The 277,774-nt window shown below is 42.5% G+C and overlaps 10 protein-coding genes and 2 long non-coding RNA genes across 24 annotated transcripts in view; 5 read left to right on the top strand and 7 right to left on the bottom strand.

The window, feature by feature from the left end:
- Positions 1-3,880, top strand: part of LOC122416968 (cdc42 homolog) — a 4,889-nt gene extending 1,009 nt beyond the window's left edge. For both annotated transcript variants that reach the window (XM_043430138.1, XM_043430139.1), the window contains exons 2-5: positions 485-678; positions 1,024-1,133; positions 1,447-1,644; positions 2,079-3,880. In XM_043430138.1, coding sequence (XP_043286073.1) covers positions 501-678; positions 1,024-1,133; positions 1,447-1,644; positions 2,079-2,168 — 576 coding nt within the window. In that variant the 5' untranslated portion in view covers positions 485-500 and the 3' untranslated portion in view covers positions 2,169-3,880. The remainder of the gene's footprint in view (positions 1-484; positions 679-1,023; positions 1,134-1,446; positions 1,645-2,078) is intronic.
- Positions 3,881-8,602: 4,722 nt separating this feature from the next.
- Positions 8,603-37,245, bottom strand: LOC122417165 (dentin sialophosphoprotein). The gene is made up of 3 exons (XM_043430471.1): positions 35,668-37,245; positions 16,537-16,662; positions 8,603-16,334 (listed from the first exon to the last, which is right to left on the bottom strand). The coding sequence occupies exons 1-3, from the start codon at positions 36,440-36,442 to the stop codon at positions 13,099-13,101; spliced, it is 4,137 nt and encodes a 1,378-aa protein (XP_043286406.1). The 5' UTR covers positions 36,443-37,245; the 3' UTR covers positions 8,603-13,098.
- A 4,699-nt stretch (positions 37,246-41,944) lies between these two features.
- D2hgdh (D-2-hydroxyglutaric acid dehydrogenase) lies at positions 41,945-61,764 on the bottom strand. Of its 2 annotated transcripts, none has more exons than XM_043430177.1 (8): positions 61,526-61,764; positions 46,322-46,637; positions 45,738-45,935; positions 45,230-45,423; positions 44,994-45,162; positions 44,222-44,514; positions 43,858-44,026; positions 41,945-42,486 (listed from the first exon to the last, which is right to left on the bottom strand). In XM_043430177.1, the coding sequence occupies exons 2-8, from the start codon at positions 46,593-46,595 to the stop codon at positions 42,230-42,232; spliced, it is 1,554 nt and encodes a 517-aa protein (XP_043286112.1). In that variant the 5' UTR covers positions 46,596-46,637; positions 61,526-61,764; the 3' UTR covers positions 41,945-42,229. The 2 variants fall into 2 exon arrangements, with proteins under 2 accessions (XP_043286112.1, XP_043286113.1); XM_043430178.1 differs by lacking the exon at positions 61,526-61,764 and adding an exon at positions 61,328-61,503.
- On the top strand, positions 58,658-70,296 carry LOC122416988 (polyhomeotic-proximal chromatin protein-like). Of its 5 annotated transcripts, none has more exons than XM_043430175.1 (13): positions 58,658-58,981; positions 62,551-63,167; positions 63,331-63,555; positions 63,841-64,125; positions 64,520-64,724; positions 64,861-65,099; positions 65,634-66,123; positions 66,533-67,354; positions 67,444-67,704; positions 67,863-67,961; positions 68,070-68,217; positions 68,374-68,554; positions 68,721-70,296. In XM_043430175.1, exons 2-13 carry the CDS (start codon positions 62,730-62,732, stop codon positions 68,952-68,954), a joined length of 3,627 nt encoding a protein of 1,208 aa, XP_043286110.1. In that variant the 5' UTR covers positions 58,658-58,981; positions 62,551-62,729; the 3' UTR covers positions 68,955-70,296. The 5 variants fall into 5 exon arrangements, with proteins under 5 accessions (XP_043286110.1, XP_043286109.1, XP_043286108.1 ...); XM_043430174.1 differs by having other exon boundaries at positions 58,659-58,981; positions 67,863-67,970; XM_043430173.1 differs by having other exon boundaries at positions 58,659-58,981; positions 67,845-67,961.
- An 894-nt stretch (positions 70,297-71,190) lies between these two features.
- LOC122416990 (uncharacterized) lies at positions 71,191-71,962 on the bottom strand. Its single transcript, XR_006262202.1, has 2 exons — positions 71,689-71,962; positions 71,191-71,620 (listed from the first exon to the last, which is right to left on the bottom strand). It is a non-coding gene; the product is annotated as an uncharacterized lncRNA (long non-coding RNA).
- A 133-nt stretch (positions 71,963-72,095) lies between these two features.
- Positions 72,096-75,291, top strand: pasi2 (Protein). Of its 2 annotated transcripts, none has more exons than XM_043430503.1 (5): positions 72,096-72,274; positions 72,449-72,659; positions 73,462-73,591; positions 74,030-74,361; positions 74,516-75,291. In XM_043430503.1, the coding sequence occupies exons 2-5, from the start codon at positions 72,462-72,464 to the stop codon at positions 74,615-74,617; spliced, it is 762 nt and encodes a 253-aa protein (XP_043286438.1). In that variant the 5' UTR covers positions 72,096-72,274; positions 72,449-72,461; the 3' UTR covers positions 74,618-75,291. The 2 variants fall into 2 exon arrangements, with proteins under 2 accessions (XP_043286438.1, XP_043286439.1); XM_043430504.1 differs by having other exon boundaries at positions 72,111-72,186.
- A 431-nt stretch (positions 75,292-75,722) lies between these two features.
- Positions 75,723-85,267, bottom strand: LOC122417180 (fatty acyl-CoA reductase wat-like). Its single transcript, XM_043430502.1, has 10 exons — positions 84,796-85,267; positions 83,273-83,426; positions 82,654-82,793; positions 82,256-82,378; positions 81,442-81,567; positions 79,622-79,877; positions 77,570-77,768; positions 77,215-77,457; positions 76,878-77,135; positions 75,723-76,485 (listed from the first exon to the last, which is right to left on the bottom strand). The coding sequence occupies exons 1-10, from the start codon at positions 84,841-84,843 to the stop codon at positions 76,395-76,397; spliced, it is 1,638 nt and encodes a 545-aa protein (XP_043286437.1). The 5' UTR covers positions 84,844-85,267; the 3' UTR covers positions 75,723-76,394.
- A 5,401-nt stretch (positions 85,268-90,668) lies between these two features.
- LOC122417397 (fatty acyl-CoA reductase wat-like) lies at positions 90,669-98,604 on the bottom strand. Its single transcript, XM_043430883.1, has 9 exons — positions 98,371-98,604; positions 95,762-95,851; positions 95,523-95,662; positions 94,369-94,617; positions 94,173-94,254; positions 93,755-93,928; positions 93,341-93,533; positions 91,749-91,994; positions 90,669-91,625 (listed from the first exon to the last, which is right to left on the bottom strand). The coding sequence occupies exons 2-9, from the start codon at positions 95,844-95,846 to the stop codon at positions 91,223-91,225; spliced, it is 1,572 nt and encodes a 523-aa protein (XP_043286818.1). The 5' UTR covers positions 95,847-95,851; positions 98,371-98,604; the 3' UTR covers positions 90,669-91,222.
- A 3,428-nt stretch (positions 98,605-102,032) lies between these two features.
- On the bottom strand, positions 102,033-112,915 carry LOC122417396 (fatty acyl-CoA reductase wat-like). 2 transcript variants are annotated; one of them, XM_043430881.1, is made up of 9 exons: positions 112,577-112,915; positions 107,056-107,389; positions 106,663-106,911; positions 106,122-106,267; positions 105,560-105,669; positions 104,821-105,016; positions 104,087-104,335; positions 103,234-103,491; positions 102,033-103,080 (listed from the first exon to the last, which is right to left on the bottom strand). In XM_043430881.1, exons 2-9 carry the CDS (start codon positions 107,368-107,370, stop codon positions 102,981-102,983), a joined length of 1,623 nt encoding a protein of 540 aa, XP_043286816.1. In that variant the 5' UTR covers positions 107,371-107,389; positions 112,577-112,915; the 3' UTR covers positions 102,033-102,980. The 2 variants fall into 2 exon arrangements, with proteins under 2 accessions (XP_043286816.1, XP_043286817.1); XM_043430882.1 differs by having other exon boundaries at positions 107,056-107,386.
- Positions 112,916-117,017: 4,102 nt separating this feature from the next.
- LOC122417398 (uncharacterized) lies at positions 117,018-126,517 on the top strand. Its single transcript, XR_006262283.1, has 3 exons — positions 117,018-117,242; positions 125,826-126,125; positions 126,219-126,517. It is a non-coding gene; the product is annotated as an uncharacterized lncRNA (long non-coding RNA).
- LOC122417394 (5'-3' exonuclease PLD3-like) lies at positions 117,304-138,567 on the bottom strand. 2 transcript variants are annotated; one of them, XM_043430876.1, is made up of 10 exons: positions 138,111-138,567; positions 135,752-136,141; positions 134,915-135,178; positions 122,252-122,376; positions 120,682-121,033; positions 120,328-120,462; positions 119,705-120,025; positions 118,781-119,086; positions 118,518-118,659; positions 117,304-118,278 (listed from the first exon to the last, which is right to left on the bottom strand). In XM_043430876.1, the coding sequence occupies exons 2-10, from the start codon at positions 135,878-135,880 to the stop codon at positions 118,076-118,078; spliced, it is 1,977 nt and encodes a 658-aa protein (XP_043286811.1). In that variant the 5' UTR covers positions 135,881-136,141; positions 138,111-138,567; the 3' UTR covers positions 117,304-118,075. The 2 variants fall into 2 exon arrangements, with proteins under 2 accessions (XP_043286811.1, XP_043286812.1); XM_043430877.1 differs by lacking the exons at positions 134,915-135,178; positions 135,752-136,141; positions 138,111-138,567 and adding an exon at positions 122,852-123,117.
- An 8,398-nt stretch (positions 138,568-146,965) lies between these two features.
- On the top strand, positions 146,966-276,994 carry LOC122417392 (uncharacterized). 4 transcript variants are annotated; one of them, XM_043430871.1, is made up of 13 exons: positions 146,966-147,381; positions 170,500-170,606; positions 250,531-250,666; positions 250,850-250,926; positions 265,816-266,076; positions 267,351-267,459; positions 269,733-269,866; positions 269,961-270,201; positions 270,480-270,547; positions 271,198-271,269; positions 271,810-272,067; positions 272,508-272,783; positions 273,457-276,994. In XM_043430871.1, the coding sequence occupies exons 1-13, from the start codon at positions 147,236-147,238 to the stop codon at positions 273,573-273,575; spliced, it is 2,004 nt and encodes a 667-aa protein (XP_043286806.1). In that variant the 5' UTR covers positions 146,966-147,235; the 3' UTR covers positions 273,576-276,994. The 4 variants fall into 4 exon arrangements, with proteins under 4 accessions (XP_043286806.1, XP_043286808.1, XP_043286807.1 ...); XM_043430873.1 differs by lacking the exon at positions 146,966-147,381 and adding an exon at positions 156,631-156,778; XM_043430872.1 differs by lacking the exon at positions 146,966-147,381 and adding an exon at positions 156,631-157,754.
- The last annotated feature ends 780 nt before the right edge of the window (positions 276,995-277,774 follow it).

The raw sequence follows: 277,774 nt of genomic DNA, 5'->3' as shown, positions 1-277,774 counted from the left end.
GTCATTGTGTCGATTGGATAAATTTGTTTCCTCAAACTTTGTTGACAAGTGGCTAGTTTTTAATAGAACCATCGACTTTACGTCATTCATTGTGATTCAATCATTTTGAAACAAATATTGAAGTTTGGCAAAGTTTTTAACAGTATTGGATTCAAAACAAATAAACAAGAATCTGGTGCAATATTGACAAATTTTTTGAGCTGACATCCAGGGCTTTGGAGTTGAGTCCGTAGATTTTTCATTATTTACAAACACTTAGTTTTCAACATAATTTTCAAAATATTCGTATGTTTTGGTAAAATCTTAAAATAATGATTCTCTACCTTGTATAACATTTGATGCTCTTTCGTTCTCTTTAACGAATTGAAAACTTGTTCTTAATTAGCAGAAACAATAATTCAACCTTGCGATTCCTTATTGAAAATTTCCTCTACTGCGTTTTTGACGTACTTGTCATTATTCATGGATTTTTTTCTTAATATAGGATATCGGTCCTAAAGATGCAAACAATAAAGTGTGTGGTGGTGGGTGACGGAGCAGTTGGTAAAACATGTTTACTGATTTCCTACACGACCAATAAATTTCCTTCCGAATACGTACCTACCGTATTTGACAACTATGCCGTCACTGTCATGATTGGCGGGGAACCATACACTTTAGGCTTGTTTGACACAGCTGGTAAGAAATTTGAGAGAATCATTCTACAGGAACTGTTCATTTATAAAACTACTTCATCGTTTTGATCATAATTAATGGAATTGATGATTAGATCACGATTAGATACCGAAATGCATTAATGAGTTGTAAATTAAATTTTCATCCGTAATTATCTTTATTTTATTATGTTTTCTTTATTATATAATTTCAACGAAAATTAATTTGTACAATGAGACAGAAAAATCTGATTTCGACCATTTATACCTGGTGCAAAGTGCAGAAAATTCGCTAATTAGTTGATAAACTATTAATTATGCCACTGGCATATTTAATGTAGGTTTCTAATTCGTTTCCTCTTATTCACAGGTCAGGAAGATTACGACAGGCTTCGACCTCTCAGTTATCCACAAACTGACGTCTTTCTGGTCTGCTTTTCTGTCGTTTCACCATCCTCATTTGAGAATGTGAAAGAAAAGGTGAGCTTTACCGAATACCAACTTCTACTAAATGAACATTATGAAATTATATAAAAGTATCCCAGTCTAATAATTATTTTATTTCCATTATAAATTCAATGAATCTTTGTGGGATTTGCATGGTACTGAATTTTATAGTCTATTCGATTGCTTGATAACAAATGTAATATCAAAAAAAGAATAAAATTTGCTAATTTAATTAGATTAAAACTTTAAATTGTTTAGTCGCTAGATATTTATTTTAAATTATCAAAATAATAGTATAAACAAAAACCTGATTGATATGAAAGTATAAAATTAATGAATTTTACAGTGGGTACCGGAAATAACGCATCATTGTCAAAAAACGCCATTTTTACTGGTCGGAACGCAAATTGACTTACGAGATGATGCCGCAACCATCGAGAAACTGGCAAAAAACAAACAGAAGCCGATAACCGGTGAGCAAGGAGAGAAGCTTGCGAAAGAGCTCAAAGCAGTCAAATACGTTGAGTGTAGCGCTCTCACACAGGTAAGAAAAGAACAAACTAAACTCATTTTTACTCTGAAGTAAAAAACTGAAGAAAATTATTCCAAAGCCATTTCTATACCTGGAAAACAGAGTATCGATCCAAACGCATTTTCTTGTACTTCAATTCTTTTGCAAAAAAGTGTCCTCTAGATCCCTATTCCGGAATTTCGAAAAGATAGCAAAAATAGAATTGCTATGACCATTTTATTTTGACGTGTTTGTCACGTAATAATTCTCGAAAAGTTTCCCACTTTCGCGAACAAATAAAATACTTTCATAAATATTTGTGAATACTCCAAATTCCTGTCAATCTAGCTCCGAAAAAATGAATAAAAAAAATCATCGTTATAATTTCGTCGAGTGTGAAAAATTGTCATTTGTCAGAATGAAAAAACCTGTGAAACCATAATATTCGTTTTCTTGAAAAATTGCAGAAAGGCCTGAAGAATGTATTCGATGAGGCGATTCTGGCAGCGTTAGAACCACCAGAACCAGTGAGAAGAAAAAAGTGCGTGATATTGTAGAAAGTCTCAACAGTCGCATTGCACCCTTTTTTCCTCTTCTTATCGTCGAACAATTGGCTTCTTACGTCCTACATTGTAAGTTTTTAATAATCACAGTAAACGAATTTGAAAAAACAGCAGCAGCAACAAAGAAAAACACCGCGATATATCGAGAGAATAATTGTTGAGAGAGGCGAGAAAGCCAATAATATTAAGGGAAAAATGAGGCAAGAAAAAGAAAAAAGCAGCAACGATTTATTCGCTTTTTGCACAATAAAGCATTTCGAAAATAGAACGCGTAATCGTGGCCGTCGTATCGAGAAAAGCGTTGAATCAAGAGTCGAAAGCTCATCGGACGCGCAGTGGACAAACGTGTGAAGAAAAAAAGTAAACTATTGAAAAATTAATAAAAATAAAGGGGAAGCCGATGAAAAAAGAACAGCGAAAAGTAACCAAAAGGAAATGAATGACGCGTGCATTCGCAAGATTGTGCCATATCTACCTCAAGGCTGCACGTAACATACGCTTTTTCTTTTTAATGACGAATCAACGAGATGATATTCGCACGAAAATAACACCAAAACAACCGAATACAAGCAACTTTAAAGTCGTTTGATGAATTGTTATAAAAGTACAAAAGTTGTATGCGACAGAATGCACTCGGCCGTAAAGTTGACGTTTTTTCTTTTATGACACACTCGCTAAATTTCGACGTTCACGAGGGAAAGGGGAGAGGAAGGGAACAGGAGAAAAAAATTATATATAAACAAAGACAAAAAAGGTTGAAGAAACAGAAACACCTTTTTGTTTAGGGCGGATTATATCGAATACGAATACTTTTTACGATCGCATAAACAAAATCAATTTACTATCCTTGGACTGGAGAGAAAATTGTCTCTCTCGAAACCCCCTTTTGTGACTTGTAATCTTGGGGAAAGGAAGAGAGAACTAGTAAAAAAACGAGAGATAGAGAGAGAGAGAGAAAGAAAGAGAGAGAGAGAGAGAGCCAGACCCTCAAATATTTAATAATGAGTAAGGCATTTTTCATGATAAGTTACTAATGTGAATTTTTTAATAAACGAATAATTGAAAAAAAAAAAAAAAAAAAAAAACAGCAGAGCGAACTAAATAATGCACCAACGATGAACGAGATTTCTGTACTGTCTCGTTCAACAGTTTGCAATCCTTGATCGAAGATCACGAGGAAAGATACGTGATTACAAGGAACGGGAGGTGGAGGGTTATTTATTATTGAAGTATAAAAATGAAAAACAAATTTATTTTTCATATTCTACGCCTCGTTTAACATTTGATTTTTTTTCTTTTGCACTCCGATGCGTTTCAAATTAAAATTAGATTGAGAAGAGAAAAATACATAAATCGAATGTTGGATTTCTTGGGCATTTCGAGAAATAACTTTATTAGAAATGAAAATGCTTTTTTTGCGAATTCGTTGGTTTTCGCGTATGCACGTGTGATCTTTCCTCGTGCATCTATATTTTTTTTCTCTCTTTTTATTTTGCTGAAATACGAGTCTTCATTTACTGCACGAAAGAGAGAAAAATGTTTTCTGCGCATAAACCGAAAGATTATTATAAGCTATACTTTTTGAAATTTTGCTCTTTTGTGATTTTCGATACAGCCAATTGTTGCACCGATGAAATTGTACATGTATTTTTTTTATAAGCCCATCCGTGTACGATAACAGAAAAGAAAGCAATTATTATGTCCAACCAGTTCGAAATATTTTTTTTAGTGTAAATAACTCAAGTTTCAAATGGTTTTTTTTTTTTCAATGAAAATTCGCAAGCAATTTTTTCAATCAGATTCAAAATTTTTCATTCTGGTTTTTAAATGAAAGTGTCGGGTAGTTTCGCCATAAATTTTTTCGGGTTTTATCCTAATTTCTTCGTTTCCTTATTTTCTAACTAAAAATTTACTATATTTTCTATAATTTACTACAAGAAAAAATCGAAATCAAGTTTCGTTTTTATATTTACGCAACTTTTGATTTTCTAGATTTTCAAATCGCATGTTATTTCAGCACAATTTTCCCAATTTGATCCCCATTCTTTATTTTCTACTACTACCATCAATCGAAAAATCCACTGACCTACTAAATTTTGAAAATTTTCAATAAATTTTTTGTATTGGCGAGAAAATTGTTATTTCCGGTTTCGAGAGGAGAATAAAGAGAGGGAAGAAGACGCAAAGGTGAGATATACTTTTCAAGTTCGGTGAGTAAAGCTTTTTTTGTCTTTTATTATTTACATACCAATAAATCACTAATCGATTTAACAATTAAGTGGATATATACAGTTTATCTCACTTTTTTGGCCATCCATCATAAAAGTATCCAACTAATGTTTTAAAACCAACATTTCGTATATACCTAGAATAATATACGTTTATCATATATATAATATATATTTATATAACGGTACAATAATATCATGACTCTATTGTAAAATATCTCAATTACCAAGTACGATACATTTTTGTTTATTCTAATTTTTTTCCTGTTTTAATGTTTTTTTTTTGTTTTGTTTTTATGTTTCGTATATATAAAGTTCTTGTTCTATACTGTCAAGGGGCAAGGAAAATGGCGACCTTGGGACATTCGCCTTCTTATTTTTTGACGATACACGGCAAAAAATATGTTTGCCATCTGTAGCGTGGTTAATCACGTACCGTTTGTTTGACGCGAAATAAATTTTCGCATGAAATTTGAAGAATTTTTCTTTTTTCACAGAGCACTACCAACTCGTCAAATTGATGATAAATTTGAATCGATAAATCCTTATGTTAATGTCTACTCGATGGATTCTGAAGTTTTATAGAAGCTTTATCCGTGTTTCATAGAAAAGTTAACGAATTTGACTTTAGGTCGCCCTGAATAATTTGAATTTTTCAAGGGACCTTGTAGTGAGTAAACAAAACATTAGAAAGTCCTTTGTACGAGTAAAAAAAATGATTGAATCTCAAATATTGATATTTGGATTATAAAATTATAGAGAATCATTGAATATTGTTAATTCAATAATATGAACAAAGTAAAAACAATCGTTCAAATCAATTGCTCATTTGACTAGTTGCGTGGCGCTGTGCAACGACTTTTTTCGTGTTGTCTCAGAGTCTCGGATTTTTTTGTTCGCGATGAGAGAAACGAGTCAATTCCGTACTGGATTTTCGTGTAAACTCGAAAAAAAACTTAACCAGATTAATCGTTCGATCGCGTGTTTACACAATTCACGAGAAAATTGTCGCGAATCTTTTTCGAAGTCGTTTTTTAGCAGTGAGTGGAGGTGAATACAAGAGCGCGCTCGTGTGTGTACATTCGCAGTCGAGCTCCGACCTCGAAACTGGTTGGATCGGCGCAATGCGTTGTCAACAAACCCATTTGTTTTCTTCCTCATTCCATACACGTCCTTCCCTCGACCAAATAATCGTTCTTCATCGCAATTCACAACTGTAAGTAACACTTTTTTGCTTTTTTTCATCGAGTTTGAAGAATTTCGAGGAGATTTTTTTGTGTTCTATTATTTGTAACAAAACCTGGGCTATTAGTCTAGTGGCACATTTCACGAAGCTCGATTAAAAAGTTCTCGTTTATTTTTATCTTGTTTTTTTACTCTTTCATTTCGAATATCGATCTCTGACTCCCGCACGCGTTGAGCGAGATTGAGCTGAAAACTTATTAAGATGGCGCTTCCTACACGAGCCCAGATAGCTAATTACAGCGATTAATAAATCAACTCGAGCCATACAGGTGGAAACGTGCATGGTGTTCAAGGTCGAACTACCGAAATTGTCGTCATTTTGTCGCAGACATTTTTTCGAGTTGTCGAATCGCTTGAATCATTTTTATGAGACTATTTTCATCGAAAAAAATTGAAATTAAATACGCGATAGAAAATGATAAATTCTTATTTTCGTTTCACGCTCAACAAATGAAAATGGAATTCAACAAATCTGGAGAATAGATTTGACCTTGAAATACCCAAATAGACGCAGTAATATCGCGCTAAAAGTTTCGTTACACAATATTAATAGTCGCGCCGAGAATTTACCGTATTTAGCCTCCCCTATCTCACCTCGCCGATGCCCTTTAACCTCTAAAAACTTACATCGCGAGTTTTTTTTTCACCTTTTTCAAAACACACATACACACACGCACCTCCGAAATTGGTATTTACCGAGAATTTGAAACAATTTTAACATTATTAGACTATCGATCTAACCGCAACAATATTACTGCTTGAACCAATAAAAAAATCGAATTTCGGACGAAAAAACAAAAAGCAATGATATGAACATTCACTCTCGCATTTATTATTTTCTCAAATATCTTCTTTGGCACACCGTTTTCCGTGATTCCCGGAAATAAAAAGAGAAAACAACCTTTCGCCAAACACTCGTACACTCCTGCTCTGCTCGTTACGAAAATTATTTTTTTTCACGAGATTCCTCACTCTCATTTCTCTTCCGTTCATTCGACATTACAGTTCAGTTATTATTATCATTATTATTATGTCATTATTATTATTATTATTGTTACTCTATTAATACTCTCGTCTCAAGGATGCAAATATTGAAAGAAAATTCAATCTCTTCAATTATTTAATCGAAATTGCTAACCGGACAAATCTAGAGTTTCATTAGCTGACAAATGAACGACGATCTTCATACAATTTTTTTTCAACATTTTATGATTCTCCGTGAATGCTGCGTCCACGAGTAATCCTCGATTTGAAAACTCTTGAAAAATTCACCATCACTGGAGAAAATATGATTCTCACAAGTTTTTTTTTTATCAGTTAATTGACCTCTACATCCTTGAAACTCACTACGGAGGGTCCCAAATATACTGTTTACATAGCTTATCAATAATTTACAGCGTGTCTTCGTAATAATTAATTTGTTACGCACAACGCCGGAACCCGCACAGCCGCAGTTCCACTTACGTTAATAATGATCGTTAAAATTCGAGTTTGCAAAAGGCCCTGTTAAAGTAATTTGTGCATTTATATATATATAATATATATATATTATATATTAGGGTGTGTCGAAAAAAATCGATATTTTTTTTTTCGGGCTCCACAAGCATTTTTCTTCTTATTATGCCAAACGATGAAGCTAGCCGAAAGGACAGCCCGAAATAAAATTATTTCGGCCGGGCCACCGCATACTTCAATTTTCCATAAGAATAACACGTGAAAAAAAAACTTTGGTGAACATTGTTCCATATCATGTTTAAAAAAAAATGCACCGATATTCTACTTACGTATTTTTGTAGAGAATTGAATTCCCTACAAAAAAGTCCTTAGAGTCATTGACCTAGAATCAACCGTTCAATGGCTACAGCAGTTTGAAGTTTCTAACGTCACCTAGCCAAATTTCGCATGTATCATTTCTTATTTTCGAGGTCGCTCCCTTTAACGGTGCTGTTTAAATTGAGCTGAAGCCTATATTTTTTTATATTTAAAAAAAATTAAGACTGAAGCAGTTCGGCATTACGCCAACGTGTGCGCTTACAGCGCTCAAACGGTTCGATTATACGCCAACATGTAATTATAATAAGTTAATCAATTCAATTGTAAGCACGGGAAATAAATTGAACTGTTTTCTCTCTCTCTTTTCCTATGTATATTTGTATCTGTGCATTTGGTTTGGTTAGTTCATTGAATTTCATAATTTATTCAAACAAATAGTGGAAAGACAAACAATTTATGTCGTTAGTTCAAACAAATGAGAACAGTATGTACCCGATATTTTTGCCTAGATAACGATCCTGGAAGCTATTTTTGAAAAATTATACTTAAAAATAGTTTTCAGTCCAATTTACACAGTACCATTAAAAGGAGCGACCTCGAAAATAGGGATTGATGCACGCGAAATCTGGCTAGGTGACGTTAGAAACTTCAAACTGCTGTAATCGTTGAACGATTGGTTGTAGGCCAATGACTCTAAGGACTTTTTTTGTAGGGAATTCAATTTTCTACGAAAATACATCAGTAGAATATCTGTGCAATTTTTTTTACAGATGATATGGAACAATGTTCACCGAAGTTTTTTTTTCACGTGTTATTCTTATGGAAAATTGAAGTATGCGGTGGGCCGGCCGAAATAATTTTATTTCGGGCTGTCCTTTCGGCTAGCTCATCGTTTGGCATAATAAGAAGAAAAATGCTTGTGGAGCCCGAAAAAAAAAAATATCGATTTTTTTCGACACACCCTAATATATATATTATTGAATCTCGTTCCGTGTCAAATAGTTTTCTCTTCCATTCTTCGTTTCTCCGTGGTCTACTACAATCCACACGGGGCAATGGCGGCTCGCGTAAACAAACGTTGTTTTCTTTTTTCGCACGAAGCTTCCTGGAATCGCTCGTTTTTAGAAAGAAAAACATTTTTAAAGCGAGAAACGCGAATGAAGTACATTGACATTTGATAAATAGTGTTGAAGCATAGAGATACGGTTTATGCTTTAATTCTGCGCATCTGGTGAGTTGATTTACAGCTTTTTGGAAAATCTCTAGTCTAGATTTTTTATTTGGGATGTAGCAGGGCGGAGTAGGTTCGATTTTCGAACGAAATATCGGAAGTGCTTTTTGAGAATATCCTATGGAAAAACGTATGTACAAAAATATTTGTCAATGATTTATTAAATAAAAAGAAATAATAAACAAAATCAACATTATCTTTGGAATGAAGTTTACTCATAATAAAAGTGGGGGTAACTAAAACAATGGATACACAACTAAAAATAAAAAATAAAAAATAAAAAATAAATAATAATTATCTTCATTCTGCAATCTATAAATATGAAAAGATCCTTTTCTCGTTTGCCTCGCTACGATTTCATGGTAAATCCGAAAAAACGTTTCAACGTTTACAATCCTGCTTTTCTTCTTTCCGCTCCTGGATCTCGCACGTTTATTTTTTGCGTGACTCACAATGAGTTCGTTTCTTTTCGAACAATTCGCACGCGAGTTTATTTTTTTATCTCATTTCTAAATACGGACGTGTCTATCCTAACTACATAAATAGTTTTCAATAAATAGGCCAGAATTGGAATTATTGCAGTCTTCAATATTTCAAAGCCCAGGTCTTTTGTTCTTCTTATCGTCGAGACGAATTTTTACACGTCGAGCGTTGAAATCGTGCTTTCATTTTTTCTCCCGTTCCTCGTACGCTCGAACTACGGTCAGTATGTTTTTTCTCTCGTAAAAAATCTCGGGCTTTCTGTTTTTCATTTGTTTTGTTTTTTTTTTTTTTGTACAAGTGTGTTGAACCAGCGAGCAAGGAACCAAAGGAGAAACGCTTTCATTCCGTATTTCGCATTTTTACATAAATAATCACTCATTCACGCGTGCGCAAGAAAAAACATAAAATAAAAATATTTCTGCGCTCCCCTTCGCATCCCTAAATTATCAACGAAAATTCTACTTATCACAACAACAACATCAACAACAACAACAACGGCCGGCGCAACTTTGGTTACCATTTTGTAAATCGATCTTAGATTTTTTGTCCCCATGGCAATAAAATTTATTCGATCATATTATTTCTCAAAGCCCAAACGAAGAGACTGGATTGCGATAAATTTCGAAAAAAATGTGACTCCAGAAATGCGGTTTTCAAGAAATCATGCCCACCAAAATCATGAAGAATCGAGTGAAAAAAATTGAAAACAAGTTTTGCCCTTTTAGCTACGTGATAAAACGTTTGCAACGTTTTTTTTTTTTTTAATTTATCTCGAATACAAATTATTTCCATGGGCAATAATACTACACAAAAAGTGTGTGTTTGGATTCGGATTATTTCGGTTTTTTCCGTTAGATTCACAATCCTATCGATGCAGAAAACCGGACCAATGATTAAGCACGAATTGCATTAAAAACAAAAAAAAAACGAAAATCGATCCAAGTTAATTGTATCGACGACATTAGCATACAGAATCACGCTCTACGGGTTCTATATAGACGTAAGTTTATTTTACACACTTGGCGCATCGTGACTATTATGATTCGTTTAAATAGGCTCATTATATATGCATACATATATAGTCTTTCGTTCATTTCCGTTTAGTCATTTAAACACGCAACATCGCGTTGTTCAATGTCCTTAATTATAATGTGCAATTTATCTCAACGCACGTTGTCCTTTTTCCTTATCTCGTGTGTCTGCCAAAAATACAAAAGTGGCATGATCAAATTTTTTTTCCCAATGCAACGTTAAGGATAGAAAAAAAACTTTTCTGTGGAGACTTTTTTAATACACTTTTGAAGTTTTTTTTCCGCAAAAACGTATTTGTGAATTAAAAATAAAAATAATCTTCTTTCAACTCGCCAATCTCACGCTTTTTCCAGTTCACCCACCGACATTCTCATCCGGTTTGAGTAAATGATAAAATTTCATTCTTTCGGCAGAAGCACGACGATGATTGAACTTGTCGATTGAATCAATATTTGGCATAATTACAATTCGTTAAGCGCGAAGTAGAGAAGGAGGGACAAATCGCTTGAAATAACGACGAAATACTCGCACGGGACTCCCGGACATTAATTGCAAGTGTGTCTTTCACTAAATGCTCCGAGCGTAATACGCCATTGATAATATATTTTTTAACGCATATAATGAAAGTCATAAAATTCATTTGAAATATTAATAAAATCAATGACGATGATAATAATGATAATATCAATGATCAAATGATAATGAAACAATATTCCTTTTGGTCGGTGGATCGAGAGAGAGACTCTGACAAATTACAAATGACCGCACACTTTTACACAGTACAATATGTCAAATTACAATGAAACACCGATTAAATAATGATTTTAATATCGTGTATCGTATTTTTCAAATAATCCAACGACAATAAATATTCCTCTTCATTTTTTTCGATAAAAAGAGCGTCTAACATTGAATTGATTTTCTATTATCAGTGCAACCGATCCATACAAATTAAAGCTTTTAATAACGATTCGAAAAAATCCACTTTTCAAATCTCTGCTCGTTTCTCAGCTCGCCTTCCTGTCTCTCTTTCTCTCTCGATTTACATAAAACTTTCTCTATTCAGTTCTTACGCACTACGTATGATCTATTTTCTTGATAATAATGATATGAAAAATGAGAATAATATTAATAATAGGAATGATAGTGATAATGATAATGTTTCATTGTTTATATACAATTCCTTCTGTAAAGGCTCTTTTACACTGAGACATTGTTTTACATTATTTTTGACCTGCTATGAAAATAATATGATATTCTACAATGATAATTAATGAAAAACGGATTGGTGTGATCCGAAATCTTTGGACTGGTTAATTCCATGCAAGAGAATTTCGAAAGAAATCCCAATTGCAAACGCGGAATCGTGATTTGTTTGAAATCTTCTTCCTCGACCCAGCCTTTTCCCTTCTTCCTTGTTTTCCTTACTTTTCCCTCCCGCTATACCGGAGGAAAGGAAAAATTGGATTTTTGTTGACACGATTATCGTTCTCGGTCGGCAATCGAGGTCGATATTGCAAAAAGCAAGAATGCAGGAGAGAGAATAAGAGAATAAAGAAGTTTGCGCTGGAGTATCGAGAACCGGAGGAAAATACGAGGTCGCCTCGTATATGTCTCGAGCACATAACCGTTCGAGCAGAAGAGAAGGAGGGAGAGAGAGAGAGAGAGAGGAACGTTCACTCGTCCGTGAAAGTTTATGTACACTTTTGAGGAATTTTTCAAGGTAGAATGTCGTATGTCCACCACAGGTGGCCTAGTTCGGTACACGAACCGTCGCACATTGCTACATTGGACCGTCCATTTGTTTATTATTAATTTTCGCCTCAACCGAATTCGGGCTGGTTATTGTACTTAAAAAAATGCTGCCCCCCAAGCGTCTCAGCGTTTGAAATACTTTTATGCTGCACGCCAGCCACAAGAGAGCAGCGTGAATAATGTGAACAAAAAGTTGTGAATCGAAACAATTGATGATAAACAATAGTAGTAGAAAAACAATGAACGTATTTTTTCCTCAAACGAGCACTCGACATCTCCAAAGTCCACAAACGTATAGGAAATAGAGCTTGACGAGGACATCCGCTGAATGTGCCCAATGGACCAGCCTCTGATAGAAGAGAAAAGAGATGGGAAGCCTCGGAGGCTAAAGAAAAATAATTCTCTCTTCGTTTGTCATTCCGGGCAGTGCAACTGACACGTCATTATTTTTCTGCGCGTACACGTTCTCGAAAAAATGCTCGTAAATATGAGGCTTTATTGGGAAATGAAAGTTCGACGAAGAAAAAAACGGCTGCAAGGAGAAGAGGAGCTTCGAATTTGGAGGATTTTCAACGAGGCTCGAACCAGTCGGTGGCTTATTCTCAACTGATAAAGATTCCTTAATTCGGAGCTTTCCAGCGCCTCGCTCTTCAGATTGACGGCATGTTTTATGGATTTTCACTTTATAGCCCAATTGGGAAGTTCCCTCTCGAACTAAAGTGCTGTACAGCACTGGCACAGATTTAGCGAGTGCTGTCTTAGCTCGAATCCACAAATGAGGCTTTCTGGAATTGCACATCTCCTCGTCGAATATGAAGAAAAGCTATATGGGAAATGAAGGTTGAAATTGTTCGACTCTCTCCGCGCTCCCGCACGAGTATCGACCTTGTGCTTCGGCCGCGAGTCTCGAGTTATCCTCGCCTCTCTCGCATTCTCTCTTTCTCCCGGGTGAGAAAGAAATCAATACTCATACAACACGGAGAGCTTTCCGACTGTGGAGATTCGTCCGTCTGCCTTCAGCGATCCTCCTTCCTCTCCCTCTTCGGATCGTTTCGTTCGCTCATGAGAGAAATGAAAAAATAAAATATCAACGATGAGGACCCCACAGCTGGGGCAGACGGAAGGGGTCGAGAAAAGTGTGCACGAAAGAAGTGGCTCAAATCCTGGGGCTCAGACTTTAAACGTTCATCGCATAGTAGACGGAATTTTGGGTGTTTGGTGGTGGAACGTTGGCCGAGTGTCCGTGAAAAGTGTTGTTCGTCTGTGAGTAATCGTGAGAAGGTGCGCTGGCAGCGCCCTCGGGAACTCCGCGTTCGGCAACGTTGCTCCGCTGCTGTTGGATCTTCGTCGGCGACGAGAGCGTCGAGGAGTTCGAAGAAGAGGAAGAAGTCCCGAGATGGCTGGAGATCCCGTTGTTGTAAGTGCTGTTGAGGATGGTGGAAGCGCAAGTCGTCGTGGAAGGAGCGTTCGGCGATGAGACAGTTTGAGTTTGTACGTCGGATGCACTGTTCCGGTTAGCCGGATGAAGACTGTAAGGATGACCGTTTGGTCTGGAAGGAGCGAGGACCGTATACGTTGGAAGAGTTTGAGCGCTGTACCCAGCCAACTGATTCGCGTGTTGGTGATGTTGCAGCTGTGGCTGCATCGGATGTTGCTGAAGAGGAGCCCCGGCGAACCGGAAATCCTCGGTTTGTCCGTGCAAATGAAGATGGAGGCCGGTGGGAGGTTGGACATGAAGATTCGCAGGATTTCCTGGAGGAACGCCGCCCATCGTTCGGGTGTAGTAAGCCCGCGGTTGCTGAGATACCAGTTGGTGTTGGATCATCCCGGGATGATCAACCGCGCGCCCGTTTCGAGGATACGGATAACGCTCTATGTGATTGGCGTAATTGGGTGAAGAGTGCGGTGGCAAGTTTCGCTGGATATTCTGATAAGTAGGATCGGATATACCGTTGTAAGGTACGAGATACATGGTGCGGTAACATTTGGTGGTTTCCTCGTTAATGTGCAGTGGCTGTTGAAGGGGGGAGACGCCGCAGGGATAATTAGCAATAGCAACTGTCTGCGGACGTCTAGATTTAGTTGGCAAAGTATTGTACGCGGTATGACCGGTTGGGCCATCACCGCCACCGGTTATTCTCAGCATTCTGCCACCGACGACGGGATGTTGTTCGTGATAATGAATACTCCCATTTATTCCCAAGTGAGTTTGCTCCTGCAAGGAGTAACGATGACAAGAGTCCGTATTCGGTGCTCGCGACGCGGCTCGTGGCAGTGTGCTCTCGAGGTACGAACTTCGCTCGTGATTAACCTGAACCGTTGACGCGGTCTCTGCGATCGTTTGATAAATGTCATCGATTTGTTTCTGCATAGTATTTATCCGACCGATCGTAGTGTTATCGCGATGCTGGCATTCCGGATTGAGTCCCCGCTGTTCGTCGCTCTCGTCGAGCATCGAGGCTGGCGCTGCGAGGAGAAAAGTTGTGCCGATTTGTTTTTCGTTGCTCGTGTCACCCACTATCTCGTAATACGGCCACGGGGGTACGGCGTGGAAAGAGGCGCGATTTTTTTCCGCAATCGCCGCGGGTACAGCGCTTCTGGATCTCAGCTGCCTGACTATTTCACTGGTGGTTTCGAACTGCGGCTTTATTCCGCGCACCGAAGGTCTGCGGTTGAAGCCGTAATCGTTCAGCTCGTCGTCCTCCTCCTCGTCGTCCTGATCGTTGCTCACGTTCTCGTCCTCCCGATGCTCCCTGTCGGATCTTTCCTGCTTGTGGTTCTCGCTCCTCAGGGGAGGAACCGGCGCTCCAGGCTCCTGGTCACCCTCGTTGTAGCGCCTCCTTATACGCTCGGTCCTCGACTTATCCTGCTCGACAAATGCCAGCAACTCATCGGTCGTAGGATCGACCGTTTCCGGGCCACTTCCGGTCGGCGTGCCTCTCGTAACGTCCGGCGGGCCACCGGAATTCTTGTAATTCCTTTCCTCGCCTCTCAACGCGGCTTCTATGTCCTCCAGACTGTAGGAAGAGTCGGAATTGTATCCTATCGAATCGCGGTTACCCGTGGCATCGTTCACCCGAGCATTGCTCATTTGCTTCGAAGACAACTGGTAGTAATCCTCTCGGCTTTCGACGCCGGTCGAAGCGACGCACGACAGTGGCGCCAAACTCGCCAAGAACTGTTTCCTCGCGTCCGAGTTCATCTTGGCCAAGCTAGTTTTATTCGCACTCGCGTATTCTTTGCTCAATGTCGCTTTGTCGCCGAGTCCGATGTCCGGCAGATTGGGATCGATCATCTTTTTCGCTGCAAACAAATCGGTTATTCTTTTGTAGGTCGATTGGTGGTGATGATGGTGATGGTGGTGGTGGTGATGATGGGCGTTTGTGCTGCTCTGCTGCAAAAGCGTCGTTGTCGTCATTGTTTCGTGCACATCGTTCGTACTCGATAGTAATCTCGACGGGCAGACCCGAGGATCGGTCTTGTTAGGATGCTCTTCCCCGGAGGGCGACGTCCTCACCGGGAAGTCGCCGCCGTGGTGAAGCGTGTCCGAACCGGTTGTCATTCCCGTTGTCATCATTGTCGTAGTCGTTGGTACGCCGCTTTCCGAAGCGCTGCTACCTCCAGTGTTGTCATCGTCCTGATCGACGCAGGTCAACTGCCGTATTCTTTCCTCCAGTGTCAAGTCCTTGCTTCGTAGGTTCTTCTTCTTCGAGGTCGTTTCGTACTTGCAGATGAGACTTCGCCTGAGCGCGTTCCGCTCGATCGTGCGTTTTATGCTCGAAGTTTCGCTCTCGGACGAGTCGCTTCGCGAGCCTGCCATTTTAGACCTCTTGACCGCGTCGAACAGACGGAGGCTCTCGGTCGTTATGAGGAACTTTTGAGCCTCGGAACTATCGCTGTCCGTTCCTCCTTCGTCGTGGCTGTGATTCAACGAACCAGAAATTCCTTTCGCTGCCGCTGGTGGAGGCGATATAAAACGGGGGTCGGGAAACAATTGGCGGACTGCTGAATTCGGCTTCAAACTGTTGTTCAGGCCCAGCGATACGTTTCCAAGCTTGAATGAGAGCGACAGCTCCGGCGTCTCGCTCGCATCCCTCCCATGCTGGTTCGTCGTCTGGCCGGTCTCCGAATCTTCGAATTTTTCTTTCTGCTGGACTATTTTGCCACCGTTCTCGTTATCATCGTTATCCGATCTTGGATTCGAATCCTCCGAACGCTCCCGCTCGAGCTCCTCGCTCCCAACTTTTTTCTCGCTGTTATTTTTCGTGTTTTCCACCGCATCGTTCGCGTTTATCGCATCCGGGTCGTCGCTCCTCACTGGCCTTGTTTCCTCCTCGCTTATCTCTCGAACTATTCGACGCTCCGTCACTGTCGTCATTGTTATCGTCTCCACGAGGTAACGTTGATGAAGATCTGCAACAATAACGTTCGCAGGTTGGAAATCGATCGGTCCGCATATTCTCAATTCAATCGGTACAACTAAGCGAGCATTCGCGGTCGTCTTTCCATCGAGCATTGTTCGGAATCACCTCGAACTCTGGCCCATTATTCATGCTGGTACATTTTGCCGTTCTACACAGAAGGAACCTGCTTGTCATTAAACATCGAGCCTTACCTGGCGTTGTCTGCTGAGCCTGATCGCTCTTGGGCTGTTCGTCGTCGTCTTCCCGTCTGGCGACCTCTTTTCCACTCGTCGTCGTTCCGTCATCCCGAATCTGTACCTTTCCCTCATTGTTGTAGTCTGAAAGCAGAATAACACGACGATAAATATAGCTCTCGATCTTTCACAAAACACTCGCTACGCGAAATTACGCGGCTTAACGATCCGATTGTGAAACCAACTGTTAACGACGACTTTTTTTCGGTACGATATTTTCGCGGTCACAGCCATTTTCGGCTATGAAACATTTGAGCAAATAAAGCCTAGCCCGCGAGCACCTTCGACGCGGGATTCACCACGATTCCGTCTTCGCAACTAACGGAGCCTCAATAATCTCTCGCCCGTCGCGCTTTTTCCCCTTATCTCTTTATCAGCTCGCACACTCCTATCGGCTTTTGTAACTCGAGCACTCTCGCCTCGCACGTTCGGAATCCCCTATGTATACAGCCTTAAAATCCTACAAACTACAATACATTCCGGATCGCACCTGAGAGGTACGGAGGGGAAAAAAACTGTTCGGAGACATTCCCTCGTCGCGAATGCGTACTCAAATCGTACTGGAGTTTTACCACCGACGAGTGGAAGAAGCCCTGCAGGAATTTTTGCTCGTTCGAGTGGAATCGTTCCTCCATCGATCTCTTATTTTTCAACGTGTGCTTTAAAAAATCCCGTTTGTGGCTATAGATGAGAAACCACCGGCTTGATTCGCCCGGTAAGAGTCGATCCTGAAGAGACTCGTGACGCCGAAATGCCCGCGTGGACTGGAAAGCCTTATTTTCAAGATCTCGAGAAATATCAACTCGAACTCTGATCAATTTTAACGACAGTTTTCAAGCTCCCGGCCCGGATCTCACACTTTTCTAACTCAACCAACTCGAAACCTTCATTGGATCAAACAATCAAAATTCCAATAACTTTGAGGAAACTTTTGATGGAGATTATTCGGGTACGGCATCAACTCCGATGAGACCCGGTTCCACCCACGATTCCAATCGCAATACACACCAAACTAAAGAAATACCGCGTCCTTTCATTTGCCCCGTTTCCGCGATGGATTCCTCGAGAACGGTGGATCGAGCACGTTCCCGGGGAAAGATTGACTTAATCAAACGTTGGTGCAACCCGGAGACTACTTTGTACGAGGGTACGACGTACCAGATATGAATTCTGTCTAAACTCTCATATCGCACTATATTTATAGGAACAAACTTTCGGACCCCCAAGCGGGGGTTGAAAGCTCAAAAAGTTGATCGTTCCAACTCGGCCTCGGAGAGTTTCAAACGAAGGTGAGAACTTCTACGGGGTGTCTCGAAACTGCCACGCGGGGGCTTGGCAAGATCGATAAGTCGTCAACATCCATGCCAGCTGCTTCTTTCTCTCCTGTCAAGCAGAATTGATGAGATTTTTATCGTCGAGTAGGGAATATGCCGTCCAAGCTCCCAATCTCTTTCCTCGGGGAACAGGAAGCTTGAAAATATATATACAAAAAAATGTACATCCTTGGTGCTCGATACGTGAGCCCCGAAAGTCAAAAACATCCGAGCCCGTTCCGCTGGAGCTTGCCGTTGTCACTATTTTGTTATGCGAGAGAGGAGAGAAAAGGAAAATACACAGATTCACACACGAGACAAAACGGATACTCGTTTCCCCAAGATTCTCTTTCTTATTCTCTCCCTCTTGTTCACGTGTAAAAACATGTCTTGTTACACGCGACACTCGAGGCATTCCTGTGAGTCGGCGAGAGTGCCATCACGAATATAAAACGGATTACGTGAAAAATTCTACCGATATTTCTACACGGGCGATTCTAGATAAAATCGACCAAAGCCTGGTCTTCTCTTTTTCAGTTCATTTGCACTAGCCCCACAGAGACTTGTGGGGCTATTGCAAATTTTTTTTGGCACGATTGAACTAAAACTTTGAAACCAAAATGTCTGCTGGTCGATCTCCGTAGGCATTAACCCAGTTGAAAAAAATCTTTCGGAATCGATTGAAGTTTGCTGCACAAAATTTTATAAAAGCATGGTATTGGTAAGCAAACATTTGTCGAACTTTCAACTCCTCAAGACGGTTTGCGACTCGTGAAATTTGATTTTCCCCGTCAGAAATCGGCTTTGCGCAATCCAATTTTGGACAGGGGTGAGTTGACACGTATCCGTACATATTTATACGTGTTTACACGCCCACTTTGTGATGAGAGAGGGGAATCGAACGAAATAGGGGCCAAGCAGACTCTTTCGCTACCACGAGAATTCGAATTTTACGTTTGAACTGACATCGAGAGCATTAGCCTCGACAGTTCTTGACTTACATACATATATGTTGTATATATTTCAGGAGGGTCTAGTGTGGCATTAAGAATTCATGAGAGGCTAAAGTACCGTGAAGATGAGAGGTGTGCGATCCCGGGGATCGAAACACACGTATAGGAAAAGGGACACGAAGCCATCGATGTCCAAAGACAATGCCGAGTCAGCGATCCCTTTTTTACTCGTCTTCAGGCTTTCCACGGAATCGAAATAATCTATATTTCAGCATTAATCCATCTAATTGAAACTCAGTGGGATTCGTGTTAATCGATTTGTGAAATAAAAAGGTTGGACAATCTAGTATTAAACGGATTCGAAAAAATGCTGCGCCCAGAAATCTTACAATCTGCAACAAAGGATCGAACGTTACTTTTCCGGAAATCAGTGGAAAGTCGTTGAATGAAGATGAACGGAGAGTTGGAACGCTTAAAGAGGGTTCGAATAGAAATCCATGAAATGCTCGATGAAGTCTCAAATTGAATATCGAATGGAACCGATAGATAAGACTGACAGCTGTTCTCCTTGGAAGCCTCGAACGGTGCATTTTTTCTCATTTCTTATGTCATTCAAGTCTCATGCAGACATATCCCAACGGATTTTAGGTTGTCTTCAATATTTCGCGGGGAAACTCTGAAAAGCACTTTTCCCAAATTTTTTCGACACCCGAATGAGCGGTTAGTAATGAATTGCTTTTGAAACGGGCGATAAAAAATTGATAATTACAGTGCAAAATGTTACACGGTTTTCGACGTTGTCCCAAGGCTTAAGGCCCTGGACGACAGTGATTTTTTTCATTTTCTTTGAGATGCGTTTGTTAAGAATACTCTCAAGGAACGATTTAGAGAAATTTCCAAAGTTGACGGAGATACAGCTGCAGCGGTTAAAGCATACGAAACAAACAAAAAATAAATAAAAAATTTAGCTTGCGGGTCGAATTGTCCTTCAGTAAAACTTTGAGCGCGTTGATCTCGAAATCACGCTTTCCAACCTGGCTGACAACGTATTAAAAAATCCTATACATCCGATTTGCAGATACCAAATCTTGAAATGTTCGAAAATCTTTGAAAATCGTTGACACCGTGTAGGGGCCCTTCAATTTTTTTCCATGGACGATGAGAATCATGCGTAAAAGTGGGAACTAAAATTGGCAGGTCTGCCATATTTTTTAACAATCCCATGAACCTACATGTCTAGTTTCATAATATATTTTTATTGGTCAAATGAACCGTATGGCTTAGTTGTCGTCAGCCACCAAACTACACTTTAGATTCGACTTAAAAAATTTTTATACAGTCGTCTGTGTGTATACATTGTATATGAGCAATAATAAAAAGAATTCAATTACTCGTTTGCTTGAAAAAAATGATGAAAAATAGACTTTCGCCGGGCGTTCGTACTTCAAGGGCCTTAAAAATGTTGCAGCACTTTCGAACGAATGTTCAAAAACTCGAAAATAATAATGGTGGTATGAAATTAAAAAAAATAACGCCAAGGCGAAATCACTGAAAGACGTAAAAAATGTACGTCCATGCACGAAATGTTTGTGCCTTAATGTAATTAGCCGTGGTGTGAAATTTCGGCAACAACTGGCAAAGCGATTGCCACAAATTCAACTCAAGTTTGTTGGATCGGCGTTACGTGCTAAGCTAGAGGGAGGCGAAATTGTCCTCGATTTTAATTAACGCTCACGGAATCGCTCTCAATTCACGGTGCAATGACTCGTTTAACGAGTTCACATGTACGTGTATGTATAAAATGACGAAAATAGACGTTGCATGTGTTCATCATTAAACTTATCATAGTATTCCATTTGCTCGGTCAGCATGATGTTGGATAGCGTGACAAGACAGTATTAAATGATTTTAATCTTTATTCGAGTTGTTCAAGAAAAGTATTTTCATCGTCAAGAAGTCCGTGCTTCAATCGAGTAATAATATTTCAACTGATAAATTCTTATTCTTCGAAAGTAATTGAGCATGAATGATTCTGAAGATTTATGCAGAGAAATGAACCAAGACATAAAAATCTTGGCATTGGTTTGTGCGAAAAACTCATGGGACTTTTTTCCCTCATTTTCCTGTCTCACTCTCTCGAGTACATATAAATAACGCTCCACAGAGCGGAAGTAACTAAGGGGCTGCGGTAAGCTTATCTGTGTACAAGTACGAACGCAGCGTATCACCAGGCTGCCCAGGTAAAATAATCTCCCTCTTTTTTCTCATGGCGAGGATGCTAGACTAGTAGAGGATATTGCGGTTTTTCAACGCGGGGCTTTAAACTTTTATTCGCTAGAGTAGGGGAGAGCGAGAGCGGGAAAGCCTGTGTGCTGGACTCTTAGCCAGATGAGAGTTTTAACTGGATATATGCGAGTCCGGAGTGTTCGGAGAGTCGTGAGTTTTCGTGAACTTCAAGATCGTAAAATTCTAAATAAAAAAGTCCTCGGGCATTTTTCTCTGCGCCCCGGCGTTCGAGAGATATTGAATAAATTGGCAGCAGCCAATACGGTGCGTCAGGAGGGGCGGAGGGGGGAGGGTTGCGCCGCCCCGTACGTCCTTCCTGCACAACCGATTGGTCGTGGCTCATGGATTCGAATATCTCGTGAACTACAGCTCCGAGAAAAAAATGCTTCGAGACTTTTCTATTCAGAATTTCACGATCTAATCAGCCTCGCAACCTCCGCAGTCCAAATCTTGGGACATCCTCTGTACACACGCGAACATTGATCGAGTTCTAACTGAAAACGCAGCGGTGCATACCTATCGTAATTGCCCCGTTCGCTTCCTTATCCTTCGCCTTGTCGCTCCTTTTTTCCCCTTTCTCATCGTATTATTTCCTGTTCCCTTGGAATGTCCCCGTTGCTAACCATCCCAGTGCATCATATGCGGGTGCCGTTTCCGTTACGTTTACCGCCTTCACGAGCTTTGAGACTGCACACTCGTAGACTCGAGGGGGAAAGAAAAAAATTTGAAACACGTCTGTGGCCAACGATGCGAGAACGAGAGTTTTCTCCGTCCTTTTCTTCAACAATGGAATTTGTCATTTTTTCAAATGCTCCGTACCATCCAATCGGATCACACTAAACTGCGCTTTTCACTCTTCGAGAATGGTTCTCTCGAACATTCGAAAAAGACGCACACGCTGCTCTTAACTTTACAGACTTTTCGGCATTTTTTGAGGGGGGGTTCCCGAATTACTTTCGACCGGTCGTACAATTCTAATATATATATATAAGTGTATACAAATTGAGAGGCCGGAGCGTGTATACCGGATGTAGATTCAGAGCCAGGCTAGCGTGACTCCGGTTTGTGGTTCGAAGGTACATGGAAGAGAACTCCCAACTGAGGTTAGTTCGTGTCCGTCTCGCGACCCTCTTTTCCTCTCGCCATGACCCGCACCCTTCGTCCTTCTATCTGCTAATATCTTTTTTCTAATGTATACATATTCATGCATTTTTTATATTAAAAAAAAAGCCGCTTACGCACGGGTACAGGTCTACGAAGATTTTTTATGAGCCAACCATAAAAAGTGTAACCCTGAGACAGTTTAATATGTGAATCCGAGCCACCTGAGGGCGGTTGTCTCATGAGATTGAGATTAAAATGCGAACAGATTCCTTCACTTCTCCTTTTCTTTAAAATTTTCGTTTTTTTTTTCTACTTTTTAAAGAAACGTTGTGTTTTTATGGGGATGCTGAATCAGCGACAGTTTAATTTTTGCCTCTTCGCGCACGTTTTTGGAGCACGTATTAATTCACCGTATTGAAGAATTTAGCCTCGAAAGTAAAATGCATTGTTTCCTTCACTCTCGCCAACGTCATAATCGCCCCAAAGTCACGTATATAGAGCCTCGATCCTCGTACGCAACTACCGTGACCTCGAATTCCCACGATCTCTTGGCACTTGACTTCTGTATGTGTGAATTTTACCATATTTCACAGAATGTGCGATCTCCTTGACTCTGGCTAATTCTGTTCGTACGAAAGTTGGCCCTTTTTGTAGCTACTTTTCACGGTTTTATGTAAACGCGAAAAACCAACGGTGGCGAGAAATCGAAAAAGCAATCTCGACCTTGTCGACGGGTCAAGACGCCTCCGGCTGATCAGCCCTCTTTTTGTACGTTTTCAATGATCGCTTTTAATCACAGGGAATAATCGATTGAATCGATCGGGTTTGCGACATTGGAAGTTGGAGGAATAAAGTGTAAGCCGAAAAGATTTTCGGACGTGAAATTTCAAAAGAACATTTCACGCTGCACCGAATTGACTGAAGATTGAGAATCGGGAGTGAGTTCCGGAAAATTTCTAAAGATTCCGGTGATGGATCACAGTCGGAAGGGCTTGAAATGTGGCTCGCGTTCGACGTTGGGAACGCAACGGCGTGGATTTTCGATCAGCCCATTTGCCGATATTGCAGATACGATTTTGTAGGGTTGAAAGGCAGAAGATTGAAATATGCACAATAAATGTGACGGCATTGGAGCGAATATCATGCAGGAATTGCGTTTTTAGTGGAAGGCAGTGAAATTACGAAAATTCCAATGTCGATTATCGGTTTTCAGGGAGGTAGACAAATTTGGAGAATTTTCAATGCTCACGGTAGAAAATAATTCACTTTTCGGTGAATCCCGATACATTTTGAAAGCCTCTTTTTCCTCAATAATAGATTCACGAGTCCCTCGGGGGGAGGGGATTTAATTAGCATGAAAATAATTAAAAGGAGTGAAATATTTTTTGTTTCCGCATTGATACCTTTTCATTGAATAGCTTATCGAATCACCGTCGGATTATCGTCAAGGCAAAAAAGCAGCGAGCGTCATTTCCTTTTGTGTTTCTTAATTGGGAAAACGTATAAATTTTATTACCGGCTTCTCTATTTATTCGAGCATGATTGAGAAAAAATTCGTGTTTCATCGTTATCATCGCGGAACATTTTTCACGATTTTACGCATCGTCGATTCTTACATAAACGTTATTTTTCACGATATAAAGCAAAATGAATTGAGACTAAAAATATAATGCGCCCGTGGCGAGTCGCTTCTGCGAATACGTATTTTATTCACGCTCCAAAAAACGCGCTTCCCCCTTTCGCAGAGATGGGCGCGATTAATTATTTCGGAAATTCGATGTTTTTTCCGTGCGGTAGCCATTGCCAAAATTTCGTGAATATACTTGCGTGGAAACGCCCAAAAATTACAAATGATTTTTGCGAGCGAAAATATCATAAAATTAGTTTCCCGCGAAAGCTTTTGAAATCGAAAGGAAAAATCAAAGCTTATTGGGGTTTTCATTAAATTTGCGTACTTTAATTGTCGCGCGATCTCATGAAGCTTCATTTATTACGCCCGAGAAATTTTTGCGACAAAGCGAACGCTCACACACTAATTGCATGTCTGGGCTTGACCTTTTTTCAATCAATTTCTCTTCGCCGTTCATTTCATTTTTTATTCATTGACATTTTCCTACTTCCTGATTGCTCGTTCATCCGCAGCCCGGAATATTGCTCAAGATAGCGCATCAGTTTTTTTTATTTTATTATTTTTTTTCCAATAAAAATATCATCCAATCTTCGCCCATCCGTGGAAGATTGTGAAGCAAAGACCACGTGCGTCTCATCCCTCGAACCTCGACATTACTTTTTTATATTTTTCGCTTTACGTAGGATAATATAATATTTTCAACTTTCAATGACCTGCAAAAGGTGTGACTTTTAGAAATACCATTGCCATTCTTGGGCTGCGATTACGTTTATTTTTTATTATTTAAAAGATTAATGTTATTAAAAAACGTTATTTACAATTTTCTCAATTCGTCTCGTTCTACAAGAATAATTTTTTCTTGTTCTCTTTTTTCGAAAATTCAAAATTCCGCTGTTTTGTTTTCATTCGTCGGAATCTTTGGTTTAATCGTAGCTGAGCTGCTGTCGAACGTTATATCTCATTTTCCTCTCTCTCCCTCGCTCCGAGCTCGGTTTCTAGCGTGCGGTGGATTTGACCGCGTTTCATTCACCACTCACGACAATTCCTGACCAACGAACAATCACGACTACGCCGTGTTTCACAGGACGAATTTGTAAAACTATTACAGGCGAGAAAGCCAATGAAAAAAAAAATAAATAAGCCGATTTCATTACGACGAACCGTCGAAATCAATTCGGTCGAGATGATCCGACGTTTAGGGAACTTTTGGAATTGGAGTGAAAAAGAAGCATTTTTCATTATCGAACAGCAATTTCGTCGAGGGCTGAATCCCCTTAATCCCATCGAATCGATACAAAATTCAATTTATTTTCTTCTTCCTCAATTTCCATAAAGCATCGAAACCAATTAACTCGCGCGTATCTCTAATTTTTAATATATTCTCAAATGAAAGCGAGCAAAGCTTCACGATTCCCGAGCAGTTTGGCCGGGAAATGAATTGAATTAAATTTGGATCGATTTTATGCGCAAAAAGTGTCGATTTTATGCCTCCAATTGCCATTAAACATCGAAAACATTCAGCTCGAATGTTTCATCGTTCAAAGACCTCTGAAGTCAAGAAAAATATGTTTCATTCGTAATTCACCAGTATAATTTAAAAAGTAGAGCAATTTGCTTCCCTTTCGATTTGTGAAGCATGACCAGGGGGATTAACATTTTTAAAAAGATTTGTACACGTGTTCGAATTTCGAAAGTACAATTTATTGTCCGGGACAAAGGAATAGGTCGAAGAGGCTCAAGAGCCGCGCCCAATGTCGAGCACTAATAAATATGCATACACCGTGAATTTTGGGGCCCCATAGAAAGAGAGAGAGAGAGAGAGAAATAAAAAGAAAGAAAGAGTATAACGAAGTTCTGTCGTCTTTCTTTTGATCTCATCTGCGACGTGTGTCACACTTGAGTTGTGTTGGCTACGTGCATGGAGGATAGTATAGAGAACTGAAAGGATAAATTTATGCATTGGCTATAGGGAATGCAAAGTGAAGCGACGAGCCAGACAATGAACAAGGTGCGGTTGAGCATACGAAAGATACGTGTTTTGTTTGTAGCATTCACGTACACAAATAGCGTACGAGAGCAAATGTGGACGCATAGACGAGCGGCATCGACTTTTATTAATCGATAAACAAAGAAACGAATTTACTTGTAAAAACAGGTCGAACGATTTGGAGTTTGAAAGGGGGAAGAAATCCGATGGAAAAAGCTACGAATAAAGGGAGAGAGCGGAGATTGTAATCGAACGGCAAGAGTGAAGAATCGAACGCTCAATTTGTAAAGAGCTTGAAAAAACAGCGCAGGAACCCTCGGAATTCTGAGCGCGAGTTCAAAAGTCAGAACAAAAAGCGAGATGAAAGACTCGTCCGAATTTCCCTCGGCAAATTTCGTTCTTTTCAATTTTTTCACTGACTTCCGTGTATACTTTTTCCACGACTAGTTCATTTGTTTGCGAAAAAACATGGAGAAAAGGGACGAAAGCTCGACGGGGGCGGAAAGGGGCGCATGAGGAAGGCGACGACGACGACGTGCTTAGTCGGGGTGACTACCGCCACGTCGGCATTCGCGTCACACCGTCTCGCCTTCCTACCCTCAACGCCACTTTCTATATATACCCTCGTGTTGTGTATATATTTATCGCACATATACACAAGCTTTTACGATAACCATGAGCCTCCACGAGGACTTCTATTCCCCAAAATGAGCCTTAATTTCATTTGGGATTATGAGTTATTCAATTATTCGTACTCTGATTTGTCAAGGATATAAAAACCGGGGGAAAGGAATAAATGGACCAACGACCGTAAATTAGTGATTTGTGGATTAGTCGATAAAAATAAATTTGAAAAAAGATCGCACTCAAAACGAGTTTGGAGACTGACTGAACGGTTGTTTGACGCACCTAAAAGCAGGATTTATCATTATTGATAAGACTTGACGCGTTATTTTTAGTGTAAATTGTAAACTCATAGGACAAAGTCTGGCGGAATGAGCAGCAAGCGTGCAGAAAACACGAAGGGGGAAAGGGCCAACGAGAGAAAGAGAGAGCGAGGAGGAGAGAAAGAGAGAGTTTCGGATTCAATATTGCAGCGCAAGCGCGAGCAGACGACGTCCTGGCGCACAGACGAACTACCCTTATGATGTGAAAAAATGGAAACATCGAAGTAATGCGAGCGTCCGTATGAGAAGGGAGAAGACGAATGAATATGGCAAAAAACTATTGTTCGGGCCATCGATCGGGATTGCGTTGCAAATATGGAAACGAGAAATATTCACCGGCACGAGAATGACGGATGAAAAAATCTCTTCTTGAAAGCCTCAAATTTACATGAAAATTATTCTATTTTGACAAGAAATTCATCTTATCATTGGACCATTTTCGTTCAATGCTCTCACGCATTCTCTCTCCTAATCGATTCCCTCTTCTGGACGAGTCATTTATAGCGCTCCCTTTTTTTACCACCCACGCATCTCTTCCCACGCACGACGAAAAAAAACACAATGCAAAATGAAATTGAGCGGTATATTTTACCTCGTGTGATGCAGGAGAGAAAAAAAATCGATTTAAATGTCAAACCCCAACCGAAAAAAGGTCAGAACCGCCCAAAAAGCAATCTTCTGAAATGCAGACATGTGTCCTGAGTTTTTGAATCATTTTTCTTTCCAGCTCCTGTTACATGTGTCCCAATTCCCCAAACCTCAGAAACGGAATTCAGTTCTATTCGAGCCTGAAGCCACATCCAAATACGTTGAACAAACTTCATTTCGGAAAAAGTCTATTCGTGAAAATGTACTCAAATGAAAATCATAGCAACGGTAGATCTACTCAGTAAAAAGCTGACATAAAGTGATAAGTCTTGAAACAGCAGCCATTATTGTCAAGTCCTAAGGTCGTTCATGCACGAAACAATTTTCTTAAGAAGGTCTTGAAATTTACAGAGAGTTCAAATGAATAGTTGACTATGACAAGCGTATCAAATTTTAAAGGCTTCGTCTAATTAGTCATTGAGACAAACGTGTTTAAGGTATAACTGGATGGATAGGCTCGACCAAAAATTATATCTTGATCGGAATTTCCGTACTTCGCGATGCAATAAAAATCTGAGAAAAATTCAACAACATTTGGAAAGCTATGAACAACAATTATCAATAATAATATTGTCCAAAAGTTAATAGGAAATTGTTTAAACGCAATTAATTATTCAATAATTTTGCGGTGACCTATTGTTTTTTTTTACGAATCGAATGTGCGCATTTTTCTCAATGCTCATGATTTTTTCCCGAATTTTCATGGATTCTTGAAATTCCTTTTTTTAAATTTTTTAGGTCGCTCTATTTGTACATTTTTGATTCAGCAATCTTGAGACTTTTCATAACTGATGGTAAATATGTCTTCTAAAACATATCCAAAATTCAAATTTTGAAAAATTTTTTTCAAAATTTTTTCAAGAAATTTCAAAAATCCACGAAAATTCTGAAAACATTCATGAGCATTCGGAAAAATACACACATTTGATTCGTAAAAAAAAGAAAAAAACAATAGGTCACCGCAAAATTATTGAATAATTAATTGTTTAAACAATTTTTTATTAACTTTTGGGCAATATTATTATTGATAATTGTTGTTCATAGCTTTCCAAATGTTGTTGAATTTTTTCAGATTATTATTGCATCACGAAGTACGGAAATTCCAATCAGATATAATTTTTGGTCGAGCCTATCCATCCAGTTATACCTTAAATATGAAGAAAAATGCACAGGGTTTTAGGGACTATGCGTAAAAAATCGTTCATCTTTCCACGTAATGAATGAACGCTTCTTACGAAGTTTATGGTAAAACGTAACAATGAAGTATTAACGAAGGTCTGGAAAAAAATCCAAAACGATTGTCTTACTGGTGATAAAAATATATTATGGTAAAGATTTATTAATACCTTTTTCTCGCTCCATTTCCCGTTCTGTTTTCCCTTTGCGCTCTCTAAAGCGATTTTTAACATAAAAAACTATTGTATTTTCGCCAGGGGGCGAATGAAATTTTGGGCTCAGCGAGCGATGGATCTTCGGCTAATTAATGGCTTGTAATTTCATTCGCCAAAAGATAAGTATTTACAATTTCGAATGAATAACTCTGACATTAATTTAAAGTGGTAATATCTTTAATTAGGGAGTAAAAATCGATCCAATTGAGACACCCGTAAAGTAGGATCCTTCGAGCATGATCAGCCTTAAAATCCAATGGAAACCATCGAAAGCTTCGTCTATAAAGTAGTCATCATTTAAAAAACTGAGTTTCTTCGTATTCTCGAAAACGGATGAAGTTTGATTAAATCTTCGAGTGCTCCAACTCTCAATGCTGAAGCCCCGGAAGCGTCAGAATCTTTATTCCTTTGATCCTCACTCACAGCTTGGTCTTCGAGTATTAAGAAAACGTGTCTTTTCGTACTCTCAATAACAGTGATTGCAACCGATTGAATTTTCAACACAATTCGAATGTTTAAAGACCAAAAGTCAAATTTCAATCGAGATAATCAGCGTTCGCTCAAAAAACGTCTCCATCGATTTCAATTTTCCAGCAAAATCGATCGAAAAATTTGAAATTCGATAAAAATTGTCGCTCACATTGGGCGAAGAAAAACAAGAAAAACAACGCTCGTGTCTATCGCATGTTTATAAGTGTATGCGCGTCGAGTGTACACGAATAGTGCACCGTTCGCATCAAAGTGTACTTTCACTCTACAAAGATTTAGCCCCCCCCCCCCCCTCCCACCACCACTCAAAGTTCTTTCATTCTTCGTCTCTCGTCCCGGAATCCCGTATCCGTTCTCGTAGTACAAGCGCACGATACACTATACATTGATGTACACGTAGCCTCGAGTGAAACTCAACTCTTCGTTGCTCTTCGAACGTGTTCTGCCAGCAAAGTCTGCCAACGAAACGGTCTTAAGTCACTTGACTCTCGGCAGAAAGTGATTTGGGTTAAGTCCTTTCGTTCGTCGGAGGTGCTGGAGGGGGAAAGGAGCCTGAGATATACTATTACTACGATTAATAACTGAAACGAATGCGAAAGAAAACCGTAAGAATCGTGTAATAGTTGACTGTGCCCGAGAGAATACGCGTATTGCGAGTGAATTATGAACGGGAAGTATCGGTTCTTCTCGACTACCTTAACGAACGAAAATATAGGCGTCAAGAAACGTGCATTTTATTCACTTTTTCAATTATCTTCACTCGACTCCTTTTCTCCTTATTTGCTGAATAACCCCGTTGTACTATAATTTCGCTATTGAGTAGAAAGCTACGCGAGAAACTACAACTTTTCAAATGAAAAAATCATGATTACACTGAATTTATGCAGTTTTTTCTTTCTTTTTTTTTTTTTCAAACTGAGCAAGCTGCGTTTGAACTCTGACAGTAAAGCAATAAATTCCATATAGCGATGAAAGGCTCGAATCATTTTTGTCCACACTTATATATTAACATCAACTTTTCTTTCAGTTTTTTTTTGTGTATACATTTTTGAACGGGTAGGACGAAAGAGCCTGGCACAGCTAGACCTCATGCACCTTACCACTTGTCGCACGCTCTCTCACACATCAAACTGTGGTATTGATCGAGCTCGCGCCAGTCTCAACCATGTACAGTACGGTCCACCTGTTAGGGACACTTGTCTCGTCTCTCAGACGTATCTCTTTTTCTCAAATTCGCCGATCTTCTTCCCGTTACCGGAGCCCTGTCTGGCTGTACATTATTAATGTGAAAATATTATTTTTCGTAATGGAAACCCGTTTAATCAACAATCCAAACGTCTGCTGTGAAAAATAGGGGAAGTAAATTCGAAATGGAATTTATCAGAAAGGGGAATTGACCGAAGTTTCGTGGAGCTCGCACGAAGGAGCTTCGATGAAATTTGTTTTCAAATATGCGAACACAGGTTTTTTCGTCACTCGAACTTCGTGGATGAAAAGCCGCTTAGAGCGTAGAATACCTTTAACAGCACACACGATACCGAGTCGGTGATTACGAAGACTTAGGAACTTTTTTCTAGCTACTCTCTTTGTTTTCTTCATTTTATTTGTCTCTTTCTCGCGTTTTCTTCTCTCTCCCTTCCTCGCATTCGCATCGTTTTCTCACTTAATTACGTAAATTCCCCGAGCAACGTTTCCGCTGCTCTTGCAAACTTCATTTCGCGCTACAAAGTCAACCGGCTTGGAGCACAAAGCTCGGAATATGTGCCTTCGCTTTTTTCATACTTTTATACACACATGCGAACGCGTGTGGGGGGTCAAACGATCAAGAGATGAAATGAATTTTCGTTAAAAATGAAATAAAGTTGCATTTTTCTTTCGTTTTGCTTTTTTCTCAGTATCTTCGTGAAATATGCTACTTTTTGCGTCGGAGGCCTCGTATGAGCTCACTTTTCACTGGAGAAATATTCCTGGGATCAAGAGCAAAAATACTGTGTATAAAACCCACATGCTCGTCTCGCACACGCACACATGCACGTTGATGAAATGAATGCTTGTGGGAGATGAAAACCTCTTGGACAAAGCACCCTTTCTCGATGCAGTATTTCCTATAAACCAATGTAAAATACTCGCAATCCGTGTATCTCGTGCTCCGCTTGCGACCCAATGTTTGTACATCCACGCAGCACACGCCGTGTCATCGTGTGTGCGTATTTAAAAACATTCGAATGAAAGTATCGAAGGGGAAAAATAAAAATGCAGCATGTGAATAACACTGTGTAGAAAGTTGGTCAAATATCTTTTCAGTAAATCGATAGTGGATGCTTTTTTTTTTTTTTATTTTTTTTTTTTTTTAATGAAAAGTATCACTCGTACACTTTTCGAGTTAAGCTGATTCTTTCAAGGGATTGGAAATGACATGGAGCAATGGGAAAATTCAGTTATCGGAATTCTCATGTGTTTGATGAACAATCGAAGAAGTTTCTGTCATCGAAGTGAATTTTTCTATTTTCCAGAAGGATCCCCAATTTTTTCGACCATTTTTTCAACACAGTGCAGATTTCGTTTCGACGGCATGCAATCATCTCGGGCGTTTCGTTGCTATCGGAAATCAATGCTGCTCAAGTTTTAGGGATGGCAGATTTCCTTTTGCGTTGTGACTTATTAATAGTCCGATCCAATAAGATTTCGGGCTGAGAAACGTGTGTGGGGAGGGAAGTGGCGACGAATTTACTGCGCTTTCCGTTGTGATACGTGAAATTTGCAAATTAGCAAGTTTGCTTCGTCGGAGTTGTTCGGCTATTGTTATCTCGAAAGATTCTAGAATCGACTCTAATTTCATTCACGATTTCGAAACTTGGACAGTCGCATTGCCGGAGCCTAAAACTCAATTTGCATGCAAAAAAATTGGGCCGTTTCCGTAAATAAATGAGATAATTGAGTTACTTTATCGCTGCAAAATTTAATAGCGCGTCCATCAATATCGAGAATATTTTGGCCGGGGCGATGGGTGATTAAAAAAATTATCGTCAAGCTTTAGCTCTGATTAAGCTGAACTGGATCGAAACGGATGCGGCTGAGAGCAACAGGTCACAAAGTTAAAATCAATTTTCATGAAAGCGATGCTCGATATATCGAGCCCTGCGAGATTCAATGAAACAATAAATATTTTATGCTTTTGCATGCTCAGCTTTTACGAGATATTCCATGTCCTCGGGAATGAAGGGAAAAAAACGTAAAATTGTCCGCATCAATTAAAAATTTGCCCTCGACTTTGTCATCGAACACAGACCGAGTGCCGGAAGAGAAATGAAACGAGTAATTCCATCATTAGCGAAGCAGCTAAATATCAACAATCGGAGTTGAGCCCTTTACTCTTTGGCGCAATCTCATCTGGCGAGTATGGCTCAGCACAAAAGGTATTATTACGTTTTCGCACTCGTTCTTTTTTCTCCACGAGTCATCATTAATTCGAATTTCCACTGTACTTTTACTGCCTCCGCTGTATATATTTTTATGGGCCTCTTGTGCAGCTAGCGAGGTGTTGGCGGAGCAAAAGAGAGAGAAGAAAAATAAAAAAAAGCGTAGGCGTATCTAGGGTCCAGGATGGCGAGTTACAAAGTTGGAAAAATAGTGGAGAAAAAAATATAACCGAGAGAAGAAAAAGAGAACAATGAGCGCATGGGGGGAGAGAGTGTAAAAAAATAATTGCTTCCCGGGCGGATAGGCGCCTGTATACGCAGATATATAAATGTGTGTATGTTAGAGTTGGCGTTTTGCTTAGCTCTGATCTCTTGCCTACCTCTCCACATACACATATTTTCATCACATACAAGTTTATCGAGCATTAAAAGAGTTTTGATGTTGAGGGATCTCGAGCGGAAATGGGCAGGAAGTATAATACCGATTTATAAATATATTATTTATATACGTAACACAATGATAATAATGATCAATTCCTGCACACACGTAAATATGTATATGAAGGGAGGAAACGCGGAAGTCAACCGCGAGGATGACCACATCCGGCCTCATTCATCTTGCGCACGGAGATCCTTCAGGTCCTCGAAAGGACGCCTGCAGGCGTCGACATAAGGTATAGAGGAATGATATACGCGGTTGCACGTGTTCGTTATTGCGGTAATACCTCCGTGGAATCGCTCTTTAAAAAATAGTTTGAAAACTTTGCCGACGCATTGGTAGTACGTGTATAGTAAGTGGCTGAACCAGTTGCAAATTTCAGCAGGAATGAGCGTTTGAAACTCGAGATAATTACACTCAGAATTTCTATTAGTTGTTTGAAAAACTTATTCCGATTGCAGAATAGGCTAATTCTCGTCGTCGCGGGGCCCGAACCGGCTCGCGACTGTGCAATAAAAAAGTGCACGCTGACGAAGAGCCATGGCTCGAAAGTCGACAGAAAAAGGATCGTTAATAAACGGCCAGTTGCCGAATTACGGCAATTCGAAATGTCGTCAGCCCGGCGGTGACGGGTCGGACGCAACGAGACGAGGACATCGAAACGAGAGAAAACTGTACGCACGCTGGTCTTCGAAAAAATGGAGTCTGCCGAGTGGCAGTTATCCGGCATTTTGTGTACGCATAGTAGTAGCGAGTTCCATGCGCATGTAACTCTCAGCGTCAAGTGAACTCGTCGAGGCTGATGCATCACACTAATAATAATGTGCAAAGCTGGACGAGTTGAGAGACGGTGCAACATGTAGCTTTACCAAGCGTATATGTACGGTTTGATGCATACATCCGAGAGACTCTTTTTATGCTCGGCTCGTGGGAAAATTCCTCCCGGTTACGTCTTGATTCAGCTGGATATGGCGGGGTACCCATTTACATCTCTATCCATCCACGCGTAAGCGCAAAATAACGAGTCTGAAAATAGCCCTTGTAGGCTCTTCTCGATGGAGCTTGAAAGTTGGCTAAAGTTGGATTTCATCCTAGTTCGGCCAGCCCGCTGCTCGTTATTATCCTGCCCATCTATAAAATGGCGCTTGAGTGACGTAACCGGGGCACCCAATCGGACGCAGGCCTCCGATGCGAAAATCAGTCGAGCATGTCCTCTCTCCGGTTTTGGCGAATAAGTATGAGGCATACGATTGTTTTTGGCGTGCTGACAAGTGTGTTTTATTGGCCCTTATGAAGGCCTCGAATACGAACCGTTGGGGGTCCCGTCGTGCCAGGGGGAAAACACGTCGACACAATACAAGACGGCGTAGGGTGAGTCGGCCGGACACGACAGGTGTTCACGACACACACGTGTGCTCGCGGCTCCCCTGCGTGTATGTTTCGTGCAGTGCGCCCCATAGCACGCGAAGTGTATGCATCAAGTGTGTACATCATACACAAGAGCTCGGAATAATTGTAGCATGGAACAGTTTCGAGAGGGAGGGGAAGACTCGCTCGTCTCTCGTTCCTCGCGGCCATGAACTCCCTCTTTCTCTTTCCCTCGCGAGTACATCGAGTACGACAGCGATGTACGCGAGTGTGCGGCGTCTCGTAAGAAAGAGAGAACGAGGATGAGGGGGCAGGCCGCTCATGTAACGTGATACGAGAGTGCACAGTGAGCCTGCATGCTATTCGCGAAGGAGGAACCAAGTGGAGACAGGAACATAACACAAGAATCGACACTGCACGCATCCAGACATGCGTGCATTACATCTTCGTCGAGTATGCGCGTGTTGATCCTCCCCCTCCCCTGTCGTTCTCGGTGTAGCCGGAGCTGCAGGGAAACTAGCCGTTTCACCCTCGCTCTCAGCGAAATAATCCCAAGCACGCTGTCGTAGCGGGGGATCGAAGTTTGGGTTTTGAGCAGCCAACGAGCCTTTGCGAATAGGACTGCTGCAAGCTTTCGGTAGCTGATTACGTTAGCCCCGAATCACTTGAGGAAGATTAATCAGGGAACCAAGTTCAGTTCTTCGCTGATCGAGCCTCCTTATTTCCGATAGCCGCGGTTATCTAATTTAAGTATCGCTAACATTTCGGTCAATGCTGAAACTTCACTGTAGCATCTTCATCTTTGATGAAGATGCTACCGTTCGGTTTCATCGCAGCGGTGCCTTGAGCGAACCAAACCCGCGGTTCGCGAACCGCGAAAGCAGCTGATTGAGCATCTCCAAAAGGTTCAATGCATTCAATCTGTTACAGTAGATCGCTTCCGCAGCTTCGGTTCCAGTCTGCTTTGGGCTCTCGCGCGATTTACAACGAGCTGGTATTAGGTCTACAAACGTTTGGGTAATTTGTACAATTTGTAAGATTATTTAAAAGCTATTCAGTCGCCGCCTCGCCAATGGTGCTGTGAGCCGCGGAGTTACAAGCCGCGTGAAACTCACCCGCTCCTGGGCCGGCTGTCCTTTGACGGTGATAGTAGTTGCACTCGCCACAAACTAGATGCTGCTGCTGGTCATCTCCACCAAGCGCGGAGTCCTCGTCACAAACGTCCTTGTATCCCTCCGGTGGGCTGAGCGTTTCCTGTTGCTGCGGTGGTCGTTCCTGAACCTTCTGGAGCGGTGATATGCAATTAGCAATGTTACAATTAACCATTTCGCCTCTCCGGCACTTGTCGTTCTCGTCCGAATCCTCGACCTCTTCGTCCTCGTCGTCGTCCTCGTCCTCCTCTTCCTCTTCCTCGTCGTCCTCGTCCTCCTCCTCCTCCTCCTCCTCTTCCTCGTCGTCCTCCTCTTGCGATTCCTCGCTTCCAAAAGCAGCCTGACGATTGTCCCCCCTTCTTCCACCAATCGCTGAATTGATATCGCAATCCATTCCCATGCCCCGAACATCGCCGTTCCGTCCCTTGTTATCGTAACGCTGATCGGTGCTCGTTGTGTCGTTACTGTTGCTCATATTTCGCGTCACATCTGCTCTGCACTCCTTGCAATTGCCCAGTCTTATCATCTCCGGCTCCTGACAACAACAGTCGCACTCCTCCTCGTAGTCCGCGCAGCATTCTTCCTTTATCAGTATAATATAATCCGCTGCGAAATACTCGTTATGTTTCTCATTAATGATGACGCGATTCTTGTGACTCTTCAATCTCGTCTGACCGGGCTTTTTCAACAGGGACTTTAGCGCCCTCCCGGGCACTTCAGCCGGTAGCTCGTTCATCATTCTGTGGCGCCGCGTTCTCTTTAGTTTCTATGGAGATCAGTAAGTCGCCGGAGCTTCGAGAGCTTACACTTTTTATATTAAAAACTCCCCGTAGGCTGACTCCGCAGGGTTGACAACTGTGCAACAGCTTTTTGGCTCTTCGGATGATGTCGTTGTCAGGTCCGCCACATCTCCGTTATTAGTCGAGGCGACACAATCACTCATCGATGTTCTACCTCCTTCCAAAGTTTAAGATCAACTCTTCATTCATTCTCGGCTCGGCTGAGCTTAGTCCCGATATTATTCTCAGCATATCATGTTTCCATAGCCGAATAACTAAGCAATCGACCTTTGTCACGAGTTGATGCTCCAAGACCAAAAGCCCCAATGTTATTGCCAATAGGGGGTGGCAGCATCGTGAGAACTTAACCCCGTGTCAATGCCGCGTTCGTGCGGACTTGTCACTTTCAGGTGAACTGGTTAAGTATCAAAACCCTCTTTGACCCCTCTGATCCCTCAAAGCAAACGTCAATCACGAATACGCGAAAGCTTGAAGGACTACAGATTTAGTCCAGCGTGAATGAAACACCAATTAGACTCTCCCTTTCTCTCATTCACACGGTTCATTCCACTGGAATGTTTAATCATAGCGTTTCCGCGAGAGCACAACACCCGCGTTCGATCAGGCTCTTTCTCGTTCTCCACAACTCGAATCCAAACGGAGACACAATTAAGGAAAATAAATAAATAAATAAATATAAAAACAAGCCTGTGGAGTATTATCAGAACGACCAGAGCGACGCAAACTCGCGAACTGAACACCCACGCTCACACACTACACGAGAACTTTCGAGGGAGAGAGAAAAAAAGAGAGACAGAAAAAGAGAGACAGAGGAGCTCTCTCCGTAGTGGCTCCTGCGCACCGACTGCGGGAGCCGCTCGCGTTCTCCTAAATACGCGCAGGCCACTCACTTCGACAGCGAGAAACACGCAGAACCTGAGCGTGAAGCCTCCCTCCGCTCTCCCTCGCTATAACCCAAGCCTCTTTCTCCCTCTCGCTCCACCGCAGAGATACAGAAACAGAATCACTATAACGACCGCGAGGAAACCTGCGGATGGTCGTGGAAACGATACACGAAACGTCACCGTCCACTATTCATTTTTCCATAGTTATATTATTATAATTATATCATCGGAAAAGAAAAAACAAACCGAACGAATTATTATTGCCACGAGTCAACTGATCCACGTAACAAGGCCACACGAGCATCACGCTCCGTGGCTAAATTTGAATCTACCATCTCACGTTCATCTCGCGGCATCGTCGAGCAGTGTCATTTATCGAAAAACACCCCTTGGATGAGTGTCACATGCTATTTTTTACTTAGCATCTGTCAGATTTCAACGGTTTGTTTACAGGAGAATGAGTTTGTCATAGCAACAAAGTATATAATCGTTGCTTCATAAAAGCTCAACGATACTTTAACAAGAGTCGATTAAAAACAATGAAAAAAAACGAGGTAAATATGAAACTGACGTTTTCTTTTAAAACTGTCTCGTGCGTCCGGTATTCCGTAAGAGCGAAGCGCATTTGAGCACTCCTAAGAGCACAAACTTACTGGCTAGTGGCTAGCGTGTAATCGACGGCGTGTATTCTTCACAGTAGCAGGTGGATGGCCGGCGCCACCGCCGCTATCTCCCTCCCGTCCCTTCTCCCATGTGTACTCCGCGGCGGTTTGACGGAGACTCGCGCTCGCGCATGCGCCAACTTCTTTGACTACCAGCTACGTGGCGCCGACGCCAGGGGGCAGCAGCTTTGCGAATCGGGCTCCCTTTCGCTCGTTCTACTCGCTCGCAACTACGATACCGTGCCATTCGGCGCTGCCCCCAGTCTCGCATGCGACGCTTCTCGTCAACACTTTAAACGCGTTACTGAGCAGGTAATGTGCCAGCTGGGTAGACTCGCGGAGCTCGGATTACGCAGAGGACGCGTTACGATGGAAACCGAGAGGCGCCTCTCGCTATTCTTTCATTCTCTTCTTCGTTCTCGCCTCCCTCTCTCTCTCTCTCTCTTGCAAACTAGCGGAGTAGGAAAGCGTCCTAAGCCACAGCGAAGCTTCGAATGCGAACGGAAAAATATTCCCTCGGCAGCTTCGCTCTCTCGACGTTAAAGTTCGCGCGCCCACGTTCCGAACTCCTGAGTTTTCTTAAAACTTCATCGAAATACGATTTTTTTTAATGTTTTGAATCAACGAAAAAGTACTCTTCAAGATTTCTCCCTTTTTTTTTCACGCATTTCGTTCGTCAGAGATTTTGTCAATTTTGTTAGCTGTACAAACAAGCACCTCGGAATTTCATCGATCCTCATAAATAACGATTTTTCTCACTCTTCACCCATCCTTATTTCCGAATTTCCACTATCCAACACGATCAATACCGAGCTTTTCCATTTCATTCTTTATTCACGAGGCTAATATAGCTAAATTGAGCTACTGAGCAAGAAGGTGTTTATTACGTACTCTAACGTTATTGGACCCTCAGGAGAGCTCGAGAACGATTCACTTTACGTGTATACAACAGCAGACTGGATAAATCAGCACGTAAAGCAGTCTGACGGAGCGAAATATATATTCATAACATCGAAACGAGACGAAGCAAACAAAGCCATAAGATTTGCTTTTTCAGGGTTCGTAAAATTGCACACAAAGAAAGAGTACAATATTATAATAAAGGCAAACGGACGAAAAACTTTGCTATTTTCCGGGCAACTTGACGATTCCGATCACACACAAGAGACGTTCTCGTGCTCAGTCTCGCACTGAATAATGAACGACTTGGGGCCAAAAAACCTAGAAATCCCTTCGTTCGCGTCCGGAGTTGAAATAATTAACGATTTTTCACCCGACGCGAGGGCAATTACATTTTTTCGTGGGATCCCCGCTGCAGGAGAGGCTGCCGAGAAGTGGAAGAAAAAAAAATTAGAAATAGTTTCGTCCTGCGGCGGATCAGCGTGGCGCGTTTCGGAATATCTCGCATTCGCTTTCTCTCGCTCTTTCTCTCTTTTCATCCTTTGCTCCCCCGCACCAGGTTTATCGATCACGTCGGACGCCTCGAATGCTTTCTCGCTCTGACTCCTCGTGAATTTACCATAACACGCGTACATATAGGTATAGCAAATGCGCGAGTTAATATTCCGTCCTTACGAAGCGTTACTCGATGAGGACCAAAATAAATCGTGATATATCGAGTCTCGCATCGTTTGGTGGGCGCTCGGAGAAAAAAGCTCGTATAAAGGAGAGAGGTGAAGCGACCCAGCGAGGCGAGCCCCAGAGAAGGAGAGGCAAAGCCACAGCGCTCGTTCTCTCTTGCTGCGAAAAGATAAGGGCTCTTCGCACGAGAGTTTCTCTCGCACAACACACACGCGCGCCTCGTCTCTGCTGCTCTGCTTATTTTCGCCGCGGGGATTTTCACCAAGTTCCCCCGTAGGCATCGCGAGGCTGCGCTTCCTCTTGCTCTCTGTGCCCGTGTCCCGCTGTCTCGCATTTTATTGATTGCGTATATACACACGCCGAGAGCAGCATTTCAACGTAACCGCACTCCGTTACCGAGTAGAAAAGGAGGAGGCCGAATTTCGGGTGTGGGAATGCCTTCGTTGCTGGTACGAGAGTTCTATGGGGATCGGCGCACACGCGGGGGTCTGACAGACCCGGGCGAAAGTTGGAAACTCGCTACTATTCTTGGCAAGTTTTCTTCCCGAGCCGAATCGCTGAAGACGTTTGCATCAGCATTTTTTCCTCGCTCCTTCTTATACTCGGTTTCTGGAAACTAAATCGTCGTAGGGAAATCGAAAACACTCGGTTTTCCCTCCGCTTTTATCCTATCGGGGCTGCAGACCTCATTTTAATGCTGAACGAAATAAATCTGGAAGGTCGAGCCCGCACCAACGCCACTGCGAATCGAATTGGCTCGACGAAAAGTCCTCGCATTCGAAATTCAATTTAATTGAACGCCCGACAGGAGCAGGGGCCGAAATCGTTAGAACGAAATTCCGAAAGTGGCGCCGGAGTGGAAGCAGCCTCTTCGACGACCGATCGAAGGCCACGCGGATCGCCCAAGCTCCGAGATCGCGAGAGATTAGTCGAGAAAATGAAACCGAATAGCTTGCTTAACTTCAAAAACTCAAATGAACGAAAGGCTCATCGCAATAACGCAATTCGAATCTAGCCTCGTCCTAATTCGAGCTGAACTTCAAGTGAGCGGGCTCCCCCGGACCCAATTTGTCCCACGAATAACTCGAGGGGTGACGATCGACCGGATAAACTTGAAACACGAGAAAAACGGTAACAACTTTGTAGCGGAATGAGGAAAATATTTTCGCCAGGAAACGCAATTAGGCCGGAAAGATTCGCCGGCTTGCAGATCAAATCTGGAACCGCGTATTTTCTCAATTTCTGTAAAGAACATACTCAATTCACAAACAATACAGATTCGTGCGTTGTTAAAAAGCTGATGGTTATCCGATTCCACCGCCGATAAGAAAAGCTCCTGGAAAACCGGAGCTACCGATCGTCCCAGACGAGCAATAGCACGAGCCGTGACAACGATCACCGATTTCACAGCCCCGAAACACGAAAACGCAAGTTCGTTGGAACCGATTCGTTGCATGGAAGCATTTCAAAGTACATTTATATAATCGAGTGTCCACTCGATTTATAACTGTGAATATAAAATGTAAATAAAGTCTTGTGTAATACATAAAAGTGGGTACACAATGTACTACTGTGGAAAGGCCGGCACGAGGGAGACACTCGATGCCGGTCCACCGACTCATTTATCTTCGGGGACCAGCAGTGGCAGGTTTTTTTCCTCCCTCTCCTATCCGACGTCTTGCATCCTCTTTTCTCCTGGGTATTCGGGGACCCGTCTCGTTTGCCTCTCGAGCAGTGGCGAGAAACGCCGATAAACGTTAAAATATAGGCATACGAGGATAGACATTTAAATGGCTGTGTAGTGGAATCGAAAAAAACGTATGCGACAGAGAATTTGTGTGCGACGACGTTATAGTTGGAGGCGAAACAGCGAGCAGGGTTTTCTCTCTTGGCCCGATGAATGTCCAACTGCCCCTGCTCCTTCCACTCAGTTTTTTATTCCACCTTCGTAAAGACGTCCAAGACTTTTTTGTATTTTTCGCGAAGCCGGTGGTATAATTAATCATCGCGGCATCAGGCCACATTTGTCAGGGGAATAAAAATCTTTGAGTAAACGTTGCACGGGCAAGCGAGCGACGCCTTGGCCGCGTAACCGGGGCATCAAAATTCCTGCCAAATGTTCCTCGCCGAGCGTTTCGGACTTTCGTTCCAAGAATCCGAACGTTGCTGCGAAGTGTCGCATATTTTTTTAGTTTTCCCCCTTCGTCCACTTGCTCAGAAAATGCCGAGCTTTCTTTTCGGTATCATGAGTTTAGCTCGGCCTCGTTGTTCCGAGGCTCCTTTAATCAATCGGGGCAAGGAATAAAACGCTGGCTTTTTCTTCAAACATTTTTATTCGCTTGTTTTTAAATGTACCTCGATTTCGAGCGATTTTATGAGCCTCGCTGAATCGTAGATTTGTTTGTTTTTCGGCCTGTGCGCCCCAAAGCCCCGTAAAATGGCGGAGCTCCGCGAGAAAAACGCGCGGTTTTAGCCGCCTCGGAGGCTTTTCCCGGCCCGTTTTTATCCCCGAATAATCGCCATTTCGGAGCTGCCGCGGAACTCACCTATCGGGGCTAGCTTATTCGGCCCGATTACAATATTCATTCGGTCGATATTTTCACATCGGATACACCACTTTGTAGGGATTGAGAATCCCGTTCGGGTCCATCATCCTCTTTATTTGGTGCATGAGCGCAATCGCCCCTGGTTCTTTGCTCAGACGAAGGTACTTCGCTTTCTTGAAACCGATTCCGTGCTCGGAGCTGACGCTTCCCCGCAGTTTTGATACGAACTCGAATATGAACGGCTCGAGCTTATCCTCGACCTCGGCGTCGTAAGCTTTCGTTGATACGGACACGTGGAGATTCCCGTCCCCTGAATCGTCAAGAAAAAATTAATTTTATTCTCACTCGAAACGAGAATTCATTGCTTCGATCGATCCAACGATTTTTCTCATCGATTTTTTATATTAAAAATGGCTCCTAGTGATTTTGCCCTCGAGATTTACGGCCTCGATCGAGCCACGAGAAAAACTGCATTTTACAAACGCACTCCGCGAGAAAATTGTGCTCCGGAATTCTTGTTCCGCGGCGAGATCGCCGCGATTTTTTACGGGGCGCAATTTGGGAGTTTCGGTTGAGAAAACAGCGCGAGAGTTGACGAAAAATCGATTTTTCATAAAAGTACAACCTTTTCCAGTCCTGACGACGCTTCGATATCGTTATTGTTAAGGTATCGATATCGATTCTTAACTATTAGATATCGAATTTATTTATTATATAAAATTATTTTGTATTATTTAATAAATTTTATTAGTTTAATATAGATTTGTAATATTTAATTGTAATTTAAATTATTTTTTAATATATAATAAATTATATTTAATTTAAATTAAATTTTTTATATTTATTTGTTAATAAAATTTATTTTGAATTATATAATGAATTTTATTAGTTAATATAAATTTCGATATCGTTATTGATGGGAGCTCGAAAGATTTGCAATTCGGTTGAACGAGGCATCTTGTTTGACTCTAAAATTGAGGTCAACGCGAAAGTTTGACGGGAGGTCGCACACACTTTTGAAAAAAAATATATAAAAATGTATTCTCCGCTTCCCAAATCATCGAATCAGCGATTTTTTCTCGGGTCTGTACGACCCCGCTGTTTTTTCAGAGCCGGAAACGTTTATTCCCTCGAAATTCTGTTTACGCTCCCCTTTTTATAATTTCCATAAAATTCGTACTTCGGTCCGGTCATTTTAATGGTGGAATATGGAATTAGTGATTTACGTATTTTTCGAGTCGATCTCAAATTGGTGGTGCAACCGCAGATCAGGCGAAAAGTTGAAAATTATAATTTTTTCGAAAAAAAAAAAAAATAAATAAATAAATAAATAAACGATTTTTTACGTAAAAAAGAAATACAGTTCAACGTTAATAGATAAATTCGAGAATTTTTTTTTGTACAGGAAAAAACGGAGGAATTATTTCGTATCGTCGTTGACAAATGGATTATCGGATTGTGCCATTTTCCGGGATAATTATTTGCAAAACAGACAAAAAACAAAATGGAGCTCTCCATATTTATCACCCTCTTTGGATATGCAGACGAATATAGAGGTATTATGGGCGCAGATGCAGTCGTATACGTATATGAATCGCTTTCACACGCATATATATATATGTATGAGTGTGAATTTATATAGCATAGCTTGAAGAATTGTTGGAGGGGAGCTTTGACTCACCCAAGTGGCCAAATCCGTTGATTCGTACAACGTTGAGGTTGGTCAGGCGTTCTCGGAGTAGCTCGATTATTTCGTAAAAGTGTGAGAGCGGCAAGGAGACGTCATATTTAAAGCAGTAACCGTCGCGCATGACACCTTCGGCGACTCGTTCCCTGAGATCCCAAATATTCTAGGGAAACGCGAAAAATCAAGGGAAAAAGAGAGAAAAAAATAGTGGAAGCACGAAGGTACATTTGAATCTCATTAATAAATTAACTTTTCCATCGTCAATAGAATTTTGGTGTCGAAAAATCACAGTGAAGTCTTTCCAATAGAATTCTCGATGTTTTTTGAGGTTATGCACACGAGCGTGCGTCGTTCTAACCTTTATTTTCGCCGGCTCCCCCGTCATTGTACCGTCCTCTATCAAACCGTCCGACAGTGCTTTTTCAACGAACGATGACAGTTTTTCCTCGTCATGTGTCTGTTTACTACCCGCTGTCTCAATCAACATGTAAAAATTATGTGCTTCCCCTGACAACGGCGAACGTAAACCCAAATTTCCTGTCGTCGCGTCCAATGATTCTTTGTCCATTAATTCACAGGATGACAATATTTCTGCTAATTCTCTCTTTGCCAGTCTCACCACCTTTAACACGTTCTCATAATCTGTCAATCCTAAATTTTGAAAATTCAGCTTTTTAGCGTTAACTTGTAAAAAAGTGACAGCTGAATTATCATCGACGCAGATGACGCTGAAGTTTGCAACGTTGGAGTTCAACGAAATAATCTAAAAAAACTCTCGAATAATTCCAGTAAATCTCCAATTCTGTTTTCTGCCGAATTTGCAATTCGTTATTTTTCAACCCACATCAATGATTCGTGAAATAAAAAAATGATTAATTATAAATATTTTTTTCATTCATTTCGTTGGACTCCAACGTTGGAAACTGCTTCAGCGTTCGACGCAGTCACATAATTTTCATAACTATTTTGTGGAAAAAATTGTTGAAATTGACTCAACGAGAGCTGAAATAATAAAAAGCTTCCTAAATTCATTGACAGAATAAACAAAATGAGACGGTAACTACAAAAATTCATCAACGCGCATACTAAAAATTGATATTATTAACTTTTAGTGAACTTTTTGGGTATACCTAGAAAAGCAACATTAGTAGACAGCGCTTTAGTGGGACATTGAATAGCAACTTTGGTTACGACTCCCAAAGTCCCTTCCGATCCGATAAACAAATTTTTTATATGGTAACCGGTGTTATCCTTCTTGAGAGTGTTCATACAGTCGATCACTTCTCCATTCGCTTTGACCTGCACAAACGACCTTTCAATCCCAATTTTATCTCGCCCCATTCAAGATTTTTATATCTTCGCTCACCGCCTCGATTCCTAAAACGTTTCCATGCAAATTTCCATAACGCAAAAGTCTCAAGCCCCCTGCGTTTGTCGAAATGTTTCCACCTATCAAACAACTTCCCTTTGCACCAAGATCCAGTGGCATCATCAAACCGTACTGGGCCAAATGAGTCTCCAGGGACTCGAGCACACATCCAGCTTCGCACGCCACGCTACCTTTGTAAATCATTTTTAATTGGTTACTGTAAATCTTCGTTTTTGTACATTTATTTGAAAAACACTGAAAAAATTTATAGACTGAGCCAATAAAAGCGATTTTTAATATTTTTTTTTGTGGTTAAATGGATTTGAAAAATTTTTTCATTCCAACTGCCATTTGGGAAAAAAATTTCAATGAGTTTGTAAAAATATCATTGATGAGAGTCGCGGAGGAAATTTAATGAGGAAAATCGACAATTCGAAGAGTTGAAAAATTGGCCAGAAAAGGGGAGGGGAAAATTGGAGTATCTTTTAACGATGAAATAAAAAACCTGATAATTCGTCGGTGGAAATAATTCGATCCATAAGTTTCATGGAAAGTACAATTTCATCGAAAACAGGAACGCTCCCTCCAACGAGTCCCGTGTTTCCACTTTGTGGACAAACGGCCAAACGATTTTCGTTGCAGTATTTTAAGATTTTCGATACTTCTTCGGTTGTTTTTGGCTTCAAAACGAGTCTGCTGTTGCCTGAAATAAAACGTTACGAGAACACAGTTGGATTCTTTATTTCCTATCGAATATGAAAAAAATGTAAACATTTGTAATAGCAATTTTATATCAAAACTTTTTCTTGGCGTTTCATGAAAATCGTTTACAAAAAAACTTGGACAATTTGAGTATCATTGAGAGCATCAGAAAACAATTAATTTCGATGTAAAGAATTTTCATTTGGAATTAAGTTTGGAACATTTTGAAAGTCAAAAACCATAAATTTCGAAACTTTTGAATTTTTTATTCTTATTTCAATTTACGATATGTTTCTTGAAAAAACTTTTTGAATTGTACGACATTGAAAAATTTTGGAGCTCAAATTGCTTCGGGATCGGTCACCGAAAGGAAAGAATTTCCCTGACCTCGAACCATCTTGATCCAATCGACGTTGTAAGATTCGCATTCTTCAGGGTCCGTAATGACTCTATTATCGTCGAGTGTGTTCTTAAAGAATTGGAGATGAGCTTCGTTCAGAGTGGCGTAAGGTCCACGCTCGATTTTGTACCTCACCGAGGTCAAATCGGGTTTCGCGTTGGTCGATGCATTTCTGACGACTGTTAACAACTTTTTTCCATTTTGTAGAAACGTAGTTTCACCTGCGTGATTACAAAGCTTTAGAATCCGTTGGAGACCCATGGTTGTAGGAACTCTTTAAATCCTTCAGTTTGGAGGCCGAATCTGCACAAAATCAAAGTATCGCGTTTCATTAAAATGTCCCGATAATAATCTATAATCGAAAACAAACGAGATCGAAGTACAGATTTTTCTAACGAAATTCAAGCAAAAAATAAACTAGAATCCAATCAACGAATTCGGCAAAATTTGTACACAAAAACAAAACCCTTCAAAAAACCTGAAAAATGTTCAATTTAACTAAAATATTTAGTCCCATACGCACGACAAAATATTTATTAAATTTCACAAAATATTTAGATAATTATTCAAACAGATAGCGATTTGGATTGACGAAGTTGAGGCGCTTGTGTGACGATATTTGGGTTACTCTAACGCCATATTTTGTTGCTACGAAAATAATTGTATATTGAATCACCGTAGATTGTGTTGCGGTGAGAGAACCTTCAGCTGAATAAACAAAATCATATAAAATATACTGAACTTTTCTTTCGAGGTAGACATTTGTACAGACAGTTGATTTGGTTCGTCATCGATGAGCTTTGGTCAAGCTACACGAATTAAAAATCCGACTATCAAAATCATTTGTCATTTTTCACAAATCATGTTGGCTAATATAATAATACATTTCAACAAATTTTGGGCTTTTTAAGCTGACCAGTATGATTAGATTTACAAAAATTTATCATTCTCAACAAAACTGTTTGGATACTTCAGTACTTGATATTCAAATAAATATACGATAAAAGTGTATGTGAATTAAGGAGTTTCGGTACAGTCGATACAATGGTGTCATGCTGAGCCACGTTAAGGTCAAAAAATTTCAAAAAGTTCAGAATTTTATAAAATTTGGTGATGATATTTTTTTTAAATCGTTCTTCCACACAGTTGCCGAGTAATTAAAGACGAAATATCACGTGTATAAGCACAGCGTTTCGACATATATAAGTATACATTCCGGGTATAAGAACTCTGCTTTAATGCTCAATAACTCGATAACTGTGTAGAAGAAAATTTGGAAAAAAGTAGTGCTTTTGCACTTTATGTTGAAGAACGTTATCACCAAATTTGGTAAATTTCTTTAAATTTATTAGCATATCTGCCGAAACTCCTTAAGTAGAAATGAACAAATGTTTCGAGTTATTCGAACAAAAGCTTCGGTTTCGCTCGTTTAGTCGATTCGCATAAACGAAAAATATATTGATTCGGATAAATGACTTAATTTATCACAAGTGGATGTTGGATCGAGCATTCAATTGTTAAAAATATTATTATTCTCAGTGCAGAAAAGAGAAATTTTTCAAAAATTATTCATGAAAACTCCAAAATTTTGCAACGATTTTTACTTTTTGTTTTCCACCTCCCTTACTAGCTGCCACAATTCGTCACTTCAGCAGAGTTAAGCCATCATTTAAAGTACTCCGAAAAGTAGTGGGATTCGTAGCCGTGGGATGATAAAGAGGGGAAAAAAATGGAGCCGAAAGTGAGCGCAGTTTTACCTGCGCGAGACGAATAATCTCTATACACAATAGTAATAATAGGCATGGCCAATGATCTCGAGAGTGAAGAGGTCCTCCGCCACCACCAGCGACGAGGCTGTAGTGGAGAAAAAAGGAGAAGAAAAAGGACTTTATGGCGTCACGTGCTAGCGACGTGTATACCCACGGCTATATGTAGACCGAGCGTTTCATGGTGTTTATCCTGTTAAAGGGGACTATTAAAGGGAATGGAAAAGAAAGCGAAAAGCGGTTCGGTAGCAGATATGAAACCGGTCGTTATGACACTGCGTGATTAAAAAGTATACGAGCAGAAATGCGTGCGGACCTAATTAAAAAGCTTGACGATTCGACGATAATTGACAAAAAAAAACCAATGGAAGGGCGTCACGCGAGGTGCGGATAGTTTCTGCTGAAATTCGCAACGACATCGACGAATGTGGAACGAAAAGTACAGCAAAAATAATGAGGAGAACATCGATAAATAAACGGGAAAGAGTTTTCGTAAAAAATGGTTAAATTTTGGTGGGAAACTTGGCGAAAAGATGAGGAAGGGCTGAGGAGAGAGAAATCGATCGAGTGATTGATTGCGTTGCGTTCGCGAGTTCGTCCGTGGGTGCGAAATTCAAGGTGGCAAAATAGGACGAGAGTTCGCTGCAAAACAGTAGGTGAAATGTACAAAGGAAAAGAAAAGGAGATGAAAAAAGGGCCGCGTGGAAAGGGCGGGGGGGAAGAGAGAGGGGAGAGAAGCACGACCCTCGGGAAGAGCAATAATCCCTTTTTCCCCGCGTCTGCCATTAATTTCGTTTTTTTTGTGCCCCTCTTCGCGCTCGTTGTGCCTCCTCCCCCAAGCCCGTTAGCTCCGGTACAATCTCTTAGCCACATCGATGAGTATCACTGTGCGTACATGGGCTCACCAACTGCCGCGTGTATGTGTTACTATATACAGCGATATACACATCTGTACGCGCACACGCGAAAGGAATGCTGCTGCGCATGCTCCCGAGCGCAAAGCCTCGGGGGGGATTCCCTTTCATATACATAGGAGAATTTCTGGGCGCGGAAGAACACGTTTCGTGTATATAGCACATGCCAGAGGGCTTCGGGGCTCTGCGATCACCCGCAGATCTATATTTCTCGCCCATGCGCTCTCCTCCATCCCTACCGTTTATTTCTCCCCCCCAAAATGCCCCGAAACACAAAAAATACACGCGCACACACGCGACACCGAAGTACATGCTCCCTGTATCAGTTATGTACGTGCGTGTGGCTCCAGGGGAAAGCAGGAAGGAAGAGGACGAGATTAGGCCCTTTAGATCACCCTCACGAAAAGGGAAACCCTTCTGCGGGGGTGCGCGAACAAATTTACTCGCGCCAAATCTCCCGGACCCTCCGCACGCATCGCACTTTATCCTCCCATTCTATACCGCACGAGATTAGAGATGCTAAACGCTTATTTGGTCCCCGGAAATCCAATATTTTTACCCACGCGGACGTGGAAACTCGGGGAGACAACATTCGCTCCTGACGTGGCTTTAAGTCGACGTCCGATCACGGCGAATGGTGAAGAAAAACCATTGAAATGCGTCGAGCAACTACAACAGGAAAGTGGGAAAAAAACGCTGCGAGCGATAGAGGAAGAATGTGGTAGAAATTTTAAGCAGGCAGAATGGAAAGTCAATGAATGCGCAACAACCAAAAATCGGACTATTGAACGAAATGATCATTCGAACGATAATATCGCAACGAAAACCTCTGAAACTGTAAATTTTCCGTTTGCTTAGTGTAAAAAGTAGGCTCGATTCGAAGTGCTTGTTTCCTCATATACGAATCAAGAAATATATAGACTTATAAAGTGTACTGGAGCACCGAGGATTCTTATCGCGCAGTTATTTGCATTGTTGGAAGTCACCAAAAACGTCTTTCCAACGATCGATTACCCAATTGTATACTATATCCGTTGGCATCTTCATTGCTAATTCAATTCTATGGTAATCGAATCATGAGATTTCCGATTTCGTACTCTGAGACAGCGAATTATTTGATGGTTCAACTACGAAGGCAGTAAGAACGCTGCGCCCCAGTAACGTAAACGTCAATGTCCTTTTCTTGCAATTTATTTTGGAAAATCGATCATTTGAGATTGGACGATTTGCATTTTCTTCTTTAACAGCGCAATGTTTCGTTAAGTTAAGATTCGACCGAATCAGACCATCGGACAGCAAATGAAAATATGAGCGATTGTGGAAGTGCGAGAACGAAACCTCGGTGATGCTCGAACAGGCTCAAAAGAAAATCTCTCCATAAGCAGAATCATCAAAAGCCAACCAATTGGAGCAGTTTGTTACAAATAGTAACTGCAATTTATAAATTATCGCATAGGAAACGTTCGATGTGTTTAATTTCCAAAAAGAGCCACGCAGAACTTGTGTTTTTCCCGAGTAATTTTGCAAAATGCCAAAATAAAGATTCCATTTGCTCCAATCAACTCTCTCCCTCGCTACTTAAACAGCTCGAGCTTGCCACAGTCCATATATTATTGCTTCATATATTCGTGCTCCTCAAAATCCAAAAAAAAATGAAATAACGAACCAACGAAAAAAGCCCAGATCACTCGGCCGATTGATCACGACGGCGGTTCACTAACTGGACAATGCGAGACAAAAATCCCTCAAAAAGAAAAATGTCATGCGGAGGGGAAATGAAATCTCTAAAGCAACAGTACGAAGGAGGACAGAGAGGAAGTGAGAAATAATAAGCATGCGAAGAAAAATTCGTGAAGCAAAACCAAAGATTCGTGAATGCTTGTACTGAGTTATAAAAAAAGGCACAAATATATTTGAAAAAGTGGTAAATACACTAAATATGAAAATGAATGGATGTAGGAATCGTAAGAGCCGAGCGAAGCAGAGAAAAGGAAAGTAGACGCGAAAGAGAAAGAGAGAAAGGTCGAGGGGCGACGAAGAAAGCGAGAAAAAAGGGAGGGGAAGGGGGGAGCAGAAGAGGTGTGTCGACAAGAATAGCGATCAAGAGTGACTGAATGCAACGGGTGATTCGGCCATTCGACGAGCTCCCGGTGCATCGAGCGAGACGGCGCACTCGGTTTCTATGAATCCTCGTACTCCGGAGGTCCGTGTATATGAAATGTGCGAATGGGGTTTGGGCTGCAGAACGTTTCTGGTCCATAGGAAAATGAGAAAGCGGTGGAAAAACATGTGCACCGCGACGCGCAACTCCCCGCGGGACAGTTGAGGATTCGATGCAAGAGATGAAAGAGCGAGAGGGAGAGAGAGTCGTGTATCCGAGGCAAAGGCCAAGTGTGGAGAGAGAGAGAGAGAGAGAGAGAAGCGAAGGAGTGAGAAAGCGTCAGAGAACATCGGAGTAGCGCGAGTGGAGTGGCGCGCGCGATGGGGCGGTACGCCCACCGTGCACGCGCGCACTATTCATTGCTCCTTTAGCGACATACGCGGTAAATCTAGAGACAGAGTTCTATACAAATATAGGAAGAAGCGAGAGTGGAAGAATTCCTTCAATGGGATTCGAACTAGCGCGGAGAGCGGCCGGTGCGAGAGGGGGTAAAATAGTAGCGCCCTCTTTTCGGGCGAGACGAGGGAGCGCGTCATTGGAAAGAGGTGAAAAATAAAAAGTAAAAAGAGAGAGAGAGAGAGAGAGTTAAACGATGAGCCGAAGATCTGAAAAGAACGACGTGTAATGACTGAGCGAGCGCGCGGAGGATGGAACGCGCAAACGCGAGGAGCGCGGGGCACACCGCGAGACGAAGATGTATGGAGATTTTATGATTCAGAGTGGGGGAAAACGAGGCAGAAGCAAAAGAAACAGAAGTCGAAACGAGTCGAGAAGGAAACCGATCTCCGCGGCATCGCTCACTTCGAGCGAGAAGTTGAGCAGTTTTTTCATGGGCGCGCGCGCGCGCGAGGGCAAGAGAAAACATCGCGGCTTCTTGGAGTGGGGAACGTCACGAGGAGAGGGAGGGGGGAGGACGCAGTCGGTGGCGGCGCCACGTTTAACGGGAATACGTCGCATCGCTCTCGCCCATTTATATTTATATATATATATATATCTATCTATCTATAAATATACCTATATTTCGCTCAACGTCTATGTCTATAGATATACATTTCTATGTATGCTTGTATATACAAATATATAGACGGTTAGGATACACCTATATAGATGCGGGCTCATATATATAAGCATAGGAACGTGAAAGGCGCGGCGATCCCGTTGTAGGGACGACCACCCGGTGATCACCTCCACTTTTCCATGTACATAGAACGCGGAGCCACCGCACGGAAGATACGTCGCCGAAAAATCGGGCGGGGGGTCCGCGAATGGTCACTTTTTCTCATCCTTATTCCACTTTGTAACCTCCTCCGATACTTTCTCCCTCTCGCGTTCTCTCATCGACTCTTTTGTACCTCGAATGGAGACACTCGGAACTGCGTGCTCTCTGCAAAATTTGGCTGGCACGTGTTCTTGCCGGTGTTCGCAATATGTTACCGCGTCCACGCCACTTTATCTCGAATAGCCCGCGTTTTAAACGTTCCCCGGAGTCGCCTTTATCGTTTTGAGAACGGGGAAGAACGCGAGGTCGAAATTGGCTGGCAGGGGCTCAAAGATCGGGCGGTAAGAGCGAAATTCAGTCTTGGATCGACGCGAAAACCTCCCATTAGTTTCGATACTCCCGTGTTCGCTGCACGGGAATCGTGCCACTCGCTCGTTTCGTATTTTCGCCGGGGATTCCGGCAGGAAAACTGCTTGAAGCTTCTTAAAATGTGCTTTTAGCACGTACGTCGCAGCGCAAGGCCGTGCATCGAGACCGCAACCGCTTCATTTCTGCTGATAAAGCAGAAGCTCCTTCAATGGGTGACAAAACAACTCGAAATGGAGAAATTAAGAAAAATTCCGAGTACGGATACGCTGCACGCCTTGGCTTTGCCCTTTGAAAATGACCTTCCCAACACCCAATCGTGTCAAGCCGCTGCTACGTTCGTAGACGCGATCGGTAGCTCGGCGACATGTAGATTAACGATCCTGAGCTCCAAGAGATCGAAGGGTTCCAGGGGCACGGGTGGGCGCCGATCAATCTCAAAACCGATTTCTCCGCCTTTCGTGCAAAGTCCGATTTCCAGAGCGCTGGACCGGCCAGAAGCCTCCATTGAGTTGGTCGACATGCAGGACGAGTCGGTCACGAGCACATCCAAACTTCGAGGTACGAGAGAAACGGGAAACAATGGCGTTTGCTCGCAGGCACGCGACTTGGCCCCTCTAGGATTTTCCGTTCGAGCGTTGAGCTTTCCTGCAGTGTGGAGTCACGATGCACACGTTGCACGGGCATGCGGTCTGCATCCGAACTCACCGGCAGCATAGTGCCGCGCTGCGCAGCAGACACCTTCCCTCCGCCCTGGTTCTCGCGACGCCAAGTTGCTCCTCTGCGGAGCCACAAAAATGTGCAACGTTCATCGAGATTTCCATCCTCCCAATTTCCTCTGTTTCCCTCTACCGAAGTACTTCGCTCTTTCCCTGGAACGCGTTACGTAACTGCGGTCTGGCGTGGCCCGGCCGACAAAATGTCGATGGGACGCGATGGCCGTATAATTAGGGACGGCAGTCGCTCAACGATTCGTCACGTCGACATATACTCGAAGGCGAGTTCGAGCGATCGAGCGATTCAAGTGTTTGGCGGTGCAGCAAATCCGCAGTGCCGTCGATTGCCATTTTATGCACTTTTGCCGAGCTCTTTGGTCACGGGCTCGTGGAAAATGTGGAGAATGAACGTTTTCTTCCGGGCTCAATGTTCGAGGACTTCGTCATATCGGTCGAGCGATCAACGATCCTCAGTTTCTCGACCTGCGAATCACGGGGCCTCCGATGCCCTTTGGTTCTGGTCTAGGCGGAGAAACGTTGATTTCAACTTCATCCAGCGCACCGAGCTGACTCGCTCCAGACGCCGTTCGCTCTTTCAATAACCTCGACATGAAATACCGAGCATAAAATTTATCGCTTTAGACTGTTATCGTTCGCTAATATATCAAGCGCAAGAATAATATAAATGTTTTATGTTATATTTGCGAATGAGAGCGACGAATGAGTCATCCGATCGAGTCACATTCTCGCTGACCTCGACTCCGTCGCGCCGAAGACCGGCAACGGGTACGGCCGCGCTCTCTTTTATCGCGCTTATCAATTCACTCGAGGCATGCATCAAGGCTCTTATTGTTGATGCAATGGAGCGCGCAGTGACCTTGCCCATTAAGCGTCGCTGAAACTGGCATTGAATTGAGAAAAGCGGGGGCTTTTTGGAGCTTGCGTCACCGGATTTGAATTCGTCGCCATCTTTTTCCTTGGTCGGTGCGAAACGGAAGGATTCGGGGAAAGCTTGCTGGTTCGCAGACCCCTCGGCGAAACGTTTTTTAAGCCATGACTTTTAACAGAGCGGGATTGATGCGCAGAAATGCGCCCAACGCTCAGACAATTGAACACCTTTTGACTGACAATGAGCCAAAGTACGAGGCGCAATGTCGCGGAAAGGATTGTTTCGTTGCAGCAAAAGTCGAATGAATCTGCGCGGCAACGTTGTTCGACCGAAAACGATGCATTGGTCCTGGTTCAAAAGAACCCGCAGTGGGGATCCCGCAGTGGACTGCGAAGTTTTCTTTCTAACCTTGTCCCCGTGGCAGCCAACATGGTGTTTTATAGAACCCTAATTGTTGCATCGAACGAGGGAGAGAGAGAAGCGGAGGAAGGACTAATTCGGGGGTCGTCCAATGATTAAATTAACAGAAGCGTAATGGAAAAATATGTACGCCGCAGAGACAGGGTTTCGGCGATCATTGCGTACGAGTTTGGTGGGAAGGAACGAGGGAGGGGGGCAAGAGAAGGGATCGGGGGTAGTTTCTATGACGGCGTTCATACGCTGTTGCGAGCCGTATATAGAATAGAATAGGGTGGGACGAGAAGGGAGACTGAAGCTTGTCGATTCAGTGGGGTGTGGGAAAGCAAAGTTGGCTGATCGGGGTGGGAAGGAAACCAATCGTCGGCTACGAGAGCTGCTGACAAACGCTCCTGTTCTCCGTCTCCCTCGTCTTGCACCATTCTGCGATCTCTCCCTCTCTAACCATTTTACCGAGGATCCCCTTTCTCCTCTGTCTCGGTCAACCGGGAGCGCTCTCTCTTGCTCTTATTCTGGTGTAGCCCAACACAGATTCCAAAGAGGTTGTAGACCGAGCATCGGTGTGCGCGTTGGGTGTTTTAATAGGTATGCGAGGCAGGGAGAGAGGAAGAGGGGTCGAAGTATATGCTCGGATTTCTCTTGAGCGTGCTTGCGTTCGCACATGCTCGGCTGGCCAAGCACACACCATTGCTGAACGTGCACACCGACGTCGGGGACGCCAGGAGGGAGAATTTTCCCGACACGCACGTAGCCCCCCGATGTCACATGCACGCGGACAACACATCTGCGGACTTAGGTCCGTGCACACGGCGACGGAGAGCCAAGAGTATTCGCTATTAATAAATCGTGCCTCTCCGTGGTGTCGGCGTCCTGACAACACGCACACCAAGCCGCCTCCGATAGACATAAAAGTTGAAACGCGTAGGGGGACGTGGGTGGCCGGTGGGGAGGGACGCGGACGGGGAGAACTAACGCATGCGCCAGACTCACGGGCAAACCTGCGAGCGAAGAGCAAGCCAATTCCTCAGTGGCGGCTCGAATCATTAACCGGTTTCCTTGGCAACTCCAACCGGCCTAAACCATTGGTCGGCCATCCACTTGCCCCACCACCCACGGAGAATAATACTCGCAGCAGCACAGCAATGAGAGAGATACACCGATGCCGCTACGTCCCAGACGCACACATCCTGGACTCAACACCCGCACACCCACCGACGCTTACATCCACATCAGCAGCCTTTGATATAGCTCAGCTACGTACGGCCCTGACGCTCGAGGATCTCTGCCTTTCCTCTTTATCTCGCTCTCCCTCTCACTCTCCATCCATCTCGCCTTGCTCTATCGCTCTTTTTAGCTCTTCCTCTCTCCCGAGCTTCGCACTCGCACAATACAACATCGAAGAATTGCGCTCCGTGCGGCTCGCTCACCCACTCGTCGCAACGCGCCCGTGCTTAATCTCAATTTCACTCGAGTCGTATGGGCCTCCTCGCCCACCGCGCCGGCTACATCCACGCGGAGAGAAGGCTTCCTGAAGAAATCGCCGCTGCAGAGAAAGAGGGACGAAGAGCTGGGGAGCCCTGGGGACGATAAGCCACCAGAGGAGACCCGGAAACTACGGGGGACGGGAGATCGACGCTTATCCCTTGTACATTTTATCGCAAAGGAGCCTCCTCATGCGTACAGATATCACTCGTCTCGGTGGAATCGTAAAGCCTCGAATTTCGGAGCCGGAGATACTCCCACCGATGGACAACCCTCGGCGGCCTCGTTGCAGGGTTTATCATTGGCAAGCAGCCGGTGATCTAGAACTCCCCGGATTCTTCAGCTCCCGTGGAGTCCTCGACCGCGAGGTTCAACCTTCGAATCTTCCGCGTTGACAAGTAAAGCTTGACTTTGTTGGAGCTCCGATGCCCTCGTAGGTTCGGCAAACTTGGATAAATCGTTTGGTGCTAAAAGCGGCGAGGCTTCGGCATTCCTAAGGTCCTCTCGCAATTCTCCCGCTTCCCCCCGCCGTCCTTCCCATTAGGCGAAATTGCATCCGCGGCTCTCGACGCACTCTCCTCTGGAGCATAACGTGTCATAGAAACAAAAAGGAGCATAAAAACGAGGGAGATATTCCCTCGCATCCGATAGGCCCAAGATTTTTCGCTTGATAATCAACCACCAATTCACGGTGAGCTCTCAGCCAGGCACAGCGTGCGTGCTTCGAACACTCTCTCTCTCGTTTTAACTTCTGCCGGCCCGTGTTTGTGTGTGTATCACCGGGAGCGGGGAGTGCAAACGTGGCTCTCGGAGACAGCTGTGACAGGGCCGTACGCACACCGCTCAAGCCCGCTCGCCTGAATTTGCGAAATACTCCGTTCCTTTCAACAGGATTTATCAGCTAGCGAGTCCCTCGAGTCTTCTCAGGGACGTCGAGTCCGCAACGTGGAAGATTTCCATTTTCAGGCTTCCTGCGGGGTATCGAGTCAACGATAAATTTCAACTCGTCCGAGAGTAAACTAGAGCCCTCCGCGCAAAATCTCGAAGGGCCACCTCACTGCAATGAGCTTCCGGGGTGCTGGATCTGGCTAGGTGCCTCTGGCACGACGCCGGCTTGATTGATAGAAAAGTTGATGAGAATTTATTGGCCGGGAGTCTTTTTTATTGGCACAGCGAAACAACGAGTCCCTGGAAGTGCCGGCGAGAGTGTACGTGCCTGGTGGGAAAGGGGCGCAGGGCCGTCCTGCGTTGCCGGGTTTGACCCGAGCCCCGTTCTTCGCAAGCTGTTTACACCGCGCGTTCTTGTCGACGTTGAGATTCATTGGTAGTACCGAAAAATCCAAAAAATACTCCGATTTCACCAGGTAGATTTAGGAGTCCCAGCAGCTCTCCCGGTCGGTGAAGATCGTGAAGCTTGGGCATGTTTTCGAAAAGCTAGATCAGCACACCGCGTTGATTGCTTGCAAACGTAGGGGCGTAAGCTCCGCGATTCCAGAGGCAAAGTAGCCCAAGCGACTTCCGCCGCTCGGACGGTGGTCCGGAACATCGTTTATCGTCGAGCCAGACGCGCGAGATCCCCGATGACGGAGAAAGCCTGCGAGCTCCCGGCCCATGGAATTGTTTTGGCAAACGAAGATCGTCCGGTCTATCCAGCGATGTTGTAGTTTAATCTCGGAAGCCCCGGGGTCCCGGATATCCGGCGTACGTGCCTGGGAGATTCTCGCCGTACAGCGATGCCTCAACACCAGTAAAACGTCTGGCGTAGTGATGTATAGCGCAGGGTAGGGGAGCCGCTCGGTTTCTCTCTCATTTCCTTCTCTTTCTCGTGACAAGGGCGACGTTCTCTGCTCGTATTAAATTGAGAAAGGTGGGGAGGCACGGTTAACGATTGAATGCCCGGAAAGTTGGTGCGAGAGTGTTGGTACCGTTACGCGAGGAGCATGCGCAGCAGATCCTCGCGAGCACCGTCCCCCCTGGCCTCCCCGGCATCTCGCGGAGCGACTAAAAGTGGCTCGTCGCTCGCGAGCTCCGCCTCCCGAGCTCCGGCAACGATGCCTCTGGGATTTGTCAGCCGTCGTCCAATCAACGAACAACGACGCGCCTTCCCAATCGGCGCGGGGGGAGAAACCCGAGGGTTTATCTCCCCCGGGGAAGGGGCAAGGAGGCTCTTCGAGCGTTTCATATGCCAGCAACTTCTCGGCCTCCCTCGCCCCCACGGCCGTTCAACGACGTTGAAATACCAGGCCCCACACCGCGCCGAAACGAAGGGAGACGGAAGGGGGAATGGACGCGAGGGGCGGTCGCGTACCGCGTATTACCCGCTGGGGCAATGAGCAGAGGGAGGCCAGACGAGGCGAGTTACGCGCCCGGTCTCTAACCAATGCTCGGTGAACCCCCGCTGCCCTCGCCACTCGCGACTTTCGGAGCAACGGCGCAACGCCATTTACCCGAGCTCTTCGGGAAAACGAGACGGTCGTGAGCGCGCTAAGCCTCGAGAGGACGGAGCTCTCTCTCTCGCACTTTTCGTTACTATTTATTTCTCGACGTCTAGCCTACGGTAACGCGTTTATTTTGACCCAACCGGCCGCGAGTACGCGCTACGCTTTTTCAGTGAACGAACATTCGATATTTTCAATTAATCATCTATGCGGGCTTGCGAATTTGAAAAAGTGCAACGTTTCTACGTCAAGTGGAAATAATCGTGACGATTCTCTCGTGTGAGTGTACTTTTATTTGCCGTGTTTTTCCTCCTCTTCCCTTTCGCACGTTTTTCTTTTTTTTTTTCTCCTTCTTTTTTTCTTCCTCACTTTTCCATCATTATTTTTTTCCCTTCATCGGGCTCTCTGGATATCGTGCGACATTGTGTTACGCGTGTACCGTTGGGGGATTTCTGGCATTGCCCACCTCGGATTATTTGTGAATGTGCGTGTTTAACGCGAGTCCCTCTCTCTCTCTTTCTCTCTTTCTCTTTCTGCGAGATCGCTCAACGTGAACTCGAAACGTGCCTAGGTGTGACTGCGCAGTCGCCATGTGAGTATCCGAGCCGAGTTTGTCGGGAGGGGAGAGCGTTTTTATTTTCTTTTTTCTTCCATCTCTGTCGCCTCGTCTTTGTCGCGCCCTCTCTTGGTACGGCAGCCTCTGTCGCTGTCGCCCGAGCAATTTTTGTCTTTCTCCGGCTCGCTGGCTCGCCCCGTTCCGGATTGAGACAGAGCGATATTGTGTGTTGCTTGCGATGGTCGAGGCTCTCCAGTTGCGTATTGCGAGCGGGCGCTTTCCGGGGCCCCTTTTACTCGAAGTTTCATGTTTCCAATGAGACGCTGAGAAAGAGAGCGCGAGTCAGCCAATAATTTTCGGTGCTGTTTTACGAGCGAAATTCTCCAAAGTTTTCCTCCTTTTCGTAGCACTGAAAGAAGCTTTTCAGGCTCCAATTTTCCCAGCTGTTTATCGTAGCTCTCGTTTTTTTTGTGACCGACGAAAAGCACGGCGGGACGGCAGTTTCGAATTGTAGCTTCGGAATAATTTCGGCTGGAAGGTACCGCCACCGGTAGGAACAGCACTTGCGGATAATGATTATTATTATTATTTTGTGTATGGTGATTATTGTAGCTGCTGGACCGAGGCCCCATGTTGTCAGTCACCCCCTAGCCGGTTCTGCCACCACTTTATTGTGCATATCCCCTTCTTCGTGTTCTTTGACCGGGAGAGAGCGCAGCCTCCCCCCTTCCCATAACTCTACCGCCGGCCCTGGCTGCTCGTCGTTCAACTCGGGGCTTTGGCGTCCATGTTTCTTCTCGTCCGTCTCTGTTGCGCTTGGCTCGCTCTCCCTTTTCACCGCGCCCCGCTCTCTCGCCCTCTGCCCCTTTTACCCGCGCCATCGCTCGTTTTTTTGCTTCTTCCTTTTCTCGTTCTCCCCCTGCCTGCGTGACGCTAATTATGGTGGTCTCCGCAGGACGACATTTTGTTCGGCTCCTTTCCAAGATGGATCTCGCCCCGCTATCTCTCTCGTTTCTCGCTCCGGCGGCGTTTCTCCCTCGTACATTACGATTGGCGAAAACTCACGTATCGATTCCCCCTTCGTCTCTCTTGTACAGATTTTCAGTTTTCTTCCCTACCACAACGTTCCCATCGAACGGAATGAAACGAAAAAAAAGACGGTGCAAAAAATAAGATTCTTGATGCTCGTTGCGTAAATCGGAATATCTGTAAGCTTGCGGACGTCGGATTTTTTTGTCGTTGGAATTCGAGGTGTTGGTTAAATTTCGTCGTTTTTTAGTGTTCACGTCGAAACCGTAGTCATCGAAAGGTCTCGTAGCTGAAAAGTCCGTTAGAAACGCGGATTGTCGATGACTTTTTTGGCTTCTGAGTTCTGACAGTTCAAGGACGCTACATGGTCAAGGGCTCGCATGGTTAAAGAGATGGACGTATCTATTGTACGACCAAGGGAGAAAGCTAATATAGACGTATAAAGTATACGATTCCTGGGGCACACACTCTTGCGCTTTAACGCGCGTATTCTCTTTGGGTTTTGAGGTCACCGAGAGCGGTTTGAGCACCACTGTAAGGAGAACCAATGGCTTATCATTTTCTCCCCCGAGCGACTCGCTGCTGCCATCTATCGTCCTTTCTCCGTCTAATTTTCTCTGGCGTCTCTCTCCTTTCACTCGTGTTCCACCTACTCGTTTCTCTCTCGCTCTCTCTTTCTCCTTCCTATTCGCAGCCAGGCTGGCGAGACTCTCAGTTGGCGAGGACTTCGCTCTTTCCCCTCCAGCGTCCCGCTGCCTGGCTTCTCAATACAAACGAAGCGAGATCCCTGCGAGCGGCGAGAGAAGCGAGGGGCGCGTATCGCGCCCGTCCCATCAACAGGGCGCCCGTGGCTCTCAACCAATTACCGCGACTCCGATATTTTTAGGTTATGTAGATCGCTGAGAAACACTTTACCGGATAATAAACACGATGACTCGAAATTTTTGTGTCCGAATGAGGATCTCTCCGCGGCTCGTAGCTGAGGCGCGTACCTGAAATTCTTATTCGATATTTTTCACCAGTACGAATGATTTGCTCACCTCACTGAACGTGCACCTTGCACCCACGTATTTTACATACTATTCACACTTTCAGTTGTTTTTATCACCGTGCATCAATCAGCCGGTACAATAACACGTTCCACATCGCATTTTTGCATAATCAAACATTGGAAGAATGTTTCTGAAATATTTAATCCGAGAAATGTAATATAAATACGAAATTTTGACACTGCTTACTTTTCGTATATTCGCTCGATACTTTCACCTCCGGGCGAATGCGAGAGACGTGTAGTAAGGGAAATAAAAATACGATCGAAAGACACAACACAACTAGCGACAGCTCCCAACCACGATGATTCTCTGCCTCGATCCACCGAGATTAACTGATTGCGATGAAGCAACGAACGTGTGATTTTTTTCAAGAGTTATATATTGGACGAAAACATGACATTGCCGATGAATAAATCGCTTGCACAACTGCGAGATAAGATTATACGAATACGAATGTTGTGCCAGCAGACGAACGTGGAAGTCTCTCCCCCCCCCCCCCCCCTGTCGTTGCATGATTTTTATTTATCAACGCCTACAATTTCCATAATGCTATGTTTTTGACCGAGACACGCGAAATTAAAAGTAATTAGTGGCGGGGGTGAGGGTCAATCTAAACGAAAGAGAGACAGAGATAGAAAAGGTGTTGATGTAGCCAGGCAATTTTCAGGGCTCGCAAGAAACGCGAGGAAATTTTCACCGTTTTTCTTCCGGGTGGAGGGGATAGAGAAAGAGATAATGCGAGAACGATGGGAACGAGAAGAGTTTGCACCTGTTTACAAATATATTCCTCGAAGTAGACGATTCTCTGCAGTAATGTGGAGGATACAGAGGGTCTAGGAGACCCGAAACCACTCAAGCTGTAGTCAAATTCACGAAAATTTATATTTAACTTCCGAAAAAACGGTGTATCATTTTCTCTCGTGTTCCGTGGTACGAGAAAATGGTATTTTTCGTGAGAGAAGATCGAATAATAAATGAAAATGAGAACAATTAATTTTCATTTCGTTAAATAACGATAAAAACGTCTCTATTTAATCGAAAAAATGCAGTCACGTGCTGTGAGCGAGTAAAAAAACAATTTCCAAGACCACATGATTTCAGTGCGATGGTTTCGGGTCTGTCAGACCCACAGTAGAATTCGATGGATCCGCGGATTTATTATCGAGCATCCATGCGCATATTTATTCACGTAAAACCATCTTTTTCCACAGTAAAAAAAAAACATAACTCCACCTCGGTCCAGAAATCGAAATAGGCTCATTGCAAGTGGAAATGGGGAAGATAAAATGATCGGAGGAGCCCGGAACATTAGAAGAGAATAGGCAGACCGATACGAGGAGTATTGGGAGACGAAAATAAAGGAAATTCGTGTAATTGTACATCAAGAACGATGGCGATAGATATTCAAGATTCACAACAGCAACAGCAGCAACCGCAACAACAGCAGCAACCCCAGCAACAACAGCCGCAGCAACAACAACAACAACAACAGCAGCAGCAGCCCCCGCAACAACAGCAAATGATGTTAAGCTCGCACGATATGCAGCAGCAACAAAATGTCCAACAGCAGCAACAGCAAGTGCAACAGCAACAACAACAGCAGCAGCAGCAGCAGCAACAACAACAACAACAACAACAACAACAGCAGCAGCAGCAACAAGTACAACAACAAGTACAACAAGTTCAACAAGTACAACAAGTGCAACAAGTTCAACAGGTTCAACAAGTCCAGCAGCAACAGGCCCAGCAACAACAAGCCAATAATCAACACAATGTCACACAGGTTCAAGTCCAGCCTCAAGTCTCCTCCAGCATGCCACAACAACAGGTTAAATATTCGAAATATGACAAAATTCTTTTTCCCAGAATTCTCTTGCTCGAAATTTTTTTTTTTTTTCGTTTTTTATTCGTTGTAAAAATAATTTTTCGTCACAAAATTTCGTACACAACGATCCACAATGGCATTTTTATGAACCTTCTGATGAATACAGTTGCAGAGCGCTGTAGCCGTATCCATGCAACATCAGCAGCAGCAACAACACGGTGTATCGATGACACTTTCGGGACAGCAGGGCGGAACAGCAATAACGACGATGGCTGCACACCCACAAGCCGTTCAAGTGATACAGCAACCGATGCAGAGTCAAGTTTATCACTTGCAACATCTGTACAATACCCAGGGAACTCCTTTGTATCTGAATCCACAATCCATTCAGGTACGCAGAGGTTTTCTTTTTTTTTTTTTTCTCAACGTTACGTAACGACGAATTGACAAACTTCCCATTTACTTTCGAATTCGTACAGAGTTTCTTCACATCCCAGAGCTCATTTATTCCGTTCTGCTTATAATGAGATTTTTCTCGTTTCTGCTAATATTCGAGTAATCGTAAAATTAATTTTCTCTAATTGCAGGCTAATAGAATTCACAGATTTCCAAGTGATTTTTTTTTTTTTTTTTTTTCATAGAGCACGTTTTCTAATATGCAAATTATGGTTATCAGGTTATCACTGCCGGAGATGGTAACCAATCGGGCGCTCAATTGACCCCGCACATGCTAACGACTACCTCGAATCCTGGACAAGGGCCAGGACATCCAGGACCAGGTGGTGCCAAAGTTCAAGGCTTTCCCGCCGGCTATCTGCCTGCTCCGACCTCCGGCAATCCAGGCGGTGGACAGACCCTCGTTTTTGGACACGTCGGTGTTTTGGGATCGCCTCAATCGCCCCCGTCACTGCAACAACAACAGCAACAACAATCTGCCAATAAGCAGGATCAAGTGCAAAAGGTAATTGAATAGTAAATTGTGAAATTATTCTTTTTTCATTCATCTAAATCGTTTGAGATTTGAACATTTATTTACTTTCACGTCAACAAATGTTTGTTATTGTATTCATTTGTGTTTATATATATTATATTTGTAAAAAAATTTTTAATTATTTTTATTCCCTTAAATTGATCAAACATGATTGAATTTCTGTCTAACTTTTCGAGGCGACAACCGTTTATGATTTGGTAAATTTTTTTGTCGATTTTGTACTTAAAAAGCATGCATTCTGGGCAATAAATCTGAAATATTTCGATAAAATCAGCTTCGATCGAATTTTGATTTAATCGTAAATCGGTTTAATTATTCGAATGATTGGCAACGATTGATTTAATTGAATTTTTTATGAAAACAGTACACAACGTGTACGACGGGGACGCCGACGGCTGGAAAACCAGGAGGAATGCAATTTGCTCCATGGCAATTCGCGCCTCAGGTCGCATGGACGGGGCTTCAAACACCGACGCTTCTGACTGCAGCACCGAATCAAATATTTATTCGAGGTCCCACGCAACCGGATATGTTTATACAAAGTCCTCAAGCGATACAGACACACAATGGTGAATATTTTTATAAGCAAAGAACTCGAACACTTGAGGTTGTTGTTTTTTTTTTTTTTTTTTTTTTTTTCAATAATTTTCATGATTATCCGTTTGGGATTGAATAAGCGTAATTAATTGATGTTTTATGTTAAAGCTTTAGCGGCTCAACAACAGATTCAAAGTGTCCAACAAATCGCTGCTGCCGGTGGTAAGCCACGTGTCATGGACATGCAACAGCAACAACAACAGCAAGCGAAACAAGCCGTCGGTGGTCAAAGACCGTTGAGTATTCTTCCATCCTCGTTGCAGGGTGTTCAAGGCGCTAATATACGACCTGCTAGCTCGGTTTCCACACAAACGGTACACGGTGTGCAGGCAACGGTACACTCGCAGGTATACACACGAGCCACAAACTCATTATTTCCATTCTAACAACCCTGTTGCCTCTTTTTTTCTTAAGCCCTCGATGCTAATTGAAGAATGTACTTGAACCAGACACACTTGATTATGGTTTGCGTGAAACCAAATTTCTTAAACGATCGAGAAAATATTGTTGGATTGAAAAAAATTATTGGGAATTTGAAAAATGTTCAATATCTGCTCTGAATATGTATAGGTACATTCTTGAAAAATAAGAGAAAAACAAAATACAGGAAACCTCGATGCATAATTACATTTCCGCTTCTGCACTCCGAGCTCTCGCGCACACGAAAATTTAGTAAGAAAAAAAAAAGAGAGAAAATGGAAAGAACTGTCTCGTTGATTTGTTCGTTTTATTAATACAGTTCGGTTCGTTTATTCGGTTTTAGTTTCGATCGTTCGTCGATTTATGTTTAATTATTATTTCATTCGGGCGGAGTTTGTTTATTTTAAACGACGTGTTTTATCCGTGATGTGGTATTAGATTTTATTTTTTTTTTCATTCAGAGCGGAAAGTGCAATGGAAGTGGGGTTAAAGGCCGTGGTAAGCCGGTGGTTCGCACAAGACCCGGTCCAAATGCATTTCAGGGCGCTACAAAGGCCGGTTCAGCAAATCAAACGAAATCTAATGTGCATCACGCAACAATGATAATGCAACAACAGGCCCCAGTGTCCAATAGCAACAACAATAACAAAGTACTTATAACGACAAATGTTCCTGTGGTGACTTCTGCGCAACCACCTGGCTCACCTATGTCCACCGCTGACAAGCAAAACTTTGGACAACAAAACAAAACAGTAATGCAATCACCACAGCAGCAACAACCACAGACCCGCGGATTGCAATGCAAACCGACTCCGATGCAACCCCAGTATCAGCAGATGTTCATGCAGCAGATGCAACAACTCCAGCATCAACAACAGATTCAACAACAGTGCCAGCAGCAACAACAACAACAAAACAATCAGCAACAAATTCAGCCGAAACCTTTAATGGGTACGTTCAGGGAAAATGAACATTTACCAAATTCATTTCAAAATATGCACTCCAATTTTCTCTTCGCAATTAAATGTTGCTCGGTATCCAATTGTAAGCTTTTATTGGATACACGATAAGGTTTAAATATGTCAACTATTGATTTTTTCAACGATGAAAATACTGAAAAGCCGCGCGGAAAGGCCTTGCAGGGGTGGGATCCCGAAATGTTTTGTCGAGATCGCATAAAGCACACTTATTTTGTTTTCGAAAATTTTAACGGCAGCGCGTGCTCCCAGAGATCCTTCTCCGAACGTAAAAAATTATAATTTTCCTGTAAAAAAATAAAATACAGTGCTCTCAAGATGAATTGAAGAATCGTAGTAAAATGATAAAATAGATTGAATTAATCTGACGTTTGTTTTTACAGGCATGACCCTGCAACAGCAGCAACAGCCTCAACCACAACAGCAACAAGGCGTCGTGTTAGGGGGCGACCGTCCAATAATGCCAGTCGTTTCGATGGTGGGTGTGGGAGTGGCAACAACGTTGCAAATGAATCAGGTTCAATCGCCGATGTCGGGTGGTCCGCAACAACAGCCTCAGCAGATTCAGCAACCGATGAATCCGGGAATCATTGGAAATCAGATAGTCGGAACGAATGCACAAGTTCAGGCGATCCCGATGATGAGTCAGACGAATGAGCAACAGCAGCAACAACAGTTGCAGCAACAAGCCCAGCAGCAGCAACAACAGCAGCAGCAGCAGCAACAACAACAACAACAACAACAACAACAACAACAACAACAACAACAACAACAACAACAACAACAAGCTCAACAGCAAGCCCAGCAACAAGCTCAACAAGCGCAGCAGCAGCAAGTCCAACAACAGCAACAAGCCCAACAACAGGCACAGCAACAAGCTCAACAACAGGTACAACAACAAGCCCAACAACAGGCCCAACAACAAGCTCAACAACAACAGCAACAACCTCAGCAACAGCAACAGCTTCATCAACAACAACACCAACAAAATCAATCTCAGCCACAACCTCAGCAACCTCAACAAGACAACAGCTCCACAATGATCGTTGCACCTTCACCGGATCGCATTCATCAAAGCGATTGCGCAATGATGATTCCTTGCAACCCAACGAACAATACAACTTTAACGATCGAGGATTCGAAAAGTTCTATCAAAAAGGAAGAATCCACAGTCGAGGATGCTTCTCAACGTACGAACGCTTCCGGTTTGTAATAATTCGCAGATTTTTTATTCTTCATTGTATTAACAGGTTGAATTAATTGGCGATTTTTTTTTGGTCTTTTGCATTTTTAGAACCCGATACGAAAACACCCCCTACGGAAGAAAATTCCACCACCCCCGTTGCCAAGATCGAAGAGAAAAGTTGCACGAATCCTCTGACGAATCTTGCCAATGCTGTCAACTCCATTACCAACGGTGTCAACAACGAAGAACCCACACTCACTGGAACTATCTCGACACCACTTTCCACCAACAGCAAACAGGCACCGCCCAAAGCTCTTGTCAAACCGCAAGTTCTTACTCATGTTATCGAAGGATTCGTCATACAAGAAGGTGAGGCAAAGGGTTTCAAAGTTGGTCGAGCGTTTTTTGAAATTTCGTCAACTCTTTAATAAATAATGAAAAAAACTGGCTTATTGTAAAAGAAAATGCGAGACCTCAAATGATCGTTTTGGGTGTTCTCTGACTTACAGCTTCGGAACCATTTGCAGTTAATCGCTCATCGATGAACGGCTCAATTGGACAAGAAACACCCACCGGTTTGAATCGAAATAACATCGGAGAAAAAGATGGCCACGAGGAACCGCCAAGTAAGAAAAGTAATGGAATCAATTTTTATTCTTCCTGTTTCATTCAACAATCTCAATGTTTGTCATTCGTTGAAATTAACTATGGATTCTTATATTTTTGTATCACAGGAAAGAAGCATGCTTCCATTGCGTCACACGATAACGAAGGAAATGGAATGGCAAATGGAAAGTGCGAAGCGTGTGGAAACCTCGTTGACGAACAAAATTGCAAGTTGAAGAAGGACAAACGTTTCTGTTCCTCCATTTGCGCCAAGAGGTACGCGTTTGAATCTCTTATTTTCCTTTTTTTCAACTTCCCAACTTCTGATTTCGAAAAGTTTTTGTTTTCATTCAAAGCTGCGAACAATTCTTGCAACCTTTTGAATCAAATCCTCTTTCTCAATCAAATTTCTCTCCAATTATTATCTTTCAGTAAACGAAGAGAAACAAGGGATCGCGAATCAAATGAGAAACAATGGACCGAAATGGAGATTGACTTGAAGAAAAATGACTCGGACGGCTCGATCAAAAGCAACGAAGAAAAAACTCTGTCCACGACGAGTACGCCTACGCCAGAAGATGTCACACCGAAAATACATCCGGTCAAATGGACGGTAAGATTTTCCATTCGACTTCATTTCTTATTTACATTTTTTTAATGAAATTTTCTCCATAAAAAAAGCAAAAATATTCGAAAACATTGAATAATTTTTTATCATAAAAAATTCGCGATAATAAAAGAAAAACAATTTACGAATCTGCTGCTCGATTATTTTTCAGGTAAACGAAGTGTGCGACTTCATTCGAGGTCTGCCAGGTTGTGCGGATTACGCGGAAGATTTTGCGATCCAGGAGATCGACGGTCAGGCATTGATGTTATTGAAGGAAGATCACCTCATGTCCGCGATGAGTATAAAGTTGGGTCCAGCGTTGAAAATCGTAGCGAGAATCGATTGTATGAAGAATGAATTGATGTCGAATTCGTCGTCGCCAACATCGAACAATAGTTCGTGAAGCATCGTGCTCAAATAAGAACGAGGATCATTCTCGACGACGAATAAAAAGAACAGAAATCTACCGGGTTTGTGCAAGATTGTGCTCCTTGAAGAAAAAACGAAAATACTCTACGAGATTCATTGAACACTCATACTTTCGTATAATTCGACTGTTTGGACTAAAAACAATAATATTTTGATGTCCGTTCGATAAATCACGCGAGTGAATTACATGACGCCAGTGACAAAAATGAAAGAGAGAGAGAGAGAGAGAAAGGAAAGAGACAGACAGACGAAAACTATGAAATTTTCGTAGACTTTTACACGGTTGAATAGATTTTTTAAATTCGTGTGTTTACTAAACGAAAAATGTGTTTTCTTGTGGACATTTTAAAGAACATTTATAAAAACGAGTTTGGCGACTCGTTAAGGAGATTTATAGTCTATACGATATTTCGCGTTAACTTCGCGAAAACGGTGATTATTATTATTATTTTAGTTTTTTTCGCCTGCGACTATAAATCTGTAAAATTACAGCGAGTTCACGAAGAGTAAGTAAAAAAATCGACGCGCGAATGTAAATTTTTCCAGTTCACATTGAAATTATCGAAAACGTTTTGTCGATAAATATATAAAAGAAAATAAAAAACAAAAGTTCATGCCGTAACACGTTGAATAATGGAATAGCGTTAAGAATCTTAATTCTTCGAAACTTGTGACTCGCTTGAAGAACCGAACAAGTTTTGCCTCGACGTAAAAGAATTAACCTGGTTACTTGTAAGTGTAAATATTCCGATCGTAAAAATTGATGGGAAAATCAATGAATGGGAAAAACTAATGAACGAAAGAAATAAACAACAGGAAAAACAATGAAGGTGTTCAGTATTCATCTGTAACGAAGAAAATTTTAGCGCTAGAAAATTGCTAGAAATGTTTGTACGATTATGAACATTTGTTATCACCGGTTGATTTTTCCTTTGTCTGTTTTATTTTCTTATTTGTTTTCCTTCGTGTTAAGACACTTTGTACATAAATGTGCAGCGAATGAAAGCGGAATTGGAGACACATCAAATTAATCGATTACTCGCTCAAAAAAAAAATGCATACTGAAAAACTGCATATATTTATGAATTTTCTACAAATACAGATAATTTTAGGAAACGATTATTCAAAAAAAGAAAAAATTCCGGTAAAACTATTGAATTATCGATAATAGTGCGGGTAATCGAAAATTTCCATGTCAATAAAAACTCCGAACAGCGTTATCGCATTTTGAGAATCGCAACTGCCAAATGATTTTGTACGATGTTATGAAATTACTCGATACTTGGTACATTAAAACGCCGTACGATAAAAAATTATTTTTGTTTAATTTTTCTTCATTTCCCATATCCTGTAGAATCTATCTTTGAAGATTTAATCAAATTTTGGGGTGTAATTTTACCTTGTTGAAAAAACCATTTCAAAGTGGATCATCATATACTGCTTTATGCCTGCAGAATGACTTGCTTTTACGACAGCCAAGTGAACTGATCATTTCGGAAGTTCCATGAAATATACGAATCGAATGCCTTTTCAAATTATAATTGTTTTCAAAACTTGTTCTAGCGGTGAACAGACAAGATAATTCATTCTATTCAGAAAACTTTTTTCCATATCCTTTATTATATCTTTACTTATACCTAAAACAAACCTTGAGATAACTCTCAAGTCTTTGTCAAGAAATCAACCACTTTGTCACAAAGTCAAGAATTAACATTCTCACTTTCGGCTTTTTTTTTTAAGAAATGAAGAATAGTTTTTGATAGCTCTGCCAGATTTTATTTCAGCTAAACAATCTATTCGATTTCAAGTTTTTTCGAAACTAAATGCATGACCAATTTCTTTTATGTACTTTCATATTTATTGGAGTTTCTAGAGTGAAAATAGAAAAATTTGACAACATATTTCATCGGTACAAATTTTGAATTGTTCTCAAAAAAATTACTAATATTCTTGAGTATTTTGATAAAATGTGGAAAGAAATTTTAGGTACAAACTATATGGTAAACGACATGAAAAAATATCTCATTTATTTTCCAGCATCTTAGAATTCAACGAGTTATGCAATTGTTCGATCGAGGTCATTCAATAAGTTCTATTTCCTCATTCTGCTACTGTGTACCACAATTTTTTCATTTCTTATCAAGGAAACTTGGTAAAACATTGAAATACAAACTTTAATGGGAAAAGGGATGGAGAACAAGAAGCAATAATTTTGTAATTTAATTATTTTAATAACTCTCAAAATCTGGACTCACAACGAAGAAGTAATTAATAGATAAATTACAGTCATAGAGGGGTATTGAATAAAGAAATGATTAGTATCCAGAGCTAGAGAGTAACGGGCTTAACTTAAAAAGTGTTGAATTTTTATAAATGTAAACCTGCGTCGAATGACTATTATTCGATAAAGAGCATAATAGTTATGTACAAGCATAAGACTATTTTTGAGGTTTTTTTACAAAACGAATCTCCTTTTATCTTCTAAAACCACATAATTTTGCTTTCTTTGAAGCATCTTCGAGGACGAAGAGAAACGAAATATTTCACGCTTTCAACTCTTCGTCGAGGGAGGATTTGAAGCTACTGCCTTCCATCAGCAATTCTTGTTCGATTCTTGCCTCGAACGCTTTACGTTGAGGCCTGATGTAAACAAAATATTCGTAAGCTTTGAGGGTGAGCACGGCAGTGGATATAAGTGTGACACCCACGCAACAATTGACGAATCCTCGATGAAGCCTGTCGACGAGTTTAATTTTTCTATTGTCCGCCATGATTGATAATTGCTGAGTTTTCTAAATAATACCCAAACGTAATCAGAAATTCGTTGATTTTTGCGGATACGATCTTCGAATGTGGTAACAACGAAGGAGGTTAGAGTTACTGTATCGTTATTCGGAGTGTAAAATAAAAACCGAAAACACTGAGACCTGCGGCCATATTGGAATTTTTTGCTCGGAGCCGGGAAACTTTGCGGGAAACAGTAAACACTGGTATACCGACTGGTCAAAGATCCGAGACGCAGAGCGAAAGCAGTAGGTAATGTATATTTGCTAACAAACGATATTATAGTAATCTGTGTTATCGTCAACTTACAGGGGCGTTGCACGTACCAAGTACCACATCAGTGTGTGACTAACGCGCGACGATAGTTTACTATTGTGAATAAGTTCGTGCCTCACGTAAATTTTAACAACGAAAGAAATTAGGTGTGTCCCTTTGGGCCATTTGATTGTGCCTTAACGATCTCTGATGCAACAAGTCTTTTAATTTAAGCGTATGACTTTTGTTTTTCTCGTAAGTTTTCACTTTTTTTTTTTAAGAAATATCGTTGTTTATCGGATCTGTGACATGAAGGAATGACAACGTACCTGTGTTTTATGTGATTTTTAATTACTCCATTTTTTGGAGGGCGTGCCAATTTTACCTGCGCTTTTTTTTAGTCAACTTTTTTCTCATTTTTTGTGCTAGATATACGAGAATAATGAATTACGGAAAGAAATCGCCCAGCATGGGCACACCTTCGATTTACTCGCACGTTACAACTCGTAGCAGCGCCAATCTCAGATCTTCAAGATCAGTAAAAAGCGTCAAAATTCCATGGTACCAAAAACCCTTGCTATCCAATGCTTTTGTACTTGATATACAAAGAGGGGCTGTTGTAACAGGTGTTTTTTCACTGGTGAGAAGTTTTTATTATCATATTTATAATTCATCACAAGATATTATTGCTATAGTGTTTTTATTTCTTGTTGCAATGGTCATAGCATTACTTTTTGGTATTTATTGAGCTCAATCCGTTGAATCATCTTGTTTTGTCTTCATTTCACTAAATTTCATGTTCTTGTGAGTTTCCCCAAAAAAAAAACGCATACCTCAGTGGGCTAAGAAAGACTAGAAAACTTGGCTGATAAAGATGACAATATTATTACTAAATTTTTATCCGGTTTGTTTGTGGTCGAGAGCTGTTAGAAACTGTGCCAAATCGTCCCAGTCTAGAATAACAGTAAAATATAGGAACAACGTGCAAAATATTTTGTTTTCATTTCTCAAGTTGATGGAAGTGTTTAAATTTTTTCCTTCACCAATTGTGTTTTTGCATCTTCGTTGATAAATTTTGACATTACGACTCTGTGAATGTATTCAGGAATCTTCAAAAAAAAAAAAAAACAGATCAATCCCATTGAATTGCAGAGATGTAGAATTTGTTGACATTATTGTACTGATCGTGTTAGTGAACTTGGAAAAAGATGATTTTGACAGTTTTCTTTTGGGTGGGTGAAAAGAGTTCTGTTCATATTTATGCTTGTTTGTGGTCCGTGGGAACATTGCTGATTGAGAAAAATATCAGTTTCTATCTCGAATGTGTTAATCTAGAGACATGATTGAATTTGGAGTATTTACCTTTAGAAAATAAACAATCCAATTATTCACATATTAATGCATAAAATTTTCAATAATTTGAGTATGGTTCTCATTTTCAGTGCTTAGCGCTATTTACCATATGTACAGCAGTTTTCGATATTTACTGCCTTTCACTAGCAGCCCCTGGGTCTGAACATTATGGATATTATATCATATCATACGAATTCGTTTACGTGGGCAATCCTAATGGTAAGTAAAAATCTTTCTCGATTCTCAAATAAAATTAGGCATAGCAGAAGTGATCGCAATTTCATGCAGCTTTTTATTAGTGCCTAAACATTGTAACTTTGACTGATAGCTTTATACACAAATTTTGAAGTGCTTAACAAGAAAAAATAAACCTGAAGGAATTTGAGAGCTTAAAAGTTTGCAGAAAAATTATAAATCGAAAGCTCTATGTATCGCACCTGGTTTTCGCCGGAGAGCCGGCACTAAAAACTTTTGAATCCAATTGAATCTTATTTTCTGGCTAGTACAGAGATGGGAAGGAATCAAAATTTTGATCCCAGCTCCAAGATTATTGCTACTAAATTCTGGCATGATTCTTAGTGGAAGCATTTGAAAGATTGAAAGTTATTTGTTACGGATACAAAATAATTATAAATTGTTGTTCTTTTGGTTTATCAGTCCGCAACGCCCTGGTATTTTTCGCTCTATTCTCAATGTTGGGCGGATTAGCAGTATTGATGACATCGGTAATGCTAATAAGAGCATTGCGCAAGGAGTACGAGAAGAAAATGGTGCCATGGTTGTACTCTTTTGCGATCTTCACTATTTTCCGATTCTTCGCATTCATATTCTTCAGCATCGTAAACGACATGATATTTTTTTACAACGTCATGACGTGTTTGTTATGGATTGCATTCATATGCTTTTCCGTTTACGGTTGGCTCGTCGTTTATTCTTTGTACATCGAGCTCTCCGATTTGACGCGGCTCGAGGATTTGGCACATCTGAGGGTAATTATCCATATTTTCGATAAAAAAAATTTGATAAAACAAAAAATTCATAAAAAACAACAGAAATAGCTATTTTTATAACTTTTATCGACTCTCAACATTTTTGTCTCCATTTTTTTGCTTATCTTATCATAAACCATTATTTCGAATGCAGATTGGAACGATGCAGTCTCTGAATGCATCGACGACTCACTCAATCGCTGGTTCGCGACCGACAACCCCCCACAGCACAGTGTCAACAATGCCTGTGAATTAAGACCGAGAGCAGCGGACAAACGTGATTATTTATCCACAAATATTTCAACAGTGTCTCGCTCCACTGCCACGCAAACTCTTGAGAAGCTTCATAAAGAAAAAGAGAAAATGCACTGTGCCTTTTGCGTCTCCAAGACGGCCTGGCAAAAAAAACTCATCCGCTGAATCGCATGTACATAATTTACGATGAGTTTCGTATTCACTGTTTTTAGGTGACAATTCCGTCCAAAATGGAAACAAAACTTTCCATCGATCTTCCTGATCGAAAGAAAATTTACGCATTATGCAATAAGAAAATATTGTATATTGAAATTTTCTTATTAATTACGCACCAGAGTACGATTGTAGAGTATTTTAAACTTTTAAGTCGTATTTTTTAACGAGGATTTACAAATGTTGACAAGTTTGACAGACTTTGCCTTACGTTCTCATCCGTCCAATTTTTATATTGTACCAAGTACCACGTAGTTTTAATCTATATTTTTGGAATTTATATTCCAATCGCTGATGAATTCGTAATCGAATGTGTCTATTAATCAAATTTCCAATCGCACCATCGATGCAATCACAACGCGTAGCGTTTTAACCGCAGTTAATCGGGGAACACACCGATATTTTTAAAATGTATTTTTATGTATTACAAATATTGTTCAATAAATCAAATTTTACATAAGAGTCGTTTACTGAGGGGTTGCTCATAAATATTCGACTTTTTATATAGCTTTTTTTTCAAATATTCGAAAAATTTGATAAAATATCAATTCCACGGTGCCAACAAGTTATCTGGGTGTGAAAAAATATCTTTTAAATTTGCTCACCAGTAAACACAATGCGATCGCGGTTGGGTTGACAAATTCTTCGGGTTTGAATGTCATCGAATCTGTCGGCAGTAGAATCTTCTAACGAAATACCCAGAAAGTGGCTCGACGTAAAAGCGCCAAGATTCCGAACATTTGAATAAAAGCGATGCGAAAACAGTAGAATCTTTTGAAAAAAACGATTCAAGGTTACATTAAGCGTTGAAACGCTGCCAGAGGATTAAATTTGTAAACGAATTGTTTTCCCTGCGTTCTCGGAGGTTTGGAGAATGTGAAGCATCGAGAGAATCGGTTTTCTGGAAAATTTTGGACCAATTTATTATTGCACTCGACACAACTTTATGCACTCGCAGTTATGATAAAGAAATTGATAAACGTTGAATTAAAACTGTTTGGACTCCTTTCTCGATATTCTCTGCAGAGTCAATAAAATTGGGAGAAACGCAACGATTTTATTCACTCGTTTATAGTCTATTAAAAAACATCAAGGGTAATACAAAAAATGGGGGCGTAGTTGACGTATAAATAAGACATCGTGACAAAAATGAGCTGAGTCGCACTTCGGCAATATGATGACGGCCCGCGGTGCCTTCCTTTGATTTTTCTTCCTTCTAGTTATCGTTTTTTGTAGTCACCTCCACCGGTTTTTAATTTTGGACCTGTTGCCTGCGAGAGAAAGTTTCTGTTCGCACTCTCCTCGTAAAAATCTTACACGGATTTTCGTTTTCGTCGAACGCGACCGTCCTCGCTCGTCAATGCTTGCCTTCTCCGAACTTTTACGTGTACTTTCGTGAAATGTCGCCAAATATTCTACAAATCATACGTCAACGAAAAATCCTTAATATTAACGTTGCTCTTAATTCCTTACGAATACTAATATGTACAGGAAATCGGACGATCTCATTCCAAGTCTAATGGAATCTGATTGAACGTGGAATTTGATATTTCACTTTGAGCAGCTCACGAAAAAGTTATTGGCAACATTTTCCAAAATAACAATAACGAGATGGCGCAAAGGAAAATTTTTATCGTCGCATTGATTGAACGGAATCTGAAAAAAAAACGAATCGTATTACTCAACATTTGGATTCGATCGACATCACAATTCTGGTTTCGAAATTTCGTCAAAGTTTTATTTTCCATATTTTTAAAAAGTAATTCAATGTAATCGTTATTATTGTGAAAAATGATTTTGTCCTCGAAAAAAAAGGAAAAAAATCCTTGAAATTGTGCAGTATTTTCGAAGTATTTAGATCGTGAACTCTAATTTTCTTTCTTTAAAAATTCCATTGTGATTCGCCACACCAAAGCATGAAAAAATTAAAAAAAATTTCAAGTACTCGATTTTTCAGAATTTTTTATGCGAACAATTATTCAAAGCTCCACGAAAATTTGACAAAAACACACTCTCGCGTTTTCCCATGCCAATGACAAATAGCGTACCTTTCAGATTTTTTCCTGCTCGCTTCCAAAGTACTGAGGTCGTCTTTGAAGAGGTACACTCTCACTCCCTTAATATAATTTTTGAAGTATTTTTTCCAGTTCAATTGTCTCATGTCGAACCGAAAGATTTGCTGGTCCTTTGTTTCGAGACGTTTCCACATGTGTTCGACATTGTTATTCGTCAGGGTCCAGTCACGTACGCAGAACCACGAGACGACGTCGATGAATCTATGAAGTTTTCTGTACGTAGTCAACAGTCTGAACAGAAAAAGCAACGAATGAGTGAATCGAGGGATCGACTGTGTGGCAATGAACAAATTAACGAACGAGACTCTACTTTGGTTTATATCCGAGGCAAATGGAGAAAGAATCGATCACGAGGGCAGGTATGTAATGGAAAACTATTCTGCTTAAAAAGTCCATCAACTTGTGATCGTGGAGTGTGACGGAGACAGTCCACTTGGCTTGGCTCAATGGGAACTCGGATGCGTGGATCAAATTAATGTCTTTGTAGTCCTTCCACGTAATAGAGTTCTCGAGCGTCGACACGTAATTGTAAATGAGCATATTTTCGGCTCTCCTGTAATACGACGTGAATGAAAAACCATGTGAATAACGCACGTCGACTAAATGTTACGAAAGCCTCGATTAATCCATTGATATTGAGAGAACGATGAAGACGGTGCGCTTACCTTTGTGGCTGACTGGCCACGTCCCAAGCACTCACTATCAGAGCATTCACGGTAAAGTCAACTGGGACGATGTTCGCTTGTACCGAATGACGGCAGTACATCGTTTTCAAAATGCCCGTTTCAATCGCACCGACGGCACCGGTCGGACCATAAAAATTGTCGATCCAGCCTGGTATGGGTTCGAATGCTGTAGAAATGACTGAAAAAACAAAATATTTATTTGATTTTTTTAAATTCTCACTCAAAAAATTTCGAGTTAACGAAATCGCTTTCTTTTGTCGGGTGTTTTGGTATGACGATTGAAAAACCAGCGAAAATTCAAAGCCCAAACTTGAAGTGAACAAAATAAACTACAAAAAAGTTGACATCTACAATGGTCAGACCCTGAGAGCCGATCGAAGGAACTTTTTCGCAAGCATAAATATGCATTCGCCGAGGTATTTATTCGTAACGCTCTCAGGACTGGGAAATTGAGACTAAAGAGTCTTGGAGGGAGTATTTTCCATCGGAAATTTCATGCTCTACGAGTTTAGTCCCATGGACTTTTGCTCTATCTTCGACCGTTTTGGGACTGTGCGCCTGAAAAGAAGACAGTTTCGTCGAAATTTCATCATTTCGTTAAAAACTGGCGAAAATGAGAGATTTTTTTTGGGATTCTCAACTCGAACTCTCAACTTAGGTTGAGACACTTCGTATGCAAGTACGGCCATCAACATCGATAAATTTACGAAAAAAATGGAGCACCGATATTCGGAGTTATCACAGCATTAGTTTATCCATAAAGCAGAGCGACAGTGTCAGTCAACGTGGCATTAAAGTCTCTTCGAGGCAGAATTGGATTGGTGTGCTCGTTGATTTTCATTAGTCGTGGGATCGTTAGCTTTGCTCTGTCGACCGAGGGATCGGATGATCGATTTTTTATCGGGTAAAATTCCGTCCAAGGATCGTCCGCTCGATCGAAATGTTTTGCCGGTTTTTTGTTTTCGTTTCGTAAAAAGAATTCGCTCGGGTTGAATCGGTTCTTGAGCTGGAGCGGAGGCTTCTGCATCGGTTCTCAAGTTTTCTTGACTCGTCAGGGTTTCCAGAGAAACGCGGGTCATCGTCTCGAGATCATCCTCGAAATCGTACTCCGGATACATCGTCTCGAACGGCACGAGAGCGTTGCTTTCCATTATTTCTTGTCGGGGTCTCACCACCGTGTAAATCATTGCGCAAACGAATAATATTATTCTGCCGAGCAGTGTCAGCAAAAAAATTCCAACGGCCAGCAACACTTGGACGATTATGCTAATTGTTCCAGTTACGAGATACATTGCGATTGCGAGACACATTTTTTTCAAATTCTCAATTATTGTATCTTTTTGGTATTCGAAAATTCATCAAATTGGGCAAACGTCGAAATCATCAATTCTTCACGTTATTTGGGTTATGTTTTGGAAATAAATGACAGCTGTCAACTCGATTATTGGGGTCAACGTGGTCGATACTCGTCAGCATTTTTCGTATTGAATATACTCGATGAAATCGAAAATTCCAACTTTAAGACTTGAAATTTGGAAATATTCTTGTGCATTTATTCCCGGAATTATTTCCTGTGCGATCATTTGGATTTTATGAAATAGGATCCCCCCAACTTTGAAGAGCCAAAAACGAGAATAAGAAAATATAATGTTTTTAGACATCAATGATGTCTTGAGAAAGCCTCGTCACCGGTGAAAATCACTTGGGAATGGAAAAAGAAAAACGCTTATTTGAGGTTAGCGAATAATAACGACACGAACGTGTATAAATAGAAAATGTCTACATTTAGCTTGACGATGTAACTACGAAAGTATTTAAGCAGCTAACGTAATATTAAAAATTGATCAATCTCAACAAATAAGTTATGATTTCAATAATTGCAAGAATAAATTTTAATCGTTTCTTTGATCATCAAAAGAGAAAAAAAGTTGAGTTATTGTTTTTTTGAATCACAAGTAACGCATGATCTTTTTCAAATTGTGTGTAAAGTTGTACCGAGCAGTCTCTTGATAAATCAGTTGAAAAACTCACTAATGGCTGGTCTGAAAATTCCTATGCTGAGACCTTGACTCTTCTCTTTGATGACGCGTTCCGCGAGTGCCTTCGTGAATGTATAAGTGTTGGGCCACTCGCCAAGAAGTTTTGGCGTTATTTTCGCCATTTCTTTCTCGCCCATATCAGTGAAAAGAGCCTTCAATTCATCGTACGACGTCGTATGTGGGTAAAAGGCTTCTTCGATTGTTGACAGATGACAGTTCGCGTAGGCTGTCGACACGTGAATAACTGCCTGGAAGAGATAAATCAATCGATAAATAAATTAACAGGCGAGTTAAGCGAGGACCATTTATTTTCTTCTCACTCCAACAAAAATCGTTTTTTTCATGTTTCAGTGGGACAGGAAACGAGCCTTTGATGTTCCTGTTCAGAGGACACTCGACTCACATGCAGAAGAACTTCGGTTCAACGTCCTCAAATTTCAGCCTTCTATTTATCAATCAATCGCAAAACTTTTGGAATATTCTCATGAATTGCTAATCATGGCAAACGAAAAATATTCTTCGTTTCATGGATATTAGCGAGCAGGAATTCTGTTTGTCAGGAAGTGACTAATGGTTTCCGGTCGACAATAATTTTCTGCTGGACGATCTTTTGAGTATATTTTAGCGACATGTTTCAACCTCGTCAAGGTAAATCGCGTATTTTAATGGTGCGTTTCATTGTGTTTCCGAAGGTTCGAGGATTTATGAATATTCAGCGAAGCCATGGAATAGAATGGATGTCAAAAATCCACAAACGCATGCAGAGTTGAGAAATAATATTCTCAAAGATTTGAAAACACTCGGCCTTGTTTCCTTGAGCAGTATTTATTCGGAGTGAAGAATAAACTCGTCGCCATCAATTAGTACGATACGTGAATTTTCAAGGCGAAATTCTCCTCGCAACTTTTATAGTCGAAGAAACAAAGAATGAGGAATAAAATTTAAGGATAAATATTGTTGTTTCAAAGCTACATGAATATTGCTACGTGTGCATACGAATTTCACTCAGCCTTTTCCACCATTTTATTTCCCTTCGTAATTCATATTATTCGAGTTTGAGAATAAACTTGAAACGTCATTCTATTTGACTTTTCCATTAACGGTTTCGTTCTCCCGTGCTTTTACATCACTGCTCGTATATCAATGGAGCTAAGCATTAATGAATGAGATGCTTGGTTCTTCCGACTCGAAATACTCTTCAGTTCGAGCGCACCTCGGCTCAATCTGAACAATAAACAAAGTCTTACGTCGGCAAGAAAATGATGAGCAGCGTATTTCGAAACGGAAAGAAAATGTGTTGTAATTTAAGGAACGTGAAAAAGACGCTTTTTTTTTAAATACAAGTGTGAAAAATAACGATTCGTTTGACCCGGATTACCAGTGTTTTTCTTTCGTAAACTCTCTCATAACAATGTCGAAAACGAATGAGGGAGAGAAGAATTTTTGAAAAAATCCATCCCCGGTGAAAAATAATGCTCCGAATTACGGTGTCCGAAGCGCGATAGCTCTTGCGATTACATAATCCTTAAATGTAGCACGCAATCACAATCCTCAAGAAATACGTGTCAAGAGAGCGCTCCCGGTTCGAATTTCGTCTCGAGCCTCCTTTCGCATCGTATTTTTTCTCGTCTTTTACGTTCCTTCTTTTTTTGCAACAACAAATATATTTCGGCACTCCAATGACCTCGTTGCGAACGCTGGGACGGATTATAGGCTTGTGAAATTTGTCATTGTCAAGTTTCACGAGTCGCGCATAAATACGACAAATGATTGTACGCGTCGAATGAAAATATACTTGAATCCGCAACTCACTTTGAGCCTTTCCATGTGCTTGCACAGATCAATCATGTCGACAGCACTGCCCGCGTTTATCGCCAATGCTATGTCTATTCTCTCGTCGAAACGGACTGTCGCAGCTCCATGGAACACTATCGAAACCTTCAACAGAACACAGATCGATTATTCATTAGCAGATGTTTATTAAAAGAATCGTTGATTGAGCATTCGTCTAAGAAACGTGAAAAAAAAAAACAGCGGAATTTCATTAATCGAGCTTTGCACAATTTCAGCAAGTTACGAGAGAATCGAGTTCCGAGTGCTGGGCACAACTTTTTATTTTTCTAAAACCTTTTTTTTTATATCCTCATACAGAGACATAAGCAGACTTTTTTACAAGTGAAAATGAAAGTTCTGCAGTGCTCAAATGACTTTTGGTGCATGCGAAAAATTCTGGAGGTCGAAACTACACGAAAAAATTTGCCCACAAATACTCGGATCTCCCCCCAATTTTGAACGTTCGCTCGCATTACTTTTCTTCCATTGAAACTAGTTGGAACTCTCCCTTGAATGAGACTGCCAAGCGAAATACTATGTTTAAGAGATTATGTGATCGAAGGATCGATCGTTTGTTCGATCTCGTGAGAAGTTGTCCGCATGATTTCCTGGTACGCGCGAGAGATAGAGACCCGAAGCGAAAGTTCCTTCAGAAAGGTCGAACCACGTCGATCATCGAACCGCGCGTGAGTCGTTTTCACGCGTTCGCATTGTTCAATCTTTTACGTATATTATATATAAATTGCATCACGTATATATAGCCACGAGTCGTAACGACTTTGTGTTTTCGTACCTCTCGAGTCAGACGCTCACGATCCACTGAAGAAAGTCCGAGTCCTCGTTTGCTACAGTCTCCAGATATGGCGACGAGTTTGTGGCGAAATTTCGGCACTTCCTTCCTCAATCGATCATAAATCTGTGACAATATGAAGGAAGAAAAAATTAAAAAATTAAGAGAAGGAAAAAACAAATAAGTAAAATACAGCGATTTGAGAAGTTGATTGATCCTTCGAATCTCAGTGAGGGACGATCGTCGAAATTGACGTCTGTAAACTGGTTAGATATTGTGGAATAAAATTGATAAATGTTTGGCCAGTAAATTGAAAAAAACATGCGATTATTTTGTGCGAGTTTATTAAAAGGCGAAACAAGCGATTTCGATGAACAAAAGTACGAAAAGCGTCCTCTCACCGGGTCATTGAACAGATCTTCGACGCGGTCCTGTACATTTTTGTTTTTTTTTGCTCGTATGAGGAGATAAATGGTGGATATGTCGGGACAGCTTCGCAGCAGTTTCTCCACGAGAATTTTACCGAGGAAGCCGGTTCCGCCTGAAATTCAGTGTCGCCGATGAGCACCCACTTCTCTTCCATCGATTCGAGTCTTTTTGTCGTTGCTTATATTCTATCGCGGTATTCCGGAAGCGAAAAGTAGCGAAAAGAGGAAATGAAGATTGGAAGTGAGGCTTCGGAGGAGTGGACGGCGGAGCGGAGAGACAAACGGGTGAAAGGTATTCCGCTACGGGAAAAATCATTCAACACTATTTTCCTCGTAACATTATGATCGAGGCGAAACGTCGATCGCGGCCAACTTTCCCCGGAGCCAGCGCGTTAGAACATTACGTAGTCAAATTAGCGGATCCTGGATTACTGTCACCGTAATTCTTCGATCGCGGAAAAAATCGTTATTCGTATATGAAAATCGACAATCCGACCCGATTTTCATCCTTGACTGGACGAAGCAACCAAAAATATTGGAGCCTAAGTACGAATGTCGTCGAGAAATGAAACGAGAAAAATTTCCATTTTACCTGTAATGAGAAGACTTTGGCCGGCATAAAAATTCTGGATGGTCGTTCCTTTGGCGATCGTGATGTGATCCTCCTCGATGGTGTTCCTTATTTCAATGTTATTATTGTTAATAACGTTCCTGCGATCGGTGAGCGCCGGATGATCATTGTCGGCCTGCAATGTCGTGATTGAAAAAAACTCGCGTTAATGTTAAGCGTGGGAAATGCGGGAATGGCGAAGCGAGCGGTTATTGTATGAGGAAAGTGTGCTCGGTGCTTTCTCCGCGTCTCCATCTTCCCTCGAGAAGAAATGATAAAAAACGAATGAAGAGGATGAAATGTGAAATAATAAAACAACGTGAACGCATAGTCTCTCGTCTGGCGCAGTCTTCACACACAACGCGCGCGCGCGGGCGATGTTTATTCCTCAAGTTTTTTCTCGCTCCAGGAGATATCTCCATTGGCCCGTGCGAGCCTCTCGGAAGAAACGATTCGTTACGTTAAGAAAGTTTAACCGGATACGTATATATATATTCGTAGTAAAAACTTTACATAACGACTCAACTATCTTAATGAACAGCGATATATCGCCGCAAACTCGTTTGCACATAACTGTCTCCTGATATTACAACTATTACGTTGAATTGAAAAAAAAATGAGGCAGTAGAAAAGCTTGTTCGGGAGCGAAAATATCGTCGAGAGCTTCGGTTTCATTTGGTTTTACGAATTTTCAAGATTTTCAATAATCATTCAACAGCAATGGGTGCGATCTCCGAAGTTGTCTTGCACGAGGCCAGTACTTTGATAGGCGACCGCTCAGCGGTGCGCGGAGTCGCGCATCGGTCACTGAGCAGCCCCAAGTTTTTCTGAGTTTCTCATGGCCCGGGGAAACTCCGGGAAAAATACGGTCGCCAACGTCGAACAGGTTTTCGAGTCTTTCCTTTGATCTTCGTGCAAACGTGGTGCGGTCGAGCATTAGCAATGATGAGCGGCTGCGAGCGAGGCTCGGAGGGTGTCTTTCAGGAGCGTTGAAGCGAGGGTCGAAGTGGCGGAAAGACCTGCTGCCGAAAAGCCGGAAGGGTGGAGGCAGAGACGATGAAAATTCAATGATGTTTCAAAATATATTATTTCTCGAGAGATAAATTTATTGAAAAAGTGGCAATCGCAGGGATCTTTTTTAGCCACTCTCGTATTTACGAGGTCAATCGCGAAGTGCATCGCAAAGTGCATTCCACGCGTTTAGTCACATAAAAATTGTGTCGACGCTCTCAAATTTTAACGCTGTTTCACTCGCCACCATTTTCGAATATATTTCGTCACGGTTTTGTCAATGGATTATCGTTTGGAGCAAATGAAATTCGAATCGATCGAACTCCAGAAAATATTCGGAGCACGCACGTGTTTCGAATAAGTTCCTCAGCGAACTTGTTGAGATTCGAACTTAAATGAGCGATATTGGAGGGGAGGATGAAAATATTTTGAAACATTGTTTCGAGCCACGAAATAGTCTAGAATCGTTGAAAAACAAATAACGAGTTACTAACTTCGATAGTTTTCGTGTAGCTTCCGAGGGGTTTGGTGTCGAGAAGCATCTTGTCCGAGCCTGGACCACACTTATCGAAATCTCATAAGTCCCCGATCTCCGTCCGCCCGACACTCGGATCGTTCCTCGAAAACAACTTTTCACTCGCTTTCGTAAAGCTTTTTTCCGTATAATGCCGCGAGTTTCGAAACGAAATTCTTCGTGCAATAAAAAAATTGGATTTTGAAGAATAGTTTGGTCGTCGCTGGATGATCGTGCACTGATCAGCCTCGAAGGAGAGTTTCGCGTTTGACGTGTGATCCTCGTGGTCTCGCGGTAGAGTAACGATCACGAGTGTCGCCGAATCGCCCGGCGAGCCTGCTAAGTAGTAACGGAGCGTGTCTCCGTCGCTCAGCCCGTAGTCCTATTGCACCTGTCCTGGCCACTCACCGATCAACGTAGAGCCACATTGACAGCACTTTTTTTAGAGGAACAAAACCCCTTCCCTTCTTCGAAAAGCCCACGAATAAGCGAAGCTATATTCTCGGTAAAATCTCGCGATCAAAACGAGCCACCTTCGTATTTGATCAATTCGTCATTCTTAGAAGCGTTAATCGAGAGATGACGAATTCGAAAAAATATATTGTGTGCACTCTGAATTTGCACATCGTTTTTTCATTCCTCGTATTCTCTCGGGCTCAACAAAACTTTTATTTTCCCAAAGACTTTTCGAATAAATAAAACTCTTCGGAAAGTGAATTACGAGACAACGAATAACTTCGAGACTGTTCAGGTAACTCCTGTACTGCATGCTAGTCAAATGAGTGCTAAATTTTAAAAACGCTTTTAGACCAAGTTTAACGTACCCGCATCAAATGTATTGTTAGTGGATTTGTATTACAGCATATCTTATTAACATGTAAAAATATTAAAAAGGCTAGTTTTGCAAAACCATCAACTAATAAATGCAAATTTCGACGCTGACACATTTTCACCGGTATTTTTCAAAGAATTATCCGCGTTTTTTTCATCGATTTTATTGCAACAAGTCTCATTTTGTTCGTCAATTGGTCCTCTATGAATCCACCGTGTAGTTGTTTTTTTAAACTTGATCGTTTCACTGTTGCAGCTAATTGTTCATTGAGTGAAAAAACTTTTTCATCCATAATTTCTGAAGGAACGAGTTTAAAGGAAAATCTACGTGGTGAATTCGTAGAGGATCAGTTGAGGAACAAAATGAGACTTGGTGCAATAATATGGGTTAAAAAATACAGATGATTCTTTGAAAAATATCTGTGAAAATGTGTCATCATGGAAATTTGCATCTATCAGTTGATAGCTTTGCAAAACTATCATTTTTAATATTTTTTCATGTTAATAAAATATGCTTGAATACATATCTACTAACAATAAGTTTAATCGGTACGTTGAACTTGGTTTAAAAGCGTTTTGAAAATTTAGCACTCATTTGACTAGCATGCAGTACGCAGGAGTTACCTTAAACCGTTGGAAAACCTCGCGCGGCTGTGAAATTCTCATTTTTTTCCCATACAAATGTCGCCAGGAAATATTTCGAGGCCCAGTTATATCGCACTTCATCGCAGTACGAGTTTCAGCTGACAAACGTATTTATATTTTTACCAGAGCCAGAGCAACGACGACAGCCACGATCTACAAACACATATTCTGTTGTTGCTCACCGCTACGGGAAGGACTGAGGGCAAGAAAATGACGGAACATCGCCCGAATACAGCGAATTATAATTTCGTAATGTTTTCAGGATTATCTCGATCGTTTCTTCTCCAAAATTCGTACGGACAAACCCAAACAAATATTTACGTGCCATCCTTACAAATGGGTATGTACAGGAAGTTTCTTGAGTTTGAAGCTGAGCTCACACGGCGTTTCAAAGTACAAAGTATCGAATGAGACTTCGCGATTCAGATATCCGGAATCTTTGGACGCGTGTAGGACCTTTGCTCGTGTGTGTGTCTAACGGGCGTTGTTCGTCCACCATTTCGTGACGTGAGTGAGAGATTCAATGCGAATTTTTATATAAAAACAAGCGTTTGTGCCAAAGTTCGATCCGCCATTGCGGTAATAGACGGTGGGAAATTAATGAGTTTAGGAATTCTGGAGGCCACAGGCAAAGTTCATTTCTTCCGAAGGACAATTTTAAATGCGGCGCCATCAAAATTTATTTCGGAGTTCAACGACGCAGCTTCGATTCTCGGTATTTATTGAGGAAAAAAATTGAGCGAAAGGGTTGTAGGTGGGCTGATTCGGTGGCCCTGATCAGCGGACTTTGACCTGATCCTTTGACGTAAGCGTGATTTTTATTTTTAAAATTTTTTTCCTTATAGGAGACCCTCGAAAATAAATGGAAATGTCAATTGATAGCTGATTTATTTGACGCGACAGTGTCGGTTGGTCCAAAATGTAGATTTTCGACGAAATGATAAAATTGATTTAATTTATTGGTAAGATCCGAAGTTTAAAATGATTCGGGAGTTGTTGATATGTTCCGGGAAAAAAGTGTGAGAAAAAATGTTTTTTTAAAGTGCAAAAAACTCGAGGATTTTTTTGCGCAATGAGCATTTTTTCGATTGTGGAGCTTTTTCGGTGCAGACTCTCAGCGTCATTGACGATTGCATTTTTCCAAGTCTCGCGTGCAAACACAGTATTTTCAGTCTCAAGTGACCGGATGACGCGGTAGTCGACGAGCGTCCTTAAAATTTCCATCGACCAACGTAAATGGATCTAAAGGAATGAAAAAAAATCGTTAAAAAATCGGCAGCACGTCTTCGAGCGTCAATTTTCACGCGACGACGTGGGCAAAAGCGTCCCCGCGGTCTGCGCAGCGCCGTACTACGAACATTTTTGTATGGATCGAGACGATGTACGAGGACGTCTTTGTACAGGGCTCTCTTTTGCTTTCTACACTTGTATTCGTGTCACGTTTTTTCTTGGGGATCTTCATATATTGTAGTGACGTCGTACCGGAGGATTAAGCATGATTTAATTTTTAATTTGACGATTTGTCATCGCGGTCGATCGCCTCTTGAACATTTTTTTTCGAAACATTTGGTTTCGATCTTTCACTTTGCCCTGAAAATAACTTTGCAAATCTTTCAACGCTCGTTCAGCCCGTTGAAATACGTCGAAATCACGACCTCTTACAATAGCAGATTCTTCTTTATATTTCAAACAGTGAAAAGAGCAATGAAAATACTTCGTCGACGTTTATTTGTTGAAAAGATGAATTTATTGGACGATTTCTTGAGAAGCCTTCAACCTGGCCTTGAGTTATGACCCTATTACTCGATACAGGTCGATTCGTGAGCTTCAATTACAAAATATTCACGAATAAAGCCGAAGGAACGTGTTCTGCACATCTGTTCGTTAATTCTTTGAGCAAGTCGTCGTAACGTACGTAGATTTTGCAACGAGAAGACGCACACACTCGTATTTGTGCTACAATTGCGCCTCGCCGGGGCTCAACGCGAATTATGCAATCCTCGCGATCAATATTAAAGTAGATTAGTTAGTGTATGAGCTAATTCGGTAGTCAAGGGTAATCCAATCGATATTTCACTCCTCGCAGCAGATTCAGACTCGAGGGAGTCGATCGATGAGCGTTTTTCGCATCGACCATTTTGCTGTGCCCTTGGGGATTCATCGTAGCGAAGATTTTTTAGCCGATTTTTGCCTTTTTCCTGGGGACTGGCTCCTTCCAATGGGAACAACGGTATAAGGACAAATTTTACTATCGGCGATTAAAAACATGGATTGACCGGTTATTGACTCAATTTACATGCAGAATTTTTCGCAATCGGCTGTCCTCAGCCATTTATTTTGCTTCGTTCTTGTCATGAATCTATTGCTCAAGGTCACCAATGCCTTATTTCGAAATTTTTTATTCGAACTTGTTCTCTCCTCACATTGAGACGTTTTTTTTCTAACTTCCAAAGCCTGCACTTGTATAATGTATTTTTGAATGAATTTGATAGATTTTCATTTGAGGCTAACAACAGCGACGATTTGCGATTCAAATATGAGAGGGAATCGCACGATTGAATGCTCGGAAGCTTTTTCTAGTTTTTAGCTTTTATAGTTTTTCTTCATTTCACGATTTTTTCATGGAATTGTTAACGACATCTTCGTTTCGGTGGCAATTCTTTGTAACAGCCTCCAAAAACTTTCTGTAGCTTGTTTGCCTTGGGAGGTCATTCATATTTATAGCGAATTAGGTTATTCTATATTTTTAGCGAATTTGTTTAAAAACGCTTCTAAAGGAGAGGAATATCACTTTAACTTTCTGTTAATATAGAATTTTGGAATTTTTTCCGGTTTCTGTAGGTTCATATGGAAGAAAAATATATGAAAATGAAAAAAATGTGGAATTTTGTTGCAGACAATAATTACGATCTCCACATTGCACACAGCTGAGAAATTTTGACAATCAGACCTTGCGCATAAATCATGTACAAGTGAGTATTTCTCACATTAAAAAAACGTTTTTGTACTTTGAAATATTCTTGAAATTATACCGAAAATTTCGCTATAGTGAGTTATTTCCGTCTATCCTAAAAACATTCCTGAAGACAATCGATTTTTGTTTTACTTTCCAAAGCAGGACCCCCCCTTAATGTAATTGGTGCGAAAACCGTGCAATTCAGATTACGACTCGAGTGTGATTGAAAATTTTCTGTTTTGATGCTGCTGACCAATCCTAATTTTTCTTTCCGAAGAAAATTTTAATCGGATTTATTATAGTCAATTGATCGATTCAATGAATTCGTCGTTTGATAAATTCAAAAATGTCGTTTCAAGAATGAAAACGTCCAGTGATCAGTCGAATCGATTAAAAATTCATAGCAACAGTACTCAGAAAACGGATGCGTTCAGTTCAGTGAAAAAATAAATTTCTTTTAAAGAATGTCACAAAAATTCAGGCAACGATTGCAAGAAAAATCGCATTTTTCAAAACTGCGATCGGGTCGCACTTTGAAAGCTTAAAAATAAGATTCAAAACAAAATTGACCATTTCCCGATTTCTTTGGTATCACAAATAAAATTCCCGATCTCACGAGACTTGAGAATTCAGAATGATTTGCATCGCACACCATAGAAAACTGTTTGACCGATGCGAGACGTCCTTAAGTCGAGTAAATAAAATTGGTTCCTAGTAAAAAAAGCACGGCGTGTCTAAAATCTAAACAATTTTCTTTAAATCGTAATAAATTTTCAACTCCCGGGTTCCAGCTCGCCGCAAAAGTCAGGAGAAATGAATTCGACCGTGATCAGCTGATGCATAAAAAATTTTAATGCACCATATTTCCCCCAATGCTGTAGCGATGAGTTCAGTGAATGAATCTTTTGTTTTACTCACCCATAAAACGATGAAAATCATAGCAGGAGAGGAGACATAAAATCAATTTGGAAAATCTCTATTCACTCGTCGAATTGATAGTGCTGAAAATAATTTTAAAAGGACTGCAGCTTGGACAGTGATATTGTAATTACTTGGCTAAAAGTTCGGGCTCGTTCCTCGTGGAAGAAAGTTACGCAATATTTCCTCCTGCGGCGGATGGAAGCTCGAGAATTATGAGAGTGAATGTGACGTAAGTGGTAATGTGTATAAACGTAACGTGATGGACATCGAGCAGGGATAAATGTTTGAATATTGTTTCGCAACGTGAAAGTCGAAGTATGTCGTTCTTTCTCCCCGCATTGCCTCTCGCTCTTTCTCCTTCTCTCTTCCACTTACACAATGATTTGTGACGGTTCGTCTTTCTCCGAAGAAATTTCAGGGTCGAGTATACAACGACGAAATATTGCGCGATGTCCTTAAAGAAATGAGAATGGGACTGTTCCATTCTTTTTTTCCGTGAGTTTCTTTTTCAACGTTCTTTAATCATTTTTCTTGCTACAATCCAATTTTAGTCTTACGAACTAGACACATCAATACTCTGTACAAAACTGCGTTCACCTGTGGCAACAATACCGCTCGAGCAACGCATTAACAAACGTCCAATAACGAACAACATTTTTTTGGCTTTTCGAGTGACGATTTTCGTCTAACTTGAAGTCGAAGACATTTATGTAAAAATGTGCTGAAAAGTGACGAAAAATCATGCCACGAATGTCTGCGGGATTATTAAAATTCGTTGTCACGAATTTTTCAAGTTTATTTCATTATACTTTTCATGGAGATAAATGTTGGCTGGAATCTTGAACAAAGTCAACGTTTCTCCCGACAAAATAAAGCCCATTTTCGAAAATAAATAACGACCGAAAACGACATTAATCAAAGCAGTTGTCCGCTTAGAGAATCACGAGTGGATTCGAAGATTTTCGTACTTTGACTCGATACGAGTCAGTGTCCTCTGCGACGAATGATGAATGATGAAAACGGTCTTCTCCATTTACTTTATTTTCATTCTATCTTATCGTTCACCGATATGCTCACTCACGGAAGCGAATGTCCTCATCGTCGAAGCAGCAGAAACGAGCATTGTGAAAAACAGGTACGCGAACCATGCTGCGAATGCAATCGATGCCCATTTGATGATCTTGTGCATAAGTAGGAATTTGGCCATGCGTTTTCTCGCCATTGGAATCGTGCTCGGATCGTCTTTGAACACGTGGATTCTCAAGCCTGCTACGCATTTTCGCATGTATTCGTCCCAGTCGAAATCCTTCATTGAGAAGTAAAATATTTTTTGATCATCCGCCGTCAGGTTTTCCCACAATGCTTTGGTATTTCCGTAACCGAAGTACCATTTGTTGGTACTGAAGTAGGTTGTCACTGTCGAAAATTTGTGAATCTTTTTGTAGATTTTCAGCATCCTTTAAGGGGAGAACACAATTTTCGGGTTAGAATTCGTCAAGGTCGTTCATTTCCGGAAGAGAAATCACGCATTTTTGCGTCTAAATGTGCGCGTGCACATCGATATCCATCTTTCAACTCACCTGGGTTTTTGCCCCGCTACGAAAAGACCAACATCTACGAGTAAAGCTGGCAACACGTGGAGCAAAACACTCAAAATATAAAACAAGGCATAATTCTTCGTTGCTGTTATACTGTAGCACCAAATGCTCCTGGCACTTGGTATTCTTTTGCCATGCTTGAAGGCAAGATTTATGTACTGTCCCCAAGTCAGACTTTTCGTCCAGGAGGAATGATAATTGTAGATTGGTGGATCAGCAGCTTCGTTTCTGAAAAAAAATGGAAGAAAAGTCAAATTAAAAATACTCTTACGAGCATGTTTTTGTACTTCTTTTCGTCTTATTCTCCCATAGCTTTGGTAATCTGTGGAAGCGCATCAGTGAGTGACACACACTTGGAACAGCTCACAGGAGCATGAAAATTCCTGAATTAAAGAGAAGAAATCGAGTTCAAATACATTTTTCCACTTGTGAACTCGTCGTTCACATTTTCCTGATTTTTTTCCTGACTTTATCAAAGTTTTTCTTTCTCCACGTGAAACACGAGTCTCGAGTGTATTTGGAAAGTGACCGTGCGGGCAATACACTCGTGAGTTTCGCAGAAGCACGAGCAATTAGTGAAGAGGCGATAAAGCGATGGGATGGGCTCGTAAAATCCTCCAATAAGGAATGCGCATGAGCCTTAAAAAAATAACTACAGACACGGGTTATCGACCTACCCGCCAAAATACACGTACCTAACTTTCATTTTTTCAGGTATTAAAAAACCTTACAAAAAATGTGAGCAAGGAATTTGGGATTACTCAAGGAAGGGAAAGTTTGAAGATTTTTAGTCGACTCGAAAAAATGATTTTTACAGTCCGATGCAAAGTCTGACGTTAGATAATCACGTTTTCAAATAAATTTTCAGCCCGAAAACAGTAAATAATATATTCTGAGTTGACTCAAGGGACTGGAACGTCTCCCCATTATGTATTCACTTTTTGTAAAGCTCATTGAATGCTAATATTTATGAGACTACTCCAAAAGCTGCAGAATTTTGATACGAATGGGAAAGAATTTTTTCGTAACATTTTTTGGAGTACAAAAAATGTTGGGGGAGCATTTCAGGGGCCTTTTGTCGTCTCTTTTGCACTTCCGTCCTCTCTTCGATCGAGTTTTCGAATAAAGATTGAGGATTTCGAAAAAATCGTCAACAAGAAAAAGTTATGTTGACTCGAGCAATTCTCGATTCTTTAAACCGAAAAGCCCACTCTGATGGCGGCAACGAAATGTTTTTCGAATGGGACGAAGTAATTTGCAGATGCTGAAACACGTTGTTGTCCAAGCAAACAAGGCTTTGGCAGAGCCAAGCAAATTGACGTTAATGCACCGAAATATCATTCGCGTGAACTGATTAATTTGTTCAACTCGATGACTGCTATTCAGTCAATTCAATGATTCAATGCGAAACAAATATTTCATTAAAGCAACTAAAACGTTTGCGGAAGAATCTGGATGGTGATTGTGTGAACGAACTTTTCGTCCACTAAAATCGGATTTGCTTCGTCGCACTAATTTTTTTCTCCTTCCATTTTGACCTCATCAAATTGTGACTCATAGTGATCCCGACTAACTTGTTATTGGCCACGTCCCACGCTGTAGCGATAAGTGCATTAACCGTTGTGTCGACAGGGACCAATTCTGCGGTGCAATTTTCATCGATGTTGAGGGTTCTTATCAAGCCAGCTCCACCCCCAACGAGAGCACCCGTTGGTCCATAAACGTTATCGACCCAGCCTTCAACTGGCTCTTTGTACGAGGAAATAACTGAATGGGAAAACGTGCATTGAATCCGGTGAAATTTTTACTTCGATTTCTATCGATCAATTAAAAGTTTTCAATTCTTTAAATATTTACGAGGGCAGGTGAATGGGAAACGAGTGTAAAAAAATAATCGCATGAAATCCTGACCGAAGGCAGTCGTCAGCGATAGAAGAATCACTGGGGATACTTAAGGTAGTTTCGACGACAAGAAAAAGTGCTCGTACCTATCGCTGGTCTGAATATTCCAATGGGCAAATCTTTTCCATATTGTTGTACGATTTGTTCAGCGATGCATTTGGTGTAAGCATAAGTGTTTGGAAAGTCACCGAGAAGTGTATCAGTTATGACGTCGAGTTTTCCATCGTCGAGGCTCTGTACCAGCTGTATAACGTTGTCACCTGAACAATAAAAGAGTTACGTGATAGAAAATGCGATGTTTTAACGTAAAAAGTATGAGAGGAGTAGGGCGTTGGAATGACGTTAGAAAATTGAAGGCATTTGAAAGAGAAGGTGATGGAAGAGCAGTGAAATTATAATTTCGAAAGAAAATTATAGGAAGAATGTGAAGGAGTGATATGGGCAGAAAGAAAAAATGAATCGATCATTTCGTGCGGTGAATTTCAAAGTTTTTGGTTCACTGACCTGACATCGGTGGTTCATAAAACTTTTCGTCGATATCCGCTCTATTGCAATTGCTATATGCAGTCGACACGTGAATAACAGCCTGAATGTGGCACGCAAACAACCAAAAATGTATTTTGGTATTGAAACCGGTTTTAATTAGCATAAATTAGCAGTTAAATAAATGAACAAATAAGAATGGAGGATGACAACTTACTCGGAGATTATGCATGCGTCTACAGAGTTCGAGAGTCTCTTTGGTCCCAGCAATGTTAATGGCAACTGCTAGTTTTATTTTCTCGTCGAATCTAACGGTTGCAGCAACGTTGAATACCACAGAAATTTCTTGCAAAAGTAAATCTCTGTCTCCGGGGGAAATTCCGAGTCCTGGCGAGGCGCAATCGCCTGCGACTGCAACTATTTTGTGCCGAAATTTTGGCACTTCATTTTTCAAACGCTCGAATATCTAGACACGAAAAAAATTGTTCGTTACGCCACTGGAACGGTTGAAAAAACCAATCAATTCATCAAGCCCCATGATTTATGGTACAATTCGATTATTCAACAATTCCCACGTAAAAATAAAAATTTAAAAAAAAACAAAAGATTTTTTTTTTTTTTAATTCTTAAGGTAGATCATGCTCGCAGGATCGTATTTTATGGGTGTCTAAATTGGGTCGATTTTTATTTCCTAATTCAAGATATTATCACTCTAAATGAGTCTCAGAGTTATTAATTCAATATTGTAAATACATTTTTTCAACTTATTTTTTAGCGAATGAAATTACACGCCATTAATTGAACGGGGATCCATCACCGACTGAACCCAAAATTTTATTCGTCCCTAGCTAAAATACTATAGTTTTTTAATGTAAAAAATAGCTTTAGAGAGGACAAAGGGAAAACAGGAAGGAAAATGGAGGACGAAAAAAGACTATGACAAGAATGGGCCAAACCAAGAAGAAACAAAATGTTGAAATAAGCAAATTTGAGCTTCCTACTGCTCATTTTACCAATTTCGTTCAATTTTTAACGCAATATATATCTTCATTACTAGTAAGACAATCGTCTCGAATTTTTTCCCAGACCTTCATTACATACTTCATTGTTATCGTGTACTTTTGCATAAGCTTCGTAAGAAGCGTTCTTTCGCTGTATTGAAAGATAAACGATTTTTTACTCATAGTCCCTAAAACCCTGTGTGTTTTTCTTCATATTTAAGCACATTTATCTGAGCTGATAAAATTTGATATGCGCGTCAGTCGACTACCCATTGAAAGTCTGTAAATTTCAAGACTTTCTTAAGAAAATCATTGCGTGCACGAAGTACCTTAAAATCGTAACTTTGTCAAAAAATTCACTAATGCTTACGGGGTCGTCGAATATCGATTCGATTCTCTGATGGATGTCCTGCCCCTTTTTGGGTCGGATCAAAATATAAATCGACGACACATCCGAGCACGAACGTAGAAGTTTTTCGATGAGGATTTTGCCAAGGAATCCAGTGCCACCTGAGAGTATAATTTTTGAGTCGCGAATATTGTCAAATCAGCGATAAATTGTAACGGCCATCGCAAGGGATTTTTTCCGCGTCCATTCCTCCAACTTACCAGTTATAAACACATTCTGTCCTTTGTAGAACTGCTGAATCGGTGTTCTCAGATCCAAGTTACTCTCGTTCGAAATTACTGTCATCGTTGCTGAAAAGAAAAGAGAAAAATCAGCTTTGTGACGTATAATCGCGCGACTGGGAACTTGAATCTTGTCTCGTGGCTCGAATCAAGTTCAAGGATGTGTCAACGAACTGTTATCCAGCCAATCACGCTCCCGGAAAGGAGCCGCGGGGGGGGGGGGGGGGGGGGCGGTCGATAAGAAAAAGCGGCGTGAATCGATTTCGTTAAGAAAATCGAGATTCTTACGTGTGATGTATTTTCCACGTGTAAAAATAGCGCGAACATGATGCAATTTCAGGTGAATATTTTCAATTTTTTTTCAAACTAAATGACCTTCGTTCAGTGAATAATTGTGAGATTCAAGGAAATGTCAAGTGTTGAATAAATATCATATTTTTAAGTGCGTAAACCTTGGAAATAACCGGAAGACGAATGATGTTCGAGATCGTTGGTTTTTCCAGGCCACATAATTTTTTCCTCACGTATCAAAAGGTTTCTCGAACTCTTCAGTTCGTTTGAAGCCGCCAAGAGGGGCAACTGCGTCAGCAAACCCCCCCTTGACCCTTACCGAAACTCGCGTGAGCTCTCATCGCGAAAAACGGATTAACGACAATCGCGGATGGAAGGTTAAAAATAAATAAACGAGCCGCCAATAGGGCACTGAAGAATCCGAAAAATTCGATCGTGAAATCTCGTTACAGGCTTTGAAAACAAATGTTGTAACACCTCGGCCACACCTCTCGGCTCTACAAAACTATGAAAATTCGTAAAGGCCACTTTTTTTTTGTTTTACTTATTCATTTAACCGTGCGAGTTTAGCGTTACGCGAGCCTTCGACGAACGAACACGAAGGACTTTCGCTGTCCAACGTGGGCTACAAGTAACAGCCTCAGGCGCTCTATCAGCGGTCAAACGATCGTTTGGAGAACCGTTCGCTTCTGCGTCTACGAGCCCCGACGTTAAATCTCGTCGAGCAGTCACTTTTTTATTTCGTATTTCCATTACGTCGCGTACCTTCTCATAGATTCACGAACACGAATGCTGTCGCTCCGTTACTGTGATGTAACGAAGAGGATCGTAAGAGAACGCACAAACTTGTGTACTGAACTAGCCCCGGCGGAAAGTCAAACCGTGGACCAGTCTCGAGCGCTATGACCTGTTTCTTTCGTTTGGATTCCTAAGTCACGCCTGATTGCCACCTCTCTTGAGTCTCACACCATATCAGCTCTAGTTTTTGCAGGAAATTGCAAAATAAGCTCAGCCGCGACCGTGCCAGAGTGGAGTGCCTCAACGAATATCGTGTTTTTATACCGCGGCTTCAGTCATTTTCTTTATTCCTTCGTATCGAACAGTTTAGTGCGTTTTTTTTCAAATTTTTCATTAGTTTATCTTTTTCGTTTGGTTCGTTTTTCGTTGTTGAGGAAAATCAATGTTCGGCCGCGATCGATTTGCGTTGGAGATCTTCAAGGTAAATTGTCGTGATGAAACCATTTTTTGAGGACCGTTTCGTGCGAGAAATCAGCTCAGTTTCAGATTCGGAGCTACACGAGAAGGAGTATTCATGAATTTCATTTAAAAATGAGGAAATAAAAGTGCGATCGGTTGAAAGAAACTACACTGTGATAAACGAACCAACATTTGTTCAGTGTTTTGATGAACTTTCGGAAAATTGTCCTCGAAGTTGAAGCGTTCGAATGCAGTTTTAACCGAAGGTTCAAAAAAAGTCGAAGGTTCGATTGCATTCTTCTTCTCTCCGTATTTAATATCAACGAACTTTGAGAGAGAAAAGAAACCGAATTGAACTCGCTGACGCGAAAATTGCTGCGAGGCGAAATAATGCGTTCGTTGAAAAATATTTTTCGTCGACTTGAAAACGTTGCGAAAAAATGTACTCGACACCGTCACGTGTCTCGTTTCAACTTTCTTGAGAATTCATCGCGAATACGAACGATTTACGGTCCCGTATGAACGAATATTCGAAGAAATATATTTTTGTGTTCTTTTAAAAAATGTCTGCGTTCCCGATTTTTGCGGAATCTGCACTCACGAAATACGATTTACGATGCCAAGTTTTGTGAAATTTGAACAAAGTGGCGTTACTAATCGCCTAACCAAGAATAAGCTCGATCGCATTTGTGTACGTTCTGTTGAAATTTTTTTTTCTCCATCGATATTAAAAAATTCGATCTATTTGGAGTTCCCGAACTTCGTAAGATTTGAAAGAATCATCATCAATTTACTAATCAGCTAAACACATTTTTGGCTCCAACAAAAAATAATCTTATTTGAAAAGGTTGGCCAATAAACCGCAGGTTTGAAACAATAAGTGTTTCTTCAGTCCAAAAGAAAGAAAGCAATTATCGAGCATTCTGAGACGATTCAGTTCACTTGTTCGTGTGTCGAATTCAACAATAATTCAGTCTCGTAAAAGTAACAGTGAACGATTAAATCGTTTGTCATCGAACAATTTTTTTCACATAATCACATACACACGCACAGAAAGAGGGCAACGAATCTTCATGACTTCGATAACTAAAGACACTCACCGATGATCGAAAACGGATTAGAGATTGTGAAAAAAACGTGATTTTTTTGCCACCGTCGATCGGCACGTAGCTCGAAGCTTCGATCGCACGTTCAACGTCAAAAAATATTTGAATAGAAACTCGTTGAAAAATAATAATAACAACAACAACAACAACAATAATAATAATAATAATTAAGTAAACCGTTGCCCTGCAGTAACGAGTGTCGGACACTGTTCTGACCTGACGAATTTTTCTAGAGTGCAGCGTCGGAACTGGCGAGGTCGGTTCTTATATAGGCGTGCGAGGGAGAGGCAAACGTCATCCCTTCCACTTTTCAAAGCTTTCGTAGACTTGAATCAACATTTTTGTCTCTATACGAGAACGAGCCTTTAGAGCAACGTTTTCGATCCTCGCACGATTAATCCCAGCAGAATATTTTTTTTTTTGTTGAGCACGAAAGAGCGAGAGAGGTCCGTAGCCGCACATCGCATTTTCGCATATGCTAATGAGTCATCGAGGCTTTGGTTTACTCGCTAAAATTTCTTCACCCGCATACTTCAAAGTGTTCCCTACATTTTTCACACTCTCGTCATTTCGTTAATGAATCGTTGTAAAAAAAACGGGTGTTGACCTGCCTCCGTTGTTATAAAAATCCACATTTTCTTCAACCAACATTCAATCATTTTCGATTTTCATCGTCGTGTTCACACGTCATCATCATCATCATTTCTCTCTTCGAACTTTCCCGCAGAGCTCTTCGACCGGAAATTGAGCAAGAATATAGTACGCATTTTTAAAAATCCCCAATGTCGAGAGTGAGAAACGAATTATTTGGATTCATTTTCTGCTTATCGACGCACGTCGTACGAGTTCCCGGGCGACGACCTTTCACAATCATAATCATAATCTTAATGATTCAAAAATGTTTCGTAATGAGAATGGGTCCATGGAAAAATGCGTAGAAACATGACGAAGAAAATTCTCGATTGTTCGTTATCGTTTATGCAATACTCAACAATAATTTCTTCTTCACGGAAAAACAGTTTTTATTTTATGAATATTTATGCTCGTGAGTCTACTCGATCGTTGCCCGTAGAACTTACGCAGAACCCTCCGTGCATCTACGTCAGAATCTTTTGTTTTTTATCTGAGAAACTCGTGGGTCAATATTTCTAACGACGTAACAACTGTTGATAGAGCTTTATTTGCAACAATCATAACACGTCAGTCGTCTGCGAGCATCGATTAGTTTGAAGCGTCAACGATGCCTCAGAACCGGAGACTTTAACGAGCACAAGAGCGAGCAACGCGCCACAACAATATTTTTTTCGATGTGAGATTCATCGAAAACAAATGATCGCAAGAGATCGAGATTCTCGAAGGATTCTCTTGCGTATGAGTCAGTGAAAAAGTGAAAATTTTGAAAGCTTTCGAAAACATTGGGAAGCGCTACGGCGATTCTAGATTCGAGGCCTTTCCTGGCTTTTCACATATTTTTATCAGACTTTTTATTACGGAGAGTGACTATAAACTTTTGTAAGTCACGAATTGTTCGGATGACCTCTTTTGAGAGTTTATTCAGAGCAGGTCAATATCGCTTTTCTAAATGGTTTGCTCCCTTTTCGCCTAATCAAGAGTCATTAAATTTCGATTTAACTGGAATGAGTGACTCGTGGCAACGGCGACGTTTCTGTAATTACTGTTTTTTGGGAATAATCGATCTTGTAGAATTTTATTTTCTTATTTCTTCTCGTGGTAAGGCGCGATAGAGATGCGAGTGTGTTGCAACAAAAATGGAAAGTGCCTAAGTTTAAAAACACTTTCTTTTCCCGTGGGCCAAATTTCTCGATAGCGCGTTGATGTCGAGGAGCAAACGTTTTTACGATTTTTAATTCTCAAATGACTAATAAGACGATCGCGGCTAAGACGAATAAAACGGAAGGAGCTTATTAGATTCCTTTTTTGTTTACTCGTTTAAGCCTCTGTGTGGCTTTGATGCCGCGCGATGTTTTATTGCCGACAGTCGCGGAAGGCCATCCGCTCGGGATGCGCAGTCAAACGATCCTTTTTTATTGTTTTCAAAGCGCCTTTTAACGCCGCAATGAGAGGAACGGCGTCGCGGACTCCCCGAGTTTCACTTTAGTCTCCGAAACACATTTTTTTAAGGTTCGTGATACGAATGTAAAATCGTGCCTACACCTGTCCGCGGAGCTGTAAAAATAATGGAATACACAAAAGTTCAAAGCTATTCAATCGCGAAGCTGGCAAAAAATCGAAGATAAAATTTCGTGCGTGCGCTCCCGCGAGTGTCAAAGTACAAATTTCGTTCTTCATAGTTCAATCGCCACGACGCGAGCTCGCTCACCGGCTCTTCGCTTTCGGAAAGACGATCAAACACTATCGGTGCATCCCGCGTCTGGAGAAAAAAGCGTGTTTTTGTTGCTGCCGTTTCGCCATTTTCGTAGACACCGAAACTTTGTCTCAAGGCTGAACTCTTTCCGGAATCGTTCCGAGATCATCGACCGCGTTAACGATAAACACATTCAACTTTTGCGAGCGCGAATTTAGCCTAATCAGCTTAATACGCTGGATAAATCGAAATTTCAAATGTTTTAACGAATCCTCAAAAACAAAACTGTCGAGACCAACTCACCCAGTTTTCTCAAAGCAATGGAAAAGAGCAGGCTTAATGAAAACATTTATTTTCAACTCTATCACTTTTCCTTCGACTTTTACCATCGACAGATCTACGAAAATAGACGTTGAAAATCGTAGTTTTCGACTATAGTTTCTTCATGTTTCTTTCCGGATGAGATTTTTTTACCGAAAGATCTGTAAAGAGGATCAAAGTCATGGATCAATTTTTCTCCGTACATAAAACTATTATAGAATAATCATAATAATTGAAATGTAATTGGAATGGAAAAATATAAATTCATTATTAGAACTATGTGGTTCTATCAACCAAATCGGTTTTATTAGATCTTTATTGGATATTATTAGTGTTGAAGTTTAACTAAATTTGATCAATTCTAACACGCGTTTTCGTTCATCGCATTTGGCGAGTTAAATATACCAATCCTTTTTTTCAGTGTGCGAAATTCTCCACAAGGAAGCTACCGAACGTGCAGCTGCGTGAATTGTTTTCGATTTGTCCACTTCGCCCGAAGATTTGTAATTTTTGAGTCTTCTATTCGCAGAAATGCCACGACGAAGCAACAATAACGGCTGAAAATTAGCCGTCGCCAGAGGAAGGTTTCGATTATTTCGATCCGAGCAGTAAGCAACGGAAAATAAAAAATTTGTTTGTCCAGCGATTGCGAGGAAGGGGACGCAGCGGAATTCATCATTTCGAATGAATCGTGCGCTCGCTCAGAAGCAGTTTTCCACCAGCGAATCGATCGAAGGCCTTTAATCTGTCACCGTTTCCGGATGACTCTAATTGTACGATAAACAAATACGTCATGCTTCCCCTCGTGGAGTGGACTTCAAGGAGAAGCATTTACTCCTCTCCTCGCCCAGCACCGATGCTTGTGCTCGGTAAATCTTCTGGCTCGATTTTTTCTCACAATAATATTGGTGTCGAGTAGATCACGAGTTTGCTGAAGTAATTTTCAGGTTTTCCAGGCTTTCTGCACTCCTCGGGACTTCATAACAGCCCCGATGAAAAAAAAACCGTGTTTTTTACAAAAAAAACTCGTTTAATATAAATAGCATAACATACAAAATTACGATGTACACTCACATCGAACAATGAAAGTTTAACGACTAACGAAAAAAGTAAAATAAAAAACGACTGTGAGTACAAAATCTTGAATGATGTACAACGCGCGCGGATCATTTACTCGTGACTAATGATAATTACGCCTTGCGAATAATACCAGTAGCACAACTCTCATAATTTGCATGCCGCGCGACTCAAGTGCGATTTCCTTTCTTAATTGTCTTACGTATTCTCAGATCGTTCGATCTGCTATCTTCGTTATTCAGATTCGAGGAGTTTCAATCCTCTCGCAACTTTTTTTACGTCCATTTATTCTCATTTCGTAAATGACGTGTTTTCACAAACGTTACAAAAGTTCGAGTCAATTGAAAGTCATGAAGATGCGAGTTTTCTGTGATCGGTGTACACGAGATGCTGAAACGTTTAGATTTGAAAATTCTTCAAAATTTCGACTCCGAACCTCTTCGGAGTTCGATTCAACGAATTCATACTTTTTCCCTAAATTTCTAGTCACATTCTCTGTTTGTTTCAGTTTTATCTTAACAACGACTAAGTATTTTTAGGCCCAAATTTTTTGGCAATAACTCAACGAATCAGTCAACAAAAATCGTCGCTGACGAATTAATTCGATGGAAGCCAAATACGCTTTCCATTGCCGAAATAAATTGCGGATTGAATAATTAAAAAAATATTGTAATCTATGTGAAAATATTTTTAAATGTTTGAAAAAACAAAAAATTCGACGTTACGCTTAACTTTTTTGATGACTTTTTGAAAAAGTTGCATTTACAAATGGTTGCCACCACACGAGCGACGACTCGGAGCAAGAATCGCGACATGTTTTTTCAAATAGGATTCTCATTTTTGAAGAAACGTCGTTGTTTTTCTTAAGTCGTTTAATCGGTTAGGAGGCGGTGGGTACGAGAGCAGAGAAAATGGCCCACGTGACCCGCAGGAATACGTAAGCTACGAGGAGTTTGAAGGCCTGGTGAATCCAGTACATCCTGGAATAGCAAAAAGAGAGTGATTTATCGAAAAAAGAGAATGAAAGATCTCACAAGAAGGTATTTGAAATACGAAGATAAAATCTTTCTTCGAGTGACTTCCTCGATGCAAATGAGGCGCAATTGTTAAAGACCCTTGAAGAGGAATCTTACCTTTGCCATTTGACTCGTGCCATCGGCAGAGTCTCGGGGGGATCCTTGATTAAATATGTCCTGATTCCTTGAATGTAGGTTTCGAAATATTTGTCCCAGACGAGCGATTTGATGTCGAAGAAAAATTTCCTTCGATCTTCCTCGTGCATTTTTTCGTGCAACGAGTTCACTCGCTCGTTCGCAAAGTCCCATCTTTTCGTCGAAAAATAATTCAGCACGTCCATAAACCTGTGGATCTTCTTGTACACCTTGAGCAATCTGTTCGGAAATAAGGAAAAGAGCAGTGTTCGAGTCAATCTATCACTTGACTTCGGTTGTGAGCGCACGCGAATTTTCAAGGGAGTCGTCGGTGAGTGATTTTTTTCCGCTCAAAACTCATCATTTTTGGTTTGGAAAAAATATTGCAAGTGAGTTTCTACTTTTAATAGAAAATTGCTTTCTTTTTTTTCTCCTTTTGGCATAAATGGCAAGGAAAAAATCATTTTCATTGTAATTAAATTCCTCATTTTACAGTTTCTCAGGTTCCCAAAATTCTGGGAGCCCCGGATGAGAACTATTCGATCGCGAAAACGTGTTCGGTTCTTTTTTATCTGACGAAGCAGATAAAATGCTCACGTATTTTTTTTTTCAAATTTTATCATTAAAAATTAATTATTAAGCAGAATTTCTCGATGAATTTATCGCGTCCTACGTTTTGTTTCGCATTGACGAACGAAAGTTTCTTCGAAAAGCATTTTCAGTTGCGTGGCCACAATTTTATAGTGAAAAATAATCGTGGGGTTGTGGAGGAAGGCAAAAAATGGTTAATAAATTTAAAGTGTGAATATTTGATTGCGCAGTAATTGTTGCTGACCTTGGTTGTTTTCCAATGCACATCGTCGCACCGTCGATCACGATCGCAGGCAACAAATGGAGGAAGTACACGTACAGGAGATGAATAATTTTGTATTTGTTGTTACGAAAACTGTAATACCAGATGGCTTTGCTGCTCGGATATTCGATACCATGCTTCGCGGACAAGTCTTTCAGTTCGTCGAACGTAATTGGGTTATCCTTAGACACGTAATTGTAGATTGGAATTTCGTCGCTATTGCAGTTCGTCCTGTTACGAGAAAAAATTCGTTCAATGTTTAAACAAGTCGATCGAGCTCGAATGCTGTCGACGATTGTATATCGTAGAAACGTACACGAAATTCTTTTTTATTGCTCGAAGTTTTTGGGGCTCGAAATTTCGTTGCGTTTTAACGTTGCTAATTTCTATGCGATTGAATTTCATTGAATTAGTAAAAAGTGTTAATCTCGGAGGGATCCAAAAATCATTGGATTGAAGAGTCGAAATTCAATTGAGGGAGAATTTAATTGAGGGAGTAAAAAAGAAAAGTTTTTTGTTCGATTATTTGAGTTCTGGAAAATAGTGATTTATGTAAAATCGACAAAAATAAGATACTGGAGACGAGAACGTGGACCAATTAAATGAGGAAAGTCCAAAATATAAAATTCTACGACGATCAATCGCTCTCGTGACTGTTTAAATGGAGTGGCAAAAAGTCGAGAACGTTAGAGCACAAAAAAAGTAAGGAAACTTGCTTTTTGATCTCGGCGATGTCCCAAGCACTCGCAATTAAGGCATTGACGACCATGTCACCTGGAACAACATTTGCTTGCATCGAGCCATCGCAGTGCAAAGTTCGAAGCAATCCAGTGCCAGCACCAGCTGCTACTCCCGTTGGCCCGTACATATTGTCGATCCATCCTCTGATAGGTTCCTGATACGTCGAAATCACTGTGAAGCAAGGAAAAAAAATACCAAGTTATGACGACAATCGATGATGAGAGGGTGACGAAACTTCGGCGCTCGGAAAAATCGATACGAAAATCTTTTTTTTGTTATTCAAAGAATTCGGAAAACATTTCAACCCAAAAACCATCGCTCAAATGCCATTTGAATCGCGTGTTGAAAAAATTCATTTTTCAAGATCAAGAGATCAGCAAAAATGAGTTTTTTTAAAATCGCTTGTCATTTTTACAGAAATCAATGAAAAGTAGTCTCAGGCTTGTCGCGTGTCGCGAGGTAAACATTTTTTTAAATCCCAGGAAGATGTCCGATAAGGAAGGAATTTCCCAGTGCCAAGAGTTTCGAGAAGAGCGACTCGAATTTCCCTCATTTTCCAATCTACTCGAATCACTGTTTTTCATCAATTCAATAACAAAACTGTTTCCAAAAAATCGCATGGAATTTGCTCATTTTCAATATTTATTTCCCGAGCGCCAAGGTGGCGTTACTTCCAACGATGTTCGAGCATTTCGCCCAATCTTTTGTTTTTACCGATTGCTGGTCTGAAGACACCGATCGGCATATCGTCGCCGTCTTTTCGGACGACACTCTCGGCCACGGCTTTGGTAAAGGCGTAGGTATTTGGCCACCTTCCGAGGATGCTGTAAAATAGCGAAGTTCCCATGCATTCGTTTTCTTATTGCTTCGCGACTGACGTTCGTAACTACAAATCCGTTGAATGTTAATTCAGACGTTTAAAAAATCATGAATACGCTCAGCATATCTCGAGCTCATTGCAATCGAGTGATTTCCATCTTTTGTATTCAATAATAATGGTCCATTGACAGCGTTGATACGACAAAGCAAATTTTCCTGTGACGCACTTCGAGGGGCAAAAAAATTGCGTGCTTACAGACACAAATCATTTTTTTTCCAATCGCGGTGCATCGAGGAAGCAAAAGAGCTTTTTATTCCACGATTTCAATGAAGCTGCTGCAGACATTAAGGTCTGCAGGTACAAAGTTTAGATGTAACTATATTTGCTACTGTTTAGCAAAAATATTCATCGAGATTTCGACCGTATGGATTTTTTTTTCTTTAATTGTTAACTCACTGCGGTGTTATGACGTTGGCCAAGTGATCGTCGACGCATTCCACCATCGTTATTAATTTATCGGCCTCTATCGGTGGGTCGTAAAATTTTTCTTCGATTGGATTCTGCGTGCAGTAAGCGTACGCCGTGGACACGTGGACGAAAGACTGAAAAAAAAAATGCTCATCAATATTTCAATGATAAACGTTTTCATTGCTGGGAAATTTTTAATTTCACCGTTTCGAACGCCCTTTATTCAATGAGACGATTTGTTCATCAATTACAAGTGTAATTGAAGCTCGTGAACGTTATTATCGAACTTAAAAAGAAAGCGATTCAGTTATCAAGTTTTTGATGTAAATTCAGCGACCAGCGACCTCGAGTCGGTTGAAAAAACCCCAAGTTTATTCCAGAGGAACTTTTTTTGTACATATTTGAAAAGTTTCTTTGGTTTAACGATTTTATTTTTTTATACTTCATCGATTAACATTTTCATGATTCAGGTCGTTTCGATTCCCCGTTCGAGGGTTCGCGATGAAAAAAATGGCAGGGCTCCGAGTACCTTCAATTTTGGCATTTTCTTGCACATCGCTATCATATCTTGTACACTTTGAATGTTGATGGCTACAGCGAGCTTGATCTTCTCGTCGAATCTTACAGTCGCTGCAACGTGGAAAACTATCGACACTTCGTTGATGAGGGTCGCTTTATCACTCTCCGATATCCCGAGGCCAGGCTTGCTGCAATCACCTTCGATGCCCACTATTTGATGGCGGAATTTGGGGACGGATTTTTTCAGAGACTCGAACAGCTGAACACGAAAGATTTTGTTGTAGCGAATAAATCGATCGAGGGCTCAACATTTTTGGGTAAAAGTGAGCGATTCCATGGAGGGGTTTTAGAAATGAGAGAAAACGGAGTCAATTTTGAAAGGAATGTGAAAAATTCAAATTACTGGATCATCGAAAAGCTCCTCGGTCCTTTCGTAAGGATTTTTCCCCTTCTTTGGACGAACGAGCAGGTAAATGTTGGCGATTCCGGGGCAGCTCCGGAGTAGTTTTTCGATGAGTAGTTTGCCCAAAAAGCCGGTTCCTCCGGTTATGAAAATGCTCTGTCCGGCGTAAAATTTTTGAATGTTTGTGAGGTTGAGATTTTCCGGTGTGATTTGGGGGATACTCGGTGAGTATTCAGTCGGTGTGCCAGCTCGCGATTGTCCATTGTGCGCAACGACGACATCTTGACCTCCCGATTCCAGGAGTGCTTCGACCATCTTTCGATTTGTTTTCCTGCTGAAAAAACCGCAAATTCTTACATTTCCTCGAGTCCGCTCGGCCATTCGCATTCTCCACGAAGGGAAAGACTCTCGAGATTAAAAAACAAAGGAAATTCAGATCACGTATCGTATGCAGAAAGAAAGAGCGAGAGAGGCCAGTATTTTCTTGCAGCGAAGCAGAAAGAATCTCCGGCGCAGATTCAAAGTGCATTCGAGATGAATTTCGAGCGCGGAATTCCCACTAAAAATCTCCGGAGAAGTGATCACGGAAGAAAAACATCCAAAAATATAATAAAAGAAAAAATCAAACAAAAGAGCCGGGAGAGAGAGGAACAAATATTTTAAAAATGATTTAAGGAGTAAAAGTACTCGTGACGCAGCCGGAAATGTAAGAGGAAACGAATTCTTTGTGTGGCTATCCCACAGAAAGTATTCCTCGTGAATCTTCTTTTTGAAAAGAGCGAAAAAATGAAGGCGCACTAAAGTGCGCGAACTTTTTTCAAACTCATTTTTCACATATTCGACCAGTTTTTTTCTTTTAAACCGTTATTCTTGAAGGGGGAATAAAAATTTTGTGTATACGGTAAAAGAAAACTCGGATCGACCTCGTCGTCGTCGTTTCTCGTTTTGTTCGTATATATTTGCTGTTTAGTCCTACTTTGCACGTACTAACGCGAGGTGCGTAATCACCGCTTTTTCTTTTACTTCAAACAATCGAGAGCTCAATATACTCGAGAGCATCGCTTTTTCGTTCGATCAAATGTTGTAGCATCTGATCGGAAATCACTTCGAATTACGCACGTCTTTTTTGGCAAATGAAAAATGAAAATTTATGTTCTCAACCGTCGGGGCAAAAGGTCCCTTCGTTTCAAAAGCATCGACCCGAAACCGGTTATTTTTCGTAGAGTTATGAATAAACAATCGAATCAAATTCGTAAACCGCTGGTGAAAAAACGCATGCGACTGCACTCGAGCCATAAAAAAAATGAGGCGGTCACGGGTCCGACGCGCCGATGTCGTGCAGAGTGAAAGTTTGATCGTGAACTTCACGTACCCGAACGATAATTGACCGGCCGCATGGCACCGATGTCTTCCGGATCGGAATGAATTTTGATACATCGAAACTTTGAAATTCTCATTATTTTTTTTTATTTTCTCAAAATTTCTTAAATATTCACTCGAATGAGATAGTCAACTGATTTTTCATGAAATTCATCAAGGAAGTTGAGCAGCAAATAGTATTAATGGACAGAAAAATATGAAACTTTACAGAATGTTAAATTACGATGTAAAAATCATTCGTACTAATTTCTGAGCTCTGCCGTCCCTTGTAACACGAAATATCTGTAATTTATTTTCTCCCTCAACAAGCCACGTTAACATTGTCGATCGATAGGATGATGGAACAAAATTTCAACAGAGTAATTACTAAAATAAGGCATGACACTCGCTTCTTTCCAGATAAATTTAAATTTATGTATCAGCAATGTTTTACTCGTTTTTTTTTCCATACATATTTTTGTATAAACGCAGTCTTTTTCTTGAGAACTAATTCGTTCCACGCAGCTAATGAACTATGTCAATGACATATGATCTGTTTTTAAACACACATAAACGCGGCCACAAGAAATCGAAAAGCGACGTTGACGGATGAACTCGGATAAAATGATGGTCTAATATTTTTATGACTTGTTAGGTAACTGAGTAGCTTCCTTAAGGTATTCCTCTGCCATGAGCGTATTTTATGGTGGCGCTAATCGAGGCACTCGAAATTTGAACTGATGACTAATCTCTGAGAAGTCGCGGTTGTGTGGAAAAAGCTTCTGCCATTTTTCCAACATTTATCGTTAAAATCTTTTTTAAGGTTTCGGTAACGCTTTATTTTTATCGTCGCTATGGATTCCTTACAATTTTTTCTGTCTGTGAGACAGTTTGTATCAGGAATTTAGAATTATTTAGGATTGAATTATTGAATAGAAATGTGGTGATGATGGAATCTCCGTAAGCTCCCGTAAAAATTTTGATTTTTTCAGGTTTTAATTCTTCATTAAATGTTCGATAAGCTGAGCTGAAATTTCGCCAATCTATTCGCATGTACTTTGACTTCACCGTTATTTAAAACCAGTTTATTTGTAGAATACTCGGGTTCGTGAAAGCAATACCTTAAAATCCTTGAATCGTTACTGGATGCTTCGACTCAAAATTTACATAGTAATTTTGAGAATAAGAAAAAAATCATTTTTTCTCCCCGCCTTCATAGGTTGATGAATTTGTAAACGATTCTTCCAAAGAAGCAATAGCGAAGTCCACAAATTATTTCGCGTCTCAATTTCCGGTTCTCAGTAACCTAAAGTTCCATCGTAAAAGGACAGACACCGATTGATCGTGGCTCGTGCAGCATCCAATGATTTGTTGAGTCATGGAAGTGGCCTGAACTCGTGTTCGTTTTAATCGCTGAGTAACGTAAGTGTTGCCTGCAACACTTGCACTCGCATGACGATGAAACTGTGTAATATTTGCGAGAAAGAAGACGAGCGGGTGGGAGGGAGCGAGAGAAATTTTGTGGTTACACGAGCGCGTCCATCATGTTATTTTTATATTTGTGTGTGACTTTCTCCACGATTATTACCGCGGCTCCCCCCCGCGTGTACAGTTCACACGAGTTTACGTAACAAACGATAAAAACAATAATCTTAAAAATAAATCCACGTGGATTCGAGTAAGAATAATCGAGGATTCGTAAGAATTGAAAATCTCGATCGTTCAACCGCGGCGGTAGTTCGATGAACTGAAAACCGACAAAAACTCCCAAATCTCGCATGCTTTCTCATGTTTTTCTTGAAACAAGATCGAAAACAAGTCGATCATTATTTTTTTATTCCCTTGGAATGTGGCCATGCTGACCACAACGAAAGGGAGATTGCAGTGTTTTCTGTTTGTTTATTGGACTCTAAATAGTGGTTCATTTGTAAGACGTGACGAAACGTCGTAAAAACACTTTTTTTACAGATTCTTTCTTTTGTTCCTTCAGGCGGACTGGAATCGATGATTTCGTGTATAAATCGTGACGATAAATAGTTGGTCAACCTTCGCGTTGGGCTGTGAAAATTTTAAGTATTGTCAAAACCAACTTAATACGATTATGCAATAAAAATGACGAATTTCATTGGTCTCTGCATGGGAATTCTTCATTCCCGGATTTCGAGAGATACTCCATAGTCGTTGCATCGTTAAATTTTATTTGTTTTCCTCGTGTTTGTGTGACGAAAAAAGAAAAAAAGTGAAGAGCGACGCAACACGAAAAAGTGACGAATTCTATGACTTCATCGTCGACACGCGAGCTCCAACAATCGATAAATAAACAAAAAACTTTTTTCTCGAAAAATTTGAAGATATCGAGTTGTCGGAGTGAAAAAATATGCTTGTAATTATCGAGCCGATCGAAGGATTTTTCATCGCGATCGAGTGTATATTTTTTCAGGCTTCATTTGACCGATGCAAAGTTGTGCAACCCACAAAAGTATCAACTCGTCGAATCCTGTTTGTTTTCACTCGAGCTTCATATCTTTTACATAGATAGGAGCTAACTGAGTGATAAGTGATAAAGTTCGCGTCAATGAGTGCAAACAAAAGTAGAATCGTGTAAGGCCATTGGAAAATGCAGTGGAACGTTTTTCCTGTTAGGCTCAATTCGATTCCACTTCGAACTCTATTTAACTGCAAGCCATGCAACGAAGAAGGACAATGCATAAAAAATCGGTTTTTCCTTTATGAAATAATGTTTAATCACAAATTCGAAGCAATTGATGGAATATAATTTGACGGTAATTCTACCGCAAAAAACCGTGACAAAAATAAAACCCGAAAGACCGAACAGCGTAACACGAGGGTCCAGAAATTTTGGAGATGATGACGTGACTTTTTTTTCTACGTGAAGAAAAAACCCATCGGATACCGGTTTCGATCGGGGAATTCACGCGTGAAAAAACCTGCATCGAGTACCGTTTTTCTTCGATAGCCTCGGGACTCCATCTCGCGATATTTTTACTTTGACACTTGACTAATTGAAGGAAACTAACAAATCGTGGTGTGGATAGTTAAAAAAAAAACACGTGCACAAAGATACGTGGAAATTGAGCAGTTTAATTATTATCGTTCTTAAATTGCCCAATTGAAACCTCAATTTTCCTTTACTCGGTTTATGTAATTAGACTCAACAAATTTATTTCGCAGGTTGAATTTCTTCAGGTGCGAATGAGACGACACGATTATTCAAAAATAAAAAATTAAATTAAAAAAAAAAAATAAAACAAACATGATAAAAAAAAAGACAAGAAAGAGAACGAAGGCACGTCAGTCGTTTGGGTTTCTCGATTACTTGTTTCGCTGTCCCATCTCAAAAGTCCAAGACGCTTGATAAATAATGCATCTGATGGTGTATTGCTCGAGCTGGGGCCTTTGAGTGCGTTCAGGATTGCTCACCGATAGTTGAGCAACCCAGCCAAGTCTCCCCCCAATAACAAATTCTAGTTGTACGTTAATTTTCTATTTTCTATTTCACTTCGGAAAATGTTTTTGTCATTTATTTTCTTAATTTCCAATGAAATTTTTCCCATCTCAACTCAGTGTCGTTTCGTGCACTGAGCTTCCGCAATCGAAATTCGCACAAAGAAGATTTTAGGAGCTGCATCCTCGTTTTATTAATTTTCAAATCGTCCACGATTTTTCGAATTCCTCCATTTTCTCTATTGAATTTTATCAAAATCAGCAAAATTCATGGTGTTGGGACAAATTTGAATTCTTATTAAAATTATCATCGTTTACGAACTTAATTATTAAAAATATTTCATAAATAAATATTTCCCAATGAAATTGAACGAGAAATACGTTTACGGTGCATTTGAATCCGCGTTTTGGTCAATGAATGCTCATAAATTTCCATAGGATTAACATACGTAAACATAATTCATGCGGATGGAAATGAGCAAGTGGAAAAATAGCATCCCTGACGGAGATGCTCGGAGGACTCGTGCAGGCATTGAGGACTTCCGGTTCTTCTGTTCCCGATCACTCTCACACTCTCTCACTCTTTCGAGCTCCATTTCTTTGAAATTCCACAGAGATTCCGAGCGATTCGTTGTCGTGCGTTAATTGTAACGAAAGGTAAGTCGGAGGTGAGGATTAGGAAAAGAGTTTCACCAACCTTATTCGATGCTCCGTGAATTCCAGTGGCACGCAGCTTTTCTATAACACGGACGACACTTTCTCCGCGCGTACGACAGTCGCTCGAAAACAAAAGGTTTTCTTTTATCGATTATCGATTCAAGCAGCTCTATTTCGATCGATAATTCCCGCAGTTTCAATGATTTTTTCTCACAATAATATCTTTATCGTCTTCGAAACAGGCACCGAGTTTCCTCAGGATCGAGAACTCAGGACGGAGGACCTCTGGCAAGCGTTCGTAAGGAGACAACACGCGCTACACTCAATGAGACACTCTTCGTGTACTCTCTCGATAATACCACCACCGATCCTCCTCTATTCGTTGACGAGGTGCATGGTGGGGAACAAACACACCTTTAACTTATCACGTACTATTCTTATAATGTGTGTCCATTACCTCAAGTACAGCTCAACACTCGTACACTCGTAGAAAATAAAAGAAGGAAAACGTTACACTCGGAAGGCTACTGACGTACGCGCTTGATACTCCCCACCGGGAAAAATCAACGTGACTCTTAAAAAAATGTCTCAAAGCTCGAAATCTTCGGCGTATGCTTTTGTGGATAAAGTCTTCGATTTTTAATATCGTATGACGATCGTATTTTTTATATTTTCGACCTCTGAGACTCAACAATTTTTTCACTTCTCGTTGATCGGGTGCGAGTGTCATTGGGGAGCGTGGGTTTCGTGCGCGCGTGGGGAAAAATTGACTTTTATTTCCGATCGCAGATGCGGAGTGACCTCGCGAAATGGATTTGTGAGAAAGAGTTGAGAGAATGGTGGTGAGTGAAAATTAGTCATTGGGTTTTGGAACGAGCGAGATTCGCTCGATCTGCATCCCGTTCGGGGGGAGTCAATTATTTTTCCAATATATTTTCACACTCAATTAAAACCGACGACGAATTACCGCGATGACGAAAAAATGCGCTTTTTTCGAAAGTTTCGTAACGCTGCTGGAAATTTACGTAGGTAGATAAAACTCGAGCAGGGAACTGTGGAAAATGAACCGTTGCTTTTTTAAGGTGAGCGCTTCTCGTTCGATCGACCGTGAAAGTGTCTGCTCGCAGAAATTAAGGCGAAGGTCCCGGTGAACGACCGAATTCACTTCGATCTTCGCACTCGCACCAGTCGCCGATTCGACTGCAATTGCAAACGGAAATGCTCGTTTTTTCAGGAGAATCAGCCCGGCGTTGTACAATTGATAAACAACAAACGAATATTCCACGAGTATCTTCTACTTCAAGAGCAATCGGGATTCGATCGTGACGAAGAATTGAGACGTCGCAATAGCTCGATAAAGATTTCATACTTGGACTTGTCATTCATCTTTTCTATTGCATATTCATCGACCAAATGTTCGATACAGTCTTATCGATAAATTGCATAAATATGGACTCGTTACTCAACTAGCAAACGTCATCTCGTACTTGCGCGATGAATATTTCGAACGAGCGACATTGTTACGTGGAAAACGCAAAAAATGCGCTCTCGTATGATCCGATTGATCAGCTGAGGATCGCGCGTTTGAATTATGTCAGCTGGACCGGTTCGCATCGAACCACGGTTCACATTCGAAAGTCCGAAAATAAAATTGGTCGATTAGAGTCGAGAGTGAAAAAAGCTGAAAAATCATCGCGTGTCTGGCGGCACTGAAGTGTGCGTTTTGATAATTCGTTGCGAACGTCCTCGACAGTCGAAATACACTGTGAATTTATAAAAAATTATCTACCGGTATCGAACGACCGAGCGGTGGCTTCTATTTGCAGCGAATTTTTGGAGAACATTAATGAAAAATAGACCATGGCGTTCGGTTAATTTAGAAACATCGAAACAAGGCGAAGTGCTTTTCGATAAACTTTGAGATCGCGTGAAAGACTAGAATATTATTTCGAATGTTTCTTTTGAAACATTACTATTGTTCGATATGTTAAGGTGGATCGTGCCCGAAGGAACGTATTTTATGGGTGTCTAAATTTTGTCGATTTTTACTTCCTAATTAAAAATATTATCACTCTAAATTAATCTCAGAGTTATTAATTCGAAATCGTAAACAAATTTTTAAACTTATCTTCTGGCGAATAAAATTACAAGCCCTTAATTAATCGGGAATCCATCACTGACTGAACCCCACATTTTATTCGTCTCTGGCTAAAATACTACAGTTTTTTTATATGAAAAATCGCTTTAGAGAGCACAAAGGGAAATGGAAATGGGAAAAAAACACAAACTGTTTTTTTCATATTTGTTTTGTGTGTTTTTTAAATATTTAAACACGTTTATCCAATGCGTGTCAGTCGACTACTCATTGAAACTCTCGAGACTTTTTTAAGGAAATCGTTTCGTGCATGAACTACCTTAAAGCAACATTCAAAATTCCATTGAAGTCTCGAACCAGTAATTAGCCATTGGACTCCCAATATCTTCGACTCAATTCAGTGTCACAGTCATCGGCGTTCATCACGAATAACTTGCAGGCGCTGTCATTCCCTTGCAGGGATCGTGATAATCGTTAATGTCATAATTATCGGTTTTTAACGAGCTAGACGTCAAATACGGACATAAATGCTCTAGTTTATACAGCAGCGTGACTAATTTTCGGGACACTTTTCAATCGACTCGTGGCTGATGGAACAACAGCATTAGATGTCGGCTGACTATGTTTTTTCTCTTTTTCGATGAGGAGCTTTCAAATTATTTCGAAATCGTTCATTTCCAGCATGCCAAGGAACAAAGTAACTTTTTGGATCTTCGATTACTTGCTCATGTAATGTTTGTTTTCTATTTTTGCTCACGTAATTGCTAACAGTGTCGAGTACAGGTGAACCTGAGTCAACGTCATAAAAAAATTGCTCATTATAAAAAAAATTGTGTGGAGCGTGTGTTACACTCTCGACGGGGCAGAACATCACTGACCTCGTGATTCTTCATTTATCTCCGACACTTAATAATCATTCAAAATTGTAATATTATTCCATGAATATCGTGATCGTTGTTGACGAGAAACCTTGTGATATTTTCCAAACGTAGGACGGACGTCATTAGACGCAGACTTCGGGCTGCAGTTTCGCTGCAACGATCAGATATTACGGACTTTTGAATAATCGTCGTTGTATGCGATATTACATTCCTCTCAATCATCTTGACACTTGTTATTTCTCGATACTTTCATTATTGAAAATGTTTTTGATTTTTTGTTAAAATCGTGATCACTAATGTTATTTTGATAGCATTATTTATAGAATATTTGTAATTGATGGTAAATTCGTAGAGGCAAAAACGCTGGAATGACGATTCATCACTGATGGAATCATAATGAGATTGTGAGGGTTTGAAAAACTTTCAAAAACCCGGAAAAAATAACGTGCACAAAGAAAATTAATTGAATTTCTTTTTTTTCTGTTACACGACACAGAAATGCAATAGAATTTGCTGTTTTGCTTTGCAAAACGCTTAATTGAAGCTGCATGTTCGTAAATAACGTTTAATACCGTAATAAATACAAGGTTTTTTGATAGTAGTGCAAAACGTTTGTCCAAACGATTCGAGAGAGGTAAATTGGTCGGAAGTATATAAATAGGTATAAAGGCGTGCTTATGCATATTTAGACAGTGAGTATTACTGTGAATTTATCGTTCGTTCAAAAGGCTCTCGTTAAAAGTGAAATTCCTGGCCTTGAACCGTGGCGAACGAGGAGCGGAGCTGCAATTTCATTTAAATCCCAACGCACTTGAAATCTTTATCGCCCTTTTATTGCTGAGTTTCAGGGCGAGATTACCAAAAGAAGAAAAGCGAATATTCCGCTAACGAACGATCATAAAACGATGTTTTCGAAAATTCTTGTAACATTTTTTTTCGTCTGCTTTTGGATTTCGTTATATTCACAGCTTCGAACAACGGAGCTCTTCGGATTCGAGATATTCGTCGGAGCTCAGAGGAATGCAAAATCCATTTTTTGTCACAAATGCGCCGTTGACTAGGCAATAACAAAATTTTACTTTTTATCGTCGTTCGGAAACCGTTTGCCCAACGACGAGCGTTCGAAAGTGCTTTCTAACGATAAAATCGGTCGACGAATATTGTAACTCACTTTTCCGTATTCCTCGATATTTATTTTCGCACACTCAGTGCCTCGTCGATGCAACGATGGTCTCTTGGTATCGTGAATGGCCCGAAGGATTGGTGGGAAATGTACACAGCCCGAGGCTTTACCGTTTTATGCTCTCCAACGCAGTTCACTATTATTGTTTAAATAAATATCTGTGCATATTGAGTTGGACGTAATCCGGCGAACTGCACCTACGTTGCAGCATCTATACTTAAACAATTTGTTTGGTGTGTCAGTGTTTGCTCGGCGTGTCGACTTGCGTCATTCGTCAAATGGACGTTTATCGCAGGACTCACCTTGTTCGCTCCCTGACGTCGACTTTGGTGTTTCGTTTTCGTGCCTCCTTAAAAGCAGGCCACGCTCGTGACGAAAATAGAGTGTGGCCCATAAATTCGATGCGATTGATATTGCAGCGACGAGCTCATTAAGGCATTTTTCTCAAACAATTCATTCGTTTCATCGAGTTTTTCGTGTCAAATTTTCCACAAAACTCACTCATTTCGTGCACTACTTTCACCTTTATCAACATTCGAAAAAAACGGTGAGCAGTTGGAGCTCGTTAAGGAGAAATTCAGACTTATCTATGGGTTTGAGGCAAGTTCTTCGAGCAGAGTTTCTTTTCTTTATTCTTCATTTCGTTTTATGCATTTTTTTCTACTCTCTTTTCCCCTCTCAACAATCGTACAATTATAACAATTAATTCTTCCATGATTATCTAATTATAGACTAATAAGCACGTTATTTGGTGCGCGAAGACAATATTTATATTTAAGGATAAACATTTTTATCGGAGTTTCGAAAAATATTTCACCGTAGTAGCATCGTACACTGAACTACGAATTGGATTCGAATAACTATCAAGAAATTTAGAATGAGAAAATGCATTTTTTTTGGAATATTTAAAAAAAACTTAACGCTTCGTCGAGCTAATTAACTGGGAGAAAATTTCTTTGGAATCGTACTTAAAAAGAATGTTTTTAAAAAATGGCGAATGTTTTTTCCAATAATGCTGAAGTGAGAAAAGCATTTTTTCATTAACCAGTAAAAAAGCTAATGAAATTTTGATAAATTATAAAAAAGGCACGTCGCGCGGTAGTGTATCAATGATTTTTACAACTGAAAACAGTTTCGAGTAAAAAAAGAATTAAAAAATATTTCGATGAATTTTCGCCGTTGGTTTATTCGCAACTGGGATTTTTTTTTTCGACAAGGATCATCGATTATTATTGTTAAAGATTTTAGAGCAAGTGGGAGACTTTTTTGCTTTAAGGTATTTACATTAGGCCTAATAAACGTTGGTAAACGACAATTACCATAACGCCCAAACAGTTGGAGCGGAACATCGCGTGAAATGTTTTTTTTTCCGGTCAGATTTCAGGCAGGTACATGGTGAGAATTTGGTGGCAGCATAAAATCACTTCGGGGCGTTGCTCTTGTCAGTGATTCCTTCATGGGACACGGCGTTTCGAGGGAATGCGCGTAAGCCGAATTCCAATCTCGATTGAAAATGTCCTCGAGCTGTTTCCTTATGCTGTTGACATTTTTGTGACCGACATCTTCGAAAACCATTCCGATTCCTAACAAGGAAAAAGAAACATAAAAAATGAGTCGATGCAAACCTTAATTATCGAGAAATAATATCGTTCGACGAATTTCGTCACTGAATTTCCATCTTGATTAACATTCATCATTCGAATTGTGAATGAATTTCGAGTTTTTTTATTAACGATAATGGAGTCGATCGTTACTTTTTCGTTAATTTCAGATATCCCTTGTCATTCTAACGAATAAAACCTTCCATGGGAATTTCACTGACCTGCAGTATTGATAAAATAATCTCCGGACCAATTGCTCGTACCGATGTAAGCTGCGACGTCGGTGACCATGTATTTGTTGTGATTAACACGGGAGAATGGTATTTTATCGAGATCCGGATTGGTGGGTACGATGAATCGTTTCTAAAATGCGAAATATTTGCAATGCGATTGAAAGGTAGATCAAAATCGAGGAAAATAAAAAGTTAATTTGAATATAAAAGATAAAAAGTCATAAAAAATGTTTCATTCGACGTCGACTCACAACTTCAATTTTGACGTTTTTGTAACTGGTCGTTAAGTCGACGAGAGATCGAAGAAAATAATCCTCCGAGGGTCTCGAATGCTTCCACCAGGATATCAACAGCCTAATTGTTATTTTACGATCTATAGCCGCCGATCTCAGGGCGTTGTCAATTATCGGCCAATATTTTACTTTAGCCGTGTAAATAGTCAGGGGAAAATAATCCATGACCGATATGTAAACAAATTTTTCGGCTTTTTCTATGCAATGGATTATTGCATCGAGATCGTTAGTCCTGCCCGGAGGTGAGAGGGGAGGTGGCGAACTCTATGGACCAAAGATTCGTTGTTAAAAGTGTTCATCGTATTTTTTGACATCGATGTGTTGATTTATTTTTTGATTTTTATGGGTTTTTTTTTTTTTTAAATGATTTCAGGAGGTTACGCTGTATGGCAGCTGGGATTTTTTGGGGTTTTTTCGCGATTTTTTTGTAGCGAGGAAAAAAAATATAGACTTTTGAAATTTCAAGGGTTTATTCATTGGTATTTCAACTCTATGATAGAATTTTTGAACTCTGATATTTCGGGTTAACTCGGTGTATAAATAATCTTTAGAAACTCTGTTTATTTGAGATGAAAAAACCACAGAGCGTTTCGATGTGTAAAGCAGTGGCCATCGCCTGAAGTAAAATCATACAGAAATATTAAAAATTGAAGGATTATTTAATTATTAAATTATTTAAGTCTACGTTTTTTCCTCGCCCCTAAAAAATCGCGAAAAAACCCGAAAAAATGGAGCTGCCACTCGGGGTGACCCCGTTGAAAAAAATAATTACGATTATAATTAGAAATTTAAAAAAACCAATGAGTTTCTCTGAATTGAATGAATGCGACAAGACGAATCTCTTGGTTTCTTATTCGTATCGATTAATCGGGCTCAACTCACCGCAACGAAACTTTTGTAATTGTTATTGTCAAGAGTAAAATTCATAGGATTGTCGAGATTTATTTTGGTGGCCATAGTGTCAGGCCACGTCGATGGAATTCTTCCCTCATTGCCGAGTTGCCAATAAACCTCGAATATTTTAGCGAGATCGTTCGCGAAGCAAGAACAATTGATCGCCAAAATACCGAGCTCCTTGACCTGGGTCAATGATCTCCAATCCATATTCGCCGAACCGACGTAAACGTGGGTTCGATCGATTAACCAAAGCTTCGTATGAAGCACACCACCCCCGAGAAGTGCAGCAAAATTTAAGCTCAACACCTGACGATTTATCAAACCAAAACAACATTCATTTTTATTTTTATCATTTCAATTGAAGATCCTCAACGCCGACCTCCTTATTTTGACTATTATTTTCATTCATTTTGATTTTTTCATTTTTTTACCTCCCTCCCGCTTGCTTCTGCGAGAGTTAAAGCATCGAAAATCGATTATTCGTCGCTCCAAAAAATGAAATGCAAAGGCGAGAAGAATTTGAAGAGAATATACGAATTTAGATTTTTTCTTTTAGTCGAAGTATTCGTTTAACAATTAGAAGAAAAATTACTCGTCGATAAACTCACCTGAGCTTTCGCTTTTTTAGCGAGGTATTCCGTGTCCAAATTCGGACTCAATTGCGATGGAATATTTTGTGCGATTTTTATAGCCACGTTTCGGTCCCGACCCGCTTCGAGAAGGGCTTCGAAAACATCTTCGCCCTGTAAATAAAAAATAATAAAACAAACAAGCTTCAAAAAACGCGAGGAAAAAATATGAAAGGGAGTCGAATTTTTGGAGCGATAAATTCAGTTCATTCGCCTGCAAACGATTTTTTTTTCATATTTTTTTTTATCCGACATTTTTTCATTTTCCAGCCCAATTTTTCATTCTCTTTTCCCCCGAGCGTTTGTCTCTTCTAAAAACAGTAAAATTCTCACTTCTTTGGCGCTGTCGTCGGGATAAACATCCGCCCGTTTCATAGTCCAATAAAGCGAAGCAATTTCGATAGTGTGCTGGGCCGATGAAACGAGGTCCATCCATGCTTGATACGTGCTGTTATGGAGGATCGTATTGTTCGAATAACGCATACCTATCGGTATCGATTCGACCAAAGATATACGACAGTTTTCCATGCACGTGTAGTCGCTTTCGTTGCCGAATAACGTGGAATTCGAAGCGTGCTTATCAGCGGCATGATCCAAGAGTGGTAGCAAAACTACCAGGACGATCAGAATTAGGATTATCGAAATCGGTATGCAGCTAGGTCGGCACCAGTTCTGCGCCCCCCATCTTGAATTTTCAACAAAGAAGCAAAGAAAATTTCACTAAAACTTCAATTTTCAAAATTATTTCATTATATATTCATCATTTTTAAGGATGCTTGTGGTTCATGGGTTGCTCGTCATTCAAAAAAGCAACTAAACTTTTTTGCTCTTTTGATGATCGAAGAAACGATTAAGATTTATTCTCGCAGTTAATTAAATTATGTGTTATTTATTTTTTGAGTTTGATAGATTTTTCAAGTAGTTCGGTCGTTCTATGACAACTAGTCAAGTTCACGACTGCTTTGTGTTGATTAAATTAAAGTCTTAAATTAAAGTATTCATTAAATTAATAAACACTTGAATTGAGAATATTTTCATCACAAAAATGTAATAAAATGCTTTAAGGATATCATAAAAGATATAATTTATACTTCAACCTGGCAAGTTGATGATTGAGTCGGTACCGGCGACACTTTAAGAACATTTTTATTGTGCGGAAAAAAGTTTATATCAGTGTAATGACACTGAGAGAAAAAGGAATGGTCAATTCGTTTAAAAAAGCGAAGCTACTGAGTACGTGAGTCAGTCTGAAAAATAAATTTGATGAAATTCCCGCGATTTCTGACTTTGCCCAAAGTTCAATCGTCAGCTGTTACCAAACGTAATGACTCACATCCGCTTAATAATTTCGACACTTCAAAAACTCAAGTTTTTTCATGTTTTCTTTCTTAAAAGCCGCGTAAGATAATGTTTTTTAAAAAGAAACGGAATCTGTGGTAAATTTTCTTCACGAGATATAAACTTATCCGAAGCTCGCGAACACCGTACAATTTTTTCCCAATTAATATTATTGCAAGTTCTCCCAAAATGTACCGTGTTAAAAACTCAAAATTGTAAATGAAATAATCCAAAATTTTCCCCGTGAGAGGCCTCGGAACTGTGCTTATCGTTATCAGAGGACCTTAAACTATCGTTTACCGCAAAAGTGGACCTTCGCCGTGCTTTGTTTCATGTTCAACTCCGATTGAGCGAATACTGTTTCCTAATGATTTGAGGATATATTAAAATCGATTCTCCCCAAGGATGCAGCGTTAATTTAAAATTATAAGAGACTCTCAATTATCAATGCTGCAATTGAACAATTAGCCGAGCCATGAATTTTCAAGCAATTAACAATCGCCTCTGTTTTTATCGTAAGTTATAGAATTGGTTAGATTAATTAGTAAATAATGAGTTTACAAACTTTGAGTGAGTGAGGGGATCGTCGGTGTCGCTCCTCAGCATGAACCCAGATTGGTCCCACAGCTCCAGATCGTCGTCTCCGCCCGGCGGCGAACTGACATCGAGTCTCGCATTTTCAGATACGGTCTACGTCATAGCGAACAAATTAAAAACAGCAAACATGAAAAAATGATTTATCGAATCGTCTCATTGCCTTTTTATCGACAGTTTCGATGTTTTTTCCCCCCTTAATATCATTGAATTCTGTGTGGTTACAATACTAAATGAACTTGAAATGTTGAAGGAAAGATTTATGAATGAAAGGTGGAATAATAATGACTTCATTAATTGCAAAGCATAATTTATTTCTGTTGGTATCAGCGCGTCAAAAGAATTGTTTAAAGTCATTAAAAGAGTTTGACGAGCTCATAAATTTGCTTGTCAAAATAGTCGGGTCTCTGAAACACGATATTATCAAAATTAGCAGAATTCCCGGTCGAATTGCACGATAAAAAGAGCGTGGGATGTGAGAAAAGCGAATGAAACGGAGAGTGGCGCCCCTGGCGGCGGAGTCGAGAAACTTGGAATGTTTTTTGTCGCGGTGTCACGTTTCAGAATGTACCTTCTCAGATGCCTGCGTTCCTGACAATGTTTCGTTCGAAAGATCGCCACGAATGTTTTTTTTCATCTCCACCGAAAGAAGACTCGGCTTGACCATTTTCGAGCTAAAGATTCTGTCACTTTTTCATTGAGAAAACAATAATAAACCGAAAGAAAGAAAATTTTTATGTCGCAAGGGGAAAGCGGGGGCGATAAATTCGAAAGAAATTTCTCACTGCACCGCGAATAACTGCCTACGACGAAGAAAGTCTCCAGTTAACTGACTCTTTCATTCGTGAAATCCTTTGTCAAGATGTTTTCTCAAATATCTAGTTTATTCTAGTGATATTCGAAACGACACTGAATTAATCGCATCGAATCGTTCGTTGCCCTCCAACCATCAGTTCCATGCGACTTTTCAAACTCGACATTTCGTTCTGCACTTGTGAAATTAGACGTTTCCAATCCTCGCTTCATTTCGTAGATGTTCGCTGACTCGTTGGTCGTCAGCTATTTCAATGCTTCAAGTTGGCTACGTAGGCCGAAGCATCGGAACAGAAAAAGCGGTGCTTAATGGCGAGGGGGGTTGTCAAAAGAAAAGAAAGTGATCGAAAGTGCGCGTCTTTTCATTCCGAATTCAAATTCATTTTTTTTGGAGAAAATATTTTAGAGAAATACTTGGGCTGGGGGAGGTCGGTTTTAACAAGCTTGAGGCAAAATTAATCGGCGAGCGTTTTTCCTATACGGATGATATCTTCGGATCCAGGGTAATGTGAAAATCCCTCGTCACGACAGCAGATAAGAGAAGCTGCTGTGCACCTCGGTCGTTACGGAGACTGCAATTTTGTTTTCCTCGTCACGAGATGGCGCTGCAGCGCCTTTTCGTGGTTGCTTGGCCAATGAAGCGACGTTGCAGGGCCCCGGTAAATATTCGTGTAATTGAAATTGATCATCAATCAATTTTGGTCTGAGAATATAATTATTGGGAGGAGAAAAAAAAGATTTTTGTATCCTTCCGCAGAGATTCTGGCGCTGCTTCGAGGAAACTCTGAGAATATTCTTTTTTCTTCAATAATTTTGGGTTATTCATAGTGTTGATGGATCGGTAGCACTTTTCGTTGAACGAACGTGACATTTTTTCAGCCAAACTCACGCAGATTGATGTGCGCTTCGGGCGAAGAACTTTCCGTGCGTAAAAATACAAAATTTAATTGAAACGTCACGCCACCGTATTGAAAAGTATGAAAAACAAAAGTCCGGATTGAGTTAAGGATCGTGCCGAGCGCGGAAATTTTCCTGCAGACAGAAATATTAACAAAAAATGAAGAAAACTGGGCGAATCCGCGGCTTCAATATTTTCAAAGGTAACAGTTTTTTATGAAAACGGTTACCGGCGCTCTGGCCAGTATTTGTTCAAGCGTAAAAGCTTTCAAAGAAGAAGCGTAATGACGGAAAATGGCGGGAAACGGGTGAAGCAAGCCTGAAATATATGAACGATGAGAAAAAGATGCAGTTGACTGAAATATTGGAGTTCGATATCGCGTAATTCTATTTCCACGATAATTAAGGAGTCTTTGACGATGTAGAGAGTCCTTCGGTATGTTTTGCGTGCTTGTAGTCAGAGCCCTAAGAGAGAGTTACGACCTCTTCGGATGATTAACGTCCCATCGATCAAAGAGGCCGAATTAACAGCTGCGCGGAACATCTTTTTTGCCATTGGCTTCTCCGAGTCTCTCTCGCCCTCTTTTTCGTCCTCTTTCTCTCGCTCGCTCACGTTTTCGCGGGAACAAACGAAGGTAAGAAATAGCGCGGGTAGCGTGCGGGAAAGGTCCGATGGGAGCGGAAACGACGACGGAGGCGAGCAAGATCCATCGCCGGGGTCAATATTGACGTTGGGCGTCGTCTTCGGCTTGGTGAATATCGAGATATCCTTTAGCCTCTTCAGACCGTACACATAGGAGGCGTACGAGTGGAGTGTATTTGTCGATACACATAAAACTAGAAGCGGTGTGTGCCGCAGGTGTACCTTGTGGGTGAGAAGAAGACGATCCGAGCGACAAATCAACGACCCTTGACCCTCTCGGTGTCCCGTACGTTGGCGAGTCTTCGAGAACAGCTATTTTCCGCTGCAAAAGATTCCGCGTCACTAAATTACGATCGCGAAATCTTTTGCCGGCGGGATTCTAGCGCGCGCGGGAGCTCCCTTAAATCACTGATTGCCAACGAGCAACTAATCGTGCCCGCAGCCACAGCGCGCGGGATTCCGGCCTCCAGAAACGGCTTTTCAACCCGCTCGGTTGTTCCACGAGGACTGCCGAGAAAATCACCCCTGGAGTGTGTTAAACTTAATTCCCCCTCCGCAGAAGCCTGCAAAACTTCTTGCTCCTCCTCCTCCTCGTCCTCGTACCTGTATCACGAGGCCAGCATCGCCGAGGAAAAGGCCCCGAGCCCTCGCGAATTAACACGAAGCATCAACGGATTTGCGACCTTCTGTTTGAAAGACCTCTTCTTTAAGGTACGTGTACAGGGACGGGGTGAAGTCACGCGGGTTGTAACGTTGACCCGGTACACACCAGTTCGTGAGGGGTCGTTTTGCGAAACTCCGCAGCCTCGTGCCGCACTACAACTTCTCGTGTATATAAATAGTTATACCTTTTGCACGATTACCGAGAGCCTCTCCCTCCCTCGCTCTTTAGCATGTTGCTCGGGAGAGGGCGGACGTTTAATTCTGCCTGCAGAAGGGAGAAAGCCTCGCAGCCCCGATCGATTCTCCCCTGCGGATCATGGAAAATTGTCTTTGCACATACGCTACCTTAATTGCGATGAATTCTTCGACTCTTGTGCCCGGGCGCGTTACGGAATCGAGAAAACAGAATGGCTTCAACTGCACTCGCGAAATAGCCCCAATTCCCGCTAGTTTCAATCTTACTTTGTGCAATATTCTTTCGCGTCTTTCGCAGACTTTAGCAAAACACTCGTCAACTGCTCTTTTCCAGTCTCATCCAGTGAGAGAGTCGTTGCGAAACAAAATGGTGGTTAACCGGGATCGCGAAATGGGGGAGGAAGCCACAAGACGCTGAAGCTTCGGCGTCCGTTGGAAGCTTCAGGCTTTTGACGAAGATCGGCGAAGGGCGAAAGCGACCTCTGGACATGGTCGAGGCGCCTCACGACTGATGGTTTATCTCAAAAGCAGGGAAGAATCAACTCACTAGTGATGAGCGATCTGCAGCTTACCTTTCCAGTAGAGAATGCGCCAGCAGACGGGAGCGCGGAAGTAGAAGAGATCGAGGAAAAAGGTAGCACACAGCGAGAAATAATAGTGACTGAGTTAGGAGTTTGGAATTGTCGCGTGCTCTGTCCGACCGGTTAAACCGTCACGGGAAAACTAGTTCCAGGTGGAGCGGGTGCAGAACGCGAGAACGTGGGAAAGAGAAGTTTGCGCGAGGCGTAGAACGCCCCACACGCTACAACAACATGCGCGCCTACTGGTATCGGGACGTTCATCAAAAAAGAGAAGAAAAAAACTAATAAACGAGAGAAAAAGAAAACGTTCGATTCACCCGGTTTTTTCAGCGCTGACCGATCCCTGCGTGGGTCTTTGTTATTGTGTAAAATATTTAATATCGGTATACAAATTGTGCGAGTCTTTGTTGTATTAGTGGGGCAAAGAATAAACACGAGTTTGTTAGCAACGTCGACAATGTGGGAGCGCGAAGGGAAACGAGATTGCGAGGTTTTCTGTCTGCAGCGAAGAAAAAGCTTCGTGTTTTCCGCTGCTGGATATGTTGTCCCCCTCGGCCGTTCCTCGCCCAAGTTAAAATTGTGTCGCCGCGCACGCACGTCAACTTTCCTTCGTTGGCGTGTACGAACGTTCACCATTTATTTTAATCCTCGTATCTAGGGATGTGGGCTCGATTTAACGAGGCGGTCAAACGGATTAAGCTCTAAAAATTGGAGCACCGAAAGTGTCCTCGAGCTTTTTACAGCGTTTTCGATTACGACACCTGCGAGCTTCCAATCGAAGCCGCAAAGCTTGATCCTCGTTTCCGCAGTTCTCATAATAACTCTTCACAACTTTTCTCGAATCAGTCGTCTCCAACTGCAACTTCAACCCCCTTAAAATCTCCTCTAAATATCTCCGTACGATCCGTACGATCGCGGTGACGATCCTCTTGTCGTCCATTCTCGGATCAAGCGTCACGTCGACTCACCTGCGAATTAACTGCCTGAGAGCAGGGGCTGATTCAAGGGAGCTTCGAGCTCGTCAGTGCTAAAGAGGGTTAAAAGTGAAGCTCGAGAGTCGTGTACACAAGTGTCAAGGATTTCCAGTTGATTTAACCAATGGGTCACATATCGAAGGGTTGATACAAATCGTGGCAAGACCGTGGCTCATTCACTCGGTATGAATTCGATGGCGGCAAACAAAAGAGGCCAGGGTCAAATAACTATCGCAAACTTGAGGAAATCCCAAGCAAAACAGCTCTCGGTGTACAAATACCGGGGCGAGAGAGAGAGAGAGAGAGAGAGAAAGAGCTTCTGTTTCGGTAATGGTCCAAGAGCAGCTTCGAGTTTCTATGGATCGCGTCTTGAATAGCGACGACTCTAAGGTGAAGCTGCCTGAGTCTCATTGTGAGTTTCATCAACGTTGTAAGAGAATCTAAGATGAAAACATCACGTTAATATTGCCCTTTTGTTTGTAAGCTATTGATCTCTGCGTTAAGTACGTGGAAGGGAAAGAGCGAGAGAGCGGAGGGGCGAGGGGCGAGGGGGAGGGGAGGGTACTAATTTCAAAGCTCTCTTAGTATCTTAGTAAGAGCGTTCTATGCCCTTGGGACGTTCCAACGTGGAAAAGCCCCCTGACGTTGTTTTGTCATGCACACAAGAGCCTGAGACGGAGAGAGCGAGAAGGAATTATAGGATTTTGCTTTGCTCGTCCTTTTGATATGTAAGGAGGAGAAAGGTTGAGGTTTCTTTGGTGGCATCAACGACGAGGATACGGAAAAGGGAACCTCCTTCGGTCGTACCGAATGAGTTAATGGAACAAGGGAATCTACGAGGACCAAGAAACATATGAAGGTAGTGTAACATTAATCAAGGGATTAGATGTTGCAATTAATGGATTGTCCTTCGCCTGCTGGCTCCTCTTTTTTGCATGATTAATGGCGCTCCTTCGATCCGACCGAATGTCCTGGTTCAACCAGCTCGAGAGTTTCTTACCGGGACGAAAAAGATCTCAAGGTCAATGTCATATTTTCCGGCAGTTTATTCCCATTTATGAAAATCTGGTAAGTTCAGTGGAGAACATTTGCGCTAACTTCAAAGAGAAATTCAACGCCGCGTAAGCCTTCGGCATTGAATGGACAAGTTATTTTCTAACTGACTGAAGTACTCAGCTTTCGGTGGGATCCTCTCTTCGATCATGCTTCGAGCACTCAACAATTATCCTCACAGATAGGTGTATAGTGGAGAAGAAGCAAGGAAATCCTCATGTCAGAGGGCCTTGAAGTCTTCGCTGGTATTTAAGCTACTTATCGTGTGGCAGAGTTCTCGTTGACAGAACCGCAAGGGAATTGATGTACAGCCTTCCAACAAAGTTGGCCGAGATGCGAATGCCTCGAGGGATCATATGGCGCGCAGTGTAAAAGTGTCGAAAAAAGGATAAAACTCGTCAAGTATTTCCCGTGCGTTTCCCACGAGTTTATGGAATTGCCGAAATTCCAATTTTTCGTATAATCGCCGTAGGACATTGAACGAGATAAAACCGTAGTTCGCGTGTTCCCTACCGAGGCAATTGCGGGGGGAATGCCAGCCATTTTGTCGACGGGACCGTGTCGCCGTGTCGTAGATCCACTTCATCGAATATCCCCGCCGCGGTGTTCCTCCGCCGTTTATTCTCTCCTTTGTTCCGACGGAAGAGCGGCAGGGAAGGATGCAAGGCAGCGAGAAAATCAAGAGGGAAAGAGGAAACGAACGTGACCATAATGACTCTTAATAAGCGCTTGTTGCGGACGAGGGTGCCAGCAAGAGGGAACGCTTCGTGACGAAAAACAGTTACGGAGAGGCGCGTCGATTTCAAGCCCTGTGTGCAGAGTCCGCGATACGGGAAGGGTGCCAGGAGGGATCATAAGTACGCCGTGGAATGAGAGAAAATGTCGGGGGCAAGAGAGAGAGAGAGAGAGAGATCGGGGACTGCGTAGGCCAACAACTAAACAACCCCCGCTGCCCCTTGCACCCTTTCTTCTCCCGAACCCCTTGCTTTCTGTAATTCTCGAACAAATTTAATTTCGACTACGCGACGCGCTACTCCGGCAAGGGGGGGGGAGGGAGGGAGGGAGTACTCTCGTATTATATTATGTATAAAGGAGAGTTTGCTCGGCGCAAGGGTTATAATGAAGGACCTCTTTATCCTGTTGGCAGGAGGAGGAGCCGGGTGGGGGGGGGGGGGGGGGGGAGTGGATTACGTCGTCAAGGACGTTTCTCCGAAGTTGGAAGTAACGTTGCCCGAAAACACGAGATGAAGGATGGATCTCGGTGAGATAGGAAAAAGCAGGAGCGAGGACCAATGCGTACTGGGACGGGGGGCCGGGCGCGAGATTCTCGTAACGAAATAAGGAGCGGGAAAGCTCCGGGAGCCGTGACAAATGGAAAGTGCCGTTGATGGTGACAAGCCCGAACGTCGCTGGAGCGGGTTTTTCCTCATTCTGTGAATATCAGCGTGCGAGGAAACGCGTTTAGAAGCCAAAGTGATTTCGAAGCGGGCATTTTGGATTTCGGACTTTTGGGGGAAGTTTACGCGCGCGCGCGCGGGAGGTTTTATTTTGTCGCAGAGACTCCGCTGCGGTGGAGCGCAGCCGATGATTGAAAGACCGCCGGGCCCCGGCGTCGTTTTTCTTAGCAATGGCATTATAAACATTCTGACTACCTGCGCGGATGTCTCGTGACACTCGGAGGCTTGTTTAGGTAATTTGGACATACAGGAAGCATCGATATTCACCGCACATGTGTCGTTCTTCATTTTCCTCGCGCACATATCCCTCGCGAGTTCTCAGTTCGCTTTGATCTCTTGCCGTTAATTGTGTTACGGTTAATTGGATGCGGTCGAAGCTTTGGGGAAAGCTCCGGGAACGCAGGAAGCTTCGCGATACGGCGGCGCCGCCGGAGGACGAAGGGGCTGAGGCGAGAGGACCGGTGGGAAAATGATTATGCTTGGGACACGAGCAGCACGTGTGTGATTGCGTGTACGAGAGAGAAAACGGAAGCGAATGAAACTGGAAGACAAAGAGCTCGAGCTAGTCAGAGAGAATCGCAAACGCTCCAAAATGGAGGACGCCCACGTGGCTGAGGAAATATGAGGACATCGATACTCAAAGGACGAGGAAGAAAGAGAGCGAGAGAGCGACGCCGCTTCGTTTATTCGTCCTGGCAGATCGCGAATGAAGCTAACCGCGAAATTTTCCTTTGTAGTCTTCAACGGCGGCGTATGAGAAAGCTCTCGTGTTAATGAACAATCGACGAGCATCCACAGTCGATTAATTACTCATCCCTGCCCCTCCCTCCTGACTGTACTTCGTTGCCACGCTCGTTGCGTACGTAAATTTCTCTCTGTGCTGCTTTTCCCGCGCGAAAATATACTCGCGCGTCTACGCTTCGCCGAGCTTTTCTACGACCCGAAAGCTTAATCGTTCGACAGCACAATGTTTAGCCGAGAAACTCTCAACTGTACGCCTCCCCCATCTCCCTGTCAAGATAATCATAACATTTGTAGTACAACGATTATTCCTTTCAAACCTTTTACAAATATACGTTTATGTCTACGAGCATCCTCCAAACAGAGAGAAAACGCACGTTTCACGAGCGAGACAGCATAATCGCACTCGCCGATTGAATAACAAGTGAAACATGCGCGAACTGTTATTTTTACGTCCCAGAGCTGAACAGTAACTGTTGGCCTTATGCTTGATTAATTTTTGTTTTCTCAACACTCGAAGAAAATGTTACTCAGTCACATTGTTTCATCCGGACATTTGTACGTTTTTTATTCAATTTGAAATACGGATGAATTCAAGTGACGCTTAAAGCTACGGTTATTTAAAAATCAGCATGCACATTTGGGAAGGAAAAATGATAAATTTCTGTTTGAGCTCATCGTGGATTTGAAACCGCGTCTCTGTTTTCTGGTACACGGAGAGAAAAACATTGTAAAAATTACTATGACACCGTCGTTTTTATCGCCCATTTTGAAGTTTTTTGCCAAAAACATTTTTAATTTCAAATAAATTTATAATTAAAACTTCTGAATCGAGGATTTTGCTCTGACAGAGGTTCAAACTGTGCTTTTTTTCCTGCACAATTCACCGAGCAAACATTGTAAAATTTATGTTGACTCGACCGTGAACTGTTAAGTAGAATTGTTAATGTCGTTTTGCTACGGTTAGCACTCTGTTTTCACAATCGAAATTCACAGTTTAACATGGTGAAATTCGAGGCACTCGCACACAAGCTGGATGATCTGCCAAAGTGTTTAGAAATTAACTATGCTAAATTGCAGAATTTCATTCGCCCTCGTACGAATATTTACATTATACATTGGGCAGGCTCAAGGGCTTGGCTTTGCTTGTATTCGGAGCTGGGTATTGCTCATTTGGTTGCGATCGAACCGTTCGGTGAATCTTTTGCCTCGTACACGATAAATATATTCATAATGAATATATATATAATTAATGGTTTTTTTGCCGAAAAAATGGGGATGAAGAAAATTGTTACGAAACATCGTGATCCTGTTCCTAAAATAGAAATTAGTACAAAATAAATTTTATTTACAGATGAAAATATTGAAGTTCTTTGCAACTTTTTCTTTTGATCCGGCATCCAAAACCAAACCTAAACCGAAAAACAAACTGGAAGACGAAAATATGGTGTACGATCGACAGTTCAAGAATTTGTTTAAAGAAAGTACTTCAAAAAATTAAACTTTTGATGTTTAGTTGAGAAGAATCAATTATTTTAATCGTTCATTTAATTTTTTTTTTTTAATTTACTCGTTTATTTGTGAGAAACCAATAATTTTGGTTATTTGTTTGTATATTTTACAAAACTTTTCATGTTTAGTTGAAAAGAATGAATTATTTGGGGAATTCATTTAATTTTTTAAAAATTCAGTAATTTATTTGTTAATACGATATGGAGCCCTGCTACTTTTATAGCACAATCGATTTTCTCGTATGAATCTGCAATGTACGAAAAAATGTAGTTGAAACTATCGATTTTTATCGACGCAGTTACGAGACGAAAAAACTGCGTTGGGAGGTAAAAAGGGGGATTAAATACCGTGCGCGTTCCCCTTTTTGTGGCTCGGGTATTGCACGAATTTGGAACGTTTCTGGAACACGCGATCGCGGAGACGAGACTCTAGCATGATTTTCGATAATTTGGGAAAACGCGATACTGGTGCAGTCTTCGCCCCGGGGATGGGGAGGTCAGTTGAACGAATGCTAAGGAGATCGAAATTTATTCAAGCCGAATAAAAAGGAGGACGCGAATTTGGAGTGGATAAAAATTTGGAAGGATAAATTTGCGACAGAAATAGTCGTATTATCTGAGGAGGAGGAGGAGGAGGAAATCCGTTGCAGAAAATGAGGCCGGCGAGGTGGATCAGAAGAGTACGTAAGGTCGGAGTACAACGAGAAGGAAAAGCAAATGGGACGGGAGAAGAAATCGGGAATTCCTGGTAGGAAAAAGAGACGAGTCGGGGGGGGGCTTGGAAATGGAAGGGGTGAGTTTCGGAGGAGAACGAAACGGGCAAACGGGCCACTCCATGTTCTCCGTTACAACGTTGAAACGTCGAGCAATTTCGGGTCGAGTAAGTCGAATGGGAAGGAGCGAGACGGAGGATGGAAGAGTGCCAGAGGGCGAGGGACAAACGAGCACAAACCGTTTCCCGAGACGTGCAACTAAGCGTTCTAATTTTCGTTTGGTCTCCAGGACGACGAGGACGATGAGTACAACGAGCTTTTCCACCAAGTTTCCAACAAACTCTCACCCCCTCCCGCGGGACCCCGTGGCCACTTTCTCACAGTTACACCCAAATAGCGCTTCTCTCTTTTGTATTTCTCGTGAGCTTTTTTTCCATCTCCTTGCTCCTGGATACGATGATACTCGTTTTCTTTCCTCTGCACGAATATACCAGCAAATGGTGAACGATTTTTTACACGTCATTCTGCACAAACATTTCCTGAATGAATAAAATTCTTCATTGGAAATAAACGAATGAATGTTTTTGCACTTTCTCGCATTTTAATAATTTCCCACATAAATCTACCGGAAATCTAAAACTTAAAGTACGCGAACTCAACCATTATTGTACCACATAATCAACGTGCAATTTTTACTGCAAAAAATGAGGTTTTTTTCCTCCAATATCAAATATAATTCGGTAACGTCGATGTATAATTTATAAGAGGAGCAAAAAATGTGAATGCAAATAGAATTTTACATCCATTGAAACTTCTTCGAACAATTATGTTTCTTCGAACAACGTTTTTCCATTGTTCAAAGTTCCTCCCCAATTGTTTGAGTTATTACATTAGCAAGTACAACGAGAGTCTTTAACGTTCGTTTCACCTTCAAATTCTCTAGTTCACGTGTCTATACGGAAATGACAAGACACAACGTAAAACTGTCAAGTAATTCATCATCCTCGACAGTGTGCTCTCGCTAGTGTTTACTGAGCACACTGCATTCTCTAATTCATATCAACCACCATTTTCTCCACGGAATAACGATCTTTGCTGCGTAATTACTCGTTATAATTTGCAATTAAAATCATTGATTGTGTAATTTGTCTAGAACAAATAAAAACGATTTATTTCCATAAATTATCGATCCATCAGTAGAATTTTCATAGGCCTTTTTTGACGTTTCGCGAGTCTCTCGTCCCCCTCGAGTCACTAAAAAGTTTGATAAATTCACGACTGCGAAGCGTGAAATTTCAAAAAGCGATTAATTCCCATTTTTCACTTGTATTTCGACCCAGTCAAAAAGCTTTTCGTATTTCAGTCATTCGCTTTAGTACGCCTTTTATTTTCAGCGATACGATAAGCCAATGCTCAAATTTCCTCAACGCTAATTATCCATTGAGATCCTCCTTAATGAAAAATACCGGAAGCTCGAAAATCTTCACGAATGATCATTCGATCAGAGGTCTCTCGAGCAAATGATTTTAACGAAATATCGAAGCCATCATTTCCGACGAAAGAACGTGAAATTTCTCTCACAATGGAGGAAAAAAGGCACAGCTTTATATCTGTATATTCGCGAGATTATTTATCCCCCATATGTATCGATTGTTATCGAAATTATGTAACGGGCCACGACAAGCCCTGACCTTCTAGCCATTTACGAGGCTCTATTTCTCCCTCGACCCGTCCAACGCTCTGCCTATTGTCTCTCTCTCTCTCTCGCCTCATATACTCGGCGCTATTCAAATTCTGACCCATATTATCGAGCCACAGTGTGCTCTAGATTCGCAACGTCATTCAGCGAAATCCCCCTCCTTTTCTCCGCAACATTTTTCTACCAGTGTGCTCTGCTCGGAAGAAACTACCTTTTGTGTCGCTGAAAGATAATTTAGCTTATCGATCACATTACGAGGCATATTTATACACGCCTCGAGCCGTTTAACCCTGCTCGTTCGACGCTCGAAGCTGGCGCTAAATTGAGCGAGCTTACTTCTCGTCGAAATTCAATAAATTTCTGCATCGGAGTCGAATTATTATTTAACTTATTTCACGATTATATTCACCGCTCACTTCAGCTAGTTTGTCGAAAAAATTTCGATTCGTTGGTGGTTCGATGTGTATTATCGTTTTTTTAATTATCCAATTCGGTTCAGAGTGTTGAAAAAACAGGAGATTTTATCGAAGAGAGGATCGGCAGGAGAATTGCTGATTATTTAATGGATGAGAATTTAGCCGGAGAGGGGTTGGTGAATAATTGAGAAAATTGTCAGGGTTCATGGTCACCTGGATGAATGAGTAATTGATGTGTTTTTTGTTCTTTTTTTTTCTCTCGTTATTGAGCGACTCACCGATAATTTGTGGCGGATTCGCGGTGTCCTGCTTTTTCTGTGGGTCGGTAAAAGGACCAGCACGTCTTGATCCTTCCTCTGCGAACTGGTTCCGGGGTGATTAGAAGAGTATGACCTCGAGCTGGAGGAAGAAGGGCCTCTTTGGTTCGTTGAGCCCGAGGACGACGCGATGTGGGTTGATTCACCTGCTCCGGTGTATTTTGAGTAAGCGACGTTCGTCACGGTGTTGCTTCCCCCGTAAGAAACGTTGTGGGTGTTGTTGACCTTGGCAATTCATCGAAGACGAATTTAATGTCGCTTTTGGTCGATTGAATTCGTAGAAGTTTCAACCTTTGAAACTTTCTCGTCGATTTCGCATTTCACGAGGCAATGAAAATTCGGGGGGCTCGTAATTCGGCTTGGAATACAACGATCGTGATTAATAACCGAGCCCATTCGACTCCGTAATTTTCTTTTTCGAACGAGAATGCTCGGTTGGTCCTTTTATTAAAGAAAGCAGGGAACGCTTGAGAGAAAGCAGATTTTCATAACGAATTCTCGTTAACGAGGATTTGTTAATGAATAGTCTTCAATTAGAATCTCCGATTGTTAACGCACAATTATAGGAAGCTCGTGGAACAATGAATGAGAAAAAGTGGGAGCTCGATCTCACGGAAGGTTGTTTTGTACACGGCGAAAAATTAATGAGGATTATCAAGTAAGAATTCGCGAATGAAAGCGAATGAAAGAAATTTTCCTCCACAAATCACGCGAGAGCCCCCAAAATCCAGACATTCCTTTGGAATTTTTAATCAGGAATCTCGTCGAAATAGAACTTTTGAAATACTCGGGTCTTACCTGGACAAGGATGTGACAGGCTTGCGAAGCGATTTGGAAAAGTCCATCCTGGAGGTTCCTCCCCGGATGTTGTTGATGATGATCAGGAGCACCATCCCCGGCGTGCTTTCCCCAGCCAAAGAACGACATTTCACTGAAGGAGAGACCGATTTTCGGGGGTGTATCGCGCCGAGGCTCTAATGAGTTTTCCGGCTTTTTTCGCGCCCGAGCGTCTCATCAATGAGCGACAAGAGAGTTTCGCATGTTTCTCGTGCTTCGAGAGAGCACCGATGGCTCGTAGAGCCGAAGAGGGAGAAGGAGAGAAGGTTAATCTCGAAGATATTTTGCCGGAGGAGTCTCAGCTGGGACTCGGTTCGCTGTCATCTCGCACATGTTCCCGGCGGCGTCTGTCTGTGTGTAAACGACAAAATGAGAATGTAGAGCATCCTTTTTTGCGCTAAAGCTGCGGGGGCGGCCCGCAAATGTCCTTGACGAAGATCGATTGTCCTCGAGCTAAGCGCATATGACACGAAACAATTTTCTCAGTGGATCGGGGCCGAAGTTTGATGTCACTAAATTCACTACCTAAGCGAGCTTGCTTTTCCACTTTTTTATACAGCCCCGAAGGCTCGCGGCGGAAGGGGCAGGCTAAACGAGGGGTTTATTGTCTCGCGAAGTTCAATAATACGAGATGGGACTCGCTCGTACGAATCAATAATGCATAAACCTCTTGAAATCAGATTGAACGATGAGCGGAGCGCGGATCATAATGGCGCCGAGTGCGTAGCTCGCGGTTTTGTATGCCATTCTCGCGCCCGCCTCGGCAAATAGAGCGTCGCGGGTTTTGCAAAAAACACAAAAGATAAACACCGCCCCGTGTTCGAACCGGGCTTGTTTGTTGTTTTTTCTATTGTTGTTTACTCGCGTCCTACTAACGGGTAGTTTCGGATTCATAATTCAGCGACAGCCTCGCGCTTTTGATCCAAGTTTCGAATCAGCCCCAACCTCAAAAATCAAATGAAATTCTATTGGAAAATTCCTCGCTGCAATCATCCGTTTCTTTCTGTCAGAACTTTTAATCGCAATTACGAAGCTGCGATTGCCCGCGACGGGACACCCTGTGTGCTTAATATCGGCGTACCTAATGTACCATGCGCCAACTGTCTTTCTGTCTGGCGCGGGTGTTGTACGTATTTATGTACACAACGAACAAACCGCTGGCAACGAAGCACACTCCGCGAGAGCTGGTACTTATCGGCGGAAACGTTGATGACCAGTAGACACGCACCTCCCACCCTCCTTCACATACACAGGGACGTCCGAGGGTGAAAGAGAGACGAAGAGTTATAAATTGGGTGGAAAAATCCAAAAGGACTCGCGCGAATCGAATTTTTCGGGAATTTTTCGAGTTTCGGGTTAGTTCACGGGGGGGAAAGATTCCGACGAAAGTTTCACTGCTCCGGACGACATCGGGAGCTCTCGTTGGATAAAACTGACAGCGGGAAAGTTGTGAATCATTGAAAGTCTCGGAGTCGTCGAATTGATCGATCGATAGATTCGTTTCAGCGTGAAACATTGAGCCCGACCTTCGCAGCAGAATTGAAAATGTATGCAGGGATGAGATAAAGAGCTTGAAAATATGTAAAACAAAAATAGACTTTGGCCCAGATCTTTTGTGCTAATTTCCGTACTAGACGAACGCTATTTGCCTACGGCTGCGTATTGTTTTTTATTTACAGTGCGGTCGTGCAATTGACGCCAGACGACAAGGACGACACCTGGCCGATAAAACATAAAACACTCTCGCGGCTTTGAAATATAATGAAAGACGCACAATCACCCACGTGTCTATTCCCCCCTTTATTTATCAGCGGAATAGTTTTTTCCCTCACTGTTCTTTTGTTCGTTCGTTACGACGTCGCCATTGTCGTTACCGGATTTTCCCCGTTTTCAATGAATCGAGAATTCGAGAGACTTTTCCATTGGCTGTTTGCAACGTAAATCGAATAAAGGGCCCGCTTTTTTCCTTATTCTCGTCGTCGTGACGAATTTTCGTATTGGTATATTGAAATTCTCTACCTGCGGTCTTCAGATTTGATTGGATAACTCGCAGGCTCTTTTCGAGTAAATTGCCACGCCGAAATTCCGAGCCTCGATCGCTACTGTTCGAGCAATATTTAAGGGGCTTCGAGTAATAACTCGACAGCAGAAAACACGAGTCGTGATTAAAAGGTTCATGAGAATATTCGCGATTGCCCCAATTATTTTCACTCCCGTTGCGCACCAATCCAAAAGCCTCAATTTCCGGCGAATGTCTACGCGCACAAAACGCGTTGATAAACGTGAAAAGGGAGAATAGAAAATGTGTAAAATCACTCACTCGGTTGAACAGCTGATCATTGATTTTCACGGGAGTCGTTTGCGGAGCGTCGTTCAAGTTTCATGAGTCAGAACGCGCACTTTCGGGCTTAGTACAGTTTTACGTGTTTTTTTCTTTATCGAAGTACGTAGAGAGGAAGACGAGAGATCGATGAGGTCTTGTACCCCGGGACGAGGTCACTCGGAGCCTCGCGAGTTTTGAGGTCTCTTTGACGACGGACGTTTGACCATCGACTGGTTTGAAGAGCTCGCAGCGAGGGTTAAACAGACGCCGTTGATAATAGCCAAGAGAGAGAGAGAGAGAGAGAAAGCAGAGAAGAAACGAGGCTAAGTAAGGAGAGGCGAAGAGAAAGAAGAGCAGGTGAAGCGTCGCAGGTCGAATGTTTGAGTATGCGAGTCTTAAGGGGTTGTAACTGGCAGCGAGGCTGTAGGTGAGCTGTCGACTCTCTCTTTTTCTAGCCCCGACGTTGGCTCACTTATACATGAGCGATATAAGCCGTTGCGCACCCTGAGAAGGCCTTTCCTCTCTGCGGCGTGAGTGCGAAGGGGAAAGAGAGTGGATTCGAAAGAGGCCTGCTTCGATATACGAGCTTAGGTTAGTTAGGAGGCGAGCTCAGGGGGTTGCGAGCATTCTCTTCACCTACGCTCCCTCCCTCTCGCGCGCTTTTTCCGCCTCGTCGCAGACCTGCGCTTCAGAGCCTCGGCGTGACCTCGATACACCTGTAAACAGTGAATATTACTTACAACATCCATTCTTGATGAATCGAGGGGGAAACGAAAGTTTTGAGGGCCCCGCCGATGAGCTGGAAAGTCCTCAATTGTCCTTCTCACTCGAGAGGAGAAACGAAACTCTCTGGTATTGGGAAACTCGCTTTTTTTCGCTCCCTCGAGTCGGGACGACACTTTGCATGCGCGAGTCTCGTTCGTAATATTTAAATCGTAAATAATATTCTCCAAGTTATTTTGACAGTAATCATTTCGACAAGAGGTCGAGTCTCAATCGAACGTTACCATCAATCAAACAGGAATCCTCATTTTTTCTATTTTCGCGGGAGATTACTATTTTTAAATATTCCAAAAGCGTTACAATCGCTTCTATCTAAAAACTGAGGGATCCAATTCTCCCACATTTGAGCTCAACCCAACGTGGTTCAAATGAATAATGCAAATGTTTCGAATCCTTCTATAGCCCCCGCGAGATGAATTTTGTATCTCCATTAACAATTCCAATAATGTGGAGCATCGCTATTAATAACAACGTATTTTCGGTACTCAAAGAAGCGCTTTTTGTGAAATTTCAAAGGTGAGACGAGTCGTCGGGAGTCTCCAAAATGAAGCCAAAAGTACCAACTTTAGTGAGAGATCGAGAACGGGAAAAATAGAGAGAGAGAGAGAGAGAGAGAGAGAGAGAGAGAGGAAGGGATGAAGTGGAAGGGGACAAGCCAAATTCATGTTTAATGAGGATGAATATACCGACAAAAGTCAGAGTGCTTCGTCTAGACTGCGGAGCCCAGACTGCTTTTTTGTGTGCAACTCTCACGGAGAACTATTGATCTCACTTGACAATTATTTCTCATAATTAATTCATCGCTCAATCGACTCCGTATAAATCAGTTAATGAAATATGAATTGGTATTGTGGGAACGTGATTCGTCGCGGTGCTTATCGCAATCATAATTATCTTCGAGAAGCCGCCGGCGATGAGCGAATGGTGCGTGACAGTGGCGGAGTTTCAGGCAAACGAGTTCGAGAGAAACCGGTACTGGGATGGATGACCGCCTGGTGTGGTGGAACGGGGCGAAGCGTATCGATCGTTGGCGGAAAGTCAGTTTCTCTGAGTTTTCAGCGGCGTTGATCGATCAGAAATTCACTTAAAATATACGTTCTTCGTTTCGCAGAGACTTTCCGTTTCTGCGAAATTTGTGGGGCTAATTTGAGAACGAGACTCTCTGTGCTGGATAACACACGTTTGTGGAGAAGCTAACGCAGGGACGTTGGGATCGGTTGATCGAGAGAAAAGTGAAGATGAAAGGGGTGAAAAAGCATCGTAAAAACCGACCGGGAAGGAGAAATGAGAAAGGCTTTTCTTAATATTTACAACTGCGAGGGAATTCGCGAAAGGAATAAGCTCTCATTTAATCGCGATTTTAATAGCGGATCTTTACTCTTCGCTATCTCTCTCTCTCTCTCTCTCATATATTTGCCTATTTTTACTCTCCATTTTTGTTCTTTGCCAGCAGACGAGAAAAAACAGGGAGGTAAAAGGGAGGGAGGGAGGAATAGTTATTAATATCATCTCGTGATTGAGTTTTAATATATTCGCTCGTTCAAGCCCAAACGAGCTCTCCGCGGAGGGGGAGGGCGAAAACCAGAGACGGTACACAGGAAGAAAAAAGCACAAACGAAAAAAAAACTCATAACGAGAGTTGACGATAAAACGGATTTGCGAAATACCGAGACAAAGGATCGGCAAAAAAAGGATTCGAGAAAATGTAGTCTCTGGACAATTTTGAAAGCAATGCCATAATTGTTTGCCAGTTTCAAACCTCCGGGCTATTTTTCCTGCGCACACCAGAAAATGCCCTTTTTATTTGGCTTTTTCATCGCTCGAGCCCCGGACTCGAGAACTAATCGAGACAAGTTGCGTTTATTAAATCGTATCTCGTCCATTCAAAAGTAAAGTCATGAAAAATTGTCTGTCAACAAAACAAACGGTTGGGCCTTTTACATTATTCAAATGCAGTTAATGCAGATTCGTTGCTCCTTTTATTGCGAGATAAAACTTCGCACAACATTGCAAAGTAGTGCAAACGTTTTATTCATTTTTGGAATCATCGTTCGCGCTTTTTTAAATGCTTGAGCAAAATTATGGAAATTATTTGTTAGAGTAATTTTGGAAAGCAGTAGAAATGATCTTTCGATTATTCTTCCATAAATCTTGGATGTCCCAAGTAGTGAAATTTTACTTACGTTGGCACATTGGATTTTTCATTTTCGCCTAAAAAATGCTGCACTCATGGAATCCCAGTTCGCACCTGCGTACGGATCAGTCGACTAACCTCACTAGGAATTTTCGAAATCGACATTTTTCGAAACAGCCTTTGCAGTTTTACCCATTTTTTCACGAACGACCATTTTCAGGTGGTTCTTCAAACGAGTCGTTGCCAATAGCGACCTCCACCGTGTTGTTAGTTATTTTCCATTCGAGTTTCCCTGCACACATAGGCGTCGTGAGTACAACATTTAAAAATACAGGCACACCTGGAAATTAAAGCAATAATTGCATTGTCTCGCGTGACGCGTAGCGGCAGAATCGCGCGTCAATCGTGCCCCGATGTTTCGAAAGGTACTATGAAAATGATCTCATAAATTATGCGCGTCTTTTTTCCATGCCCCTTATTCAGACGATTCGTTTTATATATTTTCTCTGCGTATGCTTCTCCCTTTTTCCTGACACCCTTTCGCATCACGAGTTCTCGTCCCGATGGACGAGTGGCCGCGTACTCGAAATTATCGTGCGCGAATCTCGTCTCTTATTCTAATTCACAGTGCGAGCAGCTTTCGTCATGAACGATTTTAGATACGGGAAACAAAGAAAATCGATAAATTAGTCCGTTTTTTTTTTAATAATCCTGATGGCAGCGACGGGCATTTTTTATCACACAATCTTTTCCATTTAATCTCACAGTCGTTTCGCGAGCGTGGACTTTATTGATCCTCTCAATTCGCAAAAAAATCCATCATCTTTTCAGATGCGACATTGATACGAGAGCTGTGGACGAAAATCGAGTCGAACCTCTCACACATAATTGAAGCAATTTCGAGCTAACGAGATTCTCGTCAGTTTCTACTTTCGCATATTTTCAGCTACATTCCTTTTCGCAATATTTTATTTCTCTTTAAAATCGGCATTAAGATCCCCATTTTATCGATTAACCATTACAACACGGGAGAGCACGTTTCACTTCTCTTTTTCTATCTCCCTTTCTCGACTTCCGTCATGGAGGTCTGGCGCCGCGACCACTTACCCCCGACTATTACCCCCGGCCTGTGCCCTCTCGCATATTATACCTCGCCGCAAAGCCTTGCGCGGAGCATCGATTCCGCGCGCAACCGATATCTCTCACTCATACCGGCGGGAGGCCGAGATCGCGAAAGCAAGTGGAGAAATTCGTGGGAATTCGGGCAACTCGTCGTTAAATATCGAGGGCGTCCGGCTATTTTCGATCTTCCTCAATCACTCGGTGCTCCGTATATTTGATAGCGAATTGTTGGGATTTCGACGGCGAAAAATCGGAGATGGGCAGCGGGCTCGCAACGAGGAGGGAGAATCGTTGGATCGTGGAATCCAAAGTTGCAAAAGTGAGACTCGAAAGTCACTCGAGCAATGGCCAATCAAAGTCCTCGGCCAAATTGCCAGGAGCTACTTAACCCCGCGTATTTGTGCACATCGAACAATGACGTCACTCAACGAGGAAATGGAGGACTCTTCGCGAAACGGGAAATAGAAGTGCGAAGGAGACACGCGCCGGGTTTCCCCTCCGCGTCGAGGGCGCCGAGAGACACGAGGCTTTTTCTCCACCCCTCGCTGCTGCTTCACGTTTTTTTCCGTGGCCAATGCGACGCGCAGAAAAACGAGGAGAGAAAAAATCGAATGAAATAATGCTCTTGAGAAAATGATGCGGCGTAGATAAAAGCGACTGCAGGGCTCAGATGGATCATCACGGGGGATGAATCTCCTGATATATCTCCGCCATTATTATTAAATCGTAATTAATGGGCGACTTTCAATTCGCTTTACTTTCATATCTAAACTCGATCACAGTTCGTTATTGAGTCGTAGCAGCTCCGATTTCCGGGATATTTCGATTCCCTCGGATTGGGTCGATGGCAACCGTCGTTTTGTTACTTCTATCTCGGAAATTTTTTTATTTTTGAATAAAGTGTTATGAGCGTAGTGCTGGAAAAAAAGACGTTTTGGTATTCGTATTTTCAGGCAACGGGAGCGTCGAAAAAGCTTTGAGGGGTTTACCCTAATTGGACCGGCAAAAAAGACTATTTGAGTATAAAAGGTGTTAGGCCTTAAAAATACACTCTTAAAACATGCACACTAAAAATTATTTTTATATTTATTTTACTCAGTTTTCGTACGGAAAAATGAAAAAAACGGGTCCAAAACACAGATGGGTGCGCGCTGTTGATAAAATCTCTGGAACGGATGATCGGAGGAAAAAAAATGAAAATGGTTTTATATTCAATAGGTAAATGGCCATAGCGCGTGTCATACGATTTTTGATTTTTTCAAAAATTACAAAATCGAGGCCATTTTTTCGAAAACTACGAAAAGGCACGTTTTTTGCAAAAAAAAATTGCTCCACTAAAAATTTCAAAATTCGTATAATACGCGCTTCAGCTTTAGTCATGAGGAACGCGTGGTAAAATTTTGGTAAGGATCGGTTGAATAGTTTCGGAGATTTTATCAATGGCTCAAAAATAGACTTGGACTGCGCTCAGATTTTTATATAAAATTGTAGTATGATACTTTCAAATATGTATACTTTCGAAAAATGCAATTAAAAAAATCGATTTTTTGAAAATTTTAATTAGAATAGACCCCTTAAAAAAGCTTCACAAAATCGATCGGTACTTTCAGGTAGTAACACAAAAGAATGAACAATTTTTTCAATCGGGATTCGAGAAGTTTTACCTCGCAAATGTTTGGATTGATTTACGAATGCGAGAGTTTGGAATCGATTGAGCTTGTTGTGCGCGGAATCCAACGCTATTTTCCAAGTTCACTTAAAATTGTAAGGAAATTTCTCTACAAAATATTTTTAACGTTATTTCGTTGTGATTCAAAAATATTTCAGTTCCTTTCAGTTCCTCTTTACAAGCCTTATTTAGAAGCCACAATCAAACGCCTTGAAATGTGTTTTTTGTAGATTCTGATTAATCATTCAATCAGATCAACCGACTTTTTTTCCCCTCACAGATTTCGATAACGAGAGTGAGTAGGTAGGTTATTATGTGAGTAAACATACATATCAAGCCCCATTTACGTGGGCTTCCGGTTTTTCAAACGTCCATTTTGACAACACTGAAAGGATTTCACCCTCGCGTTCTATAATTTCAGAGCAATCATCATTCAAATATTAACGACGCAATAACGGAATTGCCACGATTGTTCATTAATTTTTGATACTTCCTATGACCGGAGCGATACAATAATTACAACGGAGCGGACGTACTCGTTATTATTTTTCATGTTTATACATTTTCGGGTGTTTTTCATATAGGGCGACACGTCGCACATTACTCATGAATAACAAATGAAGCGAGAATAATAGTCGAGAATATTTTAACCTCACGAATTTATGAGACAACGACGATTAGATCTTTTTGGTGTGCATCGAAGCAGACCCACCCACGTGCACCTGTTCTTTTCTACATTGATGCACCACTCTTTCCGGAATAAATTCAATTCTCGGAGGAAAACCCCGTTGATTTTCTCGCCTATTTACCCTCGAATTGTGAACGTTAGAAAACTGCCCTCCGTCTTTGCTTTTTGGGAAAAAATATCAACGAAGGTACGAAACTGGCACCAGGTGGCTAATCTGGCCGATCCATCAATTTTGTAGTTACGGAATATTGAGAAACTGGGACTCTGTTATATTTAATTGAGAAGACGTATATAATCGTCGTGTACAGTCCGGTCGAAAAAAATAAAATTTTCACCTCCTGATGAACATTTGTTTATCGAACTACATTCATTTTGTTGAACCAAAAATTCATGAATTTCACCATTTTTGTTACTGGATCTTTTAAAAATCAGATTATTCGACTGAATTACCATAAAATTTTATAAAGCAATCAACTAAACCACCAAATTCATATGATTTCTTTCCAATACTTTCAAGTTCAAATAAATATTCGATAAAAAATAATTCAATTGACTTCGGAATACACGGAGAAAACACGAGGCCGAAAACTCTAGAGGAAAGTACTAGGAATTTAGTATCTCGGGGACAGTATATTGGATCGCAGCATTAATTCGAAGAGCAGTTATAAGAATTGTTCTATCCACCACAGTAAAAAGACCAATACCCATGACTTTTATTCAAAAGACTCAAGAGTCTTTTTCTCTATGAGCGTAGTAAAAAATGTTTTCAGTCACTTTAAATGTTTATATTGCAAAGTGTGCTCGGGCAACTCTGAAAAAAAAACGATATTTATGATAAAATGTCACACGTATTCGGTGTATATTCGTGTATTTATCATAGAATTTACTATGCTGGCAGTGAAAATTTGTGATTTACAATACATTTGCACTTATTAGTAAGTGCTAGTCTGACACGACGAATAACACTCGAAAACAAAACGAAATATGGTTGTGACGTGCATCACTATTTGTTATCGACGTAAAGCTGTTTATAGAATTGAAGGGACGAAAAATAGTAAAATTTAAAAAATACGATGCTGTTTGTAATCGGTGCTTCAATGCTTTGAAAGTCTTAAAAAATAATGGATTCCTGACTATACGAAACGAATTCGTTTTCTCTGTGTAGTGGGTAAATGAGTTCACTTTGATGACGTTTTGCCCAGCATGAGTTTGTCGAACCAGAGGAAAGTTCTGCTGCTGGTTCGAGCAGTAACTTATTCCAGTGCATTCCCGAATAATTTTCTCTCATTTGAGAAATGTTTCGTCGCACGTGTGGATTCAAATGATTTGGTTGAGAGAAACGAGATTCGTTTCGACCAAAAAATCGTTTCCTCAACGTAGCAGGGGCTTTGAGTATTCCGTAAAAGGTTTTTCATCAACATTGGAGTTTTGAAAATCCCCGGATTTGTTGTTGCGAATTAGATTGTTGAGTGGCTCGTAAATTTCGTAAATGAAAGAGAATTTTTTCGAAAAATTGCAAATGAAGTTGAGTTTTTTTCTTCGACTGTACGTTCTGTATCGGATGACGTTAAATGAGTGAGGATGGAGTTGGAAAAAAAAACAGATTTTCAGAGTTTGGCGAGACGAGCGATAAATCTCTAGCGTGACAAGTTTCTGTTAAATTTTGTTGTCTTTCTATATCGATACTTTTACAGTGCGAAGAGGAATGTCGAGGGAAAAAATCGAAGAGAATAAATGGGGGAGAGGGTCATAACGAGATGTAATTTATTATTTCGTAACTTTCGTTCAATGTCCTTTCCTCGAATTTTCGAATGATATTTTAATACGAAACCTCAATTTTCAAAAGGATACATTTTTTACTTGGACGAAACGTTTCGACGTCGAAAAATACGCCCTTGTGAGAATAAGCCAACGATACTGCTCAAATCCGTTATTTAAAACACGTAAACACGAGCTATAAAGTATCGTTTAAATTTATATGAAAGTTGGTCATAAATTGGAAATAAAATGAGTCGGGAACTCGAGTTTCTCTCTTTCCGTCTCTCTCCCTTCTCCATTCGATATCGCAGCAGGAGCCAAGCCCTCTGCGTGGTTGCTCTACCGTTGATATTTTATTCCATATCTTGGATCCACGAGCTACTACTTTTCTCGTCTGACCGGAAGTCGTGAATTCTCCTAGCTCTGAACTCGAAATAGAAATGGAGTTTAAGTTATTTGTGTGAAGTGGCCAAAACGATGGTAAATTTTCGTCTTGTTTTTTTCCATATTTTTGTGTCGTAATCAGTTTCCTTCTCAAGCTTTATTTTTCTTGGGAGAAACTTTTAAAGTTTTATCTTTTGTGAGCTCACCCATTGGTTTGTTCGACTCTGAAAAGCAATTTTACAGAAAAAAACCTTCGTCAAAAGATTCATTGCGATTGCTCAATTCGCGAAAAAAAACTTGCCCGCTTTCGAAGGGAAACACGCCCCCGATTGGAAAGAGTTTGAAAATCCTTTCGTCGTCGTCGCGAGACTCAACACTTTGTCTCGTCAAAGAACAATCGCGGGTCTTCAGAGCGTTCAATTGGTCGCCGTTTACCTGACAATTTTCTCGGGACATTGTTACGCAAGTTAAACATCAACGAATTATGCCGGACGGGTGGGAGGTACCAAAAAAAATGGAGAGTCAAGAAAGCGTCGAGAGAAAAAAGCAGCGGCGACAGAGCCGGCGAAAGACAAAATAAAAGTATGGAGTTCCGCAAACTCGAGTGGTTCGACTCGGCTCTCTCGCAGGATTTTGCAAGGAGCTGCTGCCGGGAGTCTGAAAACTTGGGAAGCTTGCTGGGAGCACGGCGGTGTAGGTACGGAAAGTCGAGTCAAGAGAGCGGAGAAAGGTATGTCTGAAGAAATTTCTTATTTAAAATGTCCACTTGCTTTTCGCAACCTCCCGAGGCTAAATTCCTTATGTTTGCGCGTTAAACAATTTTCGGAAAGTATGTTCGAGGGAATTCGAGTTGAGTACACAACGAATATAAGAAAAAGTATCCAACTTTGTCACGGTGGATTGTGCTCGTTAATTCCTCACCTGACCGATCGATAAATTCACATCTTCATAGATTCCGTCATTTTTCTCTCGATCTCTATTTTCCCAACGCATCATAATTCGCTTTCCGAACTACCGGCGCTTTTGCTGCGGGGGAGGAGAGGCCAAAGACATGCATTTTTTACAACTGTTACGCGGACCTTGAACTTACTTTTCTTTTTTCGTCCCATTGTACGAGTGTTTGGAAGCCGGGGTAGGAGGATGAGGGCGAAGGGCGGCGGAGGGGGGCTGGTGATGTGTATATTTACGTACATGCGGGTATGTACCAGGGCTGTGTTTTCAGTCGTAATTACGAATTCAAACGGTTCGTACGTGCTTCCACGTGACGGGGCGCAACAGAAACATCGCGGACGAAAAGAACTCACGTTTCTCCCGCGAATACGGGACTCGGAAAAAGCCACCCTCGCTGGAAGCGCGAGCGCGAGCGCGCGGGGGGGAGGACAAGGGCGACGGAAAAAAGTCAAACGAGACTCGAAGAAAACAAGGAACGAGGAATGGCGCGAGAAAAAAACATCTCCGGGGTGGTTTGGCCGTGGAACGAAAGCCGGAGGAAAAAAGCCAGGGCGGAAGGAAAAAAAAACGCGAACGCTTTAGCGGTGCAGTTAAATACATGTGGCGTGGTGTGTGCTGCTGGACGCCGAGGCGAATCGTGAGTTGAACGAAGAACGAGAAAGCAACAAGCCCCCGAGCATCAGGGGGGCTGCGGAAAATGATGTATGGGACACTTAGCCTACAGCGGAGTACTGCGCGCTCCAGAAATCCCTTGCGGAGGTCGGCGAAATCGAGAGGTTTTCGGAAGAACGTACCTCCGAGATGACACTTCGGTAAGAATTCTTGGATCGTTGAGAAAAGACCGGAAGTATGGCAGATCCGGAGCGGGTTCCGGAGCGACCTTCGGAGCGAATCTCGTCAACGGTTCGCGCAGATGAAAACCACTCGATGGGAATATAGGCAGAAAAGACTTTTGAAACGGTCCGTAATCCTCCGGGGAATGCGGAGCAGGAACAAACGTTGTAATTCGATCTGAAATTTTTTTATTCCGCACCTTCTTCCTTTGGCTTTGTCCCCGACACGTACACGGCGAGAATCCCTTTGGGAGACTAATCCGTCCTCCGAATCGCACGCGGAAATACGCAGGATTCTCGAAGCTCTCACTTTTTCGCCGCAAATTAAACTCGCGATCGATAAAATAATGGAAATTATTTGAGAAGCCGAGACTCAAGGCTCACGAACCATTTCTCAATGTGTATACCAAATGAGGAAACCCCCTGGAGAGAGGCCCAAATTAAAACGAGCTTTCCGATCGGCTGCCCTCGGATCTTCTCAAAGTCCATTGACCATGATAGAATGTGTGTACCGGAGCCGCTTAGACAGGCGCCTGTGGCTATATATACCATTACTGCGAGTCTACCGCCGGACGAGAGACGAATTAACGTACGTCTTGTTGAACTTGCTCGACAAACTCTCTAGAAACATGGGCATGTATATTTTGAAAAGCGATAGAGAAACTACGCTCAAATAGATTTATCCGCGTATATATGTTCGCTTCCGGGAGGCTCTTCGATACACGGAGAGAATTAAACTTGAAAAATTACCGTCCGGTGTAACGAAAAGGCGGCGACGAGCTAAACAGACTTTTGTGAAATTTAAATTTTGTGTTTCGAAGCCCGAAAATCCTTGCATTTTTAACGTTTCTGTATGATTTTTCATAACATATTCGAGGCTTATTGGCAACTCGGCAATGAGGGAAGAATTCCATCGTCTCGGCCTGACACTATCGCCACCCAAATAAATCTCGACAATCCTAGGAATTTTACTCTTGACAATGACAATTACAAAAGTTTCGTTGCGGTGAATTGAGTCCGATTAATCGATACGAATAAGAAACCAAGAGATTATTCGTCTTGTCATTCATTAAATTCAGAGAAACTCAGTGGTTTTTTAAATTTTTAATTATAATCGTAATTATTTTTTTAAAGGGGGTCACCCCGAGTGGCAGCTGCATTTTTGGGGGTTTTTCGCGACTTTTTTGCGGCGCGGAAAAAAACGTAGACTTTTGAAATTTGAAGGGTTTATTAGTATCTTGATTTCAGTTTTCAAATATTTTTCATAGCTCAATAATCCTTCAATTTTTAATATTTCTGTATGATTTTAGTTCAGGCCATGCTTTACACATCAAAACGCTCTTTGGCTTTTTGATCTCAGATAAACAAATCCCCCGGAACCGTGGAGGAGAAACATATGGGTTTTACACCGAATCTATCCGAGATATCGGAGTTAAAAAATTCTATCGTAGAGTTGAAATACCAATAAATAAACACTTCGAATTTCAAAAGTCTGCGTTTTTATTCCTCGTGGCAAAAAAACTGCGAAAAATCCCAAAAAATCCGGCTGCGAGACGAGGCGACTCCCTTAATTCTCTCCGTGTATGTTACAAACTTTCACAATATTGTTGTACAAAAACATAAATTTTCATCACTTTGCCAGCTTTTGCTGTGAAGAACACTGAGAAAAAACATTCGTTTGTGAAACTATAAATTCGTGTTTGCACGCGCGAGAATCTGTCGACTAAAAAATCTGTTTGTTGAGTGACACTCGATTCGCAGCTCATTCAACTAAAGCCTGATCCCGCGTTGTGGGCAATTGAACAAAAATGACCGGCGGCCATTGGTTTTATGTGAGAAACTGTCGTTTGGTAATTTACGCACGCTTTTTGGTTAATTTAACAAAACTTGAAGTTCAAATTGACCGAGCGGTAATGAAATTTCGTAGAACCGCACGAAATATTTCGTTGGTTCAAAGAACCCTTCAGAAATCACGAATCATAAATTTTAGTAGACCAAAATCGTATGGAATCGGGTGGAGTGAATTTTGGCGAATCAACGCAAGAAAGGTTTCAATGAAATTAATATTCCGGGCAAGCGGATCCTGCGTTCGCCGTATTTCACGAAGCCATTCAGTTGATTCGACCATTCCCTTGTTTCAGTGTATTCGGGAGAAACGAAGATGCTTCGGTCAACAGAATATCTTTATCAAGATGAAGTTCGAATGGCTGCTTCGCATATTCGCGATGGTGTAAAAACCGTCGAAAAAAATGCGACGGTAAAAATGAGAAATGCGATGAAAATAGAGAAAAAATCCGTTTTAGTGAACGAGAATTTGGCGTGTTTAAAAAAATCGATATTTCCGTGATTTTTATTTGTAGAAAAATTGGCGGTATGCGATCTTTGCTTTCTCGCTCATTCTCTCCGTGCTTCTCGGACCTTTGTCCGCTGCTCGAAGGCACGGTGAGTCTCAGTACAAATATAGACGTTCCAGTGTAATATCGCGGGGCGAGTCGAGGCTTTGAGAATTTGTCGAGAATAGAAAAGGAGTGTGCTGCGGATGAAAGAAGGATTTTGTGCGTTCGATAAAAGGCGATCGGAGTCACAGTACGAGAGAGTGAAAGGGAAAGACGACGACGACGGAGGATTTTGTGCACTGCAGTTTGGTTGCATCGTGCGATGGAATTTCGCACAGATTCTTGTTCACGCATCGATTGAATCTTCTCAAGAGAGCGAGAAGGTTCGACCTCGGTCGTGAAGCTTCCTCTCTCTCTCTCTTTCTCTGCTTCTTGTCTGCACGGAACGTTTACAGTTTCCGAACAATTTGGAATATCCGAAGCCTCGTGTCCCCGGAGGTTTTCCTTCTCCTGTACGTTGCAATTTGTGCAGCGAACCGTTCTCCGATCTTCCTCTCCCGTTCGTCTACGCTCGCCTTTGCTTCGTCGTGCTCTTGTTAATCGAAAGGATACGAAGATTCGCCCTAACCCGTGCGGTTCTTGCTCGATGCACTTCCGTTTACTCCATCGATTACTCCATCGATAAAAGAGCCTCCGCGGAAGAAAAAGGAGCTTGGAAAGTGAAGTGTTAAATCGCGGCGTGTGCTGATGAAATTCGAGCAGATCAATAAGCCCGCGTTTGTGCTTTCGAGAGCACCATCGAATTTGACCCGAACAGAGCTAAACAAATGAAATTAAATTGCTGAACGACTGCATAGAAAACAGGAGCGAAATTAATCCAACGGAAGGAAATTTTAAACGTCGATTTTTCGTGTTTTTCATTCCCTTCAAAGTATTCCTTTCACGACGCTGAAGTTTGCAACGTTGGAGTTCAACGAAATTAACGAAAAAAATATTTATAATTCATTATTTTTTTATTTAACGAATTATTGATGTGGCTTGAAAAATTACGAATTGGAAATTCGGCAGGGAACAAAATTGGAGATTTACTGGAACTAGTTGAGAGTTTTTTTAGATCATTTCGTTGGAGTCCAACGTTGGAAACTTCAGCGTCATTTCCTTTCGCGTACTCGAATATTCTACAAATAACTGATTCCAAATTACAGTGACGTACACGGAGAAAACGAGGCCGAAAATTCTAGACGCGAAAGTACTAGGAATTTAGTATCTCGGCGACAGTATATTGGATTGCAGCATTAATTTGAAGAGCAGTAATAAGAATTGTTCTATCCACCACAGTAAAAAGATCCATGACTTTTATTCAAAAGACTCAAGAGTCTTTTTCTCTATAAGCGTAGTAAAAAATATTTTCAGTCACTTCAAATGTTTATATTGCAGAGTGTGCTCGGGCAACTCTGAAAAAAAAACGATATTTATGACAAAATATCACACGTACTCGGTGCGTATTCGTGCATTTATCATAGAATTTACTATGCTGACAGTGAAAATTTGTCATTTACTTATTTTAATACATTTGCACTTATCAGTAAGTGCTAGTCTGACATGACGAATAACACTCGAAAACAAAACGAAATATGGTTCTGACGTGCATCACTTTTTGCTATCGCGACGTAAAGCTGTTTAGAATTGAAGGGACGAAAAATTGCAAATTTAAAAAAATACTATGCTCTCTGTAATCGGTGCTTAAATACTTTGAAAATTCTTGAAAAATAATATATTCCTCACTGTACGAAAATATTTCGTTTTCTTCGTGTAAAAGTGCATGTGAATAGATTGGAAAAATTTCAAATCAGGTTATCGAACATTTAAGGAAGTTGAGGCTGTATACAGTCATTTTTTTACCCAAAAGTTAGGCCAGTTTACAGTCTGGCAATGTTGCATACACTTTGAAGAGAAGTTGGGAAAAAAAGACGAAAAACGGGTGAAAGCTCATTCGAAAACACGAACGGTGACGATCCTAGCCTGAAAAAACTGCACGCGAAATAGATTATTATTAATATAATCTCAGCAAATCTCCTAATAAATCTGAACAAAAAATTGACATTATTCGGCAAGCCTTGCTCATGTTGCCCAAAAAACTTCATATTTTTAGCATCATTTTTAACGGAGATATCACCGAATGTGTCTTGACTTCCATAAGATTACATGTTATTTGGCCCAAATTGTTATTGATTTTTCTCAGCAACGACGCTCCTAAACTGTCTGAAAATTTAACTGATTTTTTAGACACTTCACTCTGTAAGATGCAATCGGTTTAAAAGCGATGACATCATTTTCGTTCTAATGCCTAAATTTCCTTAATGAAAAATAAAAACTTCAAAAATAGTCAAATTTATACGGGCGCCACCACATTTCTATTCAGTAATTCGTGTACTAAATACACCTAAAAAGAAAGGGTCACCGAATGCTTAAGAGAGATATTAGCGATAGAAGTTGGAAAAATCAGTGGAAATTTCGAGCGCCCCAATTTGCACCACCGAAAAATACGCTCATGGGAAGGGAATGCCTTAAACATCGGACGTACTCCGATCCATAACCGAGCAATTTGGAGGGTGATTTTTCATCACACATGCTCCCCAGAAAAACTTGAAATTTTCAGCAACAAACACGAGGATAAAAATGCAGCTGGATATTTGGTCGTGATTACGGAAGAGCACTTATCGTAATTCCGTTTCCCCTACGCGTCTTGCTCGCGTTAATTCGCTCTTTGCCTTCATTTCTCTTTCACTTCCGTAGATGGCATTTTGACTTTTCGGCTTGGTTCGTAAGCGCGTACGTATTTTTCTTCCCAAGGAAAAATCTGCACGACGAGAGAGCTTGAGCCGTTGGTACGAATTGCTGCTCGAATTTGCTCAAAGTACACACTTTTATGTATGTATATAGAGGAGGAAAAACAGACGCATAGGAAGGCGGGAGAGGGATTTGGCGTACACACATTTACCGCCTGACTCGGTGGAATCGAGACTATTTTTCAAAAAATGGAATTTAAATATTTAAACCTCGATGTCGCGGCTTCCTCGCTTCTCTCTCTCTCTCGCTCTTTCATTTCTCCTTTTCTTGATCTCGTTTCCACACACGTGAAGGGGGAGCGAGAGTGACTTCTGAAACCTGCGACGCCGAGAAATATGTCCGCCCACGCTCGGAGCACATACCAAAATCCACGCATACGTGTGTGTGCACACACATATGCAGACATGCAGCGTTCCCTCAAACAGGAGGGAGCGAGCAAATATTACTCTCGCGACTGTGGTGATGAGTTTGGTCGGGGATATGCGAAGGCGAACTCCAGGGATTATGTGCGAGACTTTTTTTCCCATGCGCGTTTCCTCTTTTTATGATTTTTTCACCGAAAGAAGGGAGGGCGGAAGAGGGGCGTGCAAAAAAACTGATAAATACAGGAGAAGCGAAATTAGACATTTTTCACTGCCAGACTGCCAATTATAGTTCTTGGACATTTTACTCGGTGCAGCGTCACCGTGTGCAGCCTCCGGATTTCCCTCGTTTTCGTCCATTTCGCGACGGATTTACGAGCCTACGAAACCCGGCCGTTTCTCACCGCGCGGAGAAAAAACCTCGATTTTTTTATTTAATGACGCGCGAATTACGGTAATTGGATTATCGGATAACTGCGCGATGAGGGGAGCGAAGTTTTCAGGATGATCGTAAACACGAAAGGGTGCATTTGAGATTCATTCAATTTCAGAACACTCGAAACGTGCCAGGACAATTTTCCCCGTTCGACCACCGCTTTACCCAAAAGATAGCGAAAACGTAGCCGCTTAATGCTTCTGAGAGAATTGCAGATTCAATTTTAAAGGCTGAGCTCTCGTGGACGGGTAGATCACTAAATTCTGAAGAGAAAAGTCCCCCGTCGTTTTTCTCTACGATGCAGGCTTGCAGAGATATCGCACAAACAGCGAGCCACCAATCCGCGGGCTTCCCCCACTCCGCCCCCCCCCGTAAGCGCCGAGCGGATTGGTTCTCGCCGATCAGCGGATATTTCGAGAACGAAGCATTGCAGAGAAAAATGACACAAGACTTTTCTCTTCGGAATTCGGTCGCCCGATCGCTCCAGTAATTTGAGAGTTCAATTTTGAGGCCCTTCATATACGGAGGTGCCAACAAATATATGGCGAAATGATGCGATCAACGAGATGCATTTACGGGCTCGTGAATCCTCGTCGTCGCCTTTAATGAGGGCTGCGCGCGTGCATTTTATTTCCCGTTCAAACTTTTATCGTGTACAGCACTCAAAGCTTTCGCGGGACAATATATACGTATAGAGTTATTTACGGAGAGAGCAGCAAAACCTCGAGATATTTCAATAAAGAATTGTACCCACAGGAATCGGAGCGGGCGATAATCGCGATTCCGACTAACGAACAACCCCTTCGAATCCTCTTACGCCATCACATTTTCCCGTGTAAATCCGTTCGTCGGAAAAAATGGGAAGAAAAGAGAGTGCAAGAGAATAATCGCGAAACGAGGAAAGACCGAAGGCTTGAATTCCCGGAAGTTACCGATTTTTTAGCGGTTCTGCTTCTCCACGGCGGTTCACGCTTCGTCGAGCGTTTTCTTCGGCTCCTCTCCAAATTTCAGTGCTTCTCTTTCCCTCTGACTTTATCAGTATAGGCTGGGAATTGGGGCGAGAACGAGTGGGAGCCCCGCTCGTTACCTTTTTCTCGGGCTTCTCCGCTCGATTTTCACCCTCGTTTTTACTTATTTTCTTTTCATTCTCTCCTCAAATGATCATTAATCCCGTCACATTTTCCGGCTGCGCGGACGGAGGAATAAATACTGAAAAAAAAAGAATTTATTTAATCGGGAGCATAGAGAATCGCGAGCGAATCTTTTTCCTCGAATTATTGCACCGACGCTCAGAAAGATTCACGTTTGTGCGTCGGGTCAGTATCGAGGCTATTGTCTCGCCCGAGAGCGCCACGGAGAGCGGGAGGAGGGCAGACGGATCACGAGAAAGGGAAAACGAGATGAGCAGGCAAGAGGGTGCCAACAGATAGCGCCAGTTTCATCCGAAGCACGTGCCGGCGAATTCTCTCGGTTTTTATACCTGCCGACATTGCCGAGGGCGAGCGGGGATCCCCGAAGCTGTTTGCGGCGGTAGCGATCGAGCGACGCGCCCTCTACTCTAAAACTCAATCCCGCTCGCCCCTTCGTTCGCGCGCTCTCTTTCTCTCACTTTATTCGTATATGTATATATATATTTATTACACATCCATAGGACTCGAAAAATTCCCCTCTGCGATCGCCTGCGGCTGTTTCCTCCCCTGTGATTCCCCAGGACTACGGTAGTGTGTGCTCATGATACTCACCCTTCTTTCGCGAGCGCGCACACAGGGCGCTCTCTCTTTCCGTTATTTTTCGTCTCCGTCCGATCCTCCGAGTCGTACGTTCCATCTTATTTCTTTGTCGTTCCAGCAGGAAGGACATAAAAGGGATCCTTCTCTGTTGCCGGTTGCCGGCGCACTAGCGAATAGCGAAGGAGGCAGGAGGCAGAGAGCGGAGCGGCTGGTAGTACGAGCGGTGGCCGATCACGCGCCGTCGCCGCGCCCCCCTCTCCGCTGTGGTTCTCTCTCGCGCCGGCGTTTCCCCCACGCTGGCGCTTCCCCCACTTTTCTGGCCGGGCGAGCGAAGCGCCGACGCCGGGGTGTGGTGGGAAAAACACTGGACGCGGGCCACGAGCGGGAGAGAGACACGACGAAGATCGCGGAAAGAGAGCGTCGGGGGGCGACGGGAAACGAGCGAGCAGACTTTTGCCAGCGACTCTACCGCCAGTACGTGCTCGGCTTTCAGTCACGGTCGAACTTATGCTTGGCACGCTCGGACCGTATTTGTCCGTGTGGTTTCGCTGTTGAGCCCGGTGCGTGTTGAACCGACCGGCTTTTTTTTATTGAAACAACCATTTTTTAACGGTGGACGAGGAGTCAAGGTGACGACGCCATTGTTATACGCGAAGCGAATCGTCGCACACGTACCGAGCGATACTTCATTTACTTCGGTCTCCTTCTGCCACCGCTTTTTATACTTGGCTTGTCAGTGACAAGAGAGCTTCGTGATCGCGAATGAACGAGCGATTCTCTCAGTCTCTCTCGCTCACGCTCACTCGGCTGTCCCACCGCGAGCTCTCTACGGCATCGAATGTTCCTTCATTTCTTCGTGAATTTATATACAAAGTGTCTCATGCTGTAATGTGCTTTCCTCAAGCTCTCCTAACGTAATAACAACACACACACACACACACGAATTAACGAAGCTATGCCAAGAAAAAAAAAGTGTTTCAAGTAAAACTACGTGATCGCGCGATCTACCACACCGTTTTTACCGTTCCTCCCCTCCCTCGGACCCGGTCCTCGCTCTTTTGGCTCTTATCGTGGTTGCTCTTCCCCTCCCCCTTTCCCATTCGCCGAAGCGTTCGCGACTCGGGCAGAACCGGCTTATTCACCGGCTTCTTTTATACTTTTGCCAACTCCTTTTTCTCTTCTTATTTTTCTTTCGTTTCTTTCGTATTTTCTTACGACTCGCAGGTGCATAACCCAAGCATCTCGTGCTCTTTTTCACTCCCGTCGAGAAATCGTCATTTTCGTACGGAATCACTTGAAACTCCCTCACCGACTTTGCCCTGCAACATCGATCAGTGTGTACCGGCCAGTGTTTCCGGAGTTCTTTCCTTTTGATTCTTTTCTTCCTCGATATATTCGCATATTATAGAGACCAGTGAAGTGCACGATTTCCCCCCTCACCCCGCCCCCTCCCCCCGCCGTTTTTTCTAACCAGTGGTGCATTATGTGATTTTGTGTCTTCGTTCTGGAACTCCAGGATCCAATTTTTCTACGCTCTTGTTTTGGCTTATTTTTTCATCTTTTTTCGTCGCCCACACGGCTCACGTTTTTGGATCACGTTGAAAGGTAACTACTCTCCGACGAGCTGTTCCATTGTATCACGACTCGATCTTACTCGTACAAAGTACAAACTCTACGAAACGTGCATGTGTCAATCTGTAAAAATATTTTTGCATCCTACCAAGAATTCATTAAAACGTACAAACTAATCGTAAAATAATGCCGTGCGAATTTGAGGACGTCGAAAAGTCGAGGACGACGAAAATACGAATTTTCTTAACACGCGAGCAACCGATGCTCGTTCGAGGCACAATGAAGCAGCGCACTCGATCACGGTGAATCAATCGATCCAATTATCCCGCGCGTATAATGTTTAACCAAATTACGTTCCGGCGTTAAGACTCGTATTTTAACCTCTCCTGTCAAATTTCCTCAATCCTCTGGCTCGTTTCTTTGTTCCCTCATCGAGTAAAACCCCGAGAGAGAAATATTTGTATATATATATATTTATTCGTGGCACCGTTTCGAGATTGTTCCCTCGAGGCTTGATTGGCCGCGTTCAACCAATATTTGACATCTCCCCTCGCCCGTCCCTCCTCCTGATTACAATCTTCTACCAAGTTTGATGAACCGTTCCTCTTATCTGAGAAAAAAAGTCATACACGTATTGAAAATAGAGAAGAGAGGGCAGTGACAGGTTGGAATATTGTCGGCGATAATAAATCACCGAAGTGCTCGCGATTCTTTTTGCTTTTGGTTAGAGTAATGATCGTACTTAAATGACTGGAAAATGAGGGGGGAAACACTCGATTATTTCACACTAAAAATGGGGCCCTCGTACGGAAAATAAAAAACCGAAATCCCCGGGACTTTTTTTACCCCTGCGGGAGCTTTCCTCGTCCTCATCCCCGGTGTATAATAATAACGGACGCAAGGGCCTTACATACGTATATACGCGCAGTCTGGCCACAAAAGGGCAAGGACGTCCAACACCTGGCGCAATCGACCCACGTCTCTCCTCGAGCTGGGATTTGTCAAAAGATCACGAGGCAAGAAAAAAACGAACGGAGGAGAAAAAAACTACTCGAGTACCCTCGAAACCTTTCAATCCTCTCGCACATTGACGAGTCTAAATTTACGATTTTTTTCCCCACCGGATTACGAGAGATCGATTTTTTCACCGTTCGATTCGATCAGTGCGTTGCTCGATTATTCCATTTTTGACAATGTTTCGTAGACTATTTGGAGGAATATTCGTATGAAAAGGGCCACAAATTTTTTAACTTTTTCATTAATGCAATAACTAGAATTATTATCGTTGCTAATATTGCGTGCGAAATTTTCTTCTCCCAGCGTTTAAAACCTCGCTCACAATTCCCGTTCGCACGCTGCACGCTCTTCTGTATTAATATAAATAACACAGTGCCCGGCAGATCCTCGACTAGCTCGCCGCCTGCAAACTCTTTTCCTTCTTTCGTTTTTTCTCTGCCTCGATATTCTTCCCCCTTTCTCTCTCTCTCTCTCTCTCCCCCTTTCTTCATATTTTCTTACTATCGAAGGGAGAAAGTTTCCCTTTTTGCACACGCTCTCGCGCTACGAGAGCACAGAAGATGAATGTTAAACTCAACTTCGCCGGCGCTAAAGTGCCTGGAATTAATAATTTTACTCAGCATCAAAAGATCCCACTACATATCTATACGAATGCCCTCAACTTTCCCAATCTATGACTGTATTTAATGCCCTTTTTTCTTTCCTTCTTTCTTCTTTTCTCCCTATGAACTCGCAGTCTCCAACTTACTACATTCAAAAACCATTTTTTCTCTCTCCTTTTTCTTTTGACCCCTGCGTCGCCCCCCCCCCCCCCCCTCCTCCTTCCAACTCTTCCCTCTTGGCCGCTCGACTGTGCTTTGCCACTCGAAAGGCGAGAGCCCGTTCAGATGCCCGACCACGGCTACTTACTTACCAAACTCCTAAGCTCCTTGAACTCCTCTCGCGTCTTACTCTCTCTATTTTTCTCTAGCTCTGACTATTTTTTTTCTTTTTCGTGCTTTCTCTCTCTCTCTCTCTCTCTTAATGTTTAACGTCCGTATTCGAAGAAGAAATATTCAGGATTTTTATTGTGAAGCACCTGAGCGAGTGAGCTGAAGTAAAAAAATTGCTGGCTGCGTGTCAAGCTCGTTTTTTGCAACGAAAGCAATCGGTTCGCAGCGCACGGTAGTGCGAGATGAAATGGGTCTTGCGAAGGCTGAAACGGATTGGTGGTCGGACCAATTGAACTTTGAGGCAGTCAAACGAATCGATGTTGGGGCAACAGGATATCGATTGGGTGAAATAATTCATGTCGTATTCGTACGACGATTACAGAGCTCAGCGGCTCGTTCGAGGAGAGTCGAACGAATGTTTTGCTGAAGCAATCTGTTCTGTTGGACATAATTAAGGATTTTTGGATTCACCACTTTTTTGTTGATTGAGATCTGATTTAATTGGACGAACTATTTTTTCTCGGGATTCGGGTGGTTTTTATTGATAACTGAACGAATTTTCGTGCTTCGCAAGCTCTGTGGCCCGTTATTTTTCACCCTTTCCACGAACGTACGATCCTCGGCATAAGCGTAACTGTTTATTATCCAGGGTGGATTATTCCGTTGCTAGATTTTCATTCAGTTGAATGACACGGACGAGAACGCCGATGACGAGGAAAAAATTCCATCAAATTTTGTTCGTTTGAGGAGTTATTTAAAATCATTTTTATTTCGAGAGCCATTGTTTCGTAATTAATCGAAATGATTGAGTGAGGGGGAAAAATTGTTCTCGTTTTTGATTTTTCTCGTTGTGCACAGCAATTCGTATTATACATTCGAATTCTTCAGCGAATTTCTTTTCAATTTGTATCCAGAGTGGATCTCGTTTATCGATAATTTCGAACTCATCGTACGTGTCAAAGTGACGATGAAAATATTCGAGGATTTAATATAGTTTTCGGTTCATTAAACTCTGGCCAATTTCGCAAAGGCTATTCCGTAAAAACGTGACACGCCTCGGCGCATTTCGCGATAAATAAAAGCCCCGATTATCGAAGAATCGATGGAACTCTCGGCGAACACACTCGAGAATACGCGCCTCGTATTTGACGATTTTGTCACAGCAGAGGAAATTCGGAGCGAGCAATCTTTCGATTAAACGTTAAAAAATTATAATTCTTACACAAATCCCAATATTTCCAGATCGCTGGATAAATATCTCAAGTTTTCTCAAGTTTCCTCAAGTTCGCCATCGAACTCGTTCGATGAGAAGACCACGAGAGTAAAAAATTGCAAAAAATCTGACGATTCCCCACTAAAAATCATCAATCTACTCAAACTTCAATAATTCCAAGCTCCTGCATGAATGTCTCCATTTTTTTCGTCCATCGTCGAAGAAGACCGACGGAAAGTTCGCGCGAGAAACAAAAAGTGACTAAAAACATGCTATCTGATGAGAAAAATTATGAATTTTTCCGGAAACCCTGACAAACGTTTGCTCTCAAAAAATCCAGTTGAAATGCATATATTTTTGAGCATCGTATACGTGTACCCTGTTTATACGTAGATTGGAACGCTGTGCACTTGGCCAAGTCGGTCGGGACACGTGTACCGCCATAAATAATGTAACCGTGCTTTGCTCTCCCTCTCTCCGTCTTGCTCTCTCTTTCTCTCTCTCGTTTCTTCTCCCTTTCGTTTTTCTCTTGCACCCCCTTTCTCACGAGTACTTGAGCACAGAGCGCAATTCGTTCTTGCACTGCTCGCTACTATAGCGCTCTTTACATAGGCGAATATGACGAATATATGTATATTGAAATGTCGTTGTGAATAAAATGGGGTGGATGTTCATTGCACTTGGGTGCAGTACACTTTCCACTCATTCTACTTTCTTTTTTTATATTCCCCTTGTTCGTTCTTTTCCTCTTGTTTTTTCGCCTCGTCCTGAACGCTGCCACCCTCGTTTCTAATCGCTCAGCACTGTTGCGCCCTCAAATATTTGAGCTCGTAATTAGAGCCTTGAAATAAGTTATTCATTGATTAGTCGGTGAAATATTAATTGGGAAATTGCGCTCTTTTGCGTTGGTATTCCAACGGAAAATTGGCAGCTTTGGGGTTGCTCGCGTTCGTTTCGACTGACGAGTCACTTTCGTTGCGCTTGTTTCGCAGCTCGAATCCCCATTGAAATATAAATTTATTCAATAAATATCCGCTCCTTCTGATGTTTCGGGATTTGAGGACGATCGCGTCGAAAAAGCGTGCTGATTTCGATCCTCGCGGGCGGAATTCGTTTATGGAAGTTGAGCGGATATCGAGTAAAAATGCTGCCGGCCGGAACTTCCGCTCGCAGGAAACCAGTCGGACGTCGGAGCTCCGTGCGCAGTTTTCGACCACGAAGCTTCGCCTTCGAATCATCGCGTCGCAACACAAAAGAGCTGCAAATCTTCGGAGGCTCGAAAAATTGAGAAATTCATTGAAGAATCAATTGATTTAGTTTAAAATACGAAGAAACGAGGAGAAATGATATTACACAAAGATTTATGGTGCGACTCCGCGATAAGCAAGCTTCAATACCATTAGAAAATAATGCGAGATTTATAGCTGAGAAGATAGGGGGTCGGGCATACGTGGCTCGACCCACATGCACTTTTTCTTCCCTTTCCTTTCCTTCTCTCTCTCTCTCTTTCTCCGCTACCAGGTAAATTCACTCCGACGATTCTCCGACTGTGACTCTGACTCATGTAGAGACTTTTCTCTCTCCCTCTTGCTCTCCCACATTGTGTTTATCGATGTCGCGAAAATAACCGCTCGCCGGATAATACACGTGTCCGTCGTATGATTGTCGAACCGACCATCCATCTTCTTCGCATGTTTCGTTCTCGCTTTTTCATCCTTTTCCCTCAAGTTTTTTCCTCGTTGATCGATACCAGTTTCCCCTTCGTCCTTTGACTCCTCATTTTTCTATACTTCCGGTGATCCAACTTGCTACCGCGGGCATCGTAATATTTGTGCGGGTTCCCGCGCTCGGCCCGGTCGAGATTGCTTATCTTGGACAGCGTCCAGTTTACACACGTGCGGGCCTCGGATCCTCGAAGGAAGCTCTTTCGAACACGCGGAAATGTATTTTTGAGCATTCCCACACTTTTTATCCCGCCGCCCCCCTCATTTGGCCGCCGGTTTCGCTCTCTTCTTCGTCACTGCTCGAACCCCCCTCGCGAAGCTTCGCTACGACGCTGAAGTTTGCAACGTCGGAGTCGAACGAAGTGAACGAAAAAAACATCTGAAATTCACCAAGTTTTCGTTTCACGAAGTATCGTTTCAGGTTGAAAAACTACCAATTGCAAATTTGACAGGGAACTAAATTGGAGAATCAGTGGAATCGCTGGAGGGTTTTTTCCTCACTTCGCCGAACTCCAAACGTCAACGCGAAGTGCAAACGCCAACTCGTCTCGCGACTCCTTTTATCCAATTCCCATATACGCTCGTCCAGAGGTCGCTCCGCTCTTTTGAATTCCGCGACACATTTATAGGATCGTTGATCTTGCCGCGCGCATTTGCCCTCGTCTCAACGCCTGTGGTCAACCCCGTCCCGGGCTTTTTAAATCTCTTGCCTTATCGTCGCTTCACCCGCGTCTCTTCTCTCGCTCCCTCGCGCTCGCATCTTCCGAGGCAAACCAGTCGAGCCGGTTTTCATAGCTCACCTCGCCACCCTCCCCGCCCCCATGTGTATTTATATATTCATTACTTATAAATATACCCGTCGCTGCGTGCATGATTTAACGATATCGGACTGCGCGAGACCGGGCGCATAAACTCTCGACGAGTGCAGTCGTACCTTCGTAGACGTGTATCTACGTGACGTGTAATTCAAACTTGCACACACACACACGCGGCCAGCGAGAGAGAGAGAGAGAGAGCGAGAGAGAGGCGGGGGCATCTCCGGTTGTATTACGTGCAATACGCGACGAATGACTCCATCTTTTGCACGCGCAGTTGATCATCCTACTCGAGGCTCTCGAATATCTCGAATAGTGACGGGATTTCGGAAAGAGGAGCGTTTTTGTCGCTCGTAATCGATTGCGCGAGAAAATTTGCTGATTCGTCATTCATTTTTGTAGACTTATCTTCAGCGTGTTGGAACCCATGACGCTGAAGTTTCCAACGTTGGAGTCCAACGAAATGATCGAAAAAAACTCTCCAATAATTCCAGTAATTCTCCTATTTTGTTCCCTGCCAAATTTGCGATTCGTGGTTTTGCAAGCTGCACCAACGATTCGTGAAATAAAAAATTGGTGAATTAAAAACGTTTTTTTCGTTCATTTCGTTGAACTCCAACGTTGGAAACTTCAGCGTCGTTTGGAACCCTGCGGTGAGCGAAGGAAAATCAATGACATTGATGATTTTCGCAATGACAACAGTTCACTTTCGTCCGAGCATCGGTTGAATACGGTTTATACTAGGAATCGGAGCTTTACTAAAAATAATTTGGTCTTATTCGTGATTTAGTTAATGTGTGAAACGATTATATAATTATGATGATAATTTAATCGGCTCTGATGGACTCTTGAGTCGGAATTCGTTGATTTATTTACCAAAATTCTGTTATTAGCGATTTTAGTATAATTTTATCAAAAGCTTTCCATCGTACACTCGGGTATAAAAATATCGTAAATAACATCCAAAACCTACGGCCCCGATACGATTAACCACTCTAATTTGTTTCTTACGATTATTTTTATCGTTTCTTTTATAACTATCAAAAATGCTAATATAAATTATTTGCTCAATTTCCACTAATTATATTTTTCTTTAAACAGGCTGAAGACAGAGAATAAAAAGATTTAAACACGGGTTTTGAACCACACTTTGGATTCTCTTTCATCCCGACACGGTTTACTCATATTTTATAAAATGATGATGCGTTGCTTATAGCCAAACCCAACAGAATCAGGTGAAACGACTCGGTTCATTAAACCAGCTGAAATTCATGGAAAAACGTTAGAGTTTCGGGTGCGCCTCGAATTCTTTACAAGTTTTCGTTTCCGCACTGCGATTATGATATTCCCAGAGCTTATGTAGACGCGCGATAAATTGGGCACGATGGAAATATTAACGCGGGCGTTGCTCGTTACGTAAACTCGGAAATAAAATATTCGAGAAGTCTCGAAGTTCGTTAGCGGATGCTCTTTGATGAAAACGGGCGCGAGCGAGCGCGCTTAAAAAGCTCCGCTCAAATGGGGCTGGAGCTCGCTCTTTTCCGGCTGCACGTGGAAAAGCCTGATGCGGAAGCAACGACGTGTCGCAGCGCCCTCCTTTTTCAACATTTTCGTATTTGCAAATAAATATCGGTGCATGCTCTCGACGTCGCGCGGTGCTGATGAGGAAAATGCTGAATTCTCGAGCCCGGAAAACTCCGAAGGTTCTTCATTGCGAATTTAATACCCATAAATTCATCAATTTTTACACTTTCGTGAACGTACCCGCGTGCACTCGCTCAGAAATACGGCTCCGTAGGCGCTGCGGATGGGCTTGTGTAGGTACGCGAATCGAGAAAGTATTGGCGAACGAGGGTGCGCTTCCTTCCGTCTGAAAATTGGCAATATCCGTTCCGAAATCCTTATTTCTTCGTACATATATTTGATGTACGTATATAGAAGGTGAAACGTGCACATAGAAATGGCTAAATTTAAACCTACACGCTAAAACGATTCGCTTCTTACTCTTTCTTCCGTGCCTTATCCGCGTCTCCTCTTTCTGTCGCAGTAAATCTCTCTCGAAGATCGGCGAGATCGATCGAGTCTACCGCTAATCCAAAATGGCTGCCGCTAGTCCAGAAGTAACTAAGTGCAGGTTTTAACGATCCCTTTTCAACCCCTGCGAGAGAGCCTCCCTCTCTTAAATACACACATACGCACACGTATTCTGAGTATTCGACTTTTACAACTGGCCATCTTCGACGCGGAGGCGAAGATCGGACGTTAATTTTGCAGCGTTTTTAATGGCGCAGTACCGAAGCTGGAGTTTGAATTTTACGAGAGCTGTGCGCTCTCTTGAGAGAGAGAGAGAGAGAGAGAGAGAGAAAATTGCGACTTTTGTGTTCTTTCATTATTCCTGTTGAAGCGATTAAGCTCATTCTGAAATTTGCGCCTCTCGTTCTTGAGTGTTTTTATTCATTGCGATCCGCTACGAATAATTGCACATTTTTTCACCCGCTTCGATTTTCATGGCTCTCACCATCCGCTCGCCTCATAACAGAGTCCCAGCGATAAATCTCGTTCCAATGGAATTCGATTTGGACTATTGACTCGCTCGGATTTCACTTCACGCCTCGATTTATTCGAATTGAAATAAATTTTCACGTCCAGCCAAAGCGATATAATAATACGCGGCCCCCTAATTTCTGGGGCGATCGCGCCTCGGGTCTGTCACGTTTGTTTGGGCCCCAGGCTTCCTGCCAGAACCTAAGAACGCGTTCGTCCTCGTCGATCACCCTGGATATGGTTTCTTCTTGCATTCGTCGAGCCTACGATACCAAATATCGGGATATGTCGCACCCTCGGGGCCCACCTCAACCTCCCGTTTTCTCTCTCGCCCAAAATATCCTCCCTTTCAAGCTTCCCGTTGTCCTCGAGCTCTGCCCTAGCTACAGCCTCCGACCACAATGACAGATATTAAGCTTCCTATTTACGTCCTGAGTAAACGAACCATGGAGCTTCCCTTTATTGCGAAAGGAGCTCTCTACCGCATCGGCTGCTCTCGTATCTCTGTATTTTTGCCTTAAAAGATGGAAACATTTATTCCTTCTTCCATCCAATAGAGCTCAATTTGTCGAAAAAGCCCGGTCCCTTGATTGATTGCTGAAAAAGACGTAATCCGAATTCGAGATACTCTTTTATTTATCAACGTTTTTTATTATTTAAAGTTGTTCATTTACGAAACTATTTTCTTAAGAAAGTCTTGAAATTTACACAGAGTTTCAATCGCTAGTCGACTGCGAGGCGCACATCAAATTTTAATGGATTCGTCTTATTGGTTATTTAGATAAATGTGTTTAACGATGTATCGTGTACAAAAGTCTAAATAATTAGAAATTTATCAAATTTCGTGATAATGTTGTTCAACATCAAGTGCGAAAACACAATTTTATTCAAAATTTTCTTGCAGATTTCTTATGCCCGGAATGCACGTGAACTTTAGTGATCAATTACTCGATAACTCTACAGAAGAAAAATATTAAAAAATTTGTATTGTCAAATTTGGCACTAAAGAATATGTTCACCAAATTTTATTAAATTCTTATCATTTTGAAATTTTTTGTCTTTTTAGCATGGTTTAGCATGGCAACATCCTTAAGTATGAAGAAAAATACACAGGGTTGTAGGGACTGTGCACAAAAAAATTCTTTATCTTTCAATGTTATTGTTTACACAATAACGATAAAGTATATAATGAAGATCTGGAAAAATTCGAGACGATTGTCTCACTAGTAATAAAGATATTTTACGTTAAGCAGCATTGACGACGAAATTGGTAATGAGCACTCGTAACGTCACATTTGCTTATTTCGACATTTTGTTTCTTCTTGGCTTGGCTCATTCCTGTCACAGCCTTCTGTCTTTTTATTAACACTTTTTTCTTGATCCATTTCCCTCTGTGTTTTCCCTTTGCGCTCTGCAAAGCGATTTTTTACATAAAAAACTGTAGTATTTTAGCGAGGGACGAATAAAATTTGGGGCTCGGTCAGTGATGAATCCCGGATTAATTAATGGCTTGTAATTTCATTTGCCAAAAGATAAATTGAAAAAATGTATTTATAATTTCGAATGAATATAACTTTGGCGTTATTTTAATTTTATAAGGCATGATATCTATCTTAACTTTGACGATGTTCGTGGGTTTTACGATATTTCGCATTCACTTGAGAATCAATTCGATTAAAATGGTGTCTTCGTTTCCGACGTGTTCGTATTCGCGTTTGGTTATCGAATAATCGCCTGAGCGTTCGGAATTCATTGGGAAAAGTTCATTACACAAGTGTGAAGCAGTTAATTCCGTTGAATTTTTTCGTATTTGCGTTTTGCTGATTCGAAAGCGTGCGAAAGGAGTTCCGTGGAAACTTGAGAATTATCGAGCGGAATGATGAAAGTCTTTTTAAATTAATTTTACGTCTCATTCCGGGAGTACAAAAGAGGAGAGAGAAATGAAAAAAGAAAATGAATAAATGTACGAAGAGATCGGAGGGCTCTGCTCGTGTGCTTGCGTGTGCGCTACGAAATTGTCAGTAATTACCGGTTATCACGAGGAAAAAGCAGCTGCCACTCTGGTATTTCAACACGAGAGGGGATCTCAAGAGCACGAGAGAATGCGCGGATATGATGTTCGAAGGTTTGAAAAGAAAAAAAAGCGCGGCGACAGTGGATCTCGACGATTTTCTTCTCGGTTCTTTTATTTCTCACGTTAAAAGAATAAACGCCATGATAAATATTTTCGCGTTTGAAATCGCTCATAACGCCCGCGCGAAAGAATGGGCGAACGAAAAAAGCCAACGAGGACGAATATATAAGGGAAAAAAGAAAGAAAAAATCAAAGGAGACAGTGCTCGAGAGAAAAATCGTGTATTCGGTCTAACTTTCTCTTTTGTTTTGCTTCTAGCCAGTCGGAAATTGCATCTTTCGTTGAGACACATCTCCCTCCGGGAATTTCAATGCAAGAGTTGCACATCCCTCGTATATTTGATGCTCATCCTCCTGGGAATGGCCTCCGTTTTCTTCCCATCGATACATTCGTATGCTTTCACGTGCGCGCCTCTAAATCTATGGATTTTTATTTTTTTTATATATACACACACACACACACAGCTATACAGAAGCGAGTTTCGAGGGAGGAAGGAAGGAGGAAAAAAGTGCTTTGATGATTGTCCAGCTCTTTCTCCACTTCTCTCGTCGTATCTCATGAACGAGATCGGCAATCTTTACGCCGTGCCAAATTTCTCAATTTTCTTGTAAACATCGACGAGGCTCCCTCCCTCGTGGGCGCCCGCACCCTCCTGGCGTATAACCGCCGGACCAAAACGACGATGCGCGGATCGATCTTTCATACGAAATTACGTCCGAGCTCAAAGAAAATATGATGCCGGGCCCGATCCCCCGACGAGTTTGTGGGGAATTGCTCCGTCGTAATCTCCCACCTTGCGGAATTTCCTTTGGAAAATACTCCATTTTCCAACGAGCCATTTCCACCCTCGACTTTCTTCCCACGAATCAATTTTTCGATCCCGTTGTTCATTTACTTTTAAAAAGTGCAACTTTGCAGAGAGCCAAACTAACGAGGCGAGAGTTATTAAAAGAGAAGCCTCAGCAGGGTCTTTGATCCAAGCATTGACGAAAAGAAAATCTCTCGCACACCCTCCAAACACGATTCACCTGTGACGTCCTAGGCAATGCAAAAAGAATGGGCTCATACATACGAAAAGCTTCTGTCGCGCTGTCACGCGATTCGCCACGCTTTAAGAACTCTCGCTCTCTCTCTCTCTCTCTCGCCCTTGCCCCTGCTGCTTCATCTCCATTCATTCTCCTCCCAGCTTCTCAGGTGGCGGTCGAGGGACGCACACAAAAAAAACTGAATGTTGAGAGAGAAAGAGAGAGATTATCGAAATGGGAGCGTGAAAAATGATACCGTCCATCTTTCATTCCCGAGGGACGCGAGAGATAAAAAGAGAGACTGGAAGGACCGAGCGAGATGGAGAGAGAATAGTGTGTGCTCCTCCGTTATGTATACTTCATATACGTACCGGTTACGCTCTCTTTCGCCCTATTTAGAAAAGGAGACCGAACGTGTGAGAAAAGGAGGCGAGATACACACGAGGGAGGGAGAATCGACAAAGGGACACGTGAATAAATTCAATACTTACGTAATACATACTGTCAGTATATTTTATACGCATCCATACATACACATTGGACACACGCGGTATCTGCGAACGAGGCTCTCGTAAAAAAGAGACTCGGGCTGAAGGGAGCTGTCAAAATATATGTCCTATAAACGCGATATCATTTGCATACGAATTGACAATAAATGAAGATATAAATAAGTGTTAAGTTTATATATAAAATACAAAGGGGCTGGTGTTTTAATTATTTGGAGAAAAATATGCGTATTTCAGTGGTGAGAGTAGAAAAAATTTGGCAGTTTTATTTATGCGCGGTGACGAACGAAGTCGGAAGAATGGGGATTCTAATTTTTCAGCGTTACGTCGTTGTTAAATTTGTAAATAAATTATAAAATCAATTTGCAAATGCGCGGATAAGAGTTCTTTTTTGAAAATTCAATTGAATTCTCGTCCATCAGAAATAATTGTGATTCGAATAGAAAAACAATGAGATTAAGTTTCAAAAGCTGAAGGAAAACATTCGTAGCATCGGAAAAATGAATTTTTTTTCTGGAAATTTTTGTGAAAATTCACTGCTTCGTATATTTGGAAGCCCCCCGTGTCGATGCCTTTTAAATTGAGATACAACAAATTTTCCGAGCGTCACGGTGCCGTGGCTCTTGATGAACCGTGAAACGATCAACATCTCACATCATTTAAGCTCCTCCACATTCATTTTTCAGGCTACTTTCGACACACGAAAATGTATAACAATCCAGTATAAAATATTCATTTCGACGCGATAACAAGAATAATAATAATAATAATAATAATAATAATAATAATAATAATAAACAAGACTAAAACGAAAAATGTGTTCGAGTCCTGAATGATTGAGTAAATGCTCGTACTCGTGGATTTGCAGGATGCAGGGACTGGCGTGCCGGAAAGGGAGGCCCGCCTCGACGACCCTGTTACTCCCGACGCTGCTGCTACCCGCTTTCGTCGTCGGTCTCGCAACCCTCGCTAACGGTGAGTCACTTTTCCCTACTACCTTTTGCCACTCCAAAGCAACTATTTCTCCAATATATATATATATGTATATAAATACAGGGACATATGTACGTCGGGAATATATGCATACGCACATATATATTGTTAAGGGTTGAAGAGTAAATATAGTTACACAACTGCTCGTCCAAGTGAGGGGGCGAGGGTGTCTGAACTGTAAGTTAAACGTAGGTAATGTCAACGAGTTGTACGACGAGAGAGGGTTGCACAATTTCGCGGCTTTGGGTCTGTCCCCGTTAGAAAATGAGAGAGAGAGGAAGGTGGAATAAAATTTTCGGGAGGCCTCTCCAGGGTGTGCATGCATCATCATTCCCAAAGGGCGAAAAAAGCCCTTTCCCTGGTTTTTTTGCCGCTCGCTTACCGCCCTCCTTAACGCGACGGACTGAATTCGCCCCTCGCCATCCTCTTGTTTCGAGGGTGCCATCAAAGAGCCCTTTTTTGCTTATTTAAAAATCGCAATGCATAAGAAAGATTTCATTCATTTTCTCTCTTCCTGTCCTTCCGCGTCGCGCTCGCTCGCTCTCGTCTCCCGCTGCACCGACATTTTTTCGTCTTTTGCTGCCTCTCCCCCTTCCTTTCCTCGCACGCACTTTCTTCGTTTTTCCCCTCTGTTGATTCATTCATTAACCCCCCTGTACGCTCGTTCTTTTCCTCGAAGATACGCTCGCCGCTTTATTTTCCGCTGGTGACACAGTGCGCCACTTTTTTGTGCTGGCAACCCCTCGCTCGTCGCGGACCTCGCAATAAGTAGGATTGGCAGGTTTGCTGGAGCGACGATTTACAGTCTTCCCCGCAGTCACGATCTTCGCCTCTCCTCCCCCCTTTTTGTACTTTCGAAACGACGATATTTGCACTTGGCCTCGCAATATTGTTTGGTTTTTCGTCATAATTAATATCGCCTCCCCGTTTCCCCGAGTAACACGAGAAGGAATAGATGCGAGGCGATATTTCACCGGTTCGTTGCCGCCGCCCCCCCCCCCCTTACTTATTTTTCGGCTCATATTTCCTTCGAATTTTCAGTGCATCTATAAACCCGTGCGCCCCGCTTTAATCGCCAACTCTGTCTATAAATCGTAAAGAAGGAATATAAAAAAACGTACTTTATCGAGGGAGCGCGTGCAGGATTGATTCGGTGGTTCGATATCGCGACGAGCCCAGGGGGGCACAGCGGAGGGACACCGCAGTCGAAAATCTCGAGTCCCTTTTGTGCGCACACTAAAACGGATACGAAGGAATCTTTTCTCGCATCGTCTCCGATGAGAGAGAGAGAGAGAGAGAGAGAGAGAGAAAATTAAAGTCGAGCAGCAAAAGAGAGAGCGAGAAGAGGGAAAAGAGAGGGAGTGGACGAAAACCGCCCCGTGTCAGTGCGACGCTCCCTTATTTGCCTGGAGAGGCGTCTGCTCCTGGCGTCGCCGGCGTCGCCGGCGCGCACTCGTGACTTAACAGTCCTGGGGAGCTTGATCCTCCATGTACCGCCAGTTTTCATGGATTTTTATATGTCTATATGCGAGCCTGTGCCTCTCTTTGCCATTTACGCGCGTCTACACACGCCCACGTTTGGCCCCGCGTGTGTATTCGATATACGGAGGGATTTTAGTTTCGGGTAAAGTACGAGTGTGCGGTGTAGATAGGCGAATAATCTTTCGCCTACCACTGACGACGATGGACCGATTTGCCTCTCCAGCCAGCCACCGCTAGGACCGCACCAAAACCACCCGAAAAGACGAGTTTACTATCTATGTATATTTAAAATCGTTCTTTTTACGTGTTCCTGGTATGCCTATACGTATGCTAAAATACACGTGTTACATAATGCTCGTTCGCGCGCATACATGCAGAGCCGAGAGCCGATTTGTTCCAGGTCCTGATCGCGGCGACACGACACGCACGAATATCTCGCATCTGTGTACACACATCCCTTAATACGCGTACACGAAAATACGATTTTTTCGTGCGGTTTTTTCCTCCTTTTTGTTTGTTTGTTTTTCTTTATTTTTTTTTTTCCTATTTCACTCTCTTTTTTGTTCACTCTCTTTTTTTTTACGTCGACGTTCCCCAATGCCACGATGCTCCGCACCGACGTTGCTCTACGTTAAATATCGATTCCCCATATTCCACTGTACTACGTGCGCGGGGACGCACTTTTTTTTCGTCCCTCCTCCCTCGACGGTGCAGGCATTTTGTCGCATTTTTTGACTTTATTTGCTGCCTTCCCGCGCCCTCCCCTGCTCGTTGTTTCGAACGTACGTATTTTTATTAACGCTGATGCTGGTAATTAAATATTTAAACGCACGCTGTTATATGCTTCGTAATTCTTGTGTGTGTGTGTGTGTGTGTTTTTTTTTCCGACGCACGCACCTCCTCTTTTTTCGGATCCCTCGCACTCCGTCCTCTCCTTTATTTTTTTCACTTTTTATTGACGAACAAGGGATACTGTTTGTTCACTCCGTATCAATATTGGAGGGTATAACCTTTTATGGAAATTTACACCCTGCTGCTGCTGCTGCCATGGTCATTACCACCCCCTCGGACTCTCGCGATTATACTCATACGAGGGAAAACTATGTGTTTCACTTTCTCTCTCTCTCTCTCTCTCTCTCTTCCGCCGTCTCTTCCTCTCTATCTTCTGCTCCATTTTATTTTTTTTATTTTTATTTTATTCTCAGAAGAAAAGCCATTAAATCGTCATTATCCGCACGTAAACAGTAGGATAGGAGGGGCCTGTTTTTTCCAATGTTTTCCCCTGGGTGGTTATTTTCGCGCCCCCTCCGTTCTCGCCCCTCCTCTTCGGAGGCGTCGTACGAGGCGAGAGAGAAGCGTAAAATTCGGAAAAATGCGGCGGGTATAATAACGTATGGGAGGATCGCGCGAATTTTTTCTTTTCTTCCACGCTCTACTCCCGCCGAGCATCTTCCTTCTGCTACTTTTTTTTTTTTTTCTTTTTCTCTTATTCTTTTATTTTTTATTCTTACAGAAAAGGGGAGGGAACAGATTCAGTAAGCGTAGAGAAAACGTGGCTCGCAATAAGACGAGATGGTCCCGAGCGTTTTTATCCCACGGGAAATTCTCAACGGGTTTTCCTTCCTCTCTCTCTCTCTCTCTCTCTCTCTCCCTCTCTCTCCCCTCCCCTCTCTCTCTCATCCTTGCTTTTTGTTTCTCACTCCCCTCCCCCCTCCCCCCAGACTTTTCTCTCGCTCTGGTTTCCCTCATGCGGTAAAATGGTAACCGAAGATTCACGTATCTCTGCTGTGATTCCAATGGACGAATAAACCGCATAAATCTACCTCCGTCTCGCGCGCCATATCCTCGCTGCGTGGCCTCTCTCTCTCGCCTCTGTCGGTGACACGTATTTATGTGAATAAAAGTAAAATGAACGGTTTGTTGACCAAGAGGATACCCGCGCTCGTGAGGCGGAGAGCAGCATCGTTCAAACGCGAATATTCCTTCGAACTGACATTTTTCCAACTGCCAAGGATACTTCTTCATAATTTATCGAAACAAATGGGACCTCCCGCCCCTTTCGCTCGATATCCCTCGCGCCCCGTCTCTTGAAACCAAACCCGCTGGGGCGGCTTCGTGTTTTTTGAATCGACAAATGATGCTCGATCCATTCTCACAGATCTTTGGGGAAAGCAGCATTTTGGTGGGAGCAGCAAATGTGAAGATCTTTGCAGATGACTCGAGGCTGTTGCGATTAAAACGAGGGTTTCCGATCTTGGAAGCTTCGACGAATTTTTGTGTCGAATTAATCGATATTTCGATTGCCATTATCCTCGCATCGATGTTAGTCATCCGGAGAGATTCGTCGAAGCTCTTGAAAATGCTTCGGTCAGCATAAAATTGTCCTTTTTTTCTTGTTTTGTTTTTTTGTTTTTTTTTTTTTTTTTTTATTTCGGTCTCCGACTCAGCTATTTGAGGAAAAGAGTGTAAGAGAAAAAAATATATTCGAAATGCCACATACGTGACGGATGCGTTCATCCTCGCCCCTCTCAAGACAACGAGGAGAAAATGTGAGAGAAAGCAGCAGCAGCAGGTCGAAAAGTTATTAGCGATTCCGGCGGTGTCTTGCCGTTACTCGACGAGGGGCTATCCCTCGATCCTTTCCTCTTCATTTTCCTCCCCTTTTCGCTCCTTCGCTCGCTTCCATTCCTTCTTCTCTTTTCGCAGTTTTATCCTCAGCATCCGGACTTTAGCCTCCTTTTGTGGCATCCTCTCGAATTCTCCTCTTTCTTCCTCTTTTCTCCTTCGCACGCGAACGAACCCGAGCAACAGAGAGCAACAGTCTCGAGACGATTCCTCGAAGCCCTCTCGACTCTCTTCTCTGCCCGCATTTCTTTCCTTTTTCTCTACTCGCGCTTCTTTTTGCAATGCGCCCTTTCCGCTCTGCCCAATCTCTCCGCAGCCTCCAGCGAACCACTCTTATTCTCAAGCAACGAAACATTTTGTCAATTCACCGCGGAGTCGAATAAACCGACACATTACAAAATCGTACGTTTTGCACGCACGCATACGCGTATCCAAATGTGCGTGACTAAATGAAGATCGATTCCACCGCATTTCGAATAACTGTGAAATCTCGAGTTTATAAACTTCGAATGATAATATGGAGACGGATGAATTCGACGAGAGCTTTGAACGACGACGCTGAAGTTTCCAACGTTGGAGTTCAACGAAATGAACGAAAAAAACGTTTTTAATTCACCAATTTTTTATTTCACGAATCGTTGGTGCAGCTTGCAAAACTAAGAATCGCAAATTTGGCAGGGAACAAAATAGGAGAATTACTGGAATTATTGGAGAGTTTTTTTCGATCATTTCGTTGGACTCCAACGTTGGAAACTTCAGCGTCATTTTGAACGTCGAAAATAAATAAAGAGAAACGACTTCAATTGCTGTGAACTTCAGCAATACTGTCAATATTCACAATTTTGAAAATATAATAACGAAAGACTAAATATTAGTGAGGCTGAAATATACTGGAACACTTCGCCATTTTGGCTTTCGCCTTTTCGAGCCATCGCTATTCTGCATACCCAAGTTTTATAGGCTCGAAAAATTCACCTTGATTTTTTGCCACTGCACATTCTGGTCTGTCTGTAAAACAACTACTCTCCATTTTGAATTCGAAAACATGAACTTTTGACATTCGTGTATGGTCTGTTGAAACTGCATTCGAAATGAAAACTATCGAAATATATATTTTCGAGTGAATACGAATTCAAAAAAGGAACGTTCGGTTAAAGGCACAATCTGCTAAATATAGTCGATTGGAAATAAGAATTTCGAATTACTTATTTTTCTCCAATCTGATATTACAACTTTGAAAATTTCGAAATATCGACCGTTCTATAATTTGGTTATTTGACATATTCAATCCTAGCCGTCGCAATCCGCTTCCGTAAAAATTGATTCGAAAATATTACGCGTTTTATTGAAGTTGACGAAAAATATTTTCATTCGTATTGCGAGTGCACTTGTGCAGGGATTGGAGAAGAAAAATAATCGTATCAGGTCCCTTTTGCTATCAGAATCGTTCTCGAATTTCGATATGCTGACGCGGCTTTTCAAACGGCGATGACTCCAAGTTCGTAAATGAAAAAAAGTCGTCGAATCTCGAGGGACGTCGTTCCTGGCGCGTTTCGCCGTTTAGACTTCGGCATTTCAAAACTACCTTTAAACGGCGTCAAAGACGCGGCAGCCGAATCTTTGAATATTTATCGAATCGATAGCTGCGTAGATAAGTTTTAAAGCTGCTATAGTTTTACCAGAAAACGGAGCAAAAAATGGGATTCGCGATAGGAACACAAATATCAGCGAACACAATAATGCGACGTTGGTTCCATTCTTTTCGGGTTTCTTAAGGTATTCCTTTCACGAACCCGAATATTCAACAAACAACTGATTTTAAATAACAGTAAAGTAAAAGTGCATGCGAACAGATTCGCAAAATTTCAGCTCAGCTTATCGAACATTTAAGGAGGGTGGATCACGAAATCAAAACAATCAGAACTTAATTAAATTTGGTGATAACATTCTTTGGCATCGAGTATACAAATACAATTTTTTTCAAATTTTATTGCCACATGGTTATCGAATAGCGTTAAATCGAAGTTCTTATCCACGAAATTTATAACTGTATATGTGTAAACTCTGTACTTGTACACGTGAACTTTAGTGTTCGATTACTCGGGAGCTATGTGATAGAAAAATCTAAAAAAATGTATACTTTATTATATATTTTCAAAGAATACATTTACCAAATTTTATTAAATTCTTATCATTCTTAAATTCTTAATATTTTTAACATGGTTTAGCATGGCAACATTGTGTCGTCGCGATCCACCCTCCTTAATCAAGAATAAAAACTTGAAAATCGTAAAATTTATACGTAAAATTTATAGATTTCATCATCACCACATTTCTTATTGGAATATGAGCAAAAATAATCCCTGAGCATAGTAATAAAACTTGATATTAAACAATACACAAGAGAGCGTGCTCGCAGTCCTATTAATTTGTTTACAAAACAAATATACAGATCAAGAAAGAGGTCGGTCCTTTGTCGTTAGGGTTAGTCACTTGTTCGACCACTGCTGAACGTTCAGTTAATCGATAGATCTCTTAGAGTTAAGTTCATTGAATAAAATATATAATTGCTCTGCTTAACCTTTGTGCCATTTATATTTCGAAACCTGCTTCCATAATCCAATATTTCTATTAAATAATCCACATTCTAAATAATTCTAAATTCCTCATACAAACTGTTTCGCACATAGAAGAAGAATCTAAGGAATCCATATTGCGACGATAATAGAAAAAGAGTTACCGAATCCTTAAAAGAAACATTAACGATAAACGTTGCAAAAACGTCAGAAGCAGAAGCTTTTTCTACCCAACCGTGGCTCCTCAGAGGTTAATTAGGAATCAGTCCAAATTCCTTGTGCCCCGGTTAGCGCCACCAATGAATACGCTCATGCGCGAAAGGTTTGTTTTTGACGACGCCGTTTTAAATGACGCCGCAATTCTTCTCAATACATCTCCGGATATAAATCACCGGGTAGTTTGACTGGATTTTTCGGAAAATGTATACGTCGCCCGCGGGGGGAGGCGCGCGGCCGACAATAAAGCTTCGTAGACAGATATGGACGATGTTTGAGAAGAGGGTTCGCGAAGAAAGGAGTGTGTTTGGTTGGCAACAATGAGAAGCGATTGTCGTTGAGCCGCGAGACTCGACACGTGCCGGAAGAACATTTTGCCTTAGCTGTGCGCTCGAAGGGGGCTCAAATCGGCCAAAGGGGGGGGTTAGAGGTCGAAGGGAAAAAGAGTAACCACCCATTATACGATACATCGGAGGTCATTATCGCACCGAATGCGTCATTACACAGGGAAATCCCTTTCGCTCGTATTCCATCGCTGCTTATTCCGCTGCTCGTTGTCTCTCATCTCCGAACATGCGCTCCGATGCGTCTATGGATTTTTTGCGTGTGTGTCCCGCCCCCGCGCCCCAAACGAGCACACTAAACGACGGAGCACACGTAAGAACTCCCTCGTTTCCATTATTCCACAGGATTTCCGTGGCTCGTACTACTCCAATTTCTTCGAGGAATATACGATCATAAATTTTTCATGACGATATTCGACCACTTTCCTTCCAAGTTTACGTACCCTGAGGACGGGCCGGGGAGAAGAGGGTCGGGGAGAGGGGGAAGGAGAGCCAAAGAAACGAATTCATTGCGAGCAATAAAACCCATAATCATATGCGCATCGATGATTGTTTAGTATTCTCTGAACCGCTATATATTCCAAAGGACTTTCTCATTGCTCTGGCTCATGTGGTTGCGTGCGTTCTGACGTTTCGTTCAATCGCGTTCGCGCGTGAATCGTTATTTTCATTTGGGACTTTGAAATAGTGTTTAGTCATGACGAAATTGTTTATTTTTTTTAAAAAGACACCCGGTTGGATACGGTGAAAAATTAGTGAAATTCGCATCTTGAAAGGATGGAGAAAAATTGCTGCGCTTTGAACCTTTGATTATAATAAATTGGAGGGGAGGAAGGGGAGAGAAAATGAATAATTGTGATCGTGCGCTGATTGATTCGACATGGAAGGACTCATATGAGAAGGTTTTCTTGAAATTAATAACGACTCTGTATACGAAATGGTTGGGTACGAGAGGGCGAATCGTCCGTGACGTAATAAGTCGTCGATTTTAGTGGCTGAGGGCGAGAGCCCTTCTATTCGATATATGTATCCATCTGTGTATAGAGAAACATATACGCGAAAAATGAGATTGACGAGAGATGACCGCGATATCGTCTCACGAGTAAAGTCTCTTCAAGAGACTTTACGACTTTTGTCAGAGCTCTCAACGCTGCCTAATCAAATCGATGACAGCAACGAGTCATGCCCTACAAATTTTTCGTCTGCCCTCTCTATTTTTACTGCCTCTTCTCTTCTCTCGCTCTCTTCTTCTCGGTGTAATTTTTTCTGGGGTCGCCTTTCAGAACATCCGACAGCAATTTTTTTCCTTTTCTCCCTCTTTTCGGAGTGGACGAGATTCTTTTTTTTCATCACATCAAAATGTCTCCAGAATATTCTCTCTGAAATTCTGAATGTGAAAGATTTCCTCACTCTCACAGTCGTCACGATAAATTGGAATATTTCAATTTTTTCGTCGCAATTTACTTGAATTAAAATACTTGAAAAAAAAAATCGTCGTAAATACTTGAATCTTTAAACGCGATTATCTCGGAATCGTATTTTTTGAAAAACACCTTTAACGTGGACACGATTACTAAAAGACTATTGATCCAATCCATGCGAAATATATACCATTTATTTATTATAAAAATAGCCAAGGCCTGAACAAAAGATTTCATATTTTGTTGAAAAAAAAAATTGTAATAAAAAAACCGAAGATTTAGCACCTCAAAAAATGATTTTTTGATGAAACTGTCGCCATTTTTTTAAAAATAAAAATTCTTACAAATCCTTCGTCCAGGCTCAAGTTATTGTCATAACAAATAAGTGGTGTAAATTTGGTATGGATCGGATTAATAGTTTTTTAGTTATCATGTCCACCGCAACTGATGCTCAAAAAAGGTGCTACGGGAATACAGCTGGAGTTGCGCCATTTTGAGAAATTTTTTCGTGAAAAAAATCGCATGTCGTTTACAGTTTTTCAATAAACATTTATTTTCATGTCGAAAAAAATCAAGAAAATCACGTTTTTTCGCTCACAAGTCTATCGAAGGGCTTAATGAAAAAAAATCATATAACGATGCCGAGTTGTTTTTAGTTGGACAAACAGAAAAATAGATCAATTCGGTTACCCGCGGCAATGATGATTCTTTTGTTTGGAAGTTGATTTTCCGAATCGATCAATGTCACAGCAATGTCGCCTCAGTTTCATATATATTACCTTGGAATTAAAGAATCGACGAGTCGGCAAATCTTTTATTTTCCTCGAAGAAAATCCCCTGCTCGTCGTCTATCCTCCGTCTATCTCATTTCTTTATCTCTTCTCTCTCTCTCTCTCTCTCTCCCTTGCGCTCTCTCCTTCAGTCCTTTATTTCAATGATCTCGTCTCGAGACCGCAGACGCAGATGCCGATCGCAATATCAGGATTTCTCTTCCTTTCCTCTTTCTCATTCTCCTTCATCACCGCACTTGCCAGCACCGAGTGGTCCATTACATTCGGAAATATCGAAACTATTATGCAAAATCGATCGTTTCTCAAACAGAGAGAAAGAGACGGACACGCACGCACACACAAAAACACTTTTATGTGCATACATTCATATTAACTCGTTCGAGATATTGAACGGAGAATTCGTGGCTTTTTCTCCCTCCCCATCTGTCTTCCTCCCCCCTTTTAACCGTTTTAATATTTGGGTTTCCCACGCGAAAGAGCTCCGTTCTAACCTCGGACACGAGGCAAATTTATTATTTGTTTACGCCTGAGGTCATCGGTTCGTTTTCCAATTTACCTTCGTCCTTCCCCTTTTCGCTTGCAGCCTCCATAATACGCTGCTTTTTCATGGCTCGCGCACTTGAATCATTATACTGAGCAATATACAATGACAATAGTGGCGAATCAGTGGGAAAGAAAAATTCTACGATTTGATAATTTTATAACGATGCTGAAGTTTTCAACGTTGGGGTCCAGCGAAAATAACATTTGTAATTCGACGATTTGTTTATTTAACGAATCACGGATGTAGACCGAGTAAATACGAATTGGAAATTAAGCAGGTTACAGAATTGAAGAATTACTGTGGAATTGTTGGAGACTTTTTACAGATCATTTCGTTGGACTCGTAATTTTCGTTGCACCCTTTGTCCTTACCGAAAAATTGAAAGATCCCCATCCCTGGAATCCTCCAAACGATAATTTTTTTTCGTCTTCCGCACGTTCCTTATCCGGAGTTACAACCGGATGCGTTTTTTTCTCTCCAGTCTTCATAGGAGTGTCACTTTTTAAAACATAATATACAATGCAGCTTTCTCGAGCTTCTTTTTCGTCTGGCTTTCACGTCGTTTTTTCTCCTCTGTCTCTCTCCTCGGTGCAGCTTGTCGCGTGGGTGAAAACTTATTAAGGCAATATACACGCGGCGTACACAGGAAAGCTGTACACACGCACGTACAGATGAATTTGTGTGTGTGTGTGTGTGTGTGGCAAGATACACTTTGCAGTACACTCGTGTTCTGTGAAAGGCGACGACGACGACGACGAGAAATTCTCTTTCTCTCGATGTCTTCGCCACCATCGATTATTCTCCCCCTCGCGAGAGAACACGAGGTGAAAAAGAAGGAGAAGAAGACGAGGATGTGGATGGCGAGGAAGCGAGAGCCAGCGAGAGGAGGAAGACTCGTGTCTCAGCTCCCTCGAGTGCAGACTCCAGCATTCGAGAATGACCGAGTGTAAAATACCCTTCCTCCTCCCCTCCTCCTTCTTTTCCCCTTTTTCTTGTGCTCCTTCAACTTTTTTTTAACCCGCTTCCTCCTCACGATCCCGAAAAGGAGAACCGAGAAATATTCTTTCGCTATCTCTCCAAGTCCTCCTAAGGGATTCACACGAGATGCTTAAACCCCGGAATCAAACGAATATGCTAATTAAGGCCCCATTTATGGGGACGTGGAACACGCCAAGCGATGCAGAAGAGATCCGGCATTTCTCTTCTCGTTCGTTTCTTTCGTTTTTTTTTTATCCATTTGTTATTATTTCTTCTTATTCTCACCCCCTTTTCTGCAGTTTGTCTTCCCGAGGCTCGAGGAGACCCTTAGCCCCGGGCCGACTCTCTGTGCTCGTCATTGACACACATTTCCTTACCGATCTTCATTCTTATCGATCTTTCCGCTCACTCCCGGCTCCCACGAGATAAATTCTTCCCTCATTTCTTCTCACACTTCTCTCTTTCGTCGAAAGGAACCTCCAAATAAATATAAAGAGCTGTTTTCTTCAATGCATCTTTGAAAAATCCTCCCCCTCCCCATAGAACGACTGAGCTCGACCGTTAGTCTCTCCCAATCTCGCTCCTTTTTTCTCTCTTTCGCTTCTCCAGGAGAAACGATCGAGAGCCAAAAGCCACTCTTTACTCGCCGTATATAGCGAAGCGAAATGGTCCTTCTGTTTGCCGTCTCGTGTCCTCCCCATGAAACTAATGGCTGCACCATAAATCCCGAATCCGCGGGGCCTCGACTCCCCCCCCTCTTCCATATCTTTCTCGTTGTGCACGAAGGCGAAAAAAACTTGCGCTCACACTGGCGCACACGCTCGCGCACACAGGATGCATTTATCCTGACCGCAAGGAGCGGGATCGAATCTCTTTTCTTTTCTCTCATTTCTTATATGTACTTACAGCCGAACCCGAGAGAGACACTTACTTGTTCATTCTTCTCTTCTCGTTCCCCGCATATACTGAAAAACACATGGGCTCTTTGTTGCGCGTGCTTTGGAGCTGCCACGATGAAATCTGCCGTTGAATAGAGACAGCCTGACTCCTTTGGGGAAGGATGAAAGGAGAACAGCGACGAATCTCTGCGCGCGGGAACATAAAATCACTCGTATTTGTGCGTCATTCTAGATAAATCGTATGTCGCTCCACGTAATTTGTTCGACGGTGCGCGGGCCCTCCCCGGTCAAAGGTCACGCGTAAATTTCCTCTTTTTTTTAATCGGACTCGAACGGGAGTGGGCGCACTTTTTATATTCTTTACGTTCATCGCGTGTCAAACTTGAAATCCATATTCTTACAATAGGAGAATAAACTACGGGGAGTAAGCGATGGGAAAGCTCGCTTCAAGAGCTTTTAATTGAGTTGCCCCGCTCGAAGATTCTCGTCCCTGGAGCGGTCGTGCTTCAAAGAAAATGCCTCGACGATTACGCTCTACGAGAGCGCACGGATTTTTCGATCTCGGATGCTGCGCGCGCTCGCGACGAATTTTATTCTTTTGTCTTACGTCCTACGAGAGCGTAACACACAGGACGAACGCTCCAAAGAAAATGCGGCATAATTCGCCTCTTTTTTGGTAACGCAACGAGAGATCTCAGGTCGTGACGGAGCCTCCTCTTCTCCGCGTCTCTTGCTTTCTCTCTCGATCTCCCTCCGCCTCGAATCTCTTTCAACGTGCACAGACGAAGTGCTGGTGAGACGAAGGGGAAGGAAAAAGTGGAAAGATGAGTAGGATCGAGGAGTGCAATATGTAGATACACGGGGAGTCGATAGTGGAGTACTTTTTCGAGTGGCGCTTCTCTTTCCCGCTTTCCCCACTTCTTCTTCTCCTTCACAATATCTCGATGACAGACCCCTTGTCGGAGTCGTCGGCGTTGTCGCCGCGTCGTCCACGTCTCCTTCGTCGCCATCGGCCTAGATGAATCTATTTGCTCCCTCGCGTTTTCTTTTCTTCTCTTTTCTCCTCCTTTTTTATCTTTCTCCAGCCTCTTTTTGCCGCATGCGTCTGTCCTGATGCTTGCGCGGTCGAACGTCACCCTCAATTTCCTCTTCCGGCTCACGCGCTTCTCCTCCCTTCGGCCTCTTCGCGTGGCTGCTCTTTTTCTCGCTCCTCGCCCCGCGATGGATTTCCTTTTGGTCGATTGAGAAATTGGAATATTCTCTGCGAATACTTTGAGCTTAATATTCTTTTTATTATTCCCTCGTGTCACGGTGCTGGCTTGTTTATTTTGTTCGCTTTTGGTTAACCGAGTCGTTTTGTTCTTTGGCTTTCACTTTCTCCTCGCTTTCTACCCTTTTTTCGGTTTCTCCACTTTCTCCACTCATTTCTCTCCCTCGCTTTCTCTCCTTCCTGAATCTCTCATTTTCTCTCTCTCTCTCTCTCTTTTAATAGTTCCCGGGCCCTGTCGCACTCGCTTCGTGTCCTCGTGTTCTTCTTACACTCTCGCTACTCGAATTCCACCCTCGGGGTTGTAATTAATAGCTCGAGGAACACGCGTCGAGAGAACTGCGTCCGCTCCCCGTCGCAGCACCGTGGCCGAAAGAGAACGATAGAAAAATGGAGACTCGGAGAGAGAGAGAGAGAGAGAGAGAGAGAGAGAGAGAGAGAGAGAGAGAGAGAAAATGTGAGATAGACGAATTCTGTACCAGCGGCACTGATGATCTTGGCTCTGTGGTCACCGCTCCGGCGCTTTCAACCCCCTTCGGCTAGTTTTGCGCCACGTACAACCGGCAACCGGGTTTGTGCACACTTCTTTGTCCTCGTCCACCTCCCTCGACATATTTTTCCTCTTTTCACCGGTCATCAGAAATTCGGAATTTCACTCACGTGTCAAGAATATCGAGGCCAAAGTTGATTGAAAAAATACGAAAGAATAATCGACTCCTGCGCGCGTGTGCACGTCAATGTACATTTTCACGTTCAATTATATCTTCCGAAGCAATTTTTCATCCCAATCATATCGATTCGGGCGTCGAAAGTTTCTTAAATTAATTTGACGACGGAGAAAATTGAACGCACTTCATTCTAATTATTTCAAAAATAAATTTCTTCTCATAAAAACAAAACTACTCGAAGCGAATTAATCAACGAATGATTCTAACGATATATATTGCACTAGGAAAGTTTATATTTTGAGCAGGAAAATTGATGTGGCCAATTACGCTGAAGCGTATCAATTAATATATTAAACGCTTTTGGCAGACGCGCGATTCGGGTCTTTAGTGCGGTCAACCGTTTTGTTGAAAACTTTATCCTCCAATTTATTTTACTCAACATCCACGTGCTCCCCCCCGGGTTCCCTCGTGTTAGACACGCCAAACGGATGACGGTTTACGATCGTCAACTTCAGCGTTCCGGAGCTCTTGTTCCTTTGGCCAGTAACATTTGGGGATAAATGACCAACGCGTTTATGGCACCGAATACCTCGTGATGCTGCTGCTGTTGCTGTGTGTACAGCCTGGAGAAATAAACGCGCGGGGGATGCCGCGGAGCCTGCGAGGATGGGGGCGGGAATTGGCAGCTTGCTTTGGCACTGTATCCCAGAGCTTTTCATCCTGATTAACGACACGATTTATACTAGCGGTTTTACCTCTGCTCAAAATATCCCGGCTATAAAATATCTCTAAACAACAACAATAACAAAAAAAGAGGAAACCATAACGTGGCTCAAAAAATTGATAATTTATCGCAGCCAGCGTGAGTGCTCCGTGACAAATTTTGTCGTTACACTGTTTTTTATGCTGCCTTAACAATCATTCTTTCGATTCCGAGTGCTACGATTTTTCAACGATATTTTATGATTGATATTGATTCTATATATTCTCGGATAAGCTTTCAGGATTTTTCATATTTCATGCTTTTTTTAAGGTAGCTCATGCACGAAACGATTAATTTTCTTAAGAATATGTTGAAATTTACACAGAGTTTAAATGGGCAGTCGACTCACAGACATATCAAATTTCAAAGGCTTCCTCTCATTGTTTATTGAGATAAATGTGTTTAAATACGAAGAAAAATACACAGGGTTATAGGAACTATGGGAAAAAAATCGTTTATCTTTCCATATAACGAATGAACGCTTCTTACGAAGTTTATGAAAAACGTACACAATAACAATTAAGTATATAAGGAAGGTCTGGGAGAAAATTCGAGACGATTCTCCTGCTAGTAATAAAGATTTATTCCCGTTCAATTAAAGGCTTGTAATTTCATTCGTCAAAAAATAATTTGAAAAATTGTATTTACCACTTCGAATTAATAACTCTGAGATGAATTTAGAGTGATGATATCTTTAATTAGGAAGTAAAAATCGACCCAATTTAGAGACCCCTAAAATAAGAATTCTACGGGCATGATCTACCTTGAGTTTTTTCGACGTTTTTTTATATTTATTTGTTTTTTTTTTTTTTAATCTGGTTTATGTATTTGCAGAAAGATGTTTCCAATAAAATGGTGCAACTCTGCAGAGTGGTTTGCTTCGCGCTCTCTCTCTCTCTTTTCTTTCGTTCTTTGAATTCTAAATAAAGTTTTAATTCTCGAAACATGTCTCTGCGGCTGTCGCGTCTACACTTATAGAACTGACGAGACAAAATGAGAAAGGGAGGAGGAGGAGGAGGAGGAGGAAGAGAAAAGGAGAAGAAACGAGTGACAGGCCTGTCTCATTTTGTCCTCTTGTGTCTCATTGCCCAAAGTTCCTCAAGAAATGCTCGAAAAAAAGGAGAGAAAAAAAGCGACGAACACGAGCGTTTCTCGCTTTCTCACTCGTTTTTCTTCTCTCTCTCTCTCTCTCTCTCTCTCTCTCTCTCTTCGTCTTGCTTCCCGTTTGGGACACGTGGAGAACCGAAAAAAAGGCTGGAAAATGCCGCCGCGCAAAGTTATCTCTCTCGTTTTTTCTTTCCCTACGCCCTCTGCTCCCGTGCCTCTCTCTTTCGCTCTCTTCGCCTTGCTCTCTTAATTAATGTTTTCAAAACATTCGGAGAGCTCGTCCATCCATCATTTTCGGGCGAGAGTGAGGGCGTGGAAATAATCATTCTTCGCTGCTGTTGGCGCGATAATTTTGGGCCACAAACTCCAAAGAGAGAAAGAGAGAGAGAGAGAGAGAGAGAAACCGGACGAAAGACCAAAAAGAAAAATTATATTTTTCCCAAGAAAAAAACGATGAAAGAGTTCTTGTGGACCGAACAATTCTTGGAGTGTAACACACATCTGCCTCATCCGCAATCACCTTTTTCTCCCTCTCCTTCCCTCTCTTTTCTACTCATAAATACAGATTCGTACGAACAACTGTTTATTTCTATATACTTTTTCGATTAATTGCAAAAATAACGCCTCTACGTTTAGCCGCGAGCAATAATATGAAAAAATCAATTTTCGCCAAAATAAAAATAACAAAAACGAAAGTTTCATTGTCCGCGTTGTTTCATCACGTTTTTCTTTTAGTTCAAAAAATCTGAAAACATAAGAAAAAATGTGAAAGAAAGGAGAGTAAAAAATAAAAAAATACGCTCGCGGGCAATGCGTTAATAAAAACGTGGCCATTACGTTTTCAATGAAACTTCCGGCAACCTGTATACACACGAGAGTCTCGAGCGATCAATTATCCTCCGACAATTGTCAAGCAATTTGGGTGACGATTGGCTTGTTAACAAGTTTTTCATGGTTCCTCTTGCTCTTTTCATCGCCGAAATAGCGAGAGTCTGCTGTGTCGTCTCGTCGTCGCTCAGAAAACTTTTGAGTGCCCCGCAACGTGTCTCCGCAGGCCCCCCTCCCCGACCCCCTTTCCTTTCCCCCGAGCTCTCACCCTTCCCACCCTTTTTCCTCCCCGGAGATGCTTATCCCGATGATTCTTACTCCCTCTATAGATATACATCGGTGCAAAAGCACAACTGCTCCTCGTTTTTGTGTAGCGCGCGGCTAACCCATGAAACGACGCCCAACACGTGACGCCTGTCAACCCCGTCTCGGTCTCTCGAAACTGGTGCGCATCTTTCCTCCCGGCGACTCTAAAAACTTGGTTTACCGCTTTTTTTCTTCTTTCACTTCAATCAGAAGGAGAAAAAAAAACAAGCAAAAACGCAGATGCGTACGTAAAACGATGCGCCGAACGGCCCGAAGAGGAAAGGGCGCGTGTGCTCCGATCTTTCCTGTGTTCCACCTCGCCGCTCTCCTCGAAATTTCCTAAATTCCGAAAATTCGGGTAATTCCGAGGCTAAAGGAAATTTATTAATAATCAACCACATATGGTGAAATTACAAAATATATTTTCGATCTATCTTTGATATCTTGTTTACGAGATTTCCGATGAAAATTTTAACAAGTAGATGAAAACATCGATAGATATTTAGGAAAAAACAAGAGTCCGTGAAATTCGGACTCAGCCGCGGAACCTCCGGGGTAATTCAGGACGGCCCTTGGGCTCAATTTAAATCGCATTATAAATTGCTGCACCATTGCAAACATATTTTTGACTGGTACTTTCGCGCTTATGCAACTTTCTGAGCCCACATTTCACCCTCGATTCACATAATCCAGTCTTCGGATGGCGAATTTTCATATTTTACAAAACAAAAATAACTCTTTTCTTTTCACATCGTTCACTGCTACATTTATCAATCCAATATCGTACGTTGGTGTTTTACTTCATACGCATTTACTGAAATTTGAAGAAATTATTCGATATGGGGTTAGAGCGGAGCGTCCCGAATTCCCCCAAGCCTTTCGAAATTACGCAAACTGCGAAATTTCACAAATTCATTAATAATTAAAAACAGTAGATTTACAATTTTCTTCTCGCGATCCGCAATTCTATATTCGCGCATCGTTTCCACACTTCACTAATTTATCCAAAAATCTTTGCATTCGCGTGCGTGTTTGTCTTCGAGCATGTGACGCCACTTTCATTAGCGTTGCTCATCCCCGCAGCACCACCTTCAGGATCGGGTGAAGATAATTTAATAAAATATCTTTATTCATTGTCGAGGCCGCTTTCAAGCGGTCGATCAAATCGGTGCGCATTCAATTTCTTGCCTGTTAAAAACACTTTGAAGACCCGAGCACTTTTTCTCGGGCTTTGAACGTTCCGGTCCAGCGATCTTAACTGCATCCAGGTTATCGGGGAATGAGTATCCCCCGTATATGAAGAGCCGAGTGGCCATTAGCTGTTGTGAGAATTTTTACGATATAAATCCTCGTAAACACCTTTTCAAATGGTTTCTATGGCACCGAGATATATTCGTTATTTTTTTTTTTTCTTATTCTCTCGCCTTTTTTTATTTCCCTCGTTCTTAGACTGCGCGTTTCTCGATATCCCTGTCATTAAATAAGAGGCTCGGTGTCACCTTTTTTTATCGACTCTATATATTCCTCCATCTTGCCAACTATATCGCCCTGTCGAAGCTCATTTTTTCCTTCCTTCTCTCTCTCTCTCTCTCTCTTTCGCCAGCTTTCTCCAGCTCCTTTCTTCTTTAGCTAGTTTATTTTACACTCCAACGCTGCTGCCTGGATAAGTCCCGAAGATCGTCTCGATGAAATCGAGACCCATCAATGAGGAGGCGGACCGAAGAAGTGGGAGAAAAAAGCCCGCGCGAGAATTCAAGTGGCGGAGATCCTTTTGGACAAGACTTTCCCAATCGTTCACGCACACTCGAAACTCGAAGCAACCTGAGTACAACCGGAGACGAATTGCCCGGACCACCTTGAATTCTCTCTCTCTCTCTCTTGCTTTTCCTCGTTGTATACATTTCTATGTACTCCCGCCATTATATACGCATTTAAATACTTTTATTTTTGTCCAGAAGTTTGTCTTTTCTTCTCTCAGCGTGAAAGTGATCTTGTGCCCTCTCTCGCTTTCTCAATCTTCTTCGCCGCCCTCTTCCTCCCCCTCTTCTTTCCTCTTTTTCTCTGCCTGCCACTCCTCGAAGCCCATTAGCGCCTCCGCAATTGAGTGAACACTCCGAGTGTGTACACGATAACGATATAGCTCCTCTCTTCTCTCCTGTCTTTGATATCTATTTGACAAAACCTTCACACAGACGCTTTTCTGTCTCTGGACTCGAGAAAAAAATATACGAGAATCAGGCAAGAAATGCACTCGATCATCGACTGATCAACTTTGCTTCCACTTTTAAATAAATGCTCTCCTCAATTGAAAAACAAAATTTCATTAATTCACAACGTTCAAATTCATGCCATATTTTGCCATCATTTTATTACGTTTTATCTCGAATAAATCGTCTCGTATTTACGCAAATTTGAGCCATCATGGAAGGCTGCTACGAAAAAAAAAGAGTCAAAGTTATTTTACAACGAAGTATTCGAATGTTTCGATTGAAATGTTTCTCCATATTTCGTGTAATGAGATTATATTCCCATCGACGTTATCGATAGCTCGTACGAGCTGATTTTGAATCTTTGATGAAAATGCTCTTGTGCATTTTGAATTATTCGTTATTTCAGTTTCAATTGGGGGCGAACCTTTTCATACAAAATTCAAGTGTTCGAAAAGGGGTTTATGCATGGCTTTTGGAGAAAAAGAGAATGGGATTGCAGCGAGGAAACTGGCAAAATTGATTTTTACATGTTTTCACATATTTTTACGCTTCGAGGGATTGATTATAGTCGGAAAAGGGATCGAATTTCGGGGAGTTTGTCATTAGTGAAACTGTTTTATTGATGGAGTGGACGAGGCGAGAACGTACTTTCGATAATGAAACTTAATATTTTTTTTTCGTCCTGATATTCATCGTACCGAAGGCTCGTTAAGGTATATTTAAACTCTCGTTGAATATACACCGAAATGGAGATATAAGCGGGGGAACATGTGAAGCTGAGACTTTTAGTGCAACCGGGATATTGCGATGGAGCGCGAGGAGTTTTATCGGGCTTGGAGAAAATGAAAAAGGGAAAAATCACGAGGAGACACTCGCAACGAAGATTCTTGCAGATTCAATCCTCTTTCCTTGTTCGTCCAAGCGTTCACTGCGCGGATATAACGAGTGAGAGCGAGGCTGAGCGGGAGAGAAAATCGTTCTGGAAAGAACGGAAAGGTCGGTCGAGAGAATCGTTCCTCTGAAAATCCCTCCCTCGGGGAAAATTATTTCGGACGGTCTTCTTTTCTTCTTTTTACCGATTCCCGTCTCGGACATAACGCGGAGGGAAGCAGGCCGTTTTCCGGATCTTCACTCCTCGGTTTACTTATCCCCGAAATCTCGATCGAACGCGATGCTCTCATAGACGTTATCTCGCTATAAACATGATTCATTTCACACCGTGATATATTTACTTCGGACTTTGCGCTCCAGAGGGCACACCACAAATTATTTTGTTGCTCGAAAGTAACTTTTTTCTTATACAACACACGAGAAACGCAAGATTGAGCGTAATGAGGAGCTTATGGGAACCGAAATTTTCAATGACCGAGCATTTTTAATGGTCCAGAAAATCTTCTCGATTCGTAACGAGCTCGAGCGTCTTTCGAGATGGAGAAACACCTCCGGGAAGATAATCGTTTCGAGGCAATTTACTCATTCCGTGCTTCCTTTTTCTTTCCTTTCTTTCGTTTTTTATCATTATTCACCATTATTCCGTCGCAACGTCGCTCCTTTTTCTTCCTACTGCCTGCTCCTTCGAGCACATTAGGCCACGGTTTAATGAGCGATTGAGGGAGAAAGGGTTAGAGGAGGGAGAGAGAGGAAAAAACACAAGTTGTTGCTCGTTCATTGTACGGTGAGACGAGATCTTCTGATTCCCTTTTTTCATCCTTGTTCCGTTAGTTCGTTCTCTCTTTTTTTCGTGCCTCCTTCTCGCCGAATGAAGAGAGACCGAAGCGGAGTTAGGAATTCGTTAATGGCAGCCTCACAAACTTTCCGTGAAAAGATTCGGAACTCTCGTCGCTCACGCTCTCTCTCTCTCTCCCCCCTCTGAACAGTTGTTCTGCTTAATATCCTTCGTTCCTCGTAGCAATAATCATCATTATTTATTGTGACAAGTTATTCGTATGTACACCGCGGCAACGTAATTTACAGCGTAGCATTATGAAAAAGTCATCGACGCGTATGAAATCGTGGATATAAATGTGGGAGGATAGAAAAAAATGAGAATCTCGTACCGAAGAGCTTCACAAAGGATGCCGAAAATAATGAACACGCTCGCTATTAACGCGCAAGTTTTTAAAAGGCGAACCGTGTCCGTTTATTACGGATTGCGATGATGAAACGATCAGCTCGCAACGTTTTCATGGCAACAATATCGTTTGATATTAAATTAAAATTAATTGTTTTGAAATTTTATTGAAACAAGGAAAAAAGTGGATGGACCGAAGAATTCTGTGTGCTATCGCTCGAGAAACATTTTGTTTTTGCGATGGAACTTTTGGAAGCAACAAAAGTTTGAAGAAAAAAAAAGCGAGCGAGTGATATTGATGGGTGGAAACTTTTGACCGCGCGCGACTTTCCGGCCGGAATTGTTTCGAAATATCCCTTTGTCTCCCTCATTTTATATTCTCGGTTTCGAGCAAGTTAATGAGTATCCGCCCACACGGGCGAGTAGGGACAAAGAAATTGCGAGTATGAAGCCGGAAGTGGCGGCTGCGAGAGTCTGAGAAATTTGGTGCCCGTGCTCGAGGAACCGCGAAGGAATCGTTTATTTTTTCGTCATTTTCTCTCTTCTATCCCTCTCAAAAGGCTCGTCGAGGATGCGTTACATTGAGTTGGCAAATGATTAAGGCCCCGCGCTCAAGGGCATGTTCCACTCGAACCGTTTTTCATCGCTGCGCGCCGAGTCTGACTCATTTACAAAAGCCGCAGGTGCGAGAATTTTTCAGGCCTCGGAGTTACCGGACCTTGACGCTTTATTCCGCAATTCTCACACGCGCGGAGACACGGTAATCACATTTTCTTCTCAATGTTTCTTTTGTCCTTGCCTTCCGTTCGTTAATGCCCCGATCACGACGAGTCTTTTGTGCTCATTTGTCAAGGGAACGATAAACATTGTAAAAAAACACAATTCGAGTGAATCAAGTTTCGAAATATTCTGCAAAAAGCTAATGCAAGTTTCTTCCTTTAATATAGACACGAAAAAATACGCTGAATTTCGCAAAACGTCGCGCTGCTACGCCAGTTTCGTTCTCGTCTCACGCTCCCTCCCTCCCACACTCTTCCTTCGTAACCCTTGAAATCTGACGTTTCCCATTAAAGTATGGGATTTAATGCGCCGAGACGCACGCACGACTCCCGAACCCGAATGAGAATAGTTTCGCGTTCTCTTTACTCTTTCGCCTCCTCCCTCTTGCCCCTGCCAGGCCATCTCTCTCGTTGCGTCGCAAGTACGACTGCCAAAGATAGAGCAAAAGAGAGAAGGAGAGGGAGAAAACTCTCCTCGTCCAGCTGACAACTAAATTAACTTTACAATCTTACGTTCGTCTCTCGTCTTCGAGCCTCTGCGCGACACTCCTCGTCCCTCGTCCTTTTTTTCCTCAATTTCCTTCCTCTCTCTCTCTCTCTTACTTCGTTTCGAAGTATTTTAGAATTAATCTCGTTGTAGCCCACGCAAGAGAAAGATGAAAATACGAAGTGTCGTGTGCGTACTCGTCACTCCCAGCAGTTCTCATTCTTCTTTTTCTTCTCCTTCCTCGGTTCCTCCGCTGCCCACCCTCCTCCCCCCCCCCCCCCCCCCCAGCTAGTTACATAAAGTCTTTCCCTCCGCCTTTTCGCTCATCTGCCGGGGCTTGCTCACTTGTCATCTAGCTCGTCTCTTGGACGTCCTTTTGTCATGTCTCGTTTCGCAAGACGAAAGCCTTCTCTTTTCTCCTCTTCTTCTTCTTCTTCTTCCCCAGCATCGTCGTCTCTTCTTTCTTCCAGCTTCTCGTCAGGATACTTTATCTCCCTTAGTTTTGCCACTCATCTTTCCAGGCTCCCTCTCATCTCTCTTTTCCTCTCGACTGTGCCATTCTCGTCATCATCAGCCTCTTTACTCCTCCCGGTTCCTCCCTCCTTCTCTCCCCCTGTCGCTTCGGTTTCGCTCGACTTTGCTCGTGCCTCGCTCCTTCCTCTCTTCCTTTATGCCTTCCCATTTTGTGGTCGTCAAAACTACGCCGCTTTCCATTTCCCAGTACCCACACATATACTCCGTGGTATCTCCTTGCTCTCGCGAGCAGGACAAGCTCGCTTCTTCACCCCATTGTACATGTGCGCCGATTCTCAATCTTCCTCCATTAATGACGCTGAATAACGTTGACTGAATAACGAAACGATGCAAAAAAACTCCAATAATTCCAGTGATTCTTCAATTCTGTTTATTGCAATACCTGGCCTAATTTGAAATTCGTACTTTCTCCATCCACACCAATAATTCGTGAAATAAAAAATCGAACAAATGCCATTTTCGTTGCGACTCGAACGTTGCAAACTTATTCAGCGTCATCCATTGCGGCTCGCCAATCGTACTCGTTTTCGTCATGCCCTCCGAATATGTATGTGTACGCATCCACCGTTTTATTCTGCACGCACGACTCTTACGAAATTCATTCACACCCGATGCGCCCCGGAATCCGCTTTGCCCCCAGTTCCATCCTCGAAAACTGTACTGCTTTTTTTTCAAGCCACCTTTCACCGCAGCAGCTTCCATTCGTGTGGCTCTTACCCGTCAAGCTTCCGACTCCTCTCTCTCTCTCTCTCTCTCTCTCTCTCTCTCTCTCTCTTTCACTCGTCCATACGGCGCCCGGAACACGTGCAATTTCTCCGTTGTCGAAGATAACCCCCAACCATGCAAAACGTGTCCCGCAGTCTCGCTCGTACGTAGACTCGTCCTTGTCCGCGTTGTTCTACGAACAAAGCCCTTTCCGAACCCAGGGAATCAACCGAAAACCGCTCCTCCTCCCTCCCCCCTTCCTCCGAGACCTGTACCATCTCAAATTGCGCGTCTCCGAGATACTACTCTAGCGAGACATAACAGAACAATGGACTGCAGACCTGTCTATTACTCCACGTCTGTTTCCCTCTCTCTCTCTCTCTCTCTCTCTCTCTGTCACCGGTAATAGGCTAATGTTAGATACGTCGGTCAATTCAATGTTCCCGCTCTCACAAATACAAAGGGCATCGGATATACGCGCGCATATATTTATACGTATGCCTGCGTATATATACATGTAATCACACATATATACAAATGTATGTATAATAGAGTAATCTAATACTTGGCAGAGATTGATGTCGACAATACACTCGAGTTATTCGAGCATGATAATCTGATTACCGTGATATTCTCCGATTCTGATTACCCTCCCGTGCGCTGCCCGCTATTTTCTTTTTCCTCAAGACCCGCCGGTGCAGCTCCTGCTCCGAGTCGCTTCGCTCAACCCTCGTCGTCTTTTCTTCTCCATTCACCGAACCTTATTATCCCATTTTCTTGCTTCAACATGTATACACACGAGAGATGATCGTGCTATTATATGTCCGGAGGAATCGCCATGATTCCGGGCGACGATGCGCCATACTTGAGAAGTCGGAAAAGACAGAGACGCAGAAATTCCGCCACTTTGGGATCTTCCCCCCGGCCCCTGCCCGTGCTGCTTTGCTCTTTCCTCGTCATTATTTCCTACGGTCTCTCCTCACGTCGAGCCGGAACGTTTCGCTCTTCCTGATTCTCTGTAATAGTGAACCGACGATGCGCGTTCCAACAGTCGATCCCCTCGACGCTCTGAAATCTCGATTCCCTCCCGCCCTTGGTTTTTCGTTTCCCACGGAACCCTGCGAAATGGTCGGTCGCCAATTCGAATATGGAGGATTCCGAGCTCGGATGATGCGGGACGTGTGTAACAGGTAGAGATACTCCGGAGTGATTCGCTTGCCGCACACACATGAACGGCGCGCCGGCGAAAAGTAAAAGTCAAGGGCACAAACCGAGAGGCAGAGAAGGAAGTATGAAATTCAGCTGCCATGAGTAAAAGTTGAACTAGATGGGACCCGGGTGCGAGAAGAAAAGGGGCCGGCGGCGCGGGGAGGAGAGGTCGGGCGGCGGGGGGCGGCGAGGCACCTAAAAACAAGAGGAAAAGCTGCGGAAGCAGCGAGAGCACGTTGTTTGCGTCGGCTCGCCCGCCTAACAACGGGGCTTGCGATCGTGAAACGCGGCGTTAGTGCAGGCACTCTCACCCCCTTCCGCGAGCCCCCCTGCGCCAGCCCCTCGCCCCTCGTATTTCAAGCTCCGCTCGATATCGCGAACGCGCCAGCAGACTCGTGCGCGTTTCTCCCCAAAGTGTATGTCTATACCGCGTGTACAGATAAAAGATAGAAGAGTGTGCCAGAGACGCCCGGAGAGCGAGAGGGAAAGAGAGAGAAAGCAGCGAATCGCGCAGCCCCGCACGAAACGTTCGCCACCAGGTCCCCTCGCCTGCTGCTCGCTCACCGTCGGTAACCCCGACCAACAATTCCCGCTGGCTTCCTCCTTTTCTCCACCTATTTATTCCTCCACCACTCTTCCGGGTATGCGTGAGAGCGATTCTGCGTTTGTTGTTCTCCTGCCTCCCCTGCTTCGCGTCTCCTCCCCCCGACAGCCTCCCGACCGCCGCACACGGCTTTTTCAACCCCCTTCGCCGCCCTTCGCGCTCCAAACATACCTCCTGTTGGCAAAGTGTATTGCTCGAAATCTCCTGGGTATTGGCGCGGTCAGCGAGCCACCGAGCGCGTGTTCACCTATCGATGTGTACACGCTTGCTCAAAGTTTCGTCGCGCGAAACGGCCCTCGGCTCATCGCTGGATGAAAATCTTCAGAAACGCTTTTTTCTACGACTCTCCGCTCTGCGGTGACGCGAGCATCGTTTTCGTCATTCTCCTCTTGATCGCGGCCCACCGCTCGATCGATGACACTCTCGATGCGACCGCGTGCTGCGCGCGAGGACTTCGCGGAAGACTTTTTACCTCCACCATCCGCGACGATTCGTTTCGCCCCCTTAACGCGCCCTGGCAAGTTCGACCACCGTTTCTGAGCAACGAAAATAAGGCCTATTTTTTATTTCACCAAGTATCGGTGCAGGTTGAAAAGCCCTGAATTCCAAATTTGCCAGAGAACGAAATTGGAGAATTACTGGAATAATCGGAGGCTTTTTTTACATACAACGTTGCCAATTCAGCAACATCGTTTTTGCGACGCCCTGTACATCGAGCGGGCTCGTATTGTCTGGCGCCAGGGTGAAAGAAGAGCCTCTTCGACGTGGCCGTGAACCTCGCCCACCGGTATTCCTATTCTTTGAGCCAGAAAGCCGCGCTCCAGAAAGTCGTCTTCGGTTACTCCATGCTCGGCTATCAACGAACATCCGCCGGGGTGGGGGGGCATGGAGAGGGAGCGGAAGGGAAAAATATGATAGACCTGCCGCCCTTCGCGTCACGGATCGTTTCTTCACTCCGGATAGCCCTCGACGTTGCACAAGAAGATTGATTCCTTGAGGGCAAGAAAACAATGAGACTCTCGCCCTGGAGTTTGCAACTGACGGGAAAAACGTCCGGGGAATATTTTCTCGGCAATTAGAAAACAGCGGGATCTCAGTCGCTGCGCATCGATAATTCCGACGCGATTCATGCGAGCACAAAAATAACGTCGACGTCGTTCGCGTACCATTGGACCCTGCCCGTCCTCAAATCCCATTCAAGAAACTTTCTTACACAACGCTTCGAAATTCGTATTTGTTAGCAGCTCGTTGCGCACGCTCCGCGCCGCGCACACGAGCATGCCCCAAAGTGAATTTCCTCCGCGAACTGCGCATACACACCGTTATGCATTTTCTCGGAGTTGGACTCTCACCGGGCTCTCAGAATCTCGTAAAACACATGGTCCTTCAACGCGTATATATCACTGTTTGCAACGCACTTAAATACACACGTGTGTGTAACTAATATTCGGCTCAACCTAGGGATACACTTCAGACGTACGTAAACGTACGTACGTGTATTCTTTTACGAGTGAAAAGAGAGAAAGCGAGAGAGAGAGAAACCCCTTCACGAATTCCTGCGGGTTCCAAGATTTCTCGGCTAGATGGTGGCGTGCAGATAAATGTCACGTAATTAACACCGCAGACCCCTGCTATTCCTCGTCCTCGGAGAACCCCCGACTTCTGCCTCCTCCTCCCTCTGCTTTTCTCCTCCTCTCGTTCTCCATTGGAGACTCTTGCGCGACGTTATTAATTTCACGCCGTAGGGATCGGAATGCGTAACATTTCCGTTTCTCTTTCCGTCTCTCTCGCTCTCTCTCTCTCTCTCTCTCTCTTTTCTCGCACCTAACTCTGCAATATACATATACGATTGCGACGAAAATCTCTACCGGGAGTGGGCCTCAAATCGAACAACTTTTCGCAACCCCATCCAAACTCTTTCTCACTTTCGTCTCTTCTTTTTATTCCGTTGAATCTTCCCTCGACGCACGATTCAATTGCGGATTGAATTGGACAAAAAATACGATTCATCGTCGCTTTCTTCTTCGCCAATTACACGCTGTTACTGGTCAACAAGGCTTTTTCGTTCTTCGTCCAAGTGCGTATGCAGAATTTAATGTTACAGAGTCAATTGGTGGGCGTTATTCTCGATCTATCTTATTCAACGTCTTACATATGCGGTCAGCAGTGCCTAAAACGCGATAAAAGATAAGCTGTTCTAAGAGATGGCAACAACTTTGCAAACAAATTTTTTCCGTTGTTTTTTTTTCGATAATTACGACATAAAAAATCACGTCACTATGAACAAAAAAGTTGCTCCACGGTCTGCGTCATTTCTTCTTGAAATATTTTGATAGATCTGCAAAACGCAAAAGTATTATTGCAAAATGTAGTTGTAGTCTGTCGAGCCGGATTTTTGAAATTCGAAAAATTTAGCAATTTACGCAGCAGTTTCAAGAAAAGTGCGCATTTTGTGTCATCAATGTCACACTTTAATTCTGTTTATTAAAGTTTCTTAATCCGAATATCAGAAATCCTACTCGAAAGACTAAAGAGAAAACAATTTCGCATATTAAAAAAAAAGCATCAAAAAAATATTAAAAACTGTATGAGTTATCGTGCAGATCGTTCCAGAATAAGTAGTTTTGAGAAGCATTTGAAGTTTCAAGTGCGCATCAGGCCCTCTCGTTGGGCAGTCACGTTATCTACAATAACTTTCGATCTTTATGGAATTTTTGCAATCGACTTTCACAGAAACACACCTAAAACCATAGAGAATAATAATCTGTAATAAAAAAATCGATTCTTTGAAAATTCTGGACGTATGTAAGGCCTTAACTGCCTGAGAATAATTCGTGACCTTTTATATGTTGAAACCTCGAATGGAGTATAAATAGTGTGCGTGTGTGTGTGTTCGTGTGCAAGCGCTGAGAGTAAAATTGTATACCGACTAACAACTCGATGATGTAATGAAGCCTCTTGAATAATTTTCATACTGCGCCCACAGCGAAAGGCCAAAAGCGAGAGAGAGAGAGAGAGAGAGAGAGAGAGAGAGAGAGAGAGAGAGAGAGAGAGAGAGAGAGAAATATAGAGAATTCCACATCGTTTTGTGCCACCGTATACAACATCATCGCGGAAAATCGACCTCAAAATATGCAGCGAGCGAGTAATCGAATGTGTGCGTGTGTCTTGCTATGCATTTATATGTGTATGTATATTTTGTGGATAATCGAATGTAATCGATTCCACCTGGCTGCCTCGATGGCACTTGGTTCGCGATCGGCTATACGTGTTACCGATCCTGTTGTTCGTACGTTAGTCTCTCTCGCTCTTTGCATTGCTCTCGTACATGCTCGAATACACTGGAAAGCTTTGCCCAGATTATGGTTGCATCGGGGATACACATTCATTATTCCGCACGCACCACGCGTCTCTGACTCGCGTACGAAGCTCGTGATCTCGACTCGTTCTATATACAAGTATATACGCGTACGTGAATACGGACGAGAGAGAAGCGAAGTGGGGGGGAGAGAGAGGCGGGAATAGGACGAATCTCCATCGCGGTTTCATATGTAAATTCGTGTATGAACCGCTGCGTATAAACAAACAAACGGAATGCAATCGGATTGTTCGGCGGGCTTGAGATCCCCAAATTTTGGGCCTTTTGGGCGCGCCTCTCATCGGCCGGGCTCGATGACGGATCCTCTCGTTGTTTTCCACTCACTGCGAGACGGAAATTGAAAATTAAGTGTCCATCATTCAAATTTCCCGCAGTAATTGCCTATTCCCCGAATCGGTTTTTCCCTCCCGCGCACGGAATGCTTGCTCTCTTCTATTCTCTCTCACATTTCTACTATATTCATTTATTTCTTTCTACTTTATCCGTAACGTATGTGAACGATTCCGAAAGGGAAGAGCGAGAGAGAGTCCCCAAGTTTTGGGGAAGTTTGCTTCGCGGTTTGGCACTCCTGGAATGAAGGACCGAGAATGGGGGGGGGGGGAGTGAAAGTTTTTCGAGTGCACGAGCTAAGAGAATGGGGAACCACCCCTCTCAACCTGCATTCCTTTCTCCTCCTTCGCCACCCTTTTTTCTTTCTCTTTCCACTTCCCCCTCACCCTCCTTGTTTCTCCCTTCTTCCTGCAGTTAACGAGAGCAAGTAGCTATATGAATCTCCGAAATGTTATGGATAGCTCTCTCTCTCTCTTCTTCTTCCCCCTGAGAAATATAAGATATCAAGAGATGAAGCGACCGAGCGAGAGAGAGAGAGAGAGAGAATGAGGAAGAATTTATGCCCTGCAACGACCACCATATCGTAATAATTTTCTACAGACAAAGAGAACACACGAGCCATTATCTTCGTCTCCTTCATGACCAAATATCTTCAGTCACCTCTCTCGCTCCATCTCTTTATTCTTCTGGTCCTCGGGATTCTTTGGACTGCACGATTGTGTAACTCACGAAACGTGACTCGGGTATCATCCTCCGCAGAGCTTTGGTCCATTAAACTACACTCGTATATATGTATATGCATATATTCATTTATTTATTTAGCTATATATACGTTTTCATATTTATTGGAGAGAGTAATGTGAGATTTTTCTCATCCTCATACACACACCTCCGGTATATTTCATTTTGTTTTATTTCATTTTATATTATTTATCTATTCCCTCTTTCATGCGCGCAGACGTAACGCGTTTGGATCGAACCGCCCGTCTCTTTCTCTCGGTCTCAGCTTGATATTGAAGCATCCTGCGACGACTGAATTCCTCGCTCATCGGGCCTCGGCAGGCGCGACAGCGTGCAGCGTTTTCTTCGCCTCTATTCCGTTACATTGATCTCGGTGCGCGCGCTCGTGTGTGTGTGTGTTGTATGCTAGTGTGCGAGCGTTCGTCTGCATGGATATGGGATGCGCAAGAGCGTCTCGAGCAATTAAACCTCAGGGCTGAAACGCGCTCTGGCCTCCCGGTGGTAATTTACGATCTTGGTGAACAAGACCTCGTGATTATTAGCGCCTGGTGTGAATCCCCACGAGGGGGAGGAGCCCCCTCTCTCTCTCTTTTTTCTTTCCGCCTCATCTTCAGTCTCGCAGTTACAACGAAGTTGAAAAATATCGTCCTCGCTTTCCGACACCCCGAGGAACAAGCCGTCCGAGGACTCGGCCCCAAAAAGCTGCTAAAATATGCAGGACGTTGAGCCGTGATAATCCGACCTTTTACTTTTCGACTGCAATTTTTCGGCGGCACTTTGAGACACTGTATAGATAGAAATATCAAGAGAGAGAGAGAGAGAAACATCGATGCTCTGCGAGAAGACGAACGAGGCTCATACACCTCTAATTTGAGAGCCACGGGATACCTGCTGCTGTCGGTTGGTCCACGGACTCATAGAGACATCGCCAGGATTCTCCTGGGGTCTGCTCCATCCCTTATTTTCCTTCTCCCCCTCCCCTGATCTCTCTCTCTCTCTCTCTCTTACGCTGTCTTCCTCTCTCGTTGCTTACTGTTTTCTTAACTTTTTCTCTCGCTTCCACTGCATGCTTGTCCCCCGCCTTTGCCTCTCTCGCAATTCACCACGGGGATTCCCGAGATCACAGCGTAAGAAGCATTGTGTCACTCCCAGCGGGAAAAGAATGAGGGACCAGCCAGGATCGCATCACCTTTTCATTCGTATAGATATACGCATTCGTATATATCCTTAAACACAGTTCGTTGTCTTCCTCTCTCGCTGTGCCACTCTCGGAGATATATTCTTTGTGATTCTCCTCCTCTTTTGGCTGGCAACAAGAGATTTCTCTCTTCCTCTCGCGACTCTACTTTTCTCTTCTCAGTTTCACTTGTATTTTCGCGTTATAACTTTTATTCGTTGTTTTGTTTTGCCGATATCTTTATGCTACTTGCACTCAAAACATTTTTATCATCTGAGTCTTTGTTTTATATATTAAGTTTATCAGACTCTCCTGATCATTTTCTTATCATTATTGGTTCTCTGAACGAGCCTGGAAAAAATGTGGAGGTTCTCAAGTTCACTGAGTCTTTAACGACGCTCAAGTTTTCAACGGCCAACGAAACGATCGAAAAAAAATTCTCGTACAATTCCAGGTTGACTACAGTTTTCGTAGGTTTTTAACCTACACCGATGATTCGTGAAATAAGAAAATTGGCGAATTTTACTTATCTTTTTTTCCTTCGTTTCGTCGAACTCCAACCTCGCAAACTTCAGCGTCGTACTTTTTGTTTATTCTCTCGATATCCTAATCCGACGACGCTGAAGTTTGCAACGTTGGAGTTCAACGAAATGAACGAAAAAAAAAAAATTATAATTCGTTATTTTATTATTTTACGAATGATTGATGTTGCTTAAAAAATTACGAATTGGAAATTCGGCAGGGAACAAAATTGGAGATTTACTGGAATTATTTGAGAGTTTTTTTAGATCATTTCGTTGGACTCCAACGTTGGAAACTTCAGCTTCATCTAACCCGAGTGAATTCTGCTTTTCGTCCATGAAACTTGTTTATAGAATTTTTCCTTTGTCGAATTTCGTATGATGATTGAATTGTCGAAATGTTTGCTCTACAGATGCTTATTGGACGTATATCCACATCGATCGATCAATCAATCTTTCTCCTTTGAGGATACTCCGCAATGATATCGCGATATGAAAAACGGACATGCTTGCTCCGGCCAATTTCGATAATTGCCGTTGCACCTCACTTTTTCCTAAGCTCTCTGTCTCTCTTTTCACATAATATGCCAATTCTTCATGCGTCACGCGAGCACGCAGCCACGTGATTTAATCCACTTTGTTAAAGTCCCGCGCACAGATGCTGCTCCGCTCTCTCTCTCTCTCTCTCTCTTTGCTCCCTCGGCCGAGTCATCGTAGATACATTTTTCACGTCCGAAACTCGAGGGCGCCTTCTCATCCTCTCGCGCTTCTCGCCTCAAGCTGGACGCCGTTACGAGCATTTACGCCTTTGGGTTCGCCGGATCAAAATCTCGTCGTCTCACTCGAGCTCCTGCGTGTGTCTTTTTATCACTCGGTAACGATCCTCTCGAGCTCGACTCATCCTCTCACGACGACACTCGAGCCGATTATGTTTCTTAATCGTTTGCCTGCTCTGCCATCTCGCTCTCCATCGCAGTTTCAGTGATACTTGTTTTTATTTGCCAAACATCTTATGTCGAACACGACTCGCGAGCGGATATATGCGAGACCCCAGCGATGAATTTCGATCGCTCCTTTGGCTTGGAATTGTTTTTTTTTCTATGAGGTTTTCCTCTGCTGCGTCGCGACGCTGATCGCCGCCTTCGCATTTCCTTCGTCGTATTTTGGCGATAGCGGTTTCGTCGAATATTTTTAAATCTCATTCCATATCAGCCCTGACTTTTCTTCGTAACTTGCCTGCTGGGATTCCGGAGTTTTGCTTTTCCCATAAACACATTGCGCGTACAAAGAGAAAATCACGCGGTTCCTGCGTATACGTATTCTCGGGATTGGGCTTTCCGGAATTTGATAAATTTCACGAGCAAGATAAAACAGGAGAAGGAGAAAAGTGGAGTAGAAAAGAGCCGGCGAGGATCAACGCCGCCGCTGATCCTTTGTTGCACTTCGAACAATTTTCAATTTGCAGTCCTCTTCTCTCGCTCGTCCGTGTCCTCCACTCTCGTCGCTTTTCCTTTCCCGTGAATTTCTCTCCCTCCAATAACTTCCTCGCCCCTTCTTCATTCCCACATTCCCACTTCATGCATAGCCCCGCACACGAGTGGAACCACTTTCTGAACAATTTAACACGATTTCCAAATGAGACGCGCCGGTGAGAGAGAGAGCCCCGCGTCAAGGAAAGCCATGGCCAATAAGACACATGCACCCACCGACTTCTCTTCATTACATCCTCCTTTTGAGGAAAACAACACATTTGAATCGCTCCTTCCGATTGCCGCATAACGTCGGGAGCCTCCCGAGCGAGAGGGAGACTCGACGGTGAGAATAAACGGGTTTTACAGTCGACGAGAGAGGCCCCCTCTATCGATCTCTCTTCCTCTCTATCCGAAGGCTTTTGAATTCGCTCCTCGCAGAATCCCGCGCCCCTCTCTCGGCGCTCTTGCTTTGATATGGCTCGTACATTTCAAACCCTATCTGCATTACGACCGACGATCGAATGCGTACAAATATACAGATATATTCATCGATGGACCAGTTCGAAAGCTCTCGCAGCGGGATTTCTCTAACAATCGGGTATATCGCGCACTCGTCGAATTCCTGGACTTTTGGAATCGTGTACGAATGCATATACACGAGATAGTACGAAAGGGATGTTTTCCTCGTCGGCCCTTGCCCCCTGCCCCGATGCCTTGGCTCCTCCCCCGCCCGGTGGCTATTTCGCTTTTCCGTTTTTCTCGATCTTCCTTGGCGCTCGCGACTCGTGTCGGCACATGGATGAGTTTTATTCTGTGTACTATGTCTAATCTCTGCTGGACACGAGATTCCGTTGAGCTTTGATCTGCCGCCGCGCATATAGAAACGTTTGAGCTTATTCTTTTCCCTTTTCTTTCTTTCCCTTCCGCGCCTCTTCTTTTCGTACGGACGTTCGAGTCTTGGTTGACTCGCGTGATGATTCCAGTCATTTTTACTCCGACGAGAGATACCGAAGGGAAATCAGCACCTCGTGCATACACGTCACTCCTTCTTTATCGTCGCACTTGGCGCAGGTACGCGGGAGAGATAAAAACAAATATAAAACGAGAACGCGATGCTTTTTGTTAGACGCGGAATGAGAGGGGGAGACATTTCATTGGGAATCGCGGAACTTGAACAAGAATCTCATATCAGTCGCTTTGATCGATTTTATCGACGCTTACCTTCCCTCTCTCTCTCTCTCTCTCATTCGATCGCGTTTGTCCTCTCGCAGTCTCCCCATCAAGACCGACTCTTCGTTTTATCATTGATATCACCCTCACACCCCCAGCCCCCCTCCTCGTCCTCCCTTTCAAATGCTTTTATCGTTGATAGCTCTTCGCTTGAGTGCAGTCTCTATATTTTGTTTCTCTCCCTCTCTCCCTCTCTCTCTCTCTTTCCATCGAACGTTTGTGCGTGTCAGTGTGTCTATGTGTCAGAGAAAGAGACGAAGAGGGACGCGTAAACGGTGTGTGTTGCACGAGGTGCGCGCACGCGGAGGGAAAGTGCTTCGTCAGAGATGGGAAATAACGATACGCGAAGGCGAATAAGGCACAATGACGAAACAGAGCTTCGGAAAGACGTTTCAATAATAAGAATTTCTCTTCCCTTTCCTCCTGCTGCGGTCCTCGCTCGCTTTTCTCAGATGAACTCGTGACTAGAAAAAACAGAGGATCCGCGAGCCGGGCTTTTCATCACGATTTGACGGGGGGCCGGGGGACAAATATGTGCATTAGCTTATCTCAGTCGTTACAGACCCTGCTCGGGAAAATTGGCAGCATCCCAAACTCAAGGGGCTCTCCCTCGTTCAGCAATTCACCTGAGCAAAAGCAGCTCCCTCGATCTATGGTCACGGGATAGCAGCCTGCGTGCGTAAGCTCCCTGAAGAAAAAGAGCTCGCCGAGTGTGGAAAGTCCTTGATTAATTTTCTCACTGATGAGCGAGAGCTTTCTTCAGACTGTTTGACGCTTTATGCGATTCTCGAAAGATTTACATTTGAAAATACGGCACGCTTCGCATACACAACGGAGTATACTGAATCGTATGAGAACGAGAGTTTAAGCGTACTTTTGAGAGCCGTAATTTTGCCCGTGAGACTTGTGGACGAGACGTGAATTCATTTATTTATGTATTTGTCCACAAGAGGAGCAGAGAAAGAGAGCGAGACGGAGCAGCGCGGAAAGCGACCGCGGCACCGGGAGACGCGAGAATCTCGCGTAATAAAGCCCGAGCTTAGACAATGGCGCGACTTCGAGTTTGCGTAACTAACGAAGTTGCTGGTTTACGCCCGGCGAATGGAGAACGCTCTCGCGAATGCGAATATATACCCCCATTCTCAATGCGTATACTAATATACATATATTTATGTGTAAAACTGGATTGGCAACAATACACGAGCTGCCGGGTGTCTCTCTCTCTCTCTCTCTACCGCGATTATTCATATTGCGGCGAGAGATCACGCAAAATGCATTTGGCTATGGTTGTCTAGACTAAAACCTCGTTGCCGATTGCCGCAAGCTTATTAGCGCCCTGCGCGCTCCCACGCGACGATCAATGACGCGCCACTCTGCGGAAACGGCGAGGCTCGCACACCAGAGCGCCGGGGCAACTCTCTCCCGCCAATTATTACCGAATTCCCAAGTGATAATTGATCACGTGACGTGTCCGAGCGAGTTTCTTCTCGGGCCGGCGTTACTCTCCGATCGTCATCGTTCTCCTCGCACCCCGTAATGTGTAACTAGAGGACGGGCTGGATACAAACGAGTTTAAAATGGACGGAAAGGAAACTAAATTTACGATTTTCCGAAGCGTCAGAATATAAATTAACGGATAAATTAGTTTTTTATCAAAAGAAGGATGTCAAATCGAGCAGGGAGTCTCGTCCATTAAATATTTGGGAGTAATGACAGAGATGACAAACTAATATTTAAGGAATATTGCCAAAAAAGTGGCTAAGAAAACGAGAGTTTTTTCAATAAAGTGGGAAACAATCTGTCAATTTACGTGAGATGTCTAGTACATAAAACAATAATAGCCACACATTTCTAACATTGCTCAACAGTCATCAATATGGGAGAAACTGAGCTAAATAAAATGCAGAAGGCACAAGAGCTGTGCGTACCACATTACAAGTAAATAGAGCGACAAAAATAAAAGATATGCTAGAAGTCTAAGGATCTATCGTTGAGGTCCAACGAAATGAAGGAAAAAAATATTTGTAACTCATCATTTTTTTATCTAACGAATCATTGATGTGGTTTGAAACATAACGAATTGGAAATTCGGCAGGGAACAAAATTAGAGATTTACTGGAATTATTCGAGAATTTTTATAGATCATTTCGTCGGACTCCAACGTTGCAAACTTCGGCGTCACACGCGTTAATATATTTATATTTAAAGCACCACACAATCTACTCCCGCAAGAAATGAGCGGATCTGCGGAGCTGTAATAGCTGAAAACGCCAATGAAAATATGTGCATAACAAGCGAAAGAAAAAACGGAATTACTTATAATTGTAAGTAAAAATGTGTGAACAAAATGAATGAATATTTACAAATAGCCGACGAAGGCTGAACAAACATGCGCGATGAAACTTATTTTGCCTTTGGAGTGCTAAGATCTTTGCAAAAATTCCTTCGATTATAGTTGGTCAAGGATTTTACGTTTATCCGCGTTTGAAATCGCTCGCGCGTATATCTCATGCGCATTCTTTTCTACACGCCGTGCTGATCGTGCCTTGAAAAATGTTGTTTCTTCCCAAGGTGCATAATCAGGTTTCCAAAGGCCCCTTCCCCTCGCTCCCCCATATCGCGAGAGGACAAACTGAAAAATTTTGTTAGCTCCCTTTCGATTATTTCGAAATACACATTTTCTTTCAAATTGAATATTTCTTTGATGTTATTAACTGCGAGCTCCGCGCGCACAGCCCGGGAGAACGGATGCCGAGTCTCTTGCAACAGACGCGGCGAGACTGCGAGAGAGAGAGAAGCCATCTCGAGAATTCCACCTGTTCGGATTCCTCGGGCGTGTACAGCCCGCCTCAGGCGATCTTTTCAACATCGCGCCTTTTCATATAATACGTTTCTCCCCCTGCTCCAAAGATTGCTCATCGTTTACTCCTGCATCGCGATTTTTTCGCCGTGCCATCGCCTCTCTTCAAAATCTTTCTTCTCCCCCCCGCCCAGCCTCCTTCCTTCCTCGGAATCTTTCAGCATTTTTAAAGCTCGGACTCGGCCGCGCGACGAGCGAACAGCAGGCAACTCGCTGAGAAAGATCGTTTCTCGATGATTGCGAGTCTCCGTATACGATTTTCTCCGCTTCTGCACATCAGCTCCGTGCTTCTCTTATCCCTCGCGCGCGCACACTCCCGAACACTTATTCTCGGGAATCTCGCCTCGCGCGTATATCCTCCGCGACTCACGGTAGTCCGAGGCCCATCGCATTCGGGCTTATACGTACGAGCTTCTACAGCCCAGATAAATTACCGCGATACTATACGTATACGAATGGATGCGCGTTCGCCCGCGGAGAGAAACGAGAGTGGGGAAGGCGACGGCGAGGCACGACGTTGCTCGCTGGACCACGCTCGCAATCTCCCTCGTTGGTAATTACTGTAATCGAGTCTCCTCTCTTTCTCCATCCATTTCTTCTTCTCCTTCTTCTCGTATAGTTTCTTCTTCCAACGCGTAAGCATTCAACACCGAGTTTATAAAATGCTCCGATGGACCTTCCACACACACGCCTCCGTGCCAAATCAAATATACAATAAAAAACATATCTCGAGATAGCCGCTTATCAGAAATTTGAGATCCCTCGCGCGGCATTTGTGTGTGTGTGTGTGTGTGTGTGTGTGTGTGTATAACGCTGTTATGTTAATTGCCTCGATATCTGAATAAAGTCCTGCGTGCGCCCGTACGTTTGTCAACGCGAGCAGACTAATTGGGGCTCGTTCTTCGGGCGTGACCAATTATGATAAGCGTGACTTGAAAAAAAAAAAAAAAAAAAAAAAAAAAAACAACAACAAAGAAAAAGCTCGTGTTACTTTTATTATTATTGCGCGTGTTCCTTTCAAATAGTTGAAATCTTCCGATCGATTTTGCCTCTCGTCTCGAGCCTTTTCTTTCTCCCGTTTGCAAGCTGAGTTTTTGGAACACCTTGTAGACACGTAAAAAAGTAGTTGCTCCGGTTCGCTCGTGCACATGCGGCTCTGCATCGAGAAATAGTGCCGCGTCCCCCATACAAGCGCACAGGTTTATACGCCCGTGTATATATACACGTACATGCGCCGATATATGAGAGAAAATAGCTCGCTCTTGCTTGACTGCGTATCGTAATGTACACCGATTCCGATAAGAATGTTGACGACGGGACTCTCTCTCTGCTCGGCGATCCAACAGCCCCGCGTTTCCTCTCCTGCAGAACGCTTCGCTTTAACTCGCTCGACCAACGACGACGACGACGACGACGATCCCGCGGGGGAGGGGGCGGGGGACGACGGCGACGACAAAGGACGGGTTATGTTACGGCCATTCCGCTACTCTGTACCGTCTCTGTGCTCTCTTGGATGCTACTCTTTACAGAATGTTTCTATGCATATACCGTACCATGCCTATAGATGTATGCACACTTTTTTCCCTGTTTTCGCGATTTTTTCTCCCCTCGGTCTCTCTCGGTCTCTCGCGATACGACTCCCATACCAATTTTTTTCGTCTACTCTCATTTTTCTCTCCGTACTTTTCTCTCCTCTCTTCCGGTCATATGGCCAGCTCGCTTTTGTCTTTTTTCCTTATTTCAAATTCTTTTCCTCCTCTTCTCTTCTTTTCCTCATCTTTTTATAGACGAAATCCCTCCCCCCGCGCAGCGTTTATCTCACCATTTTTCTCGCTCTTTTTATCCTCCTTTTTCTCGCCGTCGTTGTTAAACTCGCTCCGTTTTTCTTTCGCTTCTTCCTCCGCTTTTTCCCTCGCTCTCTCCCTCTCTCTCTCTCTCTCTCTCTTGATTATCATTTGTTTTCTTTCCTTCCTACGTGTGCTCGCAACGTGTGAGAATGCATATGGCCGAATCGCAACGGTGCGGAGCTCCTCCCGGTGTGTCCTTTCACGGAGTTATAACGATAAAATGCACAAGCGCATCACATTTTCTTGCGCCTGTTATTTTATTCTCCGCCCCCTGCATTTTCTCTCGCATCCAATTTTTCCGTTCCCTCTCGCGCCCACTTTTCCTTCTTATCCTCTTCGATTTCTCTTCTTCTCCCGTTTCGCTCGGACGCGAAAAAATAGACTGCAAAGGATCCAACAATGCGAGACACTGTGGCTAAATCTGCGAGCGCCCTCTCCGATACACGTCACTGCGCGGGCTCAATCTTAACCGGCGATTTAACGTGATTAATATGCCCGTTTGAGGCCGAGCGTGCGCACAAGCCCCCGACGCAACACCGCTGATAAATAATATGAATAAAAAGGGGTAGAAAACTTTAGCATCGATAATGATATACGCCTGTGTCATATGAATATGGATGCAGGAATGAATAATTATTTCTTTGCCATCGTTACAAACTACTCCATATACACGAACGAGGTCGCCTCCAGACTCAAGGATGAAAGGGAGACGAGCCTGCGAGAGAGGAGGAAACAAAAAAGAGGAATAAAAAAGATGCAAAAATATGGTGAATATGGAAAAATGGAGGAAAAGGAGAAAACAAAATGAGAGATGTACAGAGGGGAACGAAATTTTTCAAGGCTCCGAGGACGAGAGTGCGGAGAAGACCGCGAGCGAATACCCGAGCATCGCGTTTATACGATTAAATATTACGCCAAGGGGTACAACAATCGCGGAGAGACGCCGCGACCAAGGGGGTTGTGTCCTCGCGACCTTCCGCCCTCGATCTCAACTTTTCCACCCTCATACGGCCTTGTTCACTTTCTCGTTCATGTATATACATGTATATATTCCTGCGAGAAGTTCAGTATTGGAAAGCAGTCTTTCTCTCTTCACTTCCTCCTCGAGCCTTCATATACTTGGAAAGCTTGCCAACTTGAGACTTGTTTTTGACGTCCCGGTCATACACTCGTGTTAGTATATGAATATATATCTTGTGATAACAAGAGAGAGGGAGAGAGAGAAGGGAAATGGAGAATAACAAATGTTAAAACTTGATGGAAAGGGAAAAAGGCCTCTGAATATTGTATGAGTTAAATGGAGCTTTCTCTTTCTTTTTGTCTTCCTCCCTTCATTTCCCCCCGCCCCTTGCTCCCTCTCTCTTCTTCTTTCACGTTTAGTTATTCTTCGGCTACCAGCAGCGGAGACTCCAGCCCGAAGTACTCTCTTTTAAGGGCTCTGCTGGCACGTCATCGCGAGGTTTCCCTCAACCTTTTCTCGCAGAGTCCTCCCTACATCTTAACTAAAAAAAACTTTGACTTGGAGTTTATATGACTGTGTATGAAACTTGCGTACGTATACATTTATAGAGGCATTTAAATTCGGGGAAAAAAACATTTTACGACGCGACCGACCATTCCGATTGCCCCGTGTGCGACAAGAAAAATGAGACGTCGAACGAGATTCATCTGCCTCGGTCCAGCTAATAAAGTCATCGCGTTTCTTTCTTCCTCTCGCGGGACTCCCGTGCGCCATTATTTTCTTTTTTCTTGTCCCACTCCTGCGCATCGTGCGACGTTTCAATCGAAATATTTTATCATTCTCGCCTGCGTGCGCGAGCCATTTTGGGCTGCCGAATTTTCACGAGGGCCGAGGCTATTGATGGGAGCTGCGATTGCTTCATTTCAATAATTCACTCTTGTCGGTCGATGTTTTAAAGATGTTGTAAAATACAAAAACCTTGATAAATGCTCCATTTTTTTAATTGAGTGTTAATATTATCGATTCGTGTTGACAGTGAAGATATGGTCACACTGTCTTCGACTAGTTCAAATATACAAATGAATATAAATATAAACGAGAAAAAGAAAGGAACGAACGAACTAAAGAAGTTTGTTTATACTTGGAGACAATTTTTCTCCGACGAACGGTGAAAAAGGACGTAAAGTTTGTGTCATGGAAATATGAAAATCAGTTAATCCAATATCGATATTTTGTGTTGTAATTGCGTCTTTGCCCTTAAAATTGTACTTGAGTTGTCAAAGAACGAGAAGATTTCTTAACGTGACGAAATTTACATGTGTATGATCAAACGAACGCGTGATGGATGTGAATCAATAGATTGCATTTTTTCCTTCGCACTTGAATTACAGTTAATCAAGATTTCGTCAAATAATCTGATAAAACTCAACGTTTCTTTATAATTAACACTTTTATTGAGCTCTATTTGATTGCTCAGTCATCACGATATTTTTCATCTTAATCACTGAATCCTAATCAAATTCCTATTACCTTACAGAAATCATAAATTTTCTTGAACCAAGAGGGGTTCATTTTAGTCGTCGATACTTTTTTTCGCGATATTTAGCGCGGCGGCGTCTCGGAGTTGGGAAAAGGGACCGAGCGCGAGAGCGACTGAAGCACGAATCGTCTAGCGGTGAATGGATTTTTTCATCGGCCTCGAGAATATTTTTTCATTTCATTTACTTTTTTTGATCTTCTTTACAACTATTTCCCCTCCAACCCGTCGAGCTCCCCCTGTTTTTTCTTCTTATTAATTTATTTATTTTCTCCCTTTTTCTGTGGCAACGTCGAGTCACACGATATCAGAAGCAGATTGTAAGGAAGGTCCGGGAAAAGCTGGTCTCCTTGCGTATAAATTCTCATTCTTTTGGTCTAGCGCGCGAGCCCGTACGCCGATGCTTCTGCACACGGGATACGTGCTCCGAAGACGATGTTGTTACATTTTACGTTTTTACGTGTGTCTGCAAGCGTTTTCTTGCTCCTTCGCCCCCGCCCCTTCGTGGGAATATCGACGCGGAGCAAAAAGAAAAACCGAGAGTGCGCGTATGCACTATTTCGCGATTTAAGACTTAACGAACCCGCGAAGACGAGATCGAACAGGGAACCCGGAATCTCGAAAATTTTTTAACAAAATGAACGCACATTTCGCGAGGCTGAAAGATTTAATTTTGTGGCACAAAAGAAGGTAAACGCAAAAGAAGAAAAACCAGTTTTTTAAATAACTTTTTACAATCGAGCAGACACGTATACAACGACCTGAAACGAAGAGAAACGGACAAGGAATAGAAACGTTTTTTTATTTTTTTCCCACCGGAAATGGAATTCTGCTGGACCACTCAAAATTTTGTGAACTTATCCAACGAAGTGTTTCATTACATTAATGAAATAGTTTTGCCGAATACGTTCAACGGAATTTCGTTCCGTGTCCAGACATTCGTTGAAAGTTTCGGAGAATAATTGAATCGCGACTTTTGCGAGAGGGAAGAAAATTACACATTTTTTTTCTTTTCCTCTCTCTTTTCTCTCCCAAATTTGCCATGCATTCGATTCGATTGTACATTTAGGCAATACTGTGGTACACCCTGTATATATATTTACATGTATATGACACTATCTGTGATGTGGTGTTGCTAGGTAACCGAGTTCTAGGCAAATCGCGTCGTCTCCATCCTTCTCTCTCTCTCTCTCTCTCTCTCTCTCTCTCTCTCTCTCTCTCTCTCTCTCTCTCTTCTCTCCGCCTGGTCCTACTCGGTTGCGCTCCTGCCACAAGGAGATTCGCCTCTTCTTAGGTCGTTCCAGGACAAGAGAGACACGAGAAGGACAAGGAGGAAGAAGGACCTCCTTCGATCGATTACCCGTTCTCTCCGTAACTTCTTGCCAACTCTCTCTCGCTCTCTTTCACCTCTTCTTTTTTGCTTTTCTCCACAGGAGTCTTGAATTCGGCCTGAACTGCGAGTTACACTTTTTTAAGCCACCAAACACATTCTCACGAGTTTTTCATGCCCTCTTTTACTTTAATCGTCATTTTGCCTTCACTATCATTGTATTCTCTCCCATTTTCACCCATTTTTTTGCTCGCCTCAGCTCACTTCAATCCATTGCCTGCGAAAATTACGAGCTAAGCAACTATTAGCTCGAGTCGAAGCCCTGCTTTAGAAAGTCGAAAAAATCGATTTTTTTCGGGAATGTTTTTGTGTTTGGGTTTCAAGAATATTTCAAAGAACCAAAACATTGTTTTAATGTGAGAAACACTAATTTGTACATGGCTTATGCTCAAAGTCTGATTGTCGAAATTTCTCAGTTGCGTACAATGTGGATATCGTAATTATTGTCTGCAACGAAAATTCCAAATGTTTTTTCCATTTTCATACATTTTCCTTCCATACGAACCTATAAAAACACGAAAAAATTGCGAAATTCTATATCTTCAGCGAGTTTGAAAAAAAAAACGCTTCTGAAGAAGAAAAATATCACTTCAACGTCCATCCTAAAAACGCTCCCGAAAACAATCGATTTTTTTGACTTTTTACAGCAGGACCCCCTTAACTAATGTGAAATCGCCACTATCATGATTTGATCCATGATTTTGTTTGGAATTATAATTAATGAGCATAATCGTTTATGACAAATATTTTTCACTTTCACGCCGTGCTTCGAGGACACGTACACATGAATGCGTGCGTAATTTTTTAAATTCCCATTTGAACTTGGGCTATTTACACTTTTGTAAAGTTCGTTGGACGATAAGGATCGTGAACATCGGTAATTTAACTTCTGGACTCTCGGCCACTTTTTTCCAGTTCCTTTTGCTCTTCGTGTATCGATCGAAATCGTTGAGCAAGGCAAACACGAGGCGAACGAGGGGCCCGCAGAGACTGAAAACCTTTTTTCCCTCTTCGGCCTTTCACACATGTACGTTCACGTGTATGTGTGTGTGTGTGTGTTTAAGTATCGTGACTACCGGTTTGTAGGGCTTTTTATCGTTTTCATTCATCGACTACCAGCTGGCCCATCTTTTCTTTCTTTTACGAAGGTCCCGATTTCAAGTTGCACCGCGTGCGAGATCTCTTCGTCCTGTTATGGAAAAAAATGCCTCGGCGTTTGACAGCTTTTGAAATACGATAAAAATCCTGTTTCCATATATCACGTTGAAAATCATTCGAAAATAATCACGACTCAATTAAATCTCGAAACCGAATTTTTCATTGAATAGAATTTTCTCATGCGTGCGCCACATTTTTTAAAAAACTCTCAATATTGCTCTTTCATGCTGGACTAAAACCATATTTTTTTTACTCTGTTACAGGTACGTTTCGTTCGATGGAATTTTTCTTCTCCACTCGAAACTCGTGAGTTTTTTCGATTTAATCCGATTCCGTTGGACGTATGTGCGAATACGTTTTCATCGGTCGCATTAATCGGCTCGTTTTATTATTTTATTATTTATTCATGTACGCGGTGATTGATCGGAAGTCTATTAAGGTAGATGGGTGAATATTCGCTATCCAAGATTACGCGGTGATATTTTTGGTAGGCAAAAATGAATACGCACTGGATAGATTTGCAAAATTTCGACACTAGTTACCGTGCAGTTTAGCAGCAAATTAATTATTGAATATCGACTTTCCTCTGACACTTATCACTCCGGCATATGAAAGCCGTACACACATCAAAAGTTGTTGAATTTTTTCGTTAGTTATATCCAAGATTTCGCAAAAAAAAAATCGATCGTTGTATTTCGTGGATATTCAAGAATACATGAGTATTTTAGTTTTTAAACTTTACCATTGAAAATCGGCTGAAATATGAAAAAATATCTGATAAGAAACCATTCGGATTACACGACAAATGGATCAGTAACGTTTGACATGGCTGCATTCAATATACGTTCGCATGTGACGTCAGTTCGACCTTTTGGTCATATTTTGTCGTTCGTTAGCTTCGCCACGTTTTTTCGTAAATTTTTACAAAACGACGATTTTTATCCCGGTAAACTTTTTGATCGTTCATTTTTTCATTTTCCTCCACTGCAATACTACTTTGGACAGTAAACTCACTTCACAACCTATAAAATTTGTAAACAAAAGTGACAGCGCGAGGTCAGCAGCAGCGGCAGCTGTTGCACCACGTTAGTCGAAATGAACTCTTTAAACGTATTTTTAAATAATAAAATTGTATAAAAATGGTGACTCTTTACCAATTATATTTCTTAAAATAATAAAATTATGGTTTCCAAGCAAGTTTCGTCTTTTGAAATTTTCGAAAAATATAGTTGCTGCAAAAATCACGTAGCCGTCACCCATCAACCTTAATACGCACACAAAAGGCGTATTTTGATCTGACGATCCATCGTAATCGGTGCTTTGCAAAATTTATTCCGCAGCATGGCACAGACACTAAAAAGTACAATAAAGATGGAAAAATCGCGTCGTTAATTTGAAAAAAAAAAAAACATTTTTTTGATCATTACATACTATCAGGACCGTTGGATTTTGACAGGGAACATGGTGAGGAAATATTTATGGGGCAGGTGCGTAACGAGAGTGCAGAAAAGAGCATGTGCAAGGTGCATTCTCCGCCAAAAGATTGCTTCCTTCTCTTTTTTCTTACACCTTTTCTCTCTTATTTCATTGCTTCGATTTCATGCTCCCGTGGCTCCGATCATTCGAGCTGGTATGACGTTACAGAATTATGGCGGAAGAGAAATAAGAGAAAGAGAGACACACACGAAATACGTTGCGATAGAAAAATACGTTGACAATGAGGGAGCGAGAAGCACATGAAATTGAGAGAAAAGAGAGAGAGAGAGAAGAGAGAACGAGAGGGACAAAAAATGAATGTGAATTCATGTGCATGGCATGCTCCAACGAACCTTGCTCTTCAGGCTCGTCTCACTGGTCCTCGCGTAGTTTTAGCACGTGCCCTTGCACCCGGTTGCATCGATCGACTTTCACGTTGCATTACGGGACAACGGAGCCGCGCGGCACGCCGGTCAGCTGCTTTATACTCGGGTCAAAAGCAACAGCCAATGATCCCGTTCATGTTTATCCAGACTTTGAAAAAGGATTCGACTTTTTTTGTTTATTAGGCACAAAATTTTGGCAGTTTTGTTGAGTTTTTCGTTTTTTTCATGCACTGTTTATTAAGGTAGGCGGGTGACGGCTTCGCGGTGTTTGCACATCGACTATATTTATCGAAAATTTAAAAACACGAAACTTCGAAATGACAGTTTTATTTTTTAGAAATATTATCGGTAGAGAACCAACATTTTTATACAATTTTATTATTTAAAAATACGTTTGAAGAGTTCATTTCGACTAACGTGGTGCAACAGCTGCCGCTGCTGCTGACCTCGCGCTGTCACTATTCTTTACAAATTTTATAGGTTATGAAGTGAGTTTACTGTCCAAAGTAGTATTGCAGAGGAGAAAAATGAAAAAAATGAACGATAAAAAAGTTTACCGGGATAAAAATGGTTGTTTTGTGAAAACTGAAAAAAAAAACGTGGTGAAGCCATCAAACGATAAAATACGACCAAAATGACGAACCGACGTCACGTGTAATCTGAATCATTTCCCATCAGATATTTTTAAATATTTCAGCCGATTTATAACGTTAAGGTTCAAAAACTAAAATTATCCACGAAATACAAGGATCGATTTTTTTTGCTAAATCTTGGATATAACCGATGAAAAAATTCAATAACTTTTCACGTGTGTACGATTTTCGTGTGCTGGAGTGACAAGTGTCAGAGAAAAGTCGATATTCAACAATTAACTTGCTGTTAATAAACTATTTCATATTTTTTATTCTTTTTTGCTTACAAAAAATAGCATCACGTACAATCTTGGATAGCGAAAATTCACCCGTCTGCCTTAAGGAGGCAATATTTTAGCCTCCTTAAGAAAGTTTTTCGTCAGTGAAATTCGAGCGCGAAATATTCGTTTGACAAAATGAATTCGTGAACTATTTAGGCGCTTCTTACAGTTTTATTTTCCATCTCGAAATCGTCCAATTTTACAGTTTGTGCTCACTATTCGTTTTCCCCTATTAAAAACCATTCCGCGACTAATTTTCATCGCTCCCTCCCCCACCTCCCCCGAGTCGAAGGGCGAAGAGTGCTCCAGTGATTTGTCTCCATTTCAATTTGTCTCTCCTCCCCTCCCGAGCTCTTAATTCACAGTTTATAGTTTTCCATCATTGAAGAGTGACCTCATTCGAGCGACTGGCCTGTCGTACGGTTTATTCTCTCAATCAATTATCCCCTGCCGCCCCGTCCCTTTCCTCCGCTGTCCCCCTTTTTTCTCCCCATCTCCATTCGTTAACCAAAACGGTCTTTTGGGCAATGCGGACACTAAATTCGTGGGATCGACTTAGCTTCGGACTCTTGAATCCTCGCGGCGACGAACCAACGGGCTTTGGTATCGAAGCTCGCGTCCTTTGAAAACCCAAGTGGATCGCTCCAATCATTCATTTTTATGCCCATTTTATTGCCTCGCGCATTTGAGACCACTTTTTTTAGAGTTTCAGTTTGGTAAAACCGCTGGAATAAGTGGCAAAAATCTTTCACCCGATTTCGTGAACACCTTGCGCCTCTCCCACCTTTCCCGACTTAGACAAATGTTCCAGGGACAAGTTATATCGGGAAAAGAAATGTTGGGAAGCGACTCCCACGCGTGTGCCCGAGACAGCGAGCTGCAAGTTTCATAAAATTCTTTCTTTTCCTGCTCGTATCTTCGGCTGCACTGCTGTCGTAAAAATCTGTAACACACAAGTTTCCATTCATCTCTCTTCGCACAAGCGTTACACGAAGACAGGAGCATTCATCAAGTGCCAACGAAACTAACGTAAAAACATGAGAACCAGCTCACTTAAGCTCTTGAACGGTTTACTACTCTCTTACTTTTTTCTTCGTGCTTCATCGCGAAGAAAATCTCCTCGTAATTACATTGCGAGTGACGAGAGAAAAATCATCTCGAAAGATCCACCCCGCTGCTGCAAATTGCTCGCTCCTTTCGGCTCTCGCGTCTCTTTTTTTCGAGCAAAGCTACTTCGTAGCCTCGATTTCTGTGTGCACGATACACTCTGCCAGTGCAGGCTTCGAGAAGAGCTTCTCTGACGACGATCTCTCTCTCTCTCTCTCGCTCTCTCCTTGCCTTATATCCCCCTCTCGGATTCTAGTGCACCCTACCGGATTAGCACTCGTGTAAGCCCTTCGAACAAGAGCTCCTCTTGCCGTCTCTCTTCCCGTAGTTGTTGTTCTCAGTTGTACAGTCTATCGAACTTGGGCTCTATCGAGCTGGGAATGGGACTAAAGAGCGGCGAGATAGAAAAACCAGGGCGAGAGAGAAAGAGCAAGAGAATAGATTCGATCCGGTCGATCTGCCCAGATCTTGCACCGACAAGCCTCGTTGCTTTTCCACTTATTTGGGCCTCTTCATTCCTTTTCCATCTCCCTTTTTTCCTGACTCTCTCTCTCTCTATCATTCTCACGTATTCATTCTCTTCTGGATTCGGTTTTTTTCTTTCCCTTTTTTTACATTCCGTCCTGCTCCTTTTTTACTATCGCATGTAAGGCCAACCTATCCCGCTTTAGGCACGCTCGGAACTCCTCGTAAAACGTCCGTACCTATTTCACGGAAGGGATACAGATTGCTTTCGTGCTGCTCGGTGCGTTGAACTCATTGTCGAGAGCTGCTTCGTCGAACCCAACTAGCCAATCTTTGTTGGAATATAGTCTACCTAAAATCCTAGTATACGCGCCCGTGTGTGTGTGTGTGTGCGCGTGTGTGTGTGTAAACATCGATTTACAGTGCTGAATCGTGTGTATATACGCAGACAAAGAAGTACTTTGTCCATTTATATACTTCCGGAAGTAAATGGGGAAAAAATATATAATCGATATTTGGCCCGATTGACATTAGTCACGCTCCTTGTGCTCCTCGCATTTGATCGACAGGCGGACTAAAGTTTGAGACTCTCGCTCTCGTTCTCTCCCCTCTTTTTTTCGCTCTTCCACCCGCCCTGCCGTCTCTCTTCTCGTCAATAATTTACTATTGATCGGCAACAACATTTGTGCGTGCTACGAATTAATAATATAACACGCTTCATATAGCTGCTTCCATATCTCTCGTTTTATTTGCTCTCGTTAAACGATCCCAATTGTATATTTTCAAATGCATATTATTTAATCTATTTTCAATTGTTCAATTGTATCGAAATTGGGCTCGTATTCGTCAGCATGGTTTAACGTATTTGTCAAAACTGCAGGAGACACATGAAACGTGTTTATTTTCAGTCCCGAATTTTTTTTCGTTTCCACGACGAGCTCGATCAGTGCGACGAAACATTTCATATGATTTCAAATGAATTTTGTCGAAGGACCGCAGCCCTCGATTTTCGACTGCGGAAACGAGAGCTCCATTTTCTTTTTTTTTTGTGCAATCGTCCTTAAATTCTCTGGTTGACGAGATCATTCGTGAATGATGAGGTTTAAATTAATCGCACGTGCGCGCGCTCACGGAACATTGACGTCGACCTCGTAAATCTCGGGAACACAAATTTTCTTATCGGATTGATGTTGCGGAAGATTCCGCGTTCCTGCGGCGTGCTAAATGATGTCCCGGTACAATAAACCGAACAATGCGAGACCTGTCGCACGTAATATATATATATGTACATAAAAATACGTCTCTATATAATACGGAGGCTGGCTGTGGAACGGCGAAGAAACTGCAAGAGCGCCGGCACGGAGAAGATGAACGTGTGAATGGAGACTAATCGTTTCTTCGAGCTCGTCGCCATTTTTTCTTCTTCTCGTTTTTTCCTCCCTTTCTCGGCCTCCCGCGCCACGTCCTCGATCCTTTTCTTTTGTTTTCTTTTATCTTATTTTTCTTCTTGCAACCTCCCTCTTTTCACTCTGCGGTATATAGCTGCTCTTCCATTGTAAGGAAGCCTCGGTGCGTTCTCGTTGGCATTTGCCATTGTTCGCGTCCTCGCGACCACGGACTTTGTCGCCCGGCCGTGTCTCTTCTGCTCTCGCGCAGCCCAGCACGAATTCACTTCGAGGATTACATTCGAGATAATTCTCGCTAATCTCGCGTGCATATACATATATTGAGGGAGGGAGAGAGCAAGGTGGAGGGGCGGGGAAGAAAATTTATGTGCCAACGAAATTAATCCCAAAATGGAGCACGAAATTAATGATTTTCTTTTTATTCCCATATTTATTATTCGATATTCAAATTCATTTGTTAGCTCTTTTCGTTCGGGCATTCCCCCATCAAATTAATTCTCGATGATTTATGTTCTACGTTGTCCTCACAGTTGGCACAGCGTTATAAAGCTTTTTTGCAGAAATGCTAAACGCTCTTAACTAATGGAGATATAAAAGTGTTGGATCGTTTCACTTTTCCCGTATGAAAATTAATCGAATGAACGCTGATCAATTAATACGAGCCAGTTTACAAATTCCTGGCGAGTCGTAAAGTAAAATATACAAAAAAAAAAAAAAACGAAAAAACAACGATGCTGCTCGTTCACTCGGTTTTTTATCTCACTTAATTTCAGTTACGCGACTTTTATTGCGCGCTTTAGCGAGCGTAAAAATAATCGCATCTTCCTCCCAGATTTTGTGTTTTTCTTTCGTTTCGCTTTTCTCTTTTCGTCATCCATATTCGGGGGGTTTTTTTTGTAATTTTTTCTTTCTTTCTGGAATCGGCGTAAGTTGCACTCTGACTAATTACGACCGTATTCTCTCCGTCGCTATGTAACGCTTATAAACAATATTGAGATATATCCTCGGAGAATATCACTTTCTTCATTTTCTTTTCTTTTCTTTTCTTTTTTTTTTTAATGTACTCCCTTCACTTTTTGTAAGCATGAAAAGGAAAAGCTCGCGTATTTTTTTCTCCTGTGCTTTTTTTTGCCGCTGTTTCTTTTTTTTTTGCTCTCATTCTTACTCACTATGTAGACGAGAAATCTGAGCGAGGCTTGCGAATATCGCGTTTCCCTCGTCGTCGACGACGTGAAAAATAATTAACTGTGCTCTTCCCGTCCTCTCTTTTTCCACTCTCTCTCGCTCTTCTTTTCCCTCTGTTCTCCGTTCTCCTTAGGCAGAGAGTTGCTTCGTCGGCTGACGTCGTGGAAATTTAAGAACGTTTGTTTAAGTTAAAAGCAAAAAGATTTTCCCTCTCTCCCCCTCGCTCTTTCTTTCCTCCCTTCTTTGCGCGGCCACTTCCTTTTCTCGTTATTTCTATTATCTATGTAACTCATTCACTTTTGTGTTTTTTTCCTTCCATCTTTTTCCCTCTCTCGTCCACTTGATATTTTTTCTATTATTTTTACTTGTTTTGCTTCGCCTCCCTCTCTCGCACTTTTTCTTGTTTTTTTTTCAAATTCTCGTTCCGCCTGCACGATTGCGAATTTGCCAGCTCTTCTCTCATCATCGTCAACCATTTCTCAGCTGTTTTCGAGCCACGCAGCCTCTCCTTAACGACGAAATATAATTTGATATCCCATTAGCTCTTATCCACTTGAGATTTATCGCTGAATCTCGAAACTCTCTCTCTCTCTCTCTCTCTCTCTCTCTCTCTCTCTCTCTCTCTCTCCGTTTCTCCCAGCCTTGTGCATTTTACATTTTCTTCTCTTTTGCTCCATTTCTCTCGTCCTCTCGTTGTCTCTTATTTTCCCTTTATTTTCGTCTCCTCTCACAAATTTTATAATTGAGATTCACGAGCTTCTATTTAACAATTAATTCAACTGTGTCTCGACGTGAAACTCCGGGGAAAAGAGAGAAAATATAACGGGAGCCCCAACAACAACCAGCCGTACTCGGACGACTTTACTAATTATATAATTTATGTTGGAAAAACGCTCGAGCGGATTAACTCTCTCGCGCGCCCGCCCCAATAACGCGACTATTAATTTTTTATTCGCCGAATCGAAAAAAACTCGGTTCTTATCGAGCCAGCCTCTCGCCGGTCACTCCTCAACTTTTTATTCTCCGGGCGACTGACATTTTTAATACGAAGATTCCTAAATTATTCATTGCAACGATTCAACCGATTCGGGCCACCCAGACTCGGTTCATTTTGAAATGAACCGAGTCTCGATTTATTCGATTTATCGTTATTATTCAATTAAGATTTTTTCTCATGAAATTTTAATAATTTATGAATATTTGAAGTTAAAAACTTCGCGATGCCACGTTTTTAAAAATATATTAAATTCGTCTTTAATCCAACGACATTGCGGCGTTGCGCAAGTTCCTCAAGCCTCGAGTCTCGTTTTAATTGAGCCGTCATCTGTGACAAATCCGCGGGTCTCTCTTCGGTAAATCTAGGAAAGGAAAGACAGCTCCATTTTTCCTCCCTTCCGCGCGCCCCTTTCCTAAAATGTCACGAAAAATGTCGAGATACAAAGAGAGACAAAATGTGACGATTTCTCTGCGTGGAAGTGGCTCTTCCTAATCGAAGTGTACGAGCCCAGCTCGAGGCCAGCGGACGGAAGAGACAGAGCGAGAGAGAGAGAGAGGACCAAGGCCTCTTAATTCTTCCAATAAAACTGGCGGATCGTTGGCCGTCCTGTCGCAGACGAGGAGCGCCAGGATAACCAAGATTTTCTACCCCCTGCTCGTCCTCCTTTTTGTCTCTCTCGCTCTCTCGCTATTCCACGAAACATCGATATCGTTTTTTCCCTTCGTCCAAAGCTCATTGCTCGCACAGCTATTAAGCACCTCTCGTGCCCCAAACACCTGGGCCCTACTTCCTACACTCCTCCTCCACTCAAATAAGTTAATAATAAATCGCTCCCAGGGGATTTTTCCTCCTCGTATCTGTAAATTTATGTCTTTATATTTAATGTCGATAAAACGCTTCTGCTACTCCAATTTCAGGCTGTTCACTCTCTTTCTAAAGATGTTGCAACTGGTGCTCACGATTCTGCATGCGATGGCTTTCGAAATGACATGTTTTCGACGAAGAGCTTTTATTCCCCTAAAGCATTAAGCTCGCCGTGAATTCGTCGTCTCTATGAAGCCAGAGGGGCTGAGTTTTCGGGGATTTTCATTCGCTGCTTCAACACTTTTCAATCGAGTGCGTGCGTCATGAGCGAAATAAAAGGAGAAATTCGCAATTCGGTGTAATTAGAATTCATGAAAACGCGAAAATTCGGCTGTGAGTCTCGTGCCAGTTGGTTGAAACGATTAAATAAGACGATGATCATGAGAAATTTTTCATCTTTTCAAATAATCCCGAGAGCATACGTGACATTTCCGACGGAATAAATTCTACTCGAGTGACTTTATTGGGAAAGCGCGGAGAGCGAAAGTTTGAGCACGCGTGAGGTTAGCTCGAGGCTGAGGAAAGGTTGATCGAAGTATTTATAATCTCATTGGGGAAACTCCGATGAGTAAGGTAAATTCGTAGCGACGGCTGCGGCAAGAGATGGAAAAAATTGGAGACTATGAAAATGATGAATCAAATAGCGATATTATGCGACGAGACTGGAGAAATAGTAGAGGGAGCTGATAGAGATTTTAATCGACGTTGAATATCTCGCAGGCGTCGCGCGGCGGTCACTCGCCGGTCGTCCATTCACGGCGTCAATCACTAATCAACCTCCATCATTCTCTGAGCTCGTATAGAGAGAACTTAATCGACGAGAGATATTTGTGATGGCTCGCTCATAGAATGCGCGATTTGAATGGAAATTAGAGAGGCGTATCGAGTCGAACGAACGGGGAGAGAGCGACAGGATGAAAAAAAGGGAAGGAAAAAAGAGTGGATGAAAGAGGGAACGAAAAACGCAAGAGAAAAAGATAAGCGCAAGGGCGAGAACCGAAAACAAGTTGGGGTGATTGAATTCATATATTGAGAATGAAACTCAATCTGGACGAGACATCTGCGTTCTGATTCGGCGGATCGGCAGACCCGAAAGCGTTGTGCCATTATGGCTCATATTTTCTGGACGCGATGATACGAGCGGGCATAAAACCCGTCGAAAAATGGCCTAAAATTCAGTGCCCTCGCTCGCCTCCCCCCCCCCCCGCGCTCGCGGGGCTCCCCAATCCCGAAAATCGAAGTACCCGGAGCTGCGTACTCCCATAAATACAGACCGCGAAATAATCGAGGGGTTGCTATGGTTAATTTGAGGGTTTTGGTATTTAATCGCAGAGAGAATTGCGAAAATAAACCGCGTCGGAAGGCACGTACAACAATATTTATTGTGCCGGGCAAACACACAGCGACGCTAAAAATATGTAACGCGCACCCTGCCCAGCGAGAGTAAAACCGGGAGCGGCGCGTCGATTCCAAGGGCAAATATTGTACGAGCGAAAGGGTTGCCGCCGCCTTTTCACAAGCCCTTCGCATACCTCCAAATAATATCGTATGAGCCCCACGCATACAGTTGTTGTTGCAGTATGTTAAAATAACAACAAGAAAAATGATGATAAGCGAAGCGAAAATCGCCATGATGACGATGATAATGACGACCGTTGTAATAATAACAATCGGATAATGCCTATGGTCGAGTTACACAATACAGAACGAACGCGAAAGGGATTAACGCACCCAATAATAATCGTCAGAAATAAACAGAGTAATGCTTGAACATTCGAAAGCTTTTGTAAGCGCATTGAACAAAAAAGAAACGATAAAATTGTCCGTCTCCAAAGTGCAGCCCATGTGCGGGTGAATTTACTCGTTGAAATTCGTCCGGTGTGGCTCGTGCTCCTAGTTGCGTCAGTGCTACGTGTCGGAACAGCCTGTTGGTCGATTCCAACATCACACACAGCTAAGAACATTCGATATTTTTCTTTACAACCACTTATCTGGACTCTGGAGTTATTCAGGGTGGCTTGGACAGCTGGTATGAGAAAAAGAGAGGGTGAGAAGGGTGGACGTACAGTTTGAAGGCTTAACACTGTACTACCGAGGTCACGGCTCTCCTATTATGTGTCCGTCCCCTCCCCCCTCGCGTCCCACCATCGGCCGCTTCACTTGCTCTCTCTTTCTCCTGTCGTTCGTTCGGAGTTTCGGGCTGAAGCAAAACCCCCGAGGGAGTTTTACTCTTCGACCAAACTCTACGAGTACGCTACTGCGGAGAGCTTCGTATTCGCCCCTGGGCTAACGTCCGATTGATGCTCGTTCCAATTACTGTGTGAGGTGCTGCCTCAAACTAACATTTCGTGCGGTTATCTACAAGGGGGGTGCTGAAAGTTGCATGAAAAAATTGGCGAGCGGAGAGATCTGAAAATTTGGAAACTAAAAGTTCTTTGTCGTTTTTCTGTACTTGCCACCGTTCACGAGTTATTGGGCGATTTGAGCCTCAGCCAATGCGCAGCGGGGGGCCGGGCGCGCCAACGCCCCGCCCACTGCGCATCGCCCCATCCGATTGGCGCTCACCGAAAAGAACGCGTATCTCGAGAACGGTGCTGCCTAGAGAAACGCGCCCAGGAACTTTTCTCCTCAGAATTTCAAGCTCCACACGTCCCCGGACATTTTGCCCCGAATTTACGGACACCCCGTGCATTTCACCCCGTGAAACGGAGAGGACGAGTGCCGGGGCGTGAGCACGCCAGGGTATTGAAGAGCGAGAGAGCCACCACAGCAGAGCACACTCTCTCTTCGACATGCGGAAAAGAGCTGATGGCTTGGACATGCTCGTACGTCGCAGTGAGGGGACAGCCGGTGGACACGGATGGAAAAACAAAACATAAAAAAAGTAATAAAAAGATGAAAAAGCGCACGAAAACGTGAAGATATGATTTCCTGGATGCGTTCGAGGGACACTTTCAACCTACAGGTGGTAAATCAACCCCTCGGCGTTATACATTTTCTTCGTTCCGTCAGGAAAAATTAACGTTTTTCGAACCCCACCGCCCCTGCTCCCGGCTTTTCTCTTCTCTGCTTACCCCTGCCACATTCCAACGCGCTCGAGTTTCCATATCGAAAATAATTAAGAGCGCCCACTCCTACCTAATTTAATATCCCCCATTTCCGGATGTAAATTCGCTTATTCGAATGCTTCCGAATTACTGAGTAAATAACACACACACGAACACACACACATACACAGAAAACATTATACATAAATACTGAAAATAATTCATATATACGTGCCCTTTTTTATGGTCTCGCTGCGAAAGTTCATTTGAAAGAGTCTCTCGCCTGGTCGTTCCCGCAGGGATGGGATCAAAGAATAAAATGAACTTTTTCCATTCGGAAACGAGAGGTGCGCGCGGGCGCGCGTGCCTGCGATAGAAGTTATGAAAAGTAATCAAACCGACCTTCCAACGAGGGATATACTTATAAATTTTTACGACTCCCATCAATGCGCACTTTCTTTCTCATTAATTAACGAAAATAAGAAAAAAATAATAATAATAAACAAAAATAAATAAATAATAAACGCATGTCTTTACACAATTTTCACAGAACGTGAGCTGAATAAATTCGGTCCGTTCGTTTTATTCACCGGTGGAGAGACTTAATATTAATCGATCCACGCTTCGATACACGCTCGCATACACGCGTTATATATTACGGACGTATATCGATGTATAATTCACTGGATGATTATTCAGCCAGTCAAATATGTTTATGGCCTGAGAGAGGTATCGTTGCCCCAGGATGTCGAATTCGCTCGGACGTCAGTTCACTTTGCATCCGTTCTCCGTATAAACTCCAATTCTGACTGCACTCCCCCCCTCCTCGCCAACTCCCAGCCCGTGTTTGGTCCAAGAGAGCGTTGATAATAATCGCTCTCGTACCAATCGGTTTATCGATTTCATCCTCTCGCTTTGCCTCGCACCCTCTCTCTTTCTCGCTTACTCTCTTGGTCCGTAACTCGCTGAAACAGATAAGAGAAGCGAGGACCTGTGTGCAAATGTGCACGCGTGTGTGCGAGCGTGTGTAAAACGTGGGGGGTGGAACGAGCCGGCGGGAGGGAGGGAATTATGTTCAAGCGAACAACCCTCGAACGTGTGCGCCTGCCGCATGGTTAATTAGTCGGTGTGTCCCGGATGTGGAGGTGGCCCGCGCCGTAATCAAGAGAGACGCATCGATGTATATAGCATGCGTCTATATGCTGGAAACCTAGAAACGGGGTGCGCGGATCGCTGGCTCAGGGATCGTGGATTTACATCCGTTTCCTGTTTCGGCTCCGCATTCTCCGTCAGTCTCTCTCTCTCTCTCTCTCTTATTTTGATTTATCATTATTTTAAGGCGAACCGATTACTTTTTTCGTTATTATTTCTTAGTTACTACTATTATTTTTTTCTTCATTTATTATTGTCACAATGATATTTGTTGAGAGCGTGAACCGATTTATTTTGTTATTATTTCAACTCTGTTTTCATTTCATCTTTTTGTTAATTTTTTCTGCTTTTTTTTTACTACGATGATTATACAATATTTTTTTAATGAATATTCTCAATTTATGTTTACTTTTTTCTGTTATTGCTTTAAAATTTTTTTATTTTATTTTATTTTATTTTATTTTATTTTTTTATTTCTTTTTGTTATTGTTTCTTTCTTATTTTTCTATGCAATACTAGCACATTTTTTTTGTTTTCATTACTGAACATTTTCTTTTATCATTCATTCGTATGATTTATTTTTGTGTTTTTGTATGATCTATTATTTACTATTGTTATTGCCTCAGAAACATAGTCTAAGGGATTAATATATTCAATCAATCTCCCTGTCTCTCTTGCTATTTTTGGGATTCTTTACCCAGAGAAATGACATCGATTTCATCTATTAGTCCGTTCAAAAACGAATTATTTAACCATCTTCTTACGCAAAAAGAGAACAAAAATATTTCTGTTTGGGTAGGGAAGCATTTTAGAACTGATAGTCCTGTGTCAGCCCAGTAGTATGATGTCAATAATATTGTCAGTCATTTTTTTTGTTTTAACATCTATAATTATCAATACTGAATTGTACCATACACTGTGGAATCGGTTATTAACCCGTAGACACCACACTGGTGCAAATTCCTATCTCGAATTTGGCCAATTTTCCATAATAAAACTTGATTTTTAAATTCTTTTAATGATTGTAATATATTACTAAGGAATTGTTACCCCTAAAAAGTACCGCTGTAAGATTAATTCCATAGAGGTTCATGGATGAAATAAAATATTTTGAAAAGTTCAAGTGCAAATTTGCACCAGTGTGCAAATTTATTCAAAAGTAATGCAAACATTGATTCTCCAATAAATTAGAATTTAAGGATGTTACCTGTAATCAAACTACTATTTTTATTGCTTCCGTGCTTTTCCAGAGACATAAAAATAAATCAATGTCAATATCAATATCTACGCGTATTTGCTCATATCGATTATTTCAAAATAATGTGCGCTTAATATAAACACTTGTATGAATATTATATTCAGTCTCGCGGTCCTCGTACATTCTCACGTTGATCCAAAAGGGTCCGTTCATCAAGGACCCATGAAAATCGACCTTCTCAAACTTCGCAGTCAATTAGCTTCATGGAGAAATGTTTCCTGAAGGTATTTGACATAAGAATGGGGAAAAAATGGGAGCTACTTGATGACGATTTTCATCTCAGATTTCGAATCTCAGATAAAACAAATGACGATCGTATCATCGGTCGTTTCACGTATTCGAGTGATTTATTTTTCTTTTTCTTTTTTTGATGATGTAGATAAGCGACTATTATGAAATTGGACGTAAACGTTTGTGCGAAAGGTCGATTTGTGTTGGTCGGTTTTTGGATGCTCGAGGGGGCGAAAGAGATCGTCGCCACTTGAGAAATCGTCCGGGTCAGAGGTCACGCTATAACTCAGTGAGACTTCGAGCTACAGACCATATATATATATCACGAATCGAAAGAAGTCTCGCAAGGCTTTTCCGCCAGAAGCAATATATACTAGAAAACAACCCCGTCTTGGCCTTAATGCCCCACTGCTTCGATTGCTTCGATCGTCCTTTCTACTTTCTTCTTCCCTTCAACTCCCCATCCCGGGACTCGCGCTTTCTCTCTCTCTTGCCCTCTCGTAGTCTTGTTTTCGAAAGCGGACCAATCCTGTTGATCACGAAATACGCGATACTGAAGCACTTTCCTCGAATCCCCAACTTCTGCATCGTTTCCGTAACGGTGTAGATGAGAAATGTGAATAAATCTTAAAAAATAGGGGACAAATAAATCATCGTGCAGTTGTTCAAAAGTTATTTAATATTAAAATCTTCCACATGCATTTCTACTTTGGTTACACTGTTGCTTAATTATATTCGTTTGTTTTTTACTACTTCCAATCTCCATGGAAATATCTGATTCAAGTACTTGTTCTCTTCATAGTGTCGATCGTGTTTAAATAAAAATATAAGAATAAACGACGTTAAATTCGTCGTGCTCGCCAACACTGAATCAAGCGTTTCCTCAGTCGAAATATTTCTGTCGTTTCTTCAGCTCGGAATTCTCGAAGGGTTCGAACCGTAAACTCTCTCCTCGTTTTCAATTGGGGTGTTTACGCGGTACCGAAGCTCGAGTTCGCTCGAGATTGATTTCTTTTTGTTGAGTAAAAACGTGGAAAGAAAAATAAGAGGGGGTGGCGAACAAACCTGCAAAATATAGCGTTCGTACAACACGTTTTAACTATCCAAATTTAAGTTGGATCCAAGTGTGTCTCCATGAGTAAAACGCATTACCTGGCAGAGGTTGGCTCTTGTATACAGGATCCTTCGTTCCCGAGGACTAAACTTTTTCCAACGGGGTGTTAGAATTGTATTTATATGCTAATGCGTCGAGCAAGGGGTGAGTGAGAGGAAGGGAAGATTCGGCAGGAGGGGGGGAGGGGGGGGGGGGGGGGGGTGACAAAAAGGACGAGCGAGAAAAAATGGCGAGAGAGGTAGAGATGCTCCACGTACGAGTTTCGATGTTCCTTTTCTCCAGCATTTTTTAAACTTCATCGCCCCCTTCTTTTCCTCGGTGGGATAGTGTACACAGGATTTAAGAAAAGTATATGTTCCTATGGGAGCAGGGGGTGCCGAGAGATTTGCGCGTAATCGTGCCGCTGATTGAAATTGTTCGAGATTCGTGCTCGAGAAGTAATTCATTTTATTTTCAGCTGATTTATTTATTTCCATTTATAAATGGGCAAGCCCGTGAAACAAAAAAGTAAAAATGATTTCTTCGGCTGTAGCCAGAGGATCCGGTGTTACTGTATTTCATTTTGAAATGCGAAAAGATAAGTTGTTTAGCGAATGAGAGACGAAAATATGGCGACATGTTCCAGGCCACTTGTTCCTCGGGAGTGCACTGCGATTTCGGTACAACGAGCAGCGCGAGAGATTTTCATTTTTATTATTTTTAACATTTATCGAGGTTTGGAAAAGAGGGGGAAAAAAATATAAAAAATGTGTATCGTGCCAGTTTTGGTTGGGAATTTAGGAGGCCGCGATTTTGGCTGCATCTCGCTCCCTCTCTCTCTCGCGGATGTGTATCGACGTGAAAATTTACGAAACTCGAGAGAACGAGAGAGGAAGCTTTGCCAACGCAGAGTGAAAATAGTACAGGAGTATAGATAGATGTGCTTTTGTCCCGATCTCTCGTTCGGACGTTTCGTTTTAAATCGCCTCTTCGATTCGTACAACCCCTTTTTCTCCTCCCTTTGCACCCTCCATCTCTCCTTCCCTCTCGGTCTCTCGAGTCGATAAATTTTCACTGGAATAAATGGAAAATCCCGATGATTCATACATCGCGCACGAGCAGCCGAGAAGGAGAGACTGAACGAAAAATGTTGGTGACTTCGGGACCAGTCAAAATAACGAATCAATTAATGACTCAAATTTGAGTGGCGGCATCGCCCGCCGCTTGCCTCCGAAAAATAAATCGTCGAGCGAACATTTTCTCTCCCCGTTTTAAATATCGACCCACATTCGAATAAGCACCAACGAATAAAGCTTCGTCGCGCCAATGCTTTCAGTCAAATACGCGACGTCGAAAGCGCGACAGAAATTGGGGAAACGAGAGAAAAAAGGAGTGAGCGAGAGAGAGAGAGAGAGAGAGAAAAAAAAGAAAGTAATTCAACCATAGAAACAAGAAAACATAAAGAGAGAGCCAGAGAGAAAGAAGGAAAAGAAAGGGGGGAAGAAAAAATCCTAAAAATAGACGATCGTATGTCAGAGAGCAAAACATATAGTGCGACTTCTCGACGAGAGCTCTGGCTTCCCTCACGGATTAGTACATAAATCGCGGGGATGCTGCAAAGATGACGGTGACAAAAAAACTGTACACGAGCGCGACGTATATACGTTTATTTATAAACATAAATATAGAGCGGCCGAAGGAGGAGAAGGCGAAAGTAAGTAGTATTATAACCGAGGGGGTAAGTTAATCCTTTGGATTAAGGGCCGGAAGTACACTGGCGTTTGTTGCCTCTCGCTCATAAATTGGATTACGAAATCGTTGTGTTTTTACGTGATGCGCACCTTCCTACACTTTTCTCACACCTCGAAAGCATCTTTCGAATGTTTTTCCACCTCTCCTCCGGCTTAATTCAATTTAACACTCATTAAAATATCATAATTTAATCTCACTTTTGTGAAGCTCTTTACGAGCGTCGACGAACCTCGAAATTTTTCAGTCGTAAATTATGTGAATTATTTCATTCGAATATTCATTCGAAACTCAATCATTTCTGCTCGTCATTCACGTTTTTCCGGCTCGTTAAACTTCTTTATTATATGACGTTAAAAAAAAAATCGACAAATTTATATTTGCCTGATGAATATTCAATGATGAATCATGAAATCGAGGCGAAGTCTGACAATCGTAATATTTTCTTGAAAACAGCCATCGGAATAAATGATTTTTCGTATATTATTACTTTTAGCTTATAAAATATTCGGTGTCTCATCCCTGCTGAAGTTACGACGAGGAAACTCGAGTCTCGACCCTCGTCGTTTACGAGGCTGTTTTTGATGGCAGATTCTTGGAGTTTTTCGCCCAAGAAAATAATTTATATTACAAAATACCTTTAACCAGCGATTCACCGAGGATGAAAAGGGGCGCGGGGGGTGGTTTGGGTCGACGATCTTCGACCTTGGCTCGCGTCGCTGGCCCACGGAATTCCACGTTAAACGCGCGGAGGGTTGGGAAGCAAAAAGAGCGTGGAAGGAAGAAAGGAGGAAAGAAAAAATGAGACAAGCAACTGTCCGAGAATGCGATATCTCGGAAGAAATTTCTCGAGAGCAATCTCGTAGACAGATTTTTATTGTGTTTACGAGGCGGTCGGACAGTGGCATTCGGTCTGTGTCATTGGTAAAGAATTTATACTGGCTCGGGGACTCGACGAACGCGATGTAAACTGCGCTTGTGAATTATCATTTTTCTTTCCATTCCATTTCTCATTATCCTCTCTCATCTTTCTTTTATACGAAATTCTCTTCTCGAGGTATTTCTCGCTGATTTTTGCCACGTGCTTTGGAGACTTACGGCTGCTTGCTGTGAATGCATTTCGAGTTTTTAATGAATTCGCGAACCCTCGATTTAGACAACGAAATTCACCGTATCTCTCTCTCGCTCTCTCTCGCCGTTTTTCCGCTTTTCTTTTCTCCTCGCCTTCCTCTCTCGCTCTCTCATATCGACCTGGTCAAAAGTATATTCGTAATAAAAAAAAGGGACAAAATTCTTGAGGGGGTGTTTCGTTGACAGCTGGTTCGCACACGCTCTCGCTCCCCGCGTGTGTTCTCAAAAGACCATTCAACTTTGTACGCGCTCAGTGTACACGAAGAGAGAGCGCTCCTTCAACGAAGTAAAAACGAAGGGAAAAGGCAGAAACGCGCGCGCACACACGGCTCCCTGCCGCATGTTGTATACACAAAAGTAACACGAAGAAATAGGGAAAACCAAAAGAGATTGAGCCCACACGAGCCACTCACTCGAATCTTCTCGAGCAAGAATAAAAAAAATAAAAATAAAAAGAATAAAAAGGAAGAGGGTTATTCCTTTAGTTTTCTTTTTTATTTATCTTCACCACAGTGTGCGACTCGGATTGTTCGGGAAGCTGCGAGGATCGAACGCGAGAGAAGGGTCCGAGCGATCCGTTCTCCTTTTCTCGCGCCCGTCGAGCACCGATTTTCCAACTCTCTTTTAACGCTTGCTACATCGGAACACGTCCTCTTTAAGACGAGGCCGGTGCACCGACGCTCCATTTCTACTTTTACTTTTTATTTCTCCCTTCTCACCCCACCTGCCCTCTTTTTCTCTCTCTCTCTCTCTCTCTCTCTCTCTCCCACCCCTTTTTCCATTCGGTTTTCGTCTCTCTTTATTTTTCGGTCTCTCCTCCGCACTTTTGTCCTTTTCTCACAATTTTTCTTCTCCTTCTACCTCGCTCGCCTTTATCCGCGAGCCAAACCTCGAGTGGATGCAATGCACAGGGAAATGTAGTGGAACGGCTGGGCCGATGGTGGTTACGGTGGTGATGCTGGGCTTCCTCGGCTCCTCCGGGTATTACCTTCCAATACCGCGGGATTTATTCCCTCGAGCGTAAAGAAAAGCCCGGAGGGGCGAGGATGAGAGCCGCGAGTGTATTTTAAATCGTTCCTTCCCCCTCTCCCTCTCCCTTCGTTCTCTTTCTCTCGCCATAGAAGATAAAGCAAAACTTTCAAACGGAATCCTTCATATTTTGCCATTTCCCGAGCAGAGAATCCCGGCTCCCCCTCGCCCCTTTCTCCCTTACATTTTCAATCCTTCCACCATTGTCTTCTGAATAAAAATATGCTTAACCGACATCGACCGAAAAAAGATGGAGATGGAAAGCTTCGAGTCTCGAATCCACTAATTACTTTATTCGAAACGCGACGGATTGCTGCGAGCATTAACGTTTTTTTTTTTTTTTTCTCTTCATATTCAATCATAACAAACGAATCACAGTTACTAAAAACGAGTTTATTGCCTCAAAATCAGTCGATTTTTTCATCAATGAATTTTTTAAATTATATGAAGATAATAATTTTTCATCATTCCTCACTGCGTACACAGCTCTGGACAACAAAACAATTACAAGTTAAATGAGAGGGAACGAGTTAACATTTTTCAAGAAAAACTCACAAATCGTCCATTAATCCAGTGCAGATATATGAGCGTTGATAGGATTCATATGAAAAGAATGATTTACAGTTGCGTGTGCCACGAGACATACTGTGAGAAAGAGTAAAGCGGTCTACGACGATGATAATGACTCCGAGGGAGGTTTTTATTCCTCGTACGGGGCATTCTCTCGTTTTTATATACTCGAGCGGGTGTACACGAGTCGACCGAGGCCCCCTTTCAGGCTAAGAACATATCTTGAATGGGTCGTCGTTGTCAATGTCGGGCTACTTTTCGAGGTTAACCCCGACGCGATGTCCTCACTTCCGGAAACGCGTGAGTCGAGGTAAGCTTCATCAAGCCCTTTCTATCTTCCGTGTCCCCTTTCCCGACCCTTCCCCCCCTCCGCGCACCCCTTCGCTGTCCACCCGGGCGTGCCTTGTTCTCTTCTCTTTCTTGCTCAAGGCTCTCGGTACTTTTGCTCCATTGTTATTCACCGGTGTATTTTTTCTTCTCCTTTTTTCTTCCTTTTTATTTTCTTCTTTCACTTGCCCCCAAGCCCAGCCAGACTCGCATCAAGCTCCGTCGTTGCAACGACGAGAAAATCTTTTGTCCAACTGCTGGCGAGCAAACCGTCTGCCAACAATGAAGCACCGGATAACACTGCTTTCTATCTCCTTCTCTCTTTTCCCTTGTTGACTCTTTTATTTATTTTTTCCTCTCAACCCTCGCCCGCCCCCCGCCCAGCTTTTCTTTCTTTCTTTCTTTCTTTCTTAGTTTCTTTTTTTTCCTCCTTTTCGTGTATGTTACCGTTTTCTTCTCTTTGCTATAGCCACTTTTACTTTACTGCTCGTGCAACGCTCTCTCCCGCATTGTATTTTTCTTCATTACGTGTTTTAGCCTCGAGAGTAAACTAATTTACGTCACGGATGCTGCTAAAGTTTTTCAACCGCACAAACAGCGGGACACACGTAGTGGAACCGGAATATTGGGTCAAGCTGGTTTCGCGGCTCTCGGGGCTTTTGTTTCACGGTCGCAAAAGTGAGTCAAAGAAAAAGTGACTTTTTCACGGGACACACAAGGCCCTGGATAACCTCGTTTGCTCGCGTGTGTCTTACAGAAGAAGAGCAAACGCGGGGGGGCGCGGAGGTGCCGCCGGAAAAGTTCACTGATGTGTCCACTTCGGTGGGAAGGCAAAAAACTCGGCTCAAAAGTTTTTCTCGCGAAAAAAAGAGACACGAGGAAAGTGTGTTCTCTTCCTGCGAGCGACGCGCGTGTCTTTCTTTCCGTTACGTCCTCTCGCAACAGCCCTTCGGCCTTGTCCTCGTGGCTTGTTTCCAACCCTCGTCACAGCCTCCTGAATGTGCTCATTCAATCTTTCAATGGCCCCAAAATCTACTGAAAATTTGCCCCTTTTATTTCTACTAGAGTTTTCTTCTTCTCGGTTGAGTGCGGGGCTCCCTTTCAATAATTTATTTCAGCCTCAGACTTCGCGCGGCACATGAGCTCGAGCTCGCATCCCTTAGGAAATTATAACTTCACGCCTTCTCGAAAAATCATTAAAATCCAGCGGAAAGTCGTTTCTTTCAAACTACAAGAAATACACGCACTATGCGTGCACAAGGAAAATGTGCTTAAAGCCCGAAATTTCTGGCTCCCGGTCCCTCTGCACCGACCACGCGCGAGGGCTCGAACTCACCGACGCCCGCGGAAGCTTTCGCCCCAATCGCGTCTCCATCCTTTGCGCACATTCGTGTATGTGTTTAGGCAATTCCGGATCTATGCATTAGTGGATTTAGTGGGCATTTATTGGTTCTGCCGCTCCAGGAACAAAGGCCGGACAGACATGACGAGGGATGCTGAAACAACCACCACCCCCAGCAGCAGGTTCCTTTCTGACCGTGCTCGCAAGGGAGGAACCGAAGAGAGGGGTCGCGGGCGGCAGATGAAAGAGGAAAGAGGGTTGAAGGGAAGGATTCGAGAGAAAACAGGAGCCGGAGGGAGTAAGAGAACGCATATACGCGTGTTGGTACATGTGTACGCGGAAAGGATCTCGCGGCGGAGTGACCGCCAGGCATCTGCTTTGGACATTCGGCGTAATTGCATTTCCAAACACACAAACGCGTTCTGTGATGCTGCGAATCCAGCGGCGGCACGCGCGAATCAAGCGAACGAAGCGAAGGGCCGTCTGGCCTACGGGCGGAAGGGAATGGAAGTCGGCGCTGAATGTTACGATCGTTTCTACTGTTGCACACGCAATTCTCTCGCAATTCCTCCTCCTCCCCCCCCCCCCCCCCCCTGGCGGCGATTCTCTCTCTTTCTATTTCGTTCCATCCGAAATGTTGAAACTCTGGAAATAATTCGAGATCTCACCAAATGGAGCACGCGCCATGCACTCGTGTCCGCTCTCCATCTCTAGCCTCTCCCACGAGTTTGTCCGGAAAATAAACTCGAGCGCTGGCCTCGAGGGATTGAAAAATCTCCGAATATTTTTCAATATTCGACGATTCCTCGTGGAAGCTCATCACAAATTTTCGATTTTGTTGTCTCCCTGAATTTCATGAAAAATCCAGCAACGTTTTCCCTCGCTGGATTCTCATCGCTGGCTCGAAAGCTCCGATTTTTTTCTCCGAATTCCGTTTTATTCACAAAAGCGTTTGTAACGCGACTCGAAGCAATCGATCGCCGCGTATAGAAGCGCGTTCTTTATCTCCGGTGAAATCAGTCCCTGGAATGCCGTGTCGTAACCGTGAATCACCGGAGACATCCGCAATGCTTACTCACACTTTTCCGCGTTTATATTAAAACTTGTCGAGGCTTTCTTGAGGATGCGCATCCTTCGAGGGAGACAGAGCAACATTGCTGAATAGTGAATCTCTCGTAAAATAAAAAAAGCAAATAAACATGTCTGTTAATTGATTCGTATCAATATCTGTAACTGACGCGAGGTCAAAAGCGCTAGTTAGTCATGCAGAACCTGAACAAAAACAATTTCATTCTCTCTCTCTCTCTCTTGCGCTACGTTCTCGTTGAAATTTATCTCTCAGCAGAGCCTGGGGGCAATTTTTTTGCCTCGCAGTAGAAAAATTTGAATAATAATAATAACAATGAAACGATACAATGTAAAACGAGAAGCTACGAGAGCGATATTATTTTCTCTCGCTGTAAAAATAAAACAACCAAAAGCAAATAATAATTGAAACCCTTGGCACGCGAGCTTGATAGAATGACGAGAAAACATTCAATAGATTAATTGTGGATACGCATAGTTGAACGGCGAATGTAGATGATAACTGCGGCCTCGAGTCTCTCTCGCTCGTCACACACGTCAACGAGAATTTATCGTGAAAGAGAAAACATTTCCTATCGAAAGTCGATTCCACGAGAACGCATTCTCGACTCCCGTACATGCTTCAAGTGAACGATAATCACGGTTGTTTTCAGTTGTTTAAGGGAGAATATCAGTGTGAAAAAAGAACTTGCTGGGCGCAAGAGAGCTGCTGTATGGTCCAGGGATGGCAGACTAATCGGTAAGAACTTGTTTTATATTGATATTCAAGGGACATTACAGAATTTTATCCTCTCAAGACTTGAAGCGCGTTTTTCTCGAAACCATGTTTTTTGACCTGGTTGACAGCGTAACTCTGTCAAATTTTGTTCAAAGAGTGTCTCTTCATAAACTTATCGGTATCGTCGCATCTTTCTTTTAAATTGTTTACTTTTTTTTATTAAAAATTTACTGCAAAATTTTCGTGTGAAATTAAATTCCTTTTTAAAATGGCCGCCATTTTTTTCTAATCAATATTTTCAAATTTCCTACGATGCTGCGATAGCTGTACTATTATAATTTAATAATCTTTTTGAATTTTCCGTTTCAGATGCGCTTGCTGTCGCACTTGTGGTGTCAACCGCCGAGGAGTCTTTTTTTGAGACGCCGTTTTGCGACCGCTCCTCCGCTTAATAAAATGTACTAAAAATTGAAACAAAAATTTCCTCGTATACTTCATTACTTCAATAATTAATTCACAAAATTTCAAATAATTTGATCGAGCCGTTTTTTCAAAAAAAAAAAAAATTCCCAAAATTCCTTATTTTTAGCCTGTCACACCGACATTCCTCCTTAATATTTATTATTATTATTATTATTATTATTATTATTATGGTGAGGAATTACTCGAGTTCAGGATTATGAGAACTCGTGACGTTGACGCAGAATTTCGCTCAACGCACACGCACCCTCCGATATCCCGATTCATTTGGGACTCTGCTTTAGTTTTTGCTCTAGCGATTTCGCCTCGTCGTCGATGCAGTACGAGAGAAAGACGACGACAACGAGGCTTCTGAAGTGCCAGGCACGCGATAATGCGTGCGTGCTTACTGAGTCGCCGCGCACGGTTTTGTTGGTAACGCGAAACGCGAATGGCTCTCGCGTTATCGTGTACCTAAGAATAACACATGCCAAGCACGCTTGCTCTCTCTCTCTCTCTCTCTCTCTTTCGTCCGCAAGACGAATTACCACGTAGACGCGTTCAGATATTATTACGCTGCAATCGCGCTATCAACATTCTTTTTTTCGTCCTTTCTTACCTGCTCTCTTTATTCGTCCCCGATTCTCGGGTGCCTTTTTCTCTCGATTTTTAATCCTCGTTTTAAAAACTGTGCAAACTCATTTAATTTAACCGGATTTTTAACGTCGAAATTTTGCGATTTTTTTCACGATACGTTTCCGCAGCTTTCCTCGCACTTCTCACACGTATTTACACTTTTTTCGCTCCTCTCGCGCTAGAAGCTTCTTGATCCGGCTTTCTCTTCTTCTCTTAATGGCAAAAAGAAGTGTCGGACGTGTATGGAATTTGTGATTGGCAGTCGAGAGAAATGTGCCAGAACCAATATTACCAAAAACAGCAATTTTTTCCCCTTCCCCTCCCTCTTTCTCTCTCCTGCTCGCTTCCTTCCATCCCTCCTTCGCGACCTCTCGTAATAACGAAGATCAGACTCTCTTTCGCTCCTTTATTTTTTCTCACCCTTGTCTGATCGCGTTCGAGGGTCCGCAGAAATGTACTGCGGAACCGCACTTTCTCAATGATTGCATCCCTCGGGGCTCGAACGGCGACACATTTGAGCTGCTAAGGGGATGAAAAAGGGATAGCCCAGGAAAAAAAACATTTATATTATTGTCTATATAAAATATAATTAGACTTAGTACACTCGGCATTAAGTCGGCTCTTCAGCTCTTCGTTAATTATTCGATACACCTTTTCATACCTTCGAATGAAACTAAATGGAAATTGTCTTTTTTCCTTCTAGGCCCCTATTATTCGATCTAATCTCTCGTTATATTCTACCACAATCAACGTAATGGCTTTTCACATTGTATCCGAGGGAAAAAAAAATGGTATTTGAAATCCGGAATATGTAGAGCGAAATAAAAGTGTGTTCGTCGAAAAAAATCCATTGAATTGGACAAAAAAATGAAGTGGATTCAATTACATTTTTTTTTGAATGGCAATTTCGTTAGATTCAACAAAAGAAGAGTTGAATTCACCGTGCTATGGGCCAACTTAACGGGCGACGTTTCATCAAAAAATATCGACTCTGACTTGTACGAATGCGAATATGTAAAATATGCTTGATGAGCGCTCTGTTCCGAAATCGAATTATTCAGGAGCTTTCGAAATAATGGACGAGATGAGCGAAAAATTCTTCAACAAATGACAGTTTATGCGGTGGTGAGATGCTCGAGAAACGGCGACAGGCAACAACATTATTTGAAAGGGGTTTTCGGGCCCACATGCCGACGCGTTTTTATATTCCAAAGGCGTAGCCTTCCGCATGAGAAAACTTCTCATGATATTTCGTATGAAAGGGCCAGCCACTGAAAGAACCGTGGCAGGGAGCGAGAGAGCGAAATTACAAATACGTGGACGGCGGCAGGGGGCTCAAAGGGCAAAGAGAGAGGGTCGTAGGATATCCTGGTTTTGCTCTCGGCAGCCACTCATCGTGCGGCACTATATTACGGGGTTACATTTGTGGCCACCTATGTGGGAATCGTCTCTTCTCTTTCGCTCTCTTTCTCCCTCCTTCGGAAAGGCAGCGCGCCTCCACTTTGCCTGCCCCTCCATGTACTCGATGAGCTTAATAATCAGGAATACGTGAAATTACGTGCGCCATTCGCGAAGGAACAATGTCCTCGTTACTGCTGTGTTACTACGCACCGGAGGATACCCGCGTGTTTTCAGTATGCACTGAAACCCAGCGGGGCTGCACACAATAAAGCTTTGCTTTTACAGAGTTTAAATTGATCGTGAAATGTGCACGAGGAGGTAGAAATTTAACGAAAAGTAAATTACTCACGATTTTAAGGCGGCCTTATTTACACTTGTGATGGGCGGAATAATGGAAAACTTTTTTTTTATTGGATACTTTTTAAGTAGAGTGTCTGGAGAATATTCTTACGAAATTTCATAAAGGTCGGAGCGTCAGATTCGTAGCTGTGGGTATTTGAGCCGACCGCCCGGTGCGCGCGGTCGTCTAGTAGTGGAATCTTTGAACGGGATTATCTCAGAATCGTCTTTTCTTTAAAATACTTTTGCAGTCGACACGATACCAAAAAACTATAAATCCGATTCGTACCGAATTCGTACCACTTATTTATTATAATAATAGCCGGGGCCTGGACGGAGGATTTCGTATTTTGTTGAAAAAAAACAAAATTGTAAAAAAAACTGAAAATTTAGCACCTAAACATTTATTTTATGGTCGTAATAAAATCAAGAAAATGACGTTTTTTTTGCCTGCTGCAAGTGTACACGAGGGGCCTTAATCCTCAGGAATTTACTTTTATTTACTTTTTCGAATCTTCACCAACATCAGTATCAATCGATCGAGTCCTCCTCGTTTCTGTATTCAAGTCTCGTGTATACGCAAAAGTTTTTCTCCCACGTAAATAAAATAAGAGAAACAACCCCCTTAACGACATTGCCCACCGCGTTCTCATCGAGTTACACACCCTTTAATATTTGAGGCTATCATTAAAGTGATAAATTCGCTGGCGAGTATCAATATTTGATTCGTTATTTGGCCAGCGGACTGTATTGACGAGAGAGCAAAAAATGGCTCTCGTGAGCCCTTCTATGAACCCTTTCTTCCGATCGCGTCCCGCACCGCCTCCGCGCCCGCGGCAATATTTTCCTTCAATACCTCTCTCGCAGGCTCTTTCGTGAAACCTCTCTCGTTTCATCGTCCGCGCACGTGACCATATAATTTCGTGATTTCGGGCATGAATAAAGTCCTGATTGGTGCTGCGTGCGCCTCTGTATCTTCTCTATCTCGCGTCATTTTCATCATGCTTCTCGTGTACATCTAGCTTTTTTTATTCCCCGCACAACGGCATTGCTCTCTTTGTTCGTCGCTCGGATCCGCGTTTCCCTGCTCCGAAGCGTTTGTCCACGCGTGCGATATACTCTCGGTGCATAATACGCGCGCAGCGTGTTGGCTCGGCGGAAACGAGCAAGCGACGTTACAAGTTTCATTGTTGCTCTCCGGATGTTTTATCATCCCTCGAGCCAGCACGTTCGCCCATCGAAATTTCCATCTACCTTCACTGACGACGAAATTAATATTTATGTTAACTTTGCCCGCAAAGATATTCGCGACGAAAGTTGCAACGCGCGAGCTCTGGACCGCCGTGTCATCCTCGTATTTATCATTAATTATAAAGTTTTTCTTGCCCGTTGAAAACCGGTCGAAATGTCTTGCCATTTTTACATTACGTGAGAAAACAAGAGCGCGGCAGTTTTCAGCCTGCAGCCTTCGGCCACCGTGAACTTTGTGAACTTATAATAAACGCACCGGAAGCTCGAGTACGTTTTCAATGTACTGACATGTTTTTCATGGCCATTTTCATTCGGCATGAAAAGCACTGTTCGCTTCTCGTCTCTATCAATCGCAACGCTAACGGCGCAGTGAAATATTTCATTTTGCGTCGTACAATTTTTCAATAAACGGCCGAATTGTTTATATTGCCACAAAATGCGTGGAGCCGAAGAGAAAAATAATGCGGGAAATGTTTTTGTTGAATTTCCACAGTAATTTAAGCTGATATCCCGCGTTCAAGAATTTAACGGGCATTCTTCGTGCAGATCGCCATATTACCGAAGTTATTTTCATCAAGTGTATGCATTCTTTCGATGTAACGGCGTGCGGAATGGAAGAGTAAAGCTCAAGCTCACTCGGCGAAACTCGATTGTTTGACAAATTCGATTTTCGACCACGAAACACATGCACGCTCGCTCGTTCACTCTCCACGTGGTCTCTCCGGACGATCGCCGAGCCACGCGCGCATATTATACACAGAGGCTTTTCAATGGCGTGGCACTATGTGCGCGGTTGATTAGGGCCTATTTTGCGTGAAACTCGTCACTCCCTCGCACTCTGGTTTCGAACCCCATTTGCTTGGTAATTCGTGGCTCGTGTACGGTAAATTCACCCGTATACAAACTGTCAATCGGGCGTTCGACCATAAACGAGAATCGAGAGGAAACAAGAATAAGAGAAATGAAAACAAATAGAAAATACCGGGGGAGAGAAGTGGTGGCGAAGGGAAAAATAAGGGATGAAAAAAGTGTAACGACGGGAGTTTATAAAAATTCCGTCACTCTTAACACGCGGGGGAGAGAGCCAGGAAAGAAAATTCATTTATTCCGATCACCGGACCCGTCATCTGATCTTCCTGTCGATTCAATTCCACCCGAATGGCTTTACCCTCTGATAAATTAGCGACTCTTCCCGTTCTCTCTTTCGCTTTTCCACTATGCCAGCTTTTTCCCTTCATTACCTTCGAACGTAGCCTCTCGAGTGGCGTATAGAAAGAGGAGAAGAAAGTACAGACTTTATCGATTTTCGATTGCCTACGTGAAACAGAAAGAAAGAGCGAAAGCGGCGCGGCACGAGGGAGGGAGATCGAGAGAGAAATGAGACGAGACTATCCGCGAGGGTCGCGACTCATTCGTTCATTAACTTAGCCAAATGCTTCTTTAACTATATTGCCAGAGGTGGAGACGTGAATCAAGCAACTGGATGGCGCAGGCCAACGCCCAGGGTAAGAGGAACGCTCTGGATTAGGATGTCCTCTTGGAATCCTCTCGTCCGCCCTGCGAATCTCGACGCTCCTTCTTCCAATTCTTCTCTTCTACTATCCCGCACACACATACATTTGTATATAGGTTTATATGTACAGTCAATAGTTGGGCTATAGAGCTTCCTTTCGATTTCAATTTAAATCGAATCATTTGGGGCGTGGTATAGAGAGAGAGAGAGAGAGAGAGAAAGAGAGAGAGAGAGCTCCTGTGCCTGCTGCCACTTCTCCATTCTCCCTCCCTTGTTCTCTCATCCTTCAACCCCCTTTAGCTCTTTCTCTCTCTCTCTCTCTCTCTTTGCGGTGCTGCTTCCCTCTTGCCTCTCCAGCTCTCGCCTCGTTTCCTCATTTAATATTCAGAGTGGCGCTTTCCTCACACACCGAAGGAGAGAGAGAGAGAGAGAGAGGGAGAAAGAAGTTTCGGTACTCCTACTGTTGGATGGCAGGCTAATGAAGAATGACTCGCGGAGACTCGTAGCCCCCCCTCCGTCGTCGACCTCTTCTTCCTTCTTCCTTACAGCCTTCACCCTCTCATGCAAAAGTCAGGAGTCTCTCGCACCTCTTCGCCGCGGAGGAACCCTTCGTTTCCTCTCTCCCTGCCAAGGGAAAACCTTGACAACATGCGATTCCCATGGACCTTTTCTCCTCGTCAAGGGAACCGGAGTCTCAGCCTCGTCTTTCTCTCTCTCCCTTTTCGCCTCTTTCCTCTCGCGCTCCCCCGGCACACTTATTCCATTAACGCGCATCAACCCTCAACTTTGTGTGTCCCATAATTATTCACTGATTCTGCGTGTATATGAATTATGAATTATTTTCGCCATAACGAAATGGTGAGCTGGCCTCCTGTTCGAACGTCTTGAGGTCACGATGCTCACCAGCAGAACAAGCTTCACTTGATGTGTACAGAAAATCAAAGATTCGTTCTTTTCGAAAGGAGAACCGACGGACCGAAGTTTACGAAAAAGCTCTTGAGGCAGTCCAACCGAAGCGTCTGCTCAATCCCGGTATCCAGTTAAATATTCAGAAAATTAATTCCAAAAATGAAAGTGACACGATCGAATTTTTATCGTCCATCATTTGTCCTCAAAAGTGTCATTTGAAAAGTGTCATCCTCCGTGACAATTATCGCACTATTTATTCAGGAACGTTGCGCAAGCACCGCGGTACTCAACTACCCTCAATTATTGACGCCAGAATGGCGGATACAAAAATTAATGGCCGCACTCCCGCGGAGAAAATGAGCGCGTTTTTGCTCACACGATAAAACCTACTGGTCTCATAATCGGCTCGATTGTTTATCACATTCGTTGAAAGAGAGATGCGCGCGGAGACAGTCCAGGGTATAGTCGAAATGATATTCATACGGTATGACTGTCACCGGCGTGTCGCGCCTTTCCCCGCTGCCATGTACTCGCGGGTGTTGTCCGATGCTCTCCCTCCGCACTATCTCCCCGAGAGCAGAGTCCCTGTTTCTCTCATTGGTCATGCATGCTACACGTATTTCGGTCTCTCATCTCGCTCACCTCCGTCGGCCCGTGTGTCTGTTCAATTGACTGTGTTACGCCATGAAGGGTTGTTGACGCGATGTACCGGGTGTCCCGAGGCTCCTCGTCGGAGCGGGAGGTGGAAAAACCGCCGCGGATTTCTCCCTCGGCCGGATGGAGCAAATTTGCTCGGGCTTGTATATCATATTCATTTATGATCCGTTTTTCTCTCCATTTCTTCGTATATACACGTACGCACGCGTGTGTTTGCAAAGATATATATTTCGAGGGTGGATAGTGGAAGGTTGGGGAAGCATGCGAGAGCACGGGATACGGAGATGGCCCAGAGGCAATGGGCAACAGGACGGTTGTTTCCCACGACGAGTGAAGGACGAAGCCCCGTCGACCCTCGGGCTGTCATACCAGGGGGATCGTTGCAGGATGGTCCGCTCTCCGGCTCTCACTTTCTCTCCCTTGTCTGTCTCTCGCGGCCTCGTCGCCCTTCCGCTCTCTCCGTATCATCCCCCGTTCGAGTGTATACATATTCCTGGTATGCTCGGTGCCTTACGGCTGCTGCTCGGCCCCCGCACTCTCCATTTCTCTTGGTCCGGGCTCTCGCTGTATCGCGCGTTGTCTACCAATTAACGCTATTCAGTATGCCCCCGCGTGTACGCACGGGGCGACAGCGACGAGCGCACCTATATACATGAACTGTGCAAAATACACTCCCCACTTTCGTAATACAAATCGACGTTGATGCAGAGCTGCCGTGCGGTAGCAGCAGCGGTAGCGTCTTCGTGTATGAACGATACTTAGGTCCGAACATTCGAACGGGCCGCTGGATAAAACAACAAGGTAAAAACGCTCGGCGCATTACCCTCGGGGAAAATACGCAGCTTCACCCTTCCCGCTGGACTGGAACTTTCGCTTTTCGTCGTTCTTTCCCCCCCCCCCTCGCGGTGCAAACTTGAAGGCACACTCCCTCCGCGCTTTAATTCTCAAAGCTTCTAAATATACTTGGGAGGCAGAAGCAGGTTTTGTTAAGGAGAGTCTGAGCGGAGGAGCGCCTGTCAATGCTTCTTGTGTATCGGTGGCTCGCCTCCTTACCAACCGACTTCATTATATCGTTCTTCTTAAACGGAGACGAGAGATAAACGAGTGGCAACAAACGTGTCCCGTCTGCTCCACAGGAGCTTTCGCCTCTCCTGCCTCCTCCTCTTCGTCGTATATTCTCCTTCGATTCCTCCTAACGGTAAAATATCCTCTTTGAACTCACCGCAAAAGCTCCTCTAAAGAGTCGCGCAAAACCTCTCGCGCGCCCCCCCCCCCCCCCCCTTCACTCATCAGAGACGCTCACCATTTGGCTCCTCTTTCGGTTTTCTCACAACGGCTTTGACTCTCTTTCGGTTTTGTGTCCCAACAGACGACGCAGCGAGTAAGAAAGAGACGCGTGCGCACGTACAAAGTCGTTATGATTTTAACGGCGCGCTTCACCCCAGCCCATGTTTTCCCTCCGTTGACGCGAAATGGTGAAAAAAACGAATAATGCAAACATACACGTGATTCGTATGTCGAGAACTGCTCTCTGTCCGCGTGTGCATGTGCACATACGTGAGCGCCACTCTATAACCGCGCCGCCCTCCTTGTGACAAGTGAAAAGAGCCGACAGGTCTCTCGCGCGCCCCCGTTCTCTTCCCAACCGATACCCAGCCTCCGAGCCCCCGTCACGCCCCGGACCGCCTCACCGTCCCAAGGGGACTACAAACACATCACTAGACGCGTTAACGTCATCAGTCTCCGAAAATATACCGCGCCCGCCCGCGCTGAATATCTCATTGTATCGCCGCGCGACCAGCGAGAAGTGAGAAAATTGAGGATAGAGAGACGAATAAAGCAGAGCAAATGACGGGTACGGAACGAAAGTGTCAAAGGTCACACGTCCCGGGCCTCTTGGCCCCTTAACTTCGATGCGCATTATTATACGAAAATATCCGGATTGCAGGTTATGTACGCCTGTTCGCGAGAGTGGTGCGTCCAAATTTCTTTGATCGCTCAATCTCCAAATGAAATTCTTCGCTCCGTTACGAATGAGATGGTCGACATTGATTTGCCCCCGGCTCGTTTTTTCCACCCAACTCGATACTGTCTCGACTCCGAATGGAAATTGATCCAGGACCATTTCCCGAGCTGCCACCAAAATGCCGATAAATTTTCCGCCCTAATTATTTTCTTTTGTATTTTCGCTGGGGCAGTCAGTGCCCTGACCTTAATAATAAACGTCGATATTCGAAAAACTTGATCGAATAATCCGCGCAGATAAACAGTGAATGAAGCTGCACACTTTCATTCATCCGGAGATATGTTTATTGCTCAGTGAAACGGGCAGCGCGCTCCCAGTCTCAAAAAAATGCACCTGCCGCCGAGGATTCCCCTTAATCAGGTTTCCCCGACAGTTCGGAAATCCGGAAACGTCAAATAATCATTTGGAAATAACGATTCGTGACGCTAAAGCTTGTAACCATAGCTCTAAGCTGATATGACGTTTGGACGAGAGAGCCTTCCGGACGACAGTCATCCCTCCGCCAAAGGATCAGAGAAAAGAGGTTTATCAAGGATGAGAGGAGAGGCGAAGATGAGAACCATAGCCGCAGACGATTTAACGAGCGTTTTGCGTGGTCCGGCAAGCAGAGCAAGACAGAGAAAGAAAGCGAGAGCGAAAGCAGGGAGGCTGAGGGACGGTGCCCAGCAGCAGTTCTCTCTGGTGCATGTTATCTCGGCGGCTGGGTGGCGGTGGTCGGAGAGGACGGCGGGGACCCGTTGTTACACACGTACCGCACCGGTCATAAATCCAGGAAGGGTCGGCTAGCCCCGTCTCCGGTGTGCACCGGGATACGCGGCTGGTCGCGTCTCTCTTCTTGCTCAATATCCGTCTCTCGTCGCGCCCCCTTATACAGCTTCTTTCACAATCCGCATTCGAAAATTGGCTGGACGAATAGACCGTCGGATTCCGAAGGGAAAGGTCCTCAACGATTTTTTTCTGGGACGCGCCGTTACGGAGATATACGAATTCGACAGTGGGAGCCAATCCGGCGCTTTTTCGAGCGGCGGAAGGAGTGGGGCGCGTGGGCGTCACCGCCAGCGGATTGGCGCTGTAGAATTTTCTTCATAACTTTGGCGTGCCGCGTCGGAGGACAATTTGCCAAAGGACTTTTCCTCGTTAAACGTCCAGCTCGATCCTTCCCCGAACTTTATTTTATTCGACTTTTGCCAAAGCCTGTACAACCCACTGTTTTCTTTTTTCATGCTCCGCGGTCAGCGACGAATACTCGTCGTCGATCCGGTCTCGATAGTGCGAGGGATCGAACAGCTCTGATAGATCATCTCGCGAGACACACGGCGGAGATGTGAAGAGCTCTTTTTATTCCCTGCCTCTCCTCCCGTTATGGCTTCATCTCGCACTCACTTCACTTCTCATTCTCCCGCGAGCAATCCCCCACCTTCGCCTCCCTTTCCCTTCAATCCGGTTGAAAAACACTCTTCGTTCTTCCGGGGCTATTTTTCATCACCGATGCGCAGGCATTATCGTTCCGGCTCGAGAGCAACAAGACAAAGAGCGATAACGAAGATGCTCTCATATCAGAGATTACTTTGAGGGATGATCGGGCTGCTTCATCTAATTCGCCATACCTCATCTCGGTCCGATCTCTTTTTTCCCTTATTTTTGTCGTTCATCAGCCACGCAAATCTTTCGAGCTACCTCGAACTTTTGCACTCTGAAATATGCTGTCGGTTATTAATTTCTCGTCCCCAAGTGCCGTGCTCTTCATCATTGAAATATTTTTTTTTTTCAATCAGTTACACGCGCCTGAATTTGAATAACAATATTTTATTTTCCAACGCTCAATGCGATTGAAATCTCGTCGAGTTTCGACCTCTCGAGTCTCCACGAGTCTCTTGATACTATTTTTTTTCCGAACGTTTTTTTTTCTTTTTTTTTTTTTTTTATTCGACTCCACACCCATACAAATGATACGTGCGGTTTGCCAGCGCATGGATCACGTTACCCAACCGCAACTGTGGGTCAACTGCCAGTTCAACCGTTCGTGCGTGTTCTCATAAATTGCAATGGACACCGCTCATTATAATTTCTGATTTTTTTTTTTTCCTTCTTATTTTTCTTTTCATTTTTTGCTTTCTTCGCTCCGCCCACATTCACACTCAAATCTTACACGAACTAGTTTTCTCGTGGCATTTTAATTTTCTCCTTGATTTTTGACCTAAACCGCGGAGAATAGAGATCGCGAGACACGCGGGGCCCCCCGGTAATACGAGCACGTGTGACCTCGATTTTACCTCTCGCACAAAAGCCCTCACTGTGAAAATAACCGTTTCTCGTATATAACGAAAAGAAAATATAATCGCTTCTCACCACATACAAAGGCACGTTTATCGCGTAATTTGTGCCAAATATGGCGTCGCTTCTCCCGGAAATGCGCCTTATTAGAAAGAACCTTGAAAATAATTTTGATGTGCCGGCTAACCGGGACGCGTTCTGCGCGTTGAATCATGAAGGAACGAGGCCCTTTTGACTTTTACCGCTCGTTATACGACACACACAGCGAGTCGCGGAACTCGTAAATTTTTCGTTCGCCGATTTACAAGGCAAACTTGGCGCTTCTCTCTCTTGCTCCTTCGAGCTCTCCTATTTTCCTCGTCTTCTTGACGGCTCTTTTCATTCTTCACTTCCTCTCTACTTATCCATATATATACGCACATCGCACGGCTATATAAGAGAAGTATATACGACGTGTTTTCCTGCGGAAGCGAAGCTTCTTAAGGGAGTTTGTCACGTCGTTTTCGTTCTCGTTTGCGCCAAGCCAAAGCGATAGTACACAAACTTCCGTTCATGCGTATAGATGTATACGCGGGAGCGTAGATATAGCGAATGCTTATAAATTGGTCCACTTGCTCTCTCGATTTCTGTGGCTCGACACAGAAGAAGTCAAGCGGCCTGGGATCGTGAGAGCCGAGCGAAAGAGAGAATTAAACTTGGCGCGCGCTTGTACGCGAACGCGCGCGTCTCCGCGTATTTTTGTACTAAATATATAAACGTGTGAGTGCATTTTGAAAAAAATTCCTTTTCTCCTATCACTCCTCGAGTATTTACCTCTTAACGTTATACGAGGAATAACGAATGTTCTACGTTTGATATTTACGAGGAAACTTTTCGTCTTGTGCTGTTACAGGGGAATGCGAGTTTCCTGCGAGCTGGGCGGGAGAATGGTTTCAGTCGGCGAAACCAGTCATCGCAGTAAATGCGACCTCGATGGGCGAGAGAACCTGCATCCAGAGGGAGGGCGATAGATACATCGTTCTCGAACCGTCAGTGCACAAGCTTTTTTCTATCCTTTTCTATGCTCTTTTTTCTCGAGTGTTGAAACGATATTTTACACACGTGATTTTGTAACGAAATTCGCTTTCAAATGTCCATTTATTATTCCATCATTTTGTTCGATTATTCAAGCTTTCTCAAATCGTTTTCTTTCCCGTTTCATGCTCGTCCAGGAGTTCGAACAACGAGGATTGCTACAGGTGCATGATCGCGAACGATCGACACGAGAACGTCATTCAGTTTCGAGACAGTAAGTTCTCATGCTTGCCAAAAATCATTTGACATTCGTCATTGACGAAACAACTGGCCCAAAAACCCGAAAAAGGCGTTTCGATAATGCGCTCGTGATGAGCCAACGAAAAATTTGTCGATTCACCAAAGTTTTTATCCCAGTAAAAAACATTTATTTCACCCAGCAAATTTTTGAATCAACGAATCATTTTTCTCCCCGTACCCGCCCCAAAAACTCTCGATTTACGAACACCTCCACGTTACTGTTACGCGCACAATTGTATCGCGGGATTTCCAACGCGAGCTCAGCCCGAGGAACGAAAGGTGCATTGCAGGCTTCCACCTCGCGAAATTAGATCGTGTTTACGGTATCGCTACTAACGACGGAGAAAGTGCGCTCCTCTCGCCGAGCCCCTCGGACAACGGACCCAAATTTTATACGGATTGCCCGGCGCGGTATTAAGTTTTTTCTCCCCCGAGGATGGACCCTTCCCTCGGATGATCCCGGCACGTCTGAGGGTGCGTTTTGCCGCGAGATCTCGACGAACCTTCTAATACGCGTATAAACTGTAACGCTACGAATTTTCTAAGCTCTCCATGCCCATATCCCCGTAGAAATACATCGCGTACACAATATATTCTCTTGATAAAGCCTGCTTGGCTAAACGGAGAACATTGGGCCGCATCTCTCGCTCAATGATTTCGAGGTTGACGGGCGTGCCGTAACTAAAACTGACGTCCATTGTATTGGACCACATCCTGGACGTGTATGCGGTACCTCTCACAATGAAATATCCGCGTGCATGTGTACGCGAACAAGCTCCACATGTATTTCAGCATCGCGGTGGCCTCGTAGCTCTCCGGTGATCGTGATGGCTATTCCCTCGCTCTCGTGTCAGACAGGAGATATATCCGACGCCATATGGCGGATTGCAAACGTTTTAGTGGATTATTGACGAACAAATATGTACGAGAGGAGAGAAAAAAACAATACTGTTTCGGGGCTAGTCAGTGCTGGAGCTCATCTCTCAATTTTTTCTCCCATCTCCCTCGTTCTGTGTCTCTCTTCATCTGCCTTCCTCTCGCCCCCTTCCCGTACCGCGTGAGCAATCCAACGTCATAACGCGTACAAAGGGCATGTCGAATTTCTAGATATCCTCCCTGTTCCTCTGTCTCCCGATTTCGTTTCCTTGTTTGCACGAGTCCGCTCTCAATGGCGCAGCGATCGATCGGGGATCGACGTCGTACAGCTTCACTGCGGAAAGAGGATTACGAGATGCGATTGAAATTACCAATATCCGACCAATAACTTCCCCATTACATATTCACTCACTCGGTATCCACCGACGGATGAATGAGCCTCGAGCCGTATGCGAACGCGGAAACGGACTTTTATTTTATTCTTCTGGTTTTTCTTGTGAGCAAATCACATTTGTAGAGCTTCTTCGATGATTTATTGCGTCGGTGAGTTTTTACTTGATGATTTTTGAGCGGTTCGGCGATGAGGATTTCTCTCTAATGTGCTCATTTTTCGACATTTTCGTTGAAGCGACTCTGCTTTGCTGGGTCGCTTCCAACGGAGGATGCTGGGAATTATTGTCGATCTTTTCATCGGATCGTTTCGCGAGGGCAACGTTCGACGTGTTCTTTTTTATTCTGGAAATAATTGGACGATCGATACTCATCGAGATTCAATTAAGCAGATGCGCACCGTTTAAAGGACGATATATAATCGATTAAATTTCGAAGAAACTTTCTTGTAACGCTTTTTTTAAACGCGGGGCATTAAAATTCGTCACGGAGGGACGATGAAGCGGGCTATTTCTATGCAAATTGCTGGCTATTTATCTTTTTCAATGTTTAGCCCACGACGTACGAGGCAAAATATGAAACAATTGTGGCAAATGGAGAAATTTGTAAACTCACGAAAAACCAATAATCCACTTGGCTCGAAATTGACTGTTTTTTCAATGTTACTCAATGCGATTGACTTCACGAGGATAAAATGAAACAATTTGCAAGGTAAAAAGGGAGAGAAAAAAAAACGAAAAGAATACGAATCCTTCGAACCGCTCGTTCGAAAGCAAAAACAAACATTTCGAGAGTTTGAATGAGTTTGCCAACGAAAAATTCGGGCGCGAGGAGCATTTTTCGCTCTCGACAAGCCACCAAATGGCTGTCGGTACACGTGTGTGATTAATCAGAAATCGGATTATGACAAATCGTCGTTTGACCGGAGCGTCGCAGCGGCGGAAGAAAGAGGCGAAATGTGATAAAGAACGGGAGAGAAAGCGGGAGGGCAGGAGAGAAGATTTCTTTGGCGAGGTTGGCGCGCGGGTTATTTGATATGTGGACGTAGAGCAGCCGCCATTACATCGTTTGTGCGAGGCTGATGGCCTCGTGTTTCGCCTGTGGCTTTCACGTCATCGCGTTACAACATTGCTCTCATGCCAGTCTCATCGAACCACCGAAGCAAGCCGAGAGTGAACGTGAACGAGAGAGGAGGTAAAACTTCAAAGTCACTCTCTCACCATTACCGACAGACTGTGCTCGATCTCTCTCGCTCTCTCTTTCTCGTTCATTCTCTCGCTGTCTCCTTTCCTCGCGAGTACCTATAAAAATGTAGTTTTTCTTGGGGCATTTCTCGCCACAGCTTTCGACCCTTCATCTCGAAACTCTGACGCTCGTCACGAGTACTCGACGCTGTACGTCCGAAGTATTGCCTTCTGAAACCGACAAACAGACGTGTCAATATTACCGAAACGTTTTTCTCACTCTCTCGTACGAATACCCGATGACTCGTACATCCGTTAACAGCGTGTCCGAATTCACGTTCTCACAAGAGCCTCGGAGCCTCGCGGCTGCGTCGTTTCATACCCACAGTATAGGACGAGGATGAATCAAAGAAATATGAAATGTAACGAAATTTGATTAAAGTCTCTGGTAATTATAGGGGAACAAGCTTTTTTCCCCTCAAAAATACTTCTGGACTTAGGCCCGCGATATGTTTAAGGTAGTTCATGCACGAAACGATTTTATTAAGAAAGTCTTGAATTTTTCACAGAGTTTAAATGCGTATAGTCGACTCGCAGACATATCAAATTTCAAAGGGTTCGTCTCATTGTTTATTGAGATAAATGTGCTTAAATATGAAGAAAAATACACAGGGTTGTAGGGACTATGGGCAAAAAATCGTTTAATTTTCCATATAACGAATGAACGCTTCTTACGAGCGTTTATAAAAAAAGTACACAATAAAAATGAAGTATGTAATGAAGGTTTGGGGAAAAGTTCGAGAGGATTGTCTTACTAGTAATAAAGATATATTACGTTAAAGATTGAACGAAATTGGTAATGAGCACTCGTGTGACCTCACATTTGCTTATTCCGGCATTTTGTTTCTTCCTGGCTCGGGCAATTCCTGTCGTAGCCTTCTGTCTTTTCATTAATACTTTTTTCTTGATTCATTTCCCTTTGCGCTCTCTAAAGCGATTTTTTATATAAAAAAACAATAGTATTTTAGCCACGGACGAATGAAATTTGTCGTTCAGTCATAGTGATGGGTTAATGAATGGCTTGTAATTTCATTGGGCAAAAGATAAGTTGGAAAAATTTATTTACAATTTCGAATTGATAACTCTGGCATTAATTGAAAGCGATTTTAGGTAGCACGATCCTTCGGGCATGATCTACCTTAAGCCGAAAATTCATTTGTTTCCGATAAATATCCTATAAAGCGCCCTGTAGAAAAAATACTCGTCCGTGTATTGCGTGCAGGAGCGCTAAGACGAGAAATCGATTAAGTGAAATCAATCGCAGCCCCTAAAGGCTCCCTCGGTCTGTACAAGTGTTTTTTGCCCGAAAACTGCTCAATAAGAAGCGAGATCACTTTTTTTTTGTATCCATTTCGTTTTACTCCTGCAGCCCCCTGCTCCCCTATAAATGCCAAGCACGCGGTCGCTTTTTGCGCATCGTCGATTCCTCCTTCACATCCCACTATTTTTCTCTTCCCTCCTTCCTCCTCCTGCTCCCTTAAATCGTTTTTGTTTTTTGTTTCCCGTTAACCTCTTAATGCTCCCCCGCGTACACTCGATAGGCCGGTACGTTCGTGTCTCATCGAATTTTTTTCATCCTCATGTCCCAGGATATTTTTCCTCTTTCTCCTTCTCACATATTATACGCGAGCGCGCATAACCCACTCTGCGGGCTTATCTCCCCCATAAGATCTATAAGCCGAGAGCTCCCCTTGTCTTTCATCTTTGCCACCCACGCCGATTTAACCCTTTCATCTCTCTTTTTCTCTCCTCCTTCCACCCCTTCGCCTCGCGCTGCCTCCGCCGACGTTTCTCTTCCGCGGAAGTAGCAATTAATCGAGATACTCCGACGTCGGGCACGTCACTTTTGTTGTGCGATCATAATTACATGAGACCACATCCTAATCTAGTAAAGCAACTGAGGAAAACTTCATTTCATACTATTCATTTTAGGACCCTCGCCTCGTAGAAGAAAACGAACAATTTTTTCTCTCGGGTTATCTCGATTGTTCGAGCTCGGTTTTTCTGATCCTTCGACCGAAGTTTCAATTGAAAATTATCCGGTTGAGACACTCTGGTAAACGCCAGTTTTTCGGATTTCTTTTACATTCCAATCAACTTTCGATTCACTGAAAACAAAAAAAAAAGAACAACGAAATGTGGCATTACGGAATGCCAATGTTTAGATAATTCAGCACTCGACATATTAAGTCAAAAAAATCGATTGTTTTCGGGAACGCTTCAAGGATATATTTCAAGAGTACAAAAACATTTTTTTAATCTGAGAAATACTAATTTGTACATAATTTATTTTTATTATTTATATTATTTATTTATTGTTATTTTATTTATTTTTATTTAATCTGTGCATAGTTTGTTTTTGTACTCTCGAAATATATCCTTGAAACTATGCCGAAAAGTTCGCTATGGTGAGTTATTTCCGTCTATTGCTAAAAACATTCCCGAAAACAATCGATTTTTCGACTCTGTAAAGTAGGACCCCCCCCTTAAGTAGAAATAAACAAATGTCCCGAGTTCTTCGATCAAAAGATTTGATTTCACTCGTTTAGTTAAGTCACGTAAACAAAAATTTAGTGATTCGGATAAATGAACTGTTCCTTAATTATATCGCAAGCCGATGTTAGTTATATCTAGCAACAGAAATATCAACTAAGGACGTTTAGTTGTTGCAACGGTTTTTTTTCTCAGCGCACAAGGTTAAACAGGATTAAATAAATAAAATAGTTTTAGATCCAACTGCAGATTCATTCTCTCCTAAAACATTATTGCAGTTGAGAGAATAAAACTCTTCCAATAACATCAATTGTTGTCGAATCAACAATTTTTTTTTCTCAGTCCTTCAACTATTTCGTTCCTGTTTGAACTCAAGGTGTGAAAATCATCCTACGACTATGGAGTGAATTGAGTGAAAAAAATTGACAGATCCGTGTCTAAAAATAAAAAATCTTTTTTACACTCCGTCGGACGAAATGAAATGAGTTTATTCGTTATTTTTTGAAACAACATAGAAACCGTCGGTCGTAAATTTGTCGCGTGTAAAGGCGAGAAGCGAAAAATATCAGTTCCTACATAGGAATGCTCGCGCGGAGTTCTGTCTCGTGTTAGTCCTTGTTCCGTATTGAAGGGTGTCCAAAAAGCGTCGTTAATCAATTATCAAACTGCTCATTATCGGTGTGTGTTGTGTGTGATGATACGCGCAAGCGATACGCAATGGCATACGGTTCGAACAAACGCCGAGAATAGGACACGCGTCTAGAAATACACGGGAATATGGCCGACCGAGCGGCGACTGGTGCGGGAGCAAAATCGAAATGAGAAAGATGGAAATAGGAGAAACACAGAGAGAGAGAGAGAGAGAGAGAGAGAGAGAGCGACATAATAATTACTCTCGTCGTTATATCCGCGCGGAGATCCGGGCGAATTCGTCATCTATATAATTGCAAAACGCAGCTCGCCCGCGAGAGTTATCCTGCCCCCTCTCCGCCGCGTCGTTTCCCTCCCCGCCTTTAACATCCCTTCGTCGGATGAAAACTGCCTGAGCGTTTCACTCTACGCGTCAGGTGATACAACGGATTATACGATGATAATTATTGCCCGAACAACGAGGCTCTGGTGCCCTCTCGTCCTGCTGCCTCCTTCCCTTTCCGTTTTCCTCTGGCAGTGCCTCCCCGATATCAAGGCCGTGTATACGGTTAATTAGTACTTCGTCATAACGAGCACGAATTCTGCTGGGGTTACGCGCCGCATACTTTTTCAACCTAAATTAGTGGCGATAAATAGAAGAAGAAGATGGAAAAAAAGGAAACAGTAAACGAGGAGGGGTGGGGGGGGGGGGGGGGGGAGGAGGAAAGTGCGAAAAGATTCTCGCTCCTGTGCAGCATTTCGCTGATAGATTTTTCCCTCGACTTTTTCGTCTCCGCGACTTCGTAATTTGCGAGCGTCTTCCGATTAACAATATTCGTCCCGCAGCTTTTTTTCTCTTCACTCCCGCCTCGTAATTGGCTACGAAAAAACTTCGAGGCCGCCAATTACCCCTTGATCTTTCTCAAGGTCCAACTGCGCGAGGCGCAGGGGGTCAAATTGAATTTCGGAATGACCAAGATGCCGACGAACCGGCAGATTATAGCCCCCCCGCCCGCCCTCGCGACCGTCCGCTTCCATTTGTCTTTAATATATGCCTCGGATGTACGAGCTGCTACAAAAGTCAACCTCGAATCGCCAAGGCTTGTTCGCACCCGAAAGTCTCAGGAAAAAGCTCCTGGCCACGTTCTCTGCAACCGCTGCAAAGACGTCGCCATCGACGTAGTATCTCGACACGACGGTGCATCCAAGCCAAAGCTCGCTTGAGAGCTTCCTTCAAGAATTTCACGAAATTTTTCTTCCCCACCCTCCCCCCCCCCCCCCTTTTTTTCTTTAGCCCACATTTCCGGCCCGGGATTTTGTAGCTCTCTGTACATTGCCAGTCTTCGTAGGGATTCGTGCGGTCGATCGACATGCTTGTATGGGTAATACTCCGGTCCATGTTTCCTCTTTATTACCGCGGGGCGAATGAGGAGCTCTGCCGAAGAGAGACTAAGCCCTCCGTCTGGCTCCTCCGGCATCTCGTGTTCTTCTATCAAACGCCCTTTCCCAACCTCCGAGAACTACGGCAAGCAGAGAAAGGAAGACGGAGAGAGACCGAAAGAAATTCTCCGGCGGCGAAGAGAGCGAGAGAGCAAGAGAGAAATCTTGTAGAGCCACGAAATTACCCGATCGTGTTCTCGTCCCCCCTTGGCAGTAAAAGTAACGATCAAATCCGCTGACCAAGATATTCACCTTCCAAGTGTCATTTTCGACACTGTCGTGCCTCCGACTCCGTGCCAGATAGATTGACGCCTCGCAAGTAACATCCTCGCAATCATTTTTCTCAAACGAGACTCCGCGCGTAATCGAATGAATAAAATATATATTCAAACACAGATTTACCAGCAAATTAATCCAACTTCGTTATATAACGAACATGAGAAAAGCGACGTTTAATTCACGTTTTCACGCAAATTGCCACCCAGCCTTCCCCCTATAATTGAAAGCTCCGATGCGCGAGCGCAGTTGCACTCGGTAAATAAAAATCTTTTTGTCCCCGCGTTGATGCACTCGGCAAAAGGTCGCGGGCGAGCACTCGATGGGGAGGGAGGGGCGGTAAAAAAGTGTGTCACTCCGTTTGAAAGCTTCATGCTTCAGCCTTCCAGGCGTTTTCTTTTGAAGGCTACTCACTCTCGCTTCCCCCGGCATGTTCTGTATACTGTTTCGAAATACGCAAGGGAGCGAACGAAAAAAAAGGAAGCAGGGAGGAGAGGAAAAAAAAGTGGAAAGTGGAGCAAGAAAATAGGTGGAACGAGCGAGGGGAAGATCGTGGAGAATAAGTATCGTACTTGAAATCCTGTGATGTCGAAAACACAGAGGAAGTTAAGCAGGACATGTACTAGCACGTGCTGCAATCGTAATCCCTCCGCCCCTTTCCGTGCTCACCGTCGCCCCGAAAAACGAGGGTGCAAACGAGAGAGGGAGCGACATGCAAAAAAGAGGTAAAGAGGGAAGGAGAAGTAGCGCGGATTAAAGAAGACGTGTCAGAAGGAAAAGAGCGAGCAGAAGCCGCGGCCGATAAATGGCCTGTCTTTTATCTCTCGAATACTCGGCCTCAAGATTTGCCTCCCTTGAGCCTCCGCTTCAAGCCCTTCCCTCTCTACGGATCGCTTGAAATTTTGCGTTAAAATTTGAAGGGTCCAGCTCAAGTTGTTGCTGCGATGAATCGGGAATTTTTGTGGCATTTGCTCGAATGACGCACTGCGATTGGAAAACCATGAAAATCGCGGTAACGAGCTTCACTGAGTTTGGGCAAAAATCAGAATAATCGTCCGCGTGTTACCCCGGCGTGCTCGAATTCTTCGGAGAAGAAAGAAACCCGCAGGCATTTGGGCTACGGGAAAACCTGCGTCGAACCTCCGAAGCCGACCCGGAACGAGCGAAGGGTCTGCCAGGGCGTTTGACCCCGTGAGAAGATTAACGTAAGTGATGACGCGTGCACGACGCCGACGCCGCGATGAACTAGAAGGAAAACAACCCACCGACCGAAGAGAACGGTTTTTTACTCCATACTAAGAGGATGACAGCGCCGGATTACGGGGACAGGTCCCTACAAAATCGATATCTCATTTAATTTACATTCAGTTTATACACACATACACATCGACGTATAGAGCTAGGCCAAAAGATAATGGAATTTTTACCGGCTTCCTCGGATCGCGGTGAATCCTCGTCCGGAAAATCGACGAGCAGGGGAGACTGGGGCTGGTTGGCCAACTTTTCAAACCATTATGCTTGCAAACAAGGAACTAAAGACGATTTCAAAAACCAAATGGTTGCTTCGAATAGAAGCAACCTCCGATGAAAATTTCAATTTTTTCATTTAATTTAGTCGCTTTTTTGACGACACGGGCATTGAGACAAGTTGACTCTATGGCACCATTTTTACCTGATTAATAAAAACGGATAGTTATCAATGTTATTTATTTGATTATTCGAACAATGAATACGAAATGTTGACATAAGTGAATGTAAAGATCACTTTTGTCCAGAAGTGTGATAACAAGGAATATTTGACCCTCATCCTCGTCATCAAAATCAGAATTGCAGTTTTTATACACGTAGAATATTATTTTTTTACTGGCACACTCATGTGCGTCGACACACGTGTTAGCCATCCCCATACACCACTCTTGGCCTACTTACTCCGCACTGCTTTTTTTTAGCAACAATCAAACGTTCTGCCAGCAAATTATAGCGATAATTGAGAAAAATACTACGCACAATTATAGTTCGATATACGGACATTTATGCAGAGAATTATTCTAATAATTGGAAAATAAAATCGAGGCAGCAGGAGATAGATAAGATTGCGAGGTAAAAATTTGATTTTGTACCGGGATTTATGAAAATTCTTCACTCTTCCTAAACGACGTGTCGCTCCGAGCCGTTAATATCAACCGAGCGTACGTTTGAATTCCGTGGTTTCGACGTTATTGTTTATTAGCCGACTTGCCCCGTTGGCCAACTAGCCCCGGTCTCCCCTGATTCGATTTACAAGAATGAAAAAAGAAAAAACAATAGCACGAGTGAGCGAGAATGACGTTGGAGTTTTTGCATTTGAACAAATATGAGTCGTTCTTCACTCGCCCGACGAATCGTTAACATTTACAGTACAAGAGCTAACGAATTCGAGGATCGATGCGAGTCCGCGCGAATTTGCGTCCGTAAATGTGTCCAGTCAAATTGTCAAAATAGATGAACGCGTTTGCAGTTTGTTACTGCGGATTTGAGAGCGCACACAGCGCGATATTTTTCGTTCCGGAAATGAATCGGGCTAATAAAACAATCTCTGTGTGTTGAAACGATGGATATGAGTATTAAGGGTGTCCTCGATGTTTTACACAAAGAGCGGTGAACGAACAGGAAATAAAAAAAAAACGAGAGAGAGAGAAGGAATAAAAAGAAGAAAAAACAAACACGAAAAATCGGGGAAACACGCTAGACATTTTGCAATACTTGCCAACGCGGACAGATGACGTGTTGCTGCGCGTATGCAGCGCGGGTATTATTTCTCCACGGATTATAGTAGTATCGAACGATAGGATCGTTCGCGGTTCGACGCTCAATAGCTAATGGTTTGGAGGGCAACGTTCGAGATAGCGCGAGTTTCGCTGCACGATGGAAGCGTAATTTCGGGGCTGCGGGGGCGAGTAAGGGTTGGGAAAGAGTGAAAGAGCTCTCTGTTATTGACCCACGTGTTGTGGCAAACCCTTTAAAACGCAGGCTTGAAAATGGATGGGGCGAGCGTTCTCGTTGTTTCGAGATACTGCGCCGCGTCGCCAGGATAATTCGGTAAACAAAAGTTTAATTCGTTATTGAATTGTTCGCGAGATAAAATCCAATTTGCTCCTCCGCGGGGCTAGAAATAACGAGAAAGTGTGTGTTAAAAAGGTTAGAAACTTGCCGGGTCGATACGACTGTGGGGATCGAACGCACGTGCACGTGGGGCGAGCTCTTTTTTCAAATCACTTTGAGATTTTCTCGAAGCTGCATTGCACCCAGGGTCGGAGTAACTTTAAGTGAATTCGGCTGGAGGGACGCGCACTTTCTTGCCACCTTTCGGACCTCGGAAATTCGTTCCTCGTCGGAGAAACGTGACGCACTCGCTTACTCGAGTACACGATCCAATTGCTGCAACGCGAGTCTTATTCTCCGCCTCGCGGTCTTTTATCTTCAGGTGAAAACCTCGTGCTTTCTCTCACCCGCGCTCTCGCTCTCGAGATTCTTATACAAGTGTAGAACGCTCGGGGTTGAGGGCTGCTTCGAAAAGAGAAAGAGGAGAGAAAACTCATCCGCGTAATACCCCGCGCCGCGAGCGGGAACGCCGTTACGGTTCAAGTTTTAGTGCTGCGAGCCCGTGCTCCAAGCATCGACGCAATGCCCCACTTTTTGCTAATTGCGAGCACTTTTCCTCGCTCATTGAATTCTCTCGCGGGCGTGCCTTCCTACATCGCGCTTCAACAAACCTTCTCACCCACACTATCTGGCAAATTATCATTCCCTCCCTCCCACACTCGCTCTTTTTCACCCTCTTTTTCTCCCCTTTCTTTTTTCACTCCGTTTCCCCCACCCCCGCCCTCCCCCTCGCGCCGAATCCTTTCTACTAGAATTATTCCAGACTCCTATATCTCGCTGTTTTCTCTCTTGCGAGCGCTCCTCTCTCGTTCAGCAATCTTGTAATTTCGCCCTCATTTCGCCTCGCGACGAAAAATTCTCACGTGCTAATTATCGAAGCAGCTGTTCTCGCCGATACGTAAACACCAACACTGTGCACGTATGTGTGGCTTTCTTTGTGCGTGCGCAGCAGTGATAATGACTCTTGGGAATCAATGTTGCGCCTCTCCAGCAAATTTTCCGCTCCTCTTGGCTCTCTCGATACCTTCGGGGATTGGATTTTCATTAATGGTTGTTTTTACAAATTGTCCCATTTTTTATGCCTTCATCGGAGACTTTTATATCGCGACGGAATAACCGAATGGGAGGGCATTTGGATTTTTTATACTTCAAAGTATTCGATGTTCACTCGAAATGCAAAGTTTCACAATCATTTTTCGAGTGCCACTCAATTTATTATGACTGTTGAAACATCCACTACTCGACCGCGATCGATGAGTTTTTTTTCGTCGATCCTCCAGCCCAATTAGCATTTGAAGAGAAAAAATGCAGCGCGCACCGTTGATGGATTGCCAAGCAGGCGCTCTGATTTAAACGAGATTTAGTACGAAGGTGCACCTTTACTTTTAGGTATTTTCGAGAAATAATTTATCGACTTTGAAGAATTTTAATTTATTCCGCTCATTTGCAAGGCTAATTTCGCGACCCCGAACACCTCCTCTCGCTCGTTCTCTTTCCTCCTTCTCTAGATTCAAAAAAAGCGACAGGTTCGCGCAAAAAAAGTGGAACAAATCCCGCTGCTTTAATCTCTGGCACAGTATTTTTGTTTATTTAAGAGCCCCTCAACGGAGCTCATCATCTTGCTCTTGATTCTCGAACAATGACTTTTCGCGCATGCTTCACAAACGAATCAATCCATAAATAAACATTCGAACAATCGTACATCGAAAGCTTCTGCGCTTGAAGTTGAAAAACAGTTCGTACGTAAATATCGACGATTTTCGCCACATCGTCGAGCTCAATTTTCCTCGAAATTTGTTCGTTCGTCCGAAATAGCATCGCGAAGTACAATAAAACCAATTTCTGAACGATTGAGATTGTTCCATACCAAAATCCGATTTCTGACGAAAATTAAAAAAAAAAAAAATATATATGTCGCGCAGAAAAATCTAACGAATCGATTAAAAAAAAAAAAAAAAAAAAAAAAAAAAAAGAGTAGTTTTACCGTTTAGTTATTCAGATATTGCAAGTTAAAGTTCTGTGGTTTCCCCATCTGAACACATGGCAATCGTCAAACAAAAAATGTGAACCGAAATAACTCGAGAACGGTTTTTACCATTTTGATTTAAAAAACACAGTGTTGAAATATCTTCTGAAGAAAAAATTAAAAAAAAAAAAAAAAAAAAACACGATCTACCGTCTAATTTTTGAGAAAAAAAATGATTGTAATAAAAATCGTATGAGAATTTGAGTGGGAAAATTTCAAGGTTCGCGACAGGGCAATTAACGATATTTTGAAGGATTTTTGGGACATGTTTCACAAGGAATAATGTTCACGCAGAAAGGAGGCTGCACCCTATTTTTTATGCGGCACTTAACTATATCGAACTACGTTAAAAATGACAAAAGCACCACAAACCGATAATAAAAACCCGCGAAAAATCCAAGTTATCCAGTAGCATATAATTCACCGTGATTGGAAACAATTGGATGGGTCGAAGGGACGAGGATAAAATATCGAAATTCAGAGGAGGCGACTCGACACGTAAAAAAAGTAGAAAATTAAGGCAGACCGCGACGAGAGAGAAAGAGCAATAGCAAACGGTGAGAGGAGGACCGAGGGTTTGGGCTCCGAGTCTATATATAGGTCAGGCAACTTTTACATTTCAATTAGCATTTGCATCTCAAAGGGTTGGGAACGGAGGTTCGCGGAGGGCGCAGGGGCCGAAGGTTTTGTCAGATCCTGGGTCCGCCGCCGCCACCGCCAACGGGTAATCATAGCGAGCGCGTTCTCCGGTATACATCGCTAGCCATGGCAATCCGGCCTCTCTAGCTCAAACAGAAACAATGGTTTTGGTACGCGCGCTGTGAGAGCCATTCCCGGAGCGGCGGCCCCTTTTCCCTTCGCCCCTTTTCATTCGTCCATGTGCGCCGCGCCGGCATGGCACCTACCGCACTCTGAGCCATTGTTTTCCCCGACGAAAATCACGGCTCGTTGGAACACCGACGAATTGTTTATAAGCTAAACTGCTCGCTTGACGTACTCCGAGAAAGAGAAACACCGAGAGAGCTCCGTCCATAAAATTTACATGTATGGCTTCGTACCCGCGCCCGCCTTTCCATCGACTCGACGATCTCGTTATCCTTCAAATTTCTCTAATCCCTCACTAGCGCGCCGAACTCAAACGTCCCCCGCGTTAAGTGTTATCCTTTTGTCCGAAATTCCCGCTCGCTGAAGACTCCAATTTTTCATACTTTCACAACAATTTTACTTGTCGAGGTTCAACGAGGATTAAAAATGTGAGGTTGAAAAATTGAAAAATTCTTTCAAATATCAGATTCATTGTGAAATTGAGAAAATACGTTTTTTCAATCGTCGTAATTACGCGAAAAACGAGAATAATTTTTGTTTCATCTTTTCATTGAATGGGCGAATATAATTCGACGTTCCTCAACGGCATCGAAATGTACGTAAATTCCAGACGAACCGTGAAAAATGGCAGAGGGGATCGATGCATTATCGCGAATTTGGCACGAGCTTGAAAACACCTTGATAACGTTGATGCGAAGAGAAATATCGTGCAGGTCCCCATTTTTTATGATTCCTCGTGCGCGCACCCTCCAATTTTCTCGACATCATCATTCAAATGGCTGTGAAGCCGAAGGAGTTTTCCGTTTATTTTTATTTTCATTCCAAATGAAAAAGAAAGCACAAAAAATACAAGCGGACTTTTTTCATCTCCGTATCGGGCTCCGGAGCGACTTGTCATTGGCTTGACGTTTTTTCGCGTGGCTTCGCGCCCTTGGTGTCCTTTCAATATTTTCTAATGCCACCCCGCTTCGCCCTCGTCCCCGTCGGTCGCGTCCTCACCGCGCCATCCCTCGAGACGAGGAGACAAGTTGCACCGAGAGTCTCGCACGATTAAGCCCTCCCGCTTTTCCGCGGATCACCAGATCCATCATGGCGCGTGTGAGAAACCTCCTCCGGGCTGTAGAAACAGCACGCAAACAAAATAGGGGCGTTAAGGGGCGCGGGGAGGCTGGGAGAAGAAAAATTGTAAAGCTCGCTTAACCGAGGGAAAAGCCTGCTGCTTTCAGCCATATTTATTTTTGCGTCTAATCCACGGAGTGCTCTCGCTCCACAAAGACTCTTCAGATACTCACACTCGTGCATAGATTTGTTTTTTTTTCTTCTAATTAAACGAGATAAAATGGTGCGTTTAATGAACGGAGGGCGGCTCCGGGGCCGCGAATTTAGGTCGCAAACTCGCTTTATTTCCACTCTCGTCATCATATTCAAACTCGTTTTTACTCTCATCCCCCCCCCCCCCCCCTCACACAATTGACTCCGCATTAATGATGGATTAATTAAGCTCCGGTTAATGAATTTTCAGTCGGATGGTGCAACAGCGAATTAACGAACATAGCGACGATGTGCGAGGTCATCAGATCCGACGATAATTTCTTCACGATGGTCCGACTCGACTCGAAACCCATTGCGTGCCCGTTCACCGGACCACCCTACATTTTCTCGTACAATCGCGGCGACAAGGACTGCAGCGATCCACCGAGCTTGGCCGAAAGCTGCACCGACGAGAGCAAGCTTCTGCTCAAGTATCAAGCGTGCACGGACATCGACGCGAGCGAGAGTTTCAGTGAGTTCATCATTCTCATTCGTTTCGCAACATTCGAGAATCAATCGTACGATCTCGTGGGGCTTTTTCATGTTTTAATTATTTTTCTCTTTTCGCAATAATTATTCTATCATCGCGAGACGAGGCGAAGACAAAATCTTTAGAAAAGTTACGATCGGCACGAATGTTTGCCTTTATAGAATCAAGTTAAGGGGGAATATCAGTATGACAGCTTCAAAAATGAGGTATTTTTTGGAACTTTTCTTTTGAAAAAACGGCTCCAACAAATTATTTTTAATTTTGTCTATCGATTATTGAAGTAATGAAGTATGGAAGGAATTTTTTTATAATTTTTAGTACATTTTATTAAGCGGAGGAGCGGTCGCAAAACGGCGTCTCAGAAAGAGATCATTAAATTATAATAGTGTAGCTATCGCAGCATCGTAGGAAATTTGAAAATTTTGATTAGAAAAAAGATGGCAGCCGTTGAAAAAAAAAAATTGAATTTCACACAAAAATTTTGCGGTAAATCGTTAATAAAAAAAAGTCAACGATGTAAAACAAAAACGAGAGGATAAAATTGAATGATGCAAGTTGAATATTAATATAAAACAAAAGTTCAGAAGCTCTTTTGCGTCCAAGCTCTTTTTTTCGTAGTGATATTCCCCCTTAAACGAGTGGAAGAAAAATTGCGATCAGCGCGATTCTCGTTGTTTTATTTTCAATTATCGAACCGTAAGAAAGTGACGAGTCGTTTCGCTAATAAGTTCCAAATGATCGAGTCCCGATGTCAGAGGCCCGCTGGAGAGTGCAGAGAGAAGAAAAAAAAACAAAGAGGAGAAGGAGATGAGAGAAACGTTGATTCAAAGGCTACGACGAAGGGCTTCGGTAAATTGTTGCTTAATAAAACAGCACAAGGGGCTGGCATCCCTTTGGATCGTCGCTAAACGGATTATAAGCCTAATTCAATTATCATTCTTTTACGGAACGACGGCTCCTGACGGGATTTTTTTTCTCCTACGCTTGCTCCGCACCCTCGATTCTTTTTTATTTTTTATTTTTTTTTTCATTATTTTATCCTTTTTTTCGCTTCTCAATGCAACCCTTTGCTCCGGGAGACGCGAAAAAATGAACTTCCGACCCATTATGGTTCGGTAGCGTTATTACGTTCGATGTCAAAGTGCCACTTATGCAAATGGAGTTTATTTTTTTCTGCCTCTCGCTCTCTCCCTCCCTTTCTTATCACACCCCCTCACGGTTGCTTCATTTTTTTTCATTGACTCGAAACGTTGCAGTGGAGGAATTGCAGTGTCTGGCTACGTGGAGGGACGGCAGACTCCAATATCTCATGGGCACCCTTAAACCCTTTGACAGAAGTGCACCCGGCAACGAGGAAACTTTCAGGTAATTGTCACACACGTTTTATTTATACGACAAACCTTTCCGAGTTGATACGATCGAACGAAGCTCCGACCTCGTTTCGTTTCTTTCCATTCTTTACTCTCGAAGCTACGAGGAACTTTGGCAATTTATTCGAATGGACCTTTCAAATTCACGAACGAAAATGCATTCACTTTCGTTCACTATTCATTCCAGAGAAGAAAAATCGAAGGAAAAATTCTCTGATCTACTTTGCAGTTTTTTTTTTTAAAGAAAAAAAAACAGAGCATTTTTCTTTTCGACTATTTTTTTAAAATCAACTCGATGAATTCAAATAAAAACTGTGAACGTATGCTCGTACTTGAGAAAATCTTCCTACACATCAGGGTTCGTCGTTGCTCCCTTTCGTCCTCCTCTTATTTGTTGTATGAAGTGGAGTTTGTCAGGTTTTTTTCTACAAAAGTTCTGTTCAATCGCACGGAAGCTTCGTTCTGTTTCCATCGCATCAAAGAAAAGCTACTAGAATTGAAATCGTGACACAGTTTGATCCTCCGCTTTCAGTGGCCCGTGAAAAAAATAGGGAAATAAGAAATCGATCAAATTAGCACGAAAATATTTTTATTCAAATTTGTCAAAACGTGCATATTATTTTCACCGTCCCCGCGTGAGTTTCTCCTTCGATCCAATTCCTCCAAATCTCGATTTTTGTCCTCCGACATTTTTCTCGTTCACACACGTTCTCAAAATAACTCGGAATTTGAGAAACGTAAGAAAGGCCGTTTCCGGATCAAAGGGAGATGAAAATGATCGAAGAATCGAAGATTCGTTATGAGCCTGAAAAGCCCCGATGCGCGTGCTAATATGAAACCGTAAGCACACAATAGTACGTGGAATATGGGATCGAAGGTGGCACAAAGTGCGCTCCCATCTGCTAATTGAGCTAGCTTTCCAAGAACAATTTCTGAAATTGCTTGAGCGTAATATAGAAATAGGACCGAAGGAGAAAAGAGATAAAAAAGAAAGAAAGAAAAAGGGAAGAAGAAAAAAATAGAAATAGAAAAAAAGCCGGCGAGAGCCTGGAACGAAATGAACGCGCGAGTATTGAATGGCACCCTGGGGAGAGATACACGAGTACGAAACTACTCTGCACAATATATTGTACAATGACGACGACTGTACGACGACGATGGCGGCGACGTCGACGACGATCCGGCGAATTACACGCAATGATTCTAATTGGGGTACGAGCTCAATTAGCCAAATTGCGCGTACCCCTCGAGCATCATACGAAACGTTAAATTGATAGATAAATCAATTAATGAAAACAGTCCGAAGTAGCCACTTGGTACACGAAACACGACGGGAGGGTGTATTTGGCTATTTCCGTTTGTCAAGAGCATCATTCGTCTTTATACACTCGTTATGTTAATCCCAAAATTATTATATCTCGTTACTAATAAATCTTCAAATTATACCACGTTTCATCGTTTATTTCGATAATTATTAATAATCGTTACCAGCTTTTTAATGCTTCCTCAAAATCCTCATTTGAATTCGTATGCCAATATTTGTTTCCTGGCTACAAACTCCATATTATTTACGACCTTTCTTCAATTATTTTACTTTTGTGTCCAAATGCTGTGACGAAAGATTCTCTCTTTGATACTTCAAAAATTGTAGTCTAGTTTTTTTTCACCGGTTCCAATTTATTTCATATTTCAAATTTATTTATTGTCAGTGTAAAAGGCGTCTCGTCCCTTTTACATCAACCCCTACTATAATTATAATTATAATTGAGTGGCAGTAAATTATATTGTAATTCTTCCATTGTATTCCCAATTGTTACATTCATTCCTCGTCCACCGAGCACCCTCGTTTTTATTTTCCTAGTTTTTGGTTGCTCCTCATGGCTGCTCCCTTCTTCCACCTCTCACCCCAATCTTTTCCCAGTTATTGATATTTCGACAGTTCCAAAAACATTTAAGAATTCTTCGATTTTTCAATTTCTATTTCAATTAACCCTGGAATCGATTGTAACTGTTGTTTGAATGCTCTCGTGTATTCGAATAATAACAAGATCGGATGTTTTTTTTCTCTTTCCATAATTACGGTTTTAGAAAATTGTTTCAAACTTTTGTTATTCCGCGAAAAGAATGTTGGTTTCAAGACTCGAAATACCCGGATAAATGTAATTTTTATGTTTTTCGAATGAAAATAAACGAATGTGCCATCAACTGGTGAACATTCGTCGCTTTTACGTGAAGTTAATCGGTTTCATTTGACTTTTTATTCAACAGGTGCTTTTTATACGAGAAATATCCGCATCACCAAGGTGGAAAAGTCGTGTACGCGATCGCAGAGTCCGGGGAATCGACGTGCAACGGTCTGAATTCATTGTCCGAAGGTTCAAAAATAATAAAACTGATGAAAGGTAAGAAGTAGCTGGTATAAAAACATTTTTTTCGAAAAAACTTGCAGTATTTTTCGTTCAGTTTTATTCATGACGAATTTACAAACTTTCTTAGTTGACAAAGAGCACAGCAAATGTAAATACCCCTCGTGGGTGACGAAGCATCATCACTGGCGTTCGCTAAACGGCTCGAGAACGTACCATTTCACGAGCGGAAATGCCACCTTGAAGGTAACTTCTCCGATGGATAATTTTCACGAAGAAAAATTGGTCTGCCATAATTTGGAGCCGGCCGATCCGAACGACAGTAATCAGAGGAACCGAGTCAAACTCGTCGCTCACATCACCAGCGGCTGGTGAGTCTCAATTAGCTATTTCGAAACGATCGTTTGAGCAGAGTTTACGAGAGCCATTTTTTTCATCAACTTATTCTGACGAGATATTGCATCAACGCGTTTCATTGAAATTTTTTCAATTCAGACGAATGTGAAAAAAGAATATTGAACGTGAGGATTTTTTTTTCGTTACTTTTTCATTCTGTATACATTCCCACGAAGGAAAAAGTCAAAGGGAGCGACCCTTTGATGCCGAAGAATTGATTTTAATACAGTTCTTGGTCGTTCTCTGATTTCAGTGATATTGGATACGTCTGCATGATTTTTCACAAAAGGTCACCGAACGTGATCGAGATTCAACAGTCGAGTGAGTACAGCGTAAACAGAGTAAAACTAGCAGCAGCACAGTCCTATTTTCAATTTTCTCGAAGATAAAAAAAAATAGCACAAAAATTTTAATTGTAGCACATAAAAAGCACTTCATTTTCGTGTATAGTTTTCATATGTATTTCGTTAAATTCAAATATTCCGCGCTTCATTCGACGATCGATGCGTGCACGTGAGTGGGATCGATCCCAGGACGATCGCTCTGTGTCACCCATCGAGTAGTCGTCTCCGCACCGTCAATATATAAAAAACTATTTCTAAGGAATTCTCCGTCGTAATTCATCACAAGCCCGGGCCTGGCACAGGAGCTATTCCAGATCAGCGTAATTAAAACTCTACAATTGTATCTCTACATGTATATTCTCATAGCTGTACACGTAATTAACGAATGCTTTTCAAAATTGACGTGAAAAGAAACCAAATAAATGACTAACTCTATTGAGGACTTTTGTGAAATAAGAAGAAAAATAAAATATAAAATTTTTACATTTTTGGGACTGTGCTTTGCTTACAACGGTATTTTATTTTCCATTATAAACGTCCGCTCTCTTTCTTAAATTTGAATGGAAATATTCAGCAGCCATATTTCATCGGTCGTCGTAACGAGGAATCTGTGATTTGTTGTTTAAGGTGAAAAAGCAATAATGCCGGACGCCTGCTCGCAATGGGATCCATCGAAAATGCCATACATGATGCTAATAAGTGAGTAAACGATTGATTGAAAGGTGTAACGAAAGTATAGAAGTTGGGGAAAAAAATTGTGAGAATGTGGGGATAATGAAACCTCTCTCGGTTGTGCTAAAGTCCGTTGGATTTGCGGATTTCGCGACGTTTAATAATTCGTGATTTATGAAGGAACGCCGCGAAAGGGTGCCACGCCAGACGAGAAAAGGGTGTCTGGTAACAGGAAAGGGCGAAGTAGAGAAAGAGAAAATGAATTATCGCCCAGGGCAATAATGTAGAAAGCAGTTTCTCGATCGTATCGCTCACTCAGACTAAGACGAATGCTTCGCTACTCGTCACTCTCGCTTTTTTTCCTCCTTTCTTTTCTCTTCGCCACTTTACATATCCAAGAAATAATGCGAAATACATTCGTTTTTCTCGCTTTGCGTAACGAAATTTTTTCAACTAAATATGAAAAGTTTGTATTTCTGTGTGGTTTTTTTTCTGTTAACTCACTTTTGATGAAATTGGAAATTTTTCATTGCGTAGCTCAAATCTCACCTTTTTTTCTTCTCGCAGCTTCGAATCTGGTGCAAAAGAAATGTCCCCAATCCGGAAGATACAAAATCCTCGACTTCATGGCACCGAGCGCCCTGTCCATTGCTCCTGGACGACAGAGACGGTCCGGCGCGAAATCATTCAGAACCGCTGAAAAAATGACTTGGCAGGAGGACAACGAGGACGAAGAGTGCAAATTCACGCACATTGAAACTGGGTGCAGCTCACCGGGTCAGAGCGAAATGACCATTTCGAATACGTGCGAGAGAGAACAAATCGGTACGTTAAATATGATGGAAAAAATATTCAATTTTCTGTGATACCTTTGGAAGCGATGTTCGTTGATTAACGTTGCTTCAAACATGGGCTTTCATATTTTATGGAAACGTAAAAACTCATTGAAAATTATCAAAGTACTGGAAAGAGAATTGAGAGTTTAAATAAAAAGCACAAAATCTATGCTCTGGGCTTCCGCCCAACCTGCCACGCTCCAAAAAGGTCTAAAAAGAAGTTTGAAACACGAAATGGTGCATTCGACTGAATAAAACTCATCGAATATCGTACAAAAATATTTAATAATCTCGAATACCCCGCATTATGAAGTGCCAAAAAATTACACAAAAGCTACAGCAACAAATGGACGCGATAAAAAATACAAAATTTAGTCACTCTGTTAAAAATTGTTGAAAAATTTTTCACGTATTTCATTCTCGTTCTAGCTTATTCTTGCTTTGATAATTGGGAGGAGGACGGCACGTGGTACACGATAGTGTCTCAAAAGAGTGGTCAGCCGAGTCTGGAGAACGATGAAACGTTACCAAATGTCGTTACGTTTACGTGTTTCTCGATGAGATGGGTCGACACCACAGCCAAATTGCCAGTTCGTGGCTCCAACAGACACGAGCAACAAGAACAAGAATTATGGCTGTCCAGGCCAGCCCGTACTTGCCAAAGAGAGTCGACCGATCAATGGACGTACAGGCTCTCGAGCCAAGGTATTATACCATTACTACCTCGTGGGCCCCTTCTCACTCTCCTCTCGATCGCGTACAACCTCTCGCCTGACACTGAGATAGGTGTTAACTAGAGACTTATTGTATTATATGCTAATTTATTCCTCTTCTCCAATTGTTCCTTATGTTCATACACTATGTATTAATGCTGCTTCGCTTTTTAAGACGATAAATCATGTCACCGAAACTCGGGATCCCTGAAACATGATTTTGTCGAAAATAATCCATTAGAAAAGCACTTTGTTAGTTTCCATGTTGGAAAAACTGATTCCATTAGAAAAAGTCATGTTTGTGATAAAATTTGCAATTTTTTCATGGTTTTATCGATACCGTTTCACTCTTTGAGGCCATCAATCATTTGCTCGAATCTTAGGATCTTCGAGACATCATTTTTCCCATGGAAAACACTACTTTCAGTTCCGACATTAAAAATACGCTTATTTCAAGCTTTCCGATCAAAACTCTTCTCGCTTTCTCGAATAACAGCAAAAATATGGGAAATCGATTTTTCAACAGGTGAAATGAAGGGGGAAAAAGTGTCTTCGATTCTCTTTATTAAGCATTAGGGCAATATTTCGAGCAAAAAGAAACTGCAATTAAGTAAATGTAATGAATGTAAAATTGTGACGAGACATAATCGATGAATAATTTTCAGGAGTCTGCGAAGACGTAACAAGAGCAGCTGCGAGTGCGGCGTCCTCATCATCGTTATCGAGAATATCGTTGGTCCTTGCGGCTGGTGCTGCAATAGTTTGCAAATTATTATCAAGATGATGAGCTTGAGCTCGTCGAGTCACGGAGGAATAATCGCCTCTCGAGTATCGCGTACCCTCGAGTACGTTCTCGTGGAGAAAATCAAGATTTGAGGCAGCTACACGAATACACATATATTTGAATCTAAATATATTTATGAATATAAACATGGGAAATTGTCCCAACTGCGAGACGTCGGAGGAATTGTTGCACATTTGCACAATTCGATCGATCGGTTTATCAGCTAGAATATTTCGCGAGACGAGGAAACTCTATACCGTACTAAAATATAACAACGTCGTCTTGATCCGTGTGCTCGTTCGAAGCAATTATCACGATTGTGTTGTCGCTCGTGGATTGCTTCTCGCGCTCTCGTATCACGTATCAAGTCCATTAGTCGAAGAGCTCTAATCCGAGGATACCGTGACTCGACGGTGGCATACACCTCGCCAATTTGGTATATTTGATACGTGTACGAGAGGGGAGCAAAAAAGGATGAAGAACACAACAGAAACGAAGTCGTAAATGTCAGAATATGTAAACAGAGGGACGGCTGGAATGACGCTACGACGACAAACTTTTGTGTGTGTGTGTGTGTGTCTGTTATTTTTAATATCGCAAATATCGTCGATCCGAGAAATTCGTTCTTACCAGCGAACAAAACGAAAAAGAGAAAAGAAGAAAAGAATATTGTAAATATTATCAGGGTATAAGAGTTAAAGAGAGGAAAAAAACGAGAACAAAACAGTTGAATGAAAAACGTTCACCGAAAACGAGCCTGAACTCGTTTCTCATCACCCAGTGCAAATTATCGAGGCCACTCAACGGAGGATATTATTACTACGACACAATTTATTAGGAAAACGAAAATAATAATTATTATTGTCTTTATTATTCATATACGTGACAGGGATATCGAGATGAGCAAGTGAAATGGAAAGAGAAAAAGGAAAGAGGAACAAGATTTTTATTCTTAGCTAGTTGCACATCTGTATATAATAATTTAAATACTTGTATAAAGACTGTTTTTTATTAAGAGAGATAGAAAAGGAGATATTGAGATTAAAACAAAAAAATAATTAACAAGATAACGCTGCCTCGTGAATGAACGTCGATGGAAACATGACTCTTGATATTTTCATTTAAAAAATTTTTTTTTTATCTGCTGTATAAATTTGGATAGTGCGTTTGTGAGCTTCGCAATGCGATCGACGAGCATCGTATCTTTCATCGCCCCATCGTTAACGAGATATTTTTGTTAGAATGATATCTCACGTATATTCTCATACGAGGAAACACAAAAAAACGAAATAATAATAATCGACGTACTTCTATCTCTGTACCTATAAAAATATAACGATGTTCGCAGGGGCTGAAAATAACGAATGAATCAATTTAAAAATCCATCTCCGTCGTGACCGCAGTCTTTCACTATACCGAAGAACAAAGAAAAAAAGGAGCGAAAAAAAATATCGTTTTTAAAAATAATATTCGATCGGGTTCATTCGTACATGGGATTCATCGCGCAATGGGATGTCAACGAGCTGGAATTTTTTCAGTCTATCCGGAACAAATTACTGTAGCATCGACTTTTTTCCAACAATTCGATGAAGTAACAAACTAGAAGCGAATTATTCACAATGAGAGAAAAAAGGAGGGGAGAGAGAAAGCAGGATAAAAAACGAAGTCATGAAAAAAAGCTTCATCTGTAAATAATTGATGTTTTTCATCGACAAAAAATGTCTCCATTATTTTGATCAATTAAAGCAGATAAAATAATTGAATTTGAACATTTTTCGTCGCTTCGAAAGCCCTGCGCGCCCATCGCATGACTTCCTCGATCTCTCCCCCTCGGTTTTTCTAGCACGAATGAAAAATTTAAAAAAATAACAAGCAATTGAAAACGAGTGCTTAGGAAAAACAAATGGGGGACAGGAGATAGGCACGGAAAATAAAAACGAACTGTAAATATAAATAATGTATACATGTACATCGAATACCGGAAGGCGAATTAAATATACCTGAGAATAATTTTTAATACGACAAAAAGAAAAAAAAATAAATGAAAAAAGGTGGAGAAAAGAGAAACTGACAAAAATGAAAAGCGTAGAAATTTTTAGGATATATTGATGCCCGATAATGTTTTTGACGAGCCTGAAAAAAAAAACCAACAAAAAACCATTCGTGAAAACGCTAAATGGAGAGAGAGAGAGAGAGAGAGAGAGAGAGAGAGAGAGAAGAGTTCATGTAAAAATGAAAATGCCGATGAAAGAAATTGAAAATCAGCTCGATAACGAAAACCCATCATTTCGAAAAAGAAAGAAAAAATTTTGCGTTTGTGTGTCTTGAGTGCTGCAAATGCAAGAAGCGTATGTGGATGGAAACAAAAAACAGAAAGAAACGCAGGAATGCGTGAATTCAAAGTGAATTTGACCGGAGACGACTACTGTATGAAAAATAAAATAAAATAAATATAATAAAAATAAAAATATACCGTACAAGAAGTATATATATATAGCATAAATATATATATATATATTTTTTCGTTTATCACTGTGATGATTGCATTAAATACGATAAATATTCTAGAAGAACATAAGGGCCGTTTCAGTGTTGTTTTTTCTTGCCACTGTATAGTTCAAGGGAGTCATTGATTCATTATAAATTTAAACTAAGGTTTTATTGGGGCTTGTATCGAAAAAATCGAAAAAAATAAAAAAAAAAACAAATAAATAAAAATATAGAAACGATACGAGAAATGAAATTTCGAAGAAGAAAATATTTAAATAAAAATCGTACGTGGGCTTTTCTCGCTTGACTACATAAAAGAGGAGAACAAATTTCTTTCGATCTTATGATGTAAACTAAAGAACTATGTATTATAATACTATAATTATGCATAAGTGAAATAATGGAGGAAAAAGAAAACATAAACAAATGAAAAACCAAGTGTATGTCACACTCACGATTGTATACCGAAGATCAGAGATGAACGTCTCTGGGGATTTGAAAGAAGGACAAAAACTAATTTTTTATTATTTTTATGTTAATTCAGTTAAAGTTTTAGCAAAAAAATATGGGGCCATTCAACGCCAGCTCAGCGATCTATTATTCGATGCGGAAACTGTTTTTTCATAGATGTGAGATAATCGTTTAAACTGTAATATTATGAAGCGCGATGGGAATGTATATTTATTGTGAAACGTCAACACAGAAGTTCGAATAAAAGAGCAAATTATATAAACGTTTTCTAAATTCAATCCTTCTTTCGAAGTAAGGAGAATCGTCTCATCTCTGCACCTGTGTTTCGTTTTATGAATTTTCAACAATGTGATTATGTTGTGTGTTCGAAGGAGAGAGAAAAATTGTCATCGCGAAATGTTTTATAAATGGGGAATGTAAAAAAACGAACCAAGTAAAAAATGACTTTGAGTAGATGATTCTGCTCCTCGTTTACAAATTAAATTTAAGTCCACCTATTCATACACACGAACACTCGAAAAACTAACCCTAAAAATGTAATTTTGGGGTGCAAAGGAAAAAATTTTGGATGTTTAATGGAAAATGTATCGATTTTTTATCTATTAACACCAGCCTCATCGACGAAGGTCAGCGCTTACTCAGTTAAAAATACTTTTTCACTGTTTCTATCTCGTTTCATGAATTTTTGGACAAAAAAATTTTGCGAACGCGGGCCACTCGGTAAGCTTTTTGTATTTTCGAACTCGTAACTGCTTCTTTCCAACAATATAGGTTTATATAATGTTACTGTCACGGTAAAACCACTGTCTAAGTGCCCGTCAATCGCTGACTGTCACAATATGAGCTAGCATCATGTGTAATGTTCATTATTATATTTTGAATACGAAATATATATATACATATATATATATATCTCTATATATATATATTGAAACGAAATTTAGCATCCTGCGTCTTTTTTATCCGGAATTTAGGAGTCCCATTTTTTTTCTCTCACAGTTTTACTGTGAGACAAAGAAACGAATAGTAATGCATAAACATTGACATGTCAAAGATTTTTGAATGTTGTAAAGTAGGGATTCTTAGCAAACAAACCTTCGTGATATACCTTTGTGATATAACTTTCTTTCAAAATTCTGTTGAAGAAGAAAAAATGCTAGAAAATATCGGCTTGTTGCATCGTCGCAGGGTCTAGTCCTGTCGTTAGTATCCGTCGTGCCAAATTTTTTAAAATAAAT

Source organism: Venturia canescens, chromosome 10 (genome assembly GCF_019457755.1).
Source record: "Venturia canescens isolate UGA chromosome 10, ASM1945775v1, whole genome shotgun sequence".
NCBI classification, from domain to species: domain Eukaryota; kingdom Metazoa; phylum Arthropoda; class Insecta; order Hymenoptera; family Ichneumonidae; genus Venturia; species Venturia canescens.
Note: the sequence above shows the minus strand (reverse complement) of the source record. Positions and strands in the feature narration are given on the sequence as shown.

What these genes read in the sequence shown, in the direction of transcription:
- D2hgdh (XM_043430177.1), bottom strand. Translation starts at nt 46,595, where the DNA reads ATGGGTCTCCAACGGATTCTAAAGCTTTGTAATCACGCAGGTGAAACT. An exon ending in ACGTTTTAGGAATCGAGGCG is followed by an intron (nt 45,163 to 45,229) that starts GTGAGCGAAGAT and finishes TCGTTTGTGCAG; the next exon opens with GTCAAAGCGAATGGAGAAGT. An exon ending in CAACGGATTTGGCCACTTGG is followed by an intron (nt 42,487 to 43,857) that starts GTGAGTCAAAGC and finishes TTGACGATTCAG; the next exon opens with GGGACGGGAATCTCCACGTG.
- pasi2 (XM_043430503.1), top strand. Translation starts at nt 72,462, where the DNA reads ATGAATTACGGAAAGAAATCGCCCAGCATGGGCACACCTTCGATTTAC. An exon ending in TAACAGGTGTTTTTTCACTG is followed by an intron (nt 72,660 to 73,461) that starts GTGAGAAGTTTT and finishes TCTCATTTTCAG; the next exon opens with TGCTTAGCGCTATTTACCAT. An exon ending in AGGATTTGGCACATCTGAGG is followed by an intron (nt 74,362 to 74,515) that starts GTAATTATCCAT and finishes TTTCGAATGCAG; the next exon opens with ATTGGAACGATGCAGTCTCT.
- LOC122417397 (XM_043430883.1), bottom strand. Translation starts at nt 95,846, where the DNA reads ATGACAGTAATTTCGAACGAGAGTAACTTGGATCTGAGAACACCGATT. An exon ending in AATATTCAGACCAGCGATAG is followed by an intron (nt 93,534 to 93,754) that starts GTACGAGCACTT and finishes TTTCCCATTCAG; the next exon opens with TTATTTCCTCGTACAAAGAG. An exon ending in TGGGACGTGGCCAATAACAA is followed by an intron (nt 91,995 to 93,340) that starts GTTAGTCGGGAT and finishes ATTTTTTTTCAG; the next exon opens with AAACGAAGCTGCTGATCCAC.
- LOC122416988 (XM_043430171.1), top strand. Translation starts at nt 62,730, where the DNA reads ATGGCGATAGATATTCAAGATTCACAACAGCAACAGCAGCAACCGCAA. An exon ending in AGGCAACGGTACACTCGCAG is followed by an intron (nt 65,100 to 65,633) that starts GTATACACACGA and finishes TTTTTCATTCAG; the next exon opens with AGCGGAAAGTGCAATGGAAG. An exon ending in TCAACGTACGAACGCTTCCG is followed by an intron (nt 67,355 to 67,443) that starts GTTTGTAATAAT and finishes TTGCATTTTTAG; the next exon opens with AACCCGATACGAAAACACCC.
- LOC122417165 (XM_043430471.1), bottom strand. Translation starts at nt 36,442, where the DNA reads ATGATGAACGAGCTACCGGCTGAAGTGCCCGGGAGGGCGCTAAAGTCC. An exon ending in GACAGCCGGCCCAGGAGCGG is followed by an intron (nt 16,663 to 35,667) that starts GTGAGTTTCACG and finishes TTCTGCTTTCAG; the next exon opens with ACTACAACAATGAGGGAAAG. An exon ending in GGCTCAGCAGACAACGCCAG is followed by an intron (nt 16,335 to 16,536) that starts GTAAGGCTCGAT and finishes TTATTGTTGCAG; the next exon opens with ATCTTCATCAACGTTACCTC.
- LOC122417394 (XM_043430876.1), bottom strand. Translation starts at nt 135,880, where the DNA reads ATGTCGTTCTTTGGCTGGGGAAAGCACGCCGGGGATGGTGCTCCTGAT. An exon ending in ATTACAAAAGTTTCGTTGCG is followed by an intron (nt 119,087 to 119,704) that starts GTGAGTTGAGCC and finishes TTTGGTCCATAG; the next exon opens with AGTTCGCCACCTCCCCTCTC. An exon ending in AAAACGTCAAAATTGAAGTT is followed by an intron (nt 118,660 to 118,780) that starts GTGAGTCGACGT and finishes TTCGCATTTTAG; the next exon opens with AAACGATTCATCGTACCCAC.
- LOC122417396 (XM_043430881.1), bottom strand. Translation starts at nt 107,370, where the DNA reads ATGGTCGAAGCACTCCTGGAATCGGGAGGTCAAGATGTCGTCGTTGCG. An exon ending in AGAAAATGCCAAAATTGAAG is followed by an intron (nt 106,268 to 106,662) that starts GTACTCGGAGCC and finishes TTTTTTTTTCAG; the next exon opens with TCTTTCGTCCACGTGTCCAC. An exon ending in GACATCGCCGAGATCAAAAA is followed by an intron (nt 104,336 to 104,820) that starts GCAAGTTTCCTT and finishes TTCTCGTAACAG; the next exon opens with GACGAACTGCAATAGCGACG.
- LOC122417392 (XM_043430871.1), top strand. Translation starts at nt 147,236, where the DNA reads ATGGAGTTCCGCAAACTCGAGTGGTTCGACTCGGCTCTCTCGCAGGAT. An exon ending in CGACGCGAGCGAGAGTTTCA is followed by an intron (nt 266,077 to 267,350) that starts GTGAGTTCATCA and finishes GAAACGTTGCAG; the next exon opens with TGGAGGAATTGCAGTGTCTG. An exon ending in AATAATAAAACTGATGAAAG is followed by an intron (nt 269,867 to 269,960) that starts GTAAGAAGTAGC and finishes AAACTTTCTTAG; the next exon opens with TTGACAAAGAGCACAGCAAA.
- LOC122417180 (XM_043430502.1), bottom strand. Translation starts at nt 84,843, where the DNA reads ATGCTTCTCGACACCAAACCCCTCGGAAGCTACACGAAAACTATCGAA. An exon ending in CCAAAGTCTTCTCATTACAG is followed by an intron (nt 82,794 to 83,272) that starts GTAAAATGGAAA and finishes ACTGAATTTCAG; the next exon opens with GCGGAACCGGCTTCCTCGGT. An exon ending in TGCCTCGGATATAAACCAAA is followed by an intron (nt 77,136 to 77,214) that starts GTAGAGTCTCGT and finishes TTTTCTGTTCAG; the next exon opens with ACTGTTGACTACGTACAGAA.